This window comes from Castor canadensis, chromosome 5 (genome assembly GCF_047511655.1).
Source record: "Castor canadensis chromosome 5, mCasCan1.hap1v2, whole genome shotgun sequence".
Taxonomy (NCBI): Eukaryota; Metazoa; Chordata; class Mammalia; order Rodentia; family Castoridae; genus Castor; species Castor canadensis.
In genome coordinates, this window is record NC_133390.1 from 111516756 (window position 1) to 111805113 (window position 288358).

Sequence of the window (288358 nt, forward strand, 5' to 3'; positions counted from 1 at the left end):
TAAAAGTTGCTTGAGAAATCTGTGTTAACTATAGAGGATTTCTCCTGTCTTTGTCCACCCATACTAGTTAAAGAAGAAAAACAAGGTGTTATAATTCTCTAAGGAATATTTTCTGTAGCATTCTTTTCTCTTGACACCTGTAAGTCCTTCTATTGAGGTTACTGAACATCTGTGTCTATAGAGAAATTAAAAGTATTAGACCTAATATCCACTAGATGTATTCCAGCACCTGATTTTGCCACAATACTCACTGCTTTCTTAGCATTCCGGATACTGTTTAATGCCAGGAGTTCATTCATCACTGAGAAAATCTAGGCTAGTTTGAACGTGTACTTAACTTCTAGGTTTCATGCTCCAGTGCTATTCTTAAAAGATTCTTTCTTCAAAAGCATAGCTCTGTCTGTACCATTCAAATGGCATAGCCTCAAATAAATGTAAATATTGTCTTTTTGTTTATCCATATTCTTCTCTGACATATTGATAGAACACGATTCTATTTTCAGAGTGATTATTTAAGAATTACTGATTGTAAATCAAGAGTGTAACAACAAAGTGAGAAGCCAGGTTTTGCAATGATAGTCTTAACATCACTCTAGAAAGGCTGATGTGTGACTTTCTTTATAAATCTAAATATGTTCATAATATAGGAAGAACGAAGAAACCCATTGTATCCCCACGGTCCTGAAGGGATATCTGAAATTCCAAGAGTGTGAAAAAGCATGTCTAACATGATAACAAAGACTGTTGCCCAAGATACTGCTGTGTGCTTTCCCAGCTTTTGCAATCTACCTTGTGTCAAAAGTATTTATAATTTAAACCTGACAATAACAGAGCAGACACAAGAAGGTATAGTGCAGTGGTCCCCTGCTGGCACAATACAAGATGGTATTGGGGGTACACCAACATTTCTTATTTTAACAATCAATTTCTTATTTTGTGATATTAGGGTTTGAACACAGGGTTTCACACTTGCTAGGCAGGTGCTCTATTGCTTGAGCCACTGGGTCAGCTACATTTCTTATTTCAATACATACATGTTTTTTTTGGAGTTCATTAGGAAACATATAACTGGGAAATCAAACTTGTTACTTTCTACTTATTCTTCCTTGAGTCAAATTCCATATTGTATAAATTTAAGTTTAAAAAGTGAGTGTACTTAAGGAAAAAATACAGAGTAAGTGCTATTGACAAAAATGATTTGAGGCTTGGGAAGCTCTTGTGAGGGGTAAAGACTGAAATCTTGTGACAGTGGTTCTCCTTCAACCTGTGTCACTAATCAACTGTACTACCATAGCTGAGTTACAGTCTCCAGGCATCTATTCACTGTTTGCACAGAGACGGTGAGGGTGACCTTAATTAAGGACCACCACAGTGCCACTCTTCTGTGATGTTGTGTTCTCTTGTCAAATGCCATTACAAGGAATGACATTCTATGAAACAAAAGTGAGTGTTCTACCCCTTAACACAAGAGGCCTTACCTAAGCCAGTCATGGAAATCAGTGAATCTTCTGCTGATACATATATATATATATATATATATATATACATATATATATATATATATATATACTCTACTGGTAGATCAGCCTAATCCTTTGAAAGGTTGAAGATAAACATGATTTTGCTTAGCAATGATACCTGTTCTTGCACATGGGAGGGGATTATCAGATAAATTTGGATTCTCTCATCAAAAGTGTAGCAAAATAGAAGAGAATTTTAGGTGTCATATTTCACATTGTAACTATTATTCCCACATAAGAGTAGGAAGGATGGATGTCCATGACACAGTTTGATGGAGGATTTAATTAAAATCAGTTTTTAAAAAGACAAATACACTTGCGTTACATGGAGAAAAATACAGGTGAACATTGTGTTTTAAGAAACAGGAGGAGCTTTAAGATAACTTGAAATCGCTGATCTGGTTTGCAGTTTTACAGTTCACTCTGAAAATAGAAACTGTGTTAACCAGTTATCATCTTCAGGGGTAATTAGCTCTATGTTCCTTTACTGAGCAACCTTGAATTGGTTCTCTTCCTAATGACTGCAGGAGTACAAGTTCTATCAAAACCCAACGCTGAGTACCAAAAAGCACTCAGTGTTGAAAATCTCTACCAAGTAATATTTTCATGGTCAGGCTCTCTGTTTTCTAAAATTATCTTCATAATTTCCTTGGAGTTACCATCTTTTTTGTAGAAGGTCCCCAGCTTCTCAGGGAAGACTGTCTTTTTGAAGGTTTCCCATCATTACTTCCACTGTGTCCTAAAGAGAAATCAGACTGACCATGACGCACGGTGAAGAAAAGCAGCTTTCGATGAGGGCATGAGCTCTGTGGATATATGAACTAAGCATTTTGGAAATTAATTAAGGACTAAAGTACTTTTTTTTCTATGTGGAATACTTACTATAAAAAGCAAATGAACAAACAAACACCAATAAAACCAATACAATCTATTTGTGTGGAAACATACCTGTAAAAAAAAAGAAGAAGAAGAAAGTGCCACGGGTGAGAGGTGACCTGCGATCTCTACCAGGGCACGCGCACAGAGCACATTTAAACGCGCACCCTTGGGTGTGGCGCGGAGCCTGGGAGCCGGCCGCTGCAGACACGTGCGGTCTCGGTCCCCCGGGCACGGCACGGTCACCGTCACGGTCACGGTCACGGTCACCGGCTGGCTCGCTGGCGTCACTGGCGGCTCAGCCTCCGCAGCACCGCCGCCAGCCTCTGCCGGCTGTCGGGCACCGAGGCGACGCGGCCCCGGGGCGGGTGCGCCTGGCCCAGCGCGGGGAGCGCGGCGCGGCGCACGCTCTGCGGCCCGGCCGGGGTCGGGGAGACGGCCGGCTTGGGCGCTCCGTGCGCCCCGGGGCCTTTGATCCCTTTTTCAGAGCTGGGTCTCGCCAGGCTTCTCTCGGCCCGATTTCTGACTGCTGAGGCCGAGGTGGTTAGATTGCCCTGACTGAGGGGACACGGCGACAATGGCAAACTTCCGCTGAGTTTCCGGAGCTCCAGGAGCTGCTCCCTGGCGTGACTCAAGGCCTCCGTCAGCTCGAAGCGTTCCTCACACTCTCTCCGCACCGTCTCCTGGAGAAGGGAGTTCTGAAAAGAGAGGGGACAAGCACCCTGGCTTTAACCACTGTGCATGAGAACTCAGATGGACATTAGACCCTGTTTTCCTTGACTGTCCTGTGATGCCCTGCCACAGGAATGGAAAAGTAAAAAACACCTGGACAGGACGTATAGGGAACACTTGGTTCAGCCCTTGCCATTTGCAGGAACCAAGAGGCAGAGTGGCCGAGTGACCTGTCCAGGGCCTCTCAGATTGTAGAGGTGGGGCTGGGACTAAAACCCAGCACTTGCAACACCTGCGTCAGGGGTTTCAGCTTCTCTGCCTTGTTTCTCAGACAGTATGTTCTGATATCTTATAGTTAGTATATGTAGAGCCATTAGCTATGTTATTTTATAGCGAAAGTACACAGCAACACATAAGACAAATCGGTAAAATCATTTGAATTAAAAGATTGAAAGAATAACAAAACAATCACCTTTAGCATTTAAATAATGAAATCAGTTATTTATAAGATGCCTTCTCAATGGAGCTTAAATATATTGACCATATGCCATTCTGTAAGATAATATCCTAAAATAAAGAACATCTGCTTGTGACTCCATTTGGAATTCATTTAGGGCCAGATGTGGTGGTTCAGTTATGTAATTCCAGCTACTTGGAAGATAGAGATCAGGAGGATAGTGGTTTGAGGCCAATCTGGCCAAAAAGTTAGCAAGACCCCACCTCAAAAAACAAATTAGGAGTGGTGGTGTGCATCTGTAATCCCAGCTATGCAGGAGGCTTAGGTAAGACAAACACAGTACAAAGCTCACATGGGCAAAAATGTGAGACACTATCTGAGAAATAACTTAAAAAATGATGGAGGTGTGGCTCAAGTGGTAGAGCACTTGCCTAGAAAGTGCAAAGTCCTGAGTTCAAATCCAGAACTGCCACGAAAACAAAAAATAATACTTTATTAAGTTATTAGAAGCTGTAGTGGATGCAGCCTGTATTAGCTTCACAGTGCTAAGACAAAAATATCTGAGGCAATTGGCTCATAAAGAGAAAAGATTTATTTTGGCTCATGAGTCTACAAGTTTCAGCCCCATTGCTTTGGGCCTGTGGGAAGAGTCCATGTCACAGTGAGAGTGCAGAGTGAAACATTGCTTACACCATCATTGGGAAACAGAGAGAGAAGACTGTCCAGGGCCACACAATCTCTCTGGGGACACACCCCAGTGACCTAAGGACTTCTCACAAGGCCCTAACTCTCAAAGATTCCAACACCTTTCAGCGGTATCAGGCTGCTACTGGAGACCAAACCTTCAACATAGGGTCTTTGGGGGGCATCCACCAACCAAACTACAGGTCAGTCCTGTCCTCAAGAAGCCTGCAGGCTCAGAAGTTCAACAGAACTGCTTTGTATGTCACTAATAGGCTCTGAAGCCTATGAAAGAAGCTGTGGGGTTTAAGATAAGGAAGAACTTTTGAATAAAGCTGTCTGGAAGATGGATACTTTGAAGAGAGCTGACTCTCATGTGGTAAGATAGACTGAAGCTTCAAACGTGTGGCTGCAGTAGTTATCAGTAAGGCCTCTTGAAATTCTGAGATTCAGTATTTTTAGCCATCTTTCACCTATGGAGTTCATCAAAATTCATGCAAGGCCCATAATAAACATTATGTCTTGGATCTCCTCAGTGTCCTGACATTCATGTCTGTAGGATGTCAAAAAAGTTTCAAAAACAGACAATTCAGCCAGGTGCCAGTGGCTCACGCCCATAATACTAGCTACTTGGGAAGCTGAGATCCAGAGGATTGTGGTTCAAAACCAGCCCTGGCAAATAGTTTATGAGACCCCCCCATCTCCAAAATAACCAGAGCAAAATGGACTGGACGTGTGGCTCAAGAGGTAGAGCACCTGCTGTGCAAGTATGAAGCCCAGAGTTCAAACCCCAGTCCTACAAAAAAGTAAAAATAAAAATAAAAATTCAAAGTATAAACACAATCGAAATAATTGTGCTGCAGGATCATGAATCAAAATGAATTTCCCTCAAGTTAGTTTGTTTGTAAAAACAACCAAAGCATTTCCAAGTCTGACTCTTAGTGTAAAACATCCTTCCTAAGGGCTTGCTGACTAATCTGCTGTCAGTGGAACTTGGTAAAAAAGCACCAGAGACAGTAGCATCTTCTAGTATTTGAGTTTCTTGTGATAATGGGCAGACCTACTCAATTCCAAATATAGTAATTAAAATAAAAGACTATGGAGCAATTCATTAGCACAGTTATTTGTCTATAAAACCAGCTGCGTGTCTGGGTCAAAGCCTCATCGTTTATACATAATTTACATGCATATGTGACGCACATATTCAGATTTTTAAGAAAACCATGGGTTAATTACTTGCATCTGGTTATTTATTTATTTGTACTGGAGGAAGCAAAGACTACTGGTGTTTGTGGATTTACCACCTGGTTCTTATTAACTCCACTTGCAATACTTATTGAACGTAGTGGCGGGGGAGAGGGAGGACTAAAGAGGAAGATGAACTATGTTAGGTGCCATCTCATTCATTGCTCCCAATAGTTATATTTGCAAAGAAAGGAACTGAAACTCAGGGTTATGCAACTTGCCCAGAGTGACCCAGCTCTGAAGTGGCAGAGGCCTGTCTGCTCCAGATCTCTGTTTCCCGCTGTCTGTGCCTGAATGAGTTGTCTAATTCATTGCATCAATATGGGGGGGGGTCATTTCATTCCTAGGACATAAGGCAATAAAAAAAATGGGAAGACATGTTCATCTAATTTTACTCAAGTATTCTAAACCCTAGTAAACTAAACTTTCTTCTGAAAAGAAAATACTCTCAATGCATTGTTTCTTGTTTACTAGTACAGTAAGCTGGCAAAATATGTTTAAGTGGCTTTTAATGAATTAGTATAAAATATGCTTGATTAAGAATACTATAAGGAGTTCATTTTATTGGAAGATATAAAATAAAAAAATGGATAGTAGTGAACAAAGAGGTCAACAAACTGGTGACATGAATGACTGACAGGTATAATAATATGAAAGGAAAACATGAGGGATGTAATGACAACAGCCCTCACTAAAAGCAAAATAAGTTTCAATCAATTTACTAAAATTAAGTTTAAATGCCAAAGTAAAAGAGTAGGATTCTACAAAAAACAACTGAGCTGAAGTGGTTGAGCGCTTGCCTAGCAAGTGCAAGGCCCTGGAGTTCAAACCCCAGTACTTCCAAAACAAAAACAAACAAAAAAACCTAACCAACCAGCCAACCAAAACAACCCAACCCTCTGCCCCCAAAAAACTCCCAAACCCAAAAAACCAACCTACTCTACTTGTGGTAGAGGGCTTGCCTAGCAAGCATGAGGCCCTGGGTTCAATCTGAAATACTTAAAAACAAACAAAACAAATCACCCATGAAGTAAGTCACTTAACTGTCTTAGGCAAGTGACAAGGAGAAATGCAAAGGTGGAGGCAACCAAGACATCCCCAATAGCAAATTGCCAACAGACTCCAGGTTGAACTTTGTACCCAATGAAGTCTGAATCAGTCAGAGGTCCCCAGATTGCACAGTTTCTTCCAATGCTAACTAGACGCATTTCAAGCAGTGGATCATCCATGGGCTGGGTTCTGGGGGAGGGCTGCTGTCTGTCTCAGTGCAGGGCCAACTGCTCTGGAACTTACCTTTCTTCAAGTCTGTTAGCCTTAGAACAAAGGTTAATTCTCTTTTTTCTGTTTCCTGAACCTGGAAGATCTCTGATCCAAAGTTGGGACTTTTACTTTTGTCTGTGTCAAGACACTGTGAAATCTTAGTGAGTCTAACAATATTTTCATGTCCTCTGCCACTATCTCTCCTTCTCTAACATGGAGATTACAACTCAGTTTTGCCCAACAGGCAGTTCAGATGTTATAATTTATTCAATCATAAGGTAAAACTGGAAATAGGACACTTGCAAGTTCTTATTGTTATTTGAGGAGTGGAGTGTGACAAGGCATGATAAGAAGACATGTGGATGTAGACACATTTGTGGAAAATTCCAACATATGTGAAAATAGTCATCATCTAACCACAAATGATGCAATTTAGGCAAGAGGAAGGCTGGGTTGTTGCAGAATTTTAGTATGTATTTTCATTGAGCAACATGGAAAAATGTGTAAGACAGAATACATTCAGTAGGACTGAAAATCATTGGCAAATGAGAACAGTCAGTGAAGCCATGATACTTCCATCTTTTAAACAAAATTATCTTTGGTCATGTTTAACCACAGCACGCTAAAGTCACATCACTGGATTGCAACTGAACTGGAAGTCAAAATGAAATGGGAGGCATGTTCCAGGTGAAGAAGGGGTGGTGGAATTTTTCAGGTAGAGTGGAAAGTAAGTGCAGACACCTGGCAGCAAGAGAGGCATTGCAGACACCTGGCAGCAAGAGAGGCATACCTTGGGATGAAACATGGCTTAGTGTGACTCATGTTACAGGTGCACAAGGGGAAGAGAGAGCAGACTGAGGAGTGAGCAGGTCAGATCAAGGACAAATTTGGCAATATGTTAATGCTAGAGTTTTGACTTTATTCTGAAGTCAAAAGCATCACTGGAAGGTTTATTTCAATCATGGGGCAGATGTGATCAAATCTGTATGAAAGGAAGATCTCTTTATCAGCTCTGGATAATGGCCTGGAGTGGGGCAAAATGGGAGGCAGGAGGACAGTAGGTCCCAAAACTTTCATGGAGGAGCTTCCTATCTCAAGGGCCCCCAGCTTAGGGTGGCTTAGGGGACATATGACTAGTGTTCCAGAACCTTAGGCTCTGCAGATTGGTGGTGACCATTATCTGTAGATACCAAGACCACTTTGAATGAGCTTAAAATATACTTAACTGCGCTCCCACTGAGTAGGTAAATGTCAAAATGAAAATATAAATTAACTCACCATCTGTTTTAAATTTCTAATATTAAAAATGGCCAATTCCTCCCATTCTTTATAAGAGTGGTTTATTTTTATGTTTGTTTTTAATTTTATCCTTAGAGACAGCTGGGTCGCTTTCAGTTCCAAAAGCAGTAGCAGCAGCAAGTTTAGGCTTTGCTGCGTAACTTGATCATTCTGAAGGTGAGAATCCTATTTGTGGTATTCTGGAATCAGCTGTATTTGGCATAAATGGGGGGGGGGTGTGATAGGAAAGCAAGTCCTCAGTGAAGAATAGGCACAGATGGGTGGCTTTGTTCGTGCTTTATACCCAGTGAGGCCAAACCAGTCATGGAATGATCAGATTACATAGTTTCTGTCAGCTCTAACCAGTTATAACTCAGGAGTGGGTGGCCAGCTGGTTGGGGGGCTGAGGTGAAAGGAAATTCTGTGGAAAAGGTGTGGAAACCAGAAAGAGAAGTAGGAGTTATAGCAGAGGGGGTGCCCAGCTCCCATACAACCGGCTTCTGTCCAATTAATCTGTTCAGCTCAAAATACTGCAGAAAAGCAATGGAAATGGCCTTTGGTAAGGAAAGAATGAGAATGTGAATACATTTCCAGGAAAGAAATATGATGGATGTTAGGTAGGTTGTTCTTAAATTTATATTTCCATGCTTACAAACATAATAAAACCAACTATGGCAGACATATCAAAACAAAAGATGTAAAAACAGAAGACAAAAGTCCCTCTGACTGATACACTTCCAGAGCAGATTTTCAGGCTGGGAAAGAAGAGCCCATGAAGACTACTCAGGATTACTTTTCTAAGTAAACAATTCCACTTTAATTGATATCAGTATTAATTAAACATAACAAAACTCTATCTCTATATGTTTTCTCATTCTGTTAACTTCCTGACATCTCCTTTGCACAGCCAAAGACTCCCAGTGTGAGCCCCCTTCTGCTCAGGCCCAGGGCTAAGTTCTCAGGTTCTCAGTTTAACTATTTTCCCCACCACCCCTTGTTGAGGTTTAGGCTCTGTCCCTTAAAAGCCTTGCTCTTTGGAAGAAACACTGATGTTCTAATTTTATTACATCTTAAAGTAGAGAACTACTTCTTTGGTGATTTACTAACTGGTACTTTGGACTTCTCCATTCTCATAGATAGAGCTACAAGGAAGCATGTACCATTTTCTCTCCATTATTACAGTACATTGGTGGTACTCATGGGTATATGGTTCCAAGGAGACTACTGCTGAGGAAAACCCACAAATTCTCAGGATGCATAGAGTTCAACAGTCTAAAATCGCTCAAATTTTCCTATTCTATATATACACTAGTCTGAGTATCCATAACTTGAAACCACATGGTTTCATTACTGTCACAAAAATGACTGTTGTATACATTAGCACTGCTCACCAAAAACTAGATCTTATTTCATGCTATTTATTTTGAATACTGTGGAGACTTGATTTGTTTTTCCCACAATGCTGCCCAACTTCTGTAAAAGACAGCCTTTCAATAAATCTAAAACTTTCATTATCACTTAAATCAAATACATTATGTACTCTCTTGGCTTCAAAAGTTATCTTAACTTTTACCTTGCTTTTTGGGCTTATTTTCACAAAATTAAGGGCAAAGAAACACTCAGCAGATTACACAATTTAAACAAAACTGATGATAATTCAGGATTGACTGAGAGCTTCTTCACATCAACTGAGCTGTGAAATGTATGCATAGGAATTAAAAGGATTTGCTTTGAATATTTTGTGTTTTTTTATTTATTATGTTTTGACCAATCAAACTGCATGCAATAAATCCATGAATAAGGCAGGCAGGCTTACTGTACAATAGATGCAAATCCTGTTTGTGTTTACACGTTCTTACAATTTAACCTCATAGCCTACATAAACTCATTCTTACCAGGTTTATTAGTCAATTTTCCCAAATAAATGGGGGTTTAAAAATAGATTAAAAATAGATTTTAGGGGCAGGGGGCGTGGCTCAAGTGGTAAAGCGCTTGCCTAGAGGTCTTAAGTTCAAACCCCAATACTGCCAAAAATATATAGATAGATAGATTTAATACTTGGAAAATATTTTTAAACACTAAAAAGTTTAAAATTATTCATGATTCCAATATTTTTTAAAAGTATATAAGCCAGGCACTGGTGGTTCACGCTTGTAATTCTAGCTACTTAAGAGGTTGACATCGGGAGGATTGCAGTTTGAGGAATAGTTCATAAGACCCCATCTCCAAAATTGCCAGAACAAAAATGGACCCAAGTGGTAGAGTGCCTGTTTTGCAAGCATGAAAGCCCTGAGTTCAAACTTCAGTCCATTATAAAAAAAATGTCTGTAAGAAGTGAAATCCCTGTCCCACTTCCCAAAGATAACGAACTGTTAGTGGTTTGGAAGCAAATCCTTCCTTGACTTTTCCTGTCATTTCTCTGAGTCTAAAACCCTATGGGAATACACTTGTATCCTTTTTTGTTTTGTTAGCAAAAAAAGAGCCAGGATGTAGAGGTGGTCAAGTAATCAACATGAACAATAAAAGCAGGTATAATAAAAGCAAAAACGTCTCCAATCCTTTAGCTACAATTTTGACATCCTAAAAGCTCTGAAAAGAAAAATTTGTAACTCACCATGTTTGGTAATAAAATCCGAATGAACCAAATAGGAGGCCAATTAGTCTTTATTCCTTTAAGTGTGAACATTCAGAGTTTCACTGCAAAAATAGTAACATCATTGCATGGTGGAGGAGCTCCCCTACATCTCTGGGTACATGCCCTGTACTAACTTTCTAAAATTCAAAAAATTTAGTTGTGTACATATCTGACCATAAAGCTTTCAGTAAAGGGCTGTGAACCTATGTAAGTTGCATGTCCCCCTTTTAAAATACTTTCTTTCCTTGAGAGTATTCTCTTTTGGTTTTCTTCCTATCTCGGTCACGGTTGCTAGACTCTACTCTTCCCAGCCTGTAGAAGTTGGAGTGCCTGTCTTCAATCTTCTCTATTACCTTATTCTTGCCAATCTGATTCGGTCCCAAGGTTAAGCATCAGCTACCTGTGGATGTCTCCAAAACTGTCATCTCCAGGCAGCCTTCTTCACAGACATGGTGCCTATTCAACATTGCCACTGAATGGTAAGATTAATAATAATAAAGATGTTAAGATTAACATGCCCCTTAGCTGAGTGTGGTGGTACATGTCTATTATCCCAGTACTTGGGAGGCTAAGGCAGGAGGACAGAGAGTTTGAAGCCAGCCTGGACTACATACTGAGACTTTCTCTCAAAAACAAAAGCAAAGAACAAAAAACAACAAAAAAAATCCTCCACCCCTTCCCCCACAAAATTTAACAAGTTGAAAGTCCTCTCCAATTGTCTTCCTTTCCTAGCATTTCCCATTTCAGTAAAAGGTACTGTCCCTTAGTTGCTGAGGTTCCAGACTTTGAAGTCATCCTTGGCCTCCCTTGTGCTTTCACATCATCTAGTCTACCAGTAATTTCTGTTGCCTCTGTCTTCAAAACATATCAGCCTGGACAATTTTACCACTATGACCATTAATGTTTTTTTTTCTAGACTTTTTCAAGAGACTCATGGTAGGATTCCTTAATCATTTAATCTATTTTCCATAGTACAGTCAGAGTTATAATCTAAAAATAAGCTTGAAGGCTGATCGTGGTGGCTCATGCTTATAACCATAGTTATTCAGAAGGCAGACATTCAGAGGATTGTGGTTCAAGGCCAGCCCAGGCAAAAAAGTTCGCAAGACCCTGTCTCAACCAATAAAGCTGGGTGTGGTGGTCTGTGCCTGTCATTCCAGCTAAGTAGGAAGCACAAATAGAAGAATCACAGCCCAGGCATAAAACGAGACCCTATCTTCAAAATAACCAGAGCAAAAAGGACTGGAGGTGTGGCTGAAGTGGTAGAGCACTTGCCTAGCAAGTACAAGGCCCTGAGTTGAAATCCCAGTATCACCAAAAAAGTAAAATGGTAATATAGACCTTATAAAGAAAAAGAGCATTCCTTCACACTCCAAGTCCTACCTTCCAGAAATAACCATTTTCAGATTTTAGGCTGTTTCTTCTAATATTTACCTCCATAATTCTAAACAGCATCATTCTATAGATATCTCATAGTTGTTCAATTTCAAACATTACCTTATTGACTTCATGGTATGGCAGATGAGAGTTTTTATACCAATTGCTATCCTCACATTAGCTTCTCCTCCCCATCCTCACATCATATTTCCATCACAGTTTTTAGCCAAATTTACATTATTCTTTACAGGGTTAAAATATATAAAATAGCATACACTCCTGAGTCACAGAGCATAGTATGCTTGCATTTCCGGTCGTGCCTGGTTTCCTTCCAGAGTTATTGGCTCATTACGTACTTAATCTTTCTAGGTGGATTCTTCAGTTCTTGGATATGTATCCCCCAGTTAGTTCCTTGATAGTTTTCTCCTCTTCATTTTCTCTGTAATCTGCTTCTGGAATTCCAGATGTAGGGTATCAGACGTCTAGTCTTAAACCCCCAGTTTTCTTCTCTTCATTTCTTTGATTTTCTTCTACTTTTGGGGAGATTTTTCATCTTTATCATCTGACTCACATATTGATTTTCTTTTTTACTTTGGTGCTTATATTTTAACACTTGCTCTTTTTTCTTAGTCTAGTTCATGTATAAAGTATAAAACACTATGATCTCTTCTCTCTGATTTGGGCTGTGATTTGCGCGTGTCCCACATGTGCTATTTAACTCGATTGTGAGATACTAATAAGGTTGAAATTGAACTCTTCTATGGTATTTAGAAATAGAGCTTTTGGGAGGTGACTAGGATCAGATAAGGATGTTAAGGGTGGAGTGCCTATGATTGAATCCTGGTGGCTTTATAAGAAGATGAAGACAGAGCAGAAGAGACACACATACCTGCTCCCTGTCTTGGCATGTGACTCCCTGCACACTTCAGCACTCTGCTAGCAAGAAAGCCACCAAGGGATGTGGCCCCTTGACCTTGAGCATTCAAAACTGGGAGCCAAAATAAACCTCTTTTCTTTATAACTCACTCAGTCTGTGGTATTGTGGTATCATGTTTTTGGCAAAATAAATTGGACTAATATGGTATTATACTTTTTTCCTGAAGTACCCTTTTGATTCCTGTGTTGTTTTGTATGTTTTTTTCTAAGTTTATTTTTTCCTTATTTATTTCTGGTTTCTGCCCTTCATGTTGGAGATGCTCCTTAAATATTTGGTGATCCTTGGCTATTCACTTTTAAAATTGAGGCCTTGGAATGTGACTGGAAGCTCAGTGTGCCTGGATAAGGTTTACTGGCTGCTATACTTATGAACAGGTAGACTGTGCATGGTACAGCCATTTCCTAGAACAGTTCACTGGTCGGTATACACAGGACTTTTCTTTTAAGGCAGCTCATTTCCCCAGAGAGGGTTCTTTCAGTTTGGCTATTGATTATTAATTAGCCTGGTTGGCCAGCATTCTGGGGAGTGTGGGATGGGGACTGGGAGGTCTTCTATTTAATATACAGACTTTCAGCCTAGCTCTGTTCTATTGTACACTCTGCTATCTTCTCTTCTCAAGTTCAGTCCCATTCAATCCTGTTAGAGAGTGAAGTTCCAGTACCAGCAGAAGGGTGGGTAGAGGCTGCTTTGGGAGTGGGGAAGGCACCTGAGGATCTGTCCTCACTCCTTTCACAATCTTTCAAACAGTCCTATTTTTACTTCCACTCTCCTGTCCATCTGTCAAAGCCATCTGGTGTCTCCAGTTCCTCCCCGTGTAGTGTCATGTGATTAGGTTTGCTCCTTTTGGATCCTCTCACCCTCACCCTCATAGGCATTAGGTTTCAATATTCTATAGTCCTCCAAGTTAGTTACCTCTCAGCTATTTGCTTTCCATTTTCCAAAATTCTGTTAACATCTTTTCACCAGGTGTCAACTTCTTCCTTGTTCTCTTTGTCCTCATGGATTTATTTTTTATTAATTTATTGTCATTTTTGTGACAAAGAAATTAAGTAGAGACAAACATATCTGTTCCATTCTCCACATTTAGCTAAGAGCGTTATTTTCTATTTTTGAACATCTTTCATTTTTCTCTTAGATAGGCTATAGGAACTGTAGAATTTAAAACTCCTATGCCTTCCCTTATCTATGATTATTTTGTTTGTTTCTGTTAGTGTTTTTCTAAGACAGAGACTCACCATGTTTCTCAGGGTAACCTTGAACTTGATCCTCCTACCTCAGCCTCCTGCGTGTTGGGATTATAGGCAGTTCACCATACCCTATTCTACAGTCTTAAATCAACAAAAATGCTAAACTCTGCACTAGTTTTCTTTTGGAACTGTTCTTTGCTTTTCGTTTGGTCTTTAATTTACTCATATTCTTCCTTTGATCATAAGGAGGTCCCAGACAGCAGAGTCACACTGATAGGATTCACATTGAACTTGTATAAGGGAACACTGGTACCAAATTAAAGTGATCCACTTTAATTTGGCTTTAATGATAATATGCTATTCTCTAACATATTCTCACTTGCATTTCTCCTTTTTTCCCTCCCTCCCTCCCTCCCTTCCTCCCTATCTTCCTTTCTTTTTGCTACTGGGGTTTGAACTCAGGGTCTTGTGCTTTCTAGGTACCGTTCTACCACTAGAGCTATCCCCACCCCAGCCCTCCTTCCCTGTTTTTGGTGTTCCACTTTTTTAATGTGTGTGCCTTTTAGGGGCTTCTTGCTCACACTGACACTTCTAATACCATTGTATTTTCTACCCTCTCTCTTTTTAGTGAATTGTTCTTTTGCTGCTTCACCCTATGCTACCGTTGTTGCTCCAACAATCCCTGCTCTCGTAAGGAAGGACTGTTTTACTTTTTAGAGGCTATAACTTTCCTCCTACCCTTGAGAACTTTCTTCATACAGTTAAAAACAAAGTTCGTCCACTCTTTGGCCTCTTGAGAGAGAACAGGACTCTCCTCCTCTTAAATAGCCTCCTTACTAGTTTATCTTCATTCTAATGGGAATTTGTTTTCCACTTCATTGCAGCTTTATTTCTCCAGAATTTGGGAAACTTCAAGTGTTTGTAATGCATGATCCAAAAAAAAAAAAATCTCTATCTATGGCCTTTATTCTTTCTGGTTTATAAATCCTATCACGTTCATTGGCTCCTTTCCTATTTTTAAAAGCACATTTTGGACTGGACTTTTGCATGCTTGGTCAGACAAACAGCCTTGTTACTTACACTGCAATTCTCACTTTGAGGTGGTATTTTGGTAACTTCTGATGGAAAACCTAGACTACCTTCCCATCCCATAAAAGGAAACTGGCCCACAAGCACATCCTTAATTAGCTTTTCTTTATTTTGGGGATAATCCTTTTCTCCTCTCTAGTAATAATCCACGATCATTTATATCTTGTATCTTTCAAAAGTCTTTATTTATTTTTTAAAAATGAAGCCTCATTTCTAAGTGAGTGGCTTTCTTTCACAACTTAATGAGCAAGACGGAGCTACTCTAGGTAAAGAAATCTACTCTTCATGATTAACCTGGTTTCTCTTGCTAAAATCACTTCTAGAGGCCCTGTGACTGGAAGTCTTTAAAATAGCCCTAGTGATACCTGCTGTTCTGATATTCACACCTTGTATGCTTATTTACCTTATATGTGGGTTGAACTTATTGACTCATTTTTAATACATACAGAGGAAACAGTGGGATGTCACTTCTGAGACTGGATTACGAAAAGCTTCTCAGTCTCTCACTTGCCATGAGGGAAGTCAGCTAACGCAGTGAGAGCTCTTCTATGGAGAGGCCATGGTGAGTGAATTAAGGTAGGCCTCTGGTCAACAGCCAGAAGCTTTCCGGTTAACAGACTGTGAGAAAACTAATCCTGCTAACAACCACCCACAGAAGTGAGCAAGACAATTAAGCCTCTCCCACCTGAGACTCTACATAAGACTGCAGCCCTGTGGATACCTTGACACCAAAGCTCATGAGAGACCTTGAACCAAAGGTACCCAGCCAGATCACATCAGATTCCTGCCCTACAGAAATGATAAGATAATAAATGGTCATTGTTTGGAGTCTCTGAATTTGGTGATAATTTGTTACATAGCAATAAATAACAAACACAGACTCTTAAGGAGATAAATTTCTGTTTAAGTCATTTTTTCCTCTGAAGGTTAATTCAATCACTCATGCAAGGTTTACTTTAAATTTCTCTTTGAAGGCAGGAGATGGTAGTTACCAGTTTGCTCATAGTTACATCACCAGTGCCTACCTTGCACATGCCTGGCACCTAGATAAATAGATGATAATTTATATTTTCTGAATTTGACTCTTCTGTTTTTTTCTATTTGTCCTGATTAAGTTATTCCTCATTTTCTACATTGCCATTTCTTTTAGGATTCAGACCTGTAGTCTAGTTACCTTGACCTTTCTTATGTTTAACCTGCCATCTCTCTTCTAGAATTCAACACTGCTGTCCCATTTGAGACAAGTCAGCATTGCCTCTCTCCTCCTTGCTTTCTCCGGTGGAGTGGAGCTCACTCCTGCTGGGAGTAGGAAGCAGTGCCCTTTGCTAGAAGGGCTGTGTTGCTGTGCTTCTACCTGAGATACTCAATCGCAGGACTCCCTCAACCATCTGAAGGTGTAAGGTGTGTGTTTTGTTGTTTATTCTGAAAGTAAAAAAAGTAAGGAAATAACTGTTGGGATAAACCTGAGGTCACTTTGAAATTTTGAAGCAGAATCATTAGAACTTAGGTTTCCTGAATCCCACAGAAATTCAAATTTGAATTTTGGCTCTACCAAACTGGGTGACTATGGAAATTATTCAACTCTTTTCCATCAGTTCCTCATCTGTAACATGTAAATAATTTCTATTTGTGTTAGGCATTATTCTTAATCTAGGATTTTTATCCATTCCCTATTTTATCTTATATTTATTTGTAACTTCTTGTAATAAGTTCACTTCATATTTAAATGACATAAATTTTCTATTTTTGTTGGTAATCTAAGTTTAGCAATAACACAGTGTATTTATTGTTAATAATTGATTTACTGATAGCACTTTCCATTTATTAAGCACTTTATTAAAATGCCAATAAAACCAATGAAAATGTTTTTTCTTACTAACATTCAGAATCTTCCATTTGCTTTTGCTTGCTACACTGTCATAAATGGGATCCAATGTAATGTTGGTGATTCAAGAACAAATTGATTATTCTACCATTTCTAAACTGCCTAACAGTTTAGAAATAAAATTTGTTAGAAAAATAAGTTTTCAAATAAAAATAAGCCTACTTCAGTCAAACCAAAAACATTGCTGAAATAATTCTGATATATAAGGAGGAAGACTAAAGCATATAAGTTATCTTGTAAGTTCAGGTTGGAAGAAATACAAAACATCAAAGTAAAATTATCCTTATTATCATTCATGTTTTTTAACTGCAGCAACATGTGCTGTAGAGATTTCATTGGCAAAGGTTCAATGCTAAAACAAATAAGACATACATATATAAAGACTCCTGGTCTCAGAGGTCTTAAGTTTATAACATAGGCCCAGGAACTGTGAGGAGACAGGTTTTGAGGTTGTGTAATTCAACATCTTCATCTCACTTGAAAGGAAGCCAGATCCACAGAGCTTAAGTGACTTCCCAGTTAAGCATAGAACTAGGATGTGGTTTTAGGTTGCTGACTAACAGTCCAGGATTCTTTCCATGACACCAGGCTGTCTTTCAGATTTGTTTGTTTTTTCAGAGAATATGTGATCTTATGCTAATCGAAAAAGGACAATTATCTGCTTCCTACCTCTTCCTGGGACTGGTTAAATTGCTGGATCAGTTGTGTTTGTGCCAGTATCATTCTTTCGAGTTCATCTGACTTCTGTTTCATTTCCTTCTTCAAGTCTTCTGAAACTGAATCATTACTGCTAATTTCCTTCTTTAAGGGAGATTGAAATTCTGCAACCAAATTTTTAAGGGTTTCAATTTCCTTTTTCTTTGACTCAGATTCTTCAGCATATCGCTTATGGGATTCATGGAGCTTTTTTTCAAGAGTGGTCACTTCTAGCTTGAGGTCTCTTGTAGCTCCTGCGATTAAGTCAGATATCTGTAAGATAAATCTCTTATTAGTTTGTAGGTAACAGTTTCTAGGTAATCACAGAGTACTTAAGGTTTTTAAGAGGTTTATTTTTAATAAATCAGTGTGCTTTTATAACCAGATGAAAACAAATCCTATGACATGCGGGGCTTCAAGTTTTTTTTTTTTTAAAGTTAACATGGACTTTTATTTTTCCACCTAAAATGGTATTACACTGATCACTTGAGCACCTTTGGAATTATATAAATGTGACTGTATTGAGTATCTGTGGACAGGTTGAGTCTTGACAATTAGATCAGAGGCCTGGCTGGACCTACCTAGGCTGGCTTTGGAACCTCAAAATGCCAGATGTTTGGCTACACAGGAAGGAGAACACCACAGGTATAATCTACTCACATCCTACCAGTAGGATTTCCTTTGACATAATCTTTCTTGTATATCATGACTGGAAGTACCTCAGGCACTACATCTTACAGAACTTCTTGTAATGATAGAAAAATTCTGTACTAGCTACATATGGCTACTGACAATGGAGTGCTTGGAAATGTCTCATAATTGTCTCTCTCTCTCTCAAGAAAAAAAAAGGTCAAATTTGCATCTAATTACCATGGTGTAAATACTCTTGCCATGGCCACCAATGTGATACCACTGATCACTGAGTTGGAAGAAATGGACATGACAGGCTCTTGAAAGCTAGTACTGGCTCCCAAGCATTTGAAATGTGATAAACATGTCTGAGGAACTGAATATTAAATCTTGTTAAATTTTAATGAATTTAGTTGAAATATAAGTAGCCACATGTGGCTACCACAATGGACAGTGCAGTGCTAGAGAATACCTGAATATTGAGAAAACATGCTGCTTCTCTAGATTGTACCTCTAAATAACTAAATAAATTAGAGAGTAGCTTGGAGAAGCTTTTCCTTCTAGCATGAAATGTTTAGAAGGGAAAAGACTTTTCTTTCTCTTTAAAAAACAAAAAAAAAACAGGAAAACAAGGAAGAGAAGAGCTACTTCTAATGAAACATCCTTATTATTTTATTACAGATATTGTCACTTTATAAACATTAGTACAATAAGAAACTAGCCCACACAGAATCTGGAAAACATTCATAGACCAAAGTTCCAAGAATGCTTAAAAAGAGTTATGTATCCAAAATTTGTTTCAAATGTTAAATTCGCATAAGGAATAACTTTTGGGAGAAATCTATGCACCGTGATTAGTCATTTTATGGATTAATATTGTATTATTTTCAACTAATTCAGAAGGAAAGATGGTCACTGTTAGGTCTGAACAGTGGTTTTCATCACCCAGAGGAGAGCTGACACTGAAATAGAGCAAGTTATCCATGGGATAGAAGGTTCACATAGCCCACACATATGTTTTGATTTTTTAAAGGGATTCAACATTTAAAAATTAGGAGATTTCACTTATAAAATTTGGAATTATGACTTCTCTTGAGAAACTGTACCATCTTGTCTACATTCCCCTGCCCATGGGATCCTGAGATTCTCAGGATTAGTCACAAGGTGATGGGTGGCAGGGAGGAAAGGGGACACTCAGTGGAGCCTCTGGTACCAGGGATCAGGTGGTAAGAGGTCAGGACCTATCTAGGGGAGGCCAGAACTTCAGCTGAGCTGGATCTCAATAGAACTTCACTTGAATAATCATAAATTCAAAGATAAAATTATCAAGAATTTCAAGGTAGTGTCTGCAGAGTGTGAGTTCAAAGCATGAGCCCTTTCTGAGTGTGAAGACCTGTTATATTATATTGGTCATATACTCATATAGCTGGTCCTACTTACTGTTCACAGTAACTATTGAAATGGATGTACCATATCTCCTTTACACAAACATGGAGGGTTGTTAGACTCCCTCTGATGCTTAATTATCATGGACTCTTAATGAGCTTATTCAAAATATGATTTCCCCATTGGCTCTTGGTTAATACATATGACCCTACACTTAAGTCCTATAAAAACAGGAAACTCTGCTGGGCATGGTAGTACACTCCTGTAATCCTAGCATTCAGAACGTTGACACAGAAGGATTGTGAGTTTGAGGCCACCCAACCAACCCCGCCCCCCCCCAAAAAAAAAACCCCAAAATTGGAAACCTTAACAAAACCTCAAGTTACTTTTAGGATACACTGTTTAAGAAATTAGGGAGATGTGATTACATTTGAAGAATATCTGTCCTCATTCAAAAGTGTTTATAACTGAAGATATCTGTGATGGCCTGAGGATGTAGCTCAGTGGTAAAGCATGTGTAGTATGAGCAAAGCCCTTGAAAAGGATCTTCTTGGGCTAGGTATCCCATACCATTAATCCCAAATTGGGAGGGTCCTACTCTGAGGCCTGACCTCAGACAAAAGCAAGAGACCCTTTCTGAAAAACAAATTAAAGCTAAAAGGGATGGGGTTATGACTCAAGTGGTGGAGCACTTCAGCTGGGAATTTTTAATTGTGTGAAATAACTTATTTTCTTTTGATGTTGGATATTTGAGGTGTTAGAATGTCATGCTACTTATTAGTAACAATTTATGCTGTTTTAAAACTAAGTTTATTTTGGGAAAAATCCTCATACATAGCTGGATTAAATGGGTATGTAATTTATCTCTGTTATCCATTCTGAAGAACAGCTAAACCATTTTACCTGTGTGGCTAAAACCAAGGTCCATCGAAGAAAGCTGCTGGATTGATAGATACTGCAGTGTTTGTAGGAGGAAATACCAACATAAATAGTGAGGAACATAGTAACTACAGACCTTCATTTGAAGTTCTTCTTGTTCCTTCTTATACTTTTGAATTATTTCCTGGTGCTTTTCTTTTTCGATATCAAGTTCCAGTTTTGCTTCTTCCTTAAAGAGAAGAGCTTGCTCCTGGAATTCAACTAAATGTCGGTTTCTTTCCTTGGCTAGTTCAGCTTCAATCTAGAAAATAGCATTTAATACACATATAAAATCATTTTTACCTTAAAACAAGCACATTAAGCTTGTTTTAGACTCTCGTTAAGCTTATTTTTAGACTCTGTTTTTTAAAAGGAACTTTAAGATTTTAATTAAGCTATTTTTAAATTTCCAGTACTGAAAATATTCTAACATAGAACTTAGGTAAAAAAAATTGACCTTGGGCCAAATATTCCAAGACCTAAGACCGAAAAATCTGAAAAAAATAGCAGAGAATTTAGGACAATATTGTGATAGTTTTCAGAAATAATAAAAACTGAGTCATTTACACTTAAATGACTGAAAGTTTAGTCATTTATACTTTAAACTCACTCCTCACCAGCAATTCAATTCATAAGACACATACACACACATATTTTGAGGTCTTCAGACTAAGGTTAGCTGAAAATTTGGAGAAGATACAAAATACAAATGTTGATTTTTTTCAAATGGCCTTCTGTTCATGGAAGTCATAGAAAGTTTTGAAGTCACAGATTGTCTCTTTAATGTGGTTGAAGCTGGAAAGATGATTAAAGAATAACACAGACAATGATACCTGTATCCACATTTTGACTCAGAGTCACAGTGCTGGAAGGGACTTTAGTAATTCCCTTGTTCAGTCCCTCGCATTTCTGTGAGTTGTAGCAAGGTTTAGGTTTGAGATGGAATTGAGTTTAAATCCTGGCTCTGCTATTTGCTAGCTGTGTGATCTTAAGTTTGTGACCATAAACCCTCCTGGTGAGATCTCCCTGGTGAGATCATAACTAGCTGAGGCAAAGCATCTGTATAAAGCTCTAGCATGAACGCGACTTCTGTAGTCAGAACACAAAAGTCCTTCAGTTTCTGTTATGAAATACACACCAAATGACTGTCTGCTGTGTGCCTCGCACCTTCAGAAACCATAACTCACTCCTTCCCCAGCAGGTGTCTCCATTTCAGACAACACTAAGCATTGGGCAGTTTTTCCTTTAGTTGAGCCAACATCTTCTTCCATGTGGTTTTTAACCATTGATTTTGGCTCTGCCTATTAGAGCACAAGAGAGAATAAATTGGTGAGCTGGGCTTGGTGATGCACACCTGTAATTCTAGCACTCAAGATGTACGGGCATGAGGATCACAAATTCAAACCAAGCCTGAGCTACATAACAAGACCCTGTGTGTGTGTGTGTGTGTGTGTGTGTGTGTGTGTGTGTGTGTGTGTGAGTGTGTGTGTGTGTGTGTGTGTGTGTGAGAGAGAGAGAGAGAGAGAGAGAGAGAGAGAGAGAGAGAAGCAATATGTTCATCTATTGAGATTAGATAATCTTGTGCCATGCCAAGATTATAAACTCTAGTGGGGTAGGGTAAATGCCAGGTAAATTGAAAGGAAAACTGTCAAACCTGACTGGCTGTAATTGTGTGATTTTGGCCATTAAAAGAAGAGATCAACCTGAATAAGGAAGCGCCCAAATCAGGGAACCAGAAACTTTGCTAAGAAAGTTTATAGGAAGCCCTTACATTAAATAAAATGAGCTAGAAGACAAGCCCCAGTGTGAGGTCAGTTGGTTTTACTGCACTGGGGATAGAACTGAGCATCTGCCCCAAGGCAAAGTAATTATACTTACTCAAGGAGCTATTCTGCCTCTCTCTCAAAATAAATTTCTGGATTATTTGGGTTAAAGGGAGTATTAACAGAATTGTTCAGATGGGTTGCTCTCTCAGACTGTTAGAGACAAGGAAAGCCTCAGGGGCACTCAGGAAAAGAACAGATACTTTTCTGAATATCAGGTAATTTATATTAATTTGCATCCGGGTAGCCATTTAGACAACTCACAGGTGTCTCCAGTAAACTGCACAATGTAGAAGTCCTGCTACAACAACCTCTTCCAAAATCGGTTTCTCCCCCAGCACTCCCAGGTTCGGACAAAGCACCATCATCTATCCAGTTAATGTAGTGACTAGAGCATCATCTTTCATACCTCTCTTTCTCCTACCCTCCCCCATCTAACAAATGATGCCCTGAATCCATCCATTTTCCCACATCTTTCCTTCCACCACCCTACTTCTGTCTACCATCAATTCCTGACCAGCCTTACTTTCACTCTGGTTTTCCTCCAATTTATGCTACACATAGCAGTGTTGACAAACTATTAAAAAGACTTTTTATTTACTCAGTGATTCTCAATACTTTGCAAAAAGTCAAAACTCTTTATATTACTGTTTAAGTGGGCCACTGCCAGCCCATACGACACCTTTCTGTGAACTAACAAAGCACCCCTTTCCTTAGATGAAAACAATCTCATGCCAGGTTCAGGACTTCGGAAGCAGAGCACAGGCTGGACTCCAGCTCCCTTTTACCCCCTGGTACAACCTGCACTCCATATATGGCAGCCTGGACTTCACTAGCCTGACTTCCACTATTTTCCCATTTGATTATTGTGCTTTAGCTATACTGGAACAGATAGGTCAACAACATTTGAGAGGAGGAAATCAAAAGCAAAAAGGTTGGCAGGTATAACTGTAAGAATTAATAGTTCAAAGATGTTACTTTTGAAAATATTTTTTTAAAAGAAACAAACATTTTTGTCCAACTTTTCTCTTCCTTTTTCCCACCCTTTCCCTCCCTCCCTCCCCCTCCTTTTATTTCTTTCTTCCTAAAACATTTTTATTAGCATATATTAGTTGTATAGGGGGGTTTCACTGTGATACTTTTACATACGCTTACAATGTACATCATCGGTTAGATTCACACCTTCCATCATTCTCCCCACTTTTTAAAACAATTTCAACAGGTTTCATTGTTCTATTTTCATACATGTGTATTAACTACCTCTGTCCCTCCCTCCCTCTCTCCCTTCCTCCTTCTCTCCCTTTCCTTCTGACTGAAGCCAGGACCTTGTGCATGTTAAGCAAGTGCTGTACTACTAAGTTACACCTCCAACCTCTTAAACATTGTTTTTTGACAAACTCAAGAAAAATGTGAGCTGGCAGAGTGACTCAAGGGGCAAGAGCGCCTGCCTAGCAAGGTTGAGGTCCTGAGTTCAAACTTCAGTGCCGCCAAAAACAAAAAAGAAAAGAAAAATGTGTGCTGAGGTACTAAAATATCAAGCATTAAAGATAAAACAACTCTTATGTGGTTAATTGGTAGAGCTCAATAGTTACTTTAGGGCAAAATATATTCTTCAAAATATGCACTGATTGCTTGAAATACAAAAATGAGAATGGATAAAAAGTAGGTGGGGCAGAACACACTATAAATTAGGACTTTGGAAGGACTTTTAAAAAAGCAATTCTTTAATTTTATTTATGAAGAAGACATCATTTAGGAAAGCAGTAGGCTCCCTTGATATTAATGAAACAAAGGAAGCATTCAGGGAGGAAAAGGGAATGGCTGATGGCTTGAATGAGCACAATATTCTGCTCTACCCAAGTCAGGAAGCAAGATCTTCTTGCCTTTGAATTATTGTAAGTAAAAGAAGGGGAAAAAAAGGAAGGAATATGTGGGGAATGGGAAAGAAAAAATACTATAGGCAAAGAGAGAAGAGTGACTAGTACTGGCTTGTGTTTTAATTTGTACAACCTAAGAAAGAAGAGGAAAGTGGCTACCTTCAGAGGAGAGGTCAAGAGCCACCTGCATGTGTTCACACCAGAGCACAGGCTACTGGATTCTTCACTATCTGAGCAGTTTGAGGAAATGATGAGCCCACAAACTCAATGATTTGCTTAAGGAATATATTACTTGTAATCAAAAAGATGAATTCATGCCAAATTGTTTTTTCTATATAAACACAAATTTATGTTTTTACAGAAACTGTTAGTTTAAAGTGTCTTAGACAACAAGACTTATGTCTTATGCTCAATAAATGATTTTGGTGATGGTATGCAACTAAAGCATAAACTTCTTTCTGTTTTGGGCAGCACTGGGGCTTGAACTCAGGGCCTTGCTCTTACTAGACAAGTACTCTACCATTTGAGTCACACAATCAGTCCATTTTTCTTCAGTTGTTTTTCAGATAAGGTCTCCAGCTTTTACCCAGTATTGGCCTTGGGTAGAGATCCTCCTACCTCTGCCTCCCGTGTAGCTAGTATTAAGAGATGTGCACCACACACCCAGTTTGTTCCTTGAGATTTGGTCTTACTAACCTTTTCCTCCCAGGCTGGTTTTGAACCATGATCCTTCTCTACCTCTCAAGTAGCTGGGTTTACAGTTGTGAATCACCATACTTGGCTCCATAAACTACTTTCTATAAAACTAATAGTAATTTTGACATTTGTGGGGAAATTCTGATATCTAAAAAAAAAAGCAGAAATAATACAAGCTCAAGAGTTACACAAAGTAAAATCAATTATTTATGTACACACTTCAGGTTTTAATTATTTTTGTTTTTATTCATGTGTAGTCTCCTCTATTTCAAGCTTCATTTCTTTTTTAGTGTGTGCGAAGGCCTCCCGATGACTCCAGAGCATTTTGGGAATTGCTATTCTTTTTTTTTATTATTCATTTATTCACATGTGTGTACACTGCTTGGGTCATTTCTCCCCCCAGCCCCTGCCCCTACCCTCTATCCCCTCTTCCAGGCAGAACCTGTTTTGTGCTTTTCTCCAGTTCCATTGAAGAGTAGAAATAAGCAATAATAAGAAAGACATAGTGTTTTTGCTAGTTGAGTTAAGGACAGCTATGCAGAGAGACTCCTAGCATTGCTTCCATGTACAAATGTGTTACAACCCAGGTTGATTCATCTCTAACTGATCTTTACACTGGTTCCTGATCCCCTTCTGTGTTGATCTCTGTTGCTTTAAGGTTTCTGTATTAGTTCCTCTGGAGTGGGGACATCAAACGCTTTCATGTTATGGGTTTTCTACCTATTCCTATATCTCCCGTATGTGCTCTCCCCTTGTCATGTGATCCAAGTCCAACCCCATTGCTGCGTTTGCCCTAGATCTAAAGTCCACATATGAGGGAGAACATACAATTTTTGGTTTTCTGAGCCTGGCTAACCTCACTCAGAATGATGTTCTCCAGTTCCAGCCATTTACATGTGAATGATAAGATTCCATTCTTCTTCATGGCTGCATAAAATTCCATTATGTATAAATACCACATTTTCTTGATCCATTCATCAGTAGTGGGGCATCTTGGCTGTTTCCATAACTTGGCTATTGTGAATAGTGCTGCAATAAACATGGGTGTGCAGGTGCCTCTGGAGTAACCTGAGTCACATTCCTTTGGGTATATCCCCAAGAGTGGTATTGCTGGATCATATGGTAGATCTATGTTTAGATTTTTAAGAAGCCTCCAAATTTTTTTCCAGAGTGGTTGCACCAGCTTGGGAATTGCTATTCTTTAATTCCTTTTGTATTTGTTATTGAAATTCAAAATGAGTATCTTAGAAAATTTGCATATAAAAGTGATGTGCAAAATATTATCACCAATTATTCACTAATTACTAGTGAATAATTATTAGTGACTCACTAATTATTTTGAGTGAAATCTTTGTCATTGATTTTGTTATCATTTTCTAATTGTCCATTGAGTCAGTCACCATATTATAACATAATCACTTGCTACTCAATGACACCTTTAAAGCCATTGGAAATTTCAGATGCCAGAGTAGGAATCAGATCAATTGTTTACATTTGATATGCACATATCATTTTTGAAAATATATCTTTTAAAAATAAGTTATTTTACTATTTTTCAAAAGTTAACAACAAACACTGGTTGAAAACTATTATTTCCATTGTTTAAGTTAAGAAATAGGCCCAGAAAGATTAAATAACTTCATGAAGATCACAGCTAGAGTGAGATGGAGAGGGCATGCATTCTCAGATGTGGACTCTGTGCTCAGCACATTCAGTTTTTCCCTGTAACTTACTCCTCCCCCTCCCGTCTACACATCATAGTGGTCAAGAGCCTGGACTTGATATTTATTTAGTTTCAAAATACTTAGGGATTTTCCAGATATCTTTCTGTTAATAATGTGTAATTCAGTTCATTCTGGGCAGAGAAAATACTTTGAATGACTTGAATCCTTTAAAATTTAAATCTTATAAAATTTATGGATTATTTTGGTAAATGTTTCATGTACACCCATGAGGAATGTGTACTCTGCTGTTAAGTGGAGAACTATACAAGTAGCTATTACATCCAGTTTGTTAATAGTAATGCTCAATCTCTCTCTTAAATTATTATACTATTGTCTACAGTGTATATTCTTTCTGATTTTCTTGCTATTTTTCTATTAACTATTGAGAGAAGGATAATAGCATTTCAGACTGCATTTGTTTTTTTTTTCCCTTGAAATTCTATCAGTTTTTGCTTCATGAATTTTAAGAAATAATTAGGTGAATAAACATTTTAAAATTGTGTCTGCCTGCTAAATGACCCCTCTATCATTATGAAGTGACCTTTATAATGGGCAATCAGTTTTTTTTTCTATTTTTGTGGTTGCTTTAGGGTTTAATTTAATACAGTCTGCTTTCTAGTGAGATCACCACATGCATTATATAAGAATCTCACAGTAGCATACGAATGGTTGTTAGCATGGTGCAATTACAATTTTTCAGCTGGACAATGGTGTGAAATCAATATGCATTCAGTAGAAAGCATACTTAAAATTTTGAATTTTGATTTTTTTCCAGGCTAGCACCACAGAATAACCATTCCGTTTTTCACTTTCAGGACAGTATTCAATAAATGATACGAGATATTCAACACTATTATAAAACAGGCTTTGTGTTAGATGGTTTTGCCCAGCTATGGGCAGGTGCCTATGATTCTGAACACATTTAAGGGTGGCTAGCCAGATTATGAAGTTTGGTAAGTTAGGTAGACCAAACACACTTTCAATGTACGATACTTTCCACTTAAGATCGATTTACTGGGATATAACCCACTGTAAGTTGGAGAACGTCTGTACTTCCATTTCTCCCCTCCAAGTCATTGTGCTAATGTTGTCATATACTGTGTTCACATGTTATAAATCTCAGATTATTATTTTCATTTAAACAGGTGATTATATTTTAGAGAAATTTAAATATTTAAAAATTCATAAAATTATCCATTTCTGGTGCTTCTCAGTCCTTTGTCTAGATCCATATTCATCTGGTATACTTTTCTTTCTGACTGGGGTTTGCACTCAGGGCCTCACGCTTGCTTCTGTGGCTACTGCTTGAGCCACGCCCCTAGCTCTCTGACTAAAAAACTTTTGACATTTCTTACAGTGTGGGTCTGTTAGTGATCATTTTTTCAACTTTTTTGGAAAAAGTGTCTTTACCCTCATATTTGAAAGATATTTTCATTTAATACAGAATTCTAGAGTGGCAGCTTACCATGCCCACCCACTTCAGTACTTTCAGTCCCACTATACCCTGGCTAGCACTGTTTCTGATTAAAAATTTCTTCATTATCTTTGTTCTTCTATATATCAAATGCCTTTTTTTTTCTCACAATACTAGGGATTGAATCCAAGGCTTCTCAAATTCTAGGCAAGTGCTGTACCATTTTGCTGCATCCCCAGTCCTCTAATCACTCTTTAAATGTCTTTATGGCTGTTCTGAGCAACTAGATTACAGCGCCCCTTGGGGTGCTTGGCTAGCTTGTGCTTGAGGTTGACTGAGCTTCTTCAACCTGTGAGTGTATGGCTTTCATTCAGTTTGTAAAAATTTTAGTCATTTTTTTGTCTCTTCTTCTCTCTCCTGTCCTTCATCAATTCCAATTACACACATCAAACACTTTCATGTTTTGGGTTTTCTATCTAACCCTGTACCTCCCATATGTGCTCAAGTGTGAGACACTTGAGTTTGTCTCACAGTTTATTGGCTTTTGCTTTGTTTTGTTTTTTGAGTCTTTTTCCTATCTTGCTTTATTAAAAAGCTTTTTATTTCTCTGTCTCCAAATTCACTATACTTTTCTTCTGGAGTGTCTAATTTACTATTAATCAAATCCAGTGTATTTTCCATGTCAGACACTGCAGTTTTCATCTTTAAAAGTTCAGTTAAGCAGAGGGCATGGGTCAAGTGTTAGAGTACCTTCTTAGCAAGTGTAAGTCCCTGAATTCAAGCCCCAGTACCACCAAAAAAAAAAAAAACCAACAAAAATTATGTCTTGTTTAGATCTTTCACGTTTCTACTCAACAAGATCAGTTTTCCGATAGCTTTTGGACATATAGAATAGTCATTAAAACTGTGTCAATGTCCTCATCTTCTAATCTTAAAATCTGTGCCTCTCTTTTATTCATTGATGTCTCCTTATGTTGTGAATTGTTTTCCTGTTTATTGCCATGCATGCCAATTTTTGATTGGATGCCAGGCATTATCTATCTTACCTCGTTAGGTGCTGGATATTTCTGTATTTCCATCTATTCTGGGATGCAGGAAAGTTTCTTGGAATCAGCTTGATTATTTTAGATTTTTCCTTTTGAGATTTGTTAGACATAATTGGATCAGCATTTCATTTATGTCTAAGTATTTCCAAGTTATGATACAATAAGACCCTTGTGAGCTCTAGGTTTTCCAGTCTAGCTGGTAGAAACAGGCTAAATTATTACTGTGACTATTTGATACTCTTCTCTCTGACCCTCTCAGATGGGCCTCTCCCTGGCTTTAGGTAGACTCCCCACATGTACTTGCTGATCACTCACATATTTGGGGGTCTATGTAGCTCTCCTGCATTCTTCCTCTTTGCAACTCTTTTCTGTAACTGTCTTGATTCCCATTCCCTACATCATGGCCTGGAATTTCTTTCAACGGTCTAAGTTCTGACAATTATGGGGCTCTAAGAATCAGTGTCTTTTATTTTCTGATGTTCTAAAACCACTGTTTTATATCTTTTCTCCAGTGTTTTATTTGTTTCAGGTAGAAAGGCAAATTTAATCCTTGTTAATACACCTTGGTGAAATGCAGAAGCATTAGACTCTTTGTGTTTAGATGCAGGGAAGTTAATGTCAGCTCATTTCCTGGTTTTGTAACCTTTGTAAATTGCCTAACTTTTCTGAGTCCCTTTTTTTAAAAAAGTGCAAAATGGTAACAATAATGTCACAATGATAAAATTACATTTATAGAAAGCATTAAGCACAATGCCTGGTCTACATTAAAGAATAATGAAGACCATTTTGTTATCTAGATTAATGGTTTACATCAGATGATCTTTGCAGGTAATTTCAGATCTAAAATTCTATAATTTTATTAATTCAGTTGTTAAAATTCCATAGCACAATTTTAAAGATTAAAGTGTGCCCTCAATATTCTCTTTAGCAATATACTTATTATCCATCTATCTCTCTATATATTGCAAATAGATATTATATAATTTATACTTCATCCCTGTCAAATTTTATATTTTGAATGTTACTCCTTTTTACTTTACTAAGAGTACAACACATTAAGAACTAAGACATTGGCTCTCTCACTTGAAAAATAATTCAGGATGTTTTTGCCTCCCTTTAAATAGGAATCTACTATTGCTTTTCCTTCCTCCCTTCCTCCCTCCCTCCCTTCCTACTTCCTTCCCTCTCTCCCTCCCTCCTAACCTCCCTTCCTCCCTCTCTTTCTCTCTTTCTTTCTTTCCTGTTTTTGGAATCTACTATTTCTTGAAGTAAACTTCACCCCTGGACTTTCACTATCAATCCAGTTACTTCATCTAGGAAGTGAGGTTGTTTGTTTTAAAAGAGTCTATGTACTACTTCAAATGAGGTCAATAGTCCAATTCTAAAATGCTTCTGACTAACATTCTGATGTTACATTTAAGAAAATATTTTGGTGATAATATAAGAAAATATTTGGTTGGAATTTGTCAATTGCACTAAAAAGTGATAGTCAATAGGTGAAGTGAAGTGGTTATGTAACTTGTCCAGCTGATAGATTTTTTTTAATTTATAAAATTTTAACTGACTAGTAACAATACTGTGCATTTAGAACCTTTTTTTTGTTTTTGTTTTTGCAGTATTGAGGCTTAAACTCAGGGCCTGCACCTTGAGCTACTCCACCAGTCCTATTTTTGTGAAGGGTTTTTCAAGATAGGGTCCCATGGACTATTTGCCTGGGCTGGCTTCACACTGCAGTCCTCCTGGTCTCTGCCTCCTGAGTAGCTAGGATTACAGGTATGAGCCACCAGCGCCAGGCTGGAACCAATTTTAAAGGTTTATCATGCACATTAATTTGCTTTCTTTGCATCAAAGCAATACTTGATATAAAAATCCATGACAATTAGTAAATACAGTTATTTAAAAATGTGCCATCCTTGTTGCATAGCAACTATTGATCTTATAATGTGCCTTTTACATACTCTAAAATAATTAAACACAGGCACAAATTGCTATCCACTTTTTTAATGTTAAAAGCATTTAAGTTATGAAGTTTATTCTAATAAGTGTATTATATATTTGTAAAGAGAACATTTCATTCCTATGCAAAGGCACAGTGACCTAAGAAAGAGATGACAATGTCATGTTAGTGATTCTCCTCTGTCGTGAGAGGACTTTTAGGGAACTTTTTATTCATAGTCTCAATTGCTAACACAGCCAAGACATAATTATCACTCCCTGGCTTTACTGGTCTGGATCTTGACTTAGTGCTGGTAAAATGGTAACACTTACTAACATGAAGAAATGTTTATTTATACTATGGAAAATTATATATGCCAAAAGACATCTGTGATATAATTAATATATAGAAAGGTATCATGGTCTTAGTAAGAACTTTGGAATTATTACATAGGATAATTTTCATAATCAGATTAGCACAAAGCAAGAACATAAATGCTTTTATATTGTCAGGTGCTAACTTGATCTACACCTCAGGATCGGGGAACAGTGAACAGGAATAGTAGAGTGAGTGATTTTTTTTCTCACAGACCTCCAGAGAAATGTATCTGAAAACCCCAATGGAGTGTGAGTGTGCAAAGGCAGGAAAGTTCACTCCACAGTCTAAGAGGAGGGGCTTAGGAGTTTGAGAAAAGGGAAAGATATGGTGGGAAGGGTGATAAAGGAGAGTGGTAGAAGGAGTAAATTCAAGAATGATATATTTGATACATTATAAGAACTTTTGTAAATGCCACAATGTAACCCACCCAACACAACATTTTTTTTAAAAAGAGGAAAACAATAAAATAAAAAGAAGAAAAGGGAAGGACTGCCAAATCTCTATCCATGTTAATTCTATCAGAGAAATTTCCTAATCAAAAGATGATGCAAATTGACAAACTGCTTTCTAAAAGGTTGCTTTGATGTCTAGTCCCTTAAAGAATAAGTAGGAGAGACTATTTCACTAGATCTTCACAAGAGTGTCAAAAACAGTTCTATCAATTAATTGGATGGATTATAAGATAAATCTCTTATTTTGAATTATTAGGTTGTTCATCTTCTTTCTGAATTTTCAAACATGGATCAGTAGGATAGGGAAATGAAAACAGACCAGTGAATTAAGAACAGTAAGGCTTATAAAAATTAGAATTAAAGAATTGTGTGACTTAGAGAAGAAGGGAAATAAAAGTCTCGTGCTACAAAGTTAGGTCAGAATGGGACACTTATAGATAGCAACTTTAGTCCACACTCTCAGATTGTATTTTCACTCATATGGTAATATAGCTATAGTGATCGCTTTTTATTATATCCTGACAAGGGAAGAGGTATTGACTTATAGAGGACTGGTACTGGCTGAGTATGTTTGAAGACTGGAAACAGAAATGACTGAACCAGCCATGACACCTAGAGGGTTTCAGTCTACTGGATGACAGAGTGGAGAAATACTGGTGAAGATGTTCTGCTTGTTGCTTAAGGTTGTAACCTATAGGATCTAGTCCACAAGGAGAAGTAAGTTGTCTGGATTCTAGTCAAACCATCTAAATTTCAGTTACCAGCTCCAGCTGTAGAGAAAAACTTAAGGTATACTAAGAAAACAGTGCACTGAGGGTGTGGCTCAGCAGTAGAGCACTTGCCTAGCATGTGCAAGGCCCTGGTTTGATCTCCAGCACCACAAACAATGGACAACCACACAGAACTGAGGGAGAAGGCCAGTGCTAGGCACAGTTACACATTGGGGAAGAGAAGGAGTTGGAAAGTGTACAGGAGCCAATCAAGGAACACTGGAAGTTTATGGCAGGGAGATGTTATTACTATGTGACGACTAGACCCTGTGGATGGCTTGAGAAGGTAGAGACTCACAATGTAAGAAATATGATTTGTATTATTTAAAATTATAAAAGTAATACATATTTGTTGTTGAAACTTTGAAAAATAGAGAGAAATCCCAAGACAAAAATGAGTGTAATTTTTTCATACTCTAAGAGCAAACATGTCTTTGTAAATAATAGCAAGCTAAGTTTACTAATTTTACTTTGCAGTGGTAAACATATCAAAAGTTTAGACTGAACAATTTTAAGTCATTTTTCATTCTCTTATATTATCTTTTTATTGGCAAAGCAGTGAAGTTATAAGAGTTGATATTTTCCTGTCTTTAAGAACACGATCAATGTAAATTCTGATACTTGATGGGAAAAAAAGTAAACATTTAAAAGTTAAAATTATGCTTCTAAGTAAAAACAAAAGGCTATCTAAATCTTACAAGATTTCAAAATTTGTTTTTAATTTTTTGTTTCCTGTTATGCTGTCTAATATTAGAAAATACACACATCAGAAATATATTTGGTATTAGAAATTCCAGAAAGAACCAAAAGTATGTAAGGAAGCAAAGGAATCTATCTGGAATAGTATTCTGGCAAATAGATAGAATTTTTAAAAGGCAAGAAAGCCACATCTGATGAAAGCCACACTACTGTTACCTTTTCCCTCCAGTTATCATCACTCAGCAGCTTCTGTCTAAGGGTTTCCTGCAGCTGCTCGATGCTTTTCTGATGTGAAATCAGCATCAATTCCCTGAAAACCATAAACCCAACAAATGAGTCAAGACTCACCCCTAACAGAATTATACTTGCCAGTGTAGTTCTTGGCTTAGAGAATAATATTCTTTATACCTTAGTCTGTCCGCTCTCTGTAGCAATATATATTTTGCTACTGCATACCATTTTAGTTGTTAACGGTAATTTACAAACACTAAACAGGTGAAATTTTCCTTAATCATTAATAAGTTATTATTTTTGCATGAAATAGTAACAACATACATGGAGTCACAATATAATAAAATGTTGTAAATTGTGGTTCAAAAAGTTTATGACTAGATTCTAACACCAGACAATATTTTTGTTCTAAAAAAAGAAAATATGTTGGTATATGCCATAAAGTCAATACATTTTCAGTTTCTGCAGAATTTGTTTTTTTTCTACTGATCTCAAATACTGACAGGAGCAAACAGACAATAATATAAGGAGTGAACTACAGTACAAAGCATATTAGAAATTAGAAAGGAAAGCACAAGTAACACTTTAACATTTTGATCTACATAAATGTATTATTTTTGTTTTGCCTTTTGAGAAGGGTCTTTCTATGTAACACAGGCTGGCCTCAAATTCATGATCCTCTTGACTCTGCCTCCCAAGTGCTGGGATTACAGACCACAAATAAATCACAATGCTTAGTTTATGATCATCTAGATGGAGGTAAGGATAGAAGATTTATGAGAAAATTTCACAGGAGCACTTAAATTAAAACCTTAAATATCACAAGTAGTAAGGAAAGCATGTCTGTTGATCAGAGCTTCTTCCCTCTTGAGAAGTCTCCATACTCTTCTTATTTTCTATGTAGGCGATGCTCTTCTTTTGCTTATTCCTTCTTCTAATCCCTTCATTTTCTATCATTCTCTTTCTTTCAGTTCTGACCCCTTTTCTCAAACTTGTGACTTTCATGTATAACTATGTATTGGGCATTTCAATACCAGTGATTCATCAACACCAAAGATTTTACACATCAAAAAGCAAATTCATGCCAAGAGTTGTGGGACATACTGTCACCCCAGCATTCAGGTGGCTGAGGCCGGAGGATGGCGAGTTCCTGGCCAGGCTGGGCTATCTCAACACAACAAAGAACAAATTCACCACCATCTCCTTCAATCATTCCTTTCTTTTACTTCTGATAACCTTCAATGTTCGAAAACCTTGGGCTTGAAATTTCTGAGTCACCTCTTACTTGTTATTCTCCCTGTTCTATCACATCCCTTTAAAAGCAAAAGGCCACAAATCTCAACAATTAAAAAAAAAATCAAGTAATCTGGCTGAAGGCCTGGCTCAAGTGGTAGAACACCTGCCTAGCAAGTGCAAGGCCCTGAGTTCAAATCCCAGTACTGCACGCACACACACACACACACACAAAGAAAAACCAACAATAAAAGTCCACCTAAAATCATACTGAGTATCTTTTCCAGCCACAATGCAATAAAACTACAAATCAATAACATGAAAAACTTTTAAAACTATGCTAATACATGAATACTAAACTACCTGTGGGCCAAAGAAGTCAAGAATGAAAATTTAAAATTTCTTGAAGCAAAGAAAAATTGAGACATAACATACAAAAACCTATGAGATACAGCAAACATAGTACTAAGAGGTGAGTTTATAGTCATCAGTTTCTAAATAAAAAAGACAGAAAGAACTCAAATAACATAATGCTGTATCTCAAGGAACTACAAAAAAAAGAACCAACCAAATCCAAAATTAGCAGAAGGAAAGAAATAATAAAGATCAGGACAGATACTAAGTAAAATAAATGAAATAGATAATAAAAATGCTAAAGATCATAAAAACAAAGAGCCAGTTTTTTGAAAAGGCAAACAAATTTGACAAGCCCTTAGCTAGTTTAACTATGAAAAAGAAAGAAAAGACTCAAATAAAATCAGAGATGGAAAAAGGAGATATTATGACTGATACTGTAGGAATAATAAGGTCACTAGAAAGTATTATGAATAACTATATGCCAATCAATTTGATAACCAAGAATAATGTATAAATTTGTGTACACATACACTTTACCAAACTTGAATCACAAAGAACAGAAAAATTGAACAGAAGAACAAATAATGGGGTTGTATCAATAATAAATTCTCCCATCAAGAAAAAGCCCAGGCCCAGATGGAATCACTGCCCAATATTTATAGGACAACTGTTGGCAATTCTTAAACTATACCAAAAAATTGGAGGAGGGAATTTTCTCAAGCACATTGTATGAGGCTACCATTATCCTGATACCCAAACCAGACAAGAACACAACAGAAATGGCATGCTAAAGGTCAATATCCTTGATAAATATGGAAGCAAAAATCCTCAAAAAAATACTATCAGACTGTATCCAGCAGCACATCAAAAAGATTATTTACTATGCTCTAATGGAGTTAATCCTAGGGATGGAGGATAGTTTGATATATAAAAATCAGTAAACATAATAATTCACCATATCAACAAAATAAGGACAAAAACCATATGATCATCTCAATAGATGCAGAAAAGGTATTTGGTAAAAATTCAACATCTCTTCATGATAAAAACATTGAACAAATTAGGAATAAAAAGAATATACTGCAACATAATAAAGGCCATATATAATAAGGCAATAGTTAACCTTAAACTGAATGAGAGGTTTTCTAAGATCTAGAACAAGACAAGGATGACCACATTCACCACTTGTATTTAATATACCATGTTTGATATGTTAGAAGAAATGGAAGACTGATTTAATTGATTAATGAAATTTGAAAAAGAATCAAACTGAACTCGTAGCAATGAAAAACACAATAATTTAAATTATAAACACAGTGGGGAGCTGGCAGAATGGCAAAGTGGCTCAAGCAGTAAGAATGCCTGGCAGGCATTCTTGGGGCTTACTAGGCAAAAAGAAAAAGAAAACACACACACACACACACACAGTGGATGGTCCTACAGAAGATTATTCTGTAGGTCTACAGAAGATTATTAAAAAATGAAATAATAAACTGAAAGATTTAAAGAAATTATACAGAATATAGTATGGGAGTAAAAAGTGTGGAAAGTATAAATGAAAATTTGAGTATGGAGGACATACTTAAAAGATCTAATTTTTTCAGTTCATTATTTCAGAAACAAAAGAGAAAGAAAAGGGGAGGAAGCAGCATTGATTAAAAAAAATACCAACTTACAAACTCAGGAAATTTACTGAATTCCAAGCAATATAATAAAAATAAATTCTACATCTGGGCATCTCATAGTGAAGATGAAGAGCACCAAGTAAAAGAGATCTTAGACGAAGTTGGGATAGAAAATCTTCAAAGGGACTTAACTATACTGGAAGCTTATTCTCAACAGAAACAAAAGATGGCAAAAAGAAAAAAAAAATTCTAAGTCCTCTGAGAAAATAACCATTAGCATAACACCAGGTACTGAGCAGAGATCTTTCAGAATGAGGTTGAAATAAAAACATACTGGGATAAACATAGCCTATAAAGTTTTGAGAGTTTACCTCCAACTCAAGAATTTTAAGTAAAAGAGCTTCTGAATAGCTGGGTGAGGTGGTACATGCCTGTGGCTCCAGCTACTCTGGAGGCAGAGATAAGAAGAACGCAGTTCAAAGCCATCCCAGACAAGATCATGAGACCCTATTCAAAAACAAACCAACCAACAAAACACACAAAGGGCTGGGGCGGAGAACAGAGTTCAAACCCCAATACCACCACCACCACACCAAAAAAACATACTTTGCAGGAAAGAATATGATCTCAGAATGAAAGTCTAAGTTAGGAAAAAGAGTAAGCAAAGAAACTGGCAAACACTAAGATAGGGAGGGCTTCTAGGTATGTGTCAAGAGCAGTTGTACGAAGCCCTCAGTTCAGATGGGGACTCTATGCTTCAGGTTTTTATGCTCTGCAGTCACCATCCTGAAATTCTTAAGAATTTTATCATTGTATTTGTGGTTTTACAGTGAAGTCTGCTAGTTCAATCAAGCAAGAGCCTCAACCTGAGATCATCTTACCTCTTGCCTTCCCCCCTGAAAATTATGTAGTTAGCCTTGCATGTAGTAAATGTAAACTAATATGGTCTGCATACAATAATTTTGATTATGTGTAATTAGAGGGGCTAGTAAAAAGAGAACTAGAAAACTGGACAAAAATGTAGGATGATAGCTTGAGCTTTCAGAGCTCAAGCGCTCTTTCATTTTTGCATTATTCAAGAAGAATTTAAGATATTAATTTTAGACTTCATTAAGTATGTATGTATGTATGGTAAGATTTCAAGATTAATCACTAAAAGAATAGAAATAAAATATTATACTAATTACTACTACCAATTACTAAGTACTATTTAGTACTACTATTTCCAATATCATTAGTGGAAAAATGCCTAAGAAAATGGACAAAACTTCAACAATTCTCCCCAAAAGGCCTAAAATGAGAAAATGAGGCAGAAAAAGAACGAGAAATCGGAAGCTTAAATTAATCATTACAATGGGAAAAGAATTTGAAGAACAAAACAGACTTGTTAATTAATGTTTTTTAGAAAAAACATTTCTGCTGGGCACTGGTGGTTCATGTTTGTAATTCTAGCTACTTGAGAGGCTAAGATCAGGAGGATTGTGGTTTGAGGCCAGCTCTGGCAAAGGGTTCATGAGACCTCATCTCCAAAATAACCAGACCAAAATGAACTGGAGGTGTGGCTGAAGCGGTAGAGCACCTGCTTTGCAAGCACGAAGCCCTGAGTTCGAACTCCATCACTCCAAAAACAAAAAAACCCCAAAATTCAGAAAGAGAGAGAGAGAGAGAGAGAGAGAACCCTAAAATAAGGACATGAAAAGTTTGGAAAAGATACAACAGGGATATATTAAGGGTAAGGAAGAGTAAAGTATATTATCATCAAGCAAACAGACTTTAAAGCAAAGACCATTATTGGGAACTAAAAATGATAACAGGTTTAATTTGCTGTGAATATTCTAAACTTACATTCACCTATAAAATAGCCTCATGATATATAAATTAAAACTTGATGTAATTATAGAGAAACTGTCAAATCTATACTATGATAGTAGAATTCACCACATTTCCCTCAGTTATAAATAAGTCATTCCAGGAACACCAATATAGCCATGGAAATATACGCTGCACAACTCTAGACTGTTGTGAGTGGTCCTCCTACAGGTATGAATGAAGCAACCAAGGGTCAAAAAGAGAAATAATAAAGACACAGAAAGAAGATTTAATGCAAATAATAGGATTGATTTAAGGCTAATATATAGAATATGTATACAAGTTGTAGAAAAATACACAATTATTTTCCAGCTCAAATGATATTGACCACATACTAGGACTGAAAGTTTCAGTGAATTTCAAATAATTGTTATATTATAAACCTGTATTGTCAAATATGGTAGCCCCTAGCTTCATATAACTATTAAGCACTTAAAATATGGGTAGTCCAGATTGGTAGAGTGGTTCAAATAGTAGGTCATCTGCCTAGCAAGTGTGAGGCCCTAAGTTCAAACCCCAGTACCACCAAAAAAAATGTGGGTAGTCCAAATAGAGATGTGTTATAAGTATAAAATACCTACCAGATTTAAAAATTTAGTACAAAAAAATCTAAAACAGCTGTAACAGCTTTTAAAGATGATTATATATTTAAATAATATGAAATACATTTTTTATATACTGGATAAAATATATTATTGATTTTTACTTGTTTATTTTTTAATGTGGCAACTAACATACGTACTCACATACGTACTTTACATTACACTTCTTTTAACCTATAACCCGTATTTTGTGAAAACAAAGAAATGTCAGTAACAAAAAACTATCTTCATGGAGCCAGGTGCCAGTGGCCTGTAATCCTAACCACTCAGGAGGCAGAGGTCAGGAGGATCATGGTTTGAAGCCAGCCCAGGCAAATAGTTTTCAAGACCCTATCTCGAAAAAAAAGGTCACAAAAAAGGGCTGGTGGAGTGGCTCAAGATGTAGGTCCTGAGTTCAAATCCCAATACTGCAAACAAACAAAAAACAAAAACAAAAAAAACCTTCATGTATTTGAAAAGAATCTAAAATATATTGCTGGGTCAAATAAAAAAATCACAATTGGTGTTTAAACTGGTATTTAAATTGGTATTTAAACTGAATAATAGTGAAATTGCTACATATTTCACTATTATAACGCTAAAACAGATTAGATACAATTGTATACCACAATTGTATACTACAATTGTATACATTAGAATACAGAACGATGAAGAAATGAATGATCCTTAGCACATGATGAACAAAGGCAAGGGCCATAAAACAACAAATCACAGAATGCTACAGACAGTATGAATGTTTGAGATTTTGTGGTGCTGGGGATCGAATCCAGGGTTTTGAGTATGTTAGGCAAATAGTTTACTGCTGAGTTACACCTCCAAGTCCTATGATTTAAGAAGTGAGGGCACAACAGATATTATCTCAGGTTTTTGTAGCTGCTCTTTATCAGTTTGAGGAAATTCCTTTCAGTTCCTAGTTGGCTAAGAAACACAAAGTGCAGTCTGATGGTTCTCACTGGGGAAGCAGAGACAAGATAGAATTGGGGAGAATCATAAAAGGACTTACAGCTAAAGCTAAGATTCTCTCCTAAACTGAGTAGTCAGTACATAGATATTCACTGTATTGCATTTCTTCATACTTTATATCTATATCAATATCAAGATCAAGATCAATAAAAACAATTATTGATCATGCGTGAGCACACAGAATGGTAGATGGAGGGAAGAGTTAAGGACAAGACCCCGTTGAAGAAGGGGAGAGTCAGTAGTAAGCAGGTCTTCCTCCTGAGTAGTGGGATTCACTGTCATCTCTGCACATGGCACTATCATCAGACCCTGGAGGTAATTAGGAAGGCAGGTCACTGTCGAAATGGTGCTGAAAATCCAATGAATTTAAAAGGAAGATTTATCTTTTAAAATGTGAGGCTGATCCAGCAGGTTTTGAAAGCTCGCACAGCAGTCTTTGGCTGGAGAAAAAGAAGTGAAGCAAAAGGAATGAAGAGTAAGGGTAGCAAAATAGGGATTGCATTAAAGATTTCTTTTGCAGCTCACCTCCAAATACCTAGCTGCTTCTGTCTCCTTTGCAGACTTCCTTCCTTTTATGCAATCTACATGCTGACAGCTCCCAAATTTTCTCCAGTTCTGATCTGTCTCTGAGTGTGTCTCCTGTGTCCAACTCTCCACCTGACTGCTGTACTTATTTTAGAAACATCTCAAACTTAACATCTGAAATTCCAGTGCCTTACAGTGCTAGTTTAGTTTTTGCTCCTATTATGTGTCTGTCATCTGCTGCTCAGTTCCTCATGTGTTGTCGCAGGATGTAGACTAAGGAGCAACTTTTATCTGGGAATGATGCTTTTGTGGCTGACAGGAAAAATTACCAAAATATAGCATCTCTTAAAACTTCTCTTCAGAGTTGGGGTATATCATTTCTCTTACATGTCAGTGTGAAAAACATGTCATATGGCCACATCTGGTAGGAATCAGGTGTAGATAGTATAGTCCTTCACTGTGGTGGGAGGCATCACAGGCCATCTAGTACCAGTGGAGTCCATCACAACTCTGAAATCTCATTGGAAGCTGACTCTGGAGGTGGGGGACACTTCTGGCTTGGAATATTAGATTATTTGCCCTGTTGGGAAAAAAGCAGCTTTCTCATTTTCCTTTGGACAATAAGAGTTGGAGGTGAGGTGGGATGTGCCCCTTTGTAACTTCCCACTCTTGCCTCTCTTACGTCCATTCGCTAGATTGCTTTCTGTCATTAGATTCTTTTGCATATTCAGAATATATATATATATATATTCATGAACTCATCCAGTAGATGCCTTTTTTTTTTTTTGGTTTAGTGTAGTTTAGTCACTATAATTTTTTTTTAGATTCATCCATGTTATACTATGCATCAATATTCCTTTTTTTTTTTGAGACAGGGTCTCATTTAGGCAGCTCAGGCTGGCCTGGAACTCAGTAGGTTCCTTAAGTTGGCCTCAAACTTGGATCCTCCTGCCTCAGCCTCCTGAGTGCTGGGATTATGGGTATGAGCTGCCACACGCAGCTGATAGACAGCCCATGTTTATGCTGATAGTGCTCCGTTGTTTGGGTACATCACAATTACTTTACCCATTCGCCTGTTGATGAATATTTAAGTTGTCTCACAGATTTGGGCTATTACAAATAAAGCTGCCATTAATATCTGTGTACAAATTGATACAAACATATGCTTTTATTTCTTTTGGGTAAATGTGTAGGAGTGAAATGGCTGGAAAGCAAAGTAGGTACATATTAAACTTTCTTTTTGAGGTACCGGGATTTGAATTCAGAGTTTCATACTTGCTAGGTAGGTGCTCTCCTGCTTGAGTCACGCCCCCAGCCCTATATTTAACTTTTAAAGTAACTTGCCAAGAGTTTTCCAAAGAAGTTTTATCATTTTACATTCCCATCAGCAGGGAATGACAGTTCCAGCTTCTTCATATCCCCTCCAATATTTGGTATTTTGGGGCTTTTAAATTTTAGACATTATAAAAGTATGGAGTAGTATCTTCTTGCAGTTTTATTTTGCATTTCTCTAAAGACTAACGATATTGAGCACCTTTTTGTAGGCTGATTGGCTATCTGGGAAGTTGGTGAAGTGTCTACTCAAATCCTTTGCTCATTTTTTATTAGGTTATGCTTGTATCATCGAGTTTCCAAAGTTCTTTATATGTTCTGGAAATAAGTTCTTTATTACATACATTAGCCCAGTGTAAGCTTGTCTTTTCACTCTCTTACCAATTCTCTGAAGGGCAAGCATTTTAATTGTGATGATGCCATTTGAACTTGAGAGATGATAGAATTATGAGATAGTAAACTTATAGTCATCTATCATAGCATTAATAGGAAGCTAATACAACAGTCTACCTTCAAGTGAAATTATACGACTGGGTATAATAGAAACTTTTGGGTAGTATTGGGATTTGAACTCAGGTCTTCAGGGTTGCTAGGAAGGCACTCTATCACTTGAGCCACTCCACCAGTCCTGGTTTGTGTTGGGTATTTTTTAAGATAGGGTCTCACGATTTGCGCTGGATGCTTTGAACTGTGATCCTCCATCTCTGCCTCCTGAATAGTTAGGATTACATGCATGAGCCACCAGTGCCTGACTTAGAAACTTTTAATAGTAAGCTTGATCAAGATAAAGAGCACCGGTAATAGAAATAACAAGGCATTTCAATTAAAGTAATTGTGACTAACAAAATGCCAGGAAAATAGATGTGGCTGGCCATGTGCTTACTAGAAGTGGCCAGATTGTGCAGAGTCCTGGTGATTTGGTGCAACTTTTTTCTTTTTTTGGATTCACTTCATATGTCTTAAACCAGGTTTCTTTCTTTCTTTTTTTTTTTTTTGAAAAGTTGTCTTACTGATTAGAAAACTCAAATGAACATTTTCAGATAGTGACCTTGTTAGTACATTAGAAGTTACCTTTCTTATAAAGTAGATGGTACTGAGTATCTGAGATGCTTGAATTTCAGTCTCCCTGAAGGCAGCTGTAATTTTGAGATCAGGAAAAATTGAGTTGGTGGAGTGGTTCAAGTGGCTGAGCACCTGCCTAGCAAGTGTGAGGCCCTGAATTCAAACTCTAGTACTGCTTAAAAAAAAGGAAAAGTAGAATCCATTCCATATGCATTCCTTTGAAGGACTCAGTACAAACCACTGCTGCTATATGTATCTCTTTAGAATAAAAGCCTTAAGTCTAGTGATTATAACAGCTAAAATATAGTAGGTCAGGGATCAAACAAAGCTAACAAAGTGATTATTATTCACTGAATTTTCAAAGAATTTTGAAGTCTGTTATCACATTTCCACAAAGAATAAGATGTCTTAAGTGAATTGCTATAAAATATGAATTTATATCTGTGGTGGAAATTTTCCTTGACCTTTTGGTTGCAGAAATGAGGAGACCTTTATACTTCTTTGATTCCCTGCTGAGCCTCTGTTCCTGACTCTAAAACTCTTCAGTGTGTCTCTAAAGGGACAAGGCAGAAAGAATAATTATACATGATGTTATAAGTACTCACTTGTTCTCGATTAGAATGGAATGGGCAGTAAGTAATGTATACAAAGATGATTATATGTGTGAAAAGATAATCTTGATTCCAAAAATAAAAACCACACTTACACAATATATCCATGGAAGGACACACACAGTTTGTCTTAGAAAACCATCTTGAGACAGCAACAAGAGAAAGCAATCTTGTGCAGGAAGAAACTAAAAGAGGCAGCTTTGACCATAGTGGGAATTTCTGTTAGAAATCTAGAGGAATTATGATAAATAAGACAATTATAAAGGCACAGTCCATGTTATAAAAAACTGAAAATGTGCACCTGTTTAAATAGCTGCCTCTTCAGGACCAGTTCTGATGCTAATGCTTTAGAATGATGAGAAACAACACAGTTTTAAGCCCTAAACTTGAACTTTGCTAAGAATCAGATAAAAAGGTTACCATTAGAATCTAGGAGTTTGTATTTTACTTCCAGCTTTGATTTTCAGCAGAAAATCAGAAGCTCTCCAGGCCTGAGAAAAAAACTGAGAGGAGCTTCCTTGTTTCAAATCCTAGCTGTTTAATTATAATTTAATTTACTCCCATCCATTCCAGCCATTAAATATTTATTAGTGCCTACTATGTGTGAGGCACTATTTTAGTCTCTGAGAATACAGTAATTCTTTCTTGTCCTTCCTTAGAAATATGCTAAATCACTCCTACATTTTTAGAAGAAATGAAGGCCAAAGTAGTAAATGACTATGTGAGGTGACATGATTCACCAGTGGCCCAGCTAGCACAAGCTGATGCTAGCCCAGGGCTCTCTCCAGTGTCAGCCGCCTCTGTTTTGCATGCATCTCTGAAGGAGCTGTGGTTGTAACATTCTATCCTGTACTCTCACCAGATTTTTTTAATTAACGTTTTTGGAGTCGACACAATAGGCAGATTAGGATGTGCTTGCAATTAAGACTATTTATTTTAAAAACTTTAACTTTTAAATTCTTAGACCAAAAGAACATGCAAATGTAATTTCTTATATATATGCAAAAATCTAGATTCCCTTAATTATAGTTAAAAACATAACTGCAAACAAATGTCAAACCATCATGCCAAAACAACAGCTTTAAATTCTATTTCACAAGTTGTTCTTTTAGAGATGTCTTCATGTTGTCAATCAAAGAGGTAATTTTGATTTGCCACCATTCCTGCCTCCACTAAAAGCAGTAAGTGTGTGATATCATAAGAAGTTGGAACTCAGTTGTTCTCAAAGCTGTTGATGGATAAGAGATCAGAGGAAGAGGTGAGTCTTAGAAGAAAAAAACCTGGTAAGTTTTGTTATATTAGAATGCTTAATTTGATAATGCCTTAAACTGATAGTATCCAAGCTGAATTACTGCAAGGATTCATCTTTACAGATGTATGAATAAAGCAGACAATTTTGAATATAACAGATACTTATTGAATATCTATATGATCAGAGCAGGGTATAAAAATTAGTAAGATATGATGTTTTAAGGGGTTAGTAGCACAAAGAAAGATTCAAGAGAGGGAACTAATACTTTCTGAGTGCCTACAACCTTGTGCTTTAATATGCACAAGAAGACAGCTATTATTAACATGCTCATTTACATATAAGGAAAAGAAGCCTTAAAGTGATCAAGTTGCCTAAGGTTGACATTGGCCAAATTGGGATTTAAATCTATGTTGGCTTAACTCTAAAGTCCATTTTTCTTTTTCATTTTTAGTTTATCGTTTTTACATTTACTCATGTGTGTATATATTGTTTGGGCCACCTCCTCTGCCACCTCGCAGAACCTGTTCCAATGTCCTCCGATTTTGTTGAAGAGAAAACAAGAGATAATAAGAAAGACATAACCTTTTTTGCTGGTTTGAGATAAAGACAGCCGTACAGAGAGATTCCTAGCATTGCTTCCATGCACAAGTGTATTACAACCGACATTGGTTCATCTCTACCTGACTTCTTCACTACTTCCTACTCCCCTTCCCACAGTGGCCTCAGCCAGTTTAAGATTACTTTATTTGACCTCTATAAGGAGCACATCAACCACATTCAAGTTTTTGGTTTCCTTCCCTCTCCCTATTCCTCCTTTTGTGCGTTCTGCTCTTAATGTGTGACCCAAGTCCAGTAATACTACTGCATTTGTTTAAGATCTATAATACGTGTATGAGGGAGAACATGAGATTTTTGGCTTTCTGAGCCTGGCTAACCTCACATAAGATGATGCTCTCCAGTTCCATTCATTTACTTGGGAATGACAAATTCAAAAGTCAACATATTACTGAACATGGGTCACACACTAAGGGGAGAATGTGTATGGCAGGAATAGGGAAAGGTCTGGTAGAGATGAACCAATTCAGGTCGTAATAACCATGTGCATGGAAGCAATGCTAGCAATCTCTCTGCATAGCTATCCTTATCTCAACCTAGCAAAAATGCTATGTCTTTCTTATTATCTCTTATGTTTTCCCTTCAACAAAATTGGAGAAGAGGGCAGAACAGGTTCTGCCTGGAAGTGAGGGAGGTGGGGGGAGAGGGTGCTTGGGGGAGTGAGGGCAGGGGCAGGGTATGGGGGGGAGATGGCCCAAACAATGTATACACATATGAATAAATGTATAAACAATAAAAAAAGATAAAAATTTCATTGTGTATAAATACCACATTTTCTTAATCCATTTGTTGGTAGTGGGGCATCTTGGCTGTTTCCATAGTTTGGCTATTGTGAATAGCGCTGCAATAGTCATGGGTATGCAGGTGCCTTTGTAACAACCTGAGTCACATTTCTTTGGGTATATCCCTAGGAGTAGTAATATGGCAGGTCTATGTTTAATTTTTTAAGAAGCCTCCACATTGTTTACCAAAGTAGCTGTACTAGCTTATATTCCTACCAGCAGTGTATGAGGGTTCCTTTTTGCCCCCTGCAGCCTCGCCAACATTTGTTGGTGGTGGTGTTCTTGATGATAGCTATTCTAACAGGAGTGAGGTAGAATCTTAGTGTGGTTTTGATTTGCATTTCCTTTATGGCCAGGTATGGTGAGTATTTTCTCATGTGTTTTTAGGCCATTTGGATTTCTTCCTTTGAAAAAGTTGTTTAGTTCAGTTGCCCACTTTTTATTGGTTCATTGATTTTTGAGGAATTTAGTTTTTTGAGCTCCGTGTATATTCTGGTTATCAGTCCTTTGTCTGAGCTACAGCTAGGAAATATTTTCTCCCACTCTGTGGGTTGTCTCTTCAACTTAGAGACCATTTCTTTTTTTGTGCAGAAGCTTTTTAATTTCATGTAGTACCATTTGTCCATCCTTTCTTTTAGTTGCTGAGCCACTTGAGTTCTGCTGAGGAAGTCCTTGCCTATACCTATTGCTTCCAGGGCATTCCCTGCTCTTTCCTGTACTAACCGCAAGGTTTTGGGTCTGATATTAAGGTACTTAATCCACTTTGAGTTGATACTAATACAGGGTGATAGGCATGGATCTGGTTTCAGTTTTCTGCAGGCAGTTGACCACTTTTCCCAGCAACATTTCTTGAGGAGGCTGTCTATTCTCCATCGTATTTTTTTGGTGCCTTTGTCAAAAATAAGGTGGGCATAGCTATGTGGATTCATGTCTGGGTCCTCTATTCTGTTCCACTGGTCTTCATGTCTGTTTTTGTGCCCATACCATGCTGTTTTTATTGCTATTGCTTTGTAATATAGTTTGAAGTCAGGTATTGTGATACCTCCAGCATTGTTCTTTTGACTGAGTATTGCCTTGGCTATTCGTGGCCCCTTGTGTTTCCATATAAATTTAATGGTAGATTTTTCAATTTCTTTATGAATGTCATTTGAATTTTGATGGGAATTGCATTAAACATGTAGATTACTTTTGGGAGTATAGACATTTTTACTATGTTGATTCTACCAATCCATGAGCATAGGAGATCGCTCCAATTTCTATAGTCTTCCTCAATTCTCTTTCTTCAGAAGTGTATAGTTTTCCTTGTAGAGGTCTTTCACATCTTTTGTTAGGTTTATACCTAGGTATTTGATTTTTTTTGAGGCTATTGTAAATGGAATTGTTTTTCTATAATCTTTCTCAATTTGTTCATTGTTGGTATATAGAAAGGATACTGGTTTTTGTAAGTTCATTTTGTATCCTGCTACATTGCTGAAGCTGTTTATGGTGTCTAGGAGTTTTTGGGTAGAGTTTTTTGGGTCTTTGAGGTATAGGATCATGTCATCTGCAAATAGGGATACTTTGACTATTTCTTTAGCTATTTGTATTCCTTTTATTTCTTTTTTTTTTTTTTGCCTTATTGCTCTGGCTAGGAATTGCAGGACTATGTTGAATAGGATTGGAGAGAGTGGGCATCCTTGTCTTGTTCCTGACTTTAGGGGAAATGGCTTCAGTTTTTCCCCATTAAGTATGATGTTGGCTATAGGTTTGTCATATACCATTTCTATAATGTTGAGGTACATTCCTTCTATTCCTAGTTTTCTTAGAGCTTTTATCATAAAGTGGTGTTGAATCTTATCAAAGGCTTTTTCTGCATCTATTGAGATAATCAAGTGGTTTTTGTCTTTGCTTCTATGAATGTGCTGTATTACATTTATAGATTTGCGTATGTTGAACCACTCCTGCATCGTTGGGATGAAGCCAACTTGATCATGGTGAGTGATCTTTCTGATATGTTGTTGGATTCGGTTTGCCATAATTTTATTGAGGATTTTTGAATTAATTTTGATTAAGGATATTGGCCTGTAGTTCTCCCTTTTAGATGTGTCCTGGTCGGGTTTTGAGATGAGTATGGCTTCATAGAATGAATTAGGCAGTGTTCCTTTCCTTTCTGTTTCAATGAAAAGTCCATTCTTTATACTAAGCTACACTCTACCACAAAATTCAGATCCCTTGCATCATCTCTGAATCCTTTTTTTAGATCTAGTATTAGATACATCTAATCTTTTCTCATTGCTTCTAGGTTTTATGAAAATATGATGAGTGTCAGTAAAGACCCACTAAGCTTTTTTCTTTTAGAATGTGGTTTTCCAGTGCTTTTATTAAATCTTCAATCTGAAGATACAGTTGTACTTCTGATTTTGCCAAGGCATTAGAGAGAAGACACCCTCTCATATTTATTGAGTGAATGGAAACTTTCCAAAGGGGTGAGGTTGGGTAAGAAATGAGATGGGAGAATGGATACAAAGGGGGCACACTGGGTTTTTTTTTCCCCCCCAGGGAGTGAGTTCCCTGAAGACTCTGTGCTACATACTTGAGAAAGAGGAGTCATACTGAGAAGCTGAAACAGACCTCCAAGCAAACACTGAGGAAACTGCAACTTGTAGATATGGGAACATGAGTTATACGATCAGACACTGTCTTTGCCAAGAAATTTAGTCTTGGTTAGCCTTATTGTCCTCATCTATAAAAAGTACAAAATTATATCTGTTTCATAAGTGAGGGCCACAGCTCTGCTAGCAGCACTTTTGGCAAGTTTAAAAGTGGCTTCCCCTAGTATTACACTCATTCCCAAACTGGATAAAGATACAACAAAAAAAGAGAATTACAGGCTAATGTCTTTAATGAACTTAGATGCAAAAATCCTCAAAAAAATATTGGCAAACTGAATTCAACAGCGTATCAAAAAGATCATGCACCTTGATCAAGTTGGTTTCATCCCAGTAATGCAGAGATGGTTCAATATATGTAAATCATTAAATGTAATATAGCATATTAACAGAAACAAAGATAAAAACTCAATAGATGCAGAAAAAAACCTTTGACAAAATTCAACAACCTTTCATGATAAAAGCTCTGATGAAACTAGGAATAGAAGGAATGTACTTCAACATAATAAAGGCTATATATAATAAGCCTATAATCAACATCATGCTTTGGGGAAAAACCAAAGTCATTTCCTTTAAAGTCAGGAATAAGAAAAGGGTGTCCACTCTCTCCACTCTTATTCAGGATAGCCTTGAAATTCCTAGCCAGAGAAATAAAACAGGAAGAAGAAATTAAAGGAATGCAAATGGGAAAGGAAGAAGTCAATCTATCCTTATTTGCAGATGACATGATCTAAAAGACTTGAAAAACTTCACCAAAAAACTCCTAGACATCATAAACACCTCTCATATTTATTGAGTGAACTGAAGCTTTCCAAAGGGGTGAGGTTGGGTAAGAAATGAGATGGGAGAATGGTTACAAAGGAGGCACACTGGGTTTCTGTATCCTGCTTCTATTCCTAGTTTTCTTAGAACTTTTATCATGAAATGGTGTTGAATCTTATGAAAGTCTTTTTCTACATCTACTGAGATGGTCAAGTGGTTTTTGTCTTTAAAGTAGAAGGATATAAAATCAATTTACAAAAATCAGTAGCTTTTCTATATACCAACAATGAACAGACTGAGAAAGAAATAGGAAAACAATTTCATTTATAGTAGCCTCAAAAAAAAAAAAAAAAAAAAAAAAAAAAAAAAACCAAGGAATAAAATTAAGGATGTGAAATACCTCTGATGTTTTTCTATGTAGTTTTTCTATGATGAAAACTATAAACCATTGAAGAAAGAAATCAAAGAAGACTACAGAAGATGGAAAGATCTCCCATACTCATGGACTGACAGAATCAATATTGTGAAAATGGTTGTAATAACAAAAGTAATTTACGTGTTCAATGCACTTCCCATCAGAATTCAAATGGTATTCATCCCAGAAATTGAAAAATCAACCCTAAAGTTCATTTGGAAGCTCAGAAGACTGGAAATAGCCAAGGCAATAGTGAGCAAAAAAGAGCAATGCTGGAGGTATCACAATACCTGACTTCAAACTATACTATAGAGACATAGCAATAAAAAATAGCATGGTGCTGGCACAAAAACAGACATGAAGACCAGTGGAACAAAACAGAAGACCCACATATAAACCCTCATAGCTATGCCCACCTGATTTTTGACAAAGGCACCAAAGACATACGATGGAGAAAAGACAGCCACTTCAACAAATGTTGCTGAGAAAACTGGATATCTGCATGCAGAAAACTAAAACTAGAAACATGTCTTTCGCCCTGTACAAGTATTAACTCAAAATAGATTAAGGATCTTAATATAAGACCTGAAACTTTGAAGCTAGTGCAGGGAAGAGCAGGGAATACACTGGAATTATAATAGGCACAGGCAATGACTTCCTAAATAGAACTCAAATGGCTCAGCAATTAAGAGAAAGGATTAACAAATGGGACTATGTGAAATTTAAAAGCTTCTGCACAACAAAAGAAATGGTCACCAAATTGAATAGGCTGCCCATAGAGTGGGAGAAAATCTTTGCTAGCTATACCTATGACAAAGGATTAATAACCAGAACACACAGGGAGCACAAAAAAACTAAACTCCTTAAAAATTAATAATCCAATGGGCAACTGAACTAAACAGAACTTTTTCAAAGGAAGAAGTCCAAATAGTCAAAAAACACATGAAGAAATATTCAACATCCCTAGCCGTAAAGGAAATGTAAATCAAACCATGTTAAGATTCCACCTTACTCCTGTTAGAATGGCTACCATGAAGAACACAAACAGCAGCAAACGTTGGTGAGGATGTGAGGGAAAAAGGAACCCTCATACACTGCTGGTGGGAATGTAAATTAGTACAGCTACTATGTAAAATAGTATGGGGGCACCTTAAAAACTAACAATAGAACTTCCATATGATCCAGCAATACCATTCTTAGGGATATACCCAAAGGAATGTAAGTCAGGTTACAATAAAGGCACCTGCACAGACATGTTTACTGTAGTATTATTCACAATAGCTAAGCTATAGAAACAGGCAAGATGCCCCACTACTGATGAATGTATTAAGAAAATGTACTATTTATACACAATAGAATTTTATTCAACCATAAAGAAGAATTAAATTATGTCGGTTGCAGGTAAATGGACGGAACTGAAGTACATTATCTTAAGTGAAATTAGCCAAGTTCAGAAAGCCAAAGGATGCATATTTTCTCTTATGTGAATACAAATACAAGCAATATTATGAAAAATAGGTCACATATGAGAGAGGGAGGTAAAAGAAGGAAGCTAAGAAGGTGAATATGATTGATGTAATTCTTATACATAAATGAATATAGAATTTTTAAACCTACTGAAATCACCATAAGAAGGGGACTAAGGTAGAATGGAGAAAAACAGGGAGATAAACCAACTCAGGTTATCGTACATATATACATGGAAATGTCATGAGGAAACACTCTGTATAGCTATCTTAAACAAACAAAAATATATTTTTTAACAAAATTGGAGAACAGGAGGACAGAACAGGTCCTGTCTGGAGGTTGGTACCAGTGGGACGAGGGGAAAGGATGTGGGGAAAGGGTGTAGGAAGGTGAATATGGGAAAATAGTGTGTACACATATATGTAAATGGAAAAATGAGACCTGTCGAAACTATTCCAGAAATGGAGGGAGGAATAAAGGAGAATGGTGGAGGGAGTAAATTCAACTATGATATATTTGATATATTGTAAGAACTTCTGTAAATGTCACAATGTACCCCTAGCACAACAATAAAAAAAGGAGAAACAATACCACCGCCCCTCAAAAAAACAAAAAACAAACAAACAAAATGTGGTTTCCCCTTTGGGGTAGACCTATGGGCACAGAGGTTGGTAAGGAGGGATGGTACACATATGCAAGAAAATAACCCCTTCCTCTCTGGCAATTGGCTGGGAGAGCACAGTGAAGGCTAGTTTTTAGGCTGACTTAGCCCCCCGACTGGGTCCTGTACACCTTGTTCAGGCCAATGTGAAGACAAGATAAGATAATGCCCGTAGAAGCACTTAAAGTGATTGTGAAATGTGTGGATTATGTGTGAGAGAGCTTGGGAGGGATAAAGGGGAAGGAGGAGGAGAGGAAAAAGGAGGGAGAGGGAGGAAGGGAGGAAAGGAGGATAAAAAATAGTGGGGGGGGGGTGGGAAGAAGGGGACAGAATGGGAAAATAGGAGACTCCATGAGCCTCCAGAAACAATTTGTTAGATTTTATATGCATTTTTCTGGGGTGAGAGTTATAGTTTTCAATTGAAAAAGAATAACAGAGAGCAAAGACAAAAGAGAAGTTAATTATGTGAGTGCGGGTGAGGGCAGTGGTCCTTCCCTATAGGTTGAAGCAACATGCTTTGGTAGAGACAGGGAATAAATAAGTGAATTACCCTAATGTAGGTAGAGAGACAAGCAAAAAGATACAAATATAAATTATTTATCTCATGAAATGGTTTACACATTGGCAACTTGCACCTCACTTTCTAATTATGCTTTTCTTCTAAAATACTCTACACCATCCTCGTTATATTATGGGGAAATACATCTAATTAGTCTATCTCTACCTGTCATTTTTTCTCAGCATTTACCAACACAGGATTACTGCAGCACTTTAGAAAGCGGAGGGTATGAGAGTGATTATAAACAGTACGTGTTCTGACTGTGTGATTGTGGACCATGTTAGTCCAAGCCGAGTGTCTCTATGTGTTACATGTACATGACTCTTCAAGCTTAAACACATACGTTCTTATAAATATGTGTGTAAGTTTATTGTGGGGAATGTAGAATACATTCTTACCACAGAAATAGTTTTTCATAAAAATGGAATTAGGACACCCCACAAATGATGTGGCATATTCATGGTTCTGGGCAGAGTTCTGGCCCTGGTCACAGCAATCTTGTATCCCAGGAGGAGAAGAGCTCAGGGGTCTCTTTACAAAGGATTTCAAACACAGCTGCACTTTTCACTATCCTTCATGCCTGGCTGCATTCTTCCCCATCCACAACGGAGGCCCCTCTCAGCAGTATCTGAACCAATGTGTCTGTGACCAAGCTGGCCAGACTGTCTCTTCCCAGAGATTCCCAGGATCAGAAGAGGCTGACTTCTCTTTCTTCCAGTGAAGCCTCTTCTGACTTTAGCTTCCTCAGTAGAGTGTGTGAAGAATGCAGAATTAAACAGATCTGCACTGATGGATGAACTCTTTCCTCCTAAGAAATTTCCTTCTGGTTCCAAACTCAGAAATACTGTCAGTTGTTTTTCCTGAGGGTCAGTTCTAGCTTTATATCCTTTCTCCTCTTCTGAAGCTATATGGCCTCTAGGATGCACGTTTTGCAACCTGAGCAATGGCTGTGTTGTCCTCGGGGCTAAGGAGGAGGGTGGCAAGTGTCTGAGTCTGCCGGGACATACAAAAGCACACACTGTAGCTGGGAGTGAGCTGGGCTCTGGACTTTGGTGAGCACATTGGCAGCCTGGTTAGTTGTCATACTTCCACAGCAGTGGTTTGGGACCCTGCTACACAGTATATTCCCAAACACCTCTCCGACCTATTCAACTAGAATCTCTTTCAAGCATCTCTATGTTCAAAGTGTTTCCTGAGCCTAGCATTTTCTTTTGGAGGATTTTCACTCCTCCAACTGTTTATGGACACCTCTAATTAGAGGTTCCATTGGTGCTTCAAATCAAAGCTTCAAAAACAAACTAGGGAGGTGAGAGAAAAGGTCAACTTACTGAAGGAAATAAAGCAGAGAGAGAGAAAGTCAAATTCTTGCATGAACCTTGAGAAATACAATGTCAGGTGATTTCAGGAGGGAAGGGGAAAGAACCAAAGCTAAAATAGGAGACCTGGAGGCCCAAGCGGTAGAGTACCTGCCCATCAAGTACAAAGCCCTAAGTTCAAACCCTAGTATTCTCCAAAACTGAGACAGGAAACAGGCAGAACAAGAGGTTTCCCTGAAGTCAAAGAAGACACAGTTTCAGAGCAGGTTTTGGCAGCAATTCTAAAAGCTTCCAAAGGTCATTTGTTCTTCAAGATGTCTTTTTACCCTTTTGGCTTACCATAAAGTAATCTCTGGCTATTTTGCTATCATTCATTTAAGTAACCCAATAGCAGTGGGAAATAGAGATTTTAATTTCTTATATATCTCCCAGACTTAACTATATATAAAATCCTTTATTAGAACTGACTTTCCCCCATGATCAATACCTTCACCCAGCAATCATAATGATCTTGCTTCATTAACATTCCTCTGCTTAAATCCCTTCAACGATTTCTTTCCACTGCACTAAAAATAATACTCAAACTTCCAAAAGCCTACAAGACCCAGCATGGCTTGGTGGCCTCTTTACCTCCTCTCTATGCCACATGCCACACTGCACTCCTATCATGCCCTGGAACTCACCAAGCTTTTTCTTTCTTTCTTTTTAAACCTCTCCCCTAGCTCTTGTTCTGGTAACTCCTATTTTCCTGTGTGTATAAATTTGGAAGTTTCATTTATGATCTTCTGTGTAAAGCAGGCATCCTTTCTATAATACTTCTTTACTTACATCACATCAGTTATCACAACCTGTAATTATTCTAACTAGTTCTCTACCTTTTTTTTTTTTTTTTTTTTTACTGTTTGTCTCTTCCATTAGAATAAAAGCTTCATAAGGAAGAGATTCGCCATTGTATCCTATATGTATGCATAGTACCTGGCATATAAAAATATTCAACAAATAACTGACTAGCTAAATTATCCAAAACAAGTGATTAATTTATTCATTCTTCCATGCACTCACTCACTCAAATATTTATTGAGTGGATATATGTGCCAGATGCTGGGGATACAGTAAGAGGATAAGATAGACAAAATATGAAAGTAACTTAGAACAAAAAAGGGGGGCGGGCAGTGATTATGTCTAGGAGTAACTGTGTGATTCTACAACTTGCTGACCTACAAGTGCATTTTTATTTTTGCTTATGGGACAGACATCGTCTCAGTAAACTGAGTGCCACCAAATGAGCAAGTAATATCACATATGCTTCTGGATAGAATCAAAGCACAGAGAGCAAAGAAGGAACTGGGGCAAGTGTACAAGAAAAATAAAGGAAAAGAGAAAGAGGTAGTTCTGTGATATTGCTAGTCTCTAAAAGCTGACAGAAGCTATTCTTTTCATTTAAAGCTTATAACAGAAGGAAAGATTAAAATCATAATAAATATTTAAAAACATAGCAAAACATATACATCCAACTGAGTGTGCTATTTCAGAGCAACCTCACAAAAAACACTATATTTATTCTATTGATACAACTAATCCTGAAAACATTTATAAAACTCACCTTTTCAAATTGCAGTCAGAGACAATTTATTAAGCAGAGGGGAAAGAGAAAACATTTTATTCCGGTTTTGATCCCAAATGGTATTTCCCAGATTGGCTTCCTACTGTATTCCTTAATTTACTTTCATTGAACCTATTGAAGAAGGTTTTGGATATCAAATTTATTCTTAAAGAGTAAATATTCTTCAAATTGATGATAGTCTAAATTATGCATATTTAAGTTAATCCTTAGAGAAGAGTTCCAGAAACATTAGTAAAGATAGGATTGTCTCAATGACTACTGTAAGGAGACAACATTCATCTGAGCAAAGAGTTAAGCCTAATTAATCTGGCATCACTGGAAGTGAGGTGTCCTAGATAATACAAGAATTGCTGAGGGCTGGAGGTGTGGCTCAAGTGGTAGAGCACCTGTTTTGCAAATGTGAAGCCCTGAGTTCAAACCTTAGTCCCACCAAAAATAAAAAATAATTAAAAAAGAGTTGCTGAGATAATCAAGGTTTTAAACTAAAGACTTAAACTTCTAATTTATTTCATGATATCTTTTTGAAAATGTATAATCTTATTCCTTTCATATATAGTATATAACTGATTTTAATCTTTTTTAGACTCAGGGTCATCACTGTGGCCATTAGTTATTAACCCCTATTAAATACAGGGAGGACACTCTCAGACTTATTGATATGAACAGGGATATTGGTCTCTGTTGGATGGGCTAAAATTTTTCTTCACATATATAGTTCTTTGCTTATGCATACTTGATATTTAGCTGTTATTTAACAACTCTTATAAATTTTCTGGTTATGATATTGCTGCTTCTAATATCCTACAGACTGAGCAAGTCCATAATCATGAAATGTCAGGGAAGGGGGTGGAATGAGGAATCATGTAGGTATAAGGTTCACCATCTTTGCAAGCAGCAACTTATTGTTATCTCAGAATGAAGAAGAAAGGGTGAATGGCAATTCTTCATTTTATTCAAAGAGAAGTGGGTGTAAAATCACCCCAAGAAGGACCAGAGACAAGCTTTGTTTCTCTATGAACTACAGATGATCTCCTGCTAGCTTGGAGTAGAAACAGACATGATGTTGGCCTTTTTGGGGAGAATGAGTTCTGAAACAAATCTAATTACCTAATTATAAGCTGCTTGATACTCATTCCCTGGTCCCACACTCAGATACTCCCTCAGAAAACAGTTGCTTCATAAAGAATTAAAAAATATGAAATTTCTAAGTTATATTCTTTTATAAAATTAAGATAATAAATTCTTTAAAAAGATTAAAATGACAGAAAGAATGAAAAACAAATAGCACATGTGTTTTCTTTGCAGACAATAATTCAAAACAAAAATTTCTGTCTTTATAGAACTTGTGTTCTTCTAGAATATAAATTAGAACAATAAATGTAAAGACTCCCAGATTTTAAAAACTAACAAAACAAACAGTATTTGTGCTATATATCAACTATGCATTTAAAGCAAAAGGATTCAAAAAGAATGAGGAAAGACAAACTAGGAGAATGAAAACAAAAAGTAGGAAAGCAGAGCCGAGATGTTATTATAGATTAGGTTAATTTAAAAAATATACCATTGGAATAAAAATTCTTCATTCTTGGAAGAATGGAACAATACACTTCTCGGTATCCTTGATACCACCTAAGGAGGAATCTTTGCATATGGTAATCTCTCAAAAAGATGGACTGAAAAAGGAACAGTGAAGAAAAGTAGGAGCCAATAAAAAGGAAAAGTACAATAAAAAAGATATTTTTTCTGTAAAAATAATAGAATTCACAAATTGTTTGCTCAGGTAAAATAGGTAGTGCAAGTATTCACAAATAATCCGATTATTTTTAATAAAATCTGACACCAAATGCAATTTGAGTTCCATCTCTTCTTTCACTAACTGTGAGACTTTAAGTGAGTAACTTGATCCATGTGGGATTCAGTTTAATCACTTAAAAATGAGGTTAGGATGTGCAATGACCATGCAGGTTGAAATAGGTCTTTAGTGTTGTGATTTTACTGCTATTAACATGTAGGACATTGATGTTTCAAATACATGGAATGCTGACTTAGACAGAAAGTACTTTTGTAAGAAATGACTCTTGACTGCACCTTTCATTTTTCAGTGTCATAACCTCTTCCTTTGTCTGATTCAGAAGAGTTCTGGTTATCTCTAATTCATTTTCTGCAAGGTTAATTCTTCTTTTTATGTCTTCTTCTTGCCTTTCTTTTGCAGTCAGCTCTTCCTGTAAAGTTTTATATATTTGTTGACAAGTCATTAAAGAGTCTTCTTTTTCTTTAAGCAGCCTACTGTTCCTATAAAGGAATAGAAAAATAATCCCACCAGCATTCATCAGACACTATGTTTTTATATTTATATTATGATTTCATATTTATGGAAATATCATTTGAAATTAAAGACTATAACTGTAGCTTTAAAAAAGTTAAAAAGTTAAGAACACGGATAGTTCTGTAATGTTAACATATTTCCACCTAGGTAGAGGCAAAAGCAATGAAAAATTGCAAGACATTATAGATTTGAGTTAGACATTGCATATGTGAATATGAAAGTAAGAAAATAAGAAAAGTGACGTACATTTTAAATAAAGTGATATTTCAAATATGGTTTCAAATTCAATAATTAAAAATATTAATTATAAAATTTGCACTGTATACCGTGACTCAGAAATAACGGATTCAAACTTCAGTTTTCTAAGTTCTCGTTGACAGTCATCAGCTTCATTAGATTTATTCCTAAAATAATGCAAAAGTGTTTCAAATTAGCTCCATATATTATTTCAAAATAGTTAAAGTATAAATGTTTTTCTATATAATTATTTTATCCATCCATAGAAAGAAATTATTAACACTTTCATACTATTATTTCTTTAAAGAAAAGAAATGAGCATTCAGTAGCTTATAATGGTGAAATTAGCTTCTATCAGACTGATATGTATTCAAATAAAGGGAAAAAACTTTGCACAGCACTAAAAAGCAAAAACAAAACAAAATCCTACCTAAAAGCACTGGGGATTCTAGAGCAAAGGTGGCACTTGGCCTGAGGTGACAGCATGCAGTTAGGTTGTTTTAAAATGATTTTAAGCTGAGGTCCCAGTATGCACTATGCAGGGGAAGTAAAACTCTGGTAGAAAACTCCAGTCTTTCTGGCCTGAAAAGTGAGGACAGTGTTTGGAGCAATCACAGCTGCTAGAAAGTGAAGGTGAACCTTGAATAGGAGAAAGCCAGTGACAGGGAATCCCAAAAATGCTTTCTTTTTTTTCTTTTTTTGGCAGTGTTGAGGATTGAATTTAGGGTCTTGCATTTGTTAGGCAAATGCTCTACCACACCCCTAGCCTTTTCTTATTTTTCAGATAGAGTATTATACTTTTTGCAAGGGTTAGCCTCAGACTGTGATACTTCTGCCTACGCATCCTGTGTAGCTGGGATTACAGGCGTGAGCAACCATGCCAACTCAAATATAAATTCTGCTAATTCCTGAACTACAAGTACACCAAGCAGATTCCATGTAGACTAGTTAAAGATAAAAGAACTGAACTGAGACTGAGCTACTGCCCTAGAGACAGGGTTTATAGTTTGAGGTCAACCAAGTTAATTACCTTCACAAAGCAACATTACCTGTACTACCAAAACCATTTTTTGGAGGAAAATATAAGAACCAGACACTTTACAACATAACATTCCTGATGTCCAGAATGTAGTAAAAATTATTTAACTTATAAAGAAACAAAAAACTGTGACTCATTCTCAAGTGAAAGATAGTAGAGACTGTCTGAAATGACTCAGATATTGAAATTAGGAAAGATTTTTGAAGACACAATTATAACTCTGTTCAAAGACATAAAGGAAAATCTGCTATAATTAATAAAAGCATGAGAAATTTTGGCAGAGAAGTAAATCCCATGCAAAGGAGCCAAATGAAAGATCTAAAACTGAAATAAACATCTGCCTTGATCTTATATTTGTTTAGGTCTTGGAGCAATACTCAAAATGTTAATACATTAAAATTAATATTCCAATTTAAATTTACACTGCTCATTAATAATGCTGTCATTTTCTGAATATACCTAAAAATAGCTTATGAACTGCTCTATGAAATGATTAGATTATAAATGGACCTGCATTACTTACAGAATGATTTTAATTTCTAATAAAAATCAACATAAACATAGACAACATTTATTTTTAACCTTTTTATTATAAAATAGAATAAACTGTAAGACACAGAAAGTGGCATAAATCAAATATATAATATGATGAATTGTTTATTATAAGGAGAACACTCGTATCTACCATCTAGGTAGAAAAATAAAACTTTCTCAGTTACTCTAATAGCCCTTCATGACGCTGCTCCCAGTCATTGCCAACTACCTCGTCCCTAACAGTAACCATTCTCAGGAATTTTATGGTAATCATTCTGATTATCTTTGGAGTTTTATTATCTAAGCTTCTTATTTTTTCTCCTAAATGCTATATTTTAATTTTGGTCTTATTTTAATGCCTTAAAAATATTCTATTTCCTCCATTGTTCCCTTTTGTAAAATGGTTCTATTAAGGTATCCCAAAAATACAGCACCCTAGCATGATGACAATTTTAAGTTAGGGACCCTTAGAAAGCAGCAGGCGCTGGAACAGACTTTCCTCTGACCTTCCTTTATCTGCTTAAAGGCTGAACCTAGCACAGAAGAAAATAATTGCCTTTGGTCTCTTCTTTGAATTTTCATTAACTAAACTCATGTTTGCAGGGAGGAAGATGAGAGAATGAAATGACACCTGGACAGATTTTGCCAAAAGAGTTCAATTCCCAAAGTTAATCATTTACCAACTACTGTCTGAGCTGGGGACCAATTCATTTACTTCAAATCATTTACTAACTCTCAAAATTTTCACCTTCTCAATCTCCCTCTTCCCTATGACCAAGGGTATATAAGCATGTGGAGCTCAAGCGATATAGGGCCATCACACAACCATGACAGTCCCCGAGCTCATTAGTGACTAAAATATTGCAGTTCATTCCAGCAAAGGAGGGACAAAGGACAAGCTTTCCCACTGCCCTTAAACCACTTATGTGGTTTTCCGGTTGAGGATCCCTATTCCCAATCCAATTGAGAGGCACTCAGGGTCAATGTAAAATGAGGAAAAAAATTTTAAATTTTATTTTATCGTTTTTACATTTATTTACATGTGCATATATTATTTGGGCCACACCTCCCCCTTCCTCCCCCATCCCAATTTTTATTTTTAAAAAGCATGAGGTGTTCTTTATTCTTTGAAAATGTCCAAGTCATAAAAAGACAAAGAAAATATGTGAAAATATTCCAGATTAAAGGCGCCTAAAGAGACACCCAGGCAGACTGTCCCGGGGCTGGATCCTGTACTACAGGACAAAATGCTATAAAATACATCATTAGGTCAACTGACAAAATTGAAATATGGGTGGCAGATTAAAGTATTTTATGTAAATTTATGACACTGGTTACCCAACTCAGGTTATGTAAAAATATCATTGTCCTAGGAAAGTATCTTGAGGTAAAAGGCCATGTTGTATGTAATTTATCCTCAAAGAACTGAGGAACCCCCCACCCCTTCTGTGTGTCTGTGTGTGTGTGTGTGTGTGTGTGTATGTGTGTGTGTGTGTGTGTGTGTGTGTGTGGGTGAGAGAGAGAGAGAGAGAGAGAGAGAGAGAGAGAGAGAGAGAGAGAGAGGAGAGAGAGAGGAGAAAAAAATTGCAAGAGAGAGAGAGAGAAAAAAGCAAATGGATTAAAATGTTAACAATAGGTAAGTCTGGGTAAATACTATTTGTGTGCGCTTTTTGAACTATTATTATTTTTATAATTCTTTGTAAGTTTAAAGTTATTTTCAAATAAAACATTAACAAAGAAGAATAAGGAAAAAATTAACACACCACTAGACAAGTGGGCAAAGAAGCTATGCCCACTTGTCACAAATGAAAGAATGAAAGGAGCCATAAACACAGGGGCATCATTCTTTATAATTTTTAAAGTTATAATACCCAATGTTAGTTAGGAAGTAGAGAAATATGTATTTACAAACACTATTGGGATTATAAATCAGTATAATCTTATTGGAGGGCAATTAAAAGCCTTAAAACATTCACATTTGATTCTAGCAAAATTTACCCGAGGAAATAATTGTATGTGAGTAGAAAGACCTATCTTTATGAATAATTTTCAAAGTATCTTACTTTAAAAGGTGAAATATTTGGACAGTCTAAAAACAAGAGATTAGTAAGTAAATTGTGGCTCATGCAGATTGAAATACAATGTAGCCATTTAGTAGTTATCCACAAACACACCATGCAATGATGTGAAAAAACATCTAGGATATACCACTGAGTGTAAAAAGTTTGCAGAACAGTATATAATGTATGATAATAATTATTAGTTGTTTAAAAATACTCATTACTTACAAAAATGGAGAAGGTTACATCAAGACAAAACCATAGCTTTTTTAAAAAATATATTCCTGTATTTTTCAAGTTTTACATATGTGCTTTGAAATCAAACAAAATGTTACTTCTAAAACCGCTTTGAGACTCAGCAGCCCCAACCATAACTTTCACTATTTGTTTAGACTCATACATGCTTCTCCAAATCCAAACTCCTTTTAGTGGTTATTTTAGGTAATCAATCTTGGCAGCAAAATATTGTTATTTTTTAATCCTGCTTGCTAGGGGTCCTACCATCCCCTGCCTTCATGGACACTTAGCCACTTTTCTTTGGTCTACACTTCAATTCCTGATTGTTATCTTCACTTTCATTAGGATTGGAAGAATTGGAAGGCATAGAAAGAATGCCTGCATCTCTTTAAACACTGCATTCCTTCTTTTACTCTCAGCAAACAGTGTTAATCTTTTTCTTCAAGTGCTGTGAATAAGGTGCCCACTGCTGCTGACAATTAAAGCAAAGGAAATAAGATGAAATAATTGGATATCTTCTCCTAATTTGGAAAGTGATGGTCCATATTATTCCACTCTTACATGAAATGGCCATTCTTAAACTGTTTTCTTGATATTTCCACTGTGCTGTCTAAAAGGGATCTCAACTCCAACAGATCAAAAGCACTGTTCTTGATTCCTTCCATATCTCTTTTTTCACAGATTTTCCCACTTCAATAAATGCACTCAACACAATAACAATAATATGTAACACCTTATATATGCAGTCTTCCTTCATTATTAGCATTTTACAATGGAAAGAACTGAGAACAAATTAACTTGCCAAAGGTGACTACTAAGAAGTGGTGCTGGAATGTGAGTAGACTTTTAGTCACTGTACTCTAGGCCCTCTCAGTTGTTCTACCCTGATGCTGCAAAGCCTCAAGCCCTATTGTTTTTTCCTTTCACTTCCAGTCTCCTTCCTCTGCTGCCATATTTACTCCATGGGTAAATCCTGTCCGGCACACATTTCTCTCCATCTCCTCACTATGGCCTTGGGCTAAACCATAGTTACTTCCTCCTAGCATGAATGCCAGTCTCTCTGATTTCTTTTTACTCTCGCTCCAGTGCATTCTCTAAGTAGTAGCCACAGTGACCTTTGAAAATACAGATTGCTCTCTTGCCTAAAATCCCTCCACAGCTTCCCACTGCTCTCCAAATAAATCCAAAGTCATTGCTGAAACAAATGATTACAAACTTAAAGTGTTTTAAAGCAGCACAATGTATTATCTTATGATCTGGTGGTCAGAAGTCCTAAAATCAAGGTATTACTAGGGCTGTTCCCTCTGGGTCCTTGCCTTTACTAGGAAGAATGCTCCAAGAAACACGTGTTTCTTGGCTGAAACCTCTTCCTCCATCTTCCAGTCACACCATTGCAACCTATGCTTCCATCCTCACAACTACTTTTTGGACTTTAACCTACTTGCTTCCTTCTTGTTAGAACCCTTGTGATAACACTGGGATTGTCTGCATCCCAATGTTATCCCAGGATAATTTCCCCATTTGAAGTTCCCTTGGCCATGTAAGGAACATACCCCTAGATTCTGGAGACAGGACATTAAAATCTCTGGGGAGCCATTATCTATCATAACTGAGCTTCATGCTTTTTGAACTTTTTGTAAAACTCATTTACAAGAATTTGGAGCTTTGTCCTTGATCTCCCTGCTCTAGATATTGGTCTGTTAGCATGACTAACTCCTTTCTGTCAGTGAGAGCTCACTTAGAAGTCATCTGCTGGGCTAAGGGAATGGCTCAAATGGTAGAGCACCTGCCTAGCAAATACGAGTTCAAACCCCAGTATTGACCAAAAAAAGCTATCTTCCCAGGAATGTCATTTTAATCAGTCTTCTTCCCCATCACATGCATTCCACTGGGGCTATTTTCTATTTTTGCATTACTTAAATTACCTGAGCTTGCTACTATAATATCCAGTCCTTGCGCACAACAGTTCTGCACATAATCAGCTATCAATACACATTCTGTCTGAATGAATGGATCAAACAAGCCTACCCTATTCAAGTTAGGATCATGTGATAAGCAGAGCTACACACTGACACTGGAAAGCCACAGGCCACCTTCTGTTTGTCAGACAAAAAACTCTCACAAGTGAACTGGTAAGAGGAAAATTAGAACATTGACACTTATATCTCAATAACAGAGAATGCTCCAAGAACAATTTGGCCAACTGCATCAGATGTTGCTGAGAGGACCAGTTAAAACTTTCAAATTAGTGATGAGTGATGGTTGTAAGCTCATTGTTGCTCAAATTATTAGGTAAGGGAGGAGAGAGGGCTGTTAATGAAAGTATATGTTACAAAGGTCCCTATGTTAGAAAATATATTTTGTATAACCATTTCAGACATAAAATAGGCCCCTCTTCTCTGTGGTTTTGCTCTTACAGTTTGTTAGCCACAACAGTCCAAAAATATTAAATGGAAAATTCCAGAAAAATAAACAACTTGTAAGTTTTCAACAGCGTGCAATTCTGAGTACTGTGATGAAATCTTCCCTTCTCCCACTCCATCCCACCCAGGGCACAAATCCTGTGTAATCACACTAGACACACTATTCATCTTTAGCCTTCTTGGTTCCTCCCAGTTATCAGATCAACTATTGTAATATCACAGTGCCTGTGTTTAAGTAACCTTCATGTAGTAACCTAAGGCTACATCATAATGCCTCTGTAATTCACCTCACTTCATCACAAAGGCATGGCATCATCCCATAAGAAGGGGATAAGTACAGTATAATAAGATATTATGGGAGGGACCACATTCACATAACATTTGTTACATTATTAAAATTGTTCAACTTTTAATTGTTCATCTTACTGTGCCTAATTTATATATTAAACTATTACAAGTATGTGTGTATGGCAAAAAAACAGTATACACAGGGTTGAATCCTATTGTCATTTGCAGGTAAAAGATTGTAACTGGAGAACATTATCTTAAGTGAAGTTAGCCAGGTCCAGAAAAGACATGTCACATGTTTTCTCTCAGATGTGGAAGATAGATCCAATACAGATGCAAGCATTATATATACATATAAATATATACAGAACATGTTTCCAAAAGTGGGACTGTTAGAGGACACTGGTGTGGGGAAGAAAAGAAAGATAGTGAATAATACTGACAACACATCTGTGTAGTACAAGACACAAACATGCTGAAAACTGTTGAACAATAGAGGGTAAGGAGAAAAAGACAAGGAAGAGTAGTGGGTTTAGACTGATTTAAGCATAATATATTTACAGGTAAAATACTAAGGCAATATCTTCATTGAACAACAAACAAGGACACGAATGTGAAACAGGTCATGTAAATAAAGAGGATAAAGTATGTACTGTATGAATATGGAACATTGAATCTTTGATGTTATTTTAAAAAGGGGAATACAGTAGGAGGGAGAATAATGGAGGGCATGAACCAAACTAGAGTATAATATATGAATATTCACATATATGGAATATATATATGGAAACCACCTGTATTACTATCATATACTAATAAAATGTTTAAAAATGTGACTTTTTAGAGCTCCTATAGACCAAAAATCAGAATATATTCTGAAATTGAGTCTAGAAATCCTGAAGTTGTATCTGTAGGGAAGGTCATACTATAGTATTTGGTTTTCACAAGCTCTCCGGGATTCTTACACAGATCTGAGAACTACTCTTCTCATGGTCCCACTTCTTTGTTTTGGTTTTAAATGATTCTGAGGAAGATCCTGCCCCCACCACAAACAATTGGCTTTCCTTTGGGTTATTCTTCCACAGAGTTGACCCTTTTACTGTTCTACGAATTATCTTTCAGAGAGTTCTAAAAATTTCTCATCATTTATAGCAGTCCTTCTAAGCCTGTTTACCTATCTTTATCTTGAAATATATGTGTATTTCGTATCTATATGACAGTAGTAAAAGTATATTTCATGTCTATCTATTTATTTAAAAGTAATAAAATTATACTTCATAGCCTTCATGGCTTTCATTATTTCAGGATGGCCTTTCATCAATCTAAATATTATGATATTAAAAATAAAATGTGTAGAAAGTTTCATCATCAGTTTTTCAGAGCTCTACCACTTTTCAGTGCTCTACCACTGAATAAATGCTACTGATTATCTTCTGAACATTCACTATAGTTTTCTTCTTGGTCACCAGAGTCCCCATTACCATCTACTCTCAGGATAAATCCTGCTAGATCGAAGCTAATTTTGGTAGTCTGGTTCCCCTTGCCTGTGGTTCATTTAGGAGAAGGTATGTAAAGCGTTCTAGCCAAGCTGGTGGTATGGTTGAAGTGGTAGGGCACCTGCCTAGCTGCCTAGCAAGCGTAAGACGCTGAGTTCAAATCCCAGTGTTGCCAGAAGTAAATAAGAAATAAAGAACTATAGCCAAATAGCTGTAAAGAGAGTGTGTTTGGTGGTTTGGGGCATCTTTCCCCCTTGCTTTTACAGGTCCTTCCTGCATCTGGGTGACCCATTTGGATATGATGCTGCATATGGTGATGGAACTGCAGCCATCTCCTGGTAGCAAGGAACCTAGCTTTGGATTGAAGCCAGTGCTGAGGTAGCAGCATGGAGACAGAAAGAACATAAAAATACTTGGTAACATTGCTGAGCCTCTGGATCAGCTACACCTGACACTACCTTACCTCTGTTACTTGGAGCTCAAAGCATCTTAACTGATTAAAAAAACCAAAAAACCAAAAAAACAAAAACCCTCTGCTTTCAAATACATAACAATGTTTTTATAAACTGTAGAAAGTATTTTGCTACAAACCTTAGGGGGAAATCAATTTCAACCATATTTTATAAATTACCTCTTCCCCTATGTCAAAATCCAAAATTTATATATATCCAAATATCTTCATATATATATATGTGTGTGTGTGTGTGCATATATATATATGTATATATATATATATATGTATATATATATGTGCATATATATATATATGTATATATATACATATATATATATATACACATAGTATTGTATTTTTCCTTCTTTCCATTCTTTCTTTCCCTGTGTGGTGCCGGGGATCAAACCCAGGGCCTCACCATGCTAGCCAAGTATCTTACCACTGAGCTGCAACCCCCCAGTCCTAAAACTCTTTAAACAGCAAAAGAATTACATTAAGTTGAATAGGTAAAAGTCACTCCTATTCCCAACTCCCTAAAAAGTGAGGATTTAAAACATAAAGAAATGGGCAAGTGAACTAAACAGAACTTTCTCAAAAGAAGAAATTCAAATGGCCAAAAAACACATGAAAAAATGCTCACCATCTCTAGCAATAAAGGAAATGCAAAGTAAAACCACACTAAGATTCCACCTCACCATAGAATAGCCATCATTAGCAACACCACCAACAACAGGTGTTGGAGAGGATGCAGGGGAAAAAGGAACCCTCTTACACTGTTGGTGGGAATGTAAACTAGTACAACCACTCTGGAAAAAAAATTTGGAGGCTACTTAAAAAGCTAGACATTGATCTACCATTTGATCCAGCAATACCACTCTTGGGGATATACCCAAAAGACTGTGACACAGGTTACTCCAGAGGCACCTGCACACCCATGCTTATTGCGGCACTATTCACAATAGCCAAGTTATGGAAACAGCCAAGATGCCCCAGCACTGACGAATGGATTAAGAAAATGTGGTATCTATACACAATGGAATTTTATGCAGCCATGAAGAAGAACGAAATGTTATCATTCACTGGTAAATGGATGGAATTGGAGAACATCATTCTGAGTGAGGTTAGCCTGGCCCAAAAGACCGAAAATTGTATGTTCTCCCTCATATGTGGACATTAGCTCAAGGGCAAACACAACAAGGGGATTGGACTTTGAGCACATGATAAAAGCTTTAGCACACAAGGGAGGGGTGAGGATAGGTAAGACACCTAAAAAATTAGCTAGCATTTGTTGTCCTTAACGCAGAGAAACTAAAGCAGATACCTTAAAAACAACTGAGGCCAATAGGAAAAGGGGACCAGGAACTAGAGAAAAGGTGAGATCAAAAAGAATTAACCTAGAAGGTAACACACACGCACAGGAAATCAATGTGAGTCAACTCCCTGTATAGCTATCCTTATCTCAACCAGCAAAAACCCTTGTTCCTTCCTATTATGGCTTATACTCTCTCTACAACAAAATTAGAAATAAGGGCAAAATAGTTTCTGCTGGGTATTGAGGGGGTTGGGGGAGAGGGAGGGGGTGGAGTGGGTGGTAAAGGAGGGGGTGGGGGCAGAGGGGAGAAATGACCCAAGCCTTGTATGCACATATGAATAATAAAATAAAAAAAAACATAAAGATACCTGATTCCACATCTTCTAATTTCTAGAGGCTCAAAGAAGTTTGAGTATGTACAATAAATCTCTATTTTATTAACAAATAATTTAAGAGGTGAATTATCTGACTTCAAATTTAATTTTCCTTTTAAAAAATGGCCAGGTCACAAATTTGGCTCTGATCTATAAGACCAAAAATAGTACTTATATACAACTGGGAACTTCCTGACCTCTGAGCATCCTGAAGCTTGAGCTGTGCCCACCCTCCCAACTTAATATCAGAAGTGAAAGAGAGTAGATAGATACAGATGGAAGGACTAGAATGGGTAGAGTAGAGAAAGGTCCAGCATTGGGGACCATCTGAAGCAGCTCTATCCTTCATAACTTACATTGTTTATAAAAATTTCATGAAAGTTTATAAAAATGGGTACTTATTCCATTTTTTTAATCTTAAGAAGGCCGTGTATGGATAAGAAGCGCCAGGGTCATAAACCGACACGAAAGCATCAGCATCTCTACAATCATAACGTGAACTCTTAGCAAGTAATTAGTTTGATGGACTTCAGTGAGACAGGGTGTTTCTCCTGACTCTTATCAATTCTCATCATTCATGTCATAAGTCATGTTAAAATATAGTTAATAACACCTCAAAAGCATGTGTTAATATTAGATGGGACAGCTCTCTCTACATGCAAAGAATTATTCACAAACTTGCTCAAGAAAAATTAATTCATGCAAAAACCAATGTTTAACATCTCTGCTAACTTTCCAAGATTCTACCTATATTCTAAGTTTTGGCATGACCTCTTAGTTTAGAGTGCTAGCACTGCCTCCCTATTCCTGGACTGTACCCATTTTGAGCTCAAAGAAGTAAATGTCACACAGTAGTTGTGGTCTGTTAAGACTGCTTTCCTCATGAGGCATCCATATGGTTGCCTCATATGGATGTTATCAGAGGAAGGGGAACATGATTTTTATGACCACCATCTTGTTTCTTTTTCATGTTTCTTATCTCCCAGAAACTTACTGGGTCTGAGGGGTCTGTGTGCTGGGGATGGGAGGTGGGTGGTGGTGGAGGGGTGTCATCCAAAGACTCCCTGTTTGCCCATTCCTTCATTCCAGCCATCAAACACAGACATCTAAAGTATTATACTCACTGTACTATTAACTATGGCATTATAAAATACAAACATGTGGTTCTTCTTGTTTTTTAAAAATAAACCATTTTGGCTACAAATAATCCAAGTATACATTAATTTGATGTGATATTTTTGGATTTTGTTCTTTCTTATGTTGTTTGATATTTGATTAAACACATTGTTCTTAGGAATAGCCATGATCGACACAACCATTTAGTTGCTAAGCATACTAAATATTTATATTTCTTATGAGCTTCATTCTTCTGAAATACAGGAGTTGAAAACTAGAGCTAAAAGACTGTATGTCACACAGCAAAATAATTTACTTTTCAAATGTACATTCTATTTTAATGTTATAATTATTGATATACTGTATTTATACTGTAATTTCTGAAATAAAATTAATTTTTAAAAGAAATAGTGCTCTGGATAATTTATAAGGCCATTTCTTATCATTTTGCTTTCCAAGATTTTCTTTCTTATACAATGCATAAAATGTCAGTATTTCAAAGATGTCCAACTCTTTTTTGAACCTAAAATTGGTAATTTTTAGAAACAACTTCAATATTGTTTCTTGTGGACAGATAATGAGCAGATAAAGATTAGAAAAAAGTTGACAGAATATTTCACATTAAGTTACTGCATTTGAACAACCAGGGAAAGCATTAATATATGGATAGGTAAGTTTCTATACTTGCTCTTAGCCAAAAGGCCAAGACTCAATTGCTTAGTTTCTTATTGAGGGAAAAAAACGCTTTGTGTTTACAGGTATTTCAATAAACAATCTAGGCCAGTAGAGTAGCCAAGAAAAGCAGCAGTAGACTACTACCCACACAAGTGAATCACTGACAAAAGGGCACAGAAGGCACTTTAGGATCTTTCTAAATTCTTCATTTTGTGACATTAACAGGACAATGCAATCTTACAAGTTGTTTGATATTCGGACCTGGGGATAATGAGGTCAATCTCCAATACCACTAAAACAAATAAACGTGCAAATAAAATTTACAAAGTAGTTTTTAGAAGTTGTTTAGTATTCATTATCTTACATGAGCATTTCTTTACACTTGTCCAGCTCCATCATTGTCCGCTGAAGTTTCAACCCCAGTGCCTCCACTTGGCACTGTAAATCTGAAATGATATAATGTATTCATATCATTAGCACATTTAAGTGTTCAGCTATTTTCACAAAGTACACCATATTCTTTTAAAGTTGCCCCTCAGCTCCTAAAGAATAACGCAGCTGTCTATTGCACTTGTATGACCATATGCAACTTGTCCAAGCATGCTACGTCCTAACACCTCATAGAATTAATGGGTCTTGACAGACCTGATTTGTTGGCCTTTTTGTGCCCTTACAATCATGCTAATTTGCAAACAGCAAATAAGCTAACTTTATCACTGTTTTCAAAGGAAATTCATGTAGCTGACACACAAATGAATTTCTGATCACTCAGTTCACTTCTGAAACATTTGAATGCCTGAGAGTTCACTCTTGTGATACAGAACCAAGAAGCACTGCTGAGTCATTCAGGTAGAACTGAAATAGATAAACCATGTGCTAGGCTCACAGTCAACAATTTGTTAACTCTGGGTAGCAGCTAAAAGACATTTCAAAGACTTTCAAAGTCAAGAGAATATGGCAGGAAATTGGTTCCCAGAGTGTTGAGTTAGGGAATTTAAGAAGTGCTTGAAGAAGATTATTCACTAAACCATGTCTAATGTGTGTAGGTATGTACCTGAAACTAAAGCAGAAATAAATGGCTTGACTTATCTAAGTCCTGCCATGAGTTTGTATATAAGAACCATGAGCTGAACCTCAGCACCAATGACAACACTTTCTAGTACTCTTCAGGAATAACTTAAGGCAGGAAATAAACTTACACAGATAAATTAAATGGTTTCCACAGAAGAAGTAATTCAAAACACAGGAATTATGAAATTTCTATATTCCACCCACCCCAAGTGTTTTAATAGTATATTTTAACAGTAAATTTTAAAATCATTACTCAGTCATACCAGTACATAAAACTTCTATCAAATCTTTAACCTGCTTTCTTATCTTTGTTTTATAAAGAACCAGTCCTTAACTCAGAAAACAAATTCCTTCTACACACGTTCTGATTAGAATTTACCAGACATTTGAGATAGAGAGATGGTGGGCGTGTCTAACAAATATGCAATATAAGCCTATTTGGAATTGTCAAAAAAAAAGAATTTACTAGAAATTTGTATTAATCTGTTTATCCAGTAATTTCATATATTATTTTTAATTAATTATTTTAATTCACAAATGAAAGTTATCTTTATCATGTACAACATATTTTGAAATATACATACATTGTGGAATTACCAAACCAAGCTATTAATGTACATTATCCCATACACATCATTTTTTTGAGGTGGGAACATGTAAAATATGTTTAGATTTTCAAGAATACAAAGCATTGTTATTAAGTACAACCACCATGTTATATATAATAGAGTTCTTGAACATATTCCACATTTCTAAATGAAACATTTGTATTCTTTGACTAACATCTCATCGCACACATTATTTAATTTTATCCCTCACACTGTCACATAGGTACTAAGAGCCCCATCTTTCAGATGAGGAAAAGAATGAGGTCCTTTGCCTAGCATCTTAAAATCAGTGAATGAATCATTGGCCCCTCAAACAAGATTCAGTTATGGATTGACTAAATAGATAGTATCTGTAGAGTATATTTTTTCCATTTATCAAGTAATATCATTATAAGGAAGAAAGGAGAAAATAACCCACACATGGAGAATTTATTTTTGAATGTAACCTTTCAAAAAAGGCAAAGTTGTGAATGTTATATAGTGTGTTGCTTTGTTATTAAGATCAAGTGGGGTTGCTAACAGGTTCTATTCACACAGGTACAGCCAAAAGGTTTTGACTCACACTCTGAAGAATGAGGAGGGAGGATGTTGATGCTTAGTGATGGTACACTGTGTCCAGCCACTGAGCATGGTCATGTATCACCTCATTTCTTAGTTACCACTACCATGAATAACAGGTATACACTTTATTTTTACAGGGGTAGATTCTAAGGATCATAGTAATTATATCTTGTACAAGTTCATACAGTTAGTTAGTCTTTCTCTTTCATGCTGACTCTTGAAATATAAAAGCTGCAAGGGAATATGACATTTGTCCAAGAAAGTGCTGTTAGCATAGCTACAGGTCAGTTATCACATTCCAAGACTCTTTAAAAAGGTATACTTAAAATAAATAAGAATTACTATGTTGCAAAAAATATGTAGTAAACTAATAGACTGTCTAACTCCAAAGGGTGGTTGAGATTTTATTTTTTGAAAGTTTAAAAACCAGTACATTATAACTAATGCAAGACATTAAGCCTACCATAGTGTCATTGTGACTAATTTTATGAGACTAATGTCAGAGAAACAATTATATTTTCCTTTGAAATGACCCTTGGTGTTTTTGTCAGGATATAATCCTAAACTAGAATCTGAACTGATGGGATTAATTTTATCTTAGTACTTCTAATACAGCTATACTTAAAAACTGATTGTCTTAAATATAAACCCCAAAGAATTGGTACTTGCTATGTGGATTTTATATAATTAATTCTCAATTACTTGAGAATTAGGAGAACAGTAGATGGTAAAAATAGCCTATTTTATAGCATTAAAAATATTTTGAGCCAGGCATAGTGGTACATGCTTATAAGCCCAGCACTCAAGAGGTTGAGGCAGAAGGATCATGAGTTTGAGACCAGACTGGGCTACCTACCAAGCCCAAAAACAAAAACCAAAAAAACACAGAGTTTGTCTCCCACCCCTGCACTACTAGCAGAAGGTATTTTCTCCTCTTTTTAAAAAAAATTTTCCCTACTTTTATCTTATTATAGTAAAATAAGTCCTTGCTAAAACTTCAAAAACAAAAAGCAAAAAGTATTCTGAGGCTCACGTTTAAATATGCTTATGTATGATAGTTCTAGAATCTACAGGGATCAAAGCAAAATAAAACTATGCTACCATGATACAACTCAAGAGGAAAGGAAAAGGAAAGCTATTATACTTTTCTAATGCTATTCTCTCTGCCTACCCACCTCAATCTCCCTTTGCCCCACTGTTTCAAAATAAACTAAGCTTAGTCTTTAATCCACCAAACCCAATGAGTAGAGAAGCTGCTTCTCCAAGATTATTTACTATGCAACTTACAGCAACTTGAGTAAAAATTGGGAAAGTAAACCAATGTTTTATTTTAAAAAACAAGAACTTCAGCTAGGCATGGTTGCTTATGCTATAATCCCAGTGGCTCAGGAGGTGATGATTAGGAGAATTGGGGTGGATTGCAATGGGAGGCCAGCCTAGGGAAAAAGTTAGTGGGACTTCATCTCAACCAACAAAACTGGGAGTGGTGGTACGCTCCTGTGGTGGTTCTAGAGAGATGTAAATAGGAGGATGTAGTCTGGGTTTGGCCGTGGCAAAAATGCAAGACCCTATCGGAAAAATAACTAAAGCAAAAAGGGATGGGTGTGTGGCTCAAGTGACAGGCTCTGAGTTCAAAACCCCAGTACCACTAGAAAAACAATAACAATAAAAGAAGAACTTCTGAAGGCTGTCATGTGAAGTAAACAGAAACAGAAAACATTAATGTCAATAAAGAAACCATTTTATATAAGCAGAGAAGACATTACAGAGTTGAGAAAATAAAGTTCATAATGAATAATCCATAATGTAAAAAGTCTCTTTGTGTATAATTGGCAGTTGATTAATATATTTTCATGGCTGTTTTTCTTCTTTTTAAACTTTTGGTTATACTTTCTGCAATCAAGAAGTGCTAAGATTTATTATTTCAAAAACAAAAAACACAACAGACATATCTTTGTGGTTCTGAATGAGGTACAAGCATCCTACGGGTTTATTATAGGTTCTGGTAGACTAGTAGGGTCCCTTTGTTTTCAGAAGCAGTGTGCCCAGTTCCTGTCCTTAATAAATAAAGGAACACAGTTAGGATAAGCAGTAGAGAGATTAAGCCACCTGCACCAAACAGCTCCTTCAGTTTCTGAGGCAAGGAGTTTTTTAAATAAGTGTATTGTTCTGTGCAGTCCTTCTGTATAGTTAAATAAATTCAGCTTCAATTTTCCGTCATTCAGCATGACATTGGATTATGAGGCAAAAGGCCCTGAATGCCTACAAAAAGAAAGGAAGCACTGGCTTTAAACACCATGCAGATGTAAGGCGGAACCCATGGAAACAATCCAAAATTTACAACAGCACAGTCTACTATGATGTGACTGCATTCTTTGCAGATATTAAATAAGAAGCAAATGATTTTAAATGAACAAAACAAAAACGAGCTCTTAGCCTCTCTTCATACGAAGCCAGCTGCTTGCTGGATAATGTTACATAGGCATCAAATTTGGGGTAATTAGTCATTTAAGAGAATCCTGTTATTCTGAAAGGTTTCTAGAAACTACAAATAGAAAAGGTATTCATAGTTAACTATTTTATAGGAAGATATAAAATTTTAATAGTGACCTGGAAGGCATATTAAATTAATATAATGCTTGAGAAAACAATAAATAAGATTTTTATAGTAGAAAGATATTTTAAGCTCAAAATTTTCTTGTAAACATCAAAATGTAAAAATATGGTCCAAAGGGCTATTTGGAGGAAAATGATTCAAGGTTCAAGCAGCAGAATGGAAGAACAATGGGAGAAATGGTAGCACCCAGAGACTTGAATAAATTTTTTTTAATGAGGAATTGAAGGTTGTATTTTTTTAATGGTAGAGATAACAGAAGACAAGGAAAAACAAACTCTCAGTCCTCTAACACACACTAACCCAGGAGAGTTTAGAGGTCGAGTACATGAGTTCTAAAACCAGACTGACTAATTTCAAATCCTGGCTCTACTTGCTTCCTACTAGCTATCTGTAGGTGGTTACTATTGTACAGGACTCTATCCATTAAAAGACTTCATAGATGTAAAGGAGAACAGTGACAGGCACACTGAGAGCACCGCCTAAATGCCAACTATTACAGGTAGTGGCGTTAGGGCCACTCCTCCATTTCTGCTCTGAATTTCATCACTTCTCACCTGAGGATCTTATTTTGCACTTGGGCCTGGAGTCACCAGTGGTTCTCTTTGTATGACAGTGTAAAAATGGGGGTTTTCACTATGTGTTTTCTTTCATCTAACAATCTATATGGTAACTATGGCAAAATGTTAAAACTTGTTAAGTATGGGTGATGGGTTCACACACATTATATTACTTTTTGTATTTGAAAAATTTTATAGCTGCTTATTGTACAGAGAAGGGCCTTGTTTTCACAGGGGTCACAAATACTACCATGTTGTATACTAAGGAATCTAATCAACTCTGTTTGGTGTATCTGTGACATAAGGAATGGGACTAGATGAAGTTGAAACTGCAATTAAAAACCCATTTGCTCCTCTGAACAGGGAGTAAAGAAATTTAATTGTAGCTGGATAGGGATATGCCAGCAAGGAGAGTTGTTTTGAAGATGGGTGACACTGATCGTGTTCATTTGAATTTGAGAATGATACTTTCTACAGGGTAGCCAAGCTTGCCAATTTAATGTATGTCTTCTAACCTGCATCTTATGTGTGGAAAAAAAAACTGTACTTTTTTTGTAAGTGTTTAAGAAATCACACAAATTGTATTAGGCTACAAATCTCATGAACATTACAATTTTGAGACACCTATATAGCTACATATCTAGATAAATGGATATGATTCATTCCTTTCTGAGTGCTATATTTCATTGTGTACATATATCACATTTAATTTATTCAGTCCTATAGTGATGGAAAAAAAGGTTGCCTGAAACTTTGTGTTGCCACAAATAACCATGCAAAGAAAGGTTTTTTTAACTCATTTTCTTGTGTGATTTTGGGAGTTTTTCTGTAGCATATCCCTAGAGCTGTATTAAGCATAGGTGTGATGTCACTGGCATATATATATTTAAATACTGCCAAATGATTCCTAGAATGGCCCTAGCTAAGGTCCATTCCCATCTCTCTTAATTAAACTTCCTGCTTTTCTAATAATCATTAGAAAGAGCTATTTTTCTAACTTTTGCCAATCCAAAGGGTACAAACTGGTGCCTCACTGTTGGTTTAACTGCAGTTATGCTGAGCATCTCAACTGATACTCAGTCATTCATGACTCTCTTTTTTTTATAATTTGCCTTTTCCCCACTCTTTTTTCTATTTGCTCCAATCAAGATTTCTTCTTCACTCCTCTACAGAAACAGTTCTTTTGAAGATCATGAAGGACCTTCTATATTGGCAATTCTAAAATTTAACTCTGTTCTTACTACATTCAAACTCTTAAAATGCAGTTGTTTTCTCCCTCTTTTTTTTGGTGGTACAGGGCTTTGAAAAGCCTACTAGACAGGCACTCTCCTCTGCTTGAGCTACACTTCCACTCCTGTTTTCTCCCCTCTTGGTAACATTCTGGCTATTGTTTCTCAGTCTGTCTTCAGTGCAGATTCTCATTCTTAGAACCATTCTAATTGCTGGGAGGCACCAGGGGCTCCGTCCCTAGCCAACCATCTGTATTATCTTCAAAGGTGATCTCACCTTAGCTCAGGCTTTGAGCACATCTATACATGGGTATCTTCCCCCATTATCATCACAGCTAACAGAGTAGTTACTATTGAGCAGGCACTACAGCCTCAGTGCTTTATACTTGTTGACTCCTCACAAAATGTAAATTCTGTGAGAGCAGGAACCCTATCTGCTGTATTCAGTAGTACCTGAGATATGAACGTGGCTTTAAAAGTAATCATTAAAAAAATAAAATTCTGTAGACTTTAGAAATAGGAATTCCAGCAAATAAGCTTAAAATTAAGTACCTAAGATCAAAATACATGGAACAGAAATAGCTACACAGTTTTCATTTACATTATATGCTATGTATCTTGGTGTTAACATGCAACTTTCTTATAGTCATATTATTTTACCTCAATACACTCTAATTGAGCACCTACTTTATTTATAGCTAAGTTCCATTCTATTTAGGTTATATATATATATATGTATGTTTTATATATATATATGTATATATATATATACATACTTAGATATACTTAGATAAATTACAGTCAAGTGCTTCATTTTTGCCTTGATGAATGATAAATTGTTTTAAATAACAAACCAGTAAGTCCTTTAAACTAAAGTCTGCTTTATTTTTCACCATCTTAAATTATCTTATTTAATTAGATGTTAATTCATTATGCAGTTGAAATTGTGGAATTTCTGTCCAGATATAACTGCTCTGAATGAATAAAATCAGTTGGATGCATTAGATTTAATCTTTATCTCACCTGAAATTTGTATTCAAAGAAGAAAGTTTTGCATATATAAAAATACATATCAATAAGTTATTTAATGGTTATTCAACTATGTCAATTCCAAATTAACATATTTTAACTTTAGTGAACATTTTACGAATCTCAGATGGTGATGTAGCTACTTAGAAAATTCATTTTACTTTTAGGATTTATTTTTCAGAGGTTTGATTCATATCTATTTTGAAACAAGTATTCCTGAAGTATATTTAACATTTTCTGCATTATGCCAGAAGGGACTGAAATAACATTTAGAGATTTTAATAAATCAGATGCTGGAACAGGTGTGGAAATACAGCTAAAAAGTTGCAATTCAGTACAGATGTAGTTACATTTAAAACCACAAAGTTATTTGTGGGGTGTGGGGGCAGCAGAGGGTATAGTGTAGATGAAATCAAGCTAAGAAGATAACCAGAATATTTATAGAACTTATAAATGAATTATATTCTAATATTAAGGATCAATATAAGGAAAGGGTATAGGAGGGTGAATATGGTGGGAATACTATGTACACATGTATGTAAATGGAAAAAAAAGACCTGTTGAAACTGTTCCAGGAAAGAGGGGAGGAGAGGTATAAAGGAGAATGATGGAGGAGGTGAATTCAACTACGATATATTGTAAGAATTTTGTAAATGTCACAATGTACCCCAGTACAATAATAAAAATAAATTTAAAAATTTATTGTTCATGTAAACTTCAGAATTGTTCATGTAAAATGTATCTAAATTTTCTATTCATATTTATTCTAATATTAAACCAACCTCATATTGCAGGAAATAACTATAGTTTATAGAGGCTTATAAAATATGGAAAATTCTCTAAGTGTGGCTAAGAAAGGAAGTCTTATGTTCCAGTTGTATTTCTATACTGATTAAATTATTCAACCACTCTCCCTACTATCAAAATGAATATAATACTTGATTGATCTCATAAAGAACAAGTTCTAGCAGATTTAGAAAATTTTCTGAATGCTTTAGAGCAATATTTTGCTTTCTGTTGAATCTGTACATATAATCACATATATTCATAAATTACAATGAGATTTTTTTCAAGGCTGGAAAATACTACCAAAAGATGTGGACAGCCCAGAGTGAACTGGGAAAAGACAGGGACCTGTGATGAAATGAACAGAATATTAACTGAAAACGTTTATGATATAAAAGAAAATAACTTCAGTGTTAATAATAAAGCAAATAAATGAAAGACAGAGAAGTTCAGATCTAAAATTGAAGACAATTTCCAATAGTCACAAAACCACATGGACATCAACTTCCTTGGATGAATCAATGTTTTAAGGTCAGAGCATTTGCAGAGATTCCTGTATGCAGGGCAGATTCTATGCAAGACTGTGAAGGAGGTGGAGTGCATCTTCAGCCACAGAGAGTACCAGTTCTTTCCACACCCTTTTTCTCTGTGCTTGCATGGCAGTATAGCAGGCAAAGGGCATAGTGATCTACAAAAGAGTGCTTTTATGCTACAAAACTACTTCAAGCTAATTACATTCTAAAATAAATTTTACCATAAAATTATGTAATGTAAAAAAAGCAAAAATAATTTTTTATAATTTTAAGAGTGAAGAGTTTCTCATACAATATTCACAGATATGTAAAAAAAAAAGTAAGAACGTTTAAGCCAGACATGGAGGTTGATGCCTTTAAGTCTAGCTACAGGGAGGCAGAAATTAGGAGGATGAGGGTTCAAGGACAGTCCAGGCAAAAACTTAGCAAGACCCCATCTCAACTAATAAAAAGCTGAGCATGGTTATGCTCCCTTGTCATCTATCTAAGCTACACAGGAAGCATAAGTAGCAGTATCCAGGTTCAGGTCTTCCTGGACATGAATGTCAGACACTATTTGAAAAACAACTAAAGTATAAAGGGCTGGGGGAATGGCTCAAGTGATAGAGCACCTGCTTAGCAAGTGCAAAGCACTGAGTTCAAACCCTAGTATATCAAAATATATATACTTGAATATAATACATATTAATAGAAAAAAATGAAAGCATCTACCAAATAACAGGGTAAGACTAAGTAATTTATGATTGATCCAAACAACAGAATAGTTCCATGAATATCTTTGATATGGAAAGATTCTGTAATAGGGACAAATGGGAGGTAGAGATTATAAAACTAATACATTATCTTTACAGGTATATGTAATATTTTAAAAATTAAGACTGTAAGGACACACATCAAATGTTCCTAACTCTATCTGAACATTGGAATTTCTCCATGCTATTAGAAATCAAGTTTTCACTTTTCCAACTGGAGCAAGAGTTCAAAACGAACCATAAAGACTGGTTAATTACCACAGGGAGCTCCCTCTGGAAATTATACCTTGTAGGTGGGGTCTTAGGGGACACTGTTCATAGACTTCTTCATCCGCCATACAATAGATAATGCTGAAGTCTTCTTCAGCACCCATTCTAAGAGCAGACAGACAACTGCTACAGCTAACCAAGGCTGACTGGAAGATAAATTAATGGAGGTAAATGGACCTTTTGACTAAGAGAAATTAAAAATTATTGTTTTCCTTTGTGATTAAAATAGCATTTAAGGAAATTCTAATACTTTTAACCTACAATCATTTGGTTTTCTGTCACATCAAGAAAACCTCTTTAAAATGCAATTTAAGCAGGAAGCTTGGTTCAAGCTAGTAAGCTTGAGGCCCTGAGTTCAACCACCAGTGCTACAAATAAATAAATGCAGTTTAATATTTTATACTTATATGGTTCTTTAGGCGTTACTTCATTTTATCTTGCTTTTCTCCTAATGCTTTGAGACAAGTATTCTCCCACTCCCCTTTTTTTTGGTGGTTGGCAGTACTAGGGTTTGAATTCAGGACCTCACACTGGCTAGAGAGGCACTATTTAGTCACTGAGCTATGCCCCCCAGCCCATATTGCCATCTTATAGATGAAGTAATGGAGTCAAGGAAATTAATTACTTGTCCAAAGGGCCTAAAAAAAGGTATTAAACAGCTCCATAAAGCAGAAGTGTTTGTCTACTGAATCAGTATTTTCTTTCCAATTGGACCACATCACTCATTTTGACTATTTTTTTGCTTTACTAAAATAGCTACTGCTGGATGCTTGTGGCTCGTACCTGCAACCCTAGCTCCTTGGGAGGCTGAGATCAGGAGGATTGCAGCTTGATGCCAGTCTGGGCAAACAGTTCTAGAGACCTCATCTCCAAAATGACCAGAGCAAAAGGGACTGGAGGTGTGGCACAGTGGTAGAGTGCTTGCTTTGCAAGTGTGAAGCCCTAAGTGAAAACCACAGTCCCACTAAAATTAATACATATATAAAGTAGCTAGTAATGAAGGAATGCAGGACTCATGCCTGCTACAGCATAGATGACAGGCACAAGCTTATGCTAACACACAAAAGACCACATACTATATAGTTCCATTTGTATGAAATGCCAGGCTAGGAAAATCTTCAGAGGCAGAAAGCAGATTAATGATTGGTGGGGGAGGGGCAGGAATGTAAGGGGAGTGACTGCTAATGGCCTCAAGGATTCTTTTTTGGGGTGACAGAAATGCTCTAAAGTCAGATGGTGGTAATGGCCACACACTCTGCAAATATTCTAAAAACCATTAAATAGTACACTTACATGAGTGAATTTTATGATACGCAAATTATATCTCAATAATGCTGTCTTTAAAAAAATTCAATTAGTATGTTGAAATATTACATGCAAAAATAATTTCATTAAAGTATCTCTATATTATTTATTTTACCAAACAGCACACTGAGAGAAAAAAGGTTCGAAGCTTTTTTACTTGGAATAAAATTTGGAGCTTGGTCAAATAAATTTAAGGATACCAATGCTGAAATGATTTATCTGAACCCTGTCTTCCAATATTTGTAATTGCTGACAAAAAGTAAAGGACACTTTATTCTACCAGGTGGAAGGAAAATCATTTAAGTGGACTGATTTGTGGGTCACAATGACCTCTGAGAGAAGTATTATCAATCGAGATAAATTGTGCATTTTGGAAGTAATATTAGTGGGAGCTAAACATAAAATTACAAAACTTATATAAACAAATCTTTTAAAGGGGACTAAGAATTAAGTCTCCAGGTTTTTATTTTGTATGTTTACTTTCTTATGAAAATTAAATTTTATCATTAAGGATTAGGCTGATATTGACAATTCATCATTTATTCTTATATCACCATTAAACTAGAATTAATACATATATTTAAATTTTTGAGCACCTACATCTCAAAGAGAAATAAAGGTAAAATATGGGAAAAATAAAATTGAAAAACTTTTAATGTAAAAAAGATAATCATAAAAACTATATACTTGATTCAAAGTTGAAATTATTCAATGTTTTAAAAGAAAATAGTAACAAAGTGTGAAAACGTGATTTTTATTTAATTTTGGAAACATAAAGAACTAGCATCAGAGTTAGAAACACATCATAGCACATCAGAGCCTGGAAGGGGCTTCCAAAGTCTTAGGCCAATCCGTTGGTTGCCTGGTATAGACACTCCTGAGGACAGATGTGTGCCAGAGTAACCTAGCTAATGGATGGCAACAAGCCTACAATGCTTCTAATTACTACAATATTGGTGAGGCAAATAGGGGAGGGAGGAGTTAAAAAACCCAACAGAAAGATAGTTACATAGTTTAAAATGGAGAAAAACGAAGTTTATTATAAAAGTAAGAGATATAAAATACTACACAACATTTAAAACATATTTAAGGAAAGACGATAGTGATAAAATATTCAGCACAAAAGTTCACATTACAAATATATTTCATGTTAGTCAAAAAAAGAGTGTAACATATTACTCATTTGTTAAGAAAGGAAACCTAAGAGGAAATAAGGAACAACTAAGAATGTGAATAACAGGCCACAGAACAGCAATTCAAATGAACTGGTTTTTTTTTTTTTTATTCTGGTACTGGGGTTTGAACTCAGGGCCTACACCCTGAGCCACTCCACCAGCCCTTTTTTTGTCATGGGTTTTTTTTTTTTTTTTTCATTTTTCTTTTATTATTCATATGTGCATACAAGGCTTGGTTTATTTCTCCCCCCTGCCCCCACCCCATCCCTTACCACCCACTCCACCCCCTCCCTCTCCCCCCCCTCAATACCCAGCAGAAACTATTTTGCCCTTATCTCTAATTTTGTTGTAGAGAGAGTATAAGCAATAATAGGAAGGAACAAGGGGTTTTGCTGGTTGAGATAAGGATAGCTATACAGGGCATTGACTCACATTGATTTCCTGTGCGTGGGTGTTACCTTCTAGGTTAATTCTTTTTGATCTAACCTTTTCTCTAGTTCCTGGTCCCCTTTTCCTATTGGCCTCAGTTGCTTTAAGGTATCTGCTTTAGTTTCTCTGCATTAAGGGCAACAAATGCTAGCTAGTTTTTTAGGTGTCTTACCTATCCTCACCCCTCCCTTGTGTGCTAAAGCTTTTATCATGTGCTCATAGTCCAATCCCCTTGTTGTGTTTGCCCTTGATCTAATGTCCACATATGAGGGAGAACATACGATTTTTGGTCTTTTGGGCCAGGCTAACCTCACTCAGAATGATGTTCTCCAATTCCATCCATTTACCAGCGAATGATAACATTTCGTTCTTCTTCATGGCTGCATAAAATTCCATTGTGTAGAGATACCACATTTTCTTAATCCATTCGTCAGTGCTGGGGCATCTTGGCTGTTTCCACAACTTGGCTATTGTGAATAGTGCCGCAATAAACATGGATGTGCAGGTGCCTCTGGAGTAACAGTCTTTTGGGTATATCCCCAAGAGTGGTATTGCTGGATCAAATGGTAGATCAATGTCCAGCTTTTTAAGTAGCCTCCAAATTTTTTTCCAGAGTGGTTGTCTACATTCCCACCAACAGTGTAAGAGGGTTCCTTTTTCCCCGCATCCTCGCCAACACCTGTTGTTGGTGGGGTTGCTGATGATGGCTATTCTAACAGGGGTGAGGTGGAATCTTAGTGTGGTTTTAATTTGCATTTCCTTTATTGCTAGAGATGGTGAGCATTTTTTCATGTGTTTTCTGGCCATTTGAATTTCTTCTTTTGAGAAAGTTCTGTTTAGTTCACATGCCCATTTCTTTATTGGTTCATTAGTTTTGGGAGAATTTAGTTTTTTAAGTTCCCTGTATATTCTGGTTATCAGTCCTTTGTCTGATGTATAATTGGCAAATATTTTCTCCCACTCTGTGGGTGTTCTCTTCAGTTTAGAGACCATTTCTTTTGATGTACAGAAGCTTTTTAGTTTTATGAGGTCCCATTTATCTATGCTATCTCTTAGTTGCTGTGCTGCTGGGGTTTCATTGAGAAAGTTCTTACCTATACCTACTAACTCCAGAGTATTTCCTACTCTTTCCTGTATCAACTTAAGAGTTTGGGGTCTGATATTAAGATCCTTGATCCATTTTGAGTTAATCTTGGTATAGGGTGATATACATGGATCTAGTTTCAGTTTTTTGCAGACTGCTAACCAGTTTTCCCAGCAGTTTTTGTTGAAGAGGCTGCTATTTCTCCATCGTATATTTTTAGCTCCTTTCTCAAAGATAAGTTGCTCATAGTTGTGTGGCTTCATATCTGGATCCTCTATTCTGTTCCACTGGTCTTCATGTCTGTTTTTGTGCCAGTACCATGCTGTTTTTATTGTTATTGCTTTGTAATATAGTTTGAAGTCAGGTATTGTGATACCTCCTGCATTGTTCTTTTGACTGAGTATTGCCTTGGCTATTCGTGGCCTCTTGTGTTTCCATATAAATTTAACAGTAGATTTTTCAATCTCTTTAATGAATGTCATTGGAATTTTGATGGGAATTGCATTAAACATGTAGATTACTTTGGGGAGTATCGACATTTTTACTATGTTGATTCTACCAATCCATGAGCATGGGAGATCTCTCCACTTTCTATAGTCTTCCTCAATCTCTTTCTTCAGAAGTGTATAGTTTTCCTTGTAGAGGTCTTTCACATCTTTTGTTAGGTTTACACCTAGGTATTTGATTTTGTTTGAGGCTATTGTAAATGGAATTGTTTTCATACATTCTTTTTCCGTTTGCTCATTGTTAGTGTATAGAAATGCTAATGATTTTTCTATGTTGATTTTATATCCTGCTACCTTGCTATAGCTATTGATGATGTCTAGAAGCTTCTGAGTAGAGTTTTTTGGGTCTTTAAGGTATAGGATCATGTCATATGCAAATAGGGATATTTTGACAGTTTCTTTACCTATTTGTATTCCTTTTATTCCTTCTTCTTGCCTAATTGCTCTGGCTAGGAATTCCAGTACTATGTTGAATAGGAGTGGAGATAGTGGGCATCCTTGTCTGGTTCCTGATTTTAGAGGGAATGGTTTCAGTTTTTCTTCGTTAAGTATAATGCTGGCTGTAGGTTTGTCATATATAGCTTTTATAATGTTGAGGAACTTTCCTTCTATTCCTAGTTTTCTTAGAGCTTTTATCATGAAATGGTGTTGGATCTTATCAAAGGCTTTTTCTGCATCTATTGAGATGATCAAGTGGTTTTTGTCTGAGGCACCAACTCCAGGACTGGAGATTGAGACGGACATCCAAATTATTAAGACTGAAATTGCATTGCATATAAACTTGGAAGTTTTTTGGGTTTTTTTTTAAATTTTTTTTTTAATTTTCTATTTTCCATTTTATTTTAATTCATTTTTATGAACTGGTTTTAGAAAGGAAGCTTTTGTGATCCTTTAACACTCAATGTTGGTTCTACAGCTGTGAAGCTGGTAAAATGGCTTGTAGGAAAAGTATAAACATGCAAAGGCTTAGAATTAGACTTAAGATTATTAGTTAGAATCCATTTGTAAAGTTCATATTGGAAGTAAATTTTAAATACTTTCATATTATTTAAATAAGTTGTTTCTTAAAAACAAGACATAATTAGGAGAGATGGCTGTGTATCAATCTGCTCTTATTTTAATTTATCCAAAGAAAATCTAAAATGCTATGCCTATTATGTTAACACAATGATTTATCTGGGGAGAAGATATTCACTGTGTGTAATGTATTTTTTTTTCCTCTTCTCAAAAGGGTGACATGATTTAAGGAAAAAAATTAATAAACTGGAAAAGCCAAAATAACAGAAAATCTTACAGACATTATTCAGATAGTAACAGAAAAAATAGGCATAAATTAAAAGCAAGCAGACTCAGAAAATGAAGTTCATAAAAATTATGGAGTAAATGTCATAACATGGTAGAGAAAATAAAACTAAACAAAATAATTTGATGGCAACAAAATTGAAGGTGGAGAAGTTTACTTATTCTTAGCTCAGAGGACAAAAACCGCTATCAAGAGCTGCTAAGATGAAGAGGACCTGCGCATAAAATTGGCGCAAAGCTAGGAGGTAAAAACTTCCATGAAGAGTTGGGACCCACTACACACCAGAAGTCAAAGGGAAGACATGGCCTCTTGGCTGGTATGGGCTAGATGCTCAATAAATACTTTCCAAAAAAATAAAAGAGGAAATGAATCACAGAATATGGTTAGCCCACGGCCAACAGATGGGAACAGGTGAGTTGTAGTAGGAGGATACTGAACAGGTTAATGGATACTGGGCAGAGATAGAATTGGTGACAACAAGTAGAAAATAGGTAGTGGAGAGGAAGGGAGCAAAGGGGCAGGCTTGGAACACTGGAGGAGGGAACAACTGGGAAAGTTCCCCACATGCCCTAGGGCGGAGAAGAAAATGGACCTAGTCTGATATACAACTATCCAAGAAGAATGAGATGGAAACTGCTATTGTTCATTAATTTATAGTTCTATACCCTTCTGTATTATTCAGATTTCCATTTATGTGAAAAAAACACTAAGATAATCAACTTAAAAGGAGGACTAGTTTACTTTGGCTCATGGTTTCAGTCTCTGGTCACCTGGCTTTCTTGCTTTGGGCTCATGATAGCTCAATACAGCATGCTGGGAGCAAATGACCGAGGAGGCCTATTCACCTCATGTGGCCAAGAAGCAAAGTGAGAGACAGAAAGGGACAGGGTCCCAAAAGCTCTTCCAAGGGCATGATTCCAATGACCTTACTTCCTCCTACTAGGTCTCACCTCTTTTTTTGTTTATCTTGCTGCTTTCATTTAATTTTATTTTTGTTATCATATTATTATTGTACCAGAAGTATACTGTGACATTTATAATATATTTTATAAATGCTTACAATATATTTTAGTTAAATTCACCTTCTCCATCATTCTTTATCCCCCCCCTCCATCTCAGAATAGTTTTAACAGGTCTCATTTTTCCTTTTTCATACATGAGTACATAATATTCCCACCATATACATCCTCCTTCACCTGTTCTTGATTTGGAATGCCATCGCCCAATAGAAGAAATCACAGCTCCTTGGACAAATGGCTGATTCTAGGACTGGAGCAGGAAATGTACAAGATGAGCTTTCTTTGTAGTGCTAGAAAATAAAGAAGTATTAAAAATGACAGCACCCATATTGATGGGAATATGTTAAAGAAACACAGAAGGCAAACAAAAGAACTTCAAATAGCCAAAGCTATAAAATCTGAACAAAAAAAGTGAAGTAGTATTGGATTATAACCTAAGTTTAAAGTAAATATCCATTAACTCCTACTCATATAAATAACAAATTAAGAAATGGGGAGAAGAGGTGAATTTCCCATGCAGAGGAATTTCAAATAAGTTATAGGGATTTCTTCCCTAAAAAAGACAGAGAACTTCCTATTCAAGCCTGTACTGCATGTAGAGACTTTCTTTCAAAGAGTGTAATATGGAAAGGGAGAGAAGAGTAACTTCACTGTGAAGAAACCAGACAAGTGCTGCTGCAGGCAGTTGATTAAGATCAACATCTTAGTTGTGAATCATGTTGGTAGTATTTACTCTTGAAAAGATATAGTGAAAACTCCTCTAGGCCTCTGTACTTTTTCTTTCCCAAACCTGTAACTCTATTGTAAAAATGAGAAAAAAAAAAAACTAGATAATTCGAATAGAGGGGCACCCTACAATATATCTGACCAGTATGCCTTCAGATATCTGAGAACATAAAAAATAAGGAAAAGTTTGAGAAATTGTCACAGTCAAGAGGAGTCTAATAAGACATGATGATTAAATGTAATGTGTCATCTTAGGTAGGATCCAGAAACATAGAAAGTACATTAGGTAAAACTAAGGAAATGTGAATAAACTATGGACTTAAGTTCATAATTATTTGTCAACATTGGTTAATTACTTGTAAAACACATAGCATACTAGGCTGATATCAAGACCAGCCCTGACAAAAAGTTCACAAGACCTCATCTCAACCAACAGCCAGGGTGCACCTGTCATTTCAGCTATGCAGGAGACTGAGCTCAGGAGGATGGTGGTTCCAAGCCAGCCCAGGCAAAAAAATTCATGAGACCCATCTCAACAGAAAAAAGATGAATGTGGTGCTGTGTGCCTGCCATCCCAGATACAGTGGGAAGTATAGAATAGGAAGATTTTTGTTCAGGCCAGCCTGGGCAAAAAGCAAGTCCTTATCTCCAAAATAACCAGAGAAAAAGGACTGGAGGCATGGCTCAAGCAATAGAGCACTTGCCTCCCAAGTACATTCAAATCCTAGTGCTAACCCTCCCCTCAAAAAAAGGTACCATACTAATGTAAGATGTTAACAATAGATCAAAGCTAAGCTCCAAAACATCATCCATGAGGATCAACTATTCATACATTAGAGAATTCTACAACTATTTATATGTTTAACATTGATAGCTCCTGATGTAATGAATTCTACAAAATTATTTTTGTCTAATTACCCTTATATGTTTTTAGTGTGGCTCCATCTAGCTAGAGATAGCTTCTACTTCCCAAAGTTTCCTGGAATCTACAACCTTGGGGCAATCCCACTGAAGCTATTCCAGGTCAGGCAAAATATCCAGGATATAGAAGACTTTTAATTCTCTAAGGCACACGAGAGTAATTCTTATGCAGAGCTTGCTATATCCCTGTCTTTTCTAGCTTATAAAATCAAAACTTCAGATACCAAGTTGACATATTTCATGTCACAGGTATAAGATACTCAATTGACTATAACTTTCATACACTCACAGTTAAGAATTGATTTGTTCTTTCTTATAATACACTCACTAGGAAGAAAGCATTTGAGGCTTCAGAATCTTAAAATTCTAAGTTAGCTAGTCTAACTCCCCTCAAAACTTGGAAATCCTTTAATAATATACCTGAAAGTTGGACATCCAGACTCACTTCTTTATAAGGTAGTCCCATACTATTAAAAGGTTCTATTAAGAGAGTTATTTTCTAAAAAAATCTACTTCCCTAAAACTCTAAATTTTGGGTTTTAGTTGGGCTAATTGGAAAGAAGCAGACTAAAGTTATTTCCTTTTCTACATGGAAGCCCATTAAGAAATGATAGCACTTTTTATTATAAATGTTATACATTTACAGTTCCTACAAAAGTCCTGAGTAAATGATTTCCAGGTTCCAAAATGCCAATTTCCATTGGAAAGAGTATTCAACACTGTACACATGGTTTCAGTTATAAACCAAATATCAAATGAAATGTGACATTTAATTCTTTTATTCTGGGCTTTGTCGTGCATATTGCCTCTTTGTTACTTACTAGTTTTGTAACCTAAAGCAAATTACTTAACTTGACTAAGGCTGGATTTCTTCACTAGTATCAAGAGGATAATAATAATAATTATACTTAGTCTTAGAGCTATTTGAGAATTAAATGTATGTCAATGCTTAGCACAGTGACTGGCAAATAGTTATCTTTCAGTAGGTGTCAACAACTATTGTGCCATGTGACATGGTGGGGAAGAGAGCAAGCATTTGAATTGGATTGCCTAGGTACAAAGCCTGGTTTCACCATTTACTTGCTTGAAGAAATTTGCAAGGATTTTCAAGTAGAGAATTTTATTTTAGTTCATATTTTAAGGGAAACTTTTGTAAGAATTGATCATGTACTCAGCATAAAACAATGCTATTAATTTCAATTTGCTAATATTTTGTGGAAATTTTTACATCAATATTCATAATGTAAATAAGCCTATAATATTATTTCATTTAATATCTTTGTGTGATTTTAATAACAGGGTTACTCTGGCCTTGTAGAATGAGTAGAGAAACAGACCTCAGTTTTTTGTTGTCTCAAAAATATGTAATATTAGGATTTCCTGTTCCTTGAACGTTTGGTGGAATTTGCTTAAAATTAAAAAATCTCGTCCAAGGTACCCCAAACACAATTTTTAATCTTTTCATTTGGGAAAATGGAGGACTAGAAAAAAATAGGATTCACCTTTCAGAAGGAAACACGGGAAAAACTTAGGACCCTGGATTTGGGAGTGATTTCTTGGATATAACACCAATAACACAGAGAACAAAGCAAAACCAAAGAAATGGTACTATATCAAACTTTAAAACTTCTGTGCATCAAGGGAGACAATCAACAGTGTAAAAAGCCTACTTATGGGATTGGAGAAACACATATCTGACAAAATGTTAATATCCAGTATTTATGAGAAATTCTGTAAGTCAAGAACAACAAAAAAACCAAATAACTGGATTTTAAAAATGGGCAAAGGACCTGAACAGACAATTCCCTAAGAAAGATACGCAAATAACCAACAGAAAATATTGTTGGTGAAGATGAAGAAAATGGAATCTTTACACACTTTAGGCGGGAATGTGTAATGACATGGCCACTGGGGAAACAATACAGACATTGCTCATGTGACCCAGTCATCCCACTTCTGGGTATATATTTCAAAGAATTCAAAACAAGGTTTGAGGAGATATTTGCTTCCCCATGTTCATCACGTCATTGTTTGCAATAGCCAAGAGGTAGAAGCAATCCAAATGTCTAGTGACAAACGAACGAATAAAGAAAATACGGTGTTTACAATGGAAAACTATTCAGCCATAAAAAGAAGGAAATCCTGACATATATGCCAGTGTGGATGAAACTAGGTGACACTATACTAAGTGAAATAAGACAGACACAGCAAAAACTGTGTAATCTCGCTTAGATGTAGAATCTAAAAAACCCAAACTTACAGAAACAGGGGAGAGGTGGCTGCCAAGAGTAGGAAGGGAAAGAAAATTAGTGTTATCAGGTCTGAAGTTTCAGTTCTATATGCCTATTGCAGAAAATACTTTTAAAATACTGAACTGCAACACTTAAAAATGCTTGAAATGGTAAATTTAATGTGATGTTTATTATCACATTATAAAAATGTGATATTTTCTTATAAAATTATAAAAAATACTATAATGAATGGTTGCATATTCAGCACTCAGTTTTTAAAGCCTTATTTCATAAATTTTTAAGTTTTAAAAATGAAATATTAAAAATGGAAAGTAACTTTGGATTCACCTTACATAGCATTGTAGGCTGTGTTTCCCTTCAGTATTCTAAACCAGCAATCCCCTGAGAGATAAAGTAAATTCCACTTTGTTTTTGAAACCGTGTTTTAATATGTCCACTTAAGTCTTAGCACTCCAAGTGATAAAACTGGAAATCAAGATTTTGTTGTGATTTTAAGAAAAATGTAGATATTTCCTTATGGCTGGCTAGTGGATAACAAAACCAAAAAAGAATTCTCTTTACCTAGTACTTCTTTTTGCAAATTGTAGCATCTGGCTTGCAAGTTCACTTCCTGTTGTCTTGAAATGTGAATCTGCTGAGACCTCAATATGGCTGCATCTGACAACAATTTGAGATTTTTCATCTCTTCTTCAAGGCATACCTTATTTCTCTGGGACACTGTCAAACTCTTACTTAACATATCTATTTCTGTAAAGAAAACACAAAGTTTATAAACAGGCAATATTGAATCATAAAACTGATTTTCTTTTAGAAAAATCAGTACATGAAAGCCAAGATAAGATGTCTTTTCTGAGTATAATGACACTTAACCAAAAGGTTAAATTTAAATTCAGTAGTGAATGTGAAAAGGAATTGAGAAAAAGGACTTTATTGCTAAATGATCCATGAGATATTTTAATAGTTGTTTTTAGCCTTAAATTACATTAAAAGGCAAGATAGGATGCTTTTTCTCTAGACAGGGTCCCACCACATTGCCCATGCTGCCCTTAAAACATGATCCTCTTGCTTCACCTCCTGAGTGCCAGAATTGCAGCTGTGTACCATCACACCTAGCCAGCCTGCTTTTTAAATACTCACACAATTGAAAAACATAATATCTGTGTAATATTCTGGGTTTTAAAGAAATTACATTGTTTTCTTGGCAACATGATTCAGAAAAATAAATTTAAGTATGCTAGCTAGCATGAGCTGGTTTGGTAACATTTTTAAGACAGTAACTAGGATACATTCTATACATATTATGAAGAAAGGTGGTGAGGAGGATAGAAGGACAAAGAATACAGTACTAATAAATTCATGGTCAGAAGTATTTATTAGCTAATATATTTTAATGATTCTAACAGTACCCTGTCCCCCAATAAGGCCAATATTCATCATACCAATTGCCTGCTTAGATTAAGCTTAATAAAAGTATTTATTTACAGTTTGGCTTAGATTTAAAACGTGCTAATTTTATAATTTGAGAAATGTATAGAGTATATCATCCATCAGAATAATCATCATGCTCTCCTTTCATCAATATTTTCATCACTGCTTCCATAAATCACTTCTAAGATCTATGTACACACAATAAGCAATATAAAAATTTGTACAACCACAATTAATTACAGTTGATGAGGATGTGATCTATGTGAAAATCTAATCAGTTTGCTTTTCTAGAGAGTTTACCTGGCATTCCTTTCTTTGGTTAGGCCTCGTGGGCTGTGTGATGGGTTAGGCCTCCTTGGCTGTCTAAAGAGTTCGGTTCTGTGCATTGCCCTTGTGGCACCACAGCAGAACCTGTAGGCACATGGGCCAGGGAGTCCACAAGTATAGACACATGGGACAGACCTAACAGAAGAGGCAATGGCCAGCAAATGATCACAGGAGAAGTAAAGCAGTGAGCTAGAATGGAGCACATAAAAAGAGAGCATGCCTTAATAGATGATGAAGGGCAGAATCAAGACTGTGTGATTCAAGGGAAAAAAGCAAAATATCCTTCCATGGGTAGAGGGGTATCTGGAAGAAAAAGTGTCATTAACCACAGACCTGGGGCTTGAGAACAAGGGGTCTGGTACCTTTTCACTTTTTGTTCCTGCTCAAAATAGGAAACAGAGAAATACATTGGCAGGGCCAAATAAATGGGATTCTACTAATGGTTATTTTATGTAGGAACTTTTTCCCTTAAGAACAGCTAATATGCTTCTAAAAACTCATGACTGTGCATCCATTCTGTGAAAGTAATTGCTAACACATTGCTATATAAAGTTTTAAAGAGAACATAGGGACTGAGGATCTTACTCAGTGGTAGAGTGTTTGCCTAGCACATGCAAGGCCGTGGGTTCAATTCTCAGCACCACAAAAATAAAATAAGAACATAGCTTAAGAAAATAAGATTATAGTTTTCCTTCACATATAAAAGGACTTCCTGGGTATTTTTGTAGCCATAAAGGTGGCTTTTTATGGTCAACTACACTGTAACTGTACCTGTCTATATTTAAGTCAGAATGACACTATAGAATAGCACACACATGCTGTCACCTAGTTACCATTTGCCAAAATTACTGCTTCGGTTAGCAGGCTGACTCTGTTAGCAAACACTATCTCTAAAATAACTACTCATGTCAATGTGACTTTCTATATGACATTAAAAGAACAAGACTCTGCAATATAAATGTATTTGTAAAATATTTTCTATTTCCATGTGTTCATGGAAAAGTACAGCAAGATTTCAAAACTAATAGGAGCTATGACTTCCTAACATGAATCTCAATGGAGGTGAATTAACTCACCCTTGGCAGGCTAAACACTCCCGTACCTATGGCTATCCTGTTGTCAAAATTCAATCCTACTTTTTGCCATCATACAAACTCCAACTTGTCACTCATGTGTCTCAGTCTGGGATTAAGAAATTATGCTATTTACCAGGTCAGTTCATAGTGGTCATTCATTGTACCCACATTGGGTCTTCTCTCTTTTCTTTTTTTTTTCTGAGCCATCTGTCTCAACACAACCCCATGAAGAAGGTCCTCCTATCCTCACACATTTGGCCCACTATGGCTCAAGTACTACCTCTGCATGGGACTCTTTTCTGAGTTGATCTGTATATGGCTTTGATCTTCCTGGAACCCACACCAATTTATACACTTGCACTGACCACACATAAACATGATCTACTATTGGACTATAAGTTATTTTTAGGCCAGAGATATCATCATATTAATTTTTATTACCTCCATAATTTCCACCATGATGTTCTAGAATTAACAGGAGCTAAGTAAACTCCTACTATAGATAAAGGCATTGTTGAGTAAAGTTTATAATAAGTTTGCAATATATCACTAATTGAACCTTCTGAATAGGTATTTATCTCAGCCTTTATTTTAGAGATAGACATTTTGAGCCCAATAATTTAATTTTTTTTGGTGGTACTGGGGGTTTGAACTTGCTACTGCTTGAGTCACGCCTCCAGCCCTTTATACTTTGGCTACTTTTGACATAGGATCTTGCTTTTTGCCCAGGCGGGCCTGGACAACAATCCCCCTATTTATGCTTCCTGAAGTAAATGGGATGACAGGCGCATGCCACCATGCCCAGCTCTTTTCTGTTGAGATGGGGGTCTCACACAAACTTTTTTCTTTTCGCCTAGGATGGCCTAGAACCATGATCCTCCTGATCACAGCTGAGACAACAGGTGTGTGCCACTCACTGAGCTACTGGTTGAGATGGAGGTCTTAGGAACTTTTTCCCTGGGTTGGCATTGAATTTCTATTGTCCAGAGTAGGTAGGATTACAGGCGTGATCCACCAGCACCCAGCTGAGTCCCATATTTTTTAATGTTAGACTAGGCTACATGATTAAAACATGCATCCAAAAGGAAGAAACATTTTTCAGGGATAAGCAAATAGCCTATTTTAACCTTAATTTATCAGTTTTATAAAAAAGAAAAAAACCTGTGGACTATAATTCTAGATGTGAATTTTAAAAGTTCAAGAGCTACTCGAGGGCTACAGCTCAGTGGTAGAGTGACACTTGTCTAGCACATACAAGGCCCTAAGTTTCATTCTCAGCACTGGAAAAATAAATAAATAAATAAATATAAAATTCATCACCTAATGCAAGTACTATTTTCATGCAATTTCTTCACCACTTTAAGATTTTTCTATTGTGCTTGCTCAAATGAACTCAAAACTATGTTAGGTCATTATGTTATTAGGAGACCTCTGCAACATCATTACCAAGCCATTCTGATGTAATAAATACTATGTGATCATTAATTCACATAGTTTTATTACAATAGGAAAAACACCCTCAGAAAATAGTTATTAATTGAAGGAATCAGAAAATACATTGATTTAAAAAAACTTTTATTTTGAAATAATTATAGTTTTATAGGAAAAAACAAATGAATATATAGAGAGGTCTTGTTCTCCCTTAACTCCAGGTTTTGACACTTTGCATAATCATAATACAATACTAAAACTAGGATATTTACATTAGTTCTGCTTATAGAACTTATTCAGCTTTCATCAGTTGTACACACACTGGTGTGTACATGTGCATGTGTATAGTTCTAAGTAATTTTATCACAAGTGTAGTGTCACATAACTACCACAATCAAAATACAGAACTGTATCACCACAAAGCTGATTTCTTTGTATGCTTTGTAGCCAAATCTATTACTACCCTCATCATTCCTAATCCCTGACAACTGTGAATCTTTTCTCTACATCTATAACATTGTTATTTCAGGAATGCTATATAAATGAAATTATATACTAAGTTTTTTGTTAGGGTGCATTAATTGTACATAGGGGTTTCATTGTGATACTTCCATGAAAGGGATACAATGTACTTATATCAAATTCACTCCCTCTATTATACTCCCTTACCCCACCCCATTTCAAATAGTAGTTTCACTATGCTATCTTCATATATATCATATATATGCAATATACTTCAATTATGTTCATCCTCCAGTACCCTCTCCTTCCCCCCTCCCTTTCTACTGATTCACACACCTAGACAGCGCCCCTTTAACACAAATGTCCCCCTGTAATTATTACTCTATGTCTAGAGTCTGCATCTGAGTGAAACATGCAATATTTGGCTGTCTGAACTTGGCTTATCTCACTCAGCATGATGAGCTCTAGTTCCATCCATTGATTCCATAGCTAGGCTATTGTGAATAGTGCTGTATAAACATGAGTGTACAGGTATGTCACTTGTATTTTGATTTATACTCCTTCAGATATATGCCAGAGAGGTAGACCAGGGTCATAAAGTAGATATATTTCAATTTTTTGATAACCCTCTATACTGATTTTCATAGTGGATGCACTGATTTATGTAATTATCAACAGTGTATAAGGGCCCCCCCCATCCCAGAGTCCTTGCCAGCATTTGTTGTTTTCTTGACGTTAACCATTCTGACTGGGGTGAGGTAGAATCTCAGTGTTGTTTTGATTTGTATTTTCTTTGTGGCTAAGGATGCCAAATATTTCTTCATGTATTTGTTATCCTTTTATACTGCTTATTCTGAGAACTGACTGTTCAATTCATTTGCTAATTTATTAATTTGGTTGTTTGGTTTTTTATTTTTTTGAGCTCAATGAACATTCTGAATAGTAATCCTTTATCCAATGAATAGCTTACAAAGATTTCCCCTTATTCTATGGGTTGTATCTTCATTCTGGTGAAATGTTTTCTAGATATACAGAAGCTTTTTCATTTGGTGTGATCTGATTTGTCCATTCTTACTTGTTTCATGGACAACTGGGGTCCTGCCTAGATTTTCAAGTGTCTTCCTTGTTTTCTTGTAGGAGTTACAAAGTTTTAGGTCTTAGATTATGATCTTTGATCCACTTTACATTGATTTTTTGGCAGTACCAGGTTTGATCTCAGAGCTTCTTGCTTGCAAGGCAGACCCTCTATCACTTGAGCATGCCTTCAGCCCTTGATTTTTGTATAAGGTGAGAAACAAGAGTCAAGTTTCAGTCTTCTATACGCAGATATCCAGTTTTTTGAGCACGGTTTGTAGAAGAGGCTGTCTTTTCTCCAATGTATGTTTTTGGCTCTTTGTCAAAAATCACATGGCTATAAATACGTGCATTTTCTGGGCCTTCTATTCTATTCCATTGGCTTACATGTCTGTTTTTTGTCAGAACTGTGCTGGTGTTATTGCTATGACTCTAATATAACATGAAGTCCAGCACCACTCTTTTTGCTAAGTATCACTTTTACTATTTGGTTTCCTTAGGAATTTTAGGATTAATTTTTCTATTTCTGTGAAAAACTACATTGGGATTTTGATGGGAAATTACATTGAATCTGTATATTGATTTTGGTAAGATGGTCATTTTCATATCACATTTAATTCTGCTGATTCATGAACATGAGAGGCCACTCCATCTTCTAGTGTCTTTTTCAATGTCTTTCTTCAAGATTTTACAGTTTTCATTAGAAAGGTCTTTCACCTCTTAAGTTTATTCCTAGGTCTTTTTTTTTTTTTTGAGGTACTGTGAGTGGAATTATTTTTCTGATTTCTTTCCCAAATTGTTCATTACTGGTGTACAGAAATGCAAATGAATTTTATATGCAGATTTGTATCCAGCTGCTTTGCAGAAAGACTTTGTCAGATCTAAAAGTGTTCTGGTGGGGTCTTTAGTCTTTTAAATATAGGGTCGTATCATCTACAAACATGGAGAAGTTGACTTCTTCCTTTCTTACTTGAATCCCTTTTACTTTCTCTTGCCTTTTTGCTCTAAGAATTTCAGTACTATATTGAAAAACAGTGGAGACTACAAAGCCTTGTCTCATTCTTGACTTTAGAGGAAATAATTTCAGTTTTTCTGTGTTTAGTGTGATATTGGCTATAGGTTTGTTAAAGATAGCCTTTATTATGTTTAAGTATGTTTCTTTTATACCTTGTTTCTCATGCTTAGTAAAGTGCTTCTACAACTTGAGATATATACTCCCAGCCCAGTAGGATATCATTGTGCTGATAGCTAATGATATTGAACATATTTTCATATATTTATTTTCATGAATATAATCTTCTTTGGTGAAATTTATGCTCATTTTCTAGGATTTTTTAAATACAGAGTTTTAAGTGTTCTTTATTCTACATACAAGTCCTTTAGCAAATATATTCTCCTGGTCTATAACTTATCTTTAAATTCTTCTTAAGAGAGTCTTTCACAAAGCTACTATTTATTTTGCTGAGGTCCAATTTATCAATTTTTCCTTTTAGATTTCATACTTTCAGCTCAAGTCTAAGAACTTCTTACCTAACCCTAGGTCCTAACAATTTTTTCTTAAAGTTTTATAGTTTTTCAATATTGAAGTCTGTGACCCATTTTGAGTTAATTTTAGTATACAGTATAAGGTTTAGGTCAAGGTTTGTTTTGTCTGTTTTGCCTAAGAACATCCAATTGCTCCAACACCATATATTGAAAAGGCTATCCTTCCTCCACTGAATTGCATACTTGTAAGAAAAAAAATAAATTGGGCATACTTTTGTGGCTCTAATTATTTAGATTTTAAAAAATAGGTGAAAAACATTCATTTCATTTCCTTAATTAGGAGAAATGTTACAAATGCCCAGGAATGAAATGACCACTTCTCAGGAATTTAATGTGATACAGGAAACACTAACTTTAGAATAAAAAACATAAAATAGAAACAGCTAACATATTTTGAATCCTTACCGCACTAGGCATATTGCATGTGTGTTTCCTCATTTTATTAAGTGAGGACACTGGGTGAGGCACCACTTATTTGTAAGCTGCAGGGCCAGAATATGAACTCTGGCTCTCCAGCTCTGGTCTTATGTATGCCTATGTATCAGTAAACAACGAGAATTGAAGCCCACAATATAGAAGGCAAACACCTTGGCTTGTGTAGTCCTTCTCCAGACCTGGTGGTCAGGATGTAAAACAGCAAAGCTACCAAGAATCCCAATTTCCCCTTCATGTTTCTACTGATTTCTGTCTTGAGTTCTACCATTATTGACTTTAAGTAGAGTTTACTAAATTTAAGTAAAAGCTGAATTAAATAAGGCAAAAAGCTAGGAATAAGAGACATTAGCAAGTTGAGATTAAGAGAGGAAGATGAGGACCTAATACAGTAACCTTAAAATGACAGAGGTCACTATGGGAATGTGACTGAGAAGTAGTGAAGAGGTCAGGTAGAGATGAATCAATTTGGGTTGTAACACACTTGTGCACGGAAGCAACGCTAGGAATCTCTCTGTATAGCTGTCCTTATCTCAACTAGCAAAAATGCTTTGTTTTTCTTATTATTGCTTATGTCTACTCTTCAACAAAATTGGAGAAAAGGGCAGAACAGGTTCTGCCTGGAAGCGAGGGGGGTAGGGGAGGCAGGGGGGAAGAAATGGCCCAAACAATGTATGCACATATGAATAAATGAATAAAGAAAAAAAAAGAAAGAAAATATTTGAAAAATAATTGTATTCCTACCGAACCTGCACACAGCTTTAAAAAAAAAAGAGAGAGGGAGATGAAAAGTATTCTTCAGTTAAAATTCATTGTCTTTATCATTTTGAAAGTATCAAATAAAATATAACATTTTTAGCGTGGAAAAGTTTGCTTCACTATTTATATCATCAATAACCACTGAAGTTTTATATATATATAAAATAAAGCCACAGGTGTAATTTAAAATTTCCAAAAGCCACATTAAAGATGTAACAAGAAACATGTAAAATTAATTTTAACAGTATACTTTATTCAACTCTACAAATCCAAAATGTTACACTTCAGCAAGAAGCTATCCCCACATTTCGAATGCTCAATAGCTACATGTTGCTGTTAGCTACCATACTGGACAGAGCAGGTCTACAGAGTTCTTAAGCTTTGTTCATCATTTAATGTAGGTGTGACAGTTCCTGAAGATTTACCAAAATTAGCTTTTAAAAACATTACATTCAATTTATTTTCTCCATATTTAAATTTAAGATATAGATTATTTGCTTAAAACTGTATGTTGTGAAATTGGTATGCTTATGTATTTATCAGAACTTCTGCTAAATTTAAAAAGTATTCAACTTCATCAAAGCATCTATAAAAAGGCAACATCAGCATCTTTTAAGTTTTGCACATACTTGTACATGTTTGTACACCCATACCCTGAGGCTTAGATTATGCTGACAGGACTGAATGATGAGAAAAAAAATCTCCTAAAAGAATAAAACTTCAATTACACATAACCTATCTGTTGTGTTCCCTAGCTCTTGCTTGGGAACTGAATATATTGTCCTTGTGTATGTATTTCTACCTCTGGGCTTCTGTAACCACTGTAACTTCTAAACAGAGCCCCCCAGTTTCTGAGGCAAAAGTGATTTACTATAATCATAAATGTAAAAGCCAATAGTTGAAAACTCACCCCATCTCCTCATGTTAGACAAAATACAAAGTGTAACATTGTTCATAAATGAAAAACAAAATGGGAATATGATTTGACTCTGCAATTCTTTGAGGCACTATGTAAGGGAAAAATGGGACAGGACCATAGACACATGTGTGCAGATGTTCATTGCAACCTAATTTTTAATAACAAAACTATGACCAACCTAAGTATCTATGAAGAGAAAACCTAGCTAAATAAGTTAAGATACATTTCTATAAAGAAATACTGTGTCGACATCATTAATTGGAGCAGCTATATTTCCATGGCATAGCTACATTAAGTCTATATAGCTATGTATATGAAAAAAATTTAGAAAGTTCAATAGAAAAATGTTAACAGTGGATACCTCTCTCTGTGATGAGATTGCAAATGAAGCTGACATCCCTTTATTATCCTTTTCCTGTATTTTTTTCTGTTTTTTCATTGATGGTGTTTTATGTTTATGGGCAGAAAAATCCTTAAAAGATTTTGAGTTTGGGGAAAAAAAGAGAATTGAGTTTCTATATTTTCTTTCTTATAAATTCAATAAACAACTTTCAAACTGTTTTTCAAAATCCAGTTAAGAATTATACTACTACCAGGCGCCAGTGGCCCATGCCTGTAATCCTAGCTACTTGAGAGGCTGAGATCTGGAGGATCTCAGATTGAGGCAAGCCCGGAGAAATAGTTTTTAAGAGCTCATCTCCAAAATAACCAGATCAAAATGGACTGAAGGTGTGGCTCAGGTGGTAGACCACCTGCTTTGTGAGTGCCTGCTTTGCAAGAGTGAAGCCCTGCCCCAATCCAACCTAAAACAAAACAAACAAAGGATCATACTACTACTAATAACCCACAAACAAACTTGCTCTTGGCTTTTAGGCAAAAGAAGTTCAAGAATAAGGCCTCTTCTCTCCCCCCAGATACAGAATACACGAGCATCACCAAAACGCTTCAGAGCATACTCAGAGGTTTAAAAAAAGAACATAATGATTACTGGTACTCATTTGGGTATGCCTTTGGTTCTGTTTCAGTTTCACAAAGCTCACTGAACAGCTCTCATGTGACAGGCAGAATTCTCTTAGGACATTAGGCAAACAGCATTCAGCAAAGTGGTCAAAATTACTGTCTCAAAGATAGCAAACACAAAAATCAATAAGTGGATATAAGAATATCCCTATAGTGATATTATTAAAAATGGAATAGAAACCAGGGATGAAGAAGCACAAATGAAGAAGACTTTAGGGTGGTTGACAAAAATCTTTTTGAAGAGGCAACATGTGAACTTAAACTGAGATCATAAAAAAGGGTGGCCAATTTCCACTTTATGAACTTGAAGAGCCTCCCTCTTCCACATATCATGCTTACTCATTTTTAATGGCATCTTTTGATGAGCAGATGTGTTTATTTTTCATCATTTTTCTATTAATTTTCCTTTTTATTAGCATGTATTAATTGCACAAAGGGATTTCATTGTGATATTCGCATAAATACATATGATGTACTTTGATCAAATTAATCTTCTGTTACTCTTTTTATTCTTCTCCCCCAATTTTTAAACAATTTTAATGGTTTCATTTTTTACAGTTCACACTTCTATATTCTGAAGATATTTTGCTATGTTTTTGCTAATACCTTTATTGCTTGATTTCTTACATTTGGTGCTATAATTTATTTTGAGTGAATTTTTATACACGGTATAAGGTAGATTAGGTATACTTTCCTATATACATATTCAGTTGTTCCACACAATTTGCTGACAGACTTTCTTTTTCCTACTAGGTTGTTTTTCTGGCTTTGTCAAAACTCAAATGACATTGTTGAACCAGTACGAAGGTTTATTAAAAATCTTACCCAAGTAACGTTTACACCTCCATCTTTTAGAGAATTTGAATACTTTTAACTTATTTGATTTTTAGTTATAGCTTTCATATTTATTTTTAGTGGTTTATCAAACAAGTGTAGTATACATCTTAACTTTTAAATCTAAATATAATAAATATAAATAATAATATAATTAAATATAAATAATAATATAATTAATAAATATAAATAATAATATAATTGACATAATATAAATATAAATATAATAATCTACATGCCATGTCATAAAACATGAGTGCAACAAATAGATCCATTTACCTCCTCTCTCTATGCTTTAGCTGTGCCATGTGTTACATTGACATACTTTATACCTTACAACATAATAATTCTTGCTTTAAATGAGCATGTGAATTTAAAGAAATTCAAGGAAAACAGTCTTCTATATTTATATATTTACTGTATTTATCACTTATGGTGCATTTATTCCTTTCTAAGGATGCTGGGGCTCTGTTCATTTTCCTTAAAGTTTATCTCTGTTCTTCAAGCTGAGTAATTTTTAATGATCTAAAAAAGTTTTGGTTTTCCAAGATGGCAACTAGGGGGAGAAAGCAGAAAGCGAGCCTCCTATAGTGAAATCTTGGAGAGACGTCAGAGACACACTTTGCAGGCATAATCACTGAGAAAAGGCATAACTTTGACCCCTCCACACCTCCTGCTGGCGCAGAGAATCTCCACTTCACATTAAACGAAGAAACAAGGAGGGCCCCCGGCTGCCAGTCACCTGCGCCCAGACGGCTTGGGAAGACGCGGACTAGGTGAGCTTTGTGGTACCACGGAACTCCCACAGACAAGCCTGGGCCAGAGCAGCATAGCCCTCTGGACAGACTGACCTCCACCCCAGGAAAAAAGAGAAACTGAGTAATAAGCAATAAGAACAAATAAGACACGCAGGAAAGAGGGTGGGGCACACTGAGCACCGAAGACTGGGGGAAGGGAATCCTTCCCGGGACTGTAAATAAACAAGCTAGGCGGGCTGGAGAGCATCTGGCAGGAGCGGGGCGCACGCCCAGCAACTAGGAGTGGGAAAGCTGGTGAGAGTGGTGGAGGGAGGAAAACTCCACAGGAGAGGAGGGAAGACCCACTTCCCATGTGAAATGTAAATAAACATGGCGGCTGGCAGGAGCAGCAGCACCTCCCAGTAATCAGGAGCAGGAAAGCTTGTGAAAGTGGTGGTGGGAGGAAAACTGCACAGAGGAGAGGGGAAGACCCACCTCCCACATGAACTGTAAATAAACACGCAGGCCTGAGAACGTGGGTGCAGTGTCACCTTTCCCAGTGCTTGGAAAGGGGAAAGCTTATAGCAGAGGCTCATGCACAGGAGAAATCTGAGCAACAAAGCCTGCAGGTCCAGGTGAGTGCTAAGCTCACCCCAGAGATCTGCATAAATAACGCCTCCAGCAACAGCAGGCTGACAACAGTGGGCAGGCAAGCCACAGTTGCAGAAACCATTCTCAGAACTGTCTCCACTCTTTTTTTTTTTCTTTCTTTGTCTCCCTACCTTTGATGAGAGAACAACCGAATTACACCTGCAAGTTGAAAAACTTACTGAAACTGTATTGCATTTGAACTTGGGACACTTGGTGGGGTTATTTTTGTGTGTGTGTGTGTAGTTTTGTTCTTCTTTCTGCGTCCCCTTTGATGAGACAACTACAGAACAACATCTGAGGCACCATCTCCAGGATTGGAGACTGTGACTTCACTGCATCTGAACTTGGAGGTTTTTTGGTTTTTTGGTTTTTTAAAATTTTCTATTTTTTCATTTTATTTTAATACATTTTTATAAATAGATTTTTCTTTCATTTACTTATTTTTTATTTTTATTCTCACCTTTTTTTTAATTTTTTATTTTCAATCCTCTTTGTCTCTCTAATGTCTGTTCAGTTTACTGTTGATTAGTACACTAAAGCTCCCTGTTTATACCCTTGAAATCTTCTTGTCTGACACCTTGTTCTGTTTTCTCCCTCCAGTCTGTGTATTTGTTTTTCCCATTTCTTTAACTTCTTGCTTTCCATCTCAGCTCATCCTTCCATTCTAAATATTACCATTGTTATTATTAAAAGCTAGAAAAGACTTAATTGCACACAGTACAGGGACAGTAACAACACCAAAGACAATGACGGGAAGACAGAAAAAACAGGGAATCCAGTTTCCCCACAGAAAAAAAGTAGTACAGGAATCAGAGGGAATTGAAGAAAACAGATACTCAGATCCAGACTCCAACAAAATGAAGATAAACTATGCCAAAGGACCCAATGAAGCCCACAAGAATAATTTAAAAGAAGACATACTACAGGTACTCAATGAGAATTTTATAGAGATGATACTGGATAGGGTCAACCAAAATGTATAGGAGACACTCAAGAAATTCCAAGACAACAAAAATACAGAATTTGAAAAGGCAAAAGAAGAAACAAAGGAAACCATAGAAGCACTGTATAAACACCAAAGTGAAAGAGAGAACATAATGAATAAACAGATAAATGAACTCAGGACAAAAATAGACAACGTTAAAGAGGAAAACAGCCAGGATATGGAAAACGTCAGAAAAAAGAATGAAACAGAACTGCAAAACAAAATGGAAGGCCAATCCAGCAGAATAGAACAAACAGAAGACAGAATCTCAGAACTTGAAGATAAAATGGTAATTAAAGGAAAAACCAAAGAACTATTAATTAAACAACTCAAGACCTGTGAAAAGAAAATGCAAGAACTCACCGACTCCATCAAAAGACCAAACTTGAGAATCATGGGCATCAAAGAAGGAGAAGAGGTGCAAGCGAAGGGTATGCATAATATATTTAACAAAATAATAACGGAAAATTTCCCAAATCTAGAGAAAGATATTCCCATACGGATGCAAGAGGCCTCCAGGACACCAAACAGACCAGATCAAAATAGAACTACCCCATGACATATCATCATTAAAACAAGTTCAGAAACTAAGGAAAGAATATTGAAGGCTGTAAGAGAGAAAAAACAAGTAACATACAAAGGTAAACGCATCAAAATCACAGCAGACTTCTCAACAGAAACATTAAAAGCAAGAAGAGCCTGGGGTGAGATCTTCCGGGCACTGAATGAAAATAACTTCAACCCCAGGATACTCTACCCAGCAAAAATATCATTCAAAATAGATGGAGCAATAAAAGTCTTCCATGATAAGCAGAAACTAAAACAATATGTGACCACAAAGCCACCCCTACAAAGGATTCTTCAAGGGATTCTGCACACAGAAAGTGAAACCCAACTTAACCATGAAAAGACAGGCAGCACCAAACCACAGGAAAAGAAAAAGCAAGACAGTAGAGAGCAACCTCAACTTAGATACATACAATCAAACCTTCAAACAACTAAGACAACTAAATGACAGGAATCACCATATACCTATCAGTACTAACGCTTAATGTTAATGGACTTAATTCACCCATCAAAAGGCACTGCTTAATGAAATGCATTAAAAAGGAAGATCCAACAATTTGTTCCTTACAGGAGACCCATCTCACCGACAGACATAAGCATAGGCTAAGGATGAAAGGCTGGAAGAAGATTTACCAAGCCAATGGCCCCCGAAAACAGGCAGGAGTAGCAATACTTATCTCTGACAAAGTAGACTTCAAACCTACATTGATCAAACGAGATAACGAAGGACATTCCATACTAATAAAAGGGGAAATAGACCAAAAGGAAATAATAATTATCAACCTGTATGCACCCAAAGTCAGCACACCCAATGTCATCAAACATACCCTGAAAGACCTAAAAGCATATATAAACGCCAACACAGTGGTTGTGGGACACTTTAACACTCCATTATCATCAATAGATAGGTCATCCAAACAAAAAATCAATAAAGAAATCCAAGATCTAAAATATGCAATAGATCAAGTGGACCTAGTAGATGTCTACAGAACATTTCATCCAACCTCTACACAATATACATTCTTCTCAGCAGCCCATGGAACCTTCTCCAAAATAGATCATATCCTAGGGCACAAAGCAAGTCTCAGCAAATACAAGAAAACAGAAATTATACCGTGCATACTATCTGATCACAATGCAGTAAAAGTAGAACTCAACAACAAAAGTAAAGACAAAAAACATGCAAACAGCTGGAAGCTAAATAACTCATCACTTAATGAAGAATGGATCATCGATGAAATAAAAGAGGAAATTAAAAAGTTCCTGGAAGTCAATGAAAATGAAAACACAACCTACCGGAACCTATGGGACACAGCTAAGGCAGTCCTGAGAGGAAAGTTTATAGCCATGAATGCATACATTAAAAAGATTGAAAGATCCCAAATCAATGACCTAATGATTCATCTCAAACTCCTAGAAAAACAAGAACAAGCAAATCCCAAAACAAATAGAAGGAGAGAAATAATAAAAATAAGAGCTGAAATCAACGAAATAGAAACGAAAAAAACCATACAAAGAATTAATGAAACAAAAAGTTGGTTCTTTGAAAAAATAAACAAGATCGGTAGACCCCTGGCAAACCTGACTAAAATGAGGAGAGAAAAAACCCAAATTAGTAGAATCAGGAATGCAAAAGGGGAGATAACAACAAACACCATGGAAATCCAGGAAATCATCAGAGACTACTTTGAGAACCTATATTCAAATAAATTTGAAAATCTAAAAGAAATGGACAGATTTCTAGATACATATGACCATCCAAAACTGAACCAAGAGGAAATTAATCACCTGAATAGATCTATAACACAAAATGAAATTGAAGCAGCAATCAAGAGTCTCCCCAAAAAGAAAAGTCCAGGACCTGATGGATTCTCTGCTGAATTCTATCAGACCTTTAAAGAAGGACTGATACCAACCCTCCTTAAACTGTTCCATGAAAAAGGAAGGGAAGGAAAACTGCCCTTCATTTTATGAAGCCAGTATTACACTTATCCCAAAACCAGGCAAAGACACCTCCAAAAGGAGAACTATAGGCCAATCTCCTTAATGAACATTGATGCAAAAATCCTCAACAAAATAATGGCAAACCATTCAACAATACATCAAAAAGATTATTCACCACGACCAAGTAGGCTTCATCCCAGGGATGCAGGGGTGGTTCAACATACAAAAATCAATAAACGTAATAAATCACATTAACAGAAGCAAAGACAAAAACCACTTGATCATCTCAATAGATGCAGAAAAAGCCTTTGATAAGATCCAACACCATTTCATGATAAAAGCTCTAAGAAAACTAGGAATAGAAGGAAAGTACCTCAACATTATAAAAGCTGTATATGACAAACCTACAGCCAGCATTATACTTAACGAAGAAAAACTGAAACCATTCCCTCTAAAATCAGGAACCAGACAAGGATGCCCACTATCTCCACTCCTATTCAACATAGTACTGGAATTCCTAGCCAGAGCAATTAGGCAAGAAGAAGGAATAAAAGGAATACAAATAGGTAAAGAAACTGTCAAAATATCCCTATTTGCAGATGACATGATCCTATACCTTAAAGACCCAAAAAACTCTACTCAGAAGCTTCTAGACATCATCAATAGCTATAGCAAGGTAGCAGGATATAATATCAACATAGAAAAATCATTAGCATTTCTATACACTAACAATGAGCAAACTGAAAAAGAATGTATGAAAACAATTCCATTTACAATAGCCTCAAACAAAATCAAATACCTTGGTGTAAACCTAACAAAAGATGTGAAAGACCTCTACAAGGAAAACTATACACTTCTGAAGAAAGAGATTGAGGAAGACTATAGAAAGTGGAGAGATCTCCCATGCTCATGGATTGGAAGAATTAACATAGTGAAAATGTCGATACTCCTTAAAGTAATCTATATGTTTAATGCAATTCCCATCAAAATTCCAATGACATTCATTAAAGAGATCGAAAAATCTACTGTTAAATTTATATGGAAACACAGGAAGCTACGAATAGCCAAGGCAATACTCAGTCAAAAGAACAATGCAGGAGGTATCACGATACCTGACTTCAAACTATATTACAAAGCAGTAGCAATAAAAACAGCATGGTACTGGCACAAAAACAGACATGAAGACCAGTGGAACAGAATAGAGGACCCAGATATGAAGCCACACAACTATAACCAACTTGTCTTTGACAAAGGAGCTAAAAATATATGATGGAGAAATAGCAGCCTCTTCAACAAAAACTGCTGGGAAAACTGGTTAGCAGTCTGCAAAAAACTGAAACTAGATCCATGTATATCACCCTATACCAAGATTAACTCAAAATGGATCAAGGATCTTAATATCAGACCACAAACTCTAAAGCTGATACAGGAAAGAGTAGGAAATACTCTGGAGTTAGTAGGTATAGGTAAGAACTTTCTCAATGAAACCCCAGCAGCACAGCAACTAAGAGATAGCATAGATAAATGGGACCTCATAAAACTAAAGAGCTTCTGTTCATCAAAAGAAATGGTCTCTAAACTGAAGAGAACACCCACAGAGTGGGACAAAATATTTGCCAGCTACACATCAGACAAAGGACTGATAACCAGAATATATAGGGAACTTAAAAAACTAAATTCTCCCAAAACTAATGAACCAATAAAGAAATGGGCAAGTGAACTAAACAGAACTTTCTCAAAAGAAGAAATTCAAATGGCCAAAAAATACATGAAAAAATGCTCACCATCTCTAGCAATAAAGGAAATGCAAATTAAAAGCACACTAAGATTCCACCTCACCCCTGTTAGAATAGCCATCATCAGCAACACCACCAACAACAGGTGTTGGCGAGGATGCAGGGAAAAAGGAACCCTCTTACACTGTTAGTGGGAATGTAAACTAGTTCAACCACTCTGGAAAAAAATTTGGAGGCTACTTAAAAAGCTAGACATTGATCTACCATTTGATCCAGCAATACCACTCTTGGGGATATACCCAAAAGACTGTGACACAGGTTACTCCAGAGGCACCTGTACACCCATGTTTATTGTGGCACTATTCACAATAGCCAAGTTATGGAAACAGCCAAGATGCCCCACTGACGAATGGATTAAGAAAATGTGGTATCTCTACACAATGGAATTTTATGCAGCCATGAAGAAGAACAAAATGTTATCATTTGCTGGTAAATGGATGGAATTGGAGAACATCATTCTGAGTGAGGTTAGCCTGGCCCAAAAGACCAAAAATCGTATGTTCTCCCTCATATGTGGACATTAGATCAAGGGCAAACACAAGAAGGGGATTGGACTTTGAGCACATGATAAAAGCTTTAGCACACAAGGGAGGGGTGAGGATAGGTAAGACACCTAAAAAATTAGCTAGCATTTGTTGCCCTTAACACAGAGAAACTAAAGCAGATACCTTAAAAGCAACTGAGGTCAACAGGAAAAGGGGACCAGGAACTAGAGAAAAGGTGAGATCAAAAAGAATTAACCTAGAAGGTAACACACACGCACAGGAAATCAATGTGACTCAACTCCCTGTATAGCTATCCTTATCTCAACCAGCAAAAACCCTTGTTCCTTCCTATTATGGCTTATACTCTCTCTACAACAAAATTAGAAATAAGGGCAAAATAGTTTCTGCTGGGTATTGAGGGGGTTGAGGGGGAGAGGGAGGGGGCAGAGTGGGTGGTAAGGGAGGGGGTGGGGTCAGGGGGGAGAAATGACCCAAGCCTTGTATGCACATATGAATAATAAAATTAAAAAGAAAGAATTAAAAAAAAAGTTTGTTGATTGTTGTTTCTATAAATGCAAAATTCTATACAAGTTCATTCAGTGAACTTTTATTTTAGGTACTGCATTTTTTATTCTTTTTTTTGTTTGTGGTCCTGGGGTTTGAACTCAGGACTTTGCACTTGCTTGTGCCATACCTCAAGTCATTTTGCTCTGGTTACTTTGAAGATAGGGTCTCACTTTTTGCCTAGGAAGCCTGGACCGTGATCCTCCTTTTTTATGCTGCCTGCCATTGCTGGGATGACAGACATGTCACTATGTCCAGCCTTTCTCAGTTGAGTTGAGGTCTTAGGAAGTTTTTTTGCTTGGGCTGGCTGGAACCATAATCCTCCTGATCTCAGTTACCCATGTAGCTTGGCTTGATAGGTGTGTTGCACTGTGCTCAGCTATTGGTTGAGATGGGTTCTTAAGAACTTTTTATTCTGGCTGTCCTTAAACCACTATCTTGATCTCAGTTTCCTAAGTAGCTAGGATCACAGGTGAGAGCCACTAGTACCTGTCTTATTTTATGATTCCTGAAATTTCAATTTTTAATAGTTTCTCAATGAGGTTTTCCTTTTTAAAAATTCATTATTAATACATATTCCTTTATGTCTTTGAGCATAGCTATAATATAGTTAATTTAAAATCCTAGTTAGTTATAGACATACCTGAATCTATTGCAGGTTCAGTTTCAAATCACTTTAATAAACAATATGAGGAAAGTGAGTCACATGAATTTTGTTTCCCAGTGTATACAAGTTATATTTACACCATGCTGAAGTCTATTGTGTGTAGTAGCTTCTTTTTCATCAGTGTGACAAAATACCTGAGATAGCAACTTCAAAAGGGAAAAAATGATTTTGATTCATGGTTTCAGTCTATGGTTAGCTTGTTGCATTGCTTTTAGGTGATGGCAAGGCAGAAACATCATGGCCGAAGGGCACAGGGTGGGGGGGGAGGGAGGAGGAAAGCTACCTTCATGGCAGTCAGGAAACAGAGAGAGTGATAGAAAAGGGCCAATGACAAGATGTACCCTTCAAGGCATGTCCCCAGTAACCAAGTGCTTCCAACCAAGCCCTGCCTCCTAATAGTCCATTCAGCTATGAATTCATCAATGGAATAAGTCACTAATGAAGTAAGCACCATTGTGATCCAATCACCTCTCAAAAGCCCATCATCTGGCAACCAAACCGTTAACACATGAGACTAGTGAGGCATTTTTAGATTCAAACCTTAACAGTTTATAATGCATTATGTTTAAAAATGTGTTTACCTTAAGTAAGAACACTTTGTTGCTAAAAATGCTAATGAGCAATTGAATTTTTGGTGAACTGTAATCTTTTTGTTGGCGGAGAGTATTGCCTTGATGTTGATGATTGCTGACTGATCAGGGTGAGGGTTGCTGAAGGTTGCTGAGTTGGCTGTTACAATTTCTTAAAATAAGACAACAATGGAGTTTACTGCGTGAATTGACTCTTCTTTTCATGAAAGATTTCCCTATAGTATATGATACTGTTTGATAGTATTTTACTCACAGTGGAACTTCCTTCAAAATTGGAGTTAATCCCCTCAAATTCTGCTGTTCCTGTATCAACTAAATTTATGTAATATTCTAAATCCTTTGCTGTCATTTTAACAATGTTTACAGTATCCTCCCAAGAATAATTTCATCTAAAAAAACACCCACTTTCTTTGCTCATCCATAAGAAGCAACCACCTCATGTGTTGAAATTTTCATGAGATGACAGCAATTCAGTCCCATTTTTGGGGTCCACTTCTAATTCTAGTTCTATTTCTATTTCTAGCATGTCTATAGCTCCTTCCTTCACTGAAGTCTTGAATCCTCAAAGTCATCCAGGAAGGTTAGAATCAATTTCTTTTGCAGTCCTGTTAATGTTGGTAGTTTGAGCTCCTCCTGTGACACACGAGTGCTCTTAACAACATCTAGAATGGTGAGTCCTTTCCAGAGGTTTTCAATTAACTTCATCCAGATCCATCAGAGGAGACACTGCCACTAGTAACTATAACCTTATGAAACATACAAACAATAAGACTTGAAGTTGAAACCACTCCTGGTCGCAAAATGAATGTTGGGTAGCAGGCATAGAAACAATATTAATCATCTTAATCTCCATCAGAGCTTTTGGGTGACCAGGTATATTATCAATAAACAGTTAAATTTTGAAAGGGACAGCAGATGTGATGTCATCCAGATTTTATTGTCCTATTTAGAGAACAACCACAGCAGCTTTAGCATTATTCTTAAGGGCCCTAGGATTTACAGAATGGCAAAATATCGATGTCAAGTCACCAAATGCATTAGCTCCTAACAAGAGAGTTAGCCTGTCCTTTGAAGCTTTGAAGCCAGGCTTTTCTCTAGATATTAAAAGTCCTATATGGCATCTTTTTTCAATATAAGACTGTTTCCTTGGAAATCCACTGTTTAGTGTAGCCACTTTCACTAATTATCTTGGCTAGATCTTTTGGATAACTTGCTGAAGCTTCTAAATCAGCATTCACTTGTTGCACTTTGCACTTCTATGTTATAGAGATGGCTTCTTTCCTTAAACCTCATGAACCAACCTCTGTTAGCTTCAAACGTTCCTTCTATAGATTCCTCACCTCTCTCAGCCTTCACAGAATTGAAGAGAGTTTGGGTTTCTCTCTGTATTAGGCTTTGGTTTAAAAGAATATTATGGCTTAATCTTCTACCCAGACCACTAACACTTTCTCTGCAGCAATAAATCTATTTTATTTACCATTTTTTGTGTTTGCTGAAGTAGCACTTTTAGTTTCCATCAAGAATTTCTCCTCTGCATTCACAACTTGGATAATTATTTAGTATAAGAGGTTTAGCTTCCAACCTCTCTCAGCTTTTGACATGACTTCCTCACTAAGCTTAATCATTTCTAGCTTTTCATCTAAAGTAAGAGATGTGCAGCTCTTCCTTTCACTTAAATACTAAGGATACACTGTAGAATTATTAATTGGCCTAATTTCAATATTGTGTCTCAGGGAATAGGAAGGCCTGAGAAGAGGGAGAGAGACAGGAGAAATGCCAGTTGGTGAAGCCATCGGAGCATACATAAGATTAGTTGATTAAGTTCACAGTCTTACAGACATGGTTTGTGGTACCCCAAAACAATATCAATAGTAATATCAAAGGTCACTGATCATATATCACCATAACAAATAAAATAAAATAATAATAATGAAGTTTGCAATATTGTGAGAATTACCAAAGTGATTACATGCTATTGCAAAATTGGCACAGACAGATGTGTTTGATAAAGAGTTGACATAAACCTTCAATTTGTAAAAAATGCAACATTTGCAAAGCCCAATAAATCAAAGAGCAATAAAAGAGTTATATCTGTCCATATACCATCTGGGACAATTTGAGGTTGGTCTTCATTGGCTGTCTGTTCTTTTGTATATGGGTCATATTGTTCTGTTTCTTTTCAGGCCAAGCAATATTGCATTATATACTGAACATCACTGATGTACAGTGGGTTCTATTATGCTTCTTCAAAAGAATATTGACTTTTTAAAATCTTGTTTTAACAGGCTGTTAATTTGGCTGAATTCAAACTGTAAAATCTGTCTCCCTTTGGATAGCTATCTGCTAAAATGTCAATTATTTTAGTATTAATAGGAGGGTTACTGAGAGTCTTCCTTGTGTATATATACTTCAGGGATAAGTCATAGATTAGACAGAGTTTATATACAAAATTTAAGTACTCTCTCTGTCCTCCCTTACTCACCCTCTCCCTCTCCCTGTCCCTGTCCTGGTCTCTGTCTCTATCTCTACCTATTCCTCTATCTCTGTCTTCTCTCCAGGATATTCCCCAATGCTGGGGTCACCTTGATTTCTGTTCTCTAGTCTTCAGGTCAAAAATAATACATATTTCCTAGAACAAAATCACACCATAAGTCAAATGGACCTAACTGGTGTCTACAGAATTTTTCATTCAACATCCGCACAATATACATTCTTCTCAGCAGCCGATGGAACTTTCTCCAAAACTGATCATCTTAGGGCACAAAGCAAGCCTCAGCAAATATAAGAAAACAGACATAATCCCCTGCATCCTATCTGATCACAATGCATTAAAAATAGAACTCAACAACAAAAACAGCAGCAGAAAATATGGAAACAATTGGAAACTGAATATCACATTGTTCAATGACCTATGGGTCATAGAAGAAATAAGAGAGGAAATTAAAAGGTTCCTAGAAGTTAATGAAAATGAAAACACCACTTACCAGAACCTATGGGACACAGCACAGGCAGTCCTAAGAGGAAAGTTTATAGCCATAAGTGCATATATTAAAAGGACAAAAAGATCTCAAATCAATGACTTAATGCTACATCTCAAACCCCTAGAAAAACAAGAACAAGCAAAACCCAAAACAAGAAGGAGAGAAATAATAAAAATGAGAGAAATTAATGAAATAGAGACCACAAAAACCATACAAAGAATCAATGAAACAAAAAGCTGCTGCTTTGAAAAAAATAAACAAGATTGACAAGCCCCTGGCAAATCTGATTAAAATGAAGAAGGAAAAGACACAAATCAGTAAAATCAGAAACACAATAGGGGAGATAACAACAAATACCAAGGAAATCCAGGAATCATTGAGGCTACTTTGAGAACCTATATTCCAAAAAATTGGAAAATCTAGAAGAAATGGACAAATTTCTAGATACTTATAACCATTCAAAACTGAACCAAGAGGATATTAACCACCTAAACAGATCTATAACATGTAATGAAACTGAATCAGCAACAAAGAGTCTCCCAAAAAAAAAACCTCCAGAACCTGACTGATTCTCTGCTGAATTCTACCAAACCTTTAAAGAACTAATACCAAACCTCCTTAAACTGTTCCATGAAATAGAAAGGGAAGGAACACTGCCCAACTTATTCTATGAAGCCAGTAACATACTCATCCCCAAACTGGACATAGACACATCCAAAAAGGGGAGCTAAAAGCCAATCTTCTTAATTAACATCAATGCAAAAGTCCTCAATAAAATAATGGCAAACTGAATCCAACAACATATCAGAATGATCTCCCATGTTCATGGATTGGCAGAATCAACATAGTAAAAGTGGTTATACTACCAAAAGCAATCTACATGTTCAACATAATTCCCATCAAAATCCCAATGACATTCATCACAGAGACTGAAAAATCTACCCCAAAGTTCATTGGGAAGCACAAGAGACCACAAATAGCCAAGGCAATACTCAACAAAAAGAGCAATGCTGGAGGTATCACAATACCCGACTTCAAACAGAGCCATAGCAATAAAAACAGCATGGTATTAGCACAAAGACAGATATGAAGACCAGTGGAACAGAACAGAGGACCTGCATATGAATCCATACAGCTATGCCCATCTTATTTTTGACAAAGGCGCCAAAAACATATGATGGAGAAAAGACAGCCTCCTTAAGAAATGTTGCTGGGAAAAGTGGCTATCTGCCTGCAGAAAACTGAAACTAGATCCATGCCTATCACCCTGTACTAGTATAACTCAAAGTGGATTAAGAACTTTAATATCAGAAATGAAACTCTGAAGTTAGTACAGGAAAGAGCAGGGAATGCTCTGGAAGCAACGGGTATAGGCAAGGGACTTCCTCAGTAGAACTCCAGCAGCCCAGCAACTAAGAGAATGGATGGACAAATAGGACTACATGAAATTAAAAAGCTTCTGCACAACAAAAGAAATAGTCTCTAAACTGAAGAGACCACCCACAGAGTGGGAGAAAATATTTGCTGGCTATACATCAGATAAAGGACTGATAACCAGAATACACCAGAGAGCTCAAAAAACTCAAAAACAGAACTTTTTTCAGAGGAAGAAGTTCAAATGGCCAAAAAACACATGAAAAAATACTCACCATCCCTGGCCATAAAGGAAATGCAAATCAAAACCACACTAAGATTCCACCTCACTCCTGTTAGAATAGCTATCATCAAGACCACCACCAACAACAAATGTTGGCAAGGCTGCAGGGAAAAAGGAACCTTCATATACTGCTGGTGGGAATGCAAGCTAGTACAACCACTTTGGAAAACAATATGCAGGCTTCTTAGAAAACTAAACATAGATCTGCCATATGATCCAGAAATCCTACTCCTAGGGATATACCCAAAGGAATGTGACTCAGGTTATTACAAAGGCACCTGCACACCCATGTTTATTGCAGCACTATTTACAATAGCCAAATTATGGAAATGGCCAAGATGCCCCACTACCGACGAATGGATTAAGAAAGAAAATGTGGTATCTATACACAATGGAATTTTATTCAGCCACAAAGAAGCATGAAATTTTTTCATCTGCAAATAAATGGATGGAACTGGAGAACATCATCCTAAGCAAAGTTAGCCAGGCTCAGAAGGCCAAATATCATATGTTCTCCCTCATATGTGGATTATAGCCCTATAACAAATGCAGTAATATTACTGGACATGGGTCACACACTAAGGGTAGAATGTGCACCTGAGGAATAGGGAAAGGGAAGGAAACTTAAAACTTGAATGTGGCCAATATGCCTACTGTAAGTGAGCAAATACAGTAATCTTAAACTGGCAGAGGCCACTATGGGAAGGTGACCAGGAAGTAGTGAAGAGGTCTGGTAGAGATGAACCAATGTGGGTTGAGGCAATGCTAGGAATCTCTCCATATAGCTATCTTTATCTCAACCTAGTAAAAACACTATGTCTTTCTTAATGTCTCTTATGTTTTCTCTTCAATAACACTGGAGAACAAGAGGGCAGAACAGGTTCTGCCTAGAAGCGAGGGGGGATGGGAGAGTGTGGGGTAGGTGACAGGGTGGAGGATGGGGGAGAGGTGGTCCAAACAATGTATACACATATGAATAAATGTAAAAACAATAAAAAATAATACATAATACATATTTCTACCCGATTTTTTTTGCTTCCATGCATAGAATAAACTGTATCCTGCCCTCAGTCCAATGACCCTTTAAAAAATTAAAAATTAAGAAAAAAAGGAATTCACCAAGTTCCATCCCCTTCTTTCAATGCCTAAAACAATTTTAGTAGAGTACTTTTAGAACAGGTTTAGGTTCATACTAAAGTAAGCAAAACACAGAATTCCTGGATGCTTCCTCTCCTCACATATGTGCAATCTCTTCTAGTGATATCTTACACCAGATAGGTTTCCTATCATCAAATGAACCAACAGTAACACATTATTATTATGAACCAGAATTCAGCTTATGTTAAAGTTCACTCTTTGCATTGTACATTCTATGAGTTTCAATAGATGTATAATGAAATGTACACACCACTATAGTATCATACAGTGTCCTAACATTTCTCTTTACTCCATTTCTTATCCTTAGCTTCCCTAACCTCTGGTAACCACTGATATTTTTACCGTTCTATAGTTTTGCCTTTTCCAGAAGGCTTCATGTACAGTCACAATAATACAGTATATAACCTTTTTCAGATCAGTATCTTTCACTTAGTAATACAACTTCTTTCAATTTTTAACATTCTTTCCTCTATGTTTTTGGTTTTGGTCACTCTCCAAAGGTTTTAGGTAATTATTTTCATTCAGAATTTATAGTTGTTTTCTGCGGTGAGGCTGATCCAATATGGCTATTCAGTCATTAAAAGAAGAAACATTCAAAAATACAAATTAGTATATTTAACAGAATAATCAGACTTCTGACCACAGTTCAAAATGCATGTATCATAACTTATATTAGCCTAAAATTATTTAATTTCAGGGTTGGAGTAGACCTGAATGTTCATCTACTGTATCAACCACTAATTTTTAAAAATGAATTCTAAGTCCCATCAAGTGCAATAAAATATCATTTCATTACTTATGATGTACCATGTAGAAAAAAGGACAATTATGTTCTAAATATTTGTAACAAACCTGTCAAGGCTGTTTCACTTATGGATTTAATTTGTAGAAAAACTTCTCCTTTCAGTGAAGTCCAGTTTTGAAAATTATCAGATATTTCATTTTTAATACTGGTTAGCTCCCTTTTAGTAAGAGTAAGTAATGCAAGAGTCTTATTCCAGAAATATTTGTACTCCAACAATCTTTGACTGCAAAGTAGTAAAACAAAAAATTAGGATTTTAAAACATAGTAAGCATAGCAAATATTTTTTCAATGGTTGTAGAGTCATTGTATAATCTACTATATAAATGCAGGCAATTTTGAAAGTGAAAGGAGGTGTTACCCATAATACACTAAGACAACAGATATAAACAGGGAATACCTCAGGTAGATAGAATTATGCCAATTCATTTCCTTTTGTTATTATTTTAATTTTAAAAAGATAGCTATCTTTATATACATTTATTCTATTTTCTTTATTTTTCAATAGCAAACATTTAGAGAAGAAAATTTGACCAGAGCAATTTGATCCTAGATTCTCTATGACAACATTCTCCCACCATACCATGTAATACTTGGGGAACTACACTTTTTAAAGTCCCCTAGCCAATTTGGGTGATATAGAAATAGGTAGAAAACCCAAAATATGAAAGCGTTTGATGTCCCCACTCCAGAATAGCTAATACAGAAACCTTAAAGCAACAGAGGTTATCATGAGAAGGGGATCAGTAACCAGGTTAAAGATCAGTTAGAGATGAATCAACATGGTTCATAACACATGTACACGAAAGCAATGCTAGGAATATTTCTGTATAGCTATCCTCAACACAACTAGCAAAAACGCTTTGTCTTCCTTATTAGGCTTGTCTCTTTTCTGCAACAAAACTAGTGATAAAGGCAGAACAGGACCTGCCTGGAACTGAGAGGGGAAAGGGAGAGAGGGTGGGGGAAGGGGAAAGGGGGGAGAAATAACCCAAACAATGTATACACATGTGAATACAAGAATAAAAAAAAGTGAAAGCTAAAAAAAAATTATAATAATAAAGTCCCCTAACCAGTACTTTTACTTCATCAAATGCCACAGCTCAAAATAAATACATTTTTGTCATCTCAGTGACTTTTACTTCTTCAGATAGCCTGGCTGTAATTTCCTTAATAATTAAGCAAGATACAAACATGGTCTTGGGAGTTATCACAAAGAAGGTGTTGACTAAAGCCATGAAAATATAATTACTTGGTTAATGTTTCTGGCCCTAAATAGACAAAAATCATCAGAATCTCCTTAACATCTAGCACAGTGCCTACTACAGCATAAGTGCTCAATAAATACTGACCAATTAATGAAGGCATGAATAAAATGGATTATTCCTCAGTTGGAGGAATGGAGAAGAGAAAAATGGTAAGGATAACACACTGGACTACACTAACATTAAAGGGATTAAAATAGAAAAGAAGGGGGTGGCAGAGTGGCTCAAGTGGTAGAGTGCCTGCCTAGCAAGCATGAGACCCTGAGTTCAAACCCCAGTACCACCAAAAAAGAAACTACAAGAATAAAATAGAAAAGATTGGAGGACCAATCAGTGAGTTAGAAGAAAAAACAAAAGGAAAGGCAAATTTCAAGAAAAAAGTGCTAGTCAGTGTTTAAGGCCTCAGATAAAGGCTGAATACAGTCCACTGTATTTGGCATTAAGAAGATCTTTGGTGACCTCAGAAAGAGGACTTAGGTAGTAAAGGGCTGAGAAAGAAATGAGAAAACAGTATGTGGTACCAGCTATTAAGAACCTTGGTTAATAAAGGAGAGGTAAACTTGCTATACTATAGGCACCCATGGAATTATCACAATGAAACTCCCTCTTACTGCCAATGTGTGCTAATTAAAACAAAATTGTGGAGATTTGACTTTTTTATTATTGTTGGGTTGAGGGTACATTGTGATATTTACAAAAGTTCTTGCAATATATCATAGTTAAGTTAACCACCTTCATCATTCTCCTTTATCCCCTCTCTCCGCATTCCTGGAATAGTTTGGACAGGTCTCATTTTTCCATTTACATACACGTGTACACAGTATTTGTACCATATTCATCCTCCTACACCCTTTCCCCACATCCTACCCCCCACACACTGGTACCAACCACCCAAACAGGACCTGTTCTGCCCTCCTGTTCTCCAATCTTGTAAAAAAAAAAAAAAGACATTTTGTATGTTTAAGATAGCTATACAGGGAGTTTCCTTGTGTTATTTCAATGTGTATGTATTATAACTTGGATTGGTTCATTGCCTCTATTTTTTCTCCTTTCTACCTTATTCTTCTTATGGTGATTTTTAACAGGTTTAAAAATTCTATATTCATTCTTGTATAGAAAGTCCATCAACATTTACCTTCTTAACATCCTCCTTTTACCCTCTCTCTCATATGTGATTCCCTTTTGCATGACCTATCTTTCAAATGTTGCTTGAAAATTTATATTTATTTATGTTTATATTATATATATATATTTATATTAGGTCTACATTCCACATATGAGAGAAAATATGTGGCCTTTGGCTTTCTGAACTTGGCTGACTTCACTTAAGATAATGTTTTCCAGTTCCATCCACTTACCTGCCAATGACAAAATTTCATTCTTCTTTGTGGCTGAGTAAAATTCCATTGTGTATAAATACCACATTTTCTTAATCCATTCATCAGTAGTGGGGCATCTTGGCTGTTTCTACAGCTTAGCTATTGTGAATAATGCTGCAATAAACATGGGTGTACAGGTGCCTTTGTTGTAACCTGACTTACATTCCTTCGGGTATATCCCTAGGAGTGGTATTGCTGGATCATATGGCAGTTCTATTTTTAAAGAAAAAAGTTTGTTAAAAAAAAACTTGATTGAGGGAGCAAGGAGAGAAAGATGGAGATATTGCATAGAGTAGTATGTTAGGATAGGAATCACCTGAGTGTGTACACAGCTGCACAGAAGCAAAAAATAAACAACCAGATGGGATCATTTCTTATGCAAAGCCTTAGAAAGAACAGATACAAAACAAAGGTTGAAAGATTAGCCTTTTCCAGGAAGAAGGATGGTGTGATTCTGTGTGCTAAGTAATGTCCACCTGAGTGACCAGACACCACAGGGGATGACTCAATTGGCACGTGCAGCTAAGAGAGATGGTGATTTTAGAAAGCAGAGAAAGGGTTCAAAGAAGGAGCCAAAAGTGAGAATGAGAAGTGATTGTAGAGTCAAGAACTAATAAGACAGGGAGACAAGGGCCAAGAACTAGGTCTGTGCACTAAGGGGCCCAGTGTGGGGCAGCTGCTGAGATGAAGCTGCATACATAGGAGTCACGGGCTATGGGAACATTTAACAGAAGGAAAGCCTGGATGTTGGTGTTTATGTCTCAATAGGGAGAAAGGCAAGAAATAGAAAATTCAAGCTCATTAGCTAAGAGTAGATTCAAGTTTTGTGGGGCCTTAGATCTAAGATTTCTTGAAAACAAGAGCACAAAAATGATAACTACAAAATTAGTTTAAAAGTATATAATTATTTATAGAATAAGAAAAATCAATACAAATAAAACTTTAGAAGTTGGTAAATTTCACAAAAAAACAGGAAATCAGTAAAATTTTTTAAACAACTCTATGGTACTTTTTTTGCTGACAAGTATAGTCTACATGCTCCACAAATCATCTCTGCAAAAGACAATCATTCTAGAATTTTACTGTATGTGGAGAAGACACATGGCTAACACGACCTTTCACCTCGCATGGCCAGTAGGCCTTTTTATTGTTAATAGTTTAGAAAGATCTTTTTGCTCCAGAGCTTATTATTAGTAATGTCACATAAATATTTAGTGTTGTCAAATTTGGAGAAATTCTTTTCAAAATTTTTATATATCATTATAAGATTTTTGACACTTCCAGGTTTTTTTTTTTTTTAGAAAGTGGTGAATTTTAAATTTTCTTTGAAATAGTGAAACTCAAGAGTCAGTTTATCTTAGATGTAATCCTTAAGTGGATTGTAATCAGCAGGAAACCCTTCTCCAAAGTATATGAATAATTGACTCCTCTTAATCGGATTATCAAACAATTCAAGAATATTTATTGAAAACTTATCTTTTTTTCTTAATGAATTTGCTCTGATGTACTCTGAAAAAATTTGCTTCTTTATTTCAGAATAATTTGTATTGCTTAAATCGCTCATCTTAAATTGCTTTTATCTCATTAATTTAAAGAATTCATACACATCCAAATTTTTAGCAATTTCCTGCATGTCTTACTGAATCTATTCTAAAACGGCTTTCCAAATGGCAACCATAGTGGTGCATTCCCAGTCAACTTTCCCTTACCGAGACCCCCAAGCCTATCACTACTTCTCCACTGATATCCTGACCTCAGAAGTGGGATAGAAGGAAAGCAGGGTGGAAAGACGATTTTTAAACAATTAGAATCAAACCACCTTACTTTCACCAGGGGCCATTCCAGAACCTTGAAAGAAAGTCTTAAGTTAGAGGCTCTGAAATGTAAGCATCATCAGAGTCACAATAATCTTTCTGAATTGGTAACCTTAACTCTCTCTGTGGAATATAAGGCAAGATGCACAGCAGCTGACAGATGAATAGTACTGATACACCTAAGGAGAATAGTGAGGATTCCTCATTAAGGACCTAACATTTAACCTAACATTTAATAACCTGGAAGTAGGTATGAGGACTGAGAATTTAAGTGTAAATATAAATAAATGAGTAGACATAAAAGGACTTGGAGTGCTAGTAAACTCTACTATGTAGAAGTATGCTCTCTGTAGAAAACCTAAATAACACACACACACACAAGAACTTAGTAAGTTAATCAAGGTTTCAGGGCACAAGATACACACACAAAAAAAATTTTATTTCTGTATGTTAGCAATAACCAATCCCAAAATAAAATTAGGAAGACAGTCCCATTCATAACATAAAATGAATAAAATACTTAGAAATAAATTTAATAAAATGAGTGCATGAAAACAAAACATCTCTGAGAGAATTAAAGATCTCCATGGAAAGACATTCTATGTTCATGAATCAAAAGATTCAATATTTTTAAGATAGCAATTCTCCCCAAATTGATTATATATGCACTATTATACTTATCAAAATCTCTACTTTGCAGAAATTGACAAGCTGATCCTAAAATGCAAGGGACCGAGCATAACTGACAAAAAGAAGAAAGCTAGAGAACTTACATTTCTTGATTTTTAAATTTATTAAAAGCTATGGTATTTAAGAAATTGTGGTAGTGACATAAATGATACACAGACTAATGGAATGGAATATACTATACAGAATAGAATAGAGTGTCCCTTACATTTTGGGTGAATTGATTTTAGGAAAAGACACTAAGGCAATTCAGTAGGGAAAGAAGATTCTTTTTAACACATAGTGCTAGAAAAATTGAACATCCACATGAGAAAAGATGAGTTTAGATTCTCACCACACCTCATACACAAAAATTAACTCCACTGAGTCATAAAATCTCTGAGCTAAAACAATGAAACTTTTAGGAGAAATTATAGGAGAAAATCTTTGTGACTTCAGCTTAGACAGTTTTTAGATTTATCACCAAAAGCACAATACATAAGAGTTGTTATTTCAGTAGAATAACAACTTTTGCTCTTCAAAAGATACCATTAAGAAAAGATAAGCCACAGACTGGGAGAAAATAATCTGCAAATTACACTTTATATAGAGGAATTTTACCCAGAATACATAAAGAACTCTTATAATCCCACCATAGAAAACAAAGTAATTAAAAAATGGGAAAATATTTGAACAGATATTTCATCAAATAAGATACACCAATGGCTAATAAGCACATGAACCAACACTCAGTATCATCAGTCATTTAGAAAACAAAACCACAATGAGATACTATTTCATAACCACTAGAAAGTCTGCAATCCAAAAGACAGATAAAAATGAGTGTTGACAAGAACCTGGAGAAACTAGAATGCAAAACTGTATAACTACTTTTGAAAGAAGTTTGACAGTTTCCTAAAAAAAACCCAATAAATTAACCATATGATCCATAATCCTACACTAGGTATCTACTCCAAAGAAATGAAAACACATGCAGACACAAAAACTTGTATGTAAATGTAGCATTATTCATAAGCATCCACATATGGAAATAATCCAAATATCTACAAATGAATATGATATAATCATATTAGGAATACTATTCACCAATAAAATAGAACAAAGTGCTAATAAATGTTGGCATTTGTAATAGACGAACCTCAAAAACAGTGAAAAAAGATATAAAAGCCACACATTGTATGATTCTATATATCTGAAATGTCCAGAAAAATACAACTCTATAGAAATGAAAAGAAGATAGGAGTTACCTAAGATTGGAAGTGAGAACAGACATTGACTTGTTAATGATATGAGGGTGTACGGGGAGTTCTAATATTGGTAATGGTTGAACACTTTAGGCATATGAAAAATAATAAAAATATCCTGTTAAAATGGATGTATTTACGGCATGTAAATTATATCTCAATGAAGCTACTTTTTAAAAAGATGTGGGGTTTTGGGGAAGATGGAGAAAAAAAAAGAAGACTTAATGAGACTAAGGGATTGAAGTGAAAATGAGAGAAGCAGAAGAAAAGACTTTTGGAGTTGGTACTGAACATTTTTGAGATGTCAGAGTCTGGACTTAGAATAAGAGAAATTAAGGGAGAGTACTTCATATTTAAAATAACTTATAGGAGTACTCTAAAAGTAAACACTGTCAGAGTATTTCAAATGTGGCCTGATTTGGAATATCGGATTTCTATACAACTTCACATGAAGTGTAGTACACCTATATCTCATACTGGTTTTAGTATCTATTTTATAGGCCTTCTAAAATTTATTTTTCATTTTAAAAAGACAGTTTATTCTAAATAGTGGATTGCTGAGCCAACTGAGGCATACTACACTTACTCCTGATTACTCACTTGCAAAGACAGTAATGATGTCAAGAAAAACATCAAATACGAAGAACACTTTGCTGGTGGTAAAATAATTAATCCCAATTTTAATTAAACAAATGAAAGAATAATCAAAGAAAGCAATGTGACCCTAAAACACAGATAACTGGTCTATTGAAGGTTCCTTTTTGGCTCCATAAATGATAATGATTACATCTGAGAAGAAAATTCATGCTTTTTTTTCCTTACCTATTTATGAGAGAAATTATGGCTTATTTAGAGTAATCACTAAATTTTATGTTTTTAAATAATCAATAAACTAGTTTAAAACCAGATTTTAGTATGCAACAAAAGTCAATGAAATCTAAAACCTATGGTTTTTATTTTTCTCAGTGTGCCTTTTCCTGTGCAATGTGTGTGGTAGTGGAAGTACAAAAAAAACTAATTACTTGTGTTCTATTTTTTTTTCTTTTATTACTTGTGTTCTAATCACAAATTTCAATTTGTACTAAATCATCTGGATGGATGGTTACCCCACAGTTCTTTTTAGCATACTGTTTTTTATGTCAGGTCCCAGATTTACAGTTTACATATTTTTAGTTAAAAATGAGAAAAAAATCATAGACCTATGGAAAACAGTAAAAAGTATAATTCAGGCTGGGGATATAGCTCAGTGTAGAGTGTTTGCTTAGCATGTGTGAAGCCCTGGGTTCAACCCTGGGCACTGGAGAAAAAATTGTAACTCAACACAGACCTTCTGACCTCCGTGATCCAGGGACTTTGACAAGAAGCTGGAGACTTGCTTGACTGAGGTAAAACACCAGGGAGAACTGAAACATCAGCACTCTGAACCCCTAGCCCCTGGAAGGTCTCTTCACACCATCATATACTAAAAGAATAGCAGGCGCTGCAAAGCAAGCCCCACACCATAGGCCAGTGGAGCTGCTGCTCCACACCCCGTGTGATCTTCAATCCTCAGGCCCTGCTCCTTTGCCCCACCAGGACTGTGCTACCCCAAACTCCCACCCCTCAGACCTGCAGGATCTCCACAGGATGAGCCCTTAAGGCCAGGGATCCACGGACATTTACTATCTCTGGCAGGCCATGACGCCCCAGGCCTGCACAGTCCTGCAGGAGCTCCAACTCACTGGACCGTGCTCCCCATCCCTGCACGATCTCTGCCTTGCCAGCCATGCCCCCAAAGCCTGCACAGCACTGCACAATATTCACTCTGCAAGGCTGTGCCCCTAAGGCCTGCCAAGCTAGGGAATACCCCCCCGCCCCGAACCACACACACATGGTCTCCATTCTGTTCCACCGCACCCCCCAAGCCTGTCAAGCCAGGGATCCATAGACAGCAGGATCTCCACTCCACCAGCCCGCACCCTTCAGGCATGCCAAACCCATGCTCCAAAGGCCCACTACTTCACCTCAGCTAAAGGTCTCCACCCAAAGGCCCATGGGACCCCACCCATTGTCCACCTGCCACAGGAAGGCCCCAAACCTACCTAAGAGACACACACAGGTCTGGATGCTAAAGAACTAGCATCAGAACAACTAAGACTGCAATTCTACTGCTCCAGAACTGATGATTTCTTTTTTTTAATTTTTAATTTTTTCCCTTCTTTAAGGGTTTTTTGCCTGGTTTACTGTTTGATCATCCACCATCTCTACCATTTTTTTCCTCTTTTCCTCTCTACTCTATTCCTTTTATCTTTCCATCTCTCTCTTTTTTATCCTTCTGTCTTGGTTTTGTTAGTATTACTATTGCTACCCAGCTAATACTAAATTACACATAGTTCAGGGATACAAATGGTACCTAGTGGAAATATGAGAAGAAAAAGGGAAGGAGACTATTCCTTCTCCCCCAAAAATAAAGTACTGCAGGCTTTAGAGCAAATGAAGAAAATGGATACCCAGACCCAGACTCCAACAAAACACAGATAAACTATACCAAGGAACCCAACAAAGCCCACAAGAACATCCTGAAAGAAGAAATCTTACGCGTAATTAATGAGAATTTCATACAGATGTTACTAGACATGGTCAACCAAAACGTACAGGAGGCACTCAAGAAATTCCAAGAGGACAGAAATAAAGAATACGAGAAAACACAAAAACAAATAAATGAAATCATAGAAACCCTAAATAAACACCAAACTGAAATTGAGACCACCACAAACAGAGAGATAAATGAATTAAGGTCAAAAATTGACAATATTAAAGAAGAAATAACCCATGATATAGAAAATCTCAGAAAAAAGAATGAAACAGATATACAAAACAAAATGGAAGACCATTTCAGCAGAATAGAACAAACAGAAGACAGAATCTCAGAACTTGAGGATGAAATGGCAATTAAAGGAAAAACTGAAGAATTATTAGTTAAGCAACTCAAGATCTGTGAAAAGAAAATGCAAGAACTCACTGACTCCATCAAAAGACCAAACCTGAGAATCATGGGCATTGAAGAAGGAGAAGAGGTGCAAGCAAAAGGAATGCATAATATATACAACAGAATAATAACAGAAAACTTCCCAAATCTAGAGAAAACTATGCCCATACAATTACAGGAAGCCTCCAGAACACCGAACAGACCTGACTAAAATAGAACTATACCATGACATATTATCATTAAAACAACAAGTACAGAGATAGAGAAAGAATATTGAAGGCTGTAAGAGAGAAAAAACAAATAACATACAAAGGCAAACCCATCAAAATCACAGCAGTCTTCTCAACAGAAATATTGATAGCAAGAAGAGCTTGGGGTGAGATCTTTCAAGTGCTGAATGAAAATAACTTCAACTCTAGGATACTCTACCCAGCAAAATTATCATTCAAAATAGATGGAGCAATAAAAGTCTTCCATGATAAGCAGAAACTAAAACAATATATGACCACCAAGCCACTACTACAAAATATTCTCTAAGGAATTCTGCACACAGAAAATGAAAGCAAATAAAACCATGAAAGGGCAGGCAATGCCAAACCACAGGAGAAGAAAAGACAAGAAAATATAGAGTAACATCGATTCAGCTGCACACAATGAAACCCTTAATAAACAAATACAACTATATGACAGGGATGACCATGTACCTATCAATACTAACACTGATGTTAATGGACTAAATTCCCCCATCAAAAGACACCAATTGGCAAACTGGATTAAAAAGGAAGATCCAACAATCTGCTGCCTACAGGAGACCCACCCCATCGACAGAAATAAGCACTGGCTGAGAGTGAAAGGCTGGAAGATTTACCAAGCCAATCATCCCCGAAAACAGGCAGGGGTAACAATACTTATCTAGGACAAAGTAGACTTCAAACCTACTTTGATCAAACAAGATAAAGAAGGACATTCCATACTAATAAAAGGGGAAATACACCAAAAGGAAATAACAATTATCAACCCATATGCACCCAACATCAGTGCACCCAATTTCACCAATCATACTCTGAAGGACCTAAAAGCATATATAGTCCCCAACACAGTGGTAGTGGGAGACTTTAATACCCCCCTATCAACAATAGATAGGTCATCCGAACAAAAAATCAATAAAAAAATCCTAGAACTAAATCACACCATAGATCAAATATTCTGTATGTCTACAGAATATTTCATCCAACTTCTGCACAATATACATTCTTCTGAGCAGCCCATGGAACCTTTTCCAAAATTGATCATATCTTAGGGCACAAAGCAAGTCTCAGCAAATATTAGAAAATAGAAATAATCCCATGCATTCTATATGACCACAATGCATTAAAACTAGAAATCAACAACAAAAACAGCAGTAAAAAACACACAAATAATTGGAAGCTGAACAACATATTACTCAATGATGAATGGGTCACTAATGAAATAAAAGAGGAAATTAAAAGGTTCTTGGAAGTTAATGAAAATGAAAACACGGCCTACTGGAACCTATGGGACACAGCAAAGGCAGTCCTAAGAGGAAAGTTTATAGCCATGAGTGCATATATCAAAAGGTCAGAAAGATCTCAAATTAATGACCTAACACTACAGCTGAACCTTCTAGAAAAACAAGACCAAACAAATCCCAAAACAAGCAGAAGGAAAGAAATAATTAAGATAAGGGTTGAAATCAATGAAATAGAAACAAACAAACAAACAAACAAACAAAAAACATACAAAGAATCAATGAAACAAAAAACTGGTTCTTTGAAAAAATAAATAAGATTGACAGACCCCTGGCAAACCTAATTAAAATGAGGAGAGAAACCCAAATCAGTAAAATCAGAAATTCAAAAGGTGAGATAACAACAAACACCATGGAAATCCAGGAAATCATCAGAGACTACCTGTATTCTTATAAATTTGAAAATCTTGAAGAAATGGACAGATTTCTAGAAACTTACAATCACCCAAAACTGAAACAAGAGGATATTAATCACCTGAATAGATCTAGAACACAAAAAGAAATTGACGCTGCCATCAAGAGCCTCCCAAGAAAGAAAAGTCCAGGACCTGACAGATTCACTGCTGAATTCTATCAGACATTTAAAGAAGAACTAATACCAACCCTCCTTAAACTGTTCCATGAAATAGAATGGGAAGGAACACTGCCTAACTCATTTTATAAAGCCAATATTACTCTCATCCCAAAACCAGACAAAGACACCTCCAAAAAGGAGAACTACAGGCCAATTCCCCTAATGAACATCAATGCAAAAATCCTCAGTAAAATAATGACAAACCAAATCCAACAACACATCAGAAAGATCATCCACCACAACCAAGTCGGCACATCAATAGAAGCAAAGACAAAAACCACTTGATCATCTCAATAGATGCAGAAAAAGCCTTTGATAAGATTCAACACCACTTCATGATAAAAGCTCTAAGAAAAGTAGGAATAGAAAGAATATACCTCAACATTGTAAAGGCTATATATGACAAACCTACAGCCAACATCATACTTAATGGTGAAAAACTGAAACCATTCCCCTTAAAATCAGGAACAAGACAAGGATGCCCCCTCTCCCCACTCCTATTCAACCTAGTACTGGAATTTCTAGCCAGAGCAATTAGGCAAGAAGAAGAAATAAAAGGAATACAAATAGGTAAAGAAACTGTCAAAATACCCTTATTTGAAGACAATATGATCCTATACCTTAAAGACCCAAAAAATTCTACCCAAAAACTCTTAGACACTATAAACAGCTATAGTAAGGTGGCAGGATACAAAATCAACCTACAAAAATCATTAGCTTTTCTATACACCAACAATGAACAAACTGAGAAGGACTATATGGAAACAATTCCATTCACAATAGCCTCAAAAAAAATCAAATACCTAGGAGTAAATTTAACAAAGGATATGAATGACCTCTACAAGGGGAATTACAAACTCCTGAAGAAAGAGATTGAGGAAGATTACAGAAGATGGAAAGACCTCCCATACTCATGGATCGGTAGAATCAACATAGCAAAAATGGCTATACAATTGAAAGCAATCTACATGTTTAATGCAATTCCCATCAAAATCCCAATGACTTTCATCACAGAGACTGAAAAATCTACCCTGAAGTTCATTTGGAAATACAAGAGACAGTGAATAGCCAAGGGAATACTCAGCAAAAGAAGCAACGCTGGAGGTATCACAATACTTGACTTCAAACTATATTAGAAAGCAATAGCAATAAAAACAGCACGGTACTGGCACAAAAACAGACATGACGACCTGTGGAACAGAATAGAGGATGCGGATATGAATCCACACACCTCATTTTTGGCAAAGGTGCCAAAAACATACAATGGAGAAAAGACCGCCTCTTCAACAAATGTTGCTGGGAAAAGTGGTTAACCGTCTGCAAGAAACTCAAACTAGATCCATGTCTATCACCCTGTACTAGTATCAACTCAAAATGGATCAAGGACCTACATATCAGTCCTGAAACTCTGAAGTTACTACAGGAAGGAGCAGGAAACACTCTGGAATAAAGAGGTATAGGCAAAGACTTCAATACAACCCCAGCAGCCCAGCAAGTAAGAGAAAGGATGGACAAATGGGACTTCATAAAATTAAAAAGCTTCTGCACAACAAAAAAAATGGTCTCTAAACTGAAAAGACCACCCACAGGGTGGGAGAAAATATTTGCCAGCTATACATCAAACAAGGGACTGATAACCAGAATATACAGGGAACTTAAGAAACTAAACTCTCCTAAAATCAATGAACCAATTAAGAAATGGGCAACTGAACTAAACAGAACTTTTTCAAAAGAAGAAATTCAAATGACCAAAAAACACATGAAAAAATGCTCACCATCTCTGGTCATAAAGGAAATGCAAATCAAAACCACACTAAGATTCCACCTCATCCCTGTTAGAATAGCCATCATCAAAAACACCAACAACAAGAAATGCTGGTGAGGATGTGGGGAAAAAGGAACCCTAATCCACTGCCAGTGGGAATGCAAGCTGGTGTAACCAGTCTGGAAACAAATTTGGAGACTTCTTAAAAATCTAAACATAGACCTGCCATATGATCCAGCAATCCCACTCCTGGGGATATTCCCAAAGGAATGCTACACAGGTTACTTCAGAGGCACCTGCACTCCCATGTTTATTGCAGCACTATTCACAATAGCCAAGTTATGGAAACAACCAAGATGCCCCACTACTGACGAATGGATTAAGAAAATGTGGTATTTATACATAATGGAATTTTACTCAGCCATGAAGAAAAATGAAATCTTATCTGCAAGTAAATGGATGGAACTGGAGAACATCATTCTGAGCGAGGTCAGCCAGGCTCAGAAGACCAAAAATCCTATGTTCTTCCTCATATGTGGACTTTAGATCTGGGGCAAATGCAGCAATGTGGTTGGACTTGGATCACAAGAAAAGGGGAGAGCACATACGGGAGATATTGGAATAGGTAGAAAACCCAAAACATGAAAGCGTTTGATGTCCCCCACTCCAGAGGAACTAATACAGGAATCTTAAAACGACAGGTTATCACTAGCAGGGGACCAGGAACCAATGTAAAGATCAGTTAGAGTTGAATCAACATGGGTCATAACACATGGGTTCATGAGAGCAATAGTAGGAATCATTCTGTATAGCTATCCTTAACTCAACTAGCAAATGCGCTTTGTCTTTCTTATTATGCTTATGTCTTTTCTTCAACAAAATCAGTCACAAGGGCAGAATGGGACCTGCCTGAAACTGAGGAGGGGAGGGGGGGAAAGATGGGGGAAGGGGCAGGGTGGAGAAATAACCCAAACAATGTATGCACATGTGAATAAATGAAAAAAAAATTTTTTTAAATTGTAACTCAAAATGATAACAAAATTAACAAATAACAAAATTTAAATATGTATTACATATAAGTTTCCTCAAGATTTAAAACATGAATAATAAGGGTTAATTGTATCAGTTTTATAACATCCTGAAACAACTATAATTATGCAAACCACTTCTCATCTTTAAAATTTGGTCAATCCTACCATCCATGATGGCACTAATGAGTAAAGCAGTTGGGACTTCCTTAATAGTCTTAGGCCAAATCGATTGTAGGAGCCAAGTATAAAGATGGTCCTAGGTAAGAGAAAAAGCTTGCTTTTATCATAAACTCACTCCAACAATAATGGCATTAATCCATTCATGAGGGTTGCAGTGGTTGTATCCAGAATCCATGTTTTGGAAACTTAATTCCCAATGTCAAAAAAGAAAAAAACTCATCTTCATGATTGAAACTGAAGAGTTGGGCTCACCTGGGTGGTATTACTCTGTTGGTTTCACTACCAAATTTCTAGAAAAGGGTCAAAGGGAATTCTGATGACAAAAATGATAATCTGTTTTGTGGGTAGACCTCATTAATTCATTCATCTCAAAATTATGTATTGAGCATTAAGTTATGTGCAAGGCATTTATAAAAGGTAGACAGCTAGTAGGTTATTACCAGATAATATATTAAAAAAACATTAGCCCAAGGCTAGTGGTGTGGCAGAAGAGGCACAGTGCCTGCTGTGCAAGCGTGAGGCCCTGAGTTCAAACTTCAATTCCCCCCAAAAAATTAGTCTAGAAAATTGTTTTTAAAAAATATTTCTGGTAATAACTGATTGATTAAAAATAAAAATCATGGGAAGTGGCTGAGGTGGTAGAGCACCTGCCTAGTAAGTGTAAGGCCCTGAGTTCAAACCCCAGTACTGCCAAAAATAAAAAAAAAACTCAAAATACTCACCAGTATCCTTTCTCAGTTACTCTGAGTCTGTCACTTCCATATTAATTTAACTTATTTCCCTCTTCTAAGAGCTCAAGGTTATTCAGACCTAAAGGAACCATTCTTTCTTATGAACATTCTCAATACAGTCAATGCCATTTTGTGGGGAGAAGTTATATGTGAGCAGAGTTAACTAACATTATTTATGTTGGAGAGTTCTAAATTCAGGGGGTCTGTTATTATCATTTAGAAAATTCCCCTATTCAACTGCTCTTCATCACTAAGGACATCAGTACTTCAGGAAATACTGGCCAACAGGAAGATGGATTCGCTACTGGGCTTTCATTTTAAATGTCACTACAAAATAAAAAACCTGTTAACAGAACAAGGTGTTTGCCCAATTTAAGTTTTATGAGTAAAACTATTTAGCTGATATAACTGTTATTTTAAAAGTGAAGTTATTTCCTTTTTTGTCAATCACACCAAATTATTATAAGCCATATAATTAAAATGTGTTTAAATGCTTATAAACTTTGTATTAAATGTATCTTTTCAATCTTTGTAATTTTCAGTTCTTTAAAGATAATCTTACCTGAAGACTTGTGATTGTCTACATTTAGTCTTTAACTCTTGTTGTAAATGACTTAATTCTTTCTGTACTCTCTGAAATTCATTTTGTTGATTTTTTAACTGCATGCTTGCATCTTGAATTCTAAAAATATAAACAAATCCATTATAAGCTTAAATATTCCCTGATGAATACTGTGTTAAACTAAAATTTAAATATATTTTTAATAAAAATAAGTAGAAGAAACTGTGCATCCTTGTATCACTATATGTACATACAGAAAAATATCAGAAAAACATACCAAATACCATTGTCCCTGGAGAGGAGAGTGGAATTTACAAGGGAGAAAAGGTAAAGGACACTGAAGGAAAGCAAAACTTTTACTTTGTATTGTCCAAATTTTCACAATAAGCATGTATATGTAAATATTAAAATATAGACAAATGATTTAAGTTTTATTAAAGCAACAGATGTACATAATTTAAAATGTCAAGTATTACTGAAAAAGGTTATAAGAAGAAATAGTATCCTTTATCTCAATTCCCAGTGCCAAAGACAACTTTCAACTTTTTCCTGTTTCTTCTAGCATTTATCTCCATAAATAATATCCTTATACTGATCACACACACATACACAAGTAATCTCTCACACAACAAATACATTGGTAGCCAGTCCAATTCTAATATGATAGCTTTATAATGTTAAAATGTTATCAGGACCCTAAGACCTTTCCCACTCTCTGGTCTAGCATCTTCGGTGTACGTACTTTGTTCTCATAGTCCACAATGGTCACGGCAGAAGCTCCAACCATTACACTGCCATTTCAGACTAGCAGCAGATGGAGAACAATGGCTACAGTAGCTTCTGAGCACCTGGGCAGCTGAGCTTGCTAATCTTTAAGAACCACATCCTCCTTATTCACAACTTCAAACACCCTCTCTCTTCTATACCTTTTTCAAATCTGTCTCCTTTTTGCTCCTGTTCCCACGATAAGCCTGGTTGAAAATAGCCACAGTAACCATGCCACAGCCTGAATGCTGTGATATCATTGAAATTTCCTCCACCAAATTAATTAGTACATTACATCTAAATTCAGCCTCACTCAAAGTGTCAGGACATGGGAAAAAGGCAGAAAAATTATTTTCTAGAATGTAACACACATAGCCTCAAGTCCAATTCCTAATAGAAACCTCACGAACCTGCCCTTTGCTCTATTCATCCTATCGGCCTTCTGGTCTCCTGAGCTCCCACCAGAATTACCCATTAAGCTCTGCTTATAACAGTTTAAGCCTTTTTTGGCCCACTTCTCCAAACTCTTCCAAATTCTTCCCACTAACCAGTTCCAAAGGCCTAAATACCACATGGTCAGGTTTAGTCACCGCAATGACCTCTCTTCTCTACCAACATTCTGTACTTTTCAAGTTTTTGCAGTGCTGTGACAAAATCCCCAAGAAAAACAACTTAAAGGAGAAATGGTTTATTTGGGCTCAAGGTTTCAGAGGTGTCGGTCCATCATGGCAGGGAGGGCAAGTATAACAGTTTACATCATGGCGGCCAGGAAGCAGAGAAAAGGGATACAACATTGTTCTAATTGAAAAAAGAAAAGTGGACAATTTTCATGGCTACTCTTAATTTACTCTTTATTTGAAGAAATAAATTATGGCCTTATGGCATGCCATATAATTTCTTAAAAATATGAAGCATATCCCTATGTCCTGGTATGGAAAGAAGGCTAAAACCTTCTCCTCATTAAGGGGAAGAAAATGCAAGCTGTAACTTATGTATCAAAAAGTATGACATGAAACCATGTGTTCTCATGATATATATATATATGAATTTTAAAACTGTAGAAAAAGAATAGGAATAACCTTCAGCAATATTCAAATGGACAGAGAACCTGAATTGGGAAGGCTAGTCAGAGGACTTTAGTTTTATTTATAATACTTAAATTATCACAACAAAGATGTACTTATATATCACTTGAAAATCTAAAATTTGAATTTTTAAAAAACCTAGACAGTATCATTACTTGCATATAATCATATCTCAGGTCTATAAATGGGAAAATACTTAGAAATATTAGAAATAAACTTAAGTTTATTTAATACACTGCTAAATGATAACATTTGCTGTTGTTTTGTGGTACTGGGAAATGAACCCAGTACCACACACAAGCTACTTGAGCTATGTCCCCAGGCCAACGTTTTTAAAAATGTATTTTAAACATTCCTTAACAAAAGCCACTCCAAGTATTAAGATTTACTCAAGTATTAAGATTTACTCAGAAATGAATTCTCAGCTTGAGTTTTTACAAAATATTTGCCTTTCTGTGATTAAAAAAAATGCATGTTAAAAGTTTCCAAGGGTATAGAATAGTGGCACCTAAAGATGTCCACATCCCACTCTCCAGAACCTCTGGCGCAGAGAATCTCCACTTCACGTTAAACGGAGAAATCAGGAGGGCCCCTGAGCCGCCAGTCGCTGGTGCCCAGACAGCTTGGGAAAACGCGGACCAGGTGATCTTTGCGGTATGTGGTACTCCCACAGACAAGCCTGAGCCAGAGCAGCATAGCCCTCTGGACAGACCGACCTCCACCCGGGAAAAAAAAGAGAAACTGAGTAATAAGCAATAAGAGCAATAAAGACACACAGGAAAGAGGGTGGGGCGCACTGAGTGCTGAAGATTGGGGGAAGGGAACCCTTCCTGGGACTGTAAATAAACAAGCCGGTCTGGCCGGAGAGCCTCTGGTGGGAGCAGGGGTGCGCGCCCAGCGACCAGGAGCGGGAAAGCTTGTGAGAGTGGCGGAGGGAGGAAAACTGCACAGTTCTCACATGAACTGTAAACAAACATGGCGGCTGGCAGGAGCAGCAGCACCGCCCAGTAATCAGGAGCAGGAAAACTTGTGAAAGTGGCGATGGGAGGAAAACTACACAGGAGAGGGGGGGAAGACCCACCTCCCAAATGAACTGTAAATAAACATGCAGGCTTGACAACGCGGGTGCAGTGTCACTTTTCCCAGTGTGCTTGGAAAGGGGAAAGCTCCTAGCAGAGGCTCATGCACAGGAGAAATCTGAGTAAACAAAGCCTGCAGGGCCAGGTGAGTGCTAAGCTTACCCCTAAGATCTGCATAAATAACACCTCCAGCAACATCAGGCTGACAGCAGCGGGCAGGCAAACGACAGCTGCAGATACCATTCTCAGAACTGTCTCCAGACTCTTTTTTTTCTTTGTCTCCCTACCTTTGATGAGAGAACAACCAAATTACACCTGCAAGCTGAAAAACTTACTGAAACTGTATTACATTTGAACTTGGGACACTTGGTGGGGTTATTTTTGTGTGTGTGTGTGTAGTTTTGTTCTTCTTTCTGCGTCCCCTTTGATGAGACAACTACAGAACAACATCTGAGGCACCATCTCCAGGATTGGAGACTGAGACGGACACCCAAATTATTAAGACTGAAACTTCATTGCATTTGAACTTGGAGATTTTTTTGGTTTTTTGGGTTTTTTTAATTTTCTATTTTTTCATTTTAATACATTTTAATATATAGATTTTTCTTTCATTTACTGATTTATTTTTATTCTCACTTTTTTTTTTATTTTTGATTTTCAATCCTCTCTCTGTCTCTCAAATGTCTGTTCAGCTTACTGTCGATTAGGACACTAAAGCTCCCTGTTTATACCTTTGAAACCTTCTTGTCTGATACCTTGTCCTGTTTTCTCCTTCCAGTCTGTGTATTTGTTTTTCCCATTTCTTTAACTTCTTGCTTTCCATCTCAGCTCACCCTCCCATTCTAAATATTACCATTGTTATTATTAAAAGCTAGAAAATACTTAATTGGCACACAGTACAGGGACAGTAACAACACCAAAGACAATGATGGGAAGACAGAAAAGACAGGGAAACCAGTTTCCCCACAGCAAAAAAGTAGTATAGGAACCAGAGGGAAATGAAGAAAACAGGTACTCAGATCCAGACTCCAATAAAATGAAGATAAACTATGCCAAAGGACCCAATGAAGCCCACAAGAATAATTTAAAAGACGACATACTACAGGTACTCAATGAGAATTTTATAGAGATGATACTGGATAGGGTCAACCAAAATGTATAGGAGACACTCAAGAAATTCCAAGACAACAAAAATACAGAATTTGAAAAGGCAAAAGAAGAAACAAAGGAAACCATAGAAGCACTGTATAAACACCAAAGTGAAAGAGAGAACATAATGAATAAACAGATAAATGAACTCAGGACAAAAATAGACAACGTTAAAGAGGAAAACAGCCAGGATATGGAAAACGTCAGAAAAAAGAATGAAACAGAACTGCAAAACAAAATGGAAGGCCAATCCAGCAGAATAGAACAAACAGAAGACAGAATCTCAGAACTTGAAGATAAAATGGTAATTAAAGGAAAAACCAAAGAACTATTAATTAAACAACTCAAGACCTGTGAAAAAAAAATGCAAGAACTCACCGACTCCATCAAAAGACCAAACTTGAGAATCATGGGCATCAAAGAAGGAGAAGAGGTGCAAGCGAAGGGTATGCATAATATATTTAACAAAATAATAACGGAAAATTTCCCAAATCTAGAGAAAGATATTCCCATACGGATGCAAGAGGCCTCCAGGACACCAAACAGTCCAGATGAAAACAGAACTACCCCACGACATATCATCATTAAAACAACAAGTTCAGAAACTAAGGAAAGAATATTGAAGGCTGTAAGAGAGAAAAAACAAGTAACATACAAAGGTAAACGCATCAAAATCACAGCAGACTTCTCAACAGAAACATTAAAAGCAAGAAAAATGTGGGGTGAAATCTTCCGGGCACTGAATGAAAATAATTTCAACTCCAGGATACTCTACCCAGCAAAACTATCATTCAAAATAGATGGAGCAATAAGTATTCCATGATAAGCAGAAACTAAAACAATATGTGACCACAAAGCCACCCCTACAAAGGATTCTTCAAGGGATTCTGCACACAAAAAGTAAAACCCAACTAAACCATGTAAAGACAGGTAGCACCAAACCACAGGAAAAGAAAAAGCAAGACAGTAGAGAGGAAACTCAACTTAGGTACACACAATCAAACCTTCAAAAAATTAAGACAACTAAATGACAGGAATCACCACATACCTATCAGTACTAATGCTTAATGTTAACGGACTTAATTCACCCATCAAAAGGCACCACTTGACGAAATGGATTAAAAAGGAAGATCCAACAATTTGTTGCTTACAGGAGACCCATCTCACCGACAGACATAAGCATAGGCTAAGGATGAAAGGCTGGAAGAAGATTTACCAAGCCAATGGCCCCCGAAAACAGGCAGGAGTAGCAATACTTATCTCTGACAAAGTAGACTTCAAACCTACATTGATCAAACGAGATAACGAAGGACATTCCATACTAATAAAAGGGGAAATAGACCAAAAGGAAATAATAATTATCAACCTGTATGTACCCAATGTCAGAGCACGCAATTTCATCAAACATACTCTGAAAGACCTAAAAGCACATATAAATGCCAACACAGTGGTTGTGGGAGACCTTAACACCCCATTATCATCAATAGATAGGTCATCCAAACAAAAAATCAATAAAGAAATCCAAGATCTAAAATATGCAATAGATCAAGTGGACCTAGTAGATGTCTACAGAACATTTCATCCAACCTCTACACAATATACATTCTTCTCAGCAGCCCATGGAACCTTCTCCAAAATAGATCATATCCTAGGGCACAAAGCAAGTCTCAGCAAATACAAGAAAATAGAAATTATACCGTGCATACTATCTGATCACAATGCAGTAAAAGTAGAACTCAACAACAAAAGTAAAGACAAAAAACATGCAAACAGCTGGAAGCTAAATAACTCATCACTTAATGAAGAATGGATCATCGATGAAATAAAAGAGGATATTAAAAAGTTCCTGGACATCAATGAAAATGAAAACACAACCTACCGGAACCTATGGGACACAGCTAAGGCAGTCCTGAGAGGAAAGTTTATAGCCATGAATGCATACATTAAAAAGACTGAAAGATCCCAAATCAATGACCTAATGATTCATCTTAAACTCCTAGAAAAACAAGAACAAGCAAATCCCAAAACAAATAGAAGGAGAGAAATAATAAAAATAAGAGCTGAAATCAATGAAATAGAAACCAAAAAAACCATACAAAGAATTAATGAAACAAAAAGTTGGTTCTTTGAAAAAATAAACAAGATCGGTAGACCCCTGGCAAACCTGACTAAAATGAGGAGAGAAAAAACCCAAATTAGTAGAATCAGGAATGCAAAAGGGGAGATAACAACAAACACCATGGAAGTCCAGGAAATCATCAGAGACTACTTGGAGAACCTATATTCAAATAAATTTGAAAATCTAAAAGAAATGGACAGATTTCTAGATACATATGACCATCCAAAACTGAACCAAGAGGAAATTAATCACCTGAATAGATCTATAACACAAAATGAAATTGAAGCAGCAATCAAGAGTCTCCCCAAAAAGAAAAGTTCAGGACCTGATGGATTCTCTGCTGAATTCTATCAGACCTTTGAAGAACAACTGATACCAACCCTCCTTAAACGGTTCCATGAAAAAGAAAGGGAAGTAAAACTGCCAAACATATTTTATGAAGCCAGTATTACACTTATCCCAAAACCAGGCAAAGACACCTTCAAAAGGAGAACTATAGGCCAATCTCCTTAATGAACACTGATGCAAAAATCCTCAACAAAATAATGGTAAACTGAATTCAACAACACATCAAAAAGATTATTCACCACGACCAAGTAGGCTTCATCCCAGGGATGCAGGGGTGGTTCAACATACAAAAATCAATAAACGTAATAAACCACATTAACAGAAGCATAGACAAAAACCACTTGATCATCTCAATAGATGCAGAAAAAGCCTTTGATAAGATCCAACACCATTTCATGATAAAAGCTCTAAGAAAACTAGGAATAGAAGGAAAGTACCTCAACATTATAAAAGCTGTATATGACAAACCTACAGCCAGCATTATACTTAACAGAGAAAAACTGAAACCATTCCCTCTAAAATCAGGAACCAGACAAGGATGCCCACTATCTCCACTCCTATTCAACATACTACTGGAATTCCTAGCCAGAGCAATTAGGCAAGAAGAAGGAATAAAAGGAATACAAATAGGTAAAGAAACTGTCAAAATATCCCTATTTGCAGTTGACATGATCCTATACCTTAAAGACCCAAAAAACTCTACTCAGAAGCTTCTAGACATCATCAATAGCTATAGCAAGGTAGCAGGATATAAAATCAACATAGAAAAATCATTAGCATTTCTATACACTAACAATGAGCAAACGGAAAAAGAATGTATGAAAACAATTCCATTTACAATAGCCTCAAAAAAATCAAATACCTAGGTGTAAACCTAACAAAAGATGTGAAAGACCTCTACAAGGAAAACTATACACTTCTGAAGAAAGAGATTGAGGAAGACTATAGAAAGTGGAGAGCTCTCCCATGCTCATGGATTGGTAGAATCAGCATAGTAAAAATGTCGATATTTCCAAAAGTAATCTACATGTTTAATGCAATTCCCATCAAAATTCCAATGACATTCATTAAAGAGATTGAAAAATCTACCGTGAAATTTATATGGAAACACAAGAGGCCACGAATAGCCAAGGCAATACTCAGTCAAAAGAACAACGCAGGAGGTATCACAATACCTGACTTCAAACTATATTACAAAGCAGTAGCAATAAAAACAGCATGGTACTGGCACAAAAACAGACATGAAGACCAGTGGAACAGAATAGAGGACCCAGATATGAAGCCACACAACTATAACCAACTTGTCTTTGACAAAGGAGCTAAAAATATATGATGGAGAAATAGCAGCCTCTTCAACAAAAACTGCTGGGAAAACTGGTTAGCAGTCTGCAAAAAACTGAAACTAGATCCATGTATATCACCCTATACCAAGATTAACTCAAAATGGATCAAGGATCTTAATATCAGACCACAACCTCTAAAGTTGATACAGGTAAGACTAGGAAATACTCTGGAGTTAGTAGGTATAGGTAAGAACTTTCTCAATGAAACCCCAGCAGCACAGCAACTAAGAGATAGCATAGGTAAATGGGACCTCATAAAATAAAAAGCTTCTGTTCATCAAAAGAAATGGTCTCTAAACTGAAGAGAACACCCACAGAGTGGGAGAAAATATTTGCCAGCTACACATCAGACAAAGGACTGATAACCAGAATATATAGGGAACTTAAAAAACTAAATTCTCCCAAAACTAATGGGAGAATAAAGAAATGGGCAAGTGAACCAAACAGAACTTTCTCAAAAGAAGAAATTCAAATGGCCAAAAAATACATGAAAAAATGCTCACCATCTCTAGCAATAAAGGAAATGCAAATTAAAAGCACACTAAGATTCCACCTCACCCCTGTTAGAAGAGCCATCATCAACACCACCACCAACAACAGGTGTTGGCGAGGATGCAGGGAAAAAGGAACCCTCTTACACTGTTGGTGGGAATGTAAACTAGTTCAACCACTCTGGAAAAAAATTTGGAGGCTACTTAAAAAGCTAGACATTGATCTACCATTTGATCCAGCAATACCACTCTTGGGGATATACCCAAAAGACTGTGACACAGGTTACTCCAGAGGCACCTGCACACCCATGTTTATTGTGGCACTATTCACAATAGCCAAGTTATGGAAACAGCCAAGATGCCCCACCACTGATGAATGGATTAAGAAAATGTGGTATCTATACACAATGGAATTTTATGCAGCCATGAAGAAGAATGAAATGTTATCATTCGCTGGTAAATGGATGGAATTGGAGAACATCATTCTGAGTGAGGTTAGCCTGGCCCAAAAGACCAAAAATCATATTTTCTCCCTTATATGTGGACATTAGATCAAAGGCAAACACAAGAAGGGGATTGGACTTTGAGCACATGATGAAAGCTTTAGCACACAAGGGAGGAGTGAGGATAGGTAAGACACCTAAAAAATTAGCTAGCATTTGTTGCCCTTAACGCAGAGAAACTAAAGCAGATACCTTAAAAGCAACTGAGGTCAACAGGAAAAGGGGACCAGGAACTAGAGAAAAGGTGAGAGCAAAAAGAATTAACCTAGAAGGTAACACCCAAGCACAGGAAATCAGTGTGAGTCAATGCCCTGTATAGCTATCCTTATCTCAACCAGCAAAAACCCTTGTTCCTTCCTATTATGGCTTATACTCTCTCTACAACAAAATTAGAAATAAGGGCAAAATAGTTTCTGCTGGGTATTGAGGGGGTGAGGGGGAGAGGGAGGGGGTGGAGTGGGTGGTAAGGGATGGGGTGTGGGAAGTGGGGAGAAATGACCCAAGCCTTGTATGCACATATGAATAAAAAAAAGATATTAAAAATATAAATAAATAAATAAATAAATAAAAAATAAAAGTTTCCAAGGTCACTTCTTTTAGAACATTCTTCAAATGAATACTATACACAAGTAATATCTCAAGCCCTCTGTCTCTGTCTATACACCCTGAAAAGTGTAGTTATTAGTTCACTCTGCTTTGGCTATGCTAATATACTTATTTCCCGCAAATCAAACTAATATGCTCAAAAATTATATGCCTAGAAATGTGTAAATATTCACTTTCACTGTATTTATCAAGTTTATGAAATAAACAATTCACAAGATACGATACAGTTTGTACTGTGCAAGCACACAGTTTTCTCTAGCAGTCATAATTCTGCACAGAATTTGAACACTATGTTGATGTAAGGACATGATATTGTCTAGTCAGAGAGTGTTCCTGAAAATGGAGACTAACAGCATGTTCTAGTGGTTAGAGTCTTGTACTGGGAGTTAGATGACTTGTATTATAAGCCTCTTGCCAATGCAACCATGAGAACAAGCACAGTTATTACCCTTATCTATTTCTGTTTTTCTAAGTCAACTTGATAAATGAGGGAAAGGTATTATAGTCCCTTCTTAATTATTTTCATTTGGATTATCAATTAATATTACCCATAATGAAAATATTCTACAGGAAAATACTTTAAAACTCCCTTTTATCTTACCTCTGCTCTATAATCAAACACATCAGAAAGCACAAGAAAGTGGATCACACCATCAGGGATTTTACCACATATAATACACATCTTTTTTTTGTCAAGCTCCTGAGTCTAAAGATTAATTCATTTTTAAGTCTTTCCCTCAAATTGGTTTCATAGCAATCAAAAATAACGGAAATTCAGAGTATGAAAAAATGATGTGGGGATTTTCACAATTACATCCTACCCAGCTCTCATAGACAAAGGCATCCAAATATCACGGGGAAAATTAGGGCTACAACAAAGAAATCCATCACAATAAGGTAGTATCATCGTAAGGTAGTTCCTGGGAAACAAATACTGGAAACTGAAATACATCTGCCAGTTATGAAAAGTGGCTTCTGTAACTGCTCCTCCAGAATAATCTCCCACCTGAATACATTCATAAAATTAAATTACCTTTCAAGAAAGTAGGAACAGAGTGTGGAGAGTCCAGGTATTACAGAGAAAACACTTAGGACTCAGAAAGAACTCTTAATTTTGTAGAGATATCATAAGCACTTTGTGAAACCCTAGAGACAGAAACCAAACCACTTTACCTATTGTCAGGAGCTATAGCAACTTCAAAAGTGTCACCAGGAGAATGCAATGGATCAGAGATGTTACTAACATACAAGCATACAGAATAGCAACAATATTTAAAGAAAATTATTTACAAATACAAATATTTAATTTCCTGTTCAGTTTCATTCTATTGATTTAAAACAAACTGGTATGACATTCATTTGTATTTTCCTATAAAATTCTTAGTTACTGAAATAATTCTTTAGTTAGGATAGTTTTAATTTTGTACCAGCCATTATCCTATGCATTATTCATGTATTGAAAGTACCAAAAATGTAAGAAAAAGGCTATTGTAGCTCTGGACTGAACCAACATTGCTTTTTAAATCAACTTCATTTAATTAATCTCATTTGAGCTTTATTCAGTCTTTTATTATTCACTTATTTTCCCATGGTCTCATTCATATGCAGGTAAACCTATTAAAATAATTGATTTTTCTTTGCCTAAATGTCATATTCTTTGGGTTTACAAGTGCAGAAGCTAAAAACTTTAACCCTGACTTAATAAAACAAAAAACATATACTTCTGTATTGTAGATTGATACATAATTTTCCAAAAATGGAGGTAAAACAGTTTAATGTATTTTTCTTGAAGGGGATAGAAAACAATTTAGAGAAAACTGAAATCTCTTATCATTTTAAAGTGCTCTTAATAAAGTTATACTGTTTGTATAAAACATTATTTTAAATATTGCTACCACATTTTTTTTTCTTTTATTATTCATATGTGCATACAAGGCTTGGGTCATTTCTCCCCCCTGCCCCCACCCCCTCCCTTACCACCCACTCCGCCCCCTCCCTCTCCCCCCCACCCCCTCAATACCCAGCAGAAACTATTTTGCCCTTATTTCTAATTTTGTTGAAGAGAGAGTATAAGCAATAATAGGAAGGAACAAGGAGTTTTGCTGGTTGAGATAAGGATAGCTATACAGGGCATTGACTCACATTGATTTCCTGTGCGTGTGTGTTACCTTCTAGGTTAATTCTTCTTGATCTAACCTTTTCTCTAGTTCCTGGTCCCCTTTTCCTATTGGCCTCAGTTGCTTTTAAGGTATCTGCTTTAGTTTCTCTGCATTAAGGGCAACAAATGCTTTGCTACCACATTTTAGAAGACAGGTCTCCATATCTGTGGATTCCACATCTGCAGATTCAACCAATATCACATCAAAAATATTTGAGTGGATTGGAGATGTAGCTCAGTGGTAGAGTGCTTACCTAGCATGTGCAAGGCCCTGGGTTTGAGCTCCCAAATAAAACTAACAACAAAAAAACCCTGACTATGTACATCTACACACGCTTTTCTTGTGGCTATTCCTAAATAATGTAACTACTTACATAGCATTTACATTATATTAAGTATTATAAGCAATACAGAGATGGTTTAAAGTATACAGGAAGATGTGAGTTGGTTATATGCAAAAGCAGTGCCATTTTATATAAAGGACTTGAGCATCTGTGGATTTTGGTGTCTGTGGGGGAGTCCTGTAACCAGTTCTCCATGGATACCAAGGAACGACTGTACTCTTAATAAAATCACATTATTTATTCTTTAATGCAAGGATTTATGTTTCTTACTTCCCTGTTTGCTCTCTTCTAGTTCTAGTGACACAATATTCTGAAGGACAGAAAAACACATAAAATCTTTGAATATTCTTTTTCATGTAATAATTACCTGATATTTTGTCTCCCCACCATAATTATCTTCCTTTGGGGAATTATGAATCTTTTATTCAAGAAACTCTGTCTTGCATTCTTCTATCTCAACAAATTATATGAGTGTTACAGAAATTCCATGTTCTATTACTTTGTTCATTGGGCTAAGTGAATTAAACACTTGCCCCAAACTGGGTCAATCAGAGCTCTTCTCTTGGATTGCTTTCTTGGGGTTAGAGAAAACAAGACAGACCCCTTTCAAATAACAGTAGAATAAAAAGTAGAAGTTAGAACTTTGGAAAACTACTTTTCCTTCCAGGTGGAGAAAAGTAATTTTCAATTTAAGAGAATAAAGCCAATATGCAAAGAGAAGCAGAGATGAAAGGCAAAAGGAAAATCTTAAGGTGGTCATGGCTTGTTGGGATTATTCCTGATGCCAAGCTTCATAGGTTCTTCTTATGGATCAATTTTTCCTTGAAATCTGTGATACACTAAACATTTTTAGTCTAAGCTAGTTTTTCCTTGAAATCTGGAATCCACTAAACAATTCTGGTTTAAAGTAGTTCAAGGTAAATTGCAGTCACTTAAAGTAATAACTAAAAAACAGAAATTATTCAATGTCAAGAGAAATGGAAAGTGAAACAGTATTTTAATCTCATATATTAACAAAGACTTAACAAAAATGAGCATACCCAATATTGACAAATGGCAATAAAACAGTATTCTTCCACATCATCTGTGAGTGTATAAATTTTGATAGTCTTTTTGTTAAAAATTTTGAAACTATGCATCCAGAAGTCTAAAAATGTTCATACTCTTTGACCTGGGAATTCCACTATTAGGATTCTAATCTAATGAAACAGACCTAAGTACAGAAAACTTTTTTTGTGTTTATTCTAGTTTTGAAGAAAGATAATCACCCAACAAGTGCTGGTGGCTCACACCCATAATCCTGGCTAACTGGAAGGGTTGAGGGCAGGAGGATGATGATTTGAGGCCAGCCTGGGCAAATAGTTTGTGAGGCCCTACCTCCAAAATAAGGAGACCAAAACGGGCTGGAGGTGTGGCTCAGGCAACAGAGTGCCTGCTTTGTGAGTAACTGGCTTGCAAGAATGAAACCTTGAGAAGGGATTGGGGGGGTGGGAGGGAGGAGAGAAGAAGAGAGAAGAGAGGAGAGAAGAGAGAGAGAAAATTTAAGAAAAAGAGAAGAAAATTATCACAGCAATTTGCAGTAGAAAAACCTGGGAATAACACAAATGTTTAGTAAGAAAAGGACTGCTATATTCAATGCATTACTTGTCATTAAAATAATATTTATAGTATAACACACAAAAATGTTTACATTAATGGTGTTAGCTTTTTAAAAATCAAGATATTAAATTGTATAATTAAAAGCTTTTACGTTACATATACACAAAAAATTCAGACCTCTATGAAAAGCTTTATAATATAATCTGGGTATCATTCAAAAGGCTAATAGGGAATATGAGTTGCAGTCTGAGGACTGCTATTAGTGAGAAGGTGATCTCTACCAAGAACTAGCACTTTAAGTGAAAGGAAAAAAGTGGTTTTATTCCAAATGCATGAACACACAGCCACTCCATTTAAGGGATTGCTTGCTCAAGCATCCTACGGACACATTTCAACCAAGTTCTTTCCTCTAATTTCAAGTAAGACATTCCTCATCTCCATAAGACCTCCTTAGCATGGCCTTTACTGCCCACATTTCTGTCAGCACTCTAATCACAACCATAGCCAATCTCTATGTTTCAAACATTCCCCACTTTTCTTCTTACTCCTTACCAGAATTGACCTTAATGCTCTGTGAGAATACAGACTTTTTTGAGCCTGCTCCTTCGAATTTTTCTAGTCTCTGCCCATAACCCAGGTCTAAAGTCACTTTTACATTTTCAGGTACTTGCTACTAGCAGCCGGACTACTGGCACCAATTTCCTGTCTTCGTCCATTTTCTGTTACTGTAAGTGCACACCACCAACTGAGCAAGCAGATTTATTCAGCTCATGCTTCTGGAGGCTGGGAGGTCCACGGTGGAGAGGCTGTTATCTGGTGAGGGGCTTCTTGCTTGTGGGAACTCTCTGTAGAGCCCTGAGGTGGCACAGGGAACCACATGGCAAGTGGGGGGTACATACAAGAGACAAAGCCAAACTGGCTTTTATAACAGATACATTAATTCATTCATGATCCGACCTGGTCCCATCTCTTAATACCTCATTAGGGATATTACATTTCAACAAGGATTTTGGTAGGAACATTCAAATTATAGCAGAAGTTATGAAAAAAAATGAGTATATCTGAAACACAATTTAACATAATTAACATAACAACCACTTAACTAACAAACCCCCAAATATCACTATATTACAAGTTATTTGTTTATTTATTTTTGCTAAGTTAATTGCCTTCTGGGGCAAGTTATTTTAGGAGATTGTAAGTCTTAACACCATTTGCAAGTTTGTCCCTCAATACAGTATGCCCACACAGGCAAATAAATTTGCCTGGACTTAACAAAAATAATTAGGTTTCTTTATTCCATGTACATAATATGAATAACCTGTTTTCTTTTCCATTTTTATTAGAATATACTCATTGTACAGGGGTGATTTATTGTGACAGTTCTGAATAGACTCACATTGTACTTTGATTAGATCATCCCTACCATCTCCCCTTCCTCACAAGCCCCTCCCGGCCCCACTTAAAGCAATTGCAAGAGGTTTCATCATTCTATTCCATGCATGTATATGAAGCCCATCAGTCATAGTCCCTCACCTTCATCTCCCTCATCCACCTGCTCCCCCACAAATATCCCACACACACTATACTTCTTTTATAGTCCTGTCTTTCATTATTAATTCCAAAGTCAATGTTCAAAGGGATTTCCTAAACCATCCCTGTTGTGAGTATACTTTACTTTGGTCAGCTCAACCACTTCCATTACTCCTTCCTTACCCCTTCCCTCCGAATCCCCATTATTGAGCAGCTTTCAGTCCATATCATTGTGTCCTCTACCTGCACAGATGTAATGTATTTCAATGCTGTTGACTCTATCATTCTCTTTTCCTTTCCCTTCTCTCCCAAGTTCCATAGAGTAGTTCCACTATTACAAGCATGTTCTACGTAAAAGTTCGTATATGATTATGTTTGGTTTTGTGTATACGTTTGTTTTGGATCTATCTTCCACATGAGTGAAAGCAGGTGGCCTTTGTCTTTCTGAGCCTGGCTTACTTCACTTAATATGATGTCCTCCAGTTGCATCCATTTACCTCCAAATCATGTGTTTTCCTTCTTCTTTATGACTGAATAAAACTCCATTGTATCTGTATACCACATTTTCCTAACCCGTTCATCAGCTGTAGGGCATCTGGTTGTTTCCATAGCTTGGCGATTGTGAACAGTGCTGTATAACCAGTGTAAAAGTGTCTCTTGCACGCTGACTTGCGTTCCTTTAGGCGTATGCTCAGGAGTATCATCGCTGGATCACATGGCAACTTTCTGCAGTGGCTGTATAATACACATTCCCACCAACAGTGTGTAAGGCTTTCTTTTTTGCCACATCCTCACGATTTGTTGTTGTGTTCTTGAAGATGGCCATTTTAACTGGGGTGAGATGAAATCTTAGTGTAGTTTTAACTTGCATCTCTTTTATAACCAGGGACGTTGAGCAGTCCTTCATGTATTAGTGCCTCTTTCTTGGAAAATTTCCTATTCGTGTGCTCATTTCTTCATTGGATTGTTGATTCTTTGGGGGTTGAGTTTTTTTAGTTCCCTATAGATTCTGGATATTAGTCCTTATCAGATGAATAGCTGGCAAAGATTTTCTTCCATTCTATGGGCAGTCTCTCAAATTTAGTGACTGCTTCTTTTGCTGTGCAGAAGCTTTTTAGTTTGATGCAGTCCCATTTGTTCATCCTTTCTCTTATTTGCTGAGCCATTGGAGTTCTATTTAGGAAGTTGCTATTTGCTTTTTGTTACAGTGTATTTTCTACTACTCCAGTAGTTGTTTCAAAGTTTCAGGCCTTATATTAAGGTCCTTAATCCACTTTGAGTTGACACTTCTACAGGGTGAGAGACATGTTTGTTGAAGAGGCTGTCTTTATTCCATTGTATATTTTTGGTCCTTTGTCAAAAATCAGGTGGACATCACTGCATGGATTCATATCTTGGTCTTCTATTCTGTTCCATTGGTCTTCATGTCTGTTTTTGTGCCAGTGCCATGCAGTTTTTATGGCTATGGCTCTGTAGTATAGTTTGAAGGCAGGTATTGTGATACTTCCAGCGTTGCTCTTCTGTTCAGTATTGCCTTGACTATTCGAGGTCATTTGTGCTCCCATACGAACTTTACGACTGATTTTTCAATCTCTGTGGTAAGTGTCATTGGAATTTTGATGGGGATTGAATTGAACGTGAAGATTGCTTTTGGTAGTATGGCCATTTTCCAATCATTCTACCAATCTACATGTGTTGTTTTAAACACTAGTCTATACATATGTTTTTCTTTGAAAAGTTTTATGAGAATATGTGAGTGTTTTGAAGATAATGCACAAAACTGTAAGATATTCAAAGAATCATTACATTTGAGATTTCCTTTTCTTCAGTTTTTGGATTTGAAGTAACAGCAACTGGCTCAATAAAAGGGAAAAAGAATAATGCAAGAGAACCAATCACTTCTTTTAGCCTTCTGATGAGATTATAATTACACACAAGAGAAAAAAAAGAAAAGTAACAATCACTCACTCAAAATATATTTATTACATTCCTACTTGTACATCTGTGTCCTGGAAAATATGAAAAACCTTATAATTAGGGAAGTCTTTGCCTATATCATAAGTGATACTAAAAGCAGGTGAGGAAGGAGGGGAGACAAAGGGAGGGAGAGTGTTTAGGGGCACCCGAGGGAAGTAAAGAAAGCTTGATAGAAAAACATTTTTTCTTCTCAAAATATTTAATAAAGAAAAATGTGAATTGTAGTTATTTCCAAATCAAAGATCGAAAAGTTTGATTAACACTTTGGGGACAATGAAAACTACTCAATAACTCAACAAGATATTACATGCTCTTTATTTCACCTTTCAAAAATAAGGATAAGGAAGAGAAACGTAGTAGTAGTACTCATTCAAATTCAAATTATTGCCTGCCATACTTTGAGGAAAATATTCAATGAGGAATTATTAAATTATATAGTCAAAATACTCTTACCAACAATTAAGAAATCTATTTTGGTTTTGGCCAGTTTTTCTACTATCAATGTTCTAGTAAATATTGTCTAACTCAAATCCTATAATCTTACACTGAAAAATTTAATGCCAACTGGCAGTGCCATTAGTAAATGTAATATTTTGTTGTTGTTGAGATCATTGAATAATAATGTGGTCTCAAATGAATTTTAAGCAGATGCTTATTAGGCTCACAAAATACTTCAGTTGTGGGGTTGGCTGGGGACATCTTTACACAAACTGTTTTGTAAAAGGTTCTGTGAAGAACAGAACCCAGGGATAAACTGGTATGAAGATTTGCCTGGGTTCTGCTAATTTAGAAAGTCAAACTGGTCCTTGAACATGTTTTATTTGACTTGCAGAGTGATTTTTTTTTAAATGAACATGAGTATTTAAACTTTGAGAAATTTTACTTACTGATCTAGACTCTCTGATATGTGCATATGTAGAAATGTCATCACGAAACCTATCAGTATATATAATATGCATTAATACTTGTGATTAAAGAGTAAAATATGATTAGAACATTTTATTTATTTTTATTTTATTATTGTTGTGCTGGGGGCACACTGTGATGTTTACAAAAGTTCTTACAATATATCCTAGTTGAATTCACCCCCTCCATCAATCTTCTTTATTCTGCCTCCCCCCACGAAAAAATTTAAATTATTAAAAATCATCCCAATTCCCTGCTTCTCTTTAAAACCCAAGCAATCCAGAAACAATTGCCCCACAAGTCCCTCACATAAATATCCCAATCTCATGGAGCAGTTCCTAAGGACAAGCATTTTTCAGTTTCCTATAGTTCCCACCCTGCTTGTTTCTCTCACTTATTCTGGATACCCCACAGACATATGAGTTTGTCACCCCATCCAATTCTAACATTCACTGGCTACACTTTGGATGTTTTAATAATCCATTTAAAGCCCATCAAAAATAGTGCTTCTGTGACTGGTATTCATTCACTTAAAGAATTCTTTAAAATAAATGAATTCTACTTTTTTATTTTGTACATTTAAAAAATACATAGATATAGAAAGAGACAGAGAGAAAGGTGAAGACAAATAATGGTTTAAATCACAGGGAAAATTTTGAATGTACACTGACAATTACCAAGATACTAAGCCCTGAAAGCAAGGAGAAACTATGACTATTCCAAAATTGCAGTGACACTTTGGTGGAGTGACTAGCTGAAGTCTTATCTCTCACAGCTAATAAGAGGAGGCCTTTTTTGCCTCCTTCTCTATTAAACAAGAAAAAGAGTAACAGCAGTGGCAACAAAGGATTCAGCTCCAACTATGCAAAAGCCCCTGTGCAAAATGGTTTATAGATGCTTTTTCATTTAAACCTTTTGGTGAATCTTAACTCCAGTTTCTCAATTTTCTTTTGGTTGTAATCAAGGGACTCTGCCTAGTTTTTAGCAGTTTCCTTAATATAAAAATGCTTTGTTAACATTTTTGACTCTTTAGTGTTGTCAAAGTGTATTCTACGGTAAGCACCCTATCACCCCAGAAATGGATTTACAATAAAGTAAAATTGGAAATAACAGATTTCTTTACTGTAAGACTTCTCAGCACTCTTATTCTATGTCTTAGCCAATTTGGGCTGCTATAACAAAAATACTATAGACTTGGTAGTTTATAAAACGATAGAAAGTTTGTCACAGTTCTCACAGTTCTAGAGGCTGAAAAGTCCAAGATAAAAGTGCCAGCAGATTCAGTGTCTGGAAAGGACCTGCTTCCTGGTTCACAAATGGCCATTTTCTCACTGTAACCTTGAATAAAGGAAGGGACAAGGGATCTCTCTAGGGCTTAATAAATGCCCTAATCCCTAATAAGGTCATGAAGGGAAAAGCCTTCATGTTCATGACCTATCACCTTCTAGTGGCCTCATCTTCTAATGATATCTTAAGGGTTAGAATTTCTTTTCTTCTTTTAAGATAAGATAAGATCTTGCTATATGGTAGCCAAGGCTGGTCTCAAACTCTCAATCCTCCCACCTCTGCTTCCCAAGTGCTAGGATTATAGGCCTGTGCCACCATACCTAGCTGTAGGATTTCAACATATGAATTGAGGGGAGGGGAGCATAACATTCAGACCAAAGCACTGTGCTGTATAGAGTGAGTCACCAAGACAAGATAGACACACAGTATTTTCCAAACAAAATTTGACCATAGAACACTGTCTCAGTCTATATGATTTTATTTAAGATATTGTTCACTTCAATAGAGTTCCAGAAATTATCAAAAAGTGGGGGGTGGAGGTGAGTGGATAAATCCTAGAAAGAAAAGAGATTACTTTCTTCAGTAAGTCCTTTATCTATCTACATGAGATGTCCAGTATAGATGGAACTCTAGGCCAGGATAGAGTCTGCTCCATCAAAGGTTTTCTTCTACAAACTCTTTCAGGGAATTGTTTCAAGTACTGCTCTTCAAACTTTCTTGATCATCAAGCTGGTATCCACCTCCTGACCCTTCACTCTGTCTCTAAGTATACCCTTGACCCATGGGTTTTAGACTTGGAAGATGACTCCTTGGGTAAGCCAATGTGCCCCATCCTATTCCCAATTTGGAAGGAACACTTGGGGCATGTTCACTAGTCCAAAACCAATTATAGTTTTATATAGTTTCTTTGAATATGAGAAAAACTAATAGTCTCACACCTAAAAATGCTGTTCCTGTTCATAAAAGGAAGTTGAATGATAATAGTTTTCTTGTAAGAGATCAGTAAGGCCAATCCTAAAAATACATCAAGAGAGCTAATGTGTGGTATTTCCTGTACCCATAACACACACTGTCAAATTCACAGTCTGACTTATCTGATCTTCAGCCATCTGCCAAGGAGTCTGCCATGCACTTCAGAAGCCATGAACAAAAACCTCACCCAGGAAGGTCTCTGAAATGTTATTTCTCCAACAGGGACTTGAAAACTGGGACTATATTATTTCTTTTGCATTTTTTTCCTCTCCAAAATATAGGACCTGAAACCTCCCTTGACAACAAATGCATAATTAGAATTTCAGAGCCCCTCAACCACAGATTGTCCTACATATCCTGACCTTACAAGATTCTAGTATTTCACAGAGTTCTTTTGAGAAGCAGAAGCCAGCTGAGGAAGATCTCTTAGAAGTTTCTGGATGATTCCTTCATTGTAAACAGAAAGTTATTACTAGTAGGCTCTTTAGTCTAGCTGACTGTCAAACTGCACTAAATCTTAACCACAATTCTTTCCACTCAGAGTTTCAGCTGAGTCATGCATTTATCCACTTTTCAAAGAACTTCCCTTAATATAGAAGACTGGTTGGTCAAACAACTAGCTCTAGGGTAAGTACCAACACCAAGTATGCACAGAAATTTATGTGAGCATAGAGAAGGATTCAGTCAAAGAAACTGAATGGTGAAGGATGAGTTAGTCAGTGTGAAGTATGAAAGGGCACAACAAGCCAGGAATGCCAGAAAGGCATTAGCAGAAGCTTGAGAAATGAGAGCACATTCTGATTAATTCTTCATGGTTCACATGTCGTGGCAAAAATCAAACACAAATGGAGATTGTGTGTGCCATGGGGGTCCCTGGAAGACTTCAACAAGTTATCAGGTTTGCATTTTAGAAAGATCTTTCTACCAGAAATTATATGCACTGATACTAAGGCCCAAGAATATTTTTATGTCACACGAGATTTCCCTGACCCATCTCAATCTATCCCCCATTGAGTCCTCTCACTGAGAATCTTGCCTTTTTGTCCTGACTACGTAGCTCAGTGGTAGAGTGTTTTACCTGGGTTCAACCCCTAGCGGAGAGACAGACAGACAAATAGATTCGTCTTTTTTTAAATATAAAGCTCAACTTATAGATGCTTTCATCAATTTTCTATCCCCCATTTGGCAGTGCTTATTCTACCTTCTATCTCCTAACTATGGCCATATGATTTCCAACTTAGAGTCTCCTGCCCATGTACCTTTTTCTTTCTCTTCCCCTCTCCCTGCTTGTTAGGACAATCCTGAGTTCTACAGCCCTTGCCCAACTCTCAACTTCAACGCATTCTTGTTGGTTTTTTTTTTTTTTTTTTACTTTCCTTTAAAGTAGGTTGATATCTTGGTTTTTTGTAACTTTGTTCTCTGTTGGTAACCCCACTTAGGTCTGGATCCCTAATATTCTCTTTTCAAGCCAAGACCACAGTTCTGCAATTCAGTTTCTTTGTCACGGAAATTAGACTTTTAGATTCACCAGCATAAGCCCTGCCATCTGTTAGATACCTTTTTAGTACTTTGCATCTTACCTATTCATCTAGATACATTAACCCTCTTGGAAATGGGAGAGGCATTGGGGGTGGGGTGGAATAGAAGACTATATCAGTATAGTACTGATGACTATAACTGAAAAGGCTGGAGCCATATTCCTTGGCCCCTGTCCTAGCCAATGGACAGGTCCCAGCCCCTTCAAGTAAGCTATGTATTTGTCATAAGAAACTATGTCATGTTCAGGATGAGTTCTGGGAGGTGTTCTTAATGTTCACTCAGATGATAACCTGGTCCCTCAGAGATTGATCTTTGCTGATACCCAAGCAATCCCTTATGATTTTCCCATGTTAACTCTTTAAGTCTTTCCTTTTCTCATCCAAATTAAATAGATAAATAAACCCTTCAGTTCGTTCACTCTTAGAAACTTAGAAACTATTTGGGCTTCCCACAATATTAATTTGTTAAATATGGAATTGTGTAACAGCAAAAGGCAAACATGTGGGACTTAGTGCAGATACCTACACTTCCAGCACTTGGGAGGTTGAGACAGGAGGATTTAAAGTTTGAGGCCAGTCTGGGTTACACTGCCTCAAAAACAAAATGGACAAATCTATATATTTTTTCTTACTCTTAAGTAATCTTGGATTATATCTTCTAAGATTAAAATTCCTGAAATGTTACAGTGTAAGCAAACACAAATATGCTTATCTATTTTTCCCATAACTCCATGGTGCTTACTAAAGAGAAGCACAGCTCTAGAAAGCAAGTGCCCATAGCTAAGGTGCTGCCCCTTTTTCATCCACCCTCTGTCACAAGAAGGCAGGCCCAACACATGGATCTCAATCAACAACACAAGAAAGACTTCAGAGCTGCCTAGTAAATACAATGCTGTATTACAATTTGACTGATTCCAAATACACCAACAGGAAATTTCTGCTAATTGGAACAAAAGCTAGGCTGGAATTTGCATGTATAATTTGTGACAGAAATAATAATATAATTTCTGCTTATAAACTTCAGGAAAATTCTTAATATAAACTATGTTTAGAAGTAACTAAAAATTATAACACTAGATCTAGGGGTTTATTAAAGCATATCCACAAATACTTGTCCTGGATTTATTAATTATATGGACTTAAATGAATTTAGAAAAATTTATAGATTTATAAATTTATAAATGCCTTATCATTTAGATAAATGTTGATTTAGATTGCTCTTGGCAAACAACTGACATTACATTATATAGTATCTTAGGAGTCAATTATGTTATAACTTATCCAATTTCACTTCTTTCATTTTAGCACTTAAAATAAATACATTATACATTAGTCCAGTAGGCTACTTTATATGTTGACATTTTATTGACATTAAAATGCCTATTTTTCAAAATCATATTTTTATAGTCGAAACATTTATAACAATAGTAACAATAATAATGAAAATAAAACCCTACTGAGCATTTACCAAGTGCTGTGCTATTTAATAATTCACATGAACCATCATATTTAAACATTAAAATATTCCTTGCAGGTAGATCCATTATCAACCCTATTTAACAGATTAGGGAATGGAGAGAGAGAGAGGTAGGCAGGCAGGCTAAATGAATGAGATTATACAATCAGCAAATGACTGAGCTGGGATTTGAACCCAGGCAGCTTGACTCTTATCCTGCTACTTATGTGAGTTGTATTGTACTTTGCCCAGATTTCCTACCTTGAATTATTTTCCTACATATTATTTTAAAAGATGTATTTTTATTTCCATACTGTACTTTGAAGTCTGCCTTAATTAAACTGATGTTCACAGGGATTGACAGAAATTCAGGAGTTGGGAGTAGTATCCAGAAAAGGAAGCGATCAGCAGCTAAAACTCACAATGTTATGGACATGAAAGGCTAAACAGAAGATTAACTATGCAAATTCCCAAAGATATGTTCTCTAAAATCCCTTTCTGCAAAACCCAGGGGTTCACAGAGGAAAAGAGCTCTGTGATTAATTCTGGTGAACACTTGTTTTCATGGACATAAGATGTTTTCAGAATTAGTCCCAGTTAGTCTCTTGTCTTTCAGCACAGTAAGGATTTGGCATGTTACTTCTATTCTCCTGAGAGAAAAATTCAAGTGCTTGCCAGACCACTCAATATTCTAGCTTCCACAACTAATGGCTTTCATCTCCTGCCTCCAAACTGATTTCAGATTTGTGCAAAAGAGAAAAAGGCATTATGGGAGAGAAGAAACAGGAGTCATAGAGTGGCTGTTGTTTTTTTTTTTTTAACTACAATAAACAAAACATGCTTATAATTATGTGAAACAATTGTTTAGTATAATTTTTGCTATTAAACCCTTGAAGCTTTCTAGTTGTAGTAGTCACTCCCATAATGGGATAAAATGCCAGGCCAATATTATAAATTAAATATTAAATGACTGCTTTCTAATTCGGTGACAATTTTAATTTTTAATTCAATAGCCAACTCTTTTCCTTGAACAGAGAAAAGGAAACACAGGAAATTATAACCTATTCTCCTAGATATAAGCAAATGAGTGAATAAATATCCAATCAAATAAAACAAGATTATTAATAAGTTTTTTTTAAGAAATAAGAGCTATAAAACAGGTTATTTAAAGTAAATTTTCAAAAGCATAAACTATATGCTTTGCTTCTTGGCTCATATCCTAAGACATCCTAGCGTTAGGAATGTGATGCTAGCAGGAAAGACCCAAGAACACTGAACAATGGTGGTGACAAATATTCCAAGAAAACACTGCTTTTAACAACTTAATAAAGATGACCTAAAGCAAAAAGATCAGAGAAAGAGAAAACAAACATAAGCAAAAGAAAAAGACATGAAGAATTCAGAATTCAAAACACTATCCTGATGGTCATCCAAAGTTTCTAAAAAGCAGTTCATAGAGCTTATGAGCACGTTTCTAAAGATGAAGTCATGCTCCCTGAAAGAAAAAAACTCTTATTAATATACTTTTTGTAAAAAAAATTTCCCTATGAAAATAAATGTGATTTTTTTTCACCTTTATGTCATGTACAATATGAGCCTTTTGAACATAAAAAGTCCTGAATATGAACTGGTGGAGGGGCTCAAGTGGTAGAGCCCTGCCTAGCAAGCAAGAGGCCCTGAGTTCAAACCTCAGTACTGGAAAAAAAAAAGGCCCAAATTTAAAAACTTTGAAAAATTTGTTTTCAAGCTTATCTACATAATTATGGCTAGCACAAAAATGTATAATCATTACAAAGTTAATATTTGGTTCCTCCTCTAAGTTTGATTGACAAAATATACATTTACACATTACATATACACATCTAAATATACATTTCCATTCTTCCTTCTTCCTTGTCACATCCTACACCCAATTTATGTGCAGAAAGTGTTAATAAATAATTTCAATGTTTCCCCTCTCTGTTTCTTTTTAAGAGGAGGCACAGGTATTGTACAAGGTGCCTCCTGGCTGGCAGCAAGAAAAATACATTCTTCCTCTTCTGAGGGCAGACAATGATAAAACCCAGGAGTAATCATATACAGGAGACAAAACTCACATTCATTATTAAAAAAATGGAATATAAATTTCAGGAAAGTATTATGATTCAATCTTTTAAGTCATGATCAAGTTACGCATTTTCCAATGTCATTGACATAGATCTGGAACCACATGAAAGCAGAGAAATACCTTTCACAGACAGCCCCTAAACATTTATGTGAGTACAAATATTAGAGAATTCAACATGAGTAAAGTTGCGTGCTGAGAACAGAAACTGAAATGCCAGGAGGCATATTAAAAACCAGTGTAAATGACGCAATGTGTGGCAGACAGCCATCTACAGGCATACATGCATTTAGTGTTAATAAAAAACAGAGGTGGCAACAAGAGATACAGTTTCCATTTCTCCTTTCTTGACACAGAAATCATTTAAAACACAGAAGAATGCATAAGTTTGAGTATCTTCCAGGAGGTGTATAAACATTCTCATGGTACCTACAGTGGTAAAATCAAAATGAAATGTAATATAAAAATCTTGGCTCCCTGATTAATTTCATATGCTTCAATCAGCAAATTAGCAAACACCAACTGTGTGCTCACTATTGTAGTAGGTCCTATACGTGATACAAGAGAAGATGAAGACACAGTTTCTTTTCTTAAAGATTCTGATATATTAAAAAGGCAAGATTTAACAAACACCAATGAAAAGACAAAACATAAAAGTACATACTCAACTGCTAAACTGTTTAAAAATGTAAATTCTGTATGTTGTGTTATGACATCACAGTACCTGGAATAACTGGAGGTAACATCATGAAAGAGAAGAATCTTAAAGGATAAAAATAATCACAAGGACATTAAATGAGTAATTTGTTTTGTCTAGGGGGAAGAAACATGCAAACACATTAAGTGAGAATGTCTTCTTTATATTAACTCACCTCTATATCTGAATTATAGTCTTTTTGACTTACAGAAATGCATTAGGTTCTTAAAATTACTCACAAGTCCTAGTACATTTCCAGGTTAAGCCTACTCCCCAAGTATTATCATCGACAGTATCCTCTTCACTTTTAAAAAGTTCCCAAATTAGACTATAAATTTTGTGTTATCTTACTTACAGTGAGCAATCTCAGTAGAGAATTACACTAGTTGGCATCCTTTCATTTAATAAATTTTTGTTTAAACACCATTAGATAGAAAGAGCACTTGCCATGGTATATCCTTGATACTTTTTATAATGATACTTTACTTTCCAAGTGATCAGGGATTACCACAGATTGACCCAAATGTTTATGAGTTTCTTTAAATCAGAGTCCAAAGAATGCTCTCTTAAGGGATTTCATTTTTAGAATCTAAATTAAACCTATAATTCAGAGCCCTCCTTAATGAAATGTCCTCTTCAAATCTCAATCATCAGTAAATATTCATCTGGCATCTACCATGTACAGGAGAGTGCTCAAGGTGGATACAGTTAGCTATAGAGGAAGGAACACAAAAAATATAAGATATGCTCTCTATTCTCCAGTAATTTGTAATGTATGGGTTGCTATACATCCACCTGTCCATCTACCTATTCACCTCTCCATCTACCATCAATCCACCAGCTACCAACCCATGATCCTAGAACAGCACACCTTAGGTATAAAATAAGTGATATAAGCAGTAAGTGCATATATTATGGATTGCATCTGACTATATATAATAGAAACCAGACTACAATATATCAATCATATATATAGTGGTTAGTTATTTTCTTATAACAAGTCTAGAGAAAGGGCTGGTAGCAGGGTCCCAAGAAATCATTAATCACCCAGGCTCCTTCTGACTTTCTTAAAATGTCGTGCTTATCTTTATGGTAAACTTACCATTGTAGGAAGGCTGATCTCCCTCTATCCTGAACTCTGAATTTTGTGTAGGAAGAAGGAAGAAGAAAAAAGAGGAAAGATGAAAACAAATTTTCTCAGAAATCCCCAACAGAAAGTCACTGAATTACAAAGGAGGCCGGGAAAGTGAGTGGGTGGGCCTGTTCAGCATCTATAGGGAAAGAGTAGTTCTACTGCCCTCAAGAAACAGGCAATGGAGAATTAATCAAACATAGGGAGCTACTGTATGTTTTTCATATCTGCTCATAAATGAATCAATTCAACACATATTTTTGGAGCATTATCAATGTGCTAGACAACGGTGTTAGATGTTAGGCATAGAAGACTGGTTTTCATAGAACTTAAATTATAGCCAGGAATACAAATACTAAACAAATAATTGTAGCTAAAGACCACTATGAAAGGGAAAACAAAGGAACCCACCAGCATTGACAAATGCTTTGCTGAGGACCTGTCATGTCAGCTAAGCCCAGAAAAAGAAGGTAGAGAAAAGGTGGTAGAAGCGGGGAAAGTCCCAGGCAGAAGATGCAATACATTTAAAGGATCAGAGGTAGGAGTGTGCTACATCTTAGGAATCAAAGAAAAGGCTGAGGTGACTGCAAGAAAGAGTGGGGTGGGAGGGTGTAATAATCAGGATCGGAAAATCACACAGACTTTCAAATAATAGAGAGAATTTTATACTTTACTCTAAGGACAATGTGAATCTGAGCAGGGAAAGCAGCCAAGTACAATGATCAGATATGTATTTTGACACAAGAGTAAGAATGGATTAGAAATGGGCAATAGGTCATATAGGGGTCTACTGTATATGTCCAAACAGAAAACAACTAGAATGTGGCTATATAGCTTCAAGAGATATTGAGGAGGAAGATGACAAAATAGGAAGAATCAAGGATTATGCCCAGGATGGACAGTAATCATAATATAGTTTTTTTCTATATGTAACTCATATACTTTATTGAATTTACATAGTTATAAACCTCATACAACTCCATTTAATATTCCCAATACCTTGTAAGATATTATTACTTTTTTCAGACTGAGAAACTGAGGCAAAGAGTATTTAAATAATCTGCACAAGTCCATACCACTCAGTATTTACACAGCAGGAAGAAGTGATCAAGAAAGATTAAAAAGGTTTCATAGGCCACACACACACAAAAATACATATATGATAATATATACATATATGTGTGTACATACACCTATATACATATAATACATGATAATATATCATGGAACTAAGTGTAACTGAGATAGAAGGGCTAAAATACTGTGTTAAATGCTGCTGAGAAGTCAAGAAAGACAATGAACTAGCATATTGTTTTGATTTAGTAGCATGTAAATAACTGGCAACCTGAATTAAGTCATTTTTTTAAATGATGATTAGTGAGGGCAGATTACAGTGAACTGAGTAATCAGAAAATGAACACATTGAGTCCAGATAATTTATTCAATAAGGCTGGCATGTAAAGAAGAGAAGCTCAGACAATAACTGCAAGAAGCCTCAGACTGTGAAGATTTCATGTTTAAAGTGTTCTGAAGAAATGCTGTTGGTAAGGAAGGAAGGAGTTAATGGAGAAAGAGAAGTTGAAAATACTATGGAAAAAGGAAATAGGTTGTGCTAGGTTCCTAGCAACCAGAGTACCAGTAAAAAGAGTATGGTTCATGTGGAATCATCTGTATTGGGGGCTTGGAGGGCTGATATGGTAGAAGAATAATGCAAAAGTGGACTTTATAATATACTGTCAGGGAATTAATGACATAATGAAATATCAAATATAAGATGGATAGGAAAGAAAGGGAAAGAGAAAAGGTAGAGGCTCCAATGAAACTGATTGAGTTGGACAGTGAGGCAACTATAAACAAAGTAGGGATGGCTCAGTCGCCCAGTTAATTTCACATGTAAAGCCACTTTGGCTGATGAAAAGACCTTCACACTCACAACATGTCTTCAGTGTATTTAAAAATAAGGCCAATAAGAAGATTCCTTGCTGAGTTCTCCATATTGCTTCCAGGAACATCTTCTTTAACAGTTCTACCAGTTCAACCAGCCCTTTTTTCTTGCTAACATTGGATAACTCTTTGTACAACTGAGTTTCTTCAAGTCCAACAAGACAAGGCTCAAGATTTAGTGTGCCCTGTCCCTTCAGAATAGGACAGCATCTTTACTCTGCCCTAGTTTGCCATAACTGTATTTGTTCAGTTTTTTTTTTAATAATCTGAAAAGTAATGTTACAGAACAGAAACAACTTAATCAGCTGTAGGAGCAAGCATCATTATTTAATCTTCCTGTGTATGCTTACCTATAGGAGTAGTGATCATACCTTAATGAGTTAATTTGGTTTTTTTCCAATTTGAAAACTATTTCCATTCTGAAATAGATAAATAATATGTAAAGAACCAGAGAAGAAACCAAACTGTACTTTTTTTTGAAGATGTGTTAATTCAAACCTGCAACAAATAAAAACCATCCTATTCCAGAGCTAAAATAACATGATCTGACTTGTTTGTTCAGGCTGGTGGCATGTGAAGCAGTAAAGGAGTGAATGGAGGGAGAAAGAGCGAAAGAAAAGCTAACAGAAGGACAAGCAGGGACTATGTCCTTTAGAACAGTTTTGCTGCCTCTTCCACAAACAGCAGCCTGAATGCAACACTAAAGGGAATGGCCATTTATTATCACCTTTTAGACTGGTTTCAGATATATAGACAGTGGAAAGTTCTCACTAGGATGACTATTTTATCTCCCTCAGAACACCATGGATTTCCTCTAGTACTAAGTAAGCCTTGCTTAAACAAACTAACTGAAATTCACCTCTCCAACCCCTGCTTCTACTCCTACAAAAAGGCCATGAATGTGAGAATCCCTGGAGTTTGGGTGGAAGGACTTGCAGGAAAGCTGAACCTAACTGTTAATCCTCAGGGCTGACATATTGGATTTTGGGGGTTTTGTCCCACACCTACATCCCGTCTCCCTCATGTGTTTTATTTTGTCCTTTTATACCACCTCATATCTTTTTTGTAAAGAAAGGAGTCTAATAAACAAAATGATTACTTTCTAAAATTATGCTTTCTATGCAATTGCTATTCTTCCAACCAGAAACATGGGTCATGGGCCTAATCAAAGTTGGTTAGGCATTTTAAAATACCAATTACAGTAGAATTGATTTTGGTAGAGAGCAGAATTGATTTTGGTAGAACTGAGATTAGGGAATTTCCTAGATCCAAGAGCACTGCTTGTAGTATCAGCCAATGCTTAGATATTGAAGGCAGGTAGAAATGTGATGATATCCACATGGAAAAGCATTATGTATTAACCTTAGGTAAAACACAGAAAGAGAAAAAAAGGAAGGGGAGGGAGAATTCCTCTAAGGCATTGAGTAAGGTGTGTATCATTCCTGTGAAACAGCTTTTTTTCTGACCATTGTACAGATGGAGAAATCAAAGCACAGAACAATTAAGAAGCATGATCATGGGTCTAGGTAATGGCAGAACCTACACTCTTTACACTGTATCACAAATTGCTTCCCTTCTAATTCTAATTCTTATGATGCATTACATTTTACCTAATATAAATTATAGAATTTAGCCTAATAAAAATTCTATTTTATTTGTTTTTTTTATACCACTTTTTTTTAATTGTTTTATTATTCATATGTGCATACAAGGCTTGGGTCATTTCTCCCCACTTCCCACACCCCCTCCCTTACCACCCACTCTGCCCCCTCCCTCTCCCCCCCAACCCCTCAATACCCAGCAGAAACTATTTTGCCCTTATCTCTAATTTTGTTGAAGAGAGAGTATAAGCAATAATAGGAAGGAACAAGCGTTTTTGCTGGTTGAGATAAGGACAGCTATACAGGGAGTTGACTCACATTAATTTCCTGTGTATGTGTGTTACCTTCTAGGTTAATTCTTTTTGATCTCACCTTTTCTCTAGTTCCTGGTCCCCTTTTCCTATTGGCCTCAGTTGCTTTTAAGGTATCTGCTTTAGTTTCTCTGCGTTAAGGGCAACAAATGCTAGCTAATTTTTTATAATGATAACTAATATAAAGTAAGGCAAAGTCAAGGTGGAAAGATGAGTACAAAGAATAATGATGATCTGAAATTCCACACTGCTGGTTAAAAAGCTTGGGGGAAAAGAATGACTTTAAAAAGACAAAGCTGAAGAAATGCATCTTATTTTGGTAACTATGTTGCTACAGCAACATCATAATGATATACAAAGGGCTTTCAAAGTTACACTGCTAATAAAAGATACACATGTACACATAGGTCTATCAATATTGTTGAATAAATATTAATCTCCATAACCTTGCTAGATCCAGTAATGAGGAAGCTCATTCAAACATTATTTATATCAACCATAAAAACACCTGTCAACTTCTATTTACTATTTGCATGTGTCCATAAAGAGAAGGAATGAAGGAAAACAGCATACTCTGTAACAAAGGACTTCAGTCTAGAGCACGATCTAGGGCTGGTATGGGAGAAAAATGAAGACAACAAAGGATGGGTCTTAGAACTTTGTGATATGAATAAAACATGTTCAGGGTCCTCAAAGTTCAAACAATAAGTGGCAGTAACACCAACATAATAATTCCTATTTGTATATCTAGAATAAAAATGTGATATGAACTTCTAGGCTTAAAGTATTTGTTAATGGCTTTGTGTCTACCAGAACCATTTTTCAGTTACCCAAAAAAAGAATAAATGCTTTCCTACAATGGTACTCAGTTGTTCACCTGCCCAACCACAATCCCATCTGCAATAGTTCTCGTTTTCCTGCATGGATTCTCACCTGGCTTTAAAAAGGGACAATGTGAGAGAGAGACTTTCCTCCTCAGGACAGATGTGAAGATTTGAAAAGGCCCAGAGATTTGAAATGGTTCTCTAGGACGTAGGCCCTGTCCCATGACAACTATGGTTTTGTAGCAGTTCTTTGTTGTATAAACTCTTGATTATTCAAAATTTAGTTATCCCAGTCCTTTTTTTTTTTTTTTTTTTTTTTGTGGTACTGGGGTTTGAACTCAGGAATTCATACTTGCTAGACAGGCACTCTACCACTTGAGCCACTCTGCCTGCTCTGTCCCAGTCATTTTTAATATGTGTGCCCCTCAAGCTACTTCCATGAACATGAACTTTTCCAAAGTAGAAACAGCAGAAGGCTGGGTGACGTGTGCATAGAAGACCTTTGAAATAGGAAGGCCTTAGTGTATTTCATAAGATACTACCTTTCTTCCTCCCAATAAACTGAGGTAAGCATGAGCATGCATGTTCTGTAATGGTTGAGTGATGCAGACCCTGCTAATGTCTGTTCCTCCTTCCTTACAACAGAACCTGCATTGTTCAGAGAGCAACGAAGCAATAAGGGCAGTCAGGGCCCCAGACTCTTCTGCACTGTGGCCAATGACATAGAAGCCAAAGCTTTCTGGGGAAGTTTTTCTTTTTTTAATAAGCATTACCCTAGATGTTTCCCCCTTCATATTTCTGCCTAGAAATTGGACATGATGTCTGGTAGTGTCAAACCCAACTTGAAACCATGAGGAGACCAGCAAGAGGTTGAATATCTTCTCATTAAAGAAGATAGAGTGAGATATGGAAAAACATTTGGGTATCTGGTGATATCACTGAGATGTATACATCCCTTCTTGCTTCAAGAAACAAACGCCTAGCCAGGCATAGTGGCACATACCAATAATCCAAGCAACTGAGGAGGCAGAAATCAGGAGAAGAGAGGATCAAGGTCAGCCCAGGCAAAAAGTTACTAAGAACACCCCTCTTCCACAAACAAGGCAAGTATGGTGGTTCATGCCTGTAATCCCAGCTATGTGAGAACACAGGTAGGAGGGGTGCAATCTGAGGCCATCCCCAGGCAAAAATACTAGATCCTATCTGAAACACAAGTAAAGCAAAAAAGGACTGAAGGTCTGGCTCAAGTGTGAAGCCCTGAGCTCAAACCACAATACTCTCATTACACAATGAATTCCTAACTGATACAGGTCTAAGTGGAAGGTAGGTTTGGCAGGAGAAGAAAATGCCTAACAAAACCTGTGTGGTTTGCCCACGGCCCTCTACCCCAGCCATGCATACTTATTTTCTCCAGACCTGTCTGTCCACAAACTCAGACATACTTTCAATATTAATTTGGTCCCTAACTGTGAACTAAGTCTGGCTCTGGACTTTTTGTGCCTAGCCCGTTCCTTGGGCTGAATGCTCTAGACTCAGTTATCTGACCCACTGAATATTTGATAATTGCCTGCTGTGATCAACGTTACTTTTAAGTCCCATACCTTGTGAGCAGGCTGTCCTTCTGTGGCTTACCTCTCCTTGTGACCATCTCAATTTTGCATGGACAGAAGAGAAATTAAAGAGGAAATATTTAAGAAGAGCCATAGAGATACCTTTATATAACTACTGACGTTTGTAAGCTAAATGATATTTGTGAGAATTTAGCCAATTACTTTTTTAATAGTCGAAGCTACTCAAAGCAATACTTAATTTCACACACACACACAAAAATCAATACAAGATTTTTACCAAGATGGAGTAGCTCAGATGTTTAGAGGTCCTCTCGTTTGCATCTAAAAGGGTGAAAGGAAGAAGGCAGATAATATAGGTATCTTAGGACTTGAGAAACACCAAGGCAAATTAAATTTCTAAGTTTTCTTATTGTTTCTCGTATGTTCCAGACAAGGTGCTATATAATTCTCCAACCCAGAACTACCAATAGCTAGGGGGAAAAAAGCTCGAATTCCCTTAGCAGACCAAGAAAAGGGTAACTTATCAACAGAAAGCCTTCTTGGCTACCATATTCTAGCTAAACACAATTTTAAAACTGTATCTTTCCATCCTATAGTAGGACTAAGGTGGGGAGTTGCCTTCCATACCACCCCATCCCTGCCTCATGGGGATGCACTCCAATTTTTCCCACTGGCATAGTGTTGGTGAACTGGGTGTTAAGCTAATCTGATCCCCTCCTGCAGAAGCAAGTGACGTCCAACTTCCCCTCTGAGACAGTGTCAGCAGGCCAGTGGGGAACTGAAGCTTTATCCGCACACCACAATCCAAGAATGAACCAGGTGGCACAAGTTGGGAGTAATAAGCACTCTACTTTCCTTGCATTCCTGGTGTCAGTGAGGCCCACCGGGAACTAACCCTCCATACTTACCAAGAAGAAGACAATGAAGGAAGCACTGGAAGCAGCACTAGTTAGCACTCCTGTGTCTACCTCCATCCTCCCACCCTGTGTAGCAGGTCTCAGCGGAGCCTCCAGCCCATGTCGTTCCAGTGAGTTGGAATACTCTGCTGCTCCACCCAAGGCGTCAGTGGAACCAGTAGGAAGCTGAACCTCAGCTCCCAGAAGGACTAGCAAAGGGGGATTAAGTGGTTAAAAGGCACTCCCATTCCTCTCCCACCCTCAGTGCCAGGAGAATACAAAGGACAGCCAAGTTAAGAGTCTTATAATCTCCAAAATAACTAGTACATAACTGAAAAAAATCACTCATCAAACCAGAATCAAGAAATCACATTAATGAGAAAAGACCCAATACTGGGGTGAATCAGAGGTTAGAATTATCTCACAAGGATTACAAAGAAGCCATCACTTTAAAAGGGAATTAAAAAATCTCTTGAACCAAAAGGAAAAAAAGAGGTGGGGATCCAAGATGGTGACTAGGGTATGGAAGCAGAAAGCCTCAGCTCCATGACTCCAAAAACCTCCCTGACATGTTGAAGCCATACTTGGGTAATTCTGATTGCTTCTAGCCAAAATAATAACTGCCATCACATTAGGTGCAGAAAAAAATTAAAAGACTGACCCTCAAATCAGCCTTTAATTGCACCTAACAGCTGTGACCACGACACAACCAGCAAGGCAGGTCCAGCCCCAGGAAACCCTCCTCCCCCATGGAGATTTTCTTCTTTTTCTTTTTTCCTTCTTTTCACCTTCCTCCATCAAGCAGAAATAAACCATCAACCAGAAACGAATGTTTGACATTCTGAACCCCCTAGCCCATGGAAAGCCTCTCCACACCACACTGCACTGAGAAAATGTGGCACCATTTCTCGCTGCCTCTGGCTCCAAACCTGCCTACATGTCAATTGAACAAAGAGGTAAGCACCATACACCATGCAGAAATCTTCTAACCACTCCTGGGAACATAAACCAGTGCAGCCCCTGGCAAAATGATCCCTCTTCCCCAACAAAACTAGAAAGCAAACAGCAAACTGTAATCAAACATGGACAGTGGAGGGGGCGGGTGGAACCTGCACTGGAGAAAGGGGGCAGGGTAAGGAACTAAACTCAGCCCAGAACTGTCAGTAAATAAACACAGGCAAGGCAGCAAAGACTGAGAGCAGGGAGGTGATAAGCCACTCCCCAAAGGAGGGCAGGTAGTGGATCACAGAGTTCATCTCCTCAGCCAGAGAGCAGCATCCAAAACCCAACTGCCCTGCAAAACTGAAAAAAAGTAAACTGTACTCTACCATGGACAGTGGAGGGGTGGGTGTCATGCTGAACCTGGAGGGGAGGCAAAGAACTAAACTCCCAGCACTGAACTCTCAGTAAACAAACACAGTGATAAGCCACCTCCAAAGCAGGGCAGGTAGTGGATCAGAGATGATCTGCTGAACCAGAGGGCAGCATTCAAAACTGAACTGCCCCACCTTGCTGGGGGAAGAGCTGACCAAACACTGCAGCTGAAGGATAACACCACTATCAGCTGGGGAAAACAATAGCTAGCTCTGATCACCCTGCACGATCTGGCAAACCTACCACACCTCATAATTTCAATTCAACTGGTAGACAGAAGAACACTACTCACAAGCCAATCTCCTGGTGAGAGCACGTCAGAGCTTCTGCTTATATGCCAATACCAGGACTGGATGCCGGAGGAATAACTCCAGAACATAAACTAAGACTGAAATTCCATTGCTTCTGAACCTGGTGGGGTTTTTTTTTATTGTTTTTTTTTGTTTGTTTGTTTGTTATATTATTGTGGATTTACTATCATTATTTTTATTCCTATTTTCATTTTTTTCTTTCTGTACTATCAACTTTACCATCACTATCTTCTCATTCCTACTCTCACCCCCTTCACTCTCCCTCCTTCTCCTGTGCTACAATCCATTGCTCTCCTTTATAACTATTCTTTCTGTCCCTTCTCACCCACTCTTTCCCCTTGCCCTCACCTTCCCCTCCCATTCTCCCTAACCTGTCACCAGACTACCCCTCCCTATTACACACTCACCACCTGCTGACTAACATACTATACCAACTTTACACAACCCCAACCCCCTGCAATCTCTGACATAAGCACCCTACATTACAACAGAAATACACCCAAACACACACAAGGACCACAAAACCTAACAGCCCCCACAGAGCTTCACCCACTTGCCCACTCCGCTCCCACCTCCCCTTTTAGTGCTACACTAAACAATTCCCCAAATTTCTACAGATAGCCTAACAAACATTAACTCCCCAACTCCCACTGTTTATAGATATTACTACCAAGGGGTCTTCTATATAATATATAAACAACTGGTCAGGCATTGAACCTGTGAATTAGTTATTGCTAAATTAAACCTCCAGACAAGGGACAGAAATAGCATACCAATCTAGCTAACAACCAAGACAGCTACACCACAAAAATTAAATCAAGGGAAAGAGAGCAGGGGACTAAAACCATCAACTAGCCTATCAAGAACATAGTTGCACAGTACCAAGTGGAGCAATGGGAAGAAAAAAAAAGCATGGAAACTACTCTTCCCCCAAAAATAATTTAATACAGGACTCAGAGGGAAATGAAGAAAACAGATACCCAGTTCCTGACCAAAAAAAAAAAACAATGGTAAATGACACTAAGGAACGCAGCGATGCCCACGAAAACACCCTCAAAGAAGAAATCACTGAGAATTTCATAGAGAAGGTACTAGATGTGGTAAACCAAAATGTACAAGATGCACTCAAAAAATTTTAAGACACCAAAAATAAAGAACGTGAGAAGACACAGAAACAAATGAATGAACTCAGAGCTGCCCTAAATACACACCAAAGTGAAACAGAGAATACTATAAATACAGATAAATGAATTAAAGATGAAAATAAAAACTACTAAAGAGGAAGTGACCCAAGATATGGAAAACCTCAGAAAAAAGAATCAAACAGAAACACAAAACACAGTGGAAGGCCACTCCAGCAGACTAGAATAAGTGGAAGACAGAATCTCAGAACTCAAAGATAAAATAGAAATTAAAGAAAAAACTGAAGAAATGTTAGTCAAACAACTCAAGAGCTGTGAAAGGAACATGCAAGAACTCATTGACTCCATCAAAAGACCAAATCTGAGAATCATGGTTATTGAAGAAGGAGAAGAAGTCCAAGCAAAAGGGATTTGTAATATAGTCAAAAAATGATAATAGAAAATTTCCCAAATCTAGAGAAAGTTCTGCTCATTTAGGCTCAGGAAGTCTCTAGGACACTAAACAGACTTGACCAAAATAGAATCTCCCCATGGCATATTATCATTAAAACAACAAGCACAGAGAATAGAGAAAGAATACTGAACTCTATAAGAGAGAAAAAAATAACATATAAAGGTAAACCCATCAAAATCACAGCAGATTTCTCAACCTTAAAAGCAACTAGGGCTTGGGCTGAGGTATTTCAGGCACTGAGTGAAAATAACTTCAACCCTAGGATACTCTACCCAGCAAAACCATCATTCAAAACAGATGGAGCAATAAAAGTCTTCCATGATAAGCAGAAACTAAAACAATATATGACCACAAAGCCACCACTACAAAAGATTCTCTAAGGAATTGTACACATAGAAAATAAAAGCAAACAAAACCACAAAAGAATGGGTAGTATCAAACCACAGGAGAAGAAAAGACAAGAAAGTAGAGAGTAACATTGACTCAGCTGCGTACAATAAAAACAGCAGTTGTTTAAAATCCCTTAAACAAAAAAAAACAACTAAATGGCAGGAATCACCATATACCTATCAATATTAACACTAAATGTCAACGGACTTAACTCCGACATCAAAAGACACCGTTTGGCAAGCTGGATTAAAAAGGAAGAACCAACACTCTGTTGTTTACAGGTGGCCCATCTTATTCACAGAAACAAACACTGGCTTAGGATGAAGGGCTAGAGGAAGACTTAAGCCAATGGCCCCCAAAAATAGGCAGAAGTAGCAGTAGTTATATCAGACAAAGTAGATTTTCAAACTTACATTGATCAAATGAGATAAAGAAGGACACTTCATACTAATAAAAGGGGAAATACACCAAAAGGGAATAGCAATTATCAACCTATATGCACCCAATGTCAGCGCACCCAATTTCATCAAACATACTCTAAAGGACTTAAAAGCACATACAGACTCCAACACAGTGGTAGTGGGAGACTTTAATACTCTCCTATCACCAATAGATAGGTCATCCAAACAAAAAATCAATAAAGAAATTCTAGAACTAAATCACACCACAGATCAAATGGATTTAACTGATGACTACAGAGTATTTCATCCAACATCAGCACAATATACATTCTTCTCAGCAGCCCATGGAACTTTCTCAAAAATTGATCATATCTTAGGGTACAAAGCAAGTCTCAGCAAATAACAGAAAACAGAAATAATTCCCTGCATTCTGTCTGATCACAATGCATTAAAACTAGAACTCAACAACAAAAACAGTAGCAGAAAATACACAAATAACTGGAAGCTGAATCACACATTGCCCAAGGATCAGTGGGTCATAGATGAAATAAGAGAGGAAATTAAAAGATTTCTGGAAGTTAATGAAAATGAAAACACAACCTAACAGGACATATGGGACACAGTAAAGGCAGTCCTAAGAGGAATGTTTAAAGGCATTAGTGCATATATTAAAGGACAGAAAGATCTCAAATAAATGACCTAATGCCTCATCTCAAACTCCTAGAAAAAGAAAGAATAAACAAAACCCAAATGAAACAGAAAGAGAGAAATAATAAAAATAATGGAAGAAATTAATAAAATACAGACCAAAACCCATACAAAGAATCAACAAAATAAAAAGCTGGTTCTTTGAAAAAATAAACAAGATTGATAAACCCCTGGCAAATCTGACTAAAATGTGGAGGGAAAAGACACAAATCAGGAAAATCAGAAACACAAAAGGGGAGATAACAACAAACACAAAGAAATCCAGGGAATCATCAGAGACTACTTTGAGAACCTATATTCCAATAAATTGGAAAATCTTGAAGAAATGGACACATTTCTAGATATCTATGACCATCCAAAATTGAACCAAGAGGATATTAACCACCTAAACAGATCTATAACATGAAATGAAATTGAAGCAGCAATAAAGAGGCTCCCAAAAAACAAAACAAAACTCCAGGACATGACTGATTCTCTGCTGAATTCTATCAGACCTTTAAAGAAGAACTAATACCAACTCTCCTTAAACTTTTCCATAAAACAGAGAGGGAAGGAACACTGACTAACTCATTCTATGAAGCCAGTATTACACTCATCCCAAAACCAGACAAAGACACCTTCAAAAAGGAGAACTATAGGCCAATACCCTTAATGAACATCGATGAAAAATCCTCAATAAATTATGGCAAACCAAATCCAACAACATATCAGAAAGACCATTCACCATGACCAAGTTAGCTTCATCCCAGGGATGCAGGGGTGGTTCAACATACGCAAATCTATCAATGTAATACAGCACATTAATAGAAGCAAAGACAAAAACCACTTGATCATCTCAATAAATGCAGAAAAAGCCTTTGATAAGATCCAACACCAACACCACTTCATGATAAAAGCTTTAAGAAAACTAGGAATAGAAGGAATGTACATCAACATTACAAAGGCTATATATGACAAACCTGTAGCCAACATCATACTTAATGGGGAAAAACTGAAACCATTTCCCCTAAAATCAGGAATGAGACAAGGGTGCCCACTCTCCCCACTCCTGGAATTCCTAGTCAGATCAATAAGAAAAAGTAAGAAAAGGAATATAAACAGGTAAAGAAACTGTCAAAGTATCCCTATTTGCATACTACATGATCCTATACTTCAAAGACCAAAAAAACTCCTAGATACCATAAATAGCTTCAGCATTGCAGCAGGATACAAAATCAACTTATAAAAATCAGTAGCCTTTTTATACACCAACAATGAACAAACTGAGAAAGAATATAGGAAAACAATTCCATTTATAATAGCCTCAAAAAAAAAAAATCAAATACCTAGGAGTAAACTTAACAAAGGATGTGAATGACCTCTACAAGGAGAACTACAAACCTCTAAAGAAAGAGACTGAGGAAGACTACAGAAGGTGGAAAGATCTCCTGTGCTCATGGATTGGTAGAATCAGCATAGTAAAAATGTCTATACTACCAAAAGCAATCTACACGTTCAATGCAATTCCCATCAAAATTCCAATGACATTCATCATAGAGATTGAAAAATCTACCCTAAAGTTCATTTGGAAACACAAAAGACCATGAATAGCCAAGGCAATACTCAGTAAAAAGAACAATGCTGGAGGTATCACGATACCTGACTTCAAACTATATTACAAAGCAATAGCAATAAAAACAGCATGGTACTGGCACAAAAACAGACATGAAGACCAGTGGAACAGAATAGAGGACCCAGACATGAATCCACACAACTACACCCACCTCATTTTTGACAAAGGCGCCAAAGACATATGATGGAGAATAGACAGCCTCCTCAAGAAATGTTGCTGGGAAAAGTGGCTATCTGCCTGCAGAAAACTGAAACTAGATCCATGCCTATCACCATGTACTAGTATCAACTCAAAGTGGATTAAGAACATTAATATCAGATCTGAAACACTAAAGTTAGTACAGGAAAGAGCAGGGAATGCTCTGGAAGTAATAGGTATAGGCAAGGGACTTCCTCAGTAGAACTCCAGCAGCCCGGCAACTAAGAGAAAGGGTGGACAAATGGGACTCCATGAAATTAAAAAGCTTCTGCACAACAAAAGAAATGGTCTCTAAACTGAAGAGCCCACCCACAGAGTGGGAGAAAATATTTGCTGGCTATACATCAGACAAAGGACTGATAACCAGAATATATAAGGAGCTTAAAAAACTAAACTCTCCAAAAATCAATGAACCAATAAAGAAGTGGGCCCCTGAACTAAACACAACTTTTTCAAAGGAAGAAATCCAAATGGCCAAAAAACACATGAAAAAATGCTTACCATCCCTGGCCATAAAAGAAATGCAAAATAAAACCACACTGATTTCACCTCACCCCTGTTAGAATAGCTATCATCAAAAACACCACCAAAAACAAATGTTGGCAAAGCTGCAGGGAAAAAGGATCCTTCATACACTGTTGATGGGAATGTTTTGGAAAGGAGTATGGAGGCTTCTTACAAAACTAAACATAGATCTGCCATATGATCCAGCAATCCCACTCATAGGGATATACACAAAGGAATGTGATTCAGGTTACTCCAGAGGCACCTGCACACCATGTTTATTGCGGCACTATTCACAACAGCCAAGTTATGGAAGCAGCCAAGATGCCCCACCACTGACGAATGGATTAAGAAAATGTGGTATTTTACTCAGCCACAAAATAGAATGAAGTTTTGTCTCTTAAGCAAAGTTAGCCAGGCTCAGAAGGCCAAAAATCATATGTTCTCCCTCATATGTGGATTATACAATTGCAGTAATATTATTGGACATGGGTCACACACTAAGGGGACAATGTGTATGGGAGGAATAGGGAAAGGGAAGGAAACTTAAAACTTGAATGTGGCTGATGTGCCTAGTGTAAATGAACAAATACAGTAATCTTAAACTGGCAGAGGCCACTATTGGAAAGTGACTGGGAAGTAGCAAAGAGGTCTGATAGAGATGAACCAATTCAGGTTGTAATACACATGTGGCATGGAAACAATGCTAGGAATCTCTCTGTATAGCTATCTTTATCTCAAGAGCTAATAAGAAAGATATAGCATTTTTGTTAGCTTATACTGTCTCTTCAACAAAACTGGAGAAGAGAAGGGCAGAACGGCATCTGCCTGGAAGCAAGTGGAGTGGGGTGTAGGGGGAGAAGGGCGGGGGGCAGGGGGAGAAATGGCCTAAACAATGTATACACATATGAATAAATAAAAAAAGGGAAAAAAATGAGAAAAACCTTAACAAAGAAATAGAAATTACAGAAAAGAATCAAACAGAAGGTATAAAACTAAAAATACAGCTGGGCACAGCAGTGGCTCACGCCTGTATTCCCTGCTACTTGGGAAGTGATCAGGAGGCTCATGGTTTGAGGTCAACCTGAACAGAAAGTTATCAAGACCCCATCTCAACCAAGAAGACATGGACATGCTGGTGCATGCCTGTGATCCCAGTTACACAGGAGGCCATGGGTAGGAAGATCAGGATATGAGGCTGGCCTGAGGTAAAAACACAAGACCCTACCTGAAGAATAAAGCAAAAGGGGCCGAGGGCGTGCCTTAAGCAGTAGAGCACCTGCCTAGCAAGCCTGCAAACCCCAGACCCACCAAAAATAAATAAATAAATAATACAGTAGCTGAAATAAACTCACTGGATGAAATGGAAGGGTGGAATGACAGAGAACAAAATCAGTGCACTTTTAAATAAATCAACAGAATTTCCCCAATATAAGCAAAAAAGGAAATGGGAAAAAAAATTAACCTAAAAACTTCAGGGACCTGTAGGACAATAACAAAAGAGCCAACCATCAGATGATTAGAATTTGAAAAAAGAAAACTATAGTTTTACAAGTTACTACCACTGGCGAAACTGAGTAATGGGTACAAAGGCTCTCTTTCTTAAAAATGAGTATGAATATGCATTTGTCCTCAAATTAGAAGTTAAATTTTGAAAGTTAATTAAGCCCTTAATAGAAACATTTCTGATCAATAACCTGACACTATGGCTCTTCAGTTCCCTAAGTAAACGCCAGCTGTGATCAGTGCCACTCCATGGTGATTATGAATGGTATCATTTACTAGGTATGCCATTCTGGCCTGCTGTGAATGAGTATTATAAGATCACGCCAATACATTTAATAAGTTGGACTTCTTTATTTATTTATTTATTTTTTTATAATAAATGAAACACTCAGAAATTTTATTAATGTGTTTACCATATAAGGAAGAAGAAAAAATATTAGAGGGGTTTCCCCCTTCTCCAATCTTAATCAGAAGATATATGTTAGTGTTCACAGTATGGTTATATTAAATTAAGTTTATAATTAACCTGTATATACCTAAGAATTGACTTCATGTTTCAATGAACTCTTATAAGCTGATTTTTTCATTGTTAATACAACTACAAATTCCTAAATGTTTTGCATTTTCTCTCATAAAACTAAGTTCCATATTAACTATCTTCACCATCAAATAGCTTTTCTAGAAGAACAGGTATCATTGTAGTGACATGGGAGAAGATGGTGATCTGCAAACCTGGAAGTGAACCCTCAGCAGACATAGGTTGGTACCTTGATCTTGGACCTCTTCGGAAGTGTGAGAAGTCAATGTTTCTTCCTTTTGAAGCAGCCCAGTCTATTTTAACTCAGTACAACACACCAAACTGAGACACCTCCCTTTATCATTCAATTTAAGTTATTTTATCACGTGTCCTTATTTTTATCATGGCACTTACTATTACTCATTATTTTTCTTCTTTATGTCATTATTAGAACACTCAAAGAAAGTTGAACCTATGTCTATTCTTTCCCCTTGTAACCCCAGTGTCTAGCCTATTGTCTGGTACATTGAAGGAGCTCAATAAACATTTGCTGAATAAATAAAAGTAAAAGACATTTTCAAGAGAATGAGAAAACAAGCCATAGACTAGAAGAAAATACCTGCAAAAGACACATGTGATAAAAGACTATTATTCAAAATATACAAAGAACTATTAAAACTGAACAATAAGAAAACAACTGATTTAAAAAGTCAAAATACCTAAACAAACACTTCACCAAAGAAGATATATAGAAGGCTAGCATATGAAAAGACCCTGTTATTGAGGGCGTGGGGGGGAGAGGGAGAGGGCGGAGTGGGTGGTAAGGGAGGGGGTGGGGGCAGGGGGAACAAATGAACCAAGCCTTGTATGCACATATGAATAATAAAAGAAGAAAAAAAATAAATAAAATATGAAAAACATGAGAAAAAAAAAAGAAAAGACCCTGACTATCATATGTAATTAGGGAATTTTATGGAATTAAAACAACAATGAGGTTACTATTATGTCCAATGAACAAGACAAAACTTAAGATCGATATAATCTGAATAGCATAATTAACTAGTATAACTTAATGGATCTACTGAAAAGTTATACCCACAAAACAATGAATATGTAACCTTTTCAACTATATATGGGTATTTCTAAGAAACTTACTGCTAAACTCTTAAGTTCTCCCAAATGGGTTATACTCTCTGTTCAAACTAGAATGAAAGTAGATATAAATAAAAGGTTACCCAAAAAAATCTGTCCATTTAGAAATTTTAAAACTAAGTGTTTCTTAAGAAACACTTACCTTTCATCTTATTTAGAAATAAATGAAAATAAAATATTATCAAAAGGCTTGCTGTAGCCAAAACAACAAACTTGTCACCACAGGGAAATTTGATAGCTTTACATGTATTTATTTTTATTTTACCTTTTTTTTTTTAATTTAGTAGTACTGGGGTTTGAACTCAGGGCCTTGAGCTTGCTAGGCTGGTGTTCTACTACTTGAGCCACTCCCCCAGTCCAAATTATTTACTTTTTTAAAAAAGAGTGAAAACAAACTCATCCAGACTTCAACTCAAGCAACTAGCAAGAGAACTAAAAACTAAAGAGAAGAGAGAATTTAAGAAATAAACAACTAAAAATAAGAGCATAAATTAATGAAACAGAAAACAAACATAAAAGAAACAGATTTGATTAACAAAATCAAAGCTGGTTCTCTGAAAAGGCCAATAAAATAAACAATCTGTTACTTTGGTTGGGAAAAAAGTTCTCTCTTTCTCTCCCTCTCTTGCCTTTTTTTTTTTTTTTTGGAGGCAGTAAACTGGGTTATTATATAAACCCAGTTTGCCCTTAAACTCATAGTTCTCCTACCTCAGCTACCTCCCAAGTGCTAGGATTACAGGTGTGCACCACTACACCCAGTTTCCTCCCTTGGCTCATTTTCAAATGAACCCAAATAAACCAAGGAAAAGAGAGAGCCATAACAAATAGAGGGGATGAACTTTTAAATAAGAAGACACTACATATTACAAAATACCATAAAATTTTAAATGTCAAATGATATTCTTGATTGTCTAGGAAAATATTACTTTCTAAAATTGACACAGGGGTAAAAATCCATAAGTAAAACAATAATGAGAGAAAATAAAATGTATCATCAAAGTTCTACCACCCCAAAAAAAGACACAAAACATTTTCTATGAAGGAGATCCAAAGCTGCAAGGAACAGAACTTATGTGTTACTGAAAATGTCGGGTACACACAAAAGATGGATGGCCTCTTAACTTTTTTTAAAAGATAAGCCAGTGTTTATTCCATAAAAAACTACAGACCAAGTTCACCTGTGAACACAAATGCAAAAATTTATGCACAATACTAGCAAATGAATCCAGCATTGTATTAGAACAATGTTCTTCATAAGTGGCTTCACAGGTCCCTAGTAACATGGGTGTTTACTTTAGCGTTACTGAGACAAAACATGCTTATTTTAATAACTGCATATTTATTTTCAACCTTCAATTTATGGCAAGTGATAATTTTTTCTAATGACTATATTCACAGAAATACCTATAATTAAGGGTGCATTTATAGAAAAATAGTACAGAGTACTTACAGCTGTGACAAAAATCATAAAAAAGGTAAACACATACATAAAATTTAGGAAATCCTAAAATATATACCATGATCAAAATGGTCTTATACCAAAATGTGAGTATAACTTCATACTAGAAACCTATTACTATTATTTACTACATTAGCAGACTAAAGGAGAAAAATCATATCATCTTAATAGAAGATGGAAAAGCATTTATTAAAATACAATAACCATTTAATTAAAAATAAACCTTTAAAAATAATAAAAGGAGAATTTCTTAAATTGGTAAAAGGCATCCTTAAGAAACCTACAGCAAACATCCTGTTTAACAAAGAAGCACACTACACAAATGCACATTACATGAGAAATGAAGACAATCTAGATCACTAAAATAAGAAAAGGTGGGGCAGTATAGCTATTGGAAATAAAAAGAGTTATTTACATATGATGTGACTGTGGCTTTTTGTATGCTTATTAGGAAAATATACATGTATACATAAAAAGTATGCAACTAATAAATTAATTCAGTAAGGGGCCTAGGTATAAAATCAATATATAAAATCAGTAACATTCAGAAAAATTAGAAAATGTAACGAAGAGAAACATTCCATTTCCAATAGCAACAAGAATCACATGTCTAGGGATTAATAAATACAGAATGTACAAGAAGCTTACAGAATTTTATTAGAGGTTTAAAGAACATTTGAATATGGGGCAAGGGGAGATACCATGTTCCAGAATAAGAAGATTTAAGATAATAAAATAGCTAATTCTCAAGATATCGAATTGTTCTACAAAGTAAATATAATTCCAATTTAAATCATAACATGGAATGAAATCTGATAAACTGATTCTAGAATTCATCCAGAAGACAAATAGTACTATAAAAACAAAACAAAGCCTTGCCTAGCAAAATATGAGAGCATATGATAAAGCTAAAATATAAAATAGTCAAAAGTGTGGTGGAGACCCATTCACAGATAGCAATCCAACAGCACCAAACAGAGGATCCAAAAAGAAACTAGAAATAGGCAGTATTTCAAAGCTGGGGAGAAAAAATGAAGTATTTAATGAAAAACAGTGGGACAGATAATAAACCAGACATTTGGAAAGCAACAACAAAGAAATCTATCTTACATTATATACACAAATTCTAAATATACTAAAAAGCTAACTCTAACATAATACTGTACCTTTTAAACATACATTGATGTTTTTACTTGTCTAAATCTATTCCCTGTTCTGGTAACAACAATCTAATTTCTCTTCAGTGATTTTTTTTCCTTCATTTTATGAAGTCTTCATATAACTGTCATTCGAGGCCCTTTTCTAAGGCTATAGAGGTAGGGATTCAGGTGATCATGTAACTCAAAAGAAGCCAATAAGACTGTCTTGTGAGATTTCAGTCATGAAGAGAATGATGTAAGGAAGAAAAAGTTGTGCTAAGTCACTCCAAAGAGACTTCCCAGATCCCTACATAAGCTCTGTTTCTTGTCCTTTCCAAAGTCAAGGTACTTTTAATTTTTTCTTTCTTCTCATGCTCTTCCAATAAATTCCTTTCACGTGTAGGTTAGAGTAAATTTCTGCTGTGTGCAATGAAAAAACACCGAACCCTATGCAACCAGATTTTGGCATAAGGGTATAGCAAAAAACATAATAAACAAGGAAAAAAGACAAGCAACCATGAGAAAATTAATATATATAAACTATAAAGCCAATATTACATTAAAAATTTCCATAAGTAAAATAAATCATTAACCCAAAAGAAAATAAAAAAATAAAACCCCAAGTAAGCAAATAACCCAACAGAAAATTTGGTAACTTGTGGAACAGGTAATCAATAGAGAAAGAAATTTAAATATCTCATGAAAAATGTACAGCTTCATTAGCAAAAGAGAAATACACATGAAATTTTTTCACTGAAGCGATTGAGAAAACTTAAGAAGATACCAATCTTAGCAAGATGTAGAAAACTGGCCACTTCATAAACCATTGGTCAAATATAAATTAGTGCTATCATCTCAAAGACAATTTGGTATAATACTTGTTGCAACTTTAAGCATTTGCTTTCTTTCAGCAATTTCACTTCTGAAAAGCATATGGAATTACCTTATAAAAAAGCACATGTCCAAACAAATACAAATAAAAATACTATATGTAATAATAAAAATTAGAAATGCTGAAAAGAGCAATGGTAAATTATATTGTACTTATTATAAGGAAAGCTTTGCTGCCATTAAGAGCAAGGTAGATCTAAATTCATTAATATGAACCATTTCCAGTACATATAGGTAAGTGACAAATGTCACAGAACAATACATTTAATATACTGTTTATCTTAAAAGCTAGTCTATTAAAATATAGAACTACATATATGAAAGAAATATTATATATATCCATAGTACATATATTAGATATACTATTTACAATAAAGGAAAGGCCACAATGAAAGTTGTAGAAAGATATATACCAAGTATTAAAAGTGGTTATGGTGGTGCCCAGCTTATTATTCAGATTTGAAGTTGATGAAACTATAACAAAGTTTTCTTGTCAAAAGACTAAGAAATATCTGATTCAACTGACCAGGCAGTTACATACTTTTATATAAAACTTTATAGCAAAATTTTATAAAAGTTCTTAGTCCTGGCTGGTGGAGTGGCTCAAGTGGTAGAACATACTTTTACATGGATGTGATACCCACTAAATTTATTAGCTCAAGGTTTACTACTAACATCAACTATTGAAACTTACAATAGAGAAATTTTCATTCATAGGAGAAAGGAAAACTCATAAAACATCAGAAAAAAGCCCTTATGTAGAGGTTTCCACATAAGCTCATTAAAATATCTTTTGCTGATTAGATTCTATGGTATTAGAAATCCATTTTAAATTTTTCATTATAATTTCAATGATTAAGGATCATTCTAATTTTAATGTCCTGGTATCCTTCCCAAAATATGCAAACCTTATTCTATAAATCAAAAATTCAAAGGTATTTAAAAACAAATGTTAGGTATCAAAAACTACCAAAATCCATCTGAGTTTTGATATATAAATCTTCCTGATAAAAAGATACACACACACACACACCCCTACACACAATGAAAATAATTTGATCCATTTCTATTTATAGTTACTGCATTAATTGGTTTCTAATTATTTGGATAGTAAATACAAACCTCAAAAGAAAGCTATAGAGTATATTAGTAATTATACTTTGTAACCTAATATAATTAACAGATGAATGCATTAAACTAAAAATGTATCAAAGTATAAATAATGCTTGATATAGGGAAATTCTAGACAAACATTCAAAATATTCCTTTTAATTTTCTTTCAAGCTAAATAAAAGACAGAAAAGCATACTCCAACCTTTCTGATTTGGATTCACTGTCAATTTTACACTGTTCGAACTCTTGACTAAGAGACTGAAGTTTTTCTTGAAGTCCTTTTTCACGTTTTACACTTCCTTGATAAAATTTCACCTCTTTTTCCATTGCTTTCAGTTTTTCTTCCATAGCCTTAAATTCATGAAGAATTAGGTAGCTGACTCCACAGTACTTACAAACTTTTTCTTCAGGAGACATCTAGGAAACAGAACATATATTTACTGAAATGATATTCTTTATTCCGACAAAGTTCAACTAAAGATGTTGCTACAACCATGCTGGTCAAATGAAGTAAAGACACAGTATAGTATTCCATGGAGTAATCACTATGACACTGCCTACATCTGGATAAAATTTTTAAAAATACCATACTGACTTTGATACAAAATCTTGGAACTCTAGAAAAGGATCTCTCAGAGCAAGTATTTCTCCGTGGTATCTCTAAGCAAGATTTACTCTTGAAATATTTTCCACAAAATAAAACTAAAAATGGTAAAAACATCTTTACAATTCTTGTATTAAGATGAGTTTTCCATAAAACTGGAAGAAATCACTGGTCCTTCACTACCAACTACTCTATGATCCTAGAGATGCTTTTTGGCTTTTTCAGATATTTTTCTCATTTATAAAATTATGGCTCTGAACCAAATGAAGTTCTTACTCAGTTTCAACATTATATGATTTTTACAGCATTTAAGATTCTATCACAAGCCTACAAATAGAAAAAACATTTTGAACTTCATCTTTTCTCCCTAGATCAGTTCTTTACCCTTAGTAAGTACAGTTATACCCATTTTATAGATTAAAATGAGACCACTAAAGTTAAGTATCCAGCTGATATGTGGCAAAAGTTGAGATTAAAACCCAAGTCTATTTGAAAACCAGTGCCTATGCCTTTAATCATTTATATTATATTTATCTACCATGTCTATGTCACCTAAATCCTCTTACTTCCTACAGATGAAGTGTGCCTGTGGCTCTAGCCAGCAGAGGGGCAGTGAAAAACAGACTTTCAGTAAAGTCAATACATAAGTTTGTTTTTTTTTTTTCTGTCTCAAGTATAAATAGCCTCAAGCAGCCTCTGCTTCTTTTGTTTTTCACAAAGAATAGGAGACAGTTTCATGCAATATTTGCTCCAGTACTCCAAAATGAAATCAACTCTTGGATTAGTTAAGAAGTACTTACTCTTTTTCACTTTTTTTTTTTAAGAGAGAGTCCTTCTACATAGCCCTGGCTGGCCTTGAACCCACAGTCCTCTGCGTCTGCCTCCCAAGTGATGGGATTACAGGCATGCTCCACTATGCCTAGCTAAGAAGCATTTGTTCTTAGTGCATGCTCCCCTGATACTATAGAAACTTCTCCAGTAACTAAGAGTGATACTACCATATCTTCCTAGCAATGCCATCACACAAGTAAAGTAAAATTTGTATCATTTAAATGTACATAACAATAATTTCTAACTTAAAGGCATAATACAGTATGTAATGACTGTATCAAACCTCTAATTGCCACAGATACCAAATTTATGGACTAACAAAATATCAAGTTTGAAAGAAATCACAAATACTACCTAGTTCTAGATGGGTTCATTGAGTCCACACCAACCTAGCTATGTTCTTCAGCTCATATTTTAACATACCAAAGGAATGGAAACTACTTTTCAAAGCAGCCGGCTCCACCTTCTGCCAGTTTTGTCTCTCAGGAAATCTTTTCTCAAACTGTCTCCCTAGAGCACCCACAAGTCCTAGTTCTACTAGTAACCATGTGAAGCCAGGTCGCGTTCACACAAAGATCTTTCTGGTATTTAAAGACAACTATCAGGAATACTTCATGTTTTCTCTTCCCCAGATCAACACTTCTAATTCCTTCAGTTGTTTACCATGGTTTTGAATTTCTTTCCAATTCCAGATAATTTTTGCTGACCTTGTTCCAGTGTTCCACATGTTTCAAAGTATGTCCAGAAATGAATAGTTCAGTGTGTTTAGTATTAAAAAACAGAGAGACAGATCTCAAGCTTCTCTTATTCTAACATGTCATTAGTAATATATTCTAATACAATCTTTGAATACACTGGTCGCTATTATACACTGTAACTGGCTTTTATGTTAATGCCCATTAAAAAAAAACTTAACAGTGAAAACATAAGTTCTTTATTGAATATACCAATCATTTCCTTCCTACTGGGAATCCACTTTCCACAGCCCTGGTTGTTCTGTTTGGTGATGTTGCTGACCCATTCATCTTCACCATGGCTGACTGATGGACCAAGAATTAAACAACGGACCAAGAAAAACCAAGCTATACACTGGGAAAAGTCAACTAGGCCTATAAGTGTTGAAGAGTCACACATTTAGGTTACCTTTGCAGCAACCATAGGGGGAAAGGTCATGTGCAAGATACACAGTCAGTCACATTACTGGAATGAAGAGAAGGGTGAACAAACACAGAGAAAAGTGGAGACAAAGACACTGTGGTTCTAGAAAGAGGCAGAAAGAAAAAAAAAAATGGAACTAGTCACTGTCCTATACCTGATGACCTTCCCAGGTCCTTACTTCAGTTACTCTTGAGATCTGGCTTCCCTACTCACTCTTTGGGATCCAGGTCCAATCTTCTTTCACTATTTTTTCTTTCCCCCTTTTAGTAACTCACTACGTATAGCTAATACTTCCCATCTTAATATGTAAGCATTTGGTTTTTCAGATCTAAGTACAGAAGTATAAATGTAAATATGTATCTTTTGTCATCTTAGACTCAAATACTTGTATATATCATATCATAACATATATATTATGCTACACAGAGATGTATAAATACACAGAGATGTATAAATATCTCAGACTCAGGCTTTAGATACTGATTTTGGTATCCAGAAAACTAAGCTTTATCAAAATCATTTTATTCATCTAACTCTTGGATTTAAAAAATGTTGAGCATGCCAAAGTTGAGGCTAGAACTTCATACCATATCATATCACTTTGATTGATAGTGATCCATTACTCAGTACATTTCAAATACATCTGATTTTGAAAGTACCAAGTTACCTTTGTAAAGAGCCTAAAGTTATTCACACTTTCTTCAGTAATATTATGACGAACTTTATCAAATTTATTCATAAAGTCCATACATTCTTGCCTAATACAGTTCCTAGATCTACTAACTCTATAAAAAATGAGATTTTTGAGGTCTACACACTGCTTTAAGATGAATGTAAAATAGGTCTATGGGTCATCATTTTCACTAATGTACTTTATAAGTCATCCTTTAATAATGGTACTCTAAAATCTTCTCTGGAATTGAAATTAAGCTCGCTGGTTGTAATTTATGGACATTTTATACATGGAACAGCATTCGTGCATTATCCTCCCTGTACCAGTTCTCCAAGGATAACCAACGAGTGGCTCTGTGATCCTACCCCAAGACACTATCTGCTCCCAGGAAAATAATCCATCCAGGTTAAGAGACTTGAACTAATTCAAAGCACATGGGTATTTGTTTTATAATCCCACCCATCCTGGTTCTTCCTGGTCAATTTGAATACTATATTGCTTACTCCAAGGCATTTTCCTTCTCAACCTCTGCTCCTGGAAAAATGCCCTATCCTTATTCTAAATACAATTCTTGATTAGTGGAGTATATCTGCAGCTTGATGCACAAAATAGAAATAGTTCAAACTTCACATTGTGGAAACAGAATAAATAACATTTATCACAGCAATCAAGGGAGGAAAAGCTGAAATAAATGAAGCAATACATTTTAGAGGTTTTCTAGAAGTTCAGCAAAGAAAAACATGATATTCATTTTGATCTAGGTGATAAAACAATAAAATTATAAAGTAGTAGGTCCCCTAGAATGCTCTCCAGACTTTAACTAGCATAACCTGAATCTCTGAACAATCTACGTTAAATAAGGATACCGCGCACAAATTTTCACTGTTATTATAAGTAACTTTCTGTAATCTCAACAGAAGTAAAGTGCTAACCTTTTAAATTCTTAGTGTCTGTATAGGCTAATTACTTAAGACACGTTTGTGAAACTTGAGAAGATATGAAATACTGTAATTATGTTCCCAAAGCAAAAGTTAAGTTTTTATGAAATATAATTTGGTTGAGTTCTGATAAACTTGCTGTTATATTATCTTCTCATTTTGAAAGTAAAATAACAACATGCTGTCATTCTTGACAAAAGGGTTATCATTAGCATGATGTTTTTGCTGTCTACAATATCCACTTTGGAGGAAGCACTAACAAATACAGTGTATTAAACAAATGTGGAACTATTTGAAAATAAATTATAAAACAAACTTCCTAGACATAGTATTTGCACTCTTAAAATTATAGTTATTTAATATAGAAATCATGTAACTTTTGAAAAGTTAAATTAGGCTTCAGATTCTTGTCAGAAATCCTGGCTATCCTTCAATTATACAAGGCACTTAATACTGTCCTGCTGCCCAACTGTGGTATTGTCTGCTCCAAAAACCGTGCCACCTTTCTTCTATGCCCTGTCGTATGCCTTTTATGCTGGGATAAAGAGCAAAGAAACAGATAAACTATTCCACAAATTAAGAGTGACAGTAGTATAATGCTAACATTTTTAAGAGAGCTTGCTTGTTTTTTGTTTTTGTTTTGCAACCCTGAGCTTTCAGCATGTTAGGCTCTACCATTTGAGCCACACCCCCATCTATGAGAGGTTTTGAAAAATGCCTTTACTCAAAACAATGAGTATCTAAGCAGTAAATTTCATTCAAACTGGCAAAATTTTTTGCAGAGATAACAGTGGACCCTTGAGCCATTAGTCACAGAAACCATGTAATCACTTCATAAGACCATCAATCAACTTGCTGCACTACAATTTAAAACTCAGCTTAAAGGCTCATGCATGTAATTCCAACTACTTGGGAAGCAGAGACTGGGAGGATTGCTGTTCAAGGCCAACCCAGGCAAGAAGACAGCGAGACCCCATCTCAACCAACTAGCCAGGCACGCCCTAAGATTGAGGAAAAAGCAAAGATGTCCATTCTCACTGTCCTTATTCAACAAAGCACTGGAAGTTTTAGCCAGAGCAGGAAGGCAGGAAGAGGAAATAACAGGCATATGAATTAGAAGGAAGAAATAAAACTGTCCCTATTTGAGAAGACATGATTACCTACATAAAAACCCCCAAAGAATCTACAGTAAAACTCTTAGAACTAGTAGGCTCAGCAAGATTGCCTGATTCAAGATATACACAGAAAAATCAATTATACTTATATATACTTGCAGTGAACACATGGATGCTGAAATTAAGATACCAACTACAGGACTGGCATGTAACTCAGTGGTAGAGCACCTTAAGGGCCTGGCATGTGGAAGGCCCCGGGTTTGATTCCTAACACCAAATAAATACATAAATACATACTTAGGTTAGATCTTACAAAATACATATTGAAGAACACCTAAATAAATGGAAAGACATACTGTGTTTATGGGTTGGAAGACTCAAAATAGGAAAGATATTAATTTTCCCTAAGTTGACATATTGAAATAGATAACCTAGAAACTTATCTACATAAATATGCCACACTGTTTTTGTTTTGTTTTGTTTTGTTTTTTTACAAAGGTATGAAGGCAATTCAGTGAAGAAAAGATAGTCTTTTCAACAAATGATGCTGGCACAACTGGCTGGTCATAGTTTTAAAAAGAAGAAGCCGTTCAACCTAAACCTCACATTTTACACAAAAGTGGATTCAAAAGTAGATTCAAAATCTCACATTTTATACAAAAGTAGATTCATGGACTTAAATATAAAACATAAAAATAGAATTTTATAAAAAAATAAGAAAGTTGTCAGGATCTAACTAAATCAAATAGTTCTTACACTTGATACTAGAAGCACAATCCACAAATGGAAAGTTTGTTAAGACTTCATCAAAATTAAGCACTTTTACTCTGCAATAAATCCTGTGAAGATAATTTTGAAAAAATTCAGACCAGGAGAAAGTATTTTCAAATCATATAAATGGCCAGTAGGTAGATTATATAAAGAATTTCCAAAACTCAACAATTAAAAAAAATCTTATTAGAAAACAGGCAAAAAATATGAAGAAACATTTCACCTTAGAGGATATACAGGTGCTAAATAAGCATGTGAAAAAATATTCAACATTGCCAGCCATTAAAAAATACAAGCTAAAAGCACAATGTGATATCACCACACATTGGGGACAATGTCAAATTTGCAGTGCAGATGTGAAGAAAGGACTAGTCACATGTTGCAGGTAAGTGTATAAAATGGTACAACCACTCCAAAAACAATTTAGCAGTGTCTTAAAAAACAAATATGTAAGCTAATATAAAACCTAGCAATTAAGCTCTTGGGTATAAATCCTAGGAAATGAAAACATATGCTCACAAAAACATTTATAGTAGTTAGCCCAAAAATGGAGAAAAACTCAGATGCACTTTAACAGGTAAATAATTAAACAAACTGGTGCATTCAGACCATGGAATACTACTCAGCAATAAAAATGAATAAACTACTCATACAATCAGAAAGACGCTCCAGTGAATTACAATGTGAAAAAGCTAATCCCCAAAGGTTATAACCTGCATGATTCCATTTACATAACATTCTTGAAATAACAAAATTACTGAAGACCAGATAAATGGTTGTCAGGGGTCATTGGCAGCTGGGTAGGAAGAGGATTGGGGAAGTTGAGACAAGTGTGACTATAAAAGTTCAGGAGGAGTCACTGCTCTGTATTTTGACTATATCAACTGTTAATACGCTGGTTGTGATATTGTACTTTAGCTTTGCCAAATGTTATCCCATGAAAAACTATGTAAAGGATACATGGGACCTCTCCATATTATTTTTTACAACTCCTTATGTTTCTACTTATTTCTCAAAATAAGTTTACTTTTATAATAATAAAAACGGCTGGGGACGTGGCTCGAGTGCTAGAGTGTGAGGCCTTGCGTTCAAACCCCAATACTGCTAAAACATAAAATAATAAAAATAAAAATAAATCAATCTTGGATTAAAATGTCAGAGATTAACTCAGACACTTTTTTTGAGCAGTATCATAAATGTTGGCTTCCTAACACATAAATTATACATGACACCTTTATGTCTATTTAAATGTGCTTCCAAAGTATATTTCCTCCAGTATCTATTTTTCCACCAGGAAACCTCACCTTAGTAAACAATATGACCGTCTGTGACCAGTCAGCAGAAGTATTTTTGACCCACATTGACACATGCAGATTTTTTTACAATTCGTAGTAATATTCTGAAAAAGTATTTTTCATGATGAATTATTTTGGGTCATAACATTAAATGACTAGTCTCTCCATAAATTACACAGCTTTCAATTTCTTTTGTCATATGGTTTTTTAATTGCAATTGCTTAACACCCACCCCACCCCCCCCCCCCGCCATACACACACACACACACATATACAAGTATATATACTTATCATTACTTTCCAGATTAGGGCTAACATTTCTATGACCATTTCCTTTTTCATTTTTCTCTACTCTAACTCAACACAAAATCTGAACCTAGTCACAGTGGCCCAAAATGACCTGGAAAATTAAGTTTATTTTTTCTGGCAATGACAATCTGTGCTTGGAAATATAAAACTGTTATTCTGAATAAATTTCAAAGTTCCAAAGTACTAAAATTACTTCACTGAAACAGGACAAAATGAGCTGTTACTGCTGGAGAAAGGGATTGTTATCCCAGAAGGAACAGTATGCTCTCCAGCCCTTGCATTGCCACTTCTGTTTTGTAAAATAAACAACTCTGATCTCTTTATTTTACTTTGTATCTGTGATAATAAAGAACTCCTGAAGTTAGAATCCTATGTTCATTTTGTCATCATTTTAAAAAACAAGAGATCAACTTTGCTTATGCAAAATAACTGATTTTTCCACTAGTTTGTTGCTGTTGTTTTGACTTCTCCATATGTACCCTAGCAAAAACAGCAAAAGGAATTTGTTCATTGGCTTTCTCTAAAAAGAAGACTCCATATGTCTCCTAAAATGGATTGACATTCATGAAGAAAGGAGATACAGAATTGTTGCTTTGCTCATCTGTAAGTGTTGTTTTAAACTGTAGCAGTAAAATCCTTAACAAGGAACTATACTGCAGAATACTAGTTGAAAATTCTAGCAACACTGCTGGTTATATGAGATCAGAGATAGGAAGGAATCAGCCCAGCCTAGAAAACGTAGGGATTTAGAGATATAGTCTAAGTACATACAGAAATAAAATGTACAATCCAGCAGAAGACAAAGGGGACAAGTATGTCCCATGAGCCTCTTGTACATTTTCCGCCACTTAAGACTGGAAGTCTGAGAAGTGTCTGTGCTCAGTCAGAAATTGTGATAATAAGGAAAGTCTGAAAGACTTTCTTATTCTCTCTTCCCTAGGATTCTCTCAGGAGATGAGACCAGGGGAAGATGATTATAGCTTATCATTATCATCATTCCTCTCCACTTTCTTTGGTGGCCATCTCTCTCACCACCTTTACGTTTTCTTCCAACTCTCCTTTGTCTACTACTACTCATTTTGTTATTAATAGTACAACGCTTTCACTTTCTAAAGTTTCAGTCATTTACTACCATATCACATAGCCTAAGTACAGAAAGAAAGAAAAAGAAAGGACCCCCACCCTAGCCTTCTCTTCTCTGATTTTTACACTAACCTTCCTTGCAGATATACTCCAGTAGAAAGAAAAGGAAACACAGCAGGGGTTTCTCTAGAAAGAAGAGCCAGCATACAAAGTAACAAAAAGTTAACAGAACAAGAAAGGATAGGGAAAAAAGGCTTTGAAAGACCTGTCACTATACACAGATCTACCTACCTCAAGTCTTCTTGCTCCATTAAAGAAACGGAGCATATTTTTCAAGCCATTATGAAAATAAAAATCATTTGTTCTTCATCTTCAAAATGAATTGGTTCTAACCTGAACAATTCCTATTGCCACCATAAATTATGCATGCTAATTGTCCCTTATGTGAAATGTTTGAGACCAGAAGTGTTTCAGATCTCAGATGTTTTCAAATTTTGGAATATATGTATATACATAGTGGGATACCTTGAGGATGGGATCCAAGTCTAAACACAAAATTCGTTTGTGTTTCATATATACCTTATACATATAGCTCAGGGATAGAGTTCTTGTGTGGCACGTGGAAGTTTTGACTCAGAATTTAAGTCAATCATTTTCAAAAAGATTCTTTGAAAATTGTTCTATTAACAATGTATGGATTGCCAACGTAATTATGGAAGAAAAGTTTTGTCTGAGGATAGATGTGAAATGACAGGGAGAGGAATAGCATAGAAACCATGAAGAATTGATTGTAAACCAGATTAAATGAGTTGATATATATGAAAAGACTGAAAATAGCACCTGGCACACAGGAAATGGCAAGAATAACTGAAAAGACATTCTATATAGAGAGAAAAAATTGGCATCAAAACATATGCAAGCATGGACATTTCTATATCCTTCTTTTTACCAGGATTCCACAACCAACTGGTTAAATATTATCTCTTCTCATAGGAACAAACATTCTTTATATTGAATTAATTTCTATAATTTTACCCATTGTGACTATTTCCTCTCCCACTCCACCAATTCAGGGCACTCTGTGACCAAAAGAAATATAAAATCTGTAAATTCACTTCCCTACGTTTTAGAATTATCTAACTGCTAAAAGTGCTCCTAATTGGCTGAGGTATGGCTCAGGTGGCGAAACGCTCCTAAAGCCATGCTGTAGTAATACAATATAGTCCCATACCTTTTGGATTTCTTCAGGTAAAGCATGAATGGGAATGTGACGATCCATGATTTCCAAAAATATACTGAGAGAGCTCTGAAGCAAAATAGTCTAAGAAAAATTGATGGCAATAGTTAGAACCAGAATTCAAATAATAAGAAAATTCAAGTTAAGGTGATCTATAAATTCTTGTAATATTTGGGAATGGACGTTGATAACTGTTTTAACATGTTTCATCCACTGTTAGAAGGTACAACTGGAGTTTTCTTAGTTCTTAGGCCAAGAGAGCTATAGAAAGATTACTGAATTAGACATTTTCTATTTGTTAGAACTTCACTGACAATAATTTCCATTGCTGTTTACTACTACTAATTACTTGTTCTGCAGCTACAGAATAACTGTAAATTTTTAATTACTCATTTATTTCAGCTATTTAAAAAAATCAACAAGTTTTGTTTTCTTGAAAAACTGCTAGAAAAAAAATATTTAAATGTAGTATTTTAGTTCAGCAGATGCAATTGTGGCATCAATACTAGTTTAAATAATGAAGTACAGAAAAAAAATTTAGTTACCAAATTAAATGGTATGCAAAATTACTGAACAGAAGTCATCAAAACACTAGAAGCTAAGTGCCAATTTTATCTAAGATAGACATTTATTTTACATAATCTACTTTGAACAAATTTTAACTTTCTAACAGAAACAATTCAACATTAAAAACTTTATCACTACTTTCATAAACCACAAAGGATGGAGGAGCATTTGGGGGTCTTTGGGGGAAAAAAAACAAGAAAGAAAACACTTCCTAGCAGGAGGCAGAAATGGAAAAATCCCAGTTCAAGGCTGGCATACTCAGACTCTATCTGAAAAAAAAAAAAAAGTGCTGGGGGCATGGCTCAAGTGGTCAGTCCTCCCCTAATTTCATGAGGGATATTTATGCAGATGGTGGAGGTAGTCCAGGATAGGAAAATGACCTCTTTTTCAGATGGGGATCTAGAGTTAGTAAGGCTTCTTGATGTTGTCTGTACTTGGTCAGGGCAAGATTTTGACAATGAGAGATGCAAATAATAGTGGAATTATTTTTGTAAATTGTATAACCATTGGAAGAAAGGATTCCTCATTCCTTGAGTTAGCACAAATACTTCTAATTTCAATGAGCTACTATTTGAAACAAATAACTAATGAGCTATCTTCCCACATAAAACATAAGATAACATATGTGTTTGGTAAGCTTAACAGTGAAGTCAACCATGGGGGTAAAGTTAACTGTGTCAACATGGACCCAAATGACCAAATACATAGTATGATGTTTGGCAGCTTGTCCATCATGTAGTAAGAGACCAGAGGGATAGTATTCTCATTTATGCCACTTTACAGTGGATTCACTATCAGTAAAATAAAATTGTAACATTTTCAACTCTATTAGGAGTTTAGCATTTTTTTTCTACAATTACCAACTAAATCTCCCTTTTAAAGTATCAGTTATAAAAGTATTGAGATATGGATTTGATTGACAATATAAATACAAAGCACCAGCAGAACAGTTTTTTCCAGTTATCTTCGTTGTCTATGAATCTGTTCCAACTTATGGCCTTACTATACCAACGGGAGGAACTGGCAGGTTCTGACTGAGGAAAAATTAAAAATAGAATTATCTTGCCAAGCAAGAAAACCCTCAAAAATGTAGAAAGAAAATAATTTTATTACTGAATAAGCATTTATCTGGATTTCCATGCACATCACAACCAATCTGCCAAAAAAAAAAAAAATCCCATGCTTTTTATGCAGTCAAGGAGGTATGTATCATTACATACATGTCTCAAGAAAAGTTGGCAACTTATCCTCAACAGGCCTTAACAGGATTTACTACACTTTTTTTTTTATAGTCCACCCTAAATTCCCCTGGTAATTGACTAGTCTCCTAAGCTTCATGCTAAAGAATGTTTGGTGTTGACAACTAGGAGTTAGGAACCTAGGCTTACCTCCCAAGGGGACGAAGGAGATAATGACACTATCATCCTTGATATTTACTTTTTTGTGTTTACATTTTAAAGAAATGGCTTTCAGGCCTCCAACACTCCATTCCTGAGCCTTTATACAGGTTTTCATACATGTGAAAGATAAAGAAAGAGGAAGCATTTACAAGTACTTTTCAAGAACGGAAAGGCGCTCTTTCCTTTTGGGCAACAGGGAAATCTTACTACCTTTTAATTTACTCTTACATTGTTTTGCGTATTTTAACAAGTTCCCTTTGGTCTTTCCCATTACACACGTGTAGATCGCCCTTTGGCAAGCGGTGCGGTGATAGGTCGGTTTTGTGCACCTGGTCTCTGACACGATCACGAGAAGGATTTATTTTTTAAAAATGTAGAAACGTCCTTGACTGCTCACTTCCGATTCCCTTACACCAGGGCCACGTAGGGCCACTAAGTCACGTTCAGTTTTGAGGTCCTTCTATAAAGAACCATTCCCTCGGGGTGAATCACCCACAAAGGGCAGGTCAGGGACAGGGGAGGCGGGACTTCACAGCCTAAGACTTCCGTGAAGCGGCGGGATTTTCCAAACAGACAGCAAGGGCAATGCCAGGCGAAACTGCTGGGAGGGCATTGAGATGTGACCCTTCCTAACCCGGTTCTCTGGGGACTGACCGCGGCGGCATTGGTAGGAGTAGGGTGCGGGGTTCGGAGACACAGCGCGCTGGGCCCCGCGACGCCGGCCCGGGGGGCTCGCGGAAAGCGCAGGGGCCGCCAAGGGCCCCCCGCCTTCGGCCCGCTCCCCAGGTGCCAGGACGCCTCCGCTCCGGAACTGCGACCCTGAGGACGGGGTCATCCGGGAGCCGAGGGCGCAGCCGTCTCTCACCTAGGCCTGGACTCCGCGGGGTGCGAAACGGCTTTCCTGGTCTCCCGGGCGACCGCGCCGCGCGTCGGCCTGACGTCAGGGCGCGGTGACCTCACGGCCCACGCCTCTCACCGACGCAGAAGCAGAGCTCCCCTACATCATTTCGAGTCTCGCAGCCGGCGGAAGCGGAAGGCCCCGGTGGGGGTCGGAGAAAAGGTGCTAGTCTGACGCAGTGTTGTGACAGGGAGGGACCCGGAACGAGGGTGGCCTGAGTCTTGGAAGCCGCTGCAGAAGGGAGATGTCCCAGGACGGTTGAAGACAAGCCCTGTGGGGGGTGGGACCCAAGGCCTTCCACTTCTGTCCCCTGGCCCCAGGGCCCATGCGGCGAACACAGCCGAAGGCAGCTAATCTTGCGCGGAGAAAAAGAGGTCGTGGGTTTATAAGGAAGTACTGTTCTCGGTCATTCCAACACATTCACTGGGAAATGGCATGGACCCAGTTTTCCTCCTCGTCCAAAAGTAGTCAAGAGAAAGCCCCCAAAAGTATTTTGAGACACCCTAGTCCACTCTTTTATAAAAAGCTGTCTGCCCACCTTTACAAGTGAGTGACTTCCCCTCGTGTATTCATTCATAAAGCAAATACTTAATTGATGATGATAGGTGAAGCACTGCCTACTGCCATAGGTTGATGCTCCCTGACTAATCTAGACCAGAGCTGCCACTGATAGGATTAGCGACTCATTTCATAGCCTAGATCTTTCCTTTTTGAAGATTGTGTGAGGTCCAAAATGCAATTCTTCCAGAAAGAAAATATTCACGGTTCCCTAGCAGAAAAAAAATTAGTTACTGTTGAAGAAAATAAGGTTGAGTAAATAGGAAAAAAATTAGTGACACTAGAGAGAGAAGTGGCCAGAGGATGCAGAGCAGGCTGCGAATTGATAGCTGTTTATTACTGGAAATGACAGCATGAAGTGCTGAATACTTCCTACAAGCCTTGTTCTTCAGGACACTAAGATCTAGGAGATAGATGTACTTGACTGACTTGCCCAACACCTGCCATTGATTTTCTGTTTCCACCCTCTTAATGAGGATTCTTCATCTGGGAAAGATAGGCAGTAATTAAAGGATTGAAGAAAGGATGAAGGAACACAGGACTGTCAACAAGTGGTCAAGTACAGCATGCTTATGAGAAGTACAAAGATCTTTCAGAGCTGTTCCTCCTCATCGTGTTCCTTTGAGGGACAGTGAAGGTAGAACTGTTCTTATTTTGTAACAATAAGGATTCAGATAAACCACACAGAGAGAGAGAAAAAAACAAGCTCGTCCAAATACATCCAGTGCGCACCTGAAGCAAGATCACTGCGTTCTAAGGCTAGTTTTGCTAGTACAGTCAGCCATTGCTTAATGACCAGAAGAATTTGTTGTTCTTTAAACTCCAGTGTGCTTTTGCAAGCCGAGATAATAGAACCTATTACACACCTAGATTATGTGGGGGCAGTGTGTATATATGTAAGATGTGCATGTGGTATAGACTGCTAGGGAAATAACAAAAGAATATAAGATTAAATGAAGCACATGAAAAAATGATGCAGTTTAGAGACTCAGAACATATGAGATGGATGAGGCTGAACCTCGTGTAATACAACATACTGTTTTACAGTTCACCTTTTTATGAGTACACTTGAAATGATAAAAAGTATAGTACATGTAAATACATAGACCAGTAACATTTACTATTCTTATCAAATAACTGCTATATGTACTGTACATAATTGCATGTATTATATTTTTATATGCAGGTTTACACAAGCATCACCACATACACATAACATTTTGAGCATTAGTTTCGTTACAAGCATGTTAAGTTAGTGTTACTAGAGCTTTATTACTTTTGTGTTTTAAAAATGTCAATGCAACAAATATTATATTTGGCACATAGTTTTTTTTTTTTTTTTTTTTTTTTTTTTTTGAGATAGAGTCTCTTTATGAAGCCCAGGCTGGCCTGGAACTCATTATGTAACTCAGGCTGGTCCTGAACGCTCCATCTTCCTGTTTCAGTTTCCAAAATGCTGGGACATCTAGCATATAGTAAATACATTTTTGGATAAAGCTGTTATCAGTAGTGAACAGGCCAAAAACAAATACATTTCCAATCATCAAATGTTTTGCTGTTGTGTATGACTTACTTTGAATATTTCAGAGTAGACATTTATCATTTAAGGGCCTAACTTGTCTCACTGGGAAGTTGTTCAATAATCACATTCTCAAGGCTAAAAAGAATTCAAATTTAGTACACAATTTATTTCTGCACAGATGTCAAAGCATTTGTGTTAGGGGGAGTAAAACAAAAGCAAGTGGGTTCTTGCAGCTGACCTTTTTTGAAAACTGGAAGCTGTATGGGAGATGTCATGGAGAAAGTAAATCTAAGGCAAAGTTAAGTCTACAGAACAAAATACTTCTTGGATATATACATATGTTTCTAATCCATAGTAGGCTGGTGCCCATGGGGGCTGGCTGGCAGGCAGAGTCAACTAAGACAGCATGTGAGGCCCAGGTGCTTCCACTTAGGCTCATATTGACTCCAAGTACACTTCTGTGCTCACATATTGGGCAATGCCCTTGGCCACTTTCATCATTTGGATGAAAAAGTAAACAGTAAGTAGGATCTAACTGAGTTATGTTTGGAAGAGTTCTCAATTAAATGAGACATTGCCTATGAGGTGCTTGGCAAATAGAGCCCAATAAATGTTAGCTTTTTAAAAATTCTGCATTGCACTGGATGGAACTCAGAAATATCAGTGACAGCTGTGGTGGTTTCCAACCTGGGAGGCCTGTTTGCAACCATTTTATTTAAACTTTTAAGGGGACACAGTTATACTGTGTTGTAGTTCACAGGATGAAAATAATGGGGCTTACTGTAATTTTGCTATGCTTTGTATAGTCCTGTGTTCTCTTTAAAGTTAGCAATTTTTAGCAGGACATGGTGGTTCATATCTATAATCACAACTACTTAGGACGCACAGTCAAGAGGATCACAAGTTTGAGGCCAGCCTGGGCAAAATTAGTGAGACCCTATCTCAAATACAAAATTAAAAAAAATACATGGTGGGGGTGGGAGAAGGTCAAGTGGTAGAGTGCTTGTTCAACAAGGCCCTGGGTTTAGTCTCTAGTTCCAAACTGAATGAATGAATAAATAAAAAATGAGCAATGAGACTGTGATTTTTTTTAAAAACAGACTTGTAAATAAGTACCTATTTTCCTACCTGCTTTTCATGGGTGAAGAGGAGCACAGAACAACTTCCCAAGGTCACTGGGATGAATGACAGTGCCATGTGGGATGACTACTATGTGCCAAAAATAATATTTGTTGCATTGACATATTTTTAAAACACAAAAGTAATAAAGCTCTAGTAACACTAACTTAACACACTTGTAACGAAACTAATGCTCAAAAATATGGTGCTAACAACTTTCCGAGATTAATCTATAATGTACCCAAATTCCTTCTATTAAACTCTTCACATCCAAAATCTGTCCTATACCAAGCATTTTATGTTAATGAACTAAAAGACTTAAAATTAATAATGGCATTAAAAGACAATTTTGGAGGTTGGTTGTGGCATATGCCTGAAAAGCACAGCACTTAGGAGGGGGACATAGGAGGTTCATGAGTTCGAAGTCAGCCTGGGCTCTATATCAAGAGACTTCCAAAAATAACAACAACAAAAAGTTTTGTAGAGTTTGGTATTTGAGTGCTTAATGAAATTATGGCTTCTTTATTTCTGAGCTATCCATAGAATTCTAATGAAGAATCTAAGAATCTAACACTTGTTTTCGTATGTGGTTGGTAGAAGTGATTTTATTCTCTCACTGTGAAGTTCGAGTTTCTCTAGCAATTTATAGGAAACAAAGTAGTGTGGTTTTCCTGTCGTTTTATCATGTCCTATTAATAGAAACTTTTAATGCTACAAATAAGACCTTGTGAATCATCATACAGATATGCTGTGAACTATCGATATAAAATACCAAGCATTATTATCAGATCTATCAAATAGATGAAAAGATTAAAATAATTATAGTGGCCTGAGGGTATAGAGTTATTTACACTCTTAAACATTGCTGTTAGTGTAAAACATTGCTGTTAGTGTAAAACATTAGCACATTTATTTTAAACTTCTTAAAATGCTCAAAACTATTGCAGTGGACACTTGATCCTCCTGGATCCTCAGGAGTCCAGGCCTCTTTGCTCCGAGCCTGTACCCTACCTCATGGCACTCATGAATCAGCCCAAGTTCAGGAGGGAGTTCAGGTTAGCTCAGTTCTGTCAATCTTTTCCCCTTACCAGTGACTACAGGATTGAGCCTGTGACCCAGTTCTAACCCCAAGGGCCCCAAGGGAAGGCTGTTGGAAGACTTGGGAAAGTTCTTAGTACCATTTGTACTCAGTGTCCATCACAGCCTTATGTATAAAGTTTTAAAACGAAAAATACTAAGACATGAGATATACAAAGGATGATGTGGTCCTTTGTAATAAGAAAATGTCTCAATATATAATTCTGTGAAAAAAGCAAGTTAAAATAGTATTATAAATACTTAAGACTAGGATTCTAGGTAGCAATCTAAATATATATTATTTTTATAAGAGTATATTTTATTAGAATAGAAGAGTACTGAACAGAATCAACATAAGAGTTAAATAACTTCAGGAAAGGGGGAGTAAGGACTGCTTTGAGAACCTCAGACATGTATTCTGAAACTCTAGAAAGTCACGAGGCGCAGTCCTTTGAATCCACTACTTCATGAAATTTAGTTCCATTCTCTTTACTGCTGGCAGCCACTGCACTGGGCAGGGCAGTGGTTGCTGACAGGTCGTGCTGCCAAGAGGAAGAGAGGGAGCTTCTTTTCTCAGCCTCCAGTGAGGAAATGGCTTTCTTTGGCTCACCTTGACCAAATCGCTGAGGCAACGAGTCAGGTATTGTAACTGGCTCAGCTTCAGCCTCTTGATCAACAATGGGGGGACCAGGTCTGCAAGGCCAGACACAAATGATGCCTCTCTTTCTAATTACACCTTTAGAAGAGTGGAGGCTGCAGCAGAATCCAGGCAGGAGGGGCAGTCCTGTTCTCGAAGAAAGGAAGTGTGTTGGGCAGACAAAAAAAAACATTCCCTACATTCACTTAAGTGGGAGAAGATATGAAAAACAGTGACTTTTGCTTTCTCTTCCGACATGTGGTGAGAGGAGAAACATGTATTTTTGAAAAAGCTTAACTCTTAGCAGTTTATGGTATGTATCTTAACTCCTGAGAATACTATGATGTATGTCACTTGCTAAACAAAAATAAATGTGTGTGTGTGTAAGTAGGCATCACAGGCCTAATGGCAATAATAGAGAAATTATTTTCAATGGAAAATTAATGTGGAGTTTTCAAAGCTTTCAGTTGAAATTTCAGGGATGGTTTTGTGTTAAACTGTCTTGGTGTCATTTTTGTGTGCCTTCCAAAATTGACTTATCTGCAAATCTACAAACATTCGAATTATTTAAGTAGATAACTGAGTGGAAAAACACGCTTTGCTCACATAATTTTGAGAAAGAACTTAAATTCAGGGGTCTTATAATATGTCATCTTTTTAGTGCCCTTTGGGCTTTGAGTCATCATAAAAAAGAGGTCTCTTCAGTGAATATGCCAGGGAGATCAGGCACCTAATTTTAAAAATTAATCCCTGGGAAGAGCGCCTCCGAAAGGAATGACAGAATGTACAGAATCACGACTCTGTCATCCTGTAATAAGTTTTTGTGCAAAGTGGGCAAAACTTGCGCCCCACAGCCGCTGTCCTTGCCCTGCTTCCTTTCTAGGTAAGCAAGTCACGGGAAGCGGCTTTCCTTGGCAAGTTTCCGCCGCTTGACTGCCTGCTAGGACAGCTCTGGTTCGCAGTTCGCTCCATGCATCCTGGCTGAGCGAGTTCCATTACCCAGTGTTACCTGTCCTGATAGCCAGGGGACGCCATGCACTTGCTCCCTGTCCCACAAGCCTAGCGTGACTGCCCTCCCCGCAGGGGTTGTAAAGTGGAAGCGGGCGCCGCCCTCCAGCACCTGCGCCTCGGGCGGGGCGGGGCGCGGGCGGCCGGGACCCGGGGTGCGTGCGGCCGAGAGCCGGCGGGTCACGCAACCCCCGGCTGCCCCGCCGCCTGCGTGCCGGCGGCCGGCCCCGCCCCGGCCTGCTCTCGCCGCTTTCGTGCGCGCCCGCGGCTTCCTGGCCCGCCCGGAGCTGCCTCGCGTGCCGACTCGGCCGCGTAATCCTCCGAGGAATCCGATTGCGCCCGGCCCCGACCCTCCGCCGACTTCGGCCCGAGTGGTGATGCCCTCATCTTGACGCCGCAAAGCCGTCACACCTCGGACTGCGGCACTAGGGACCCGGGGAAAGCGGGCGGGAGAGGCATCGCCCAGGACCCCTCCACCCCCTCTGCCTGCAGAGCCGACCGCGCCGTCGAGTGGCCGATTGCGCGGCGGCCGGGAAGGGGCCCTGGTGCCTCGGCCCGGAACCGGGGCGCACGGAAGTCAGGGTGATCCCAGCGACCCGGCGCCTCCTGCAGGCTTTGGAGGGAAGGGGTTGGGCGGGCCCGAGCCGCTGGGCGGCGGGCGCTGGCAGGTTAGATGGGTCTGGTTGACGTCTGGGGGGAACGGAGCGGGCTGCCCGGCGCCTCCCGCTCCGCCGCGTGCAGGCGAGGGGAAGCGCGTGTCGTGACGAGCCGCGATGAGATCAGTTTGAGTAACCACAGCGTCGGGGCCGGGAAGTGCAGCCAGTCACGCAGCCTCTGCCGGGCGGGGGTGGCGGTGGAGGCGGGAGGGACCTGCCCCTTCCCGACCGTGGCCCCTGGGGAGTCCGACCTATTTCAACAGGGCGGTGAGGAAGTGGGGGACCCGACCAGAGACCATGGTGAGGGGCTGGATTGTAGTAGCACATCTGAAAATGACCGCTGTGAATCATCGTCTTGACACCGTGCCCAGTAGGGTAACTTTAAAAGCAAGAATATCGTGGAACTCAAAGGTCATTAAAATGTGCCTTTCATTTGTTTATATTACTTTGCTTAACAGTCAGTACACACGGCTTGCATATGCGTGCATGAAATTTAATTTATACACTCTCAAGTCTGGAGGCATGGTTTGGCAAGAGGAATAATTGTGAATTTAGTAAGAGAGTCAGAGTACAGTCAGATTACTTAAAAAGACAAATGAAGTGGAAAAATATTTCAGTCCATGACACGAGGAAGCCTTTACAGTCATCTTTTCCTGGTGTTGAACATTTTGTACCAGCTCAACAATACATGGCGGAAACTTCTAATTAGACATTTTTAAAAGCTCAAGTATTAAGCTATACCAGGCAAAAATCAGAAAAGCCTTGTCACAGACACATGAATATCATCCATAACATACACGAGAGTAGTATATCTAAAATTTTTGTATTTCATTTACTTAGTATACGTGTGATTCATTGATAGGTACGTCATTATGAAACAATCAGGATTAATCACCATGTGCAGAAAAATCTCAGCCCTGAATTTCATGAGAATTTTTTTTCACAGATTGCAGTATTCATATAGTGTGACTTCAGTTAAGACTTGGACCTAAGTGCCTAGCAAACTGCATCAAGATGTAATCTTTTGAATGAAAGAAGGAAAGAATGAGTTAGTGTGTAGACAGTTACACACTATCATGGTTAGAGCCGTGACCTGAGTGAGGAGGACCTGCCCTGCCACTGATCATGTGTGATCCTGGTTTGATGTAAAGAAGGCTTACAACATGTCTATTCACCAGGAACATGGCAGGTAGCTGTGCCTTACCAGGGGTGATCTGACATCTTTGGAAGAAGACCATAATAAAATACCACTGTTACGACAGCCCATACATAAAATCACAGTGTATAATGTTTAAACACAACCATGCCACCAATGTGTTTTTCATTTGTAGAAAGTCAAGTACTGACATACAGTATAAGAGGCTGTATTCTTACATTAAATATTTGGTTTATAGAAGAATTTAATGGAGCTTTTAATGATCAGTTTTATACTAGTGATGTGTATTAGTAGTATAATTATATGATCAGGAACATACAATACATTAATAGTGCACTATTTAGTAGTATGATGGCCTTTTCTGAGAGCTGAGACCTCAGGTCCATGAAAACTATTTTTGATGACTCGTTCCTTAACTAGATACGTGGAATCTTGAAGGCAACGGACCTTCTTGGTGTAATTTTCTGTTGCTGAATGACCGAAAGTCTGGGATTAGAAATTTACTCAACATAAGACCCACTGTGTCAGGCATTACGCTTGGTATTAGGAGGAGTGTAGTGATCAAATAAAACCAATTTAGGTTTTGGATCTCTAACTGCCCATCACCTTAGGACTACTAATGCATTGCACACATCTTGGTATAAATGTAAAATCCTGTCTTGCTTGAAACTTTTGGTAGAGGACCATTGAGAAGGAATGTAAAAGTACCAGAAAGGGTCTTTCTGGAAAGCAAGCTAAAGATAACTGCAGTTAGGCAGTTTTAACTGAATCACATGGCAGATCTCTTAATCAGTCTTTTTTATTTAGAAAATCACAAGGCAAAAGCACACAATACTCTGCTTTCCATCATTCTCCCTATCACAGTTACCTTTTTCTTTCTTGGTGCCCTCTGGCATCACTTTAAGGCCACGTGTGCCCTTTTTGCCAGTTGTTCAAAGTGCTAACAGGATGATGGTGCCTGGTGGAGGAAGTGGACAGGCACTGAACCCCAGCCCCAGCTTCATCTGCCAAAATGTGCTTTGCATCCACCTGAAGAAGGGATGTCTTTCTAATTTGAACACAGGCACGGAGCTCCTATGGGTATCTGTTTTTCAGAATTCTCAGGCATGCATCTTCCTATTTAATAGCATGGTTCTGCTGTGAGTCTCATGACAGAGCTGGGAGATAAGGAAGAGCCACGGCTGAAGGAGAAGTGAGCCCCTCTCACCTTCTACACGGTCTCATTCATAGCTAGGTAAATGAAGACCAGCCAAGGCAAGATGACGCTGTGTGAAATTTCTGCAGCGAAAAGAAAGCAATGACAGAGCCACATCTGCCCTTTCAGTTTTAGCAAACCGGAAGAGCCCCAGCTCACCACAGCTTGCCTCAGTCTTGCATTGCACCTGGGGCATGCGATACAGTGGGGCAACGTGGCTTAACCTTTTGACTGAGCTCTTCCATACAGTTGGATGTCAGATATACCAGGATTTATGTCCTGCTGAACCCTGGGGATGGCTGTGGTTTTAAAGCATCTACCTTTTCCCGTTGCTAACTTCTCTGTAATCTGTTGACATTACGTCATGGTACAAACAATGAGCAGTAGAGACTGTCTCATCAGGATGTCACTACCTGGTTAGTCCAAACTTCTACAGAGACCTGCAAATAGATGAGCCCCAGCAGGACCTGAGAACCATGTGGTTTTGAAATCCTGGGTGAGAATGGGCCCCACCCTGCATACACCTTAAATCTAGTACTTTCAAGGTATAATTACTGCCTAACTCCAGGGACAGAGTTAATTAGATCTTTGTATGATTTGATTATCATAAAATGAGAACTTAAATGTAACTTACTAAAACATGCAAGTGCGCGCGCACCATAAATGTATAAAACAAACTTGGAATTGGCGTCAAAAAGCACAAAATGATCTAACTTTGTTAACACCTTTTTAAACATAATTTCTAATACTTAAGTAGGCTTATAACAACATACAGGCCCAACGCAAACAGAACACATGAAGGAATTTGCTTACTTGGCACTACGAAATTTATCATTTTACTTATGAAGTAAAGAGCCCTGTGGGTATTTTTAAATTAATTAATACTTATTATTTACAAAAGCCTCTGCTGAATGTTGCTTTCAATTTTATGTAGTTTCAAAGTAGGGAAACAGATCAAAGCGTTTAAGAATTCCATAAGCCCTCTATCTACCAAAAGTAAGAGAATTAAAGCAATTGTGGAATTTTACTCATAGAAGATGCTTCATAAAAATGATTTATTACTGTAAACAGATGTAGCATGCAACAGATTGAGGACTAAGACTGCTTCTGTTGATATTTACGTTGCAAATACCACCCAACAAGTGATCCTGGTTTAAATGAGTCAGTTAATAAATGTGATACAAACCCCATCGGAACTAACCCCAAGAACTCTCTCCCCAGGCCCACCTTGCTTCTCTCTTGATGAGTGCTTCTCAGATTGTTGATGCTTTACATGAGCAATACGGAAAAAGGAAGCAGTCCAGATGGGAGCCTCTCTGTGGTCAGATGCCTCTGAAATGAACAAAGTATTTGCAGATGTTTCAACAAGTGGAGGGGTTGGGCTGTGTGGATGCCACAGGAAACAACTTCCACACCTTGGGGCTACTACAATAAAGGTATCATCACTCATGCCACCAGGATTCTGTTGGAAATTTGAAACTCGGAGAGGAATGCCGCATGAATCCAGACTTGCCTCAGGAATGCCACGAGTGATCAGGTCTACGTACAGGAATTAATGTGATTTGTAAAAATAGCAATCAGGATCGTGGTTATCTGGGGATCAAATCCTTTAATCACTTTACACAGAACTAATGAAACTAGAAGAAACCATCATTGATTTTGAGGCTCTCCTTCTAAATTAGTTGGCCTTTGGCTTTTGGAGAGCAAAGTTCAAATTCCAGTTCCTGTCTGACAGGAAAATAAGTCAGAAACAAAGTAGATGTTCTTTTAGACTCCACATTAAAACAGCACAGCATAGAGGACATCTGGCTGTCCATAAACATTCTCTTCTGAGTTGCCGATTTCATTCACAGAATGCAGTATTTTTCACTGTGCGTTTTGAGGCTTTTTTTCCTTTAAAAAAAAAAGTGTGTTCGTGTTTTGATAAACATAAATTAATATTTTATATTTTCTAATGAAAAAGATCTAACTTCAGTTTTGTGCATACCTTCTTCTGCAACATGTTAACTTTCTAGCTATACAGCAAATGATGGGGCCTATGATTATAGCTACAAACTCTTTAATAAGATATAAAGTCACCTTTAAAAGTGTTCAGGACCAGGAGAGGCATTTTATTACCTTTGTGTCTTGGTCATAATACCATCTGAGCCTATTTTCTCATCTCTGATATGGTAACAATTCAAGAATGGTTTTGCATCTAGGCTCTCATGGCTCACGCCTGTAATCCTAGCTATTCAGGAGGCAGAGATCAGGAGGATCACTATTGGAAGCCAAGCCCAGGCAAATAGTTCCCAAGATCCTATCTCAAAAATAAGCAACACAAAACAGGGCTGGTGGAGTGGCTCAAGTGTAAGCCCTGAGTTCAAACTCCAATATCGCCAAAAAGAAAAGAATGGTTTTGCTTTTCTAAAGCAATTATATGAATGTAGGGCAACAATGATTTTATTCCCTAAAAATCCTAAACTTTTAAAATGAAAAAACTTCATAGTAGCATACCCATAGACAATTAAATCATGAAGATAAATTTTTTTTTATGGTACTGGGAGCTTGTGCTTGCTAGGCTAATACTCTACTACTTGAGCCAGCCCCCAACCCTTTTTGCTTTTAGATTATTTTTTCAGATGGGGTCTAGTGTTTTTGCCCTAGTTAGCCTTGGACTTGATATTCCTACTCTGCCTCCTACATAGCTGGGGTTACAAGCATATACAACTATACCTGGCTCATTTGTTGAGATAAGGGTCTCTTGAACTTTTTTGCCAGGGTTGGCCTTCAAACCATGATCCTCCCAATCTCTGCCTCCCAAGTAGCTTGAATTACAGGCATGAGCCATTGCACCCACCCAAAACAAGCTTTTACTAACCCCAAAATGAAAGTTTAAAAAAAAATTACAAGGAATGGGAAAAAATACTAACAATACTACTAACTTTGCCCAGCACATTTGGAGATGTAGAGAAAATTAATCTTAGCATCACTGGAGAATTATAAGCATGTTGCTAGTCTAAGTGTATTGTCCCCTCTGAATATTGGAATTCAATACCCACTGCTAAATGCCAGTGCTGGCAGGAAAGCCTTTTGTCTTTTTTTAAAACCAGAAAAACCACTGAGACTCAGACCTACTGTGTCTCCCTAGTACAGAATTAGATATTAGAGCACAGAAGTCTATACATCATTAAGATCACATTCCTTACTTAATGAATGAAGAAACATTCAGAGAAGGTAACTAGTTTATTCAACAAACTTTGTTATTATTATTATTGTCATCATCGTTATGCTTGTTAAATTGCAGGTGTTATGTGAGGCACCAGCCTTGTTCTGAAGATTGAGCAGTGAAAATGACAGATGTGGTCTCTTACCCTGAATCACATAGTTAATGGAGGATCTGGAACCAGAAAGGAATCTATACATTTCTAGTTAAAAGATTTTCCGTTAATCAATTGCTGTCTCTATATCAGGCCCTGAGTGTTTCACCTACATTAAGCCATACAGTCTTCACTAACTTGGGGTGAAACATGCCTTCCCACCCCCAAGATCTCCTGGCTTATCTCCACTGCCTCATTTTCTCTGCCAAAGAGGAAAGTGATTTATCTGTGTCTAGAAAGGACAGAGCTAGCAATCCAGCCTGTTTCTCTCTCTCTCTCTCTCTCTCTCTCTCTCTCTCTCTCTCTCTCTCTCTCTCTTTCAGTGGGGGTGGGACTGCGATATCTGAAAAGAACATTTGTTCAGCTCTGCTTTTCAGGGCCTATGGAGCACAGGACCAGAGAGGCCTCTTGAGGTTTTGTGATTGTATGGACAAGTCTTAAACTGGGATTAAAATTAGGAAACACACTCTCTCACAGATATCAGCTTTCTCATCAAGCTAATATATGTATGTGTGTAAGAGAGAAGCATTTCCCAAAAATAAAAGTAAAGAAGCATCTGTGTGTTTTTGAACCTTCTAAAACCAGTTGAGTTCTATCCAGTAGGCAGGCTCGTGTCTCACTTTCTGATCCCACCTGCCACAGCACCTAAGAAACAGTCTTAAAGTAATATTAATGTAAACTTCTTAATAGCTCTAACCCAGTTTCTAGAATTGTGACATCCAGTAGTTGGACTTTTCTGAAGACAAAGTGGTGAAATGAGGAGTACATAAGATTTAGAAATTTAGAGTTAGAAAACCTAGATTTGCATTTACTCTGAATAAGACTCTGTAATTTTTTTCCTCTAAACAATAACACAGATTGCCTTACTGAGCTCACATGGTTAAGGCCCAAAGACTATAAAGAATTACAAAAATGTTAGTTGTTTTACAGGTTTAATGGAAAATCCCGTAATAATTGTTCTCATTTTTTACTACAGATTTTAAGCTTGACTTTATACACAGGTGTGGAAGAATGAGTGATCTAGATGACTAAAGACTGAGAATCACTGTTCCAACTAATATTACCTATCCTGAAACCTCTGTCCCTTACTATTTACATTCCTATCCTTAGCCTTTTGCATGAAGCAACCTTTCTTAATAATCTCCTTTAAATTTTCAGTAGGTTTATAAAATACTTTCCAGCCAGGAAGAAGCAGCAGGACCCTTAAGAAGTGAATTTGGGGAAAGATAAAAGAAAGGTTGAAGACAGGTAAGACACACAGAAGAGTCTAGGCTGTAAGTTTCAACTAAAAGTACTGATAAAAAAAACTGAGGTAGGAGCAAGGGAGCATTTTGGCAAGATGGCACCTTTTCCCTGAATTGTTTTAAGGCATTCTCCCTCAAATTTATTAACCATATTTCAACCTCAGCATTAAGAGAAATGGATGCCAGTCTGCCTCTGCAATCATCCAGCTGTGTGACCTTGTCTCTCTGGGTCTGTTTCCTTGTCTATAAAATGAAATCTTGGGAGGGGAAAGAGAATGAGGAGGAGGAATTAAGCTATGATACATTGTAAGAACTTTGGTAAATGTCACAATGTACCCCCAGTACAACAATGCAAAATATAAATAAGCTACAAAATAATAAAATCTTTGTCTGAGGGTGTGACTCAAGTGGTAGAGCACCCACCCTAACAAGTGAAGGACCCTGAGTTAATAAATGAAATCTTTGAACAAATGTTCTCTAAAACCATTTCCCCAACAAATATTCTACAATTCTGCCTAAGTTTCTATGATACTTCCTTTCCATTTCAACATTTAAATCTTATTTTTCCCCAGGTAAAATAAATTATCTTAGAAACATCCATAGTAGATGTGGTTGGTGGTAGTGATGATGGTGGTGGTGTGCAGTCAGCAATGGTAAAGTTACATCAAAACATCTGAAGTCAGAAACATCTCTTAAAAATGAACAATAAAAGCAATTACACACTATCATATTTGAATCATTTCTACTTAAAAGCAATAAAGCAGTCAGGTACCAGTGGCTCGTGCCTATAATCCTAGCTTCTTGGGAGGGTAGCGACTGGAGACAGCCCTGAAAGTAGTTCACAAGAAACTACTACAAAATAACTGTAGCAAAATTGACTAGAGGTGGGACTCAAGCAGTAGAACACCTGCTTTAGAATTATGAAGCCCTGAGTTCAAATCCCAGTCCCATTAAGGAAAAAAAAAAACAACCCCTTCCCTTTTCCAAGAAGTTGTTCCAATTACAGTTTGTTTTCTGATTTGTTCACAGTTCAGTTCAAGTAAAAAAAAAAAATTGAGCCTTCCAAATTATGCTTGAAATACTAAAGAATACATACCAGCATTTAAAGCAGGCCACTAGCATAAAAACACATGGGCTTCTTGACAACTGTTTTAAAGAAAGAAATGAATAAAATATGTACAACAATTGTTAAATCCTCTAAACAGTACATTTTTCTCTGTGGTGAAGGGTAGACCCTCGAGTTTTCCTGCATGGTGATAATTCTGTTTAAACAAAAGGAATAACAGAAGGAAGTCAGCCACATGACCTGGGGCATTAAGATCAAAAGGATGTGAAGAGAGAGATCCACTGATTCAGTGGATCAGCCGGTATCTGTTATGTACTCTCACAAGCTATCAAATAGCTTTGATACCTAGTCGATAAATTCCACCCTAAAAACCAACAAATAGTAGTACAATTGTCATTTTCTCTATCCCAATCAGTCTTTTCTACTATGACTGGTAGTCAAGAACAAAAGTGTTACATTGTTGTAACACTAACAACGGTGAATATCGAAGCACTTTGGGAATGAAGGTACTACACAGGTAAATCTGGCTTTTGGAATCAAACTTGGGCTCAAATCTTGGTTCCACTAAGTCTAGGCACTGGTTTTTATTTTTCTCATCAGTGAAAAATGACGCTGATACTTGCTGTGTAGTAGAGACGAATCATAGCATTGCATGTGAAGTGCCTGACAAGCTACAGAGTGGTGTTATTATCCTCCCCTTGTAAATGATGTCTTGGAGGGGCAGACAACTCTTTTCTCCCTGTTTTAAATTTGAAATTGTGTTCTCCGAGATCTAATTTCTCTGAACTGCTGAAACTCAAAAAAGTTGTGTTCCTAATTTACATACTTACATTCTTTTTTTTTTTTTTTTTGGTAGTACTGGAGTCTGAACTCACACTTGCTAGACAAGCATTCTACCACTTGCACTACAACCCCCAATCCTTTTTGCTTTAGTTTTTTAAATTTCTTTCTTTTTTTTTTTTTTGTACTTTTGCCTGGGGCTAACCTCAGTCTGAGATCCTCCTACCTCTACTTCCCACTTAGCTGGGATTACAGGCATACACCACCAATACTCAGGTCCCATACTTATATTCTTAGAACCATATTGGAAAATAATGATGGTCCTCAGAATAGAATCTATTAGGAATGAAGCTTCGTGGTAGAGCGCTTGTCTAGCATGCCTGAGGCTCTTGTTTCAGTGTGGAAAAAAGGAGAAAAGAAAGGATGAGTAACCTTTGCATTGTCATTTACCCATTAAAGGCTTATTTAAATGATTCCTCACAAAAATTCTAATAAATCCCAAGGCTTGACTCACCCAATTGTAATAATTCTTTGAACTGAGATAGCTTTTTCTTGGATTTTCTCCAGACTATCATTATTCAAGATTCTCCCAAAATGTCTCTGGGAATCCAAACCATACAAAGCAAGCACTACGTACCCAGCATCCTGCCTGGTGCTTTACTTGAGTTATTTCATTTACCATGGACAGCTGCTCTGAAAAGTGGATGTGATCAACTTCTTTGTACAAAGATGCCATGAGGAATTAAGGTACTTAACCAGAAAAAGAGTCAAGCCAGGAATGGAACCCAAGTCTGTAGGACACAAAAGCATTCATTTTGTTCCTATCACAGTGCACCCGCCTCTGTCCTCTTCATCAGAACCAATGGGCCCTTCCTCCATCCTCTTGCAGCACTTGCCTTATTGTTTTTTTATAGCAATGATTTCACTCCATTTTGTATTTATTATTTTCATTCTCTCTTCTGCTGATTCATTCTATTCAAAATATTTGTTAAGCATTTTCTGTAGATAAAATATTGGGTCACATCCAGGCTCTCAGTAGATTTTAAATTGTTTTTTGTTTTGCTTTATTACCTTAAAAAATATTGTGGTAAAGCTGGGGGTATAGATCAGTGGTAGAGCACTTGCCTAGCATGCAGAAAGCCTTAAGTGCAATCCCACCACTGCAAAAATAAAATAAGATACATTGTGGTAAGTGATACATAATGTAAAATTTACCATCCAAAACCATTTTTAAGTATACAGTTCAGTAGTGTTAAGTATGTCCACACTGTTGTGCCACTATAAATTATTTTATTAATGTCTGAAATTCCATGGTACCCAACACATGTTTGCTGAACAATCAGGAGTTCCCCATCTGTCTTAATTCATCTGCTGACTGACAAAATACAGAAACTGTGTACTTTATAAGCAACAAAAATTTATTTCACATGGTTGTGGAGGTTAGTGAAACAGAAGGTCTTCATTATGACCTTTCTGTGACCTTTAAGGGTGGAAAGAAGGAAAGGCAGGACTGACCAGAATAAGGACAGTGTGAGGACTAGTGCATGACCAATCAGAATGTTGCAGGCATAGCCAGCCAGAATACTGCTTTCTACGTAAAGATTGAGCAAATGGAGAAAATGGACAAAAACCTCAGACCACATCATTTCTCTGGCAACCCACTCGGGACCCCTCGGTTCCTGCGGAAGCTTTCATTCATTGGTTTAATAAACTTTCCTACCTCTAGGCCCACCCTCCATTTGTCCACAAAGTTCATTCTTCAACTTCTTGAGACAAGAACCCACAATGCCAACCTTCCTTCTGGTTCAACCCTAAGCCAGCAAGGTTGAATGAAGGCTTTCAGTCCTACACAAATCTCCCATAACATTAGGAAGTCCAAGATCAAGTTTCTGGCATATTTTGAAGCCCATATCCTGCTTCAAAAATGGCACTTCTTGCTGCTTTCTTACATTGTGCAAGAAGGGCAGTGCTCTTGGGCCTGTTTTATAAGAACACTAATCTCATTCATGAAGGCTCTGTGCTCCTGACCTGATCACTTCCCAAAAGGCCCCACATTCTAATAATATCACCTTGGGGGGGGTAGGATTTCAACATATGAATTTGGGGAAGACACAAACATTCAGACCCCAGCACCAACCCAATCCCAAAACTGCCTCTAGCCTAAGTTCACTATGCTCAAAGGATTTTGTTGGTCCTGTCAGTGAGGACAGAATTATTATTTATAAAGAAAATTATTTTTTTATTGTTTTATTATTCATATGTACATACAAGGCTTGGGTCATTTCTCCCCCTTGCCCCCACCCCCTCTCTTACCACCTACTCTCCCCCCTCCCTCTCCCCCCTCCCTCAATACCTGGCAGGAACTATTTTGCCCTTATATCTAATTTTGTTGAAGAGAGAGTATAAGCAATAATAGGAAGGAACAAGGGTTTTTGCTGGTTGAGATAAGGATAGCTATACAGGGAGTTGATTCACATTAATTTCCTGTGCGTGTGTGTTACCTTCTAGGTTAATTCTTTTTGATCTAACCTTTTCTCTAGTTCCTGGTCCCCTTTTCTTATTGGCCTCAGTTGCTTTTAAGGTATCTGCTTTAGTTTAAAGAAAATTATTTTAAATATTTCCTAAGAGAATTCACACATCTTGTCTTTAATTTTACTTACTTATTTTCTAAGTAAGTCATAAATTCATGTGATTCAAAATTCAACAAGTATAAAAGAGTCTATGGTGAAAACTCCAATTCAGACATTCAATTTCCCTCCATAACTGTAACACTTATTATCCTTCCAGAAATGTATTAGGAGCCAAGTGCCAGTGGCTTACATCTGTAACCTGAGCTACTTGAGAGGCTGAGATCAGGAGGATCTTGGTTCCAGGCAAGCCCAGGTTAATAGTTGACAAGACCCCATCTCCAAAACAACCAGAACAAAGTGGACTGGAGTTGTGCTTCAAGTAGTAAAGCACCTACTTCATGAGCATGAAGCTCTGAGTTCAAACCCCAGTCCAACCAAAAAAAAAAGTTTTTAAGGATGTATAAGCAAATCACTCATCCACACAGACAATTCCTCTACCACACAAATTGTAACACATTGTACATACTCTTTGACACCTTACTTTTTTCGTTTAATATACTTGAAGGTCATGCCATTTATTACATTCATTTTTTTGTCATAATAATTTAATCATTTCCCTGTTAATCAACATTTAGGGATTTTCTTTTCTTTCTTTTATTTATTTTTTTTGCCAATCTTTTCTTAGTAAAATAGTATTGCAATCAAAAATCTGTACATGCATCATTTTCCAAGGGTGCAAGTATATCTGTAGAATAAATTTCTAGGCTTGGAATTAGTTGGTCAATGTGTGTATACTTGTAGTTTTGGTAGACCTGGCTGGAGATTTGTATATTGGCACTACATTTCCCCACTCTCTCGTGGGTGGATATTTCATATATGAAAACAGTGGATATAGAAAAAACAGAATCACTACCCTCCTGTCTTGTTTGATTCAACATTTTCAATTCATCAAAGAATTTGCTTGGTCATGTCAAACCCTGCCTCTTCAGAGTCTCCTAGAGTTATTATCAGCTGGTGGGTCCCATGCTCAATAGAGTTTAGTCAGGTGGCCCAGGGTCAGTTTGATGAGCCTGGGGCTGCCTCTGAAGCAGGGTTCTGGACAGAACAGGCTCCCTTTGAAAGGAGCATTGAACAAACAAATATGTCCGCTATCTATACACTAATCCCAATTTACCTAGGACAGTTCTTAGTAAGTATGTGGCTTAATTACTAATAGCTCCATTTCACACTCAAGAGTGTCCTGGAGGGTGAAGTGGTTCACAGTGTATTGAAAGAAGTTCTGGGAGTTTGTAAAGGTACCTGGGGGAGATGCTCAGAGGGAAAGGGAGAGGCCAAGCACATGGAATTTAGGCCTCACTGCCACTGTGTAATGTAACTGAAAGGAGTTTAAGCTTATAATAAATGAATGCATTTCTACCTAATAGGAATTGGATAGTTCTTAAAATGTTTAAATCAGATGTACTTGCCCCTCTCTGCTGATATATATTATTGGGTATTTTCTCCACCAAAATAGATCATTGAAAATCTAATGAGGCAGTAATCCCTTGACCAGGCAGATATAATAACCACATTTAGCATTCATTTGACAGTTTAGATGGAGCCAGGTCTTGAACTAATGGACCACTCATGGCTTTTAACAAGTACTTTCACCCTATGCACTCAGACCATGGAGTGTGGTCTAGGTGAGAGGATGGGCAAGAATGACATTTTGAGTTCAGTTTAAAGATGTTTTAGCTTTGATTTACTTCCAAAGTTGCCAGTAGGCAGTGCAAAAGATAGGCATGAATTAAGGCAGATGCAGCTCTCTGTTGCCACCTTTGTTTTCCACGGAGACAGGCTGGTCTTGCCAGCCTGAGAGAGTGAGATGACTGGGAGGTCAGGGGAGCCAGAGATGTAGGCTCATTTTCTTTCCTGTCTCTGGCTACATTAGCAACCAGAAACAACTTATGCTACCTTATAAGGGAAAAATTTAGTACTCAGCAAGAAACTTCATTCCGACTAATGTCCAGATTCCAGACCTTGAAATGCTTACCGTGCCCAGCCGGGGGCAATCCTTCCTTATCTACACCTGGGCAGCAGAGCGTAGGAGTTTTCCTCTTCTTTTTCAGGCAGCACTGGCCTTGGTCTACCACAAACATAGCTAGCCTTTAAGTTCACAAACTGTTGGCCTCCTCCTGAATTAATACAGGCTAAAGGACATCTGTGTTGATTCTGATCAGCTAACTCCATGGGCCAGGTTTTCCATTTTGCTAATCCCGTTGCCTCATCTCTTGCTGATTACTCTTGACTGCAAAAGCCCAGCTCTTCAATTGCCGCCTGATTCTCTTTGTGCCGCAGAACTATTCCTTCTGTGAAACATTCATCCCGTACACACATGCAACTCTCATCATGTCCTCTTCGTTTAAAGTGTTCATTCGCTCCACTTTTGTTTCCATCATAGCCTTAGGCATCCTCTTACTCTTACAACAGTCTTATAGCTTTCGTACTTTCTGGACACAAAGGACACATAAGTGCCCCCGAATCTATGCATAATCAAATGACATGATCAATGACATGGTCATGACAAATACAATCACCAATAATGGATATTAGCATTAGTCTAACTTCCTTGGAAGCACAGTTTTGCTACTTCCAAGAGAAAGTACATGGTTTAGTTTACCTAAAAAGAAAGGCATACCTTCCTTCCTTCTTTCCTTCTTCTTTCCTTCCTCTTTCCTCCCCTCCTTCCTTCCTTCCTTCCTTCTTTCCTTCCTTCCTCCTTCCCTCCCTCTCCCCCTCTCTCCCTCCCTCCCTTTCTTCTTTCTTTTCTTCCTTCCTTCCTTGGCAGTGTTGGGGATTGAACCCAGGGCATTGTGTGTACTAGGCCTTAAGTGATAGACCACAGACCTACATCCCCAGTTCTTGGCTCATTTAGGCAGGGTCACTCAATCCTGCTGCTTCTGCCTCCCAATTGCTGTAGGATTACAGGCATGCCTGTTTCACTTCCTTCTTCCCTTTATCTCTCAGTGAAAGATGGCTTCAGGTTATTTGTACAATCCAAAGATGCTGATAATGGCTTGATTGACAGGGAAAATGGGTATAATAGAACAGAGTTGAAGTTGATCTGCTATGAACATAAATGAAACTTTAGTACAAATGAGAAAACAACTTTTGCCATAAACCACTAAAATATCAGGGCCACATATTATTGCAGCATAACTTAGCTTGATCTGAATGATACAACCACAATTTCCAGAAAGCTGAGGGAAAACAGTAATAGGGGTATTTGAAATTGTGACATAATGAGCTAGGAGATGTATGCACCAAATAGGCATCAATAAAGTCTCCAAAGGGAACCATACAGGCTCTGAAAAGATCTAGGACCAGAGGATCCAAATGGCATAAATTTGCACAATTACTTTCCCTTAGAAAAAATAGGAAGGCAGTATTAGGGAATGAACATTTGTATACTCCAGAATTCATATGAAACTGTTCCCCACAATGTGATGATATTAGGCAATCAGGCCTTTGGACAGCAATTAGGATTAGATGAGACCATGCCTGCATGAATGGGATCAGTGCCTCCTCCATGTAAGGATACAGAAAGAAGCTGGTGGTCTGCAACTCAGAAGTTCACCTCACCAGAACCTAATCTTGACTGCCAGAAGAAATACATTTCCATTGTCCATAAGTCACCCAGTCAATGGTGATTGTGTCGATAATAGTTCAATCAGCCTACAACAGAAAGACAAGGACATAATTCAGAATTTTTAAAAAGATACTTTATTCTTAGTTGTCTGTGGAATAGAAGTGAAATAGCCTTTAGGGGACTAAGAGAAATTCTAAGATTTTTCTGTCCTCTGGGCCAACTCTGGCTGCCTAGGTATGATGGGAAGCCCCAGATGAGATTCATAAGGTATCCCCGACAAATCTCCATGAGAATGCGTGTCATTTTAGATGCAGCATTGAAGCTGTGTATAATTCAGGTCCAGCTTACTGCTTGGGCCCAGTTTTTATAATTAGATGCAACCTATGAAGAATGAAGGGGTCCCAGCTGAAGAGGCCAAGCTCTGGATTAATGAACAATATAAGGATAGGTGTGTGCAGTTTTTTTAGGGAAATTTGCTACTTTTTTATGTTCTTCATGTTAGCTGTGTTTCTGATCCAATACATGTTGAAAGCCAGGATTCTGATTTTTCTCTTTGGAGCTGAAAAATATTGCATTCAAAGGCAAGTTTCCCCCCATAAAAATAAGGAGGTTGTATTCATTCGCAACACTGCTACCAGTTTAGATAACTCCTGGCTGTGACAAGTATGGACTAAGATCAATCATATCCCCTTCCTACTCACTAAGATGCAGTAGAGCACGGATTCTATAAGTTTGGTCAATGGAGCATCTGCATCATCCAGATACTTGTTAGAGTGCAAATTCTTGGGCCTCGTCCAATACCTACTACATTCAAAATTCTGGGAGTAGGGCCCAGCAATGCATGCTTTCACAAGCATAGATTGTTATCCAGGGGATTCTGATGCACACTTACGATCAAGAACCATTGCACTGAGGGCATCAGTCTGAACAAACATGTGCCTCATTCAAAGACAAGTCTCAATAGCACAAGACTAAGACTAAGACTCAGATCATACCCTCCCCTGAGTCTACTAAACGATCATCCACCCCAGGTTGCCAGCCAGCCTCCCTGTCTTCATAGTCATCTCCAAGTGGAGGAGGCCATGGAAAGGGCTCAGTTCTTCCTATGGTGCTGAACTGAGCACTCAGCCAGATCCTCCTGGACTGACCTAAAGGTCTAGGTCAGCTTCAGGAGCCATAGACAGTGTAACTTTCACTGCTGTCATGTCTCCTGTAAGAGTCCATGATGAGCTCTACCCTAAGAGAGCAATAGTATCTCTACTTTAAATTGCAAGGAAATGGAGGCATGGAAAATCACATAACTTGCCACAGTCACAAAGTTAGTAAGTGATGGAATTGGAGTTACAGCCAATTGGTCAGTCCAACTTCAGAGTCCACTGGGAAATTGTTTGGGTCATTCCTGGGATGCATGCTTGCAAATGCTGCTATGCAGCACTATTCACAATAGCCAAGCTATGGAATCAGCCTAAGTGCCCAACAACTGATGAATGGATAAAGAAAATGTGTACTATAAAGTAGTATTCAGCCATAAAGAAGAATGAAATTATGTCATTTGTAGGAAAATAGATGGAACTGTAGATCATCATGTTGAGTGAGATAAGCCAAGCTCAAAAACCAAACATTATGTTTCCTTAATAAGCAGAATTTAGGCATGAATGTAAGAGGGAGTCTGTCAGGAAGGACACCAGCACGAGGGAGAGAGGGAAAGGAGAGTGTGCTGGGGAGTGAATATGATCAAAGTACATTATACAATGAAACTCAGTAAAAACTGTAAAATAAGGGAGGGGATAAAGGAGGGGAATAAGGAAGAGTGCTAGAGGGAGATGAATTTGATCAATGTACATTATATGTATATATGGAAATTGCAGCATGAAACCCCTTTGTACAATTAATATACACTAATAAAATTTTTAAAAATAAATTGTTAGGTTCAAAAAATAAATAAAAGTTTGCTCTGAGAAATGCTATCTATATTGGGTTGACAGAAAATGTCAAAAATGCAGTGTAGTATCAACTTACTGTCATCTGTCGTTTTATTTTCCAGACACTAGTAAATTAAAGTACAATTCTAACTTTAAGATGGTAATTTTGTTTTGTGGTACTGGGCCTTGAACTCAGGGCCTACACCTTGAGCCACTCCACCGGCCCTTTTTTATGATGGGTGTTTTTGAGATATGGTCTCATGGAACTGTTTGCCTGGGCTGGCTTCGAACCGCCATCCTCTTGATCTCTGCCTCTTGAGTAGCTACGATTACAGATGTGAGCCACTAGTGCGTGGCTAAGATGGTAATATTTTCTATGAATGTGTGCTTAAACTATTTGCTCTTTCAATTTTACTGCAAACCAAGAAGCAAGCAATGCCAAACACTGCCAAACTCCAAGCTGCACTCTGCCCATCTCCCTGGGATATCTAATAGACACAGCACATGGAACAACATGCTCAGACAGAACTCCTCATTGCCCATTCCCAACCTGTTCTTTCCCTGATCATCACTGTGAGTAAACACACCACAATACAGTGTACCCTGGGTATCTGCAGGTCTGTGGTTCCAAGGAGACGCCACTGAGGAAAACCACTCACGCTCAGGATACACAGAGCTCAGCACTGTTCTGTGAATGCTTGATTCATTTTTCCCCTAACACAGCCCAGCTTTTGCTAAAGACTTACACCTGTCAACACATCTCACATTCTCACCTTTTCACTTCAACTAAACACACTCACCTTGCTTTTTGGAAAGCAGACTTTTCACAAAATTAAGGGCAGAGATTACATAACAATTTAAACACAACTGAGAATAACAGGACTGAGAACTTCTCCACGGTCTCTGAGTTGCAAGATACACATAAGAGAATTCAAACATTTTGCTTTTGAGATTTCTTTTGATTTGAAAACATTTATTATTACTATTTGACAACACTTGGTCAAAACCACATGTAATAAATCCATGAATTAGGCAGGGTTTCTGCAGACAAGCTAAAATCCCAATCATCATTTTTATCCCTTCCTTTCTCTCTTCTCGTCTATCGGTTTCATCAGCATGTCAGGGTGGCACTCCATCCAAAATACATTCTACATCTATCCACTTTCTTCCAGTCTCTACTGCTATCATCTAGTCCAAGCCAACCTTTACCTCCCAATTAATCTTCCCATATTTATCATCCCATCTCCTAAAACCAATTTTCCACACATATTCTGAACAACCTTAAAAAAAATACACATTGGCTATGTCACTCTCCTGTTATCTTCCAGGGTTCCTCATCACATTTGGAATAAAATCTAAATTCCTTCCCAAGGCCTTCAAAGGCCTACCAGGATCCAGCTCCTGACTGCTTCCTGGCCCACTTCCCCACATTCACCTTTGTGTCCCCCTCTTCAGCCACTCTGTCTTTCTTGTGTTCTTCAAACAGGACAGGCCCTTTACTGCCTCAAGGTTGCAATGCCATTCTCTCTCCCTGCAAATGCTTTTCTTGAGGTCTTGGGTTGATGGCCCAAGATACTACCTTCAGTTCTCAAAGCAAACTCTTCCATAATTGCCTTGTTTAAAGCAGCGCTTTCCCACCCCATTCTAGTACCTGTTTACTTCATTTGTAGTGAAGGGATTCAGAACAGCCCCTTCTGAATATGCTGCTTTGGCATATTGATGACTTGAGCTGAAGGCAGTTAAGAAACAGCAGACACAAAATGGGCTCTCTGCCCTCCCTTTTCTGTCTAAAAGAAGCAAGAAAGTGACTTCCTGGTACCAGGAAGAAGAGAAAATTCTTGTCAACAGAGATGGGAGTCAACACTGAGATGAGTCTACAGAAACAAGCCTTACCAAAGTAACCACACCTTATCTTAGTTTCACTGAGATATCTACTAGTCATATCCCACAGTTTACCTCCCACGAAGTCAAAGCCCTTTTACTTTGGTCTCTTCTTCACAATTTATCACCCTTTGTAAAATAGTATATAAGCCTCCAAGCCTAACTGCTTCGGCATTTTTACTTCTTTTCTAAAAACCCCTTCATACCACCTAAAAATATTAACATCAAAATAAAATGTGTATGCATTTCTCCTGCTAATCTGTCTTTTGTCAACTTAATTCTCAGATCTCAAGCACAGAACCTAAGAGGGAGGGGAAAAGATTTTCCTCCCACAAAGTAACACATATCTATCAGGACTTATATTTCTTTTTCTTTTACTTGTTTAAGGTCCTCCCTTACTAAAATATAAGCACAACAAAGGTAAGAGGATTACCTTATTCACCACCATATCTACAGGGCTGGTACATAACAGGTGCTTGATAAATACATGTTAAGTGATGGAATCTGCACAGAGGTGGTACGACTTAAGCCCTCAGGAGAGCGAGATCTCTGAGGGAGAGATTGTCAGCAGAGCCCTGTTAAATGACCACCACCAACAGAATCATTTGTTTCAGGTCCCATGATACCTGAGCATTGACTAACTGCAATTGATCTTCTAGTTTAGAGAAAAGGAAGAAAACTGTGAAGATTTGAAGGAAGGTAGACTGAACTGCCAGAAAAGGGGATTATGAATAGCACACAGCAAGAATTCTAGAAGTAGAACAAATATCAAAGAAATTCAAAGACTAACAGCCTGATTTTAGAAAGCACTTTTAACAGGTAATCCTTAGAAGAGAAAAGGGGAGAGGAAAGGAAGAGAGGAGAGAGAGAGAAAGAGAACACCTAGACCCTAGAGACAAAGAAAAAATAGACAGTAATATAATTCTGTTCAGCAGCAAATTAACATTAGATCTTCCACTGAATAGCATATATACATATATTTGCTGGGGAAATGAATAATTCAATGCACATTTTATTATATACAAAGAAAAAGGAAACAAGTGTGAAGCAGTGACATTTGCTAGGTTGAGAGTAACAACAGCCCTCCAATAAGAGCAGGCTTGTTGCCTACTTCTATCACAGCCTCTGGTGGTCCATGATGGCCTCTTAAAGTTCATCTTCTCTGGAAGAGCCTTCTGTGCTTGGTCTTATGTGCACCTACAAGGGTAAGAAATTAAAATGGATGGAGACATAGGGTTTGGGCAGTGCTATAGTGACACTAGTCCCTAGGATCAATACTTCCTTAGAAAGAAGTACCAAGAAACACCTATAAAGTATCTGCACAGAGAAATACTAAGGCAGAAAAACAAATTATTTTTAAACCTTAACTTTTTTTAATGTAATGTGTTACACACACACACACACACACACACACACACACACACACACCCCACAGAAGAGATTTCTAAAGTGGTCTAAAATATAGAGACTAAGCTGGGTGTAATGGCCTCACTTTGTAATCCCAGCTAAGGCAGGACAATATCGAGTTCAAGGTTAGCCTGGACTACATCACAAGCCCTCTATCTCAAAAATGAAACAAAAACAAACAAACAAACAACCCTGAGCATCCCCCCAAAAAACAATAGATTCTATTCCAAATAATCATAATATGATTTGTAGTCATATCTATGTGTGAAGTTAATATTATAGGAAAAACATTTTTGTGAGTTTTTTCAAACAGTTTTAAAAATAGGAACACCATAAAGGAAATCACAAATGGAAAATTATGCAAAAGTAAATGTGATAAGAAGTAGTCCCCTTGTCAAAATAAGCCTGTGATTTAAAGCATTTGTTAATCTTTCTCTAAACCCATTTCCACATCGTCTGATGTCAGCTTACGTGTTGAGTGGCTGAGACGCACTAGAAACGGAGAGCCCTAGAGTGCACCTCCAGCTCCAACATGCCCTGGTGTGGCGTGATGCTAGTCTAAATTCTTCTTGTCTATAACATAGGAGCTATAGGATTACTGTAAGATAAAATGAGGAAGTGGATGCAAAACATCTGGCACAGCACATCGTAACTATTAGTTTAATTAATTTACTATTTATCACGTGCCTCTGGCATGGCAGGCATTGTTCTAGGAGTGAGGGACGGACATCAGGGCTGTCTGTGGGATTATGCGGGTTGTACACAAGACAAATCCAGAGCCACGCTTGCATCATTCTCCACGGGATCAGTGTGTCCTTGAGCTGGCAGGACATAATGTGGAACTCATACTTTGTAGCCCAAACAGTGGAAAATAAAATGAATAAAGTTTATACTGTTAGGAGAGGAACAGTATTTACTATTGTGACCTCATAATTTATTAGTACCTATCATTCAAACTAAGAATAACCAATCAACAAATCATTAAGTGCTAATTACGTATGAACCAAATATTACACACTATGCTAGGTGAAGTAGGCAATAGGATTGAAGGGATGTCTTAGCCTGTAATTAAGTAGCTTTAAATCGAACTGAGTAGTCAAAATACACAAGGGACAAAATAGATTTAAGTGAAATTTGCATGATATAATTAGGTTCAGGGAGACCTCACTGCACGGTAATACAGGACCATAAAAACGACTCTACAAGCAGAAGCCATGGGAAGCGATCTTAGTAATCAGTGGAAAAATGATTATTCCATGGTCTTTAATTTTTATAATAACATTTAAAAATTTCTTAGTCAGTTATAAGTGGCTAGAAAGATGAAAAAATAGCCCAAACCAACATTCATTTAGTATACTGTAATTTAAAACATTATAAATAAATTTTTTAAAATATCAAATACCAAGGATTTCAAATATTAATACCAAGGATTACAGTGTTTTACTTCTTCACACAAAGCTCAAGTAGTTTGAACAGCACTTGTCTTTTTCTTATCATACAGCTTAACTACATCTTGGCAAACTGTCATATTCCTTTCTAAGTTCAATGTTAGCTTCCGACATTTTATCCTTCGCACTTTTAATGTCGTGAAATACCTCCGAGGATTTCTTTAATGCGAAGTGTTTCTCTGAGTCACTTCCTCTGGGACATCACAACTACTTTCCTCATGAGGCTGTCAAGTTCCTTGGGCTGTGTACCCAGAGGCTTTCAAGCCTCAGCAGTGCCGACATGGCCACAATCAGCTCTTTCTTCTGTAATGCCATTTTTGCTGGACTCAAATTTCACCTCTAGCATTATGACTTTTCACTTCTTTGTTGCACATTCTTCTGTGTTGGTCACTACACTGTTTTGATTACTCTGTTTGTAAAATGTCACAGGGGCTTATCATGGGTGACAAGAAGGCAACACAAGCATACTTTTTGGTCTCTGAGGGCTAACTGAACAATACATGCACAGTGACCAATCATTAACTGCCTCTGAAGGAAATGACATGGTGGGTCATAGATTCTGGTACACATCTGTTATTTGTATAGTGATTTGTGCAGTGAAGAGCTAGCACCAACATTCAGTTTATACAAGTACTCATAATTAATATTCCATGGTAAATGAAACTTGAACTGTGTTATTGGAGGGCTGGTGTTATTTAGTTAAAATGTGGTAACTGAAATCCATGCATGTCAGAATCATGAAAAGAGAGAACCTCCTATACTATATTATCTCTCTTAGCATGTAGCTTGTATCAATGGGAAATGTGCTTTTGTAGGAAGCTGTCTCATACATTATAACTGTATTGGATTAAACACGAAAGGTTAATAAGGTAACACATCAAATGCAGTATTAAAAACAAACTTTAACATAACACACGTAAAGCTAATACATGTCTACAAAATATCAAGGATTAGCATACCAAGTTCACAGCACTAGAAGCCAAAGTAGAAAGACTTCTCGTGTATTCCAATACTTTATTCCATCTTTTTTTCACATCTATTTTTTGCCTTTTCTTTTTCTTTCTCCTCTATTGAAATTCAGGTGAAATTAAATGTAATACATTATATTAAAAATAGCAGCACAGAATCTAACTTTTATAAAAGTACTTCTTGGGGCAGAGATGTAGCTTGACGGTAGAGCACTTGCCTAACATGTGCAAGGCCCTGGGCTCCATCCCTAGCACCACAAAACAAAACAAACAAACAGTTTCTCCCCTCAAAAAAAAACCATCTCTCATATCTCCCTACTACTCTTTCACCCTTCTAACCACCTATCCTTCTACCTGTATAATGTTTTTCTACTCTTATATCTTTTTTGGGTAGTATTGTAGTTTGATCTCAGCACCTAGTGCTTGCCAGGAAGGCACTCTACAACTTGAGCCACTCCAACAGCCATGTTTTTCTTCTTTTTATGGTGTTTTGAGGTGGAAAGTGAGATGATTTTTTTTCATGTTCAAATTTATATTGCTTGAATTCTTCATAATGAGCATTGAGGAACATGTTTACAAAAACAACAGTAATTGCCCCCCAAAACAAAACCAAGAAAAACTGAAACATTTTTTGAATAGTTGAAAAAAATTCCTTTAGAATTTTCCTGAATGGTCTAAGTAATTTCCTTAGGAACAGCATACTGTAGCATTTTGAATAGCAAAATCGGTCAATTGCCTTTCCCTTTATAATCATTTTATGATGCTGATTTCTCCTTTTAGGAGGAACTGACAATAGTCAAGGGTCTTCCTACAAAGCAATCAGCTGCTTATTCTTTATATTATCACCTGCTCTGGGTGACACTAAAACAATTATTCCTCTACCCTGAAAAATCTTATCAAATTTTATTTTTGTTGGAAGATAAAAAGAATGCTTTGCCATAACTAGAGTAAAAAGCTAATTTAAAATCTGCTTCAGGAAATGATCCAGGACATTGGCCTGGGAAACCATGTTTTTGGGGTATGACCCCCCAAAAATACAAGAAATGAAAGCAAAAATTGACAAATGGGATTACACCAAACTGAAAGGATAGCAACAGAAGCAATCAAAAGAGTCACCCTACACACTGTATGAAAATAACTGCATATCATTCATCCAATAAGTGATTAATTGCAAAAGATGTAAGAAACGCAAATAATTCAACAGCAAAAATAACCATCCAGGGCTGGCGGGGTGACACAAGTGACAGAGCTCCTGCCTAGCAAGTATGAAGCCCTGAGTTCAAATCCCAGCACCACCAAAACATGAAAAAACATCTGATTTAAAAAAATAGATGAATGATCTTAAAAGACATTTCCCAGAAAAGGGTTTACAAATTACCTCATATAGAATATAGACCTAATACAAATATTACCAATATTATGAAAAATAGGCCGTGCTAAGGAGAGGTCACATACAAGAAAGAGAGGGTGAAAGAAGGAAGTTAAGAAGGTGAATATGGTTGATGTACTTCCTATACAAGAATGAATATAGAATTTTTAAACCTGTTGAAATCACCAGAAGTAAACTAAAGTAGAATGGAGAAAAATAGAGGAGATGAAACACCCACACACAGGAAATCAATGTGAGTCAATGCCCTGTATAGCTATCCTTATCTCAACCAGCAAAACCCCTTGTTCCTTCCTATTATTGCTTATACTCTCTCTACAACAAAATTAGAGATAAGGGCAAAATAGTTTCTGCTGGGTATTGAGGGGGGGAGCGGGAGTGGGTGGAGTGGGTGGTAAGGGAGGGGGTGGGGGCAGGGGGGAGAAATGAACCAAGCCTTGTATGCACATATGAATAATAAAAGAAAAATGAAAAAAAAAAAAAAAATAGAGGAGATGAGCCAATTCAGGTTATAATACTTACAAATGTCACAAGGAAACTCCCTGTACAGCTCTCTTTTTTTCTTTCCATTTAAACAAAATTTTTTCGTTTCTACATTTACTAACATGTGTGTACATTGTTTGGGCCACCTCCCCCACCCCTCGCTTCCAGACAGAACCTGTTCAGCCCTCTTGTTCTATGATTTTATGGACCAGAAAACATAAGAGATAATAAGAAAGACATAGCATTTTTGTTAGTTTGAGATAAAGATAGCTATACAGAGAGATTCCTAGCGTTGCTTCCATGCACATGTGTATTGCAACCCACATTGGTTCATCTCTACCAAAAAAAAATGTCATTTTTTTTCTTTTACAAAATCGGAGAACAGGACCTGTCTGGAGATTGGTACCAGTGGAAGGGAAGAAGTGGGGAAAGGGTGTAGAAGGGTGAATATGGTGCAAGTAGTATGTACACATGTATATAAATGGAAAAATGATACCTGTTGAAACTATTCCAGAAATGGGGGAAGAAGGGATAAAGGAGAAAGATGGATGGGGTGGATTCAACTATAATATATTTGACATATTATAAGAACTTTTGTAAATGCCACAATTTACCCCCAGCACGACAATAATACAAAATTTAAAAATGACCACATATATAAAAAAATGCTCAACATTGCTAATCATTAGGGAAATGAAAAACAAAACTGAAAGATATCTGGCCTCCATCAGAACGTCTACTATTAAAAAGATGAAAAGCTAACTTGGTGAGGATGTGTTGGGAACACTGGAAATTAGTATAGCCAGTATGGAAAACAGTATGGAGGTTCCTACAAAAAACTAGATCTGGAAGAGTGGCTCAAGTGGTAGACAGCCTGCCTAGCAAACACGGGGCCCTGAGTTCAAACCTCAGCACTGCAAAACAACAACTAGAAATAGAGCTACCATGTGACCTAGCAATGCCATTATTGGTGTATGTCCAAGGGATGATGTCAAAGAGACATCTGCACTCTCATGTTTATTGCAGCACTATTCCCAAGAGCCAAGATAAGGAATCAATGTAGGTATTCAGCAATGGGTGAATGGTGTAAAAAATGTGATAATGCACACAATGGAATACCATTCAGCCATAAAAACAAGTGAGAGTCTGTTATTTGTAACAACATGGCACTGAAGGATATTAAGTTAAGTGAAATAAATCAGGCACAGAAAGACAAATACCACATGCTCTCACATATACATACTATTGTTTAGATACGAGTCTTTCAAAGGCCCATGTGTTAAAGGCTTGATTCCAGCCCGTGGCACTACTGGGAGGTGCTGGGAACTTTGAAGAGGATGGGCATACCCTTAAAAGGGATATTGAGACACTGGCTCCTCTTCTTACAGGCTACATGCTATGATATGCAGTGTCTTCACTGGCTGAAAGCAACAGGATTACAACTGATGTGGACTGGAGCCTCTGACACTGTGAGCCAAAATAAACCTTTCTTCTTAAGTTGATTATCTCACGTATTTTGTTACAGTAATAGAAAGCAAACTAAATCAATATGAGAGCTAAAAAAGTTGACCTCAAAGAAGTAAAGAATAAAATGCTGGTTACTAGAGCCTGGAAAGGTATGGGAGAAGAATGGATAGAGAGAGAACAATTAATGGGTCTAGGAGTGCAGTCGGATATGAGGAAAACTTTATAGTCAATTTATGTGTCTCCCCTATAAGAAGCCTCACTTTATTCCAAACTTCTGACCTCATTTCCTCCCAGGGACACCACAGCTCACTCTGCTGTAGTTATACTTGCACCTTCTGTTCCTTCTCACTTGAGGCCCTTTGCACAAATCTTAGCCCTGCCTGAGAGCTCTTCACTCAGTGCACTGCAGACTGGCTCCTCCCATCACCCGAGACTCTATAAATATTGTCTCTGCAGAGGTCTTCCCTGATCATCTTGCCTAACTCTGTGCAATCACAGCTGCTTCAGTTGTGTTTCTTGGTTTTATTTTATTCATTGTGTTTTATCTTATTGTTTATTTGATTGGTATCTGTCACTGATAAAAATAATCTAGAACTTGACTGTCTTCACTGGTGTATCCCTACAGCCTAGAACGGTGGCTAGCACACAGTTAAACTTAAGAAGTATTTATTGAGTGAATTATGGTGACATAATTTTTACTCCCTGATTAAGCCAAGTTGTTCTCTATGCTAGTTTATAAATTCCTCACCGTGTGTTTTCTTCATTTTATTCCCCACTACCGATTTTCTCTGCTGGTCCTTTTTGTCATTTCGTTCAAGTAACTTCCTTCAATCTAGCTCAAAAGCCACTTGCAAAAAGCCTTCTTAAATTTTTCAAGCCAGAACACTCTAATCCTTCTCTTCCCCCCAGTACATTTTTATTATTATTATGATATCTTGTGCTTTAAAGTTTTTTAACATGTTACTTTATAACTATAATGTATTTCTTTCTGGGTCATCTAATTGTTTTTTAGTTGAGGGAAAGTATGGTTATAACAGAAGCTTTGGACTGGGAATCTCGAATAACAGCTCCAAACTTTGGGCAGGCTGTTTTCCACATGTGTAAAAGGAAAGGCTTAGTATAGATCAGAATTAGCTAGCATTTGTTGCCCTTAACACAGAGAAACTAAAGCAGATACCTTAAAAGCAACTGAAGCCAATAGGAGAAGGGGACCAGGAACTAGAGAAAAGGTTAGATCAAAAAGAATTAACCTAGAAGGTAACACCCACGCACAGGAAATCAATGTGAGTCAACTCCCTGTGTAGCTATCCTTATCTCAACCGCAAAAACCCTTGTTCCTTCCTATTATTGCTTATACTCTCTCTACAACAAAATTAGAGATAAGGGCAAAATAGTTTCTGCTGGGTATTGAGGGTATGGGGAGGGAGAGAGAGGGGGCGGAGTGAGTGATAAGGGAGGGGGTGGGTACAGGGGGGAGAAATAACCCAAACATTGTATGCACATATGAATAATAAAACAATAAAAAAAAATAAGCTGGAACTGGGCACTAGTGGCTCACGCCTGTAATCCCAGCTACTCAGGAGGAATAGATCAGAAGGATTGAAGTTTGAAGCCAGCCAGTTTGCAAGACCCCACCTCAGAAAATCCTTCACAAAAATAGGGCTGGTGGAATGGCTCAAGGTGAAGGCCCCGAGTTCAAGCCCTAGTACCAAAAAAAAAAAAAAAAAAAAAAAAAGGTGTAGGCTCCAAGTTTAAACCCCAATCACATACAAACACACACACACACACACACACACACACACACACACAAATGCACAAATGCTGGGTACCACTGGCTCATGCCTGTAATCCTAGCTATTTGGGAGGCTGAAATTGGGAGGACTGCAGTTTGAGGACAGCTCAAGAAAATACTTCCTGAGACCCTATCTCCAAAATATCCGGAGTAAAATGGACTGGAGACGTGGCTCAAGTGGTAGAGTGCCTGCTTTGCAAATGCAAAGCCCTGAATTCAAACTTGGTAGAACAAAGAAATTAAATAAATAATACAAATGCAGATTCATTACCCTACCCAAGACATACTGAACCAGTATATCATTAAGAACCACGAAAAAAAAATTTAAACCCCAGTATACACACACACACACACATATACACACAAAGCTGGGGGTCACTAGCTCATGCCTGTAATTCTAGCTACTTGTGAGACTGAGATCAGTTGGGGTTTTTTTTGGCAATACTGGGGTTTGAACTCAGGACCTCATGATTGCTGTGCAGGCACTTTTCCACTTCAGCTACTTCATGAACCCAGAGGCTGAGATCAGGAGGATCAAGGTCAACCTGGGCACATAGTTCATGAGCTCCCTGTTTCAAAAAAAAAAAATAACCAGAGCAAAAGTAGACTGAAAATTTAGCTCAACTGGCAGATCACCTGCTTTGCAAATTAAAAAAAATAGATTTCAAACAATACCTCATTTTGTTGTTTCATTGTTAGGTTTTCTTTTCTTTTTTCTTTTCTTTTGGTGGTACTAGGGGGTTGAACTCAGGGCCTTGTGCTTACCACTTGAGCCATACCCCCAACCCTCATCATTGTAGTCTTAACTCATTTGTCCTATTGCTGTGATTTATTTATCCCTGCATAGCATATAATGTCTTTGTATTTTATTCATACTTTAATTGCATTCCATTTGCAGGAAGATTAGAAGAAAAGTATTGATGTAAATGTGGCATTATTGTATAAAATAAAATCTGAGGGAAAATGTGATATTAACATAACAACAAAAAAACGAATGAGAACTTGGGAGGGTAAGGCAGGAGGATCACTGGTTCAAGGTCAGCCTGGGCTGCACAGTGAGACCCTGTATTAAATTAAAAAGTAACAAGCAGAAAAACCTGTGAGTTTTTGACCCAAAAAATTAAATAATAAAAAGACTGAAAAGTAAAAAAAAAAAAAGAAGTTTCAAAATGGCAGTGCACAAGTTGGATAAGACCCACAGATGTGTTTCACTTGCTCTTAGTACAACTCAAAATAGTTGGCAATGAGAAACTTTAGAAAACTTGGAATTCTAGCCTCTTTGAAAAAAAATCAGATCAGGGCCAGAAGAGGTGGTACACTTCTGTAATCCCTGCTTCATGGAAAACAGAGATTAGGAAGTCCCAAATTTGCGGCCAGCCTGTGCAAAAAGTTATCAAGACCCTATCTCAACCAATAAGCCAGGTGTGGCAGCATATGTCTGTGATCCAGCTATTTGGCAGACCATAGGCAGAAGGACTGCATCTGAGGCCAGCCCCAGGCAAAAACACAAGACTACCTGAAACATAACCAAAGCAAAAAGGGCTGGTTGCATGGCTCAAGTGGTAGAGCTTCTGCCTAGCAAAGACAAGGCCCTGAGTTCAAACCCCATGCCAAGAAACAAACAAACAAAACCCCTCAGAAGATCAGGCAAAAGAGACCTGCATTTCTGCATAGCAGAAAACTCACTGAGAGAAAAAAAAAAAGCAGCTATCCCTAAGCAATAGGTATGGACACATATATGACACGATGTCCAACTGGTCTGGATGCTTCACTTGTTTATGCTAACTCTGTCAGAGTTTAAGTACAGAACCCCAAGACTATTATCTCTGAGGTCCTTTCCAACTCTACCTATCTATGATTCAGAATAAATAGATTGTATTACTTTATCTCTCTATCATACTGAAAGTTTTCGATGGACACAGTCTGGTGCCTTTCCTTTGCTTGCGCATAAAGTAGGTGATTAAAATTTGTTTATTGAACATTAAATTTTGTTATATCCATAAAATATGCAGTAAAAACCAAATGCCACCTAATAAAAATGTATTGTAGCTGTTTAGTTGTCTTTTTATAAAGACATCCTATCAAAATGGAATTAAAATACTAACACAGTGTTAGTATGACATGGAAAGTCACTCTGGACAGATATCAACTAAATGAAGTTTCATTTGGGTACCAGAAAAGAAATGTGGCTCTTCAGTGCTTTGTGTCTAACTCCCATTAATTGTCCCTTGTGCGTATGCAGGCGTATAAAGAGCAAAGTGTACTCTCGGGAGAGAAAATATTGCTGTTTGTCCTCCTAAGTAACTACCATGTGCTCAACAGCTGGAACATGCTGGGACCCTTATTTGTTATGATGCCAATAACTACCTTGCTGTGTTCCCACAACACCACAAAGTGTTTGGCATGGTTCAGGACCACCACACTTAACAAGTCCCATCATTCTTTTTGCAATCATTCATTAACTTAAAAGGGGAACATAGTACACATTTTCCATGGATTAACAGCAATAACTAAAAGATTCCACACCCAAGCTGAACCATGTCTGGTCTACCCAAGTGAATGAATGCAAGTCGCAGGTCTGTGCCTGAAGGCTGACTTACCACCAGTGTTGTCAAAGTGTAGAGACTGAATGCTTTCTTCTCTGCCTTTCCATTTTCTACTATAGAGAGGACTCAGAAATGAAATAAATATTTCATTTGAAAAATGCCTGGATAGTAACAAAGGACATAGGTGACACTATGCTGTTCATATTAAATACCAAAATAGAAAAAAAAAATAGATCTGGGTGCTAGTAGCTCATGCCTGTAATCCTAGCTACTCATGAGGCAGAGATCAGGAGGATCGTGGTTCGAAGCTAGCCCAAGCCAATAATTTATGAGACCCTATCTCAAAAAAACCCTTCACACACACAAAAAAAGGACTGGTAGAATGGCTCAAGGTGAAGGTCCTGAGTTCAAGCCCCAGTACCACAAAAAAAAAAAAACCCAGAATAGATAGATCTTTTGTGTATAACTAAGATTTGAAAAACCTTTTAGAAATTTATAATATTTGAAACATATTCCATAGAATTAAAAGATAAACTAAGCTGATTTGAAAATTTAACATTTTCAATAAAACCTTTAAATTTGGACATTTTTAATCTCTAGTTTTAAAAATTATTTGTACAGAGACAGGCAGAAGTATACTCTTGTGATCTCTATGAAAAAAATGTCTCAGTAAGTAAATGAGTAGTATAAATAATATTTGAGGAGGAACATTTACTTACCAAAGAAAATTTGTTTTTCAACATGCAAGGTTTCTTTTATGTATAAAATACTCTACTCAAAGTGCAAGCAGGCCAGAACTTCTTAGATATGCTAATTATTTTTATCTATTGACTAAATCTGGGCCTGAACTGCCAGCACTCGTTAGTCATTTTTCTGGTTACTGTATGCACTTGAAATAATATGCTGTATTTCTTTTGAAATGGTCCAGTTGGTCCAGATTAGTGAGTTTTTCAATATGTATTTCTATTTTGGGTTTGAATAATTGTTATCTTCCATCGATGTTTAAACTATTGCAAATTGCACAGTATGCAACTTAAAGAAATCTAGCTGAATAGTAGAAGAAGCTGTGTAACCTTAATCTGGCTGAGCCTCAGTTTCTTCATTTGTACAATGGAGTTACTAACAGTACCTGTTTCCTAGGGAAGCTGAGGGGGTTGACAGTGACAAGGTAAGCTTTCTATTAGTAAACAAGGTCCACATTATCATCATTATGAGTATTTAAGATCCTATGGAATGAGTTATGAATTTCTAACTAAATCTGTATTATCCTCATTTTGCAGATGACACAGACTCAGAGAATTGGGAAACTGACTCCAGATCACAAGCATTGAGGAACCATCACACTTTTTGGTGCTTCTGCTTGTAAACTGGCTATGAGGAGCACACAGCTCTACCACCAAAGCCATCTTAGAAACCAACCAGTACTGAGTTAAAGATCACCCATCATGAGTGACTGCATTTCTGAGACTGGTTTTCATATAAGCCTGTAGGAACAGCCTCACTATTTTGAGGTTGTACCCTGTGCAGGGAACATGAGTCATTACCTCCCCATCTACTCCTCCACACTCTGATGCTCTGCATTATGAATTAAGTCCCAAGAATTCTTATCTCATTACTCCCTACGGGTTTTCAGCTGCAGTCATCTCTGACTTGTATTTTCACCCTCCTAAGTTAATTGCTTTCTTAGATTCTTCTATTCAGCTAGTCATATCTAGCTCAGCAAGTAACTTTGCATCATTAAAGAGGAACAAGAAATTTTTCGCATTGTGGTTTGGTTTACAAATGCAACACTCTCCAATTCATACCACTCCAGGATCCTGTAACCTGCTGGGAAGATATGGCTCTAAGTGCAGAGGAAATTTCCCATAAAACACTGTTGTCCTGAGTTCTTTCTCCAACAGCACATTAATGAACGAAAGGGAGTGCTGGTAGCGATGGTGGTAGTAACTGTGGTGGTGACCATGGTGGCAATGGTAATAGTGACACTAGCAGCAATGCTGGAGATGGTGGTGGTGATGGTGTTGGTAACAGTGAATGCAGAAAGATTTTTTTTTTTTCAATCATGTGGAAGCTCACCCAGAAAACTAAGGATTCCCAAATAAATAGTATATCTATTTTCCTGAAGTGGTAGGAGTCCTCCTATATGTGGGTTTTGTTTTTTATTTTAAAGTTTAAGACATCTACCAATAGGTCTCAAACAAATGCTTTTAACTATGGCTTCTAACATTCACCATGAAGTTCTCAAACAAATGATTTTAACTTTTAGATTCAGATAAATGTCTCAATTTGGGGAATTTTAAGTATGGTACTCATACTAAGCTAACTGTAAGCTCCCAAATGGATTATAACTATTTCTGGAGAAAGACAATATTAGGCTTGGCCTTTTGAGAAACTGAAAAATTCAGACAGAGAAATATAGTTCCAAAAGATCCTTCACACTTACATGTTTCTAGTTCACAGAGCTGCCCTGCTTTGTGACAGAAGGTGCCTTAAGTGTACTGCATACCAGGCCTTTGGCACAGCAGGCCAGAGCTAGAAATGGGACCACGCCCTGTGGAAGAGACTTCAGAGCCCTCCAACAAACATTAAGGGACTGTGAGTAAAGCTGATGAAGGTGCAGAACAAAATTTCCTGAGCTCTGTTTATGGCTTGATCTGTTCTGCCAGCCTCTGCCCTCAGGCTCTTGCAATCTCCTCCTCCATCTATAAAATGGAGGAATGCAACTCCAGGACCTCTATCCTGTCTTTCTCCCCCAAGGGGCCGGAGACCGTCTAAGTTCCACACTATAAAACACCAGATCCTTTGCTCTAGGTGTGGTTAAAAGAACAAAATTATGATAATTACTGGGCGTAACTTTAGTCACTCTGCCTCATATCTTCCCCTACATGTGTGCCCTGAATCTGCACATCTGTTTCCAAGAAAAGAAAGTGACTGTGAGAATGGGTAAAGACTTTTGCAGAAATGCTGAGTGTTATGCTATTTTCTTGGACCGGTCTTAATAATCACCTACAAAGCTACAATTTTGGCAACATGAGCTGGCGGCCTGACCTAACGTCACTGTGTTCTGCATCATCAAAGTGTATTCCCACATGCTAAAACCTGCTGCATTCTCTTCCTAGTTTCCTCCAGGCGTCATCAGTCTTGCGCACCTCTTTCAACCACCTGAGTCTTCATGTGCACCATCCAGTATGGCAACCGAGATGGCCACTGAGTGTGAGAAAGGGAACCCTCTGAATTGCATGTAAAATACACATAAGATTTCCAAAACTTAGTATGAAAAAAAGAATGTAAGCTCAATAACTTTGATATTGCTTGCAGACTAAAAGGATGGATGCTCTTTTGTATATATTGAGTTAAATATATTATTAAAATTAGTTTTACCTATTTTTTTTACTTTTTAAAATGTGGTTACAAGAAAGTTGAAATTATAATTTTAAAGCCACATTTATGTAACCTGAATTTGTAGCTCATACGTTTCTATTCTGTAGTGCTTGTCTAGACAGTTTCCAGTTGTTTGTACTGCTGTGCTTTGGTTAAGAAAAACCATCTTTGGACAATAGCTTCTAAACTTGTTTAATCTTTTCATATGAATATCCAATGGTTTCAAATGACCTATCAACAATTCTGCATTTTTTTTCCTTCTTTTCCCCTAAGAATGGCAGTGTGTATCCAAAACAAAACCAGTTGTACCAGAAATTCAAATCTCTTAAACTAGAGCACAGATGATGGGACAAGTCATAGCAGAACAGAGGCACATGACAAAAGCAATGGTTCATAGCCTTTTTTTGTGTCATGGGCCCAAATTGTTCATTGGACAGATATTTATCATGTGTTTACTGTTTCAAGATTATGGTAGGACACTGGAAACTATACAACTGCTAGAAGAAGATATAGGGAGGCAGAGATTTCTTGGCGAAGACCCCAAAAGCTTTGTAGGTAGAGGTTTCTCAAAAAACTAAAAATAGAAAAAGAAAGTAAAAACAGACAGATAGAATTATGTCAAACTAAAAATCTTCTGCACTTTAAAAAGAAAAGAGTGAACAGATAACCCACAGATTAGAAGAAAATATTTGCAAATCATACATCAGATAGATAAGGGGATAATTTTCAAAATATACAAGGGATTCAACCTACTCAACGACAAGAAAAAAACTCTATTTAAAAACAGGCCAATTAATTTAATAGACATTTATCAAAAGGAGACATACAAATGGCCAAAAGGTGTATGAAGAATAATCAATATCTCTAATGATCCAAAATGCAAATCAAACATTACCTCACAACATTACCTCACACCTGTTAGATTGGCTGTTACCAAAAAGATGAACAATAACACATGTTGGCAAGGATGTGGAGAAAAGATAACCCTTGTACATTGATGTTGGTATTATAAATTATTCTGGCAATTTTGGCAAACATTATGGAGGTGTCTCAAAAACTAAAAATAGAATTACCATATAGGCCAGTTATTTCACTACTGGGTATAAACTCAGAGGAACTGGAATCAGTGTGCCTAAGGGATAGCTTCAGTCCTGTGCTCATTGTAGCATTATTCACAGTTCCCAAGATACAGAAACAAACTTAAGTGTTCATCAAGGAATTAATTCATTAAAGTGTTACAAATACACAACAGAATGCTATTCAGCAACCCAAAAAACCCAAGAGTTCTGTCATTTGTAACAACATGGATGAACCTAGAGAACATTACGTTAAGTGAAATAAACCAGGCACAGAGAGATAGAGTCATGTAATCTCACTTATACATGGAATCTAAAAAAGTTGAATACACAGACAGTGACATGGTAATTACCAGATACTGGGGATGGTGTGGACAGGGAAAGGGGAGGAAAAAAAAAAAAGACTGGGCTAGGCTCTAGAAATACAGCTAATAAATCGGGTAAAAATTTTAGGCTTTCTCTCAGAAAATTGCTTTAATACACATACCTATAGATTTAAATTTCATTTTATGCTCTTGAGCATCTTCTGAGGCCCATCTGTGAATCCTAGATTAACAATTTCTATATCTTAGAAAAGAACACGTAGGACCAGAAAGATCTGGGTTTGAATGCTTGTAACACTAGCTACTGGGGTGACCTTGGGCTGTAACTTACCTCCTCTACATCCCGATTTCCTCACCTAAGACAAGAAGATATGGAATAAACAACAAGGTGTTGTGAGGATTGCTGTTGATACATGGAAAGACTCCTTTATACAATAGATACTTAATAGATCAAAACTATTTTTTCTCATCTTTCTTTACATTAGGAAGTGGCTCAAAAAGGTAATTTAGAGGACAAATTCTTTACATCTGAATCGTCCTTTGTGTATCAAGGTCTTAAATTCAATAGTAGTTCTAGAGGTTGGTTGCTGAAACAAAAACAGAAGTTTGGTTTTCCAACCAAGCCATCTCCTTTTAAATAAGATGACCAAAAATGGTGTGTGAAGTGCCTGGGCTGATATGGCTCTAAGAACCCAAAACACATCTGCCCATACTTGAAGAGACTCTATGTGGTACTTGCATATGTTTTTCTGTGGTTTAAAAACAAATTTGTGTCTGTAAATCTTAGACATGGGTTTCTGTTGGGGTGGGAACTATTTTGTTTGTTTTAGAAAAACATCTTGGTGGTGTACACTTCTTACAGATAATCTAAAGGTAATCTCCAGCAGAAACTTGCAAACTTTGGGATAAAAGTAGCCTTAAATGAATAAAAATGTGAGCAAAGAAGCCAAAAGCCACGCTATTCCTACACTGCTGTCCTTCCAAAGCCAGACTCTGGAATAATCCATCCTCTAAATCATTAAGTTAAAGGTGGAGTGACTCACCAGCTACCAGGAGGTGAGGCTAAGTCAGCCTTGTCATAATTTTACAGACTCCTCTTTCCACTCGCAAAAACAAGTTATGTATGGTATTTACGTACATCTGTGTTGCTGGGCATTTTCCAAATGCCTCTTGGAGAACATTAAACAGGAAATTGATGCCACAGGGCAAATATTCATTCTTCGCATCCTCTCACAAAAACAAGTACAGATTTGCTGTGGCTAGACTGACTTCCTGCAGTGTGCCGTTGCTTATTCGATTTTATACTGGAAGGAAAAAAAAGTACATTCTCTGTTTCAGTTTACAGCAAGTTGAAAATAGATAAAATGCATAAACAAAAAAGCTTCCCTCATGAGAGCCCTGAAGTAGAGAATTTGATGCTTTATAAAATCATAAAATTCAAAGAGTACTGATCGCTCTTTATGCCTATTAGTGAAAGTTTGTGTATCAGCTTTGGTTTAAACAGCATGTGCTTGACTTTCCTAATGGAAAAGTCTGCAAGCATTTGGCCACCGCAGTGCTTCATAGACGGGTGGCCTCTTCTCCTAATCTGTCATAGTGGACCTTGGCTAGTGGCCTCCTCCTCATCCATTTCCCTCCACTCACTTCCTTATTAGCTCAGAAACTGTTTTGGTATCCACGAGGTTTGGGAAAAACTGAATCTACCTTCAGCCCCAGGAGTGGAGGATGTAACATAGGTTGACTTACTTAGTTCCTTATCTTTTCAGACCAGAGACTTGTTCCAAGGGAACATGCAACCTAAGCTCATCCAATCAAGGTGACTCTTGAGGCTTTTGCTAGGAAAAGTCATTCACTCTTTTCTGACAGACAAGAGTAGTGGTAGTCAGAAAAGTCATCTCAGGATTGTGATAGGAAGTAGCCTGAAGATAAAGCAAATACTGTGGAGGACAGAATAGTTACTGAAAGAAATCAGGCTACAGATGTCATCATTGTGCTGCTGGATCAAGCTTTGCCTGAAGATCTATTTCTAGACCATTTAGTAATACAGACTTTCTAACATTATTCAAACTAGCTCAAGCTTTCAAACTGCCATACCGATTTGTTGGAAAAGATTTATGAAAGAAAGGGAATTGGCAAGGAGAAAAATCTAATGGACTACTTTTAAGGTCCATCTCATAATGAAATAGAGTAAGAAAAAAACCAATAGTAATAAAACAGTGATTGATAATGAGAAAAGAATGAGGGAGCAAAACTGTCTCAAAGTGACAAGTAATCATCAGAGTAGTGTGAGGAGGGCAAAAAGGCTCCCTGGGCCTAGGCAGAGCCGGATACCTTGGTAGCAGAAAGGCCTGCCCTCAGCCAAGGCCACTCTTAAATTCTTCTCCCCCGGCTCCCAAATTTAATTATTTTAGCAACATATGTAGCTTGCATTTCCTGAAATTATTTGACCTCCATTCTTTCAGACAGCACCTCCTTCTCAAAAATACCTATTATTATCTCCATTTTGTATATGGGGAAACTAAAGCCCAAAGGCTCCTAGTTATACACATAATAAACCACAGTAGAGAATGCAACTTGCATCTTCTTATTCTGAAGCCTAGTCTCTGTCACACAGCATAACCATCCCTGAAGGTTGCCCTTTTTTTGTATTGCATATGGTAACTGGGGTCATCTAGAATGAGGAATTTATTTTTTGTTGTATTTGTGTTTGAACTCAGCACCTCCACTTGCTAGACAGGCACTCCACCAGCCCTTTTTTGTGATGGGTTTTTTCAAGATAGGCTCTCACAAACTATTTGCCCAGTCTGGCTTTTAACCAAGATCCTCTTAATCTCTGCCTCTTGAGTAGCTAGGATTCCAGGCATGAGCTACCAGGGTACCCATCTAGAATGAGGAATTTTTGTTTTGGTTGGGTTTTGTTTTGTTTTTTTGGTAGAACTGGGGTTTGAACTCAGGGCATAGCACTTGCTAGGCAGGAGCTCTACTGCTTGAGCCACTCCTCCAACCCTAGAATGAGGAATTTGGCATCTGGCCTCTCCCTACCAGTTCTTTCACACACCAAGAGTAGCCAGAATTTATTTGTGGTCATCTGAATTTCCTTCAGCAATGTTCCATGTGCTAAAAGTATCCCCTGTGAAGCAATCAAAACTCCCGTTTCCTTAGTCCCTGAAGATAGCAAATTGCCCAGGGATGGTTTTGCTGAATGAATGCCCACAAAGATATGAAATACTGGTATCAACTCTGTGTGTTTTCCTATCTCTGAGCAAAAGTACTTTTTAAGCATGCACTTGGAGGAGGATGGCCTTCCACTGGAGTTGATCTCCCTATCTGAACTTCAGAAGTTCAAGTTAGAAGCAAGAATGGTGGGATTGGGCCTTTCCTGTAATGTTGCAACATAAGTTACTTCTTCTTTCACCTCCTCACAAGGCCTCACTCTGCTCCAGTCTAAACATCTTTCAATAACTTTGGATATATCTCGATCCACACATGGTACTACTCTTTCACCCACCAGAGATGGACTTGTGCCCAAAGTAACCGTGCACATTGTGGTTTCATTTTGCAAACTTTACTGAGTGTTTGCTGTGTGCTGGTTTACCCTGTTAGTGCTTACTACTATGTAACATGCAGACCCTCTGAAAACTTGGGGGGAATTTGACAAAGATGCTGTGTCATTTAGGCTCTTTCTCTTGGCAAGGCACAAAGGCTTACTAGGGTTACTTCAGGTGACAGAAATTGTTTGAAAGAGAGGTGGGAAGCTACCAAGCTATGAGAAGCAGTTTGTGGCTGGCCCAGACTCACAGAGACCAGAACATGGTCCATGTGCTGCAGTAGCTTCTGAAGCCCTCACCATACAAGAGCTCTGCTTGTCTGCTTGTCACCTCAGATTTGCTTATTTGTCCTTGTTTCAGTGAGATCACTATTATGATTATTGTGACTTGGCTGCTATATCTTCATTATTTTCCTTCCTTTTCTAACTTTTCTCCAATTCACGACTTCTACTACCTCACTGCTTCTGCTTCAAGCCTTTGCACAGCACGCCTCTGGATTTCTGCTGCTCTCTGCCTGTGGCCCATTTTTTGTGACTCCAATCAAAGGCACCAAGAAAAATAATGTGTTTCTGTCTGGTGACCACTGTCCAGGCCTGAGCATCTATCTGGGGCTAATTTCTCACACCAGGTCCTCCATGAGAACTCATGGGATCTTTGGACCAGGCATCACTCTCTGACTTAACCATAGCCATGTGGCCCTCAGAGTGAAAAGCGTTGACAGGTTCCTGGAACTCTAAAAAGTACACCTGGGATTTACTATCTCTACTCAGTTTAGTAGTAACCCTTCTCCCTGACCAAGAACAAAAATAAAAAGTAAGACTAGACTAGCCAGAATGGAATGACAAGTCACCATATATTTAGTGGGAATTTGGAGGCAAAAAATCCCAGAACCTTAAAAGGTTAAGGTACTAAAGCACTGAGAAGAACATGTGAAAAAATAAGGTAGCAAAATTGACTAAGCTACTAAAAACATAATCTCATTTAATCAAGACCTAAAATGCTTTTTATGTGTCCCAAATAAACCTTAAGAATAAGATGGCTGGCCATCACAATGACAGCTCACAGGAAGATGGATATAAGAGCTGGAAGTGCATAGTGGGCTACTTATCTGACTCTCTCTTGATATTGGAGAAAGCCCCTAGAAGTTAACTGACCAATTTTAATTTGCACAGTTAGCAGTGGCGCCCAGACTTGTGAATGATGACTGATCATGCCAGTCTGCATTTTTGAGACAGCAGTGAACTTCCCTGCCTAAAGATGGAGCAGACAACATTGAGTGCTCAAAGAACTCAGTGAATGTGGGCAAGGGCAAATAACAAAATTGGGACCTAGCTGTTTAAAGTATTCACAATAAGATAAAGTTTGTGCTTTCCACAGAGGTGTAGGGTGTAGTGAGATGTAACAGAAAAAAACTAAAAACTAAAGCTTGGAAATCTCAGACTCAATCTCATTCCTGCCACCAACCACTGTGTGTGCCTAGCTGATCCTGTTAGTCCTCTTGACCTCAGGCTACTTGTGTCCTGGGTACCTATGACTCTTCTAGTGCTAACACTTCTGGTAATGACGGTGTCTTCCTTTTAGGGCCAAGCTCAGTGGACCAAGAGTACCAATCCAGTTAATTGCAACTCAACTACACTGAGAATTCAATAGGCTATTTTCAAAACTACCTGAAGGCAAGTGGATTTAGGAATGAATTGGCCTTTCGCGAATCTTGGCTTAGATTTGTTGCCAAAAGTACCCAGAATGGCATTTAAAATCATAACATTTCACATAGAAAAAAAAAATCTCCTGTGGATCATCTATGGACACATGTAAGATCTTTTTCTTTCTAGTGAGCTGGAAATGAAAAGGGGTCATGACAATTATCAAGTACATAGAGCGGCATTTTAACACACTCCCTTAGTAATACATTTCGACAGATGTAGAACTGAAAATGCATTATGTAGAGAGGGTTCTCCCATTTGGAAGGTAGACTCTGCAATATACAGTACATCTCTAGGTCACCTGCAGGTCTACCACAGAGGGTTAGAGCCTGACCAACTCTTGGGAACGCTATTCTTGCTGAGTCTGGAGTTGTGCACTCTACAAGTTGCCAAATTGTCCCCAGAGACCTCGAACATTGATGATATCCTTCAGAATACCACGTGTGTTAATGGGACCTCAGCAGTCTGTTTGTGGTAATATCTCTTTTGGTATTTTAGAACAAGCAAGTATTTAAAAATACAAGTGTTAAAATAATAAAAATAAATATTCAGGAGGCAGAGATCATGGTTCAAAGCCAGCTTGGGCAAATAGTTCATGAGACTCTATCTTAAAAATACCCAACACAAAAAAAGGGCTGGTGGAGTGGCTCAAGTGGTAGAGCACCTTCTTAGCAAGTGTGCGGCCTTGAGTTCAAACACCAGCACCACCAAAAACTAAAACTAAACTAAACTAATAAGCATAAGGCAGACATGGTGGAACATGCCTGTAATCCCAATACTCAGGAGACAGGAGAAGGAGGATCGTAAGTTAGGGTCAGCCTGAGCTACATAATGAGACACTGTCTCAAAAAATAAATGAATGAGTAAATAGAAAATAAAATGATATAAAATAACACATATAGACAAAGTTATTTTAATTAGACAAAGAAAACATTTTTATTTACTCAATCAGCTTCCGATCACAATGGCACTATAGTAAATACACAGTAGCAAGGACTGCCTGGACCCAAATGTCAGCTTTGGCATCTTACTCGTGGCTGTGTGAGCTTTGGGATGCTACTTATCCTCTTTGTTTATCAGTTTCCTCATCTGTACAATAGCACAATAATATATCTCCATCATAGAGTTTTGATGGGAATTGAAAGAAATGGAGTCATATTTTAAACACCTAGAACAGTGCCTGACACTTAGTAAGCACTATGTATGAATTTGTTAAATAATAAGTAAAAAATAAGGGCTGTTTAAGTCAGTTCAGCTTGCCATACCAAAGCACTATAGACTGGGTGGCTTATAAACAATAAAACTTATTCTGCTTCCTGACCACCATGAGGTGGGCACCTCCCCTGCCACATTCCTGCCACCACGATGATCTGCCTCTCCTTAGGCCCAAAGCAGTGGAACCATGAACTGAAACACCTGAAACCTGCCTCAGATTTCCATGAGTTGGAGGGGGAAGAGGAAGGCTCCTGGATAGCATCAGGTTCTGCCTGGCTGCCTCAGCTCTGACATTTGGAGACACATGACCTCTGCCTGCAGGCTAAGCCCACTCTGGCTTTAGGATTAGCATGACCCTGAGGGGCATTTTTTGTTGCTGCTGTCACCTGTAGGAGACTCCAGATTCTTCAGTGCTTGAATGTGCACCAATGACTCTTTAGGGGACTTCCAGGCCTTTGCCTGGGCTATATCATTGGTCCCTCTGGTTCCCCACCTCTCCAGCCTGCAAACAGTCATTGTGGGACTATCTGACCTCTGGTTGTGTGAAAACTGAAGCATGTATTTCTTGAGAAGCCAGTCTTACTTTGAAGGCAACATCGTCATTCCACATGTGGAAGAACACATATGATACTTGTCTTTCTGGGGCTCGATTATTTTGCTCTGTATGACGATATTCCCTTCCATCTATTTTCTTGCAAGTGACAGGATTTCATTCTTCTTTGTGGCTGAATGATACACCATTGTGTGTGTGTGTGTATCACATGTTCTTTACCCATTCATCATTGACAGGCACCCAGAGTGAGTTCATAACTTGGCTATTGTGAATGGTGGCACAATAAACATGGGTGCACATGTAACTCTATTTGTATGCTGGCTTGAATTCCTGCAGGTAGATGCCCAGGAGTGATATAGCTGGATCATGAAAGTGAGAATTCTTCATGGAAGCAGAAGTTACAAGATGTGTTTTTCTAGCTTCTAAGTCCAACAGCTATGCACTCAGAGGTCAAAGGAAGTTCTGATATCTTCAAAAGCTCACCGCATTTACTGAGCACAAATGATGTGCCAATAACATACACAAGTACAGATGATTCTGCCCATTCCTGGAAGAGAGGTACTATTAGCCACACTTTTCAGGTGGTCTGAAGTCTAAGGGGTACAGAGGTTCTAACTTGATGGTTACTGTCTCAGTTTAGTGGAGCTATAGCCCGAACTTGGGCCTGCACCTTAAGATTCTTTTTCCTATTCTGACAAAGCTTTCCCTTCTTGTTTGGCTGGTTCCTCAAAGATCAAGCCATAAATCTACCTGACTGAGTGATAATGGTTTGATTATGAAACCAATGGCTGCTGCTCCTACCACCACTGTGTTTTAGGTGGGCCACTGGACCTGAAATAGAAAAGGATCTGAGCCAGAATAAGTTTATATGCTTATGTATTGATTTATTAGATTGGAAACTCCTTCTGTCTCCTGATGTGTTGTACTTCATGATTTCACAGGTGTGACTTGACCAGAACTGGATTCTGGCAAGTGCCAGAATATGACAAAGTCTGGATTTAGACAAAGGAGTGACTATAGAGTCAGAATTGTTGGAAGACATGACTTTAGCTAAGTGTGGGGCATGGTTGACCAAGACTAAATTTTAGGCAGGAAGGTAAATTGGAGAGGTAGGGCTGAGGATTCAGGACAGATTCAGCAGTAAGACATTGCATATGCATTTACCTTTTGGCCCAATAATTCCACTTTTGGGAATTTGTCTTACAGACACATTTACGCAAGTATGAAATGATGCTTATTAGAAGTTATCCATTGTATTGGATGTAAATTTGATGATAATGGTAAAAGACTGAAAATAACCCCCCCAAAAAAGAAAATTACCCTTGTCTAACAATATAAAATTGATTAAATACTTTATAAATATTCAAGTACATTATTTGTAAATGAGTTTATTATATATCCATACAATGGAGTATTATGAAACTGTAGAAAATGAGGACATATTCTGTAATTACAGAAATGAAAGACCACCTACATATATCATCAAAGGAAAACAGATTATAAATAATATGTATAATATACTATATTTGAGAAAGTAAGGAAATAAGAGCATATATTTGTATTTGCTTATTTTTTTAAATAAAAATACTCTGGAAGGTTCAAAGTAAATAAACAAACAAACAACAAAAATCTACATATCACAGTCTGGAGACTAGAAGGCCAAGATCAGGGCTCCAGCATGGCTAGGTTCTGGTGAGGCCTGGTGGGTTGTAGACGGCTGACTTCCTGCTGAATCTTCACGTGGTGAACATGAGACACTCCAGCCTCTTTCTGGACAAGCGCTAGTTCCATCCTTGAGGGATCCACCCTTAGGACCTAATCGCCTCTGGAAGGCCTCACCTCTAAACGCTATCATACTGGGATTAGGGTTTCACAGCAGGAATTTGGAGGGAAGGAACATAAACGTTCAGCGTGTTGCATGGTCACACATTTATTATTGTTTACTGACCACTCCAGCAGGTTCTTTGTGTTGGGCAGGGTGTTGTATCAGCCATAATCTATTTTTACTTCTACCTCCATCTAAAACATTACAAAAATAGTAATTAAAATTGAGAGGAAAATAATACAAATATTGAGAATTGTTTAACTCTACCTTTCTCCAAAATAGATTAGACATGAAAGGCGTGAATTGAAGAACTCCAGGATGATGCCAGTGGACATGAGTTATTAGTTTAAATTTTAAAATAAATGCAGGGACTGGAAGTGTAGATTAGTGGTACAGTGTATGCGTGAGACCCTGGATTTAATCCCCAGCACCCAAAAAAGTAAAAGCAAAAACAATAAAATACAATGGATGTGTGCGCTCAGTGTTTTGGACACAAACTGGATTGCCAGACAAGATGAAAAAGAACACCCAGATGAGGTTTTGTTTATGGGTTTCATTTCTCCTTTCCAGGTCATAAATATAAGGTCATAAATATAAGCTATTCATAAGCTAATCATGACTTATCTCATTGTGAGAATATATGAGCTTGAAGTTAATTTTCTCTATTAATTTGATTTTATACAAAAGTAGTAACACAACAATAATGTAAAGATGAAGATACCATTAACATTTATATCATAACACATTACTTGTTTTCATTTTCCTTTGCTCCTTTCTAAAGCAAGCCCATTTTAATGACCATTTTTCATTGTCATTTAAAAACTGTAAAAAGTAAGATTCTCCGCAAGCCTCAGTTGTCTCTCTGCTTTCCCTGTCACACCACAACTGCCACTGCGAGAACTTTGCACATTCAGGAAGTCCTTGTTTAGAGCTTCTTAGCTTCCAGTGCTGGGGGTGCAATGATGAACAAGACAGACAAGGCCCAGCCCTCAAAGAACTCAATTCTAGTTGGGAATAAATATATAAACAAATAAATAAACATAGTGATCTTAAACTTTTTATGGTGGGTGACGCTATTGGAGGTCAGGGAAGGCCCCATGGAGAACAGCTGAGCTACTAGCAAATTAATGAAGAAGTAAAAGTGTGCACTGAGGGGACATCACATCAGGAGCAGCACATACAATGGTCCTGAGGTGGGAAGGAGCTTTGCATATTTGCAGACACAAAAGGAGACCACTGGGGATGGACTTAGTGAGCAAGAATCAGAGAGGCAGACAGGGGTCAGCTAATAGGACCTGTCCGCCTTAATCTGAAGTTTGGATGTTCCTCTAATCACCCAGAGAAGACTTTGGAAGACTTGGAGCACATGTTGCACATGTGCTCTTCCCTACATCACTCTCATTACCTACTGGAGAGGGAATTGTGGTGAGGCAAGAACAGGTGCGAGATACCGATTAGGAGGCTGTCAGTAGTCAAAGCGAAAGAGGACAGGGGCTTAGATTAGGGTAATGGCAGAGGAGATGGAGTAAATTAGAAGGATTCAAAACATTTTGGAGGTAACATCTAGAAACCTGCTGATGGATTAGAGGCAGAGGATGAATGAAAGGGAAGGATTCAGAATGATTTGAACCTTAATTTTTCTTGGTTTGGTTTTAGCTTTTTTGTTGGTTGGTTGGTGAAGCAACTAGGTATATAATGGAGCTATTTACTTAGACTGGAGAAGGAGCATATTTAGGACACAACTCAAGAGTTCTTTTGATGTACATTAAGTTTGCAATGTCTAGTTAAAGTTCAATTGGAAATGCCAGGTATGGATAGTTGAGTCTGAAGCTCACATCAGTTTTATCTACATATTTGTGAGTCATTGATACATAGCAACATTGAAAGCCAGGAAACCAGAAAGAACAAATAAGGAGAGAACAAAGCACAGAAGAGTTTGACTCTCAGGTCTTATGGCACTCCAACTTTCAGAGGTCAAGCAGAGGTGAAAGAATCAACTATAAATACTGAGTTTTCTTCCTAGAGCATGTCAAAAAGGAGAGAGCGGCACCAGGCTCTGGTGGCTCACATCTGTAATCCTGGCTTTTGGGAGGCTGAGTTCAGAAGAATCTCTGTTCAAGGTTAGCCTGAGCAAATATTTCATGAGACCCCCATCGCCAAAATAACCAAAGCAAAATGGATTGGAGGTGTGGCTTGAGTGGTAGAGCGTTTGTTTTGCAAGCATGAAGCCGTTGGTTCAAACCCCAGTCCAACCAAAAAGAAAAAAAGAGAGTTCCCATCTGTGTTGCATCCTGTTAACAGCTCAAATAAAATGAGAACCAAGTAAAAGCCAATGGATTCCACAATGTTAGGCTTTTGGTGATTTTGATAAGACCAGCTGTAATGTGCTCCTAGCAAGTGAAGGCAGAACAGAGTTGAAACTGAGTGAATTCACTATAAACACAGTTAAAATATCCAAATAGGATATTTCTTTAAAATTGATGATTCTAAATGCATATTGAAAAGAAAAAGACCAGAATAGCCAAGTCACTCTTAAAGAACAATGGGAGATTTTTTATATCATATATCAAGATATTGAAAACCTGAATTAGTTATGAAACAAGGATATTGGGGACAGAGTGCATGGCACAGTTTTCAATAGATGACATGACTGGTTATCCATACAGAAATAGTCAAATTAAGTTCTTACCTCATATCATTCTGAAATAGCAATTACACATGGATTTAGAATATAAAAATGAAAGGCAGAATTTTAAAACTTTTAGGTGAAAGTTTTATGACTTTAGGGTAAAAAAGGATTTCTTAAATAAGATACATAAAGTTCAAATTACTAAAGAAAAGACTGATAAATTTAACTACATTAAAGTTTAAGAACTGGGTGTGGTGGTACATGACTATAATCCCAGCTACATGGGAGGTAGAGAAGGGGGGATTGCAGCATGAGATTAGCCCAGACAAAAAAGTTAGTAAGACTGGATCTCAATCAATAAAAGCTGGGCATGACGGTTCACATCTGTAATCCCAGCCTACATGGGAGGTGGAGGTAGAAGTATAATGATCTGAGACCAGCCCTGGGCAAAAATGAGATCCTGCCTAAAAATAAATGAAAGAGAGAAGGGCTGCTGAGGATGTGGCTCAAGTGCTAGAGGGTTTGCCTAGCAAGTACAAGGCCCTGAGTTTAATCCCTGGTATACAACATCCAAAAAAATTAAAACCTATGTTCCTCAAAAGACACTATCAAGAAATTGAAAATTTAAATCAAACTAGGATACAAGAACACAATTAATTGCAACAACTGTAACCAACAAAGGACTAGAATCCAGAGTATCAAAAGATCCATCACATCAAAAGACAAGACACTTGATAGAAAATGAAAAGGACACACAAAGAATTTTCATAGAAGAGAAACGACGTATGAAGACACATTCAACCTTTTTAAAAAGAAAAAGTGGAAATTAAAATGACATTTTGTATTCGCTAGATTGACAAAATTAAATCTGAAAATAGAAGGTGTTGGAAAGGATTCCTCCAACACAAACTCTTAAAAATGCTGCTGAAAATTCTAATTTCCAGTTTGAAAAACAACTTGGGATCCTTTTATTTTACTTTATTTTGGCAGTACTGGGGCTCTACCACTTGAGCCACAGCTTTTCTTGCTTTGGTTATTTTTGAGATAGGGTCTGCATTATACCCAGCCCACTCTGAACTGTCAGCTTTTATCGATTGAAACGGGGTCTTGTGAACTTTTTTTGCCTGGGCTGGCCTCAAACCATGATCCTCCTGATCTCCACCTCCTGAGTAGCTAGGATTACAGACATGTACTACTGTACCTGGCAGAATTATTTTATAGAATTGAATAATTATACTCTATAATCCAAAAGTTCTATCTCTGTTATATACCCTAATAAAGCGGATACCACATTCATAACCTCACTGTTTATACCAATAAAAATCAGAAACATCTGGACTTGTGGAGTGGCTCAAGTGGTAGAGTGCCTGCCTAGCAAGTGTTGAGGCCCTGTATTCAAGCCCCAGATATACGATGACCAGAAAATGGATTAATAAAGTATAGAATACTCTTACAATGAACTACATCTAAGTATAAATGAATGAACTGCCTCTATATGCAACAATATAGAAAAATCAAATCCTGCTGTACAGTACAATACCAAAACTTTCAAAGATTCTCAAACAAACAAACAGAAAAACCAGTATCATTCTCTTATTTGGGAACACTGTCCCTGGCCCATCTTAAGGGACCACTGTGGCTCCATGACAACCCAGAGCTTCTCTGAGGGGCAGGCAGTTTGCAGTCTGCAGCTGGGGAACTGAGGCATAAACTTTTTGTGCTAGGACTTCCTGCTAAGTGTCTCAGGAAGTTCCCAGAGCCACACACACTCTCCCCAGCCCACCCCATGCCCAGGGTTGACCAGGGAATGGAGGAATAAACACAGCGAAAATCCTGGAATATGACACTGTGGTTAGTTCCTCCACTCAGATTTGAAGGTTTCTCTTTTGTCCTATGAGAGAGCAATTTGCTTTATATTTTAATGCCTGTTCTATTCTATGGTTCCTTACAATAAAATATGGCCCCTATCTCTCTGCACTTTGCTCAGTCAATCTTTTTCTGTCTCTGAAAGCCAGACTTAAAAAAAAATTCAAAAGGCTTGCCCTCAGGCCATTTTGTTTCCTTAGGGACTTAACTATTTTGAAATCTAAAAAACCCAAGCAATGACCTCTTTGTTCTATGCTGGATCAAATAGAACCTTTTCCTCTGACAATAAGTCTCAAATTCAGTTTATAGTTAATGGTTGTCAGGATGAAAAAATTCTGAATTACTAAAGAGGAAAACTATGAGAGATATTTAAAAATATTTTCCTGCTTCCTTATAACAGGGACTTCCCTGCCCTTCAGGGTACAGTCCCTTCTATTGGTTCAACTGCACTTCTCAATAGTTAGAATTCCCAAGGGCACCACGCACTTTCTTTCTGCCTGAAATGCCCTCTCTTGAAAACTGCCCTTAAATTTTAAAAGCTTTAAACTTCTGTGCTGGGGATTAAGATTAAGGTATTTCTGTGGGTTCCAAGCCACCTTCGTCCACCCTGTTTTGCTGTTCTGTGGTTGGGACTATGCAAACCATTTTTTTTTATGAGGTTTTTTTTAGTACTGGAGATTGAACCCAGGGTCTCACTTGAACCACATCCCCAGCCTACCTTTCTCTTTGGCCAGCAGGATTCCTTTCGGTTTCTGTCAATATGGGATACAAAAGGGAGACAAAAGTCAGGAGAGGATGGAGGCACTTGTTATTTCTTGTTTGCTTGCTGTCCCTGGAATGTCACTGAGCAAGACCCTTCACTCTGTTTCCAGTGTTCAGTCTCCCACCTTCCTAGGACACATGAGGAAAAGCTGGCTAAGGATCCCATCTTTGAGGTCTGAATACCATCTCTGGGCCCTACTCTTCAAACTTCTGAATTTCGATAACCCCAATCTCCTCCCTTTGTTTGCTCAGTCCTTGGGTGGCAGCTGCTTCTGAGGTCACTCACTCTGTGAAAGCTCAGTGTTCACATTGTGCCTTTCTAGCTCTCCAAGGCCTGGTTAACCAATTTCCAATACCAAACTGTTGAAATCCTTAGTGTGCGTTTTGTTTATCGATTGATAGTGGTCCTCTCATTCTCTGACTCATTTCCTCTGCTTCCTCCCTGCCAAAGCACTTGTTGTGCTTCAGTAGCACCTTGTAGAGGGCTCCTTTGAAGTGCTTATCACAGTCTATTATAGCTATTTTCTTAGAAGAATGTCCCAACCACTGTTACCCACTGGAGGTAGAGTTCTATTTATCTTTATTGCACCTGTGACAGTCACAGTGAGTACACATTCAATAAGTGATCTTTGAATTAAAGAATGAACAAATGAATGAACTGAACTAATGAACACATGACTACGAATGTATTCAATGAATAAAGTAAAGCATTACTATATACATATACTGTAGTCACTGTGTATTTTATCCTGCAAAAGTTCCCAGTGGCACCTCTATCTATAGAATAAATCCCAAGACCCCTTGTATCTTGCCCCTGTCTGCCTCTGCAGCATCATTTCCCTCCCACCCCTGTCACCCCACTCATCCGGGTGGCTTGGCACTCCCAGAACACATTCTAGGCCTTTGTCCTCACAGTCCTTTTTTCCTGAAACATGCATTCAGATCTGATTTCTCTACTGCACTGCAAGCTACGTGAAGTATTCCTTTATTTCTACTGCCCAGGAAAGTCCCACGACATGGTAGACACTAAGTGCATAATTATTAAATAAGCTTTTCCATATTGCTGCTACTTTTTATCTTTCCACAACATCTTATGCAGGTCATATGCCATGATTTACTTAATCATTGTTCTATTAACAGATATTAAGAGAGCTTCCAAGCTTCACTATTATAATTAATACAGTAGCACTTGTTTTTGTTGTTGCAAATAGCTTGTTTTCTTATAAGGAGTTGTTATTTTTACTTTTTCTTCAGAGAAGGATAGACTGTGAATTAGTAAAATTAAAAAGGGAGTGTTTACTTTCCTTGGTTTATTGTCAATGATGGTAGGCCTAAATCCCAGGGGATGCTTTGTGGCTCATATTTTCAGAAGGCCAATTATATAATTTGACTCACAATAATTTGAAATATTTCCCAAAGGACTTGCAAACCAACGTATCCATGTCCAAGTATTCCAGGTGCAGTAGAGCTACGTGCCTAAAACTTCATTGTCTACAACTTTTCTTTGAGTACACAGAGGCAAAAAGTAAATACAGTAGGTGACATTTGACCTTAGGGTTAGATGAATGGGGTTTGAGGAACCGAAGTTTTGAGGGACAGAAATTTAAAAACTCAACTTAACCCACCACCATTGAAACATACCAAAGTATTTTTTAATCTCTTCCTATAAGAACCTCAGGAAAAATAAGGGAATATCTTTACATATGAAACAGAAACACTATGAAAATTTGTTTTCCTAATTGTCTTTTGTTTTGTAATTGGAGATAATGTTTGCAAATATAATTGTGCTGTCCAGACCATTAGCCTTTCTTAAGGTGTCTTTTGACCGCTACATTTTCAAATATGTATAGGATTTCTAAGTTGAAGAAGGCAGAAGGAGAAGAGATTAAGAGGAGAGGGAGTGGGTGTGTGCCTAAGAACTTGATATTAAGTTTTGAGACAGAAACCTTTCCAGATTGGTGTTCTTATCCATCCATTAACCAGAAGACCTCCAAAGCCGTCTCTTTCTCTGAATTTCCATGGCCTCATGTTTTAGACTTAATATATGCAGAAATCTCAACTCAACTCAAATTAGCTTTGGGCTTCCCTGAGTTTCAAGAACAAACAACATGACCTAACTGCCTTGAAAGTGGAAGTCATCTTACATTTCCCTTTCCAAATTAAAAAAAAAAAAGTAAGTGCTGCAACTTCTAATAAAATCCCTATGTCATTCATTATGACTTATATGTTCGCCTTCTTCCAAATCTATGTAGAATTTGACTTGCACTCATTTTACACTGTTTGTTGACATAGAGTCCTGAAATAAATCTCTCAAAACCTGTAAAAGATGCACATTTGCCTAATTTAGCTGATCCACAGAACCTTGCCAGGACACATCAAATAAAAGTGAATGACCTCCTCCTTGCAACTCATCAAGCCTATTTTTAATTTGTATTGTTTTTGTTCTTGTTTAACCCAGAGTTAAAGAATAGCCACTTCATTGGAGAAGTCACTCTAGGCCATCCCACTTGATTTGAGTAAAAGGACCACTGTCCTCCCAGCTCCTTCAGGTTTACCCACAAATTACCAGAAGAAAGAGCATTCTTACAGCCCCATGCTTCATTTTCTTTCAGCCAACCAGTCCGTCCAATTTCCTCTCTAAAAGAACATGCAGCTGTTTATAAAATGCTTCTATTTACAAGTTCTCCTTAGGAGGCAAAAGAAAACCTCCAGCTTCTATCATGTTTTGGCATTCTGCATCTTCGCTTTCAGACAACGTTTTGAGAGTAGTGATGAGAATAAATAATATATTACTGTCTGAAAGGGGAAAGAGAAGGAGCAAAATTGATGCTGCCACCACTACAACAAGCCATCAGAGTCCTTGCCCCTACCTCTGCTAAGGAAAGATGGTGTTCAAAGCAATCAGTACCTTTTGGCTGGAAGCCAGGCCTTCCAGGGTCCGATTTAACTAACTGGAGAGATTGTTTTGAAGGGGAGATGGAGGTCACTCATCAGGGCAGCCTGTATTTGGCCACCTCAGCACTTTGGAAGTGATGTTAGACATTCGAAGTGATGAAAATCAAACAGGAATGTTCAGTAAGGGCAGCTGGCCGCTATTAAGAAAGCGATCTTCCCGGTACTGTTCTTTGGATGCATTCAAGTGGAAACTGTTTCACAATGTCCAACTGATATGATAAATGATGCAGCAAGTCATGACACAAGGCGATGTATATTTTTAATACAAGCCAGAATTTGTCATTTAATTAGAATGCTGCTTAAAATGAGTACAATGTTCTTTTATCGTAATTATAGCCTAAGGTTAGCTAAGGGAAGCACACACTTCTTTGTAATCATCTTCAACCAACTGCACACTCATTAGTCAACAAACTTTTATTTTTATTTAAGGATTCTACTCAGAATCCTTTAATTAATTTGTTTTTGTTTTTTTAAACTGGGTCTCACTATGTTGCTGAGGTTGGTGTTGAACTCATAGACTCAAGCAATCATCCTACTTTGACCTACCAAGTTAGCTGGTATGCCACCACACTCGGCTTCTGATTCAGAATCCTAATTCTTTCTCCACTAACTAGGTTATTCTGGTAATGCAAAAATTAAAAACTAAACTTTTATACTTTTAGGTTCCTTCTTGAATTTGCAATCTATTATCCTGTGGACTGGCAGAGAGAAAATTGCCCAGGTAACCTCTGCTTACTATTTCAGTAAAAGATTCTTAGGTCTGGAGATGCTCCTGAACAGGAGAGAAACACCCTCTGCTCACGTGGCAGTGTCATTTCTACAGGGGGAACTGGATAGTAAATAAATGACTGGAGGAAGTCACTTTAGATTATTCTAAGTGCTATGAAGAAACTAAAACATATTGTGCTAGAGACAGACTGGCAGGGTAAGCGCGGTCATGGAAGAATCATTGCAGAATTCAGGTCTAACCAGGAAAACATGTAGCTTTAAATAAGAGAGGGGATGGTGGACCCATTTACTGAGATGCAGAATTGAATTTCGGGGTGGAGAGGATAAACAGGTTAGAAACAAAAGTAGGAATTGAGACTTTCTGCAGCTTTGTTACATGAACAGAGCTGTTCCATTGGACATCAGGCTGGGGATATGAGGTTAGAGAAATAGAAGTGAAAATGGTTGGTGTGTAAAAGATACACATGAGGAGAGAAAAGTAGGCAACCCCAGACATGGGCCACAAGGCACTCCAACATGTAAAGGTCCCTGAGAGTGTGTCAAGGAAATAGATGTGGTACCCAACACTTTCTAAACACAGGCCAAACCCCAGACATAAAATACATTAAAGAAGGAATTAGATGTGACATAAACCTGCTGAAAGCTGCAGCCCTTTGGTGTGCTAACTTTCTGCTGTGGTGAAAATAAAGATGAAAACCATTTCATCTGAGTTAGCAAATGTTATGGAAAAGTAAATGAAGAACTTTCTTCCATGAGGGTATTTACAAGTGATCGTCTCTGATGACCTCGTAAGCAGTTTTTTAGGAACTGTGATTTCCTTCAGTATGGGGGTGTCTGCATTCTAGAACAGGTTTGGGGGAATGTACATCATACCTATGTTTATTCAAGATTTTGGGAGTCCTGTTCAGTAATGCTGAGTCATTTCCTCATGGCCTGTAGAAATTGAGGACGGGGTGGAGATTTCTGTATGGGTGTAAAATCTCTGAATTAACTCTATAGACGTGTTGGTCTAATCCAGTCAATACTTAGGAACCAAGCCCTTAAGAGTCTTCTTTGGGGGTAGCTGTCATGTTAATATGATAAGTGAGGCATGGCAAAGCCAACCAGGACCAACCCAGTGGCCTGAGAGGCAGGCATGGGTTTTAGAGTCAGGTTCATCTGTGTCCAAATCCCAGCTCTGCCGCTTTCTGGCTGTATGTCCTGAGACAAGTTTTCCAAGTTCTCCAAGCCCCAGTTTCATCATTTATTAAATGATGACAACACCTCACAAATTGGTGAGGTTAATGAGCCACCATGGGCTGAATGTCTCACTGAGTGCCTCAGTGAGTGGTTAAGAAGTGCTCAATAAATTTTGGTTTCCTTTCTCTCTTTAAATCAATAGCTTATTGTCATATGCTATATTTCATTAAGACACCAGAATTATTTTAATTTTGGCCGCATTCAGTACATTAGTTTTGAATGCAAAAGTTGAAACTAAAATGTTACACTTTTAGGTAATTTCCTGAGTCTGTGATCCATTTTGTGAGCTGGCAGAGAGAAAATTGCCCAATTTGTACTCTTATTTCAGTATGAGAAAGATTCTCCATCAGAGAGCAGCATTCTTTCTAGATCTGTTTCTCCAACATTGCTGTGGTGACAGTAACCTCAGTATTTAAATTCTAGAATACTCATTAAGAACAAAGAAACATCCTATCAACTGCTTGCAGATTTTCCTATTGCACGCAGTTCAGTAATCTGTCACAGAGCCATTGTCATGTTTTTCCTATAATTTATTCATTCAACCAATAATACACTGAGAACTTGCTAAGTGCCAAACATGGTGTAGATACTGGAGTGACCATGATAAGTGAGAGGGACACAGTCCCTGCCCTCTTTTTTGTATACATCAAGGTTAACTAGCAACTTCCACTGGCAGAAAAGTGACTTTTCTTCAATGCTACATTTCCAAGATCTTTGATACAGACAAAAAGGCATCTTGTTTAGGAATCCTGGAAATGCTTAGAAATATGAACTAAAGGTTACTGCCATCTTTTCCCAGATAGCTTTCTCTTTCATAAAGGAATAGGACCTGCTTCCTTTGTATTGCATGCTTTTAATTGCAAGAATAATAAATGCTTGCTTTAGAATGTATTAATCTCCCCTAAAATAAGAAGGAGGAGAAGCAGTTAATTGCTCTAGTCTCTATACTTCCAGACTTTTTTTTTCTAAAAAGTCTAATAAAAAAAAGCAAATACAAATATATCTCTGAACACCCACCCCTGCACATGTATTGTTTTGTTTTTACAAAGATAATTCCACTTTTACATACTGTTTTTGAACTTGATTTTTCATAATTCATCATGGGTGTGTCACCATTTTAGTATATTAATCTATCTAGTTCATTAGTGGGCTGCACAATAGTTATGGAACAAATAAAGCATAGTTTGTTTATTTTTAAAAAATCATTCTGATGACAGAACTTTGGTTTGTTTCTGATGTATTGCAATGATAGACAATTGTTTTGAAAATGTCCTGTACATGTGTATTTCCACATTTGTGTGAGCTTATCTGTAGGACAGAATCTTGAAGGTAGAATTGCTAGGTCAAAAGGGTTGTACATTTTAAACTCTAATAATGTGAAATTGCCTTCAAGAAAGGCAACTCCCAATTTAGGTTCCCATGAGCATAATAAGAGATTTCTCACTTCCTTTCTCCTTCTTTATCATTGAATATTATCATCATTTTTAACATTTGTCAATCTGACAGGCAATAAAATTTCATTTTATTTTATAGATTTCTAGTTTCTACTCTGACATGTGTTGAGCAAAAATTATAAAAGAACATTGTTTTGGACTGCGTTCCTTCAGTAGTAGCAAAAATGGAGTTACTCATGCTAAATGCCACATAATCAAACTGAAGCTTAAGGAGGCAGAGAAAGAACCCTCTCAAAACAGTAGATTTTTCCTGCAAACAGTAGATTTCCGTCTACCTGAGTCAGCCTAATAAGAAAATGGCCTCTGTCATGACAATTATAAAAAAGTAACCTGATGTTAATTAAATTAGGTTTTAACCTCTATTTTTCGGTTTCCTCGTTCCCACCTACAAAACCCACTATTCTGCCATTGTCCTGTGGAAGCTCTCATTCCATTCATAAATTGTGGATAAAATTCAACTAGATCTATACTAAATTTGTTGTAATTTTGTCTTTTGACATATGTAAAACTTTTGGATCTCATCATCCCATCCTTGAAATAAAGAAAAGCTGGACAAACTGAAAATCAGTGACTTTTCTTTAATCTATCAGAGAACTGAAGTTTCAGAATAAGCCACACCCTGAAATCTGGAGACAGGTGCATCCAGAGAGACTCAGCAGAAGTCCGTGGAGTAACGAATAGTACCACTTCACTAGCAATTGTGAAGAATTGCTAGAAGCTGAGTATCGATGAATGTGACAGAGAGAAATGTGTGGGGTCTCAGCCATAAGGGGGATTCTCCCATAATTTTGAGATCTTTTCCCAAAAAAAATCTCACTAGGTTGTCAGGATAACGAGCCCTTTGTGGCCCTGGAAGGGAGATTGGAAGAAAAGCAATAGTGTAACCCTTCCAGATTCTTCTTCACAGTAAAACTACTCTCCAAGGGTAAATACTGAAACCTTACCCCACCTGGGGGAGGAGATTTTCACCCTATTCCAGTTCCCAGCCGTCCTGTGTTACACAAAACAAAACAAACCAGCAACAGAGCACTGGACATGGCGAATGGGGAGGGGTTGGGTGATGAGGGGCCCTTTACTCAGAAGGAGGGACAGAAACATTGGTGAAGGCCACACTCAAAAGACAGGCCCAATAAAAACTGAGACTTAATCAGACGGCTATAGAACACTTCCTTGCCCTTTACCTTATCACCACTCCAACAAACCTTCAGTGAATTACAGAGGAAAGAACTGTGAGACCCAGCCTCTCTGAGTAGGAGTCAAAGGGAACCCCAAAGCCAAGAGGGGAGACAGAAATAAGGGTACTAGAGGGATTCAAATCCTCTGAAATTTATAGCTCCAATAAATATTAAAGAATATTTATTATTTATGTCAACTCTAAAATAGACTGACATAAATCCTCACACCAAAGACCCATTTACCTCAGTACTATTCCAGATATATCATGTCTGCTTTTCAATAAAAGATTACAAGGCATACTAAAAAACAAGAAAAGCACAAACTGATGGGACAAAGTGAGCATCAAAACCAGGTTCAGATATGATGCAGATGTTGGAATGATCAGAGAAAGACTCTAAAACAATTGATTAATATGTTAAAGGCTCTAATGGGAAAATAAATAACATGCAACACCTAATGAATAATGTCAGCAAAGAGATGGAACTATAAAAATCCAAAGGAAATACGAGAAAACAAAGTCTGTAATGGAAATGAAGAACGTCTAGAATCAACTTTTCTACTAGCCATGGCCAAGAAAAGAATCTGTGATTTAAAGATCGTTCTATAGGAACTTCCCAAATTGAAATACAAAAAGAAAAAAAGATTTGAAAAACCCAGAACACTTGAGAACAGTGAACACCACCAAAGTGGGTAACATATCATAATTGGGATACTGGAAGAAGAGAACAAAAAAATATGATCAAATATTTCCAATAAATAGCATTCCAGTAAATAACCTGCATTTTTAGTATAAAGTCAATGGTGACTTTATTTTTTTATTTTTTTTTTTTTTGCTCCCTGCCTGCTTTTATTGTGCAATAGTTGGAAGCACTCCAAAGTTTTACTGTGTTCATTATGCACAGTTTACTGCACTAATGTCCAGTAAGAACACAAAAAGTATGCACTAGTGATTACAACTGGGACGAATCTTAGGAGAAGTAGTCAAGATCTGGAAAAGAATATGACAGAATATAATGTGTCAGGTAGTATTATGACAGGCAGCGTTCCCTTTTTAATTTAATTCATCTTTTAAATACTGTTAAAAGAAGAGGGGTTAGTTGCACTGGGGACATGGCTCAAGTGGTAGAGCACCTGCCTTGTAAGCACAAAGCCCTGAGTCAACTCCCATTACTGCAGAAACTAACTAACCAACTAAATAAATAAATAAAATAAGAAGAGAGGTTAGGGAGGGGGAAAATGCTGCCCTGCTTGAGACTAGAATTTCTAAGGCCGAGTATAATAAAATGTATATATACCATAATAACTCATCGCAATCTCAATGGTGACTTTAAAAAGCTGTTTGGATATTCTACCTACAAATTTTGGTGTGTTTCGATATCTGATTCCCTTGGGGTAGGAAGAACCTGAAGGATTTTCTACAGTAAAAGAGTTAATGGATTATTTCAACTCAAAGATGAGTAATCTTTTCAGAGGATGAATAAGATATAGAAAACGGCACTAATATAAGAATAAAACTACCTTCAGAAATCAGGCATATGGTACAGAGTATTTTTTTACTATAAGATATGTTTTATATTGCAAATTTCTACATGTCCTCACTAAATGGGTATATATTTATCCTAGGGAAAATAATATGACTGTTAATAGAATTATGACAGCTTAGTCTTAAGTGGTATGAGTCATGAAAAAATGAGTAAAAGAAATCATTCAAAAGGGTCTCATTCATCAACAGCTGAATCTTTTGCAAGACTTAGCTTTCACAACTCGAGGTGCTTGTATAATTACTATGATTGCCCCTAGGCCTTCGTGCAAATCTTCATATTTCCCTAGATGAGAATTTCCAGGAGTTGCTCGTCAGCCGTATGCTGCTACATGACTTACCTGACTTGAGTTACAACATGCAACCAGCACTGCAGTCAAAAGGCCTTCAGCTCATTAGCATCTTTCACCAGATCCAGAGTTTCAGGAATCTTTGAAGCTGATGGTGCAATAGAGCAAAGCTTTCTGTTCAAAGAGCAGTATCTTCCCAATCAAATTGGTTAAGCCTCGTTCCAAGCACGCTTTTGTCTTGTTGCTAACTTGAAATCCATTCCTTCTTCTGGCTCTATTTAGAAAGACCTACTCAGTGGATCTTCCCAAAAATGCCCAATAGAGTTGTACCTTCTATAGCAATTTTAGTGGCCAAACATTAAGGACTGGAATCTAAACTAAGCCCAGGATCTCACCAAATCTGCTCCATGTGCTCGCCTCAGGAACACGGCAGGGGATTTTCTGTCTTAAGTAGCTAGGCACGCCATGCATCTGGAATGAGAAATAGGCTCTAAAATGTTCACAGCATGTTTCAGTTGAATGTTTTCTATTCTCTTCAGAAGATAAACTGGAGTAGTTTTGTTTTCTCTGATTTTCAAAAACCCATATAACAAAAACATGATGGGGAGGGATAAGTCAGACAATTCTATAATGCTTCTTATGTGTGAGCCACTTCAGACAGGGCATGATGTCTGGGAAACTTGGCCCTCTCATAAGGGAAGGACAGGAGCTGGTTAAATTCCCTCAGGTGGAGTAATAATGAAGAGGCAAAAGGGAAAAAGAAACCTGAAATCAAGTCTTAATTTAGGCCCAGAAACTAAACATGTAGCAATCCAGAAAAGCAGAGAATTCTTGCCTTCTTTTTTTTTTTTTCCAAAATCCCCAAAGTTTTGCTTCTTTAGCAAACCATGGAGAATCACAACCTATCCAAAGTCAGAGAAAATCTACAGTTCTCAGCATTTATTTTAAAATATTACATCTAGTCCTATTATGGAAAGTCATAAATAGCATATTTAAATCTAAAACACCAGACATTTAAAAAAATGGGTAGCTTTCTGTCCTTAATTCCAAGGAAACATCGGGAGCTATTTATTTTTGAATATCAGCATTATTTGGGTGGCAACCTTTGAAGGTTTTCTTTTGCTGGGAAAGACTGATTTATCTTGTCCTGACGAAGGCAGCTGATCTCTGAGCAGTAGAATCAGGGGCACTCATTAGCCAACACTTTTCCTTCTCAGAAGCCAATTAGTTTTGATGGATGGTTTTTTATCAAATGCCTTATAAAGAACCTAAAATGTCTATCCTGAAATTTTCCTTCACAGGAATCTATTTTGCAACACATCTGATCCTAGGTAATAGTTTCTCATTTGTGTGGGAGCTGCTGTCCTTTTGCATTTGCCTTTTGATTTCCCCAGCTATGTTTGTCCCTCTAAGACAACTGGAGCCACAACTCTGCTGTGACCCGGGGATTGAGTACAGATCTATTCAGAAGTTGTTCCGTGATCTCCAGCTCTGAAACTTGTGTGAGCACACAGAACTCTCTTTACTTCTCCATGTCATGATCACTGGATTTATTGGGATGATGCTGACATTAAAAAAAGAAAGAAAGAAAGAAAACATCTGAGTCTAACAGCTGCACAAAATTTGGACCCACGTAAACGGTCTGACATCACGCGTTCTGCATGTGGGTTCCATGAGTGTGCTCCATATGGTGTTAATACAGTAACATGCTTACAAAGTCCCTGTAGTTTATGGTGTGATGAACTCCAGAACTGAGAAAATGAAGGCAAGAGGGTTATGCCATGTTCTGAATGGAGTGGGCTTTGGGTAATGTCTCATTACAACGTTTTTTTGCCTTACTCCATAGAAAAGAACATGTGGGAATGTAAGGGGTAGACGGATGAGTAGGTGAAACCAGATTGCTCTTTATAGGCTGTCAGGAAAATGCAGGTAAAAAGAAATAGAACATAATGTCTCAATTCAAAGCCCTGCAAGACACAGTGATCCTTTACTGGAAGGCTGGAGTCTTGCCCAGGGTGCACAGTAGCATTGATTCAATCAGCAATACTCCTCACAGTCCACAGCTGTACATGAAAGCCACACGTGTTCTCTTTTTTCTGCTAAAGACAGGACTACAAGCATTTGGCAAAAAGTTCTGTGTTGTTCTGATAGGCTATACATGTGGTCTGGAAAAAATTTTTTTGCTCCTATTTAATTTTTAAAAGAATCAAGGCCATCTGAATATCTGTTGGCCAATTAACCACATACAGGAAGACTTTTAGAAAATATTTAGTAGCAGCTTGGCTTGCCCTGTTTGCTCAGTGTAACTGGGTTGCTTCCCTATCAGTTGCTAGGATCGGAGAGTACACACTGCAAGTATAGCATCATAAACAAATTCAGCCGATAGATTTGTTTTCAAGGTCAATGAACTTAAAAAATGTAGCGCCCATTTGCATAAGAGAACTATTAAGTGGATACATCAGGTTGGGGTCCCCTCAAAATTTAGAGCCCTGCCTGTTGGTTACACTGACAGTGCATTCTAGCTCCGTTGGGCACTATAAACACATGGGCAGAAAGAGATCTATTCAGAAGAGCTGAATTTCAAGAGTTGTCAATATGGAGACAGAAAAGCTTTGAACACGAGTGACATTTCCATGGCCTGAGGAAGATTGGTAAGAAAGGAAGGGAGAAAAAAAAAAGTAGAGATAGGAGAAATCTCAGATCAAGAGAGTGATAAACATTCTTAAAACCCTACAAAGAATTTTTAAACCCAACTCATTCAATATTACCTAGCTACTTTCTTTCCTCTAATGAAGTGTAGCTCCCTTTCTAAAAAGAAATCCTTATAAAAACAAGAGTACATTCATAGACAATATTTCATAAACATTTTTGTTAAAATTTATCCACTCTGTAAAAATGACCAACTCCTATGATTTTAATTAACACTTTAGCTTAACAATGGAATCATTCTGAGGCTAGTTTTAAATCTCTTTATTTTAAGCATCTACAATGTACTCTCCCCCATCATGACAGTCAAAGCAGAGATGATTGTTAAAGAAAAGCAAATGGGTTTAGGAGGAATTCTAGTCTTTTAATCTCCTGGGGCCCACAGTGGTGGCTTAGATCCACTGCTGCTGAGATCAGAGTCTATTTTGGAGCTCTGTGTAGGTTCTAGAGCCTTCTCTAATTGCCCCAAACGGAATTAAACAAACTATACAACGTTAATGAACTGTGTGGCCACATCTGCCTCTGCCAGGCACGCCACAGCCCTACTGCCTGCTGTTAGGTTAGCACACACTAATTATCTTTCGGGTTTTCTGCACATTCTTTTCCAAACAAGGCAGTCCTGCCAACTTGTCAACATGGCATTTAATCTCTAAAAATGAAGTTACTTTCTTTTTTGCCATGCCCACAATCACTTTCTCACAGACCTAGAAATAGCAGCATGGCTTGTTTTTTTTTTTTTTTTTTTTTTAAAGTGCCTCTTTAATTTAAAGGAGAGAAACAAATTTTCTGGAAGCAAATACGTAGCTTCTTTGGTGCTAGCAGTACTGCAAGCTTCTTCAGTTTAAACCAGACAACAAGAAATGTCACCATTCTCAGCTGGTAGGGAATAAAAAACAAAAATGCAGGTGGATGGTGTGAAATTCAAGCAGACTTGGAAGAAGGGATGCACCTGTGGAGTTCTCCGCTGGAGATGTGTTTTGACAGCTCTGTGGTAATTTCCTGTTTTGGTTTGCCCACTCATGTTAATGCATGAAGCAGCACGCTGTAACTGAAAGAGCGTGGATTTTGAGATCAAGTGTCCACACCCTGCCACATTTAGCTAAACCGGTCACTTACTTCTCTGAGTTTCAGTTTCCACATCTGACACTTGGGGGAAATGATACCTAAACCAGTGAGTTGCTATAAGGAGTAAAAGAATAGTGAATATAGAAGGGCTTTATATCACTGCTTGCTACACGCTACTACTGTGTGATCCTGTGCAAATTATTCAATCTTGGTGCCTTGGTGTGTTTCATCTGTAAACAGGGTGCAGTAGTACCCCTTTGTGCTGTGGTAAGTATTGACTAAATTAATATATGTAAAGTGTTTAGAATGTACTTACCTTGAAATGTTTTCTGTAATTTCTATTTGTCAGCTAATATATCTATTATTTATTTTTTCAGGTGCACTTCACTTTACACTAGTTTAAATACAGCAGAACTGATATTCAAAGTGTTCTGTGAAAGGCGCTAAGATAGATGCTGTGTATAAATATAAATTGGGGGACAGTCATCCAGTTTTCAAAACGAAGTATCACAAAGCAGTGCCTATACAGTTCTCTTCAACAGCACCAACTGTTGTCTTCAACACAACGCAGAACACAGAAGACATGGAGCACATCCTTCTAAGAGTATTTTAAGTGTGCTTTATTCTAATATTCATTAAGGCAGGGTTATGGTGGACAATTGTATAAACTACTCATAAGCAATAACTATAATAACACAAATAACGAAGTGACATAACTCTGAAGTCACCATTTCTTCCATCCCAAGAGAGAGCTAGGGTTTACATTTTGCTTTAAAGTACTTACAAACAACTTTTATGTTTTTTCTATTTTATTTTTGAGAAAGGGACTTTCCATGTAGCCCAGGTTGACCTGGAACTCACTGTGTAGCCAAGGAAGACCTTGAACTTGCGATCTTCCTGCTTCTACCTCTGGAATATTAGAATTACAGGCACACGTCTAAATTGTTTCTTTAAAATTGATTTTGTGTGAATGTTTGTGTGTAGGTGCATAAAAATTGGAATCCTACTGCTTTTTAAAATTTAATAGATCATAAACATCTTTATATGCCAGTAAATATTCTCTTTATTATTATGTTTTTACTTTTCATTTTGAAATAGTCTGGGGTTTAAAAAGTTGCAAAAATAGTACAGAGATACTTGGATACTTTGCAAAATCCTTTCACTACTTAAAGACTCAGCCACTCTTTGTAACATCGTTGGTGGGGCTTGCTTATCTTTAGTGATACTTTCCTATTTCCCTCAGGCCTTCTACACTTAGTAACTGGTGTTCTGCCTCCCCCTTATTTATTTAATCATTCATTTACGTACATGTGGACTATGGATATTTACTTTATTCTTTTGGTTATAATCTAATATACTCTTGTTATTTATTTGATTGCTCAGATTCTTCCAGCTTTGATTAATAGGAACTTTCAGATATCTATCTATATTTAGCTAGGTAGATAGACAGATACAGATATAGACACATATAATATTTTATTTTGTAACAGCAGTGTGAAACAGACCAAATCAACTATGAGTATTTATTTGTACATTTTTGTGCTATAAAATGTCATATATATATATATATGCACACTTACATATAGCTATATATAATTTGTTGAATATAGTGTGTTTATATAGTACATACATTACATATATGTTTAAATATATTTTTCTTTATGAATTTGCTTATACCGAAATACCACAAAATCTCCAGACTCATCTTTATTTCTACTGCCCCAGTCCTGAACTCAGACAGTTCCCCAAGGATCCTTAGTTTCTTTTATTGAAGGATGGTATTTAGAAACCAAAATCCTGGGGGTTATGTGCTCTCCTTTTTACTGAGCTGTCACTATTTCTAACCTTTATCAGTGGACAGAACTAGAGACTGACAGACAGAGAGTGAGAGAGAGATTTATTATAGAGATGTATGTATGTATGTCAGTAGTACTCATACATACACACATCTGTAGATCTATATTTCCATAACTCCCTGTATATGTGTCTTAGTTCATTGTATACTATTCTTACAAAATACTAGAGCCCTTGTGACCAAATCATCTCTTAAAGGTCCTCTTTTTTTTTGAGGTACTGGGGCTTGAACTCATGGCCTTCACCTTGAGCCACTCCACCAGCCTTATTTTTGTGAAGGACTTTTCCAAGATAAGGTCTTGTGGAATTATTTGCCTGGGCTGGCTTTGAACTGCGATCCTCCTGATCTCTGCCTCCCCAGTGGCTAAGATTATAGGCGTGAGCCACCAGCACCCAGTTTAGAGGTACTCTACTCTTAACGCTGTGGAATTGGGATTAAGTTTCCAACATAAGAACTTTGGATAACACATTCAAACCACAGCTATGTGTCTTGTTAATCTTTTTTATTTAGAATTTAAGGTTGAAAATGAAAGTCAATCTGGATCTCTCTAAATCCAATTGAGTACCACAGGAGTCATTCTGTTTTCTCATGTGAGACTTCTTTCTCTAACAGAGAGATGTCTGGCTGTCTTTATCTGTAATAGATTTAGTTACTGGTTCAAGTCAAGTATATGAAGTAATGTAGTGTGAGAATTGCTGACCCTTCCCTTATGAGAAACAGCTGAGGTGCACTATTCACGTTTAGGATGTCAGCTTTAAGTCAACCCAATGCTTTTGGTTAGCTCCTTTCTTCCCCATCTCTTTCAGTGCACTTATGTTATTAATTTGTAAAACAGTAAAATACATTTGTCACAATCAGAATTCCATGTTTTATCCCATATCCTAGTTGATTTTTAAAAAATTTGTGTTATGAAATTCACTTTTGGGGCTGAAAGAGTGGCTCAAATGGTAGAGCACCTGCCTAGCAAGCCTGAAGCTCTCCAGTACCACCCAAATAATAATAATGATTAATTTCACTTTTTGTGGCATACAGTTCTATAAAAATTGGCAAAATAGAACTATGGACCATGATAGTTCTGTACACAATTCTATTACCTCCAAGTTCCTGCATATTGTTCCTCTACAGATAACCCACCACACATCCCCTGACTTGTGAGCTGCACATCTGTTTCCCTCCCTGTGGATTTCCCTTTTCCAGAATGTCGTGTGAATAGAATCAAAGAATTCCAAGGCTGTCTCCTTTCACTTTACAAAATACAAGTAAGACCACATCCATGTTGTTTTGTGAACTCAATAGTTTATTCCATTTTAAGGCTGGTGGCATTTCATTAGGTGCGTGCACTACAGTTTGTGGTACTTTCTTTTTTTTTTTTTTTTTTTGAGACAGAGTCTCCCCATGTAGCCCAGCCTGGCTTCAAACTTGAGATTCTCCTGCCTCAATCTCCTGGATACTGGGATTTCAGGCAAGAACCAAAATGCCTGGCTTTGTTTCCTATTTTTAAAACAGCTGTGAATATTTTCTTATAGGTGTTTGTGCTGTGGACATCAGAATATGCCATCCCAAAGTGTAAGTGTGGGAGATGAGAATATGCTACCCCAATATATACCTCTTTGTCATAAATATTCTTTTGAGCTGATTATTTTGACAAAGAACAAAGCACAGGAAAAGCTCTGAAGACTGCATAGAATTTGCCACTTTTTGAGGGAAATTTCCATCTACATAGGAAATCTTTTATAATTGTGTCTCTTTCTCTGAACCAAGAAGAAAAGAATGACTGTAAATCACTAGATATGCCTTTTTGTGTCGGGGGAATGGGGACAGTGCTGGGGTTTGAATTTAGGTGAAGCCACACCTCCAGCCCTTTTTGCTTTAGTTATTTTTCAGGTAGGGTCTGGCATTTTTTGCCCTAGTCAGCCTGTACCACAATCCTCCTAAGGCCTCCCACGTAGGTGTGTGCCATCATACCCAGTGTGAGTCCCTGAGCTGGCCCTAGTGACTCATCAATGGACAAAGCACTGACTTAAGTCTGTGTGAGAAACTGTGCCCTTGTTTGCCTTGCTTGCCCTGGGCATCTCCCCATAACTAATGCTCCCCACACCCAACTTTCTTTGCTTTAGCAGACAATTCTATTTGGCCCTGAATTCAAAGCCACGCCTTTGAGATTTACTCATTGCCCTGGGTATTGCCCGTGTATACGTGAAGTTTACATGTTATTAAACTTCTATTTGTTTTTCTCTTTCTGTCTGGTTTTGTAAAATAAGTTGTTACTTCCAACTATGAAGAGTAGAGAGAAAAAGTTTTCCTCTTCTGCTGTTTGAGGAGCTTTTCTTTTCTTTCCATTTGGACATACACCAAGGAATGAATATTGACTGGGTCATATGGTAAGGTATATGTTTATAAGAAATGACAGTTTCCCAGGTGGCTGTACCATTTTACGTTCTTACCAGCAATGTATGAAAATTCCCATATTTCCATATGCTCCACAGTAGTTTGAGTTGCCAGGTTTTTAAACTTCAGATATTCATACAGGCATGTTATGATATCTAAGATTGACTCTTTTTTTTTGAGAGGTACTGAGGTTTGAACTCAAGGACTCATGCTTGCTAGGCAGATGCTCTACCACTTGAGCCACTCTGCCAGCCCTTTTCATGATGGGTGTTTTTGAGATAGGGTCTTGGAAACTATTTGCCCTGGCTGGCTTTGTACTGTGATCCTCCTGATCTCTGCCTCCCAAGTAACTGGATTATAAGTGTGAGTCACTGGTGCCTACCTCTCTTATGGTGATTTTAATTTGTTTTTCCCTAATGACTGATGATGTTGCCCCATTTTTCTTTTCTTTTTTGGTGGAACTAGGGTTTGAACTCCGGATTTCGTACTTGCAAAGCAGGAGCTCTACTACTTGAGCCATACCTTCTGTCCATTTTGCTCTGGTTATTTTGGAGATGGAGCCCAACTGGCCTCAAACTGTGGTCTTCCCAATCTCAGCCTCCCAAGTAACTAGGATTACAAGCCTGAGCCACTAGTGCCTGGCTGAGCCTTTCTTCTTATTCTTATTTCCCATCTGAACATGGTCTTTGGCAAAGAATCTGTTCAGGTTGTTTTGCTTTGCTTTTAAGACTTGTGTAGACTGTTTTCTGATTGTTGAGTTTATGAGCTCTTTATATATTCTGGATACAAGGCTTTTGCCATGTATGATTTAAAAAACATTTCCACCTAGTTTGTTGCTTTGTAACTTGGCAATTTCTTTAAGAATTGTCCAGCACTTAAATTCTAAAGAGAAGCTGCACTTAGATGATTAAGATGTTAATTGCTAAGGCTGGGGATATGGCTCAAGGGGTAGCACACTTGCCTAGTAATCGCAAGTCCCCAAGTTCAAATTCCACTACTGCTAATAAAAAAGGAAAGAAAGAAATATCCCAACATTGTTGAGAACATCATTAAGATGTAAATTGCTAAATAATCTTTCTTTATATTTAAAGAACCCAGAACATCTGGTGACCTTCAGAATGTGCCATCTCACTCGTGATTCTTTGCATCAACTAACAAAAAGCATGTAATTTGCTGTGCTATAAACTTAAGCCCTAGATGAAGAAAGAAGACCCCCTCCAGCTTTTAGCCTTCCTGCTCATTTCTGCTTACACCTCTTTTCCCTCCCTGTGAAAGTCCTTTTGCCTACCTGAGTTTCTAAAATGGAATTTTGAGGATAACAGGCTCTCCATCTTCTCAGGATGTGCCCTTGGTTAGATTTGATTTTCTTCCCACCAACTCTCATCTCCCAAAGATTAGCTTTTGAGTGGTAAGCAGACATCTCTCTCCCTCTGTGCATTTGAACTCAGATCTTTGCCCTTGCTAGGCGGGAGCTCTACCACTCAAGCCATGCCCCCAGCCCTTTTTTGCTTTAGTTATCTTCCAGATAGGGCCTCACATTTTTGCCTGGGGTCAGTTTTGGACTATAAACCTTTTAGCTATGATCTCCTGCATAATTGGAATTATAGACATTGCCACCACACCTGGATTATCTGTTGAGATGGGAGTCTTAATTACTTTTTGCCTGGGCTGGCCTCAAACTGTGATCCTCTCAATCTCTACCTCCTGAGTAACTCGGATTATAGGTAAGAGCCACCATACCTGGCTGTCTTTTTCATTCTCTTAATAAAAGAGAATGAAAGGTTTTGTAGAGAAAAAGCTTTTAAAAATTTTAGCACCATCCAGTTTATTGATTTTCCTTTCATAGGTCTTATAGCTAAACCCTATCAGGTTTCTTAAAAGCAGCGCTATTAACATTTTGGACTGAACAATTTTTTTTTTTTTTTTTGGCAGTACTGGGGTTTAAACTCAGGGCTTCATGCTTGCTAGGCAGGCCACTCACCAGCCCTGGACTGGGCCAATTTCTTTGCTGTGGAGGGTTATTTGTGCATTGTAGGCTGTTTAGCAGCAGTATCCCTGGCTTCTACCCATAGATGCCCATAACTTCCTCAATCATGACAACCCAAACTGTTCCAGACACTGTCAAATGTCCCCTGGTATGTAAAATTGACTCCTGTTCAGAACCACTGGCCTTACCCAAGGTTGCTTTTTTTTTTTTTTTTTTTGGTGGTACTGGGGTTTGAACTTAGAGCCTCATGATTGCTAGGCAGGTGCTCTACCACTTGACCCATTTCTCCAGCCCTTTTTGTGTTACATATTTTCAAGATATAGTCTCACAAATTGTTTTGCCCAGGCTGACCTCAAACCATGATCCTCCTGATCTCTGCCTCCCAAGTAGCTAGGATTGTAGGTGTAAGCCACTAGCACCTGGCTCCAAGGTTGTTTTTTGTTTAGGTTTTACATTTAGGTCCATGATCCTAAATGAGTTAATTTTTGCATGAGATGTGAGATATAGGCAGAAGGTTTGTTTTTGTTTTGTTTTGCATGCAAAACAAAATGTTTTGGTCCCACCCAAAATTCATATGTTGAAATCCTCCAGCAAAATGAGGCCATCAGAAGGTTGTGCCATTGGGAAGTGATTGGGTGCCTTTGTAAAAGGGACCCAGGGAGCTTCTTTGCCTTGCCACCATGTGAAGACACAGTAAAAAAAAGATTGTCTATGAACAAGGAAGCAAATTTTCCTCAGACACCAAATCTGCCAGCACCTTGATCTTCTCAGCCTCCAGAACTAGGGCAGATAAATTTCTGTTGTTTATAAGCCATCTGGTTTAAGGCATTTTGTTACAGTAGGACAAATGGACAATGGCAGAGATGTTCAGTTGTTCCAGAAGCGTTTGTTTGGAATTACATTTGCTTTATTGTCAAAACTCAGTTGAAAAGTCAGTTGACTGTCTATGGGGGATTGTTTTTGGTTTCTCTTTTCTATTCCATTGATCTCTGTGTCTATCCTTTCTCCACTGTTTGTAGCATTACAGTAACACTTGAATCAGGTAGTATGAGTCCTCCAAATATTTGTTTTCAAAATATTTTGGCAATTCTAGTTCCTTTGCCTTTCTATATAAGATTTTAAATGAGAAGCCAACATTGATATAAAAGGCTGCTAGAATTTTGATTGGAATTTCCCTAAATATAACAAATTGGGAAATATTAACATCTTAACAATAATGAATCTTCTAATCTATGAACATGGTATATATCTCTACTTATCTGGATCATCTTAGATTTTTTTCTTCAGTGTTTTGTACTTTTCAGCTTATAGATCCAACATAATTTTTTCTAGTATTTACCTTTTTTGTACTATTTTAATGATAGTGTTTTTCTAATTTCAGTTTTTTCAGTGCTAGCATATGGAAATATCATTGATTCGTATACATTGACTTTTATTCTGAGACTTTGTTAAACATATATATTAGTTCTAGCAGCTTTTGAATAGATTGTTTAGGAACAGCTACATAGATAGTTACGTTATCCACATATAGTGATATCTCTTTAATTTCTATCATTTGTCTTATTATAATTTCCAAACTAATGGCAAATTGAAGTTGTAAAAGAGCATATATTTGAATTATTCCCAGTCTTTGAGGAAAAGTATTCAGTCATATAACATTAAGTTTTATGTTAGCTGTAGGCTTTTTTGTAGATCTATTTATTAGGTCAAGCAATTTTGTTTTATTCCGACTTTGCTGAGAGGTTTTTTTTTTTAAATCTTAAATGTATATGGAATTTTGTCAAATTCATTTTATGCATCTATATTCTTCTTTAATATGTTAATATAGCCAGGTATAGTATTGCATGTCTATAATCCCAGCTACTTGGGAGGCACAGGAAGGAGGATCTCTAGTTCAAGACCAGCCTGGACAAAGTTAGCAAAACCATATCTCAAATGCAAAATAAAAACAAAAGGGCTAGGGATGCAAATCAAGTTATTGACTAGCAAGTGTGAGGTCCTGGGTTCAATCCCCAGTATTGCAAAGAAAAAAAAGTCAGTGCCTTACATTGATTGGGTTTTGAGAGCTGATCCAATCTTAAATTGCTTCTTGGTCAAGATGTATTTCACTTTTTATACATCCTGTATTTAATATACTAGTATTTAGGTAAGGATTTTTTCAGCAGTGTGCGTAAGGGATATTTGTCTCTAGTTTTCCTCTCTCATGATGTTTTTGTCTAGCTTTGTTTTTCTTAAGAGACAAGGACTCATGAGCCAGGTGTAATAGAATGTTCCCATCATCCTACTATTCAGAGGCTGAGGCAGGAGGATTGTGGGTCAAAGTCAGCCTTGGTTATATAGCAAGACTCAGCAAGAGAGAGAGAGAGAGAGAGAGGTCTCACTATGTTGTACAGTTGGCCTGTAACTACTGGACTCAAGCAATGCTCCTGTCTCAGCCTCCTGAGTATCTGGAACAACAGGTACTTTTTGCTATGCTCAGTTTATCTGGCTTTAATATGTGGGTAGTGCCGGTCTCAAAATGAGCTGTGAAGTATTCTCTCCTCTCCTGTTTCTGAAATAGTTGGGTTGGATTTCTTTCTTTTTTAAATGTTTGATAAGAGTCAGTAATGGAGCTGGGAGGATTTAAAAGTACAAATTAAATTTCTTTCCTAGATATAGGACTATTTGGGTTATCTATTTGTTTTTGAGTGAGCTTTAGTAATTTTTCTTCCAAAAAATCCATTTCAAGCTGGGCATGGTAGTGTATACCTATAATCTCAGCACTTAGGAGGCTGGTGCGGGGGGATTGTGAGGTCAAGGCCAGTTTGGGCTATACAGTAAGGTTCTAGGATAGCCTGAGCTACCTGGTAAGACTCTTTCTCAACAAACAAACAAACAAACAATGCATTTCACATAAGTTGTTGACTGTAAGCTGTAGAGTTGTTCATAACACGCTCTTATCATCTTGTAATGTTTGCAGGGTTTGTAATGATACTGTGTCTTTTGTTCCTGATGCTGGTAACTTACAACTTCTTTTTTTCTCTTGGTCTCTCTGGCTAGCAGTGTATCAGTTTGATCAATCTTGTTACAGACTTTTGTTTCAATGATTTTTTTTGTTGTTTTTAATGTCATTGATTTTTGTTTTAATATTTATTATTTTCTTCCATTAGCCTATGTGTAACTTGGTAATATTTATGCACCAAATATGGTATCTGAGATCATTGATTTGAGAACTGTTTTGCTTCTAATGTAAGCATTTGATACCTACATTTATCTTTAAGAATAACTTTAACATATCTCTCAAGTCTTGATATGTCATACTTTTATTTATTTCCATCAAAAATATTTTTAAATTTCATTTGAGACTTTCTCTTTGGCCCATAGCTTGTTAGAAGGCAGTGGTTTAATTTCCAAATATTTGAGGGTTTCCCATATATCTTCTGGTTATTGATTTCTAGTTTAATTCCATTATTTTAAAAAAACATAATTTGTATGGCTTCTGTTTTTTAACTTTGTTGAAGTTTGTGTTATGGCCCAGACTATGGTATATCTTAATGTCCCATGTGTAACTGAAAAAAGATGTCTTCTGCTATTGGAGGATGGAGTTGTCTATATTTGTCATTCAGCTAGCTGTGGATAGTGTTATTCTAGGTTTTCTGTCCATAATAATTAACTTTCTACTTCTTCTGTCAATCACTGAGAAAGGAGTGTTAAAGACTCCAACTATTATAGTCTCCTTTTTTTTTTCCCCCTTTGGTTTCATCTCTTTTGCCTGAAGTCTGAGGAAACTGTGTTGTTATTGTATTCACAATTTGGTTGAGTATGTTTTCTTGGAGCTATGAGCCCGTTAGCATTATATACCATCTCTTTGCACATGGTAATATGCCTTTGATATTAACTTAGCTGCTCCAACTGTCTAGTAGTTAGTTTTGCACAGTGGAAGTTTATCCATCCTTTCACTGTTAGCCAATGTGTCTTTATGATAAAGGTGAGTTCACTCGTTCCATCTGTCTTTTGTTTCATTTTTTCCTGTCTTTTCTTGTGTTGAGTCTTTTTTATAATTCTCTTCTACTAAGTATTTGCTTCTCTTTTAAAATATTTTAATAGTTTCTCTAGGATAAATATATATCCTTAATTAATCTGAGTCTGCTTTCAAGTGTTATACTTCCTTGTATGCTACATAAGGACCGAGCAGCAGTAAATCCTTAACTTTTTTCAAACCATCCTATCTTAGTGCATTTGAACTGCTACAATACACCACCACAAATTGGGTAATTTACAAGTAATCAAAATTTATTTCTTACACTTCTGAAAGCTGGGAAAGTACAAGATCAAGGTGCCAGCAGGTCTCGTTAAGACTTTTTTTTATCCAGTGCCATGTATTGTTACCATTAACACTTAATCTCTGCTTCAAGACAGTGCCTGGAGTGCTACATCCTATATGGCAAAAGGCAGAGGGGCAATAAGGGTGGAAAGGGTGGGAAGGAATGTTACAAGGTTGTTGAATCCTCATTCATGAGGGCTTCACCCTTCTGACCTAATCACCAACTTTCAATACCATCATGTTAGATTAAGTTTCAATGTGTGCATTTGGCAGACAAATTCAGACCACTGTACATCTCCCATGCTATCTCTTCATGCTTTTTCATTTACATGTGCTGTGCACACAGAATACATCACTACGAGTATCGTTTTCAACAGTCACTTATGTTTTAGAACAATTGAAGTGAACTTTATCTCACACTTGCTTATTGTTCTTTTATTTTACGGGCCTTATTTCTTTGTGCAAACCCAAACTTGAACCCGATAATACATTCTTTGTGCAAGAAGAACTTCTTCTGAGTAGGTCTTCTGGCAATACAGTCTCTTGATTTTGGTTAGTCTGGTAAAGTCTTTGATTTTAATTTTTCTTCTTTGAAGGTATTTTGTTGAGCTGGTGCCAGTGGCTCACATTTAAAATCCTAGCTACTTGGGAGGCTGAGATAGGGAGGAATCAGGAGGGGGTTGAACTGACTGTAACAGAGGGGGGCTGACTGAATCAAGACCAGCTCAGGCAAATATTTTGAGAGACCTACCCCCCATCTCCAAAATAACCAGAGCAAAATGGACTGGAGGTGTGGCTCAAGCAGTAGAGTACCTGATTTGCAAGCTCAAAGCCCTGAGTTCAAACCCCAGTTCCACCAAAAAAAAAAAATTTTTTTTTTCAGGGAAGAGTGCAAACACAACCACAAATTATGCAGCCGAGTTTCCCATATTTGGGGAAACTGCAGGGGTCAGCACATCCAGAGTGTGATGGATGAGGCTCGCCCTGGGAAAACCACCTTCATGATCATGGTATCTTCTCTGCCAGGTAAGTATAGAATTTTGGGCTGTTAGCTTTTCTTTTCTTTCTCTGGTTTTTTTTTTTTTTGGTAGTGGTACTGTGGTTTGAACTCAGTGCCTTATGCTTGCTGGATAGGCACCCTACCACTTGAGTCACACAGCCAGCCCTTTTTTTGCTTTAGTTTTCAAATAGGATTTTGCATTTCTGACTGAGTTGGCCTGGACATCAGTCCTCCTATTTACGCCTCCTGTGTAGCTGGGATGGCAGGCATGCACCACCATGTCCAGCTTTTTATTAGTTGAGATAGAGTCTTGTGAACTTTCTGCCTGACTGGCCTCAAACTTTGGTCCCCCACTCTCCAACTAGCTGGGATTACAGACAGGAGCTAACAAGCCCAGCCATTGTTTTACTGCTATACTGGGGTTTGAACTCAGGGCCTTGTGCTTGCTAAGCAGGCACTCTATCACCTGAGGGATGCCCCTGCTCCTTTTCTTGCAGCACTTTAAAGATGTCACGGCACTGCCTCTGGCTTGCATTATTTATTGATTTTGTTGTTGTTTGGTGGTATTGGGGTTTACTCAGGGTTTCATACTTGCTAGGCAAGTACTCTGCCACTTGAACCACATCCCCAGCTTTTTTTGACTTAGTTTACTTTTCAGATAGGGTCTTGCAGTTTTGCCTGGGGCCAGTCTTGGTCTGTAATCCTCCTACATCTCTCTGCCTCCCGAGAAGCTGTGATTACAGGCATGCTTACCATGGCTGGCTAGCTTGCATTGTTTCTGAAAAGAAGTCTGTTTTGTTCTCAGGTGTTCCTCAGTATGTGGTACTTTTTTCCCTCTGGCTGCATTCTGTATTTTCCCCTCCATTGGTTTGCAGCAATTTAAATATGATACACATAGGTATTGCTGTGGTTTGAATGTGTTCCCCAAAAATTCATGTGTTGGAAACTTAATCTCCAAATTCACTTGTTTATGGAGGTAGTTAGAATTAGCTGAGCTCATGAAGGTGGGGCCCCCATGATGGCATTAGTGGCTTTATAAGAAGAGGAAGAGAGTCCTCAGCTTGCGCACTTGCCCTGTCTTACCCTCTGCCATGTCATGATGTAGCAAGAAGGCCCTTGCCAGGTGAGATGCTGGTGCTGTGATCTTGGACTTCTCCAGAACCATGAACCAAATAAATTTCTGGTCTTTATAAATTATCCAGTCTCAGGTATTTTGTTACAGCAACAGAGAAAGAACTAAGACTCTGTGTGTGTGTGTGTGTGTGTGTGTGTGTATGTGATATCACCCTACTTGGTATTATCCAAGCTTCTAAGACCTGCAGTTTGGTGAATGTCATTAAGTTTAGATAACTTGTAATTACTTCTTTAGATATTCCTTCTGTCCTTCCATCTCTCTTCTTTTGATACTCAAATTATGCCTATATTAGAATGCTAGATGTTGTTCTGTATCCCTGGGGCCAATGCTCCATTTTCCCTCCCACTTCTTTTCCCTTTGTGTTTCAATTTTGGTAATTACTATTGGTCTATCTTCAAATTCACTGATTCTTGCCATGGCTGTGTAAGTCTACTAATGAAACTGTCTAAGGCATTACACTGTTTTTGTGTCTTTCATTTCTAGCATTTCCATTTTATTCTTTCTTAAAGTTTCTGTCTCTCTGCTGAAATTAACTATCTGATCTTGGCTATTATCTACCTTTTACATTATGTCCTTTAACAAATTAATTATAGTAATTAAAATTCTCTACCATAGTGAAATAATATAATAGATCTTTCTAATATTCATCCCTTCACAGACACATCAATTGGGATAACTCTCCACACATGAAAATACCTTCACAGGTGCTGGGGAGTCTAGCTGAAAGATTAAAGTACCTAAGTACAGTATAGAAAAATTTTAAAAATACACAGTGAAGAATGTATAAAGGATAGTTAGTCCCACGTTACTCACCTCCTCCTTTCCCAAGCCCAGGCAACACCATCTGCATGGGAGAGGACAGTGAAGTAGGTAATCTGACTCTGCTGTGGACCCTGACACCTGTTGCATCCCAATGAAACCTGGTACCAAGCCAGTCTTCATGGTCCCAGGCTCTAGGCTGGCAACAATACACGGAGTCTCTAAGACCACCCCAACCCCAGACCAGTCCCTGGGACCCCAAGCTACAGACTTTAGTAGTGCCAGGTCAGCACCTATGGACCTCAACTCCATGCAAGCACCCAGAGCTCCAGTCACCAGGCCAGCACCCACAGACCCAAGACCAAGGCCAGGCCTGTAGGCCCATGTTCCAACAGACCTCGGTTCCAGACCTGCTCCTATACAGCCAAAGTCCAGGTCTACCTCAGTAGATCCTGGTGCTCTGCCATTCCCCATTGACCCAGGCTCCGGCCAGTTTTTCCCCAGACCAATCTTCCAGGCCTTTCTTTATACCAGACTTGTATCTATAGCCCCAGACTGTCAGGCCAGCCCCCCTTAGATCTAGCTTCCATGGATTCAGCCTTTCCCCATGGATTTCAGGCTAATCCCCATGGACCCTGGTAACTTCAGGCTGACCCCTGTGGACTGGGAATCCAAGCTGACTGGATCCTATATATCAAAGACCCAGGCCTTTCCCTGAAGACTCAGATTCAAGACCTACCAAGTTCCAGGCTGGACAGACTCACGTTTGAGGCCAGTCCCAAGGAAAGAGGCATGCGTTAGTACCCACAGACCCAGTCTCCAGACCACCCCCACAGGGCCAAGCTACAGGTATCGATCCAGCTATAGGCCTGAGCCAAATGATTTAGCCCAGGCACTCTGCCCAGCCCAGGAAGGGAGCCTCTCCTTCACCCAGTCAAATAGTGGTCAGTGTTTGGGTGGGAAGAAGGATGCATTCCAGCTGTCCTGAACAAAAAGAAAAACAAGAGCTAACCTTTATTTATTTATTTACATACTCATTCTCTTCTTCAGAGAAATAAGCCTGGCCTTCTGCTAAGGAGAATCTGTCTTGAACCAGAAATGGTTTAGCAGAATCATAACAGGAAATGGCTCCAGCTACAGCTTACTCCAGCTCCTACTGGGTGGAGAGCATCCCATCCCTCCTTCCTTTAATTCTGCTAGCAGGTAGCTTCCCTGAGGGGCCTTGGCTCTTTGCAGCTGGACTTTGCCTTTGGGGTTTCTGCTCTCTGAATAGCCTAAAGAAGAATGACTGTTTGCCAAAGGCAGAAGCCGTAAACAGGAGGCCTGTCTCTAAACGTAGCTAATTTCTATTTAATTGGCCAGTAACTCCATTTAAAATAAACACCAGTTGGTAATCAAAAACAGGAGGATAAAGGGTGAGCAATTGTGTAAGCAAGATAGAATTACTAGGACAAAACAAAGTTGGGGAAAGTGGAGAGACAGGCTGCTTGGGAGAAAACATGGTTAGGAGAGAAGGGAAGCAGCAGCTGTGGCCCTTGCAGAGCTCATAAAGATTGATATCAGCTTTTACTTGCCTTTGTTAGCCATCAACCAAACGGTTCTTAATCACCAACTGCTCTTTAGTTAGAAAGCATTTGTTCCTTTATTAAATAAAAATTAAAAACACATGGAAAGGCCAATTTTAAAACTGTCAAGAGAGATGAGCTCTGCACATCCTGGCACATCCCCAGAGACAGAGGCAGAGAGCAGACAGGTTTGCAGAAAATCCTTAGCTGCAGGGTACTTGGTGACTGCTGGCTGCTGGCAATATACAGGCAAGTGGGGCTGCTCCAGTCCAGAGGAAGAATGTGAACCCCCAGAGATGGGGAAAGGCATGTCCCACTGTCTGTGTTTGTAATCCCTCCTTTCTGTACCACCCAAAATGTACGAATGTGTCTTGGAAAGAGTCATTTCTTTGCCTGTGCTGTTTGCCATGGAAAGGAGTGGGAAAAAGAAGAGAAAGGCGAAGGGGCAAGAATGGCTTGAGTAGGATCTCTAGGCTGTGAGCAAGTTCTTCCTTCTGATTGAGTTTTCAACATTTTTTCAGTCAAACTTTATTTTTTAGTGTCCCTGTTATTTTATTTTATTTTTTATTCGTTTGTTCACATGTGCATACATTGTTACACTTTAAACCTAAGTTTAAAGTTAGTCCATTCCATCTCCAAAAGGCAAGTTATGTGTCTCCCTTTTAACTAGCTCGAAATGATTTCTTTTCCCTTCATTAGAAACTGGGATTGATTTTTTTTTTTATGGAGAAAATTCACATCTCTACTGTTTATTTGGTTCATTTGGAAGCAGAGCATTTTTGCCAGAGAGACTAAGAGACCCTGGGAGGTTCTGTTAAGAAGAAGGAGTGTTCATGAGGGTCACAGTAAGTAGCACTTCTCATCAAAGTAGCTGCCCGGGGATGCTAAGTGCTTTTTCAAACGGGAGCTAATAAGGCCGCTCAGCATTTACTGTTTTCTGAGAGCCTTAGCTAAATTAATCACGGCACACAGTAACCCTGGAAGGTAAAATAATGATTCCTGGTATTTTGAAAGCAATCAGTGATCCACGAAGAGGGAAGTAATGTCCTCCAAACCAAGATTAAAACTCAGACATTGAGGGAGGCTTCACTCCCTTCCTGTCATCAAAGGCCAACTTGTTTGTATCCAAGCAGGGCCTTGGGTGAGCTGCGCTCAGTCGGAGCAGCCCACAGCCACCGGAACGGGAGGCCACGCACAGCCCAGGATGCCAGGCACACTTGGTCTTCTGAGACTGTGGGAATCCAGGCTTGGGAAGGGGGAGTCGGGCTATTGAAGTTGTTTACTAATTACATATTCTTCTTACAAGTGGTCAGGAGTCTGCTGGGCCTCCCTCCCTCCTGCCCAGGGACTCAAACTCGGAGGCCTACCCTGGGCCACCCAGGCACTGGCACGCCTGTGCACATGGTGGCCAGTTCCCTTTCTACATTAGCTATGGCGTGGATTCCTAGCCACATCTGCACAGCCAAGGAAAAAGCCTGTAATTTCCACGGAATCTAGTTCTTTGAGTCAGAGCTGCAGATAAGTGTTTGTTACATTTTTCTTTTCAGGTGATTACATATCATTTGATTGTGGGGAAAGCCTGGGCCATCAGACAGGCAAGAGATTGGGGGCAATGTTTTAAAGTATGCAGTGAAAACCTGTAAATCACTGTGGAAGAATGATAGCCAGCCTCTCTAGCCTGCCTCTCTCCTCTTGGGCCTGTCCTGGGAAGAGCTAAGCCAACACCACCACCACCACCATCCCCACCACCATCCCCACCACCCCCAACACGAAACTTTAATTCTGAAAACAAAGTAGCTCTTCACCTCCTGTGTGTTGGGTGGGGAATTATAAAACAGGACACAGTCACAGTCAAAAATAGTCATTAAGGTCACATGTCTGTCCACAACTAGGGGAGCATTCCCAGGAACCTGCTGGACCCTGGCATTTTCCTACGTCATTCTCTATTCTCCTTTGTCCCCCACAGGAAGAGCTGTTCCATTCCGTTAAAGATGGCTGAATAGTTTATTGACTAAAAACTAGGGGATGGAGCCAGATGGTAGACAAGTTAGGAGTGCTGATTCTTAGTTGTGCTTATGTTTTATACATGGAACCCTTTCAACTACTTTTTTTCTTAAAGACTCAAAACTCTGGGAAAATTCAGCAACTTTGAGGGACAACAGCTACAAAAGTGTCATAGCAACATTTGGACACTTTAAAGATGATTTCAGGACTTTAGTGATGGTGAATGAGAGAAAGGACAACTTTTCTTTCCTATGACATTTTAGCAGACATCAAAACCAAGAGCAGGCATTCCAAATTCGTATTGTGAATCTGCGCCTACAGAAAGATTTTTCTGCTGGCCTTCAGTGTAGAGAGTTCATCTTTTCATCTCATCCTGAACAGGTGCTTTTTAGTAAAGAGGGAGAAGTAGGGAAGCAAATCTCACTGGGCACACACTCTGCAGGCTTATGTCCTCAAGGACCCCATGGTCTGGGCCAGTGAAAGAGGTGCCCTCTGCCCAGGGCAGTGACTTCACAGAGCTCAGCTTTCCCCCAGCAGGTGGGGAGCAAAGGGCAGGCTTCATCTGCCCGCACCCTACGGACCTCTGAGCAGAGCAAGCTCCATTCCAGCGCCCAGCACGTGACCTCTGGGGCATAAAAAGGTTTTTAATAATTCTGATTTTGAATAGCAAATTGACATGAAAAGCACATTTAAGTATGGGTACTACTCACTGAAGAACATGCTCTATGTAAATTTGTTGGGCAGGCCCTGGCTCATGTACAGCATGTGTTCTCAACTTTGGTGTGCATGGTACCACTTGTTCTAAAATGTACTGAAGCTCCCTCCTTGCTTCCCTAGGGAGCGACCTAGGGTGTGGCCTGGGCATCGGCATTTTTAGAGCCCTCCAAGTGACTCTAAGTGCTGTCAAAGTAGAGTGATTTAATTCAGTGTTCAAAGCCTCTCATGATCTAGTCCCTCTATTTTTTTTAACCCTTTCTTCCCCCACCCTATCTCAGCTTGTACATAAGCCACAGGGGTTGTCTCTGTGACCTAAATATACTTGGTTCATTCATGTCTCCATGCTTTCACATACACACTTTGTCTCACTGTGGGCACCTAAGGAAAGCCCAGCTCAAATGTCCTCCTCCTCTTCTTCCTTCACCTTCACTAGTGAGTGAGTCATGCCATGTTCCCTAATTTCAGAACACCCTGTAATATCCTTCCCAGAGAGGTTCTCACATTACATTCATGATGCCAGCATATAGGTCAGCTTGCTCTCCCTGCCCCACAGAATGTGGGCCCTTTGTGATTCCACCAAAAGCTCGGTGCATGGCAGGGTCCAGGACTCCATGAATGCTCACTGAGTGATGAATTCTAATCTTGTATACTTTTGCTGCCCCACCACACTGAGCCCAGAGTCTCAAATGAGGATCACCTGGGAGAGTCTGGGTGAGTCAGTAATTTGGGAGATGGGAAATCTACATTTTGCAGCTATATTACATGGGAGCTTGTTACAAATGTAGAATCAAAATCTTTAAATGCAAATTACAGGTTGAATTATATAAGTATATTTAACATATATGTATATTTTTTTCTTTTTGTGTTAGTGGGATTGAACTTGGCCTTGAGCTTGCTAGGAAGGCACTCTACCACTTGAGCCACTCCGCCAGCCCTTTTTTGTGTTGGGTATTTTCGAGATAGGGTCTTAGGAACCTTGGGTCCAGGTTGACTTCAAACTGTGATCCTCCTGATATCTGCCTCCTGAGTAGCTAAAATTACATGAGTGAGCCACCAGTACCATATTACATTGTTTTAACAAGCTCTCAGGTGATTCCTGTATAACAAGACTGCCAAGCAGTGTTTGGGACCTACTCTTCTAGATCTCCATTTGCTGAACATAGTGGCCCCTGTATGATTGCTTAATGGTTCCTTTTATTCTTCCTTTTTCTGTCCTAACAAAGCCATTTCTTTTCCTTGCAGACAAAAGCATCTCTTGATATACTAAATATCTTACGGTGATTAGTCAATCAATATTTGATCACCTACCATTAGGCCTTATGCTAAGTGCATTAGATATTTTCTCTAATCCTCAAGTAATCTGTACAGTGGGTGTTATTATTCCCATTTTACTGATGAAGAAACTGACAATTGGAACAATTAGTGATCTGCTAATTCAAATATCTAGTAGGTGGTAAGGCCAGAATTTGAGCCCAAAGTCAGAATTTGGAGTCGATGGAGCTCCTAAATATGTTATTTCCACTCTACCATGTTTCCCACTTAGAGTAACCATACTACGTGGGATTTCAGTAGATCAACATTTCTTAACTGTGAACTCAGGACTCCTTTACATTCATAAAAGTATTGAGGCTTTTTGTTTATTTGTTTTCTAGCTATAGAAATTAAAACAAGGAGTTTAAGTTTTTTTAATTCTCTTAAAAATAACATTGATTAACCCATTTCATACTAATGTAAGTAACATGTTTTTATAACAAAGAACTATATTATCCAAAACAAAACAAAATAGTAAGAAGAGTGACATTGTTTTACATTTTTGCAAATCACTAACATTTTGCTTAATAAAAGACAGCTGGATTCTATCTGCTTCTGCATTCAATCTGGTTTGATATATTACTTTAGTTGAAGTATACAAAGAAAATTTGACTTCACACAGACATGACATTGGAAACGGGAGAAGTATTTTATGAGTCTTTTTAGATAATTGTACACATGTTTTTGATATTACACCAAAACTGCACAAGTGGGAGTTTCTTAAGGGGTATTTGCAGTGTAGAACCTGAATTCATATGAATGAGTTTTTCATCTCTACAATATTAAAATCTGTTGGTCTGTCTCTTTGAAGGGATCTTTTACCCATGCATATTTTTTAATTGGTCATTTAGAAAATGTTGTGTCTCTGAGTTATATGGGTCTTCCAAATGAGACATAATGCATTATCAAAAATGGAAGCTGAGTGCTGATGGCTCACGACTGTAATCCTAGCTGCTCAGGAGCAGAGATCAGCAGAATTGAGGTTTGAAGCCAGCCCAGGCAAATAGTTTGAGATCCTATCTTGAAAAAACCCATCACACACACAAAAAAGTTGGTGGGGTAGATCAAGGTGAAGGCCCTGAGTTCAAGCCCCAGTACCGAAAAAAAAATATGTATATATATATTTATATATGGGATTTGTAGGGGTAGGGATATAGCTTAGGGGCAGAATGCTGGTCTAGCTTACACAAAGTCTGGGCTCAATTCCCAGCTCTTAGGGGATTGAACAAATAAAAAAACAAAAATGAATTTGTCAGCTTCACCATTGGTCTCGTTGGTAAACACTTTACATATTGGTAAACTGTGAAACTCATGGTGGCTTATACAAGTTTTCTAAAAATTATAATTTTTGCTTGAAGGCTCAAATTTTACCATAGGGCAAATACCAGGTATTTTCTTTGAAGTGGCAGATTTGGTTGCTCATCTTTGAGGAAAATGTCTACAAGTGCTTAAGTCCAAGTAGCTGTAATTTGTCTCTCAGACTTTCTTTCATGTAAAGGCATATTCCATGACAGAAGCAGATAGTTTAGCTGGTAACTTGTGCAGTTGCACAGTGCTGTTCCTTCAAACGAATATTGTACTTTGGTAGGCAGTGGATGTGCCTTCGGTGCATTTCCTATTCCATCATGCAGAATGTGAAAAAGATGTGTACTTAAGGGTTGTGATGCAATAAATGGGTGTTTTTCACAGCTTCACCAAGGACACTCTTAAATGAACCTGGCAGGGTTTGGTACTTTTTGTTTTTGTTTTTTTCTGCAAATATGTGGTAGTAGAGAATACAACGACTATTAGCACATTTGGTACTACTGCCTTGATTTGTGTGAAGGCACCAGCAGTTTTCTCCACAATTGCTGTTACATCATCAGGGTACATGTCAACAAAGTGAAAAAGGTAAATGACATCCCAGTGTGACTATGAGCATTGTTTTGAGCTGATGGACCACCCAAAGTGATGGACCACTGGCCTTCCCAGAGATCTGCAGGCCACACCTAGGCAACTATTGTAGTGGATTATTTGGTAAATGATACCTATTAGGGGATGTCTAAATACAAAATGATTATTGCAGAAACCTGTCAGAGACCGACTTTTATGCTACATCATAGTTCTGGTGCCTCTATCAGGGTCAATGTCACAATATTAGTGGTTGCTAGCTCATGGAACCATTCGGAGAGGACTCTTAGGAGTCTTCAGGTCCTGAAATGTTTGTGAAGCCTCAGGCCATAGGACACAGGAAGTTGCCAGTGACAGACACACTCACAACCCTGGAAATCCACAACTACCTTCTTAGTTTCCCTGTTCAGCCCATCTGGCAATTTAACATGTACTCAGCTTAGAAACACACTATTTAATATGACCTGATTCCTGTTTATAACATCTAAAATGCCATTAGTGAAGTTCAGCCTTTTTCTTGTCCTAAAATTTTTCTGACGCTGGCACTATTAATAATGCAGGTTTTGTGTCATTCTGAGGAGCACCAACACTCTCTGAAGCAATGTCTTTCCCCCATGACTTGCCAGAAACGGGTGTCAGCTGTGAAGCATCTCACTGAGCCAGTTGCTGCCACCAGGAAGGAAACCCCAGATCCCTGAGCCAGAATGGCACTCTAAGGGCCGGGATTCCCCTTTCTCTTGCTTGACGATGGTGTGCTTGAATCCCTACAGTGGAAAAATCCATCCAGAAACACCAATGTGATGGCCATCTCCATGCCAGAGATACTGTCTCCTGACTCACGATGGCACTGTGGAATTTGCCCTGATGCCATCTGAAGGGTTAAAAAATCACCCTGCTCCTTACTATGGGGCTGAGTCAACTAAGGGAAAAGACCAGTCATGCTGCTCACCTTCTGTATTTACTGAACGAATTTCTGAAAAGCACAGAAGCAAGACAGACAATCCAAAGACTGATTTGAACTTGTTCTGCAGAATGACAGTTTATTCTGCCTTGCTGCATGTTGCTGTGAAAAGAAAAAAATATATATATCTATATATATAGATATATATATAAAGTGTGGCAGGGAAGGAAGTTTCCCAGATCATCAGAGAAATGGTTCTGTGCTTTAGCAAGTTTTTCCTAATGCTTGACCTAAGATGTTCTTTCCTTTAGGGCCTCTCAGGCTTTTTAAAAAACAAAACAAAACAGAAAAAGTTTGCGTCATAGCACCCTACCCTCACTTTTGTACTGGGAGCTAGAGAAGTTGTACTGATCTCTCTAGCTCTGGGCCTCTGAATCTTCACAGTGAACACAGCCTAATTCTGCACTTCCGGACCATTGCAACCCTCAGAAGGGAAGAAGGAAGAAGCAGGACATGCTAGGGCACTAATTTCCCAGACCTGGATCATGTCATTCTTGTCTGTGTGATGTGGACAGGCCTGGCCTCGGTGTGCCTTTGAGTCTGCATATAAACCCAGAATCAGCAGTGACGAATGTATGGTCACACCTCTATAGCATTCTGGGTGGCCTGCCCCATGGCTCCTTTTTTTTTTTGACACATTGAGTTTTTTATCAATATTTTAGTTTTTATTCTTATGTTGGCAGAACACTTTTTCTCTCATAAGCACAGTTCTACTGTAGTATTTTTGAGTCGTACTAGAGTAAGACATGGACAAGTTGAGAGAATTTATGTTCTGACTTTGCCACTAAATGGTCACAGGTATTAGAAAAGTCGTGTTCCTGTTTTGGGCTTCATCTATAGAATGAGGATTGGAGAGAGGGATAAATTTCCAGTGGTTCATAAACCTGGGGACTAGAAACGTGTTTTCAGCAAAGCCTCCCTTTCCATTGGTCATGTTAGGACAGCAGTGTATCCCTGTTCTGAGTCAAATTTTCAGGAACCAAAAAGAGTTGATGGGTGGTGGACCCTTTTCAGTCCTAACATGTGGTCTCGCTCTCTCTCTCTCCAAAAGCAGTTTTTCTCTATCCCCACTAGCTTACACTTACCCTGCCCATGACTCTGTGCCTTTTAGGTGATCCACATGGTTTCAGACTACTCCCTGTCCTCCAGGCTGTAGTCTGGACCTTCCACAGCCTAAAAGGGAAGGGCAATTTGGTATTTTCAAAGTATTTCCTTTATTTAAAAGAGTGCAATGTAGGGTCATGGATGTCAAATTGTGGCAAGTACCCACAGACTGGGTCAAAGGACATCAGTAGACAGGTGAAGTTCCACAGTTCTCCAATGCCACATCTAGTAGGCACACAAGGTGGCTTCTAGTGAGAGGAAAGAAGGTTGCTATCACTTCCAGGGGAGTAGACACGCCCAGCAGTGCTGCCTGGAGCTGCCCCACCCCCAGGCAGGTAGTTTAGCTTCCTACTCCTGTGACCAAGAATGCCAAGTCCCCAC

The 288358-nt window shown here is 37.5% G+C and overlaps 1 protein-coding gene and 1 pseudogene across 6 annotated transcripts; both read right to left on the reverse strand.

Moving 5' to 3' along the window:
* Nucleotides 1-2683: 2683 nt before the first annotated feature.
* Nucleotides 2684-196201, reverse strand: Lekr1 (leucine, glutamate and lysine rich 1). Of its 6 annotated transcripts, XM_074073918.1 has the most exons (13): nucleotides 196055-196201; nucleotides 193217-193306; nucleotides 183411-183625; nucleotides 134000-134119; nucleotides 118301-118476; nucleotides 91921-92106; nucleotides 70991-71072; nucleotides 58708-58785; nucleotides 58144-58347; nucleotides 33761-33854; nucleotides 20827-20991; nucleotides 17769-18068; nucleotides 2684-3094 (listed from the first exon to the last, which is right to left on the reverse strand). In XM_074073918.1, exons 2-13 carry the CDS (start codon nucleotides 193262-193264, stop codon nucleotides 2684-2686), a joined length of 2079 nt encoding a protein of 692 aa, XP_073930019.1. In that variant the 5' UTR covers nucleotides 193265-193306; nucleotides 196055-196201. The 6 variants fall into 6 exon arrangements, 4 of the variants coding, with proteins under 4 accessions (XP_073930019.1, XP_073930020.1, XP_073930021.1 ...); XM_074073919.1 differs by lacking the exons at nucleotides 2684-3094; nucleotides 17769-18068; nucleotides 20827-20991; nucleotides 33761-33854 and having other exon boundaries at nucleotides 58159-58277; XM_074073920.1 differs by lacking the exons at nucleotides 2684-3094; nucleotides 17769-18068; nucleotides 20827-20991; ... (1 more) ...; nucleotides 58144-58347; nucleotides 58708-58785 and adding an exon at nucleotides 87638-87750.
* An 80215-nt stretch (nucleotides 196202-276416) lies between these two features.
* LOC141423501 (U1 spliceosomal RNA) lies at nucleotides 276417-276565 on the reverse strand (annotated as a pseudogene).
* Between the last annotated feature and the right edge of the window lie 11793 nt (nucleotides 276566-288358).

Excerpts from the sequence above, each read along its gene's own strand:
- Lekr1 (XM_074073918.1), bottom strand. The coding sequence starts at position 193,264 with ATGGATCGTCACATTCCCATTCATGCTTTACCTGAAGAAATCCAAAAG. Across the intron at positions 20,992-33,760 it reads ATGATAACTGGAGGGAAAAG|ATTGAAGCTGAACTAGCCAA; the intron begins GTAACAGTAGTG and ends GCTATTTTCTAG. Across the intron at positions 3,095-17,768 it reads TTAACCAGTCCCAGGAAGAG|AACTCCCTTCTCCAGGAGAC; the intron begins GTAGGAAGCAGA and ends CTCTCTTTTCAG.